The sequence below is a fragment of the Carcharodon carcharias genome, chromosome 18, assembly GCF_017639515.1.
Source record: "Carcharodon carcharias isolate sCarCar2 chromosome 18, sCarCar2.pri, whole genome shotgun sequence".
Lineage (NCBI taxonomy): Eukaryota > Metazoa > Chordata > Chondrichthyes > Lamniformes > Lamnidae > Carcharodon > Carcharodon carcharias.
Window position 1 is genome coordinate 17866211 of NC_054484.1, and position 288358 is coordinate 18154568.

Here is a 288358-nt window from a genome sequence, read left to right on the forward strand (position 1 = left end):
GACTGGACAAGGGGAGAGAGAATGGAGTCAAGATAGCAGGAAGTGAGTTCCATGAGGCAGGAACAGGCTGACATGATCGGTCTGCCGGGACAGTTCTGTTCGTGGATTTTGGGTAGGAGGTAGAAACGGGCCGTCCGAGGTTGGGAGACTATGAGGTTGGAAGCTGTGGAAGGAAGGTATCCAGAGGAGATGAGGTCAGTAACAGTCCTGGAAACAATGGCCTGATGTTCAGTGGTGGGGTCATGGTCCAGGGGGAGGTAGGAGGAAGTGTCTGTGAGTTGACGCTCAGCCTCTGCGAGGTAGAGGTCAGTGCGCCAGACAACAACAGCACCACCCTTGTTTGATGACAATGTTAGGGTTGGACCTGAAAGCACGAACTACCCTGTTTTCCTTTGAATAGTGCCAAGGGATCTTTTATGTTCACCTGAGAGGGTAGATGGGGGCTTCAGTTTAATGTATCACCTAAAAGGCAGCACCTCCAACTGTGCCGCACCCCTTCAGCACTAAGCTGGAGCATCAGCTTAGATTTTGTGTTCAAGTCTGGACTGGAACTTAAACTCATAAGTTTTAACTCAGAGTTTAGAGTCTTACCCACCGAGCCATGCCTATCACCCACTCTTCTTTGCATTACTTGCAGGGTAAATTGTAAAATACTGCACTTGCCATGTGAGATATCCTGGTGATGAATAGAACACAGATATCAGAAAATTCAGCACAAAAGACCGTTCATTGGGCCTGTGCTGTTTCTAGCTTTCCATCGAAGTTAACTAAGCCAGTTCCATTCCTCTGTACTTTCCTCATGCCCTTAAATATTCTTCATTATGAACTGTTAATGCTTTCTAACTCTTCTTCTCAATCACTTCTTAAAGGCATTGGTTTTAAGTGTTCCTCACCTGTTCCACTTTGGTCAGGCACTGGGTCTCCCTCCATTCCCTCCATTTCTGCTTTTCAACTGAAGGGCCACAAACTTCGTCCCCTGGCCATTGATTCCATCCCTCCAAAATGAAAGCGAAATACTGCGGATGCTGAAAGTCTGAAATAAAAACAGAAAATGCTGGAAAAACTCAGTAGGTTTGGCAGCATCTGTGGGTAGAGAAAGAAAGTTAATGTTTCAAGTCCATATGACTCCACTTTGGAACTGAAGAAGAGTCATATAGACTCAATTCCATCCCTCTCCCTGGTCACCATCTCAGTCTGAATGGGAATGATTGACTCTGAGCTGATTTGAGCTTCTGGCTCCAAATCCTTTTCCAACATGCCTTTGAATTCACCTCCTCGATCCCTACTACCCCCTGAGATCTATGTACTTTCCAATTTTAACCATTATGTATCCCCTATTTTAATGGCTCCACCATTGCCAACTGTTCCTTCAGCTGCCTAGTCTCTAATTTCAGTAATTCCTACCTAAACTTATTTGCCTCTGTACCTCTCCCTCACCCTCTAAGACAATCCTTAAAACCTGCCTCTATGACTGAGCTTATGGTCACCTGTCCTAAAATCTCCTCATATAGCTGGTGTCAAATTTTATTTGACAATGCTCCTGCGAAGAACCAAAGAATGTTTTACTGGGTTAAGGTGCTTCATAAGTTCAAGTTGTTGATGTTGTTGCTCGGAATGTTGCACGTAAATGGATTTTGTGGAAGTTTCAATCCATTGCAGTTGGCTTTGGATCCACACCATGACAATGCCCGTAACTCAACACAAATTCACACTGAATTGATAGCTTCAAGGAGGAAGCCCATGGATGATTACCTGTGAGAAATTTCCCTCTGTCAATTTTCTCTCCTGAAGTGTTGGCCATTTGCTGGAGTAAAGCTCCATGGCATGCCTACTGTCATCCCAACTGGCTATTCTCCATGCATGGGCTGGCATGTGGCCGTCAGCAGAATCTTGGGCCGGGATTTTCCTCTCCCGTCATGGTGGGACATGTTGCGGGAGATTCAGCAGCCCAGCCAAAAGTCCACTGACTTTCGGTGGGACTGGACGATCCTGTTGGCAGGTGGGGGTTGGAAAATCCCGCCCTTAGACTGCGGCGGTCATCACAGACCATCCCGAGGCTCACCTTACCCCATGAACGTTTTCTAGCTGTCGTCACCAGATATTAGATAAGAAGTGATGTCCTTGACTTATCCATCTTCCTAACCCAAGGCTTATCATTCCATAGCCACTGGCATCCACCAGCGGTCATTTGCGGCAGGATAGCATTGCATGAGACAGCAACATTGGAGAGAGATTACAAAATAAATTTATTCAGATTTAAAATAAAATCTTGGATATTTTTATATTTGAAGGAAATGTTGGGAAATTCCTTTATGGTTTTGTTCAGAATCTGCTTACCCATTACTCCCCACTTCTGATTCACAATCATTGCTGCCCTGTAGCATATTGAATTTAAAATCACCCTTATCTCCAAAGGCTTTCCAAAGACATTTAATTCTACTGCTGAAGACTTCCTCCTGCAACTTTGGTCTGCATTCTGGCCTTTTGCGCATCCGCCCAGCAGCCCCACCAGCAGTCTTCATGCTATAGAGTTGCCTTCTTAAACTCTTTTTCTCCTTTCTTCTCTCTTTCCCTTCAAGAACCTGCTGCCCTTGATTTTTCTAGGTGGTGAATGTCATGGGGTACAGACTTCAGGCACTGTGAGCCAGTATTTCATCCTGGATGGTGTTGTTGGAGCTGCACTCATCCAGGCAAGCAGAGAGTATTCCATCGCACTCCAGGCTTGTGCCTTGTAGGTGATGGACAGGCTTTGGAGAGTCAGGAGGTGAGTTACTCGCCGCAGGATTCCTGGCCTCTGACTTGCTCTTGTAGCCATAGTATTTATATGGCTACTCCAGCTCAGTTTCTGGTCAATGGTAAACCCCAGCATGTTGGTGGAAGCACTGAGGGTGGCAAGGGCGCAGAATGTACTCTGGATGGGGGACCTCAATGTCCATCACCAAGAGTCACTCTGTAGTACCAGTACAGACCGAGCTGGCTGTGTCCACATCCTGGTAGACTGGGTCTGGCAGGGGGTGAGGGAATCAACAAGAAGAAAAAACATACTTGCCCTCATCCTCACCAACCTGTCTGCCATAGATGCATCTGCACATGACTGTGTCGGTGGAGTGACCACTGCATAGTCCTTGTGGAGACAAAGTCCTGCCTTCACATTAAGGATACCCTCCATAGTGTTGTGTGGCACTGCCATTGCACTAAATGGGATAGATTTCAAACAGATCTAGCAACTCAAGACTGGGCAACCATGAGGCGCTGTGGGCCATCATCAGCAGCAGGATTGTACTCAACCACAATCTGTAATCTTATGACCTAGAATATCCCTCACTCTACCATCACCATCAAGATGCACTGCAGGAACTCACCAAGGCTCCTTGAACAGCACCTTCCAAACCTGCAACCACTACCATCTAGAAGGACAAGGGCAACTGATAGATGGGAACACCACCACCTGGAAGTTCCCCTCCAAACCACTCACCATCCTGATTTGGAAATATTTCGCCGTTCCTTCAATGTCGCTGCGTCAAGATCCTGAAACGCCCTCCCTAACAGCACTGTGAGTGTACCTATACCACATGGACTGCAGCAGTTCAAGAAGGCAGCTCACCGCCATTTTCTCAAGGGCAATTAGAGAAAGGCAATAAATGCTGGCCTAGCCAGCAATGCTGTCATCCCATGAAAGAATAATAAAAAAAATGGCGACTGCTTTGCTCCTCCAAGATTCCTTTTAAAATATTGAGAGCCTCAGATAGGCTGAGCAATGGCAAAATTAGCAAAAACATTTTACCTGGTCTCACAACGCTTCAGGTCTTTCATGTAAAGAGAACAAAGGTCAGGTTAGCACTTCGTTATACACTGTTGGGAGCATAGTAGATGACATGCTGGCCAGACCGGGGGCTGGGGGGTGGGGGGGGTGGTGGTGAGCAAAAAGAAAACCTCCCGTGAGAACGTCATCAGACCTTTTGATTCATATTGCAGTCTTCATAAAAATATTGTCATTGAGAGAGTGAAATGTAATCAGCGCAGTCAAAAGCAGCGTGATGAGTTTGACTTGTTTATGTACGAATTGTACCGCCTAGCTGAAAATTATCGGTATGGAACACTAAAAGTTGACCTGATCAGAGGTAGAATAGTCATTGGCATTTGAGATGAAAATCTCTGTGACTTCTTACAATCTCAAGAACGTTTAAATTTAAGCAAAGCTGCCCAACTGGCCAGACAGGCCAAAGTCTTTTGTCAGAGATGTGAGGGAAACTTCCTAAGAACCACCCCGTGAAGTCGTTCAATTTACTGCTTGTAAAACTGAAAGTATAGCGAGGTGGCAACCAGCGAAGCACCTTGAAAAGGTGCTGAGCACCATTTTCCACTGTCCCTGCTGTGGCAGGAAGAAGGTTCCACAGGCAGGAAGAACGCCCTGCCCGAAATGTGGAGTGCCTTGGGTGTGGCAAGTTAGGCCATTTTAACTTGGTCTGTGTACCAGGAAATCTGTATCTACCAGACAGAAGGAGAAATCTATTAAAGGAACCTCCATTCAAGAAACTCAAGTTACCTCAGAATGCCGTGAATCAGTCTTCATAGACAAAACTCCACCCCACAATGACCACAGGAGAATGTTGTAGATCTTTCATTTCTCTTCGAGGTGAAGCTAGCTGCAGCAGGAGACAGGTGCACCAAGGATGAAGGTGACCAGCTGCAAGGCGGCATTCTGAACTTTAATTTGCTCTTTTGGGAAAGAGTGGAAGAGGATGATAACCAAGATGCCACTGAGGTCAATGATCTGTTGCTGGAGGAGATCCTGAACCTTGCTTTACATTTTGAAGACAGCATATGAAGACAACATACACTCTGATGAAGTTCCAGAGACGTTCAAGCCCACTGAGGAGCAACCTCACACTCCAGGTAGTGCCCAAGCTGAACCACTACCCACAGAGAAAGAAATTCCTGCAGTATTGGCAGGACAGTTACCATTTTATCTTCAGAATATTCTTTGCCCTTCTCCTTGTCCATCTGATTCCTTCACGGATGAAGCATTACATAATACTTCACTCGTTGCAGCAGTAGAAGTTTTTAGACCTTCTACAGCTTTACAAACCTTCACAGGAGCAGAACAAGCTTCATTCTTTCAAGTAAGAGCAGCCAGCAGTTCAGCCTTTCCCCAGAGTAGTAAGAAGAAGGGAAAGATAAAAGAGAAGTAAAGGAAAACTTCTGCCCGTTGCCTTTTTACTGTGGACCAGAAGGAAAAATCTCTGTCTGAGAAGGTTGGTGCCTTCCAAAGAGAAGATTCTGGAGAGCATATGTTCAATATGTCCCCAAAGAGAGCCGAGGACACAGTTGGAGATTTATGCCACAGGTGCGAGCGACTTTCGGGGGAGGTGTAGGAGAATGTGTGTACAATAGTATGGGGATAATGACTAGCGGGGGGCTGGGGAAGAAGTAGAGTAAAGGGTTAATTCTAACGATAGCCACTGAGCAAATGCATAAATAGCTATGCCACTGTTATGTCACTCACTGAGAGGAGATGAGTGTGAAGCATCTGAGAGAGTAGCTTCAGCTATGTCTTGGTCTTATTTAACCTTTGTTAGCATGTAAATAAATGTTTTTGAACACAAGATTATTGCCTCCAGCAAGATCTCTTCTAGAGTAAGAAGCCAATGAATACCCATAACCACAGACTTGCCACTTATCAGCCCGAGCCTAAGTGTTGTCTAGGCCCTTCTGCATGTGGGCAAAAGCTGCTTCAGTAGCTGAGGGGTAGTGAACAGTACCGAATGCTGTGCAATCATCAGCAAAAATCTTCACTTCTGACCTTAAGATGACACAGCTGGAGCTGGTTTGACCTAGGATACGACACTGAGGAACTCTTGCAGCAATGTCCTGGGACTGGGATTGATTGGCCTCCAACAAGCAAAACCATCTTCCTTTGTGCTAGATATAAATCCAGCTAATGGAGAATTTCCTCCTGATTCCCACTGACTTCAATTTTTCAAGGGCTCCTTGGTGCTACACTCGATCAAATGCTGCCTTGATGTCAAGGGCCATCACTCTCACCTCCCCTCTTGAGTTCAGCTTTTTGTCCATGTTTGTACCAAGGCTGTAATGAGATCTGGACTGCATAGGTCCTGTTGAAACCTAAGTTGAGCATCCGTGAGTGGGTTATTGCTGAGTAAGTGCCACTTGATAGCACTGAGGATGACACTTTCCATCAGTTTGCTGATGACCGAGTGTAGACTGGTGGGCCAGTAATTGGCGGGGTTGGATTTGTCCTGTTTTTGTTGGACAAGACATAGCTGGGAAATTTTCCACATTGCTAGGAAGACTCTAGTGTTGTAGCTAATTTGTACATGACAAGATCCCACATACAGCAATGACATGATGTCTGGATAATCTATTTCTTATTGGTGTACAGATAGAAATTGACCAAAATACTAGAAAGGACTCACTTGCTCTTCTTCAAATAATTATATAGTGAGAGGACGAACTTTGTTTAACACCACATCCAAAAGACACCACCTCCTACAGTGCAGTATTCCCTCAGGACTGCATTGGAACATAGGAAATATGAGCAGGAGTAGGCCATTTGTCCCCCGAGCCTGCTCCACCATTCAATTAGATCATGGCTGATCTGCTACCTCAACACCATATTCCTGCACCCTCCCCATATCCCTGATATCTTTAATATCTAAACATCTATCAATCTCTGTCGTGGATATACTTAATGACTGAGTCCTTTTATTTTACGTAATATAGGCTGGAATTTTCTGGCCCTTCCACCATTGGGATTTTCAGTTCTTGCTGAGGAGAATGGATGTTTGGAAGGCTCGCCGCATCTGCCATGGGGGAACCGACCATGGCAGAGCCAGAAAATCTCAGCCACAATCTTTATCTTCTCTTGTTAGCCACTTTTCCTCTCATGTTTTTGTGCCTCAAAGGAATGTGAATTTTTTGTAAACCAGGTATTAATTCTTTAAATGCTTGCCATTGGCTGTCTACCATCATACCTTTTAATGTAGCTTCCCAATTAAAAGCAGGCAATTTGCCACTCATGCCTTTGTAGTTTCCTTTGTTTAGATTTAAGACCCTAGACTCTGATTGAATTACATCACTTTCAAACTTAATGTAAAATTCTATAATATTATGATCACTTTTCCCTCGAAGGTCCATTGCAATTAAATTATTAATTAGCTCTTTCTCATTGCACAATACCATATCTAAAATAGCCCATTCTCTAGTTGGTTCCTCAACATAATTGTTTTAGAAAACCATCTCATACATTCCAGGAATTTGTTCCTCAGAACATTAGTCCTAATTAGGTTTCCCTAGTCTATATGTAGATTGAAGTCCCCCATGATTACTTTGTTACATGTACCCCTAATTTCCTGATTTATTCCATGCACTACATTACAACTACTGTTTAGTGTCGATGAACAACTTCTACCAATGTCTATTCCCCTTTGTTGTCTCTTAGCTCCACCCAAACTGATTCTACATCTTTATTTTCTGATCTCCGATCCTCTCTCACTAACTTACTGATCTCATCCTTTATTAACGGCGCTACCCCACTTCCTTTTCCTTTTTGCCTATCCTTCCTAAATGTCAAATACCCTTCAACATTCAGTTCCTAGCCTTGGTCACCCTGCAGCCACGTCTCTGTAATGGCAATTAGATCATTTATGTTTGCTTCCATTTCTGCCCTCAATTCATCTACTTGTTGTTGTCAAGGAAACAAGAAATTGTAACATTTTTCTTCTGTTAATAACCCTGTCATATTCCTTACGTACTGGAAGACAGGCTGTTCAAGGTAATTGGAGTAAGAGCCAGAGTGACTGCAAGAGTCTAAAGCCAACAGTAAAAAGTGGTTTTGAAATGTTAATAAACCAAGAGGAACTTCAATCAGAGTTTTACATAAAGCAATAGCAGGAACGTTTTTGAATTGAGTTGTTTTAGATCAAAGGGGGATATATTCAGATTGTATAAAAGGTGTAAGTAAATAAGGTAAAGATAGAGTAAGTTTACTTTTAAAAAAAAACCTAAGATCTAAAGTAAAGAAGAGTCTCATCAAGTCTGAGAACAAAGCCTTTCTAAAGAGGCTGGTTGAGACAATAGAGAGATCAAAGGGAAGGAACATATTTCAGGAAATACTTAGGCCTATATGAGGGGATACCTGTTTAGATCTCCCAGAAGACAACAGGATAGATAGTCAGACAAGGCAAGACCTGAAGACCCAGTTACTGCCAGCATCAGAGGACACCCCAAGGAAAAAGATACTGTGTGGTAAAAATTACTGGAATTCTAAAGATTTTGAAATCTATAAGGATAGTTGCTGAAAAGAAAAGGGGATGGTTAGCACTGAGGGTAGTTAAGTTAAAATCTTGTGGAACTGTTTTAAAGTACTGTTTACCTCTGGAGGTCCCCAGCATCACAGATGCCAGTCTTCAACTAATTAGATTCACTCGATGTGTTATCAAGAAATGACACTGGATAGTACAAAGATTATGGACCCTGACAATATTCCGGCAATAGACTTGTGCTCCAGGACTTGCCATACCTCTAGCCAAGCTGTTCCACACAGGTACAACACTATCATCTACCCGGCAATGTAGAAAATTGTCCAGGTATGTCCTCCACACAAAGAGTAGGACAAATCCAACCCAGCCAATTACCACTCCATCAGTCCGCTCCTGATGATCAGTAAAGTAATGGAAAAGGGTCATCAACTGTGCTAGTAAGTGGTACAATAACCAGCTCACTGATGTCCAGTTTGGGTTCCGCCAGGGTCACACAGCTCCTGACCTCATTACAGCCTTGGTTCAAACATGGACACAAGAGCTGAACTCCCGAGGAGGTGTGAGAGTGACTGCCCTTGACATCAAGGCCGCATTTGACCGATTGTGGCACCAAGAAGCCCTAGCAAAATTGGAATCAATGGGAAAACCCTCTACTGGTTGGAGTCATATCTAGCACAAAGGAAGATGGTTGTGGTTGTTGGAGGTCAGTCATCTCAGCTCCAGAACATCACTGCAGTAGTTCTTCAGGGTAGTGTCCTCGGCCCAGCCATCTTCAGCCGCTTCATCAATGACCTTCCTTCCTCATATGGTCAGAAGTGGGGTTGTTCGCTGATGATTGCACAATGTTGAGCAAAATCTTTGACTCCTCAGATACTGAAGCAGTCCATGTCCATATGCAGCAAGACCTGGACAATATCCAGCTTGGGCTGACAAGTGGCAAGTAACATTTGCACCACACAAGTGTCAGGCAATGACCATCTCCAACAAGAGAAAATCTACCCATCGCCCCTTGATGTTCAATGGCTTTGCCATCACTGAATCCCCCACTATCAACATCCTGGGGGTTACCATTGACCAGAAACTGAACTGGACTAGCCAAATAAATACTGTGACTACAAGAGCAGGTCAGAGGCTAGGAATTGTGTGATGGGTAACTCACCTGCTGACTCCCCAAAGCCTGCCCAGCATCTACAAGGCACAAGTCAGAAGTGTGATGGAATACTCCCCACTTGCCTGGATGAGTACAGCTCCCACAACACTGAAGAAGCTTGACACTGTCCAGGACAAAGAAACCCATATGTTTGGCACTGCATCCACAAACATTCGCTCCCTCCACTACAGATGCATAGTTTACCGTCTACAAGATGCACTGCAGGAATTCACCAAGGTTCCTTACTCAGCACCTTCCAAACCCATGACCACTATCATCTTGAAGGACAAGGGCAGCAGATGGATGGGAACACCGCCAGTGGAATTTCCCCTCCAACTCACTCACCATCCTGATTTGGAAATATATTACCATTCTTTCACTGTTGCTGGGTTAAAATCCTGGAACTCCCTTCCTAACAGCATTGTGGTGTACCTACATCACATGGACTATAGCAGTTTAAGAAGGTAGCTCACTACCACCTTCTTAAGGGCAACTAGCGATGGGCAATAAATGCTGTACCTTTGTGAATCGTGTGAAACCATTCTTGTGTTTATGTGTAATTGTGTTATATATTTTTCGCTCTATTTTCTTTTAATAAATGTTTACTCGGCTATAAAATCATCACAAGTAGTCAGGGACATAATTTCCTGATTTCAGAACCTCTCCACATAGTTTACAAATTGCAAAAACAGTTTTCGCAGTTCTTTCAATGTTCACCCTGGAATGTGGGCAGCTCAGCATTTATCATCAGCCATGCCATTACATTATGAATACTGTGTTAATTCAGATAGAGTGCCTTTACTTCTGTCTTTTTATTAATTTCACAACCTCTAGTCTTATCTGCTGGTGCACTCTTAAGCTTGTACATTCTGTCCCTTCCTGCCACACACAGATAATCAGTTCCATAATGGCTACCTTGCTTTCTTGCCTTGTCCTCTTCCCTTATCTGATCCCTCACCACCACTACTTAATTTAAAGCCCTCTCTACCGTCCTAGTTATATGACTCACCAGAACACTGGTTCCAGCATTTGGTCCCCATTCTTAGTCACCTTTAAGCTGAATGGTTTGCTAGGCCATTTCAGAGGGAAGTTAAGGTTCAACCGCATTGATGACCATCTCAAAGGTACAGCTCCCACTTTCCCCAGTACTGGTACCAGTGCCCCATGAATCAAAACCCATTTCTCCAAGACCAATATTTGAGCCGTGCATTAAATTTCCTAATCTTATCTACCTACTCCAATTTGCTTGTGGGCCAGGAAATAATTCAGAGGTTGTTACCTTTGAGGCTCTGTTTTTAATTTAGATCCTAGCTGCTCACACTGTCTAAACAGAACCACTTTCCCTTTCCCACTTATGTCATTGGTGCCTATGTGGCTAAGATAATTGGATGCTCCCCGCCCACTGCAAGTTCCTCTCCAGCCCAGCCCAGATATCTCTAGCATCAGGCAGGCATTGCAGCCTTCTGGACTCATGCTCTCAATTGCAGAGAACTGTGTCTATCCCCTTGACTATACTATCACCTATTACCACTACATTCCCATTAACTCCCCCAACTTGAATAACCTCCTGTACCCACAGTGTCATGGTCAGTTTGCTCATCCACCCTGCAGCACCCACTGCAAGAACATCAAATGCTGCACAATTGCAAGGGCTGAGGTTCCTCCACTTTTACCTTCTCAATCCCCACACCCACCTCACCCGCAGGTGAGGGAGATGCTGGTGTGGTGGTAATTTCACTGGACTAGTAATCCAGAGGCCCAGGCTAATGCTCTGGGGTCATGGGTTCAAATTTACCAAGGCAGCTGTGGAATTTAAATTCAATTAATAAAATCTGGAATATAAAACTAGTTTCAGCAATGGTGACCATGAAACTTGTAGATTGCTGTAAAAACCCACCTGGTTCACTAATGCCCTTTAGGGAAGGAAATCTGCCGTCCTTACCTGGTCTGGCCTAGATGTGACTCCAGACCCACATCAGTGTGGTTGATTCTTAACTGCCCTCTGGAATGGTCTAGCAAGCCACTCAGCTTAAGGATGATTAAGAATGGGCAACAAATGTTGGCCTCGCCCTGTAATGCCCACATCCCCCGAAAGAATAAATTTAAAAAAAAGTCACACCTTCCTGTCCCTCACCATGGACCAAGTCAGGCGACTCTATCCTAAGAGCTGTGACCACCTCCTGCAACAAAGTGTCCGGGTAAATTTCCCCCTCCCTGATGTGTTGCAGTGCCTGCAGTTTGGACTCCAGCTCAATGACACTGAGCTGAGATTCCTCCAGCCACAGGTACTTACAGCAGATGTGTTTTCCTTCCGTGTCCAGGAGCTTCAACATTCTGCAGCCGCCACACATCACTGTCCCCACATCTTTAAAGCATTTACTTAATGAATTACTTTACTGATTAAATTTTAATTAACATCTCTAATTATGCATGGGCTTATATTATTATTATTCCAATACATGTTCTACTTACCCTGATTGAAATTTCCTAGTTAAGGAAAAGAGGAAATACTCATCAGCCAATCTAACAAGCTTTACTACGATTCAGTAACGCTTACTACTGACCTGAAATTTACCCTTGGTGGGCCTGGGATTGGCCGGAAAACAGGTCCCCGACGGCGATCAGCCCATGACCGCGATCTCACACTGGCTGTCCAATTAAGGCCTGCCCAGCGTGAAATGCGTCTTCCCATGGTCGGGGAAGGCTGGGTAGGGGCGCAGGGACTGTCAGGCGCCGGGTACAGTGGTGACCCGGCAGGCAGTTTAAAAATGGCAGAGTCAGCTCCTTGAAAGTGGCCAGGGAAGAATCATATATTCTGTGTTTTGGGGAGTGAAGCTATGGCCTCAACGGCAGCTGGAGACGCCAGGCTTGGTGGGGGGGTGGGGGGAGTGTGGGTGGGTGGGGGGGGGCGTTCAGTTTGGGTTGGCCACCCCCCACCCCCACCACTGTTTATTCAGAACGAGTGCCTTGTGGAGGCGGCTGCCAGTAGGAACGCCCCCATCCCCAGAGGTGGGAGGGGGAGGCCACCGCACCTGACAAAAAAAGCTCAGGAGGAGGTGGCAGCCGAGGCCAGCAGCCACAACAGTTATGTGGCGCACTTGGGTGCAGCGTCGCAAAAGGTTCAACAACCTGCTGCACTTGGGAAGGGTGAGTACCGTGTTGGCATGGACCAGTGTGGTGAAGTGTTAAGGTGTGGCCGCCCCCTGTGGAGCTCAGGGATGTTAGAGTCTGAGTGCCAACTGTCAATGACACCAGGGCTGGACAAGTGGGTGAGCCCTGGCTGCTTGGACTGAGTGCCTTGCGGCTTGAGGGCTACGACTCGGATGTGCCCTGTAAGTTGCTCTTCAGGTGGGGTTGGCCAGGCTGCAATGGTGCTGCAGGTAGAGAGTAGATTAGTCAATGGTCCTCTGTCCTTTCAGGAGAAGCTGAGCCATAACCACATTAAGAGGTCACAGACGGCCAGAGGCCACCCAAACCTCCAAATATTGACCAGAGTTGAGCAGGATGCCTTGGAGCTGGAGCCACCACGCACCTCGTTCAGCTGGTAGTGGAGAGGCTGGGGTGTCAGACAAAGGTAAGAGTGCAGTCACAGAGGTGAGAGATGTCTTCTCGCATGATTTTAAGCCTGTCGAGTCAGGCACACACCCACCCACGAGGCATAAAATTCTGCCCACTAGGAATAAAACCTTACAATTACTAAAATTACGTGACTTTTGAAGACAATCAACTATGTGTTTTCCTGTGACATCACACTTTGATTTTTCTCCGAGCATGTTTGTTCCGCTCTGACACCACGGATTGGACTGGATTCGAGAGATTTATGATGCTGCTGTCTGCCTCTGGCTCCTCCTCTCCTGCTCTTTTAGATGCTGCTGTCTGTCTCTGGCTTTCAGAAAGATATAATAGTTCCCAATAGGAATTTATTGTAAAATAGTGGTATCTGTGTCTATATGTGTGTGGGTGTGTGTGTGAGACTTAATTGGATTAGAGGCAGTTGGTCTGAAGCCTTTGGTGTTTTAGAAGATGAGCTAGGTTTGAAATGTTAAGTAGGTAAACACAGGGGAACTTTAGAATGTTAGGTGTAAAAGGACATTTGCATTTTTGAATAAACTAGACTAGATTGTTTTCAAAGGAGGGATGAAATGTGTCACCTAGCCAGGTGAAGTTCAGAACCAATGAGTTTATTTTTTCCTGAATATTACTAGTAAAAATAGTACTATGAGAGATTTTTATGATCAGCTAAGTAAAGTCCAAAGACATAGTGAAACAATGGGAATTTGCATTCAAAGGGGAAAATATGTACAAAGCAGTGAGGGCTGTGGGTAAGAGTAGGCATTTTAAGATCTAACAAGTGTGAAAGCCTTCAGCATCTATGCCGCAAGCTGCTGTCTACAATGAAATTAAGTTAAGGAAACTCATTTTGAATTGGATTGTTCAGAGTATCATGTTTCTTTGCCTGGGTCTTTTAAAATCTGTGTGTCTTACTGTTGCCTTAACAAAAGTGTAAATGTGAGTCAGATTAATTAGGGGATTTAGAGGTTATCATAGTAGTAACTGTTAGATCTATGCAAATATTTAAAATAATTTCAGCTATTAATAAAGCTTTAATTTAATTTGGTAAGAAACCTATAAGACTTGGTGGCTTTATTACTGCTGAATTCAAGGAACACATCTCAAAATTTATACAAATTGCAAAACAAGTTGTGTTGATTGTTTCAAGTTACCCCTCTGGGATTTCAAAACTCAGCACTTACCACAGGCTGTGGCATAACATTAGCTCCTCCTCTCTCCTGCTCTTTTAGGTGCTGCAGCCTGGCCTCGGCACCTTCTCTCCCACTCTTAGATGATGCTGTCTGTCTTCAGCTCTTCCTCTCTCCCGCCCTTTTAGGTGCCGCTGTCTGTCTCCGGCTCCTCCTCTCTCCCGCCCTTTTAGGTGCCTCTGTCTGTCTCCGGCTCCTCCTCTCTCCCGCCCTTTTAGGTGCCGCTGTCTGTCTCCGGCTCCTCCTCTCTCCCGCCCTTTTAGGTGCTGCTGTCTGTCTCCGGCTCCTCCTCTCACTCTTTTAGGTGCTGCTGTCTGCCTCTGGGTCATTGGAACAACATCCTAGATTTTGCGCTCAAGTTTCTGGCAGTTTACACAGAGCCAGGATTCACACACAGGCTACATAATGAATCTTCTACCTTCTTGAAACCTCAAAATCTTCTCTGTTATCAGAATGATTTGGCAAGTCCTGGAAATCAGTGGAATGTGGAATGCATCCTGCGCTGCTTCTGACAACAGCCCTCATTTTCAGATGGATGTAGGGCAGTGAAGAGACCAAATTGTTCCCTTTTTCACTGTCTATGGAGTAAAGTTTCAGGTAGAATGCTTCCTTGGATTCTGATTGACCTCACTGTTTACAAAGTGCAATTAGACTTCCTAACCTTAAAGGGACAAGCTATTTTATTCAGAACAGTTCTCTCAAACCAGAATAACTGGCCATTCTACATGAAATAACATTCCTGATCTTATAAGATAAAACATCTGACTTACTGTTAGCTATGCTATGGGGAAACATTCAATAGAATTGAAAAGACAGTTGACCCTGATTCATATGCAAGTATGTATGCTTCAGCCGATAGGTCCAACTTTCATTCTCTGTTATGCTTCAGTTAAAATACAGATAACCACAAATGTGTCACATTCAAAAAAAAGAAATATATACTTCTTTACTGCCAATTCATACAGTATCCTCATCGTAAAAACAAACTCAAGCCAGTAATAATGACGCCAGTGTATAAATCATCTTTGTTTGCTGTCTGACTTCTAACCATAAGTGAGGGGATCTTTTCATCCTGGCTGCGCAGTCAACATCAGTAAACAGCCTTGTTGTGCTATAAGGGTCAATTCAGGTTAATGATTCATATCTTGGAGTTAAGGATTCATATCTCGGACCTCTCAATAGTGCCGGCTGGAAGATGTTCCATGAATATTTACTTCTCCTTTCCTCTCCTTCCAGGAAATTGCAAGTTTCTATGTTTGCTTTCTCTGGGAATCCATGCCTCCTCCATGACAGGAATCTCCAAATGGTGCCAGTTATGGAGGAGTGTTTGCAGAGGTTTCTAATGTATCTGGTCGGTTTGAAGTAGCAGATGAGGCTGTTATCCTTGCTGTGGGTCTTAGATGAGGGTCTTAGATGGGGAGAATTTATAGATACTGGTGGAGGCAAGGCTGTTGGTAAACTTTACCTTTTATTAGACATTATGCAAACTATACACAGCACAAGGCTTGGCACAAGCTTCATATAGAGCTTTCTCTCAGCATGTTATGTCATGAGATCTTACCTCACTAATGATTTGGACTCTCTATTTACATATTTAACATGAACCCTTTATACTACATCTCCCCCAAGTCTCTGATTCTATTAAACACATTATTTCCATTATCCTACATCTTACCCCCTGAAGTCTTTGCCTTTATCCCTGGTTCACAGAGAAAGGTGTTGCCGTGGTTTTACCAATCCCCCTGACCTTGCTTTTTTGGAGGATGCATAGTATTCGTGTTCTCCATGTTCTCTCTCAAACTCTGTAGAGTAGTATGTGAATCATCAGAGACTACCAGCTCTCTGTTCAGCTCTCTTCCTGATCGTCTGGGTAGTTGGTCCATTCTATTGATGGTTGTCTTCTTGTCGACACAAGTGCACTTCTGTTTCTTCTCACTAATTCATTTTCTGACAAGATAAAATCGAAGATGTAATGGTTTGTCCAAAACTTGGCCTTCACGATTCTGGTCACAAATCCATACTGATTCACCTGGCTGGAGTTCTGGTAAATCATTTACTCTGTGTCATTAATTTTAAATTCTGGCTTGATTTGCATGATACTCATCCTCCCTCTCCCTTACTCTCTCTATCTGCTGCTTTGAGACATGGCATAAGTGTGCGTGGAAGAATAGGAAGCTGAGTCTGTAGTCATCTTTCCACTAAAGGTTTGGATGGAGTGAAACCATTCTGGAGTGGTGTAGAGTGGCAGCTCAAACATGCCAAGTTAATAAAATCATTTTTCTTCAATGACACCTTTACTGTCCTTATGCCTCTTTCGGCATCTCCTTTTGCTTGTGGGTATCTGAGCGAACTAGTCGTGTAGACAAATCCATAGACTTCTGTGAACTGCTTAAAATATTTGTTTGCAAACTGTGGGCCATTGTCTGAAATTACTAGATCTGGAATCCCATGTGTGCCAAAAATTTATCTTAGTGATTTAGTAAGTGCTTTCAAGGTGGTACCATGTAGACGTTTAACCTCAATCCATCTGGAGTAATAGTCAATAGCTATGAGGAATGTCTTCCCCTCGAGTGCAAAAAAATACGCCCAGAGAGGTTCCCGCGGTCTGGACAGAAATGAGGATACCATCAATGTTTCCTTTTGCTCCGGGTAATGGATTGTACAGGTGATGCAGCTCAAAATCATTTCCTCTTGTGATTTTGAGATTCCTGGCCACCAAACAGAAATTTGGGCTCTAGAACGACACTTTGTAATGCATTAGTGTCCCTGTTGTATTCTCTGAAGGATCTCGAAGCTAAGGACTCTGTGTATGGCCAATCTCTCGTCAATATCAACAAGTCACCCATGACACAGAGATGTCTTCACTGCTCGAAGTAGTGATTCAGAACGAGATTCTTTGGAACATATCCTGGCCATCCATTGTCACAGAATTCTTGAATTTTAGCACATTCTTCATCTGCTTTTTATGCTTTCCAAATTTCATGTAGCCCCTATGTTGGTGCTGGTAGAAATGTTGTGGTCAACTGCAGCAAAATTTATGTCCTCTTGTTCAGACTTTTCAACAGGAATGTGTGATAATGCGTCTGCTCTTGTTTGTAGTTTTCTTTGGACATATTTCGTTGTCATCGTCATAGAGTCATAGAGATCAAAGCACAGACAAAGGTCCTTTGGCCCATTGAGTCTGCGCCTGTGAAACAAGTACCTAACTATTCTAATCCCATTTTCCAGCACTAGGCCCATAGCCTTGTATGCCATGGCATTGCAAGTGCATATCCAAATACTTCTTAAATGTTATGAGGGTTTCTGCCTCTACTACCCTTTCAGGCAGTGAGTTCCAGATTCCCACCACCCTCTGGGTGAAAAAATTCTTCCTCACAACCCCTTTAAACCTCCTGCCCCTTACCTTAAAGCTATGCCCCCTGGTTACTGATCCCTCCACCAAGGGGAAAAGTTCCTTCCTGTCTATGCTATGCCTCTCATAATTTTATACACCTCAATCATGTCCCCCCATCAATCTCCTCTGCTCGAGGGAAAATAACCCTAGTCTATCCAATCTCTCCTCATAACTAAAACTCTCCAGCCCAGGCAACATCCTGGTAAATCTCCTCTGCACTCTCTCTAGTGCAATTACATCCTTCCTATAATGCGGATTCCAGAACTGCACACAATACTCCAACTGTGGCCTAACCAGTGTTTTACACAGTTCCAGCATAATCTCCCTGCTCTTATATTCTATGCCTCGGCTAATAAAGGCATGTATCCCATAAGCCTTCTTAACCACCTTATCTACCTGTCCCGCTACCTTAAGGGACAAGGTCCCTCTGATCCTTGGTACTTCCCAGGGTCCTACCATTCATCGTGTATTCCCAAGCCTTGTTTTTTCTGCTCAAGTGCATCACCTTACACTTATCCGGATTAAATTCCATTTGCCACCTGACCAGCCCATCTATATCCTCCTGTAATCTAAGGCTATCCTCCTCACTATTTACCACCCCACCAATTTTTGTGCCATCCGCATCAAATTTCAGGATTTGCAACTAAAATCTCTGGACTCTTGGTAGCATCTTTGCTAATCCTTTAGCATTTAATGATGTAACCAATGGCTTGTGCTCTAGCTCAATTGTAAACTTCAGGCCTGAGACGTAGTCAGCAAACTTCTTACAGGCCCATGTGGCTGCTAATGCCTCTTTTTTGATCACAGAGTATCTTTGTTCCATTTCAGTCAATGATGGAGATGCATAGTATACTGGTCTGCGTGGTCCATCTTTCTGAATTTGAAAGAGTACAGCTCCTAGTCCAATCGCTGATGCACCTGCTGTAACCATTGTGGGCAGTTCTGGGTCATAGTTTGCCAGTATGTCTGGTGAGAGCATCCCTTTTATCTTTTAGGATGAGATTTGTTGATTCTTCCCAATACCATGTTTGGTCTTGCTTAAGCAATTGTTGCAGTTGTTCATTTACATGCGCCAAAATAGGAAAGAACTTCCCTACTTGATTGACCATTCCCATGAAGTGCTGAAGCTCTGTGACATTGCGAGGTTGTGGAAAATCTTTGATTGCCTTGTTCTTTTGGGGATCAGTCCTGATGCGTGAACAATGTGTCCCAGAAATTTAATGTTTGGTTATGAGGACTGGCATTTATTGTTGAGAGTTAGCTCTGATTTTTTCAAGCAATGCAGCACTACTCTCACTCTTTCATCATGCTTCTGTGTGGTAGACCTGTGCATCAGGAGGTCATCCACGTGGCAGCTGACCCCTTCTAAACCATCTAAAGTGCCTGTCATCATCCTCTGCAAAATCTCTAGTGCTGATGTAATTCCAAAGGAGATTGAAGCAATATCTCCCAAATAGTGTGATGACGTAGTGAGTAGTTGGACACCTCATCCAAAGTTAGTTGCCAGAAACCACTGCTTACATCCAATTTGTAAAAAAAATTGCTTTTTTGCTAGCTCCACAGAGGCCATTGGGTGGATCCCTCTTTCCACTGCTTTGTTTAACTGTGTGAGGTCAACACAGATTTATATTGAACAACTCAGTTTTGGTACAGGAGCCACGCCTGAACACCAACTTTTAGGTTTGGTTACAGGTAAGATGATTCCCTGATGCAATATCAGCTTAATTTCTTTCTGTGGGACCTTCCTTGGGGTGAATAAGCACACTGGTTTTACATCTGGTCTCAATGTGATGTGATGGGCTGTTTTCAGCTTCCCAGGACCTCTAGATAATTTTGGAAATTCTGTCCTGAATTCTGTTGGTTTGTCTTGGCTTCCCAATTCATCTACTTTATAGATGAGTTGTAGATCTGTGAAAGCCTTTTGGCTTAACAGTGAACATTCTTGGTTTTCAGTCATGCACAAAGTTTCTATGAGCTCTCTTCCTTTATACTGGAGTTCAGCAGTCAACTGTCCCTTGTCCTTCAGTTGAATGCCCCCTGGACTGTGCCGTTCTATGGTCGATGGCTGGAGGAAGTCTTGTGTTAGCCACTGTTCCATGCCTGAAAGAGCCGAAACTCCTGCTCCAGTGTCGAAATTAAAGCTTGTTTTATATACGTTGACCATAATGTCTGCGCTTCAATAGTTTCCATTAGAGTCTGGGATTTCTCACAAGAATGGCAATAATTGACTGAGATTTTCAGTGCCTGCCGGCATCGGGCGTGTTCGGTGGCATGAGCGGACAATATGGTACGATTGGTTTCATGACATCGTGAGACCAGTTCCCGATCGTCCGCTCAGCCTGCCAATGGCAGGTCGCATTCTCTGCCTTCGGATGTCGGGAACCTCATTGTAATATATCAGCATATCATTATTTGGCTTGTCCACTGGAATTGTCCCCCCATGTCATCCACCCAAGTAGGCAGGAAAACACGTCAACGTGTTTCACAACAGCACATAAGTGACATGCACCTGGCGGGCTACACTTCACTCGGGGTTTCAAGGTTTGCTTGTCTACCTTGCTTTGGTCAGCACTCACAGTCATCAGCGCCAGGCTTCACAAACAGCAACATATCACTTTTAAGAGGGGGTTCACGACAGGTCTCTACCCACCAGGCCGACCATATGTGGCTTTTCAATGGTTGCAGGGATGGGGGCCAATTGGCAAAGGGGGAGAAGGGGCCTCAGGAAGCAGGACGAGGGCTGTACTGCGGAAGGAGGGTATCCCAGGGGCACATGTTGATCTGTGCAAGTGGCCTCAAGATAGTGAGGGCTGAGGAGGCAGTCTCCAGAGGAGATGAGGCCAGATGAACATGTGAAGACATGTCTGTGAGAATGGTTGGTGATGTTCCTTGACCTGTCAGTGAGTGAGATGCCAGTGAATGTGTAATGGGCTTGAATGTGTGAGTTCAGAGTGATGACATAGTTGCCATACCCTGGTTGCATGGATAAGATCATTCATCCTCTATCTGCTTTGGAATGACCAATCTCTTCTGTGCAGCATTGGCATTGATCACCACTGCCATTGCCTCCCAAGTCTGGCTGGTCATACCGCTGCCCATCCTGCAGCCAGAGCAGGGGTAAAGGACATCACATTGGGCCTCCATGGCATCCAAAAAGGCTTTCCAGTGATGCGTCACTAAACCTGGGGAGTGCAGTCTTTTTGCTTTCCATGGACATCTTCCTTGCAGTCGTGGGCTGGAAGCACCGAGATGTGTGCATGTGGTTGGACTTTAAATATGATGCCCAGCTTGACGAAGTGGTGAAGTGATGGCGTGGTGGGTGAATGAGAGCCCGTCATTGAAACGGTGTGTTTCCCAGGGATGCATATCCATTGCAATGGGTTTGAGATGGTACAGTGTGAAAACCCGCCATTGTGGCCAGCAGGTAAAACGTCGTTTTACGCTCACTTCCGCACATAGTGCAAATCTTGGATGATTCTGCCCATTGTCTTTATAATCTTTAATTTCTTGAATGTTAAATTCTTTTAAGTGGTTCCTCCTTAAATTTCTCTGTTAGGAGTTTTTTGCTGCAGCGTACAGATTTAAAACATTCTCTCCTCTATGGGAAAGGCACTTGTACTTTTGGCAGGACATTCTCCGCACCAGTGAGGCCATTTCCCCCAACAGCAAGAACACTGAATAATGGCAGCTACTGTGCCTTGTTCATTTTTTCCATGTTTTGAGTAGGTGTTCTGCCACCATTGTGACCCACAAACTGTATTGTATCATTTATTTTTCTCCATGATGTCTTCTTGTCGCCTCAAACAGATACATGATTTTGCTTTGTCACTCCTGCCTGCCTTGTTAATTGCAGTCTTTGATAATGGTAAAACCTCCCTCTACTGCAGAAAAATCTGATAAAGTCTCCTCTAAGACTCCTACAACAATGCAATACTGAATTAGTTAATCTTTCAGGGCTCCATATTCGCAATCCTCAGCTAGTTGGTGTCAATTGTTAATGAAGGAATCTACGCTCTCTCCTGGTCTTTGGTTATGTCTATTGGACTTGTCCTTTTCTATGACAGTGTTCCTTCTAAGGCTAAAATGTGCATCAAAGGCTTTTATAAACTCTTTGTATGTTGCCGCCTCTTTGTTTTTGCCCTGTCTGACCATTATGTCATCTGCACTACTGTCTATGGTGTTGAGAGGAGTACTGACCTGTCCCTTGCTTGGCTTTTCTGCTAATCCTGAATCTGGATTATACCTGGTGCGAATGCCAATTCTGCCACTTCTCAGCTTGATCTCAGCCTTCCGTGTGGTCAGAGCACCCTGGTAAAGAAAGATTTTCTCCATAGCTTTCCTTCACTCCAGCCTTTCTTTGAGATTTGTTGACATTTTTCCTGCGCTGTCCTTGCCCGGCAGTCATTTCTCTTGCTGCTTTTTCCAGTTGATGGGCTCTTGGTGCTTTTTCTGCAGCTTTTTCTGCTGTCATCATCTGTTATTGTTGTTGTGGGTCTTAGACGAGGTTGCGCTTGGGGAGGATTGATAGAGACTGCTGGAGGCAAGGCTGTTGGTAAACTTTATCTTTATTGAACCTTCTACTATGTGCAGTACAAGGTTAGCATGCGCTTCACGTAGAACTATCTCTCAGCATGCTATGTTGTCATGCAATGTTACATGACTGATGATGTAGACTGTCTATTTATATATTTAACATTGACCCTTTATACAATGAGTAGTGGGGCGATGATAGGAAATTAATCCATGAGGAAAGGAAGTAATCTGATGCACTTTCTGTTTAAGTATCCCCATTGCATCTAATTCCCAACCCGCCCCTCTGCCTGTAGAACTGATGTATGCCGTAATATGGACCCATGGTTGCCAGCTAGCCTCTAATACTCAACCCAAGTGCTTGATCCTCAAATGGCAGTCTAGATGTGAAAACAGGGAAGCTTCTTGATTGTGAAGAGCATCACAGACAATCTCCATCCTTTCCTGACTCAATCTCCACACAATTTCATGAGGGATTCCAATCAGGGCAGAAACCCCAGCTGAATGTCTTGACCAAAACAACTGTTTGGAGCTTCTTTGCCTTTCCTTTAAGATTAGCTCACTCAGCATTGACCAGGTGTTTAGACATTGTTCCATGCTGCTTAGTTGCAAATCGAGCTGGGTACCTACCAACTGAGAACTACCACAGTCCCCTGAAGTAAAAAGGAACGCTGAGAGCGGCTGTTTGTTTTAATTGGCAGATAGTCCAGCTGTTGCTCTATGTCAAGGACCATGTTTGTATGATAGTGTGAAACATCCACACTTCCACCATCCCCCCAGCTCCCTCTCTTAGTCGCTGCATAGTCCCTTGGTTCAAGTATTCATCTTGTTATTGAACTTTTCTTTTTAACTTCAGTCAGACTGAGTACATAGAAGTAATCCGTATGAGTGCAATAATACTTACGCTGCATTTAAGTTTAGAGGCCATATCAAGCTGTATGCCTATAGACCCCTTCACCTGACCCCCTGTTTGGCTGTGTCCACGTTACATTTCTGGACATGGGAGATGCATATGACCCTCTTTGGTCTCTCAAGCCATCCCTGGAAGATAATCCCTGGTTTCTAATAATCACTAGCCCCTCAAATTCGCCTCCCATAGGTTTCTGCGATTTTCAATTTGCTGACACCAGGGGACCTACAGCTTTCATTAAGCTTTGATACAGTTTCAGTTTCAGTGTTTCAGTGCTTCAGGCTCATTGGGCAAAGAATGAGAAAAAGGATAAAATCACTATAAGAGCATTTGTTTGTGTGTGAAACTTTCCAGGTTTTGTAGTTAGAAATTTGAGCTTAGAAATTCCAGCTTGTTTCTGGCACAGAATCACTGCTATGGGGAGGAGCTTGGCCTGGAACCATTTTCCACTGATTTTTTTAATCCCGTTGCAAAATTGTGGCTAATCTTCTGATAACATCACTCTTCTCAGTCATGGGGGGTCAAAAGAATGGGGGTATTGTCAGAGAGGTATGTGGTCTCTGCTGTCAGTATTGACAGAGAGGTATGTGGTCTCTGCTGAAACTCCTTTTGAGTCCAGTCCAGTGCATAGCAAAGTGAACACGCGTGATGCATATATGGACTGTAAGTACAGTCCACAGTGCTGCTCCCAATGCCAGCATCCTCCACAGGCAGATTGTTTGCCTTTATAGGTAGCAGCAATTTAGCAAAGGGACAGTTGGGAATTATAATTGGAACTTTCAGCCACTCTGGTTCAGCTGATCTTCCCCCCACCTTCCGATGGAACATCAAGGAGCTACTTTAAAACTCCAATGTCACACAGGGTGGACGCTCTCGTAGCACTTTGCATGGCATGGGTACTGTCCCTTTTATGCAGTTGATCGCAGCTTTTGCTTTCTGTGTGAAGTTATTTTAGGGGAAGATGTGTGCATCCAGGTCCTGTCCCATAGCACATCTGGTGTCATGGCTGCAGTGATTTATTGGTACTTAATATACCTAATCTTACCATGCTTTCGCCCCCTCCCTATCTCCAATACCTCCAGCCCCATGATATTCCTGCACTCTTACATTCCTGGCCTTTAGCACATTCCCGATTCCCTTTTCTCCATCATTGGAGCTGTGGTTTCAGCTGCCTAGACTATAAACTCTGGAGCTCACTCCCCAAACCTCTCCGCCTCTCTATCTCTCTCCTCCTTTAAGTTGCTCCTCGACACCCACCTTTTTGAACAAAATTTTTGTCACCTGTCCTAATAACTCTTTATATCATTTGTGTTAAATTTTGTTTGATAATGCTTTTGGACTTGGGACATTTTACTATGTTAAAGATATGTTCTAAATACAAGTTGCTATTATCCTACCAGTTACTTACAGTACCGATATTTCCCCAATCCTATATTGGACTGAAGCTTCCAACAGGAGCATAAACTTGTGCCTGCCTGTGCCTATATCTCCAGTGGTTTATAGTGAGCACACCATACTGCCCAGCAACAGCGCTGAGTCTATTAAAAACACTAAGCAACATAATAGGGCAAGCTTAGATTTTTCTAGAAAATGCATTTATGGATGGCTTTCTACTTATAGCTGACTAGCTGTTGTACAGAAATCCATCACCAAGTTTGAGACTACAAACCGAGCTACGAAGAAATCCACAGGTGGGGGCTAGTACTGATTTGGGGCAATAGTGTAAAGTTGGCTATCCAGATTATACATGCCTCCTGATTTTCATTTCAATGGGTTTCTAGTCGGGAGAGGAGTATGAAGGGTGACTGATCCAACATCGTCCATTTTATACTGTTGCTCGAAGTTAAGATGATCTCTGCAGATTTTCACATTTCCCAATAGGTAGTGCACATAGTAAGACTTCTATAATCCAGAGAGCCTAGGTGCAAGTGGACAAGGTGCAAGCTAAGAGCAAGGGTGCTGCTAGTGTTTAATCACTTTAAAGCCATGCATACTGATTGCTGGTAAGCTGACCTGGTTTAGTTGGTACCACACTATTTGTCTCACAGGGACCTAGTGGGAAGAATTCCTTACCTCGGGGGCATCTGTACCTTTCCAGGGCGTAGTAATGATACTGGCTGACTGGTCAGTCAACCTGAGCAACCCATTGTGCATGTATTGCCAACATCGCCCTCACTATAGCTCACTCATTGAACAATGATTATACCAGCTGGCCTGGCAGAATTTCAGCAGCAACAGGCTACCATTTTGCAATCACCACAGGCTCCAATCGCTGGCTTTAGTGAATCAAATAGGTGGCTGTTCCAATCTTCACCATACCAAAATTGCTGTGGGTGGAACTAGTAAGGCTGGCATTTATTGCCTACCTATAGCTTCCCTCGAGGAGTTGGTGGTTAGTGTCCTCGCTGCAGTCTGGGTGGTGAAGGTAGTGCCATTAGGCAGGTACATCCAGGGTTTGTCCCAGCATGATGAAGGAACTGCTGTCTATATCTGTGTCAGGAAGTTGTGTGACCAAGATGGGCACTTTAGGATGATGCTGCACTTCTCCCTGCTGGTGGTATTCTCACCTCTGAATCACAAGTTTCTCGGTTCAAGTCCCACTCCAGGGCTTGAGAACGAAAATCAAGGCTGACACTGCTGTGCAGTACTGAGAGAGTGCTGCACTGTTGGAAGTGGCATCTTTTGGATGAGAAGTTAAACCAAGCCCCAATTGCTTGCTCGGGTGGATATAAAAGATCGCGTGACGCTATTTAAAAGAAGAGCAGGGAGTTATCCCTGGAATCCTGGCCAATATTTATCCCTCAGTCAACATCACAAATAAAACCGATTATCTGACCAGTATCACATTGCTGTTTCTGGGAGCTTGCTGTGTGCAAATTGACTGCTGCGTTTCCTACAATACAACAGTGACCACACTTCAAAAAATACATAATTGGCTGTAATGTGCTTTGAGTTTTCCAGTGGTTGTGAAAAGTGTTATTTAAACGAAATCTTCCTTTCTTTTCTTTCCAGGTGGTGGAAGTTGCATGTTTGAAAGGTGCTGTCGGAGAAGTTAGATGCCGTGGGGATGGTGGGGGAGTGAGGGGGAATCACTGTACATTTGTACGGAAGGATGATGCAAAAGGACTGAACGGCCTCCCTCTTCTGTACTTAATTTTGTGATCTTTGTGACTTGATGGTGATGCTAGGCATGAGGAAAAGTAAAATGTTCCATTGGCTATCACTGGCACCCTGCAACCAGTGAACAGGGAAAAGAAATGACCAAGATGATATTCCTTTTGCGTAATTCCCAGCCCTGAATTAATCCACTGTCTACTGAATCCTTAAAAGGAATCAGAGCCTTTTACTGGAGAACACCTTCAGGTGATGATTGATGCTGCTTGACTGGAAAACTATTCCTGTCCAGCGAGAGTGCAGGCTGAAGACATTTGGAATGTCCTGGGGACTCGTTCAGCATTTCCTGCAAACCCTTAACTGTGAGTGATGACACCTGGTTGTGCATCTCTTATTTCTTAACTACTGTAAGTGTAAATCTTTCTTGTCGATGCTTTACACGCCATGCTAACTCAACCATATGGTTCAGGTGAAATGTTGCACATGCTTTGTCCTGGTATTTTTGAGAGCTAAATGGCAGAAAATAGTATGTGTGAATCTCTCATCATATTATGTAGATTAGTAGGCCTAGCTCTCAAAGCACTGTTAGTAGGGTACAATGGGCTTGGTTCTCAGTGCGTTATTGTTAGAATAATGGTCCTAATTCATAGCACACTGCAGTTAGATTATAAAATGTCAAACTACTAACTAGCTACTGGGAGAAAATAAAGGGCTAAAAATTGGCCTGCATCTGTATTTGGGTGCAGGAGTTGTAATTTATGGCGTGTCAGTGCCCGGACATAAATTTGGTGCTATCTCCTCACTTAATATTCGCAAGTGACATTTGTGCCACACAGGTGCCAGGCAATGACCTGACCTCAGTGAACATCCCCACTTCTAACCTTATGATGGAAAGAAGTTTATTGATGAAGCAGTTGAAGATGGTTGGGCTGAGGACACTACCCTGAGGAACTCCTACAGTGATGGCCTGGAGCTGAGATGAATGACCTCCAATAACCACAATCATCTTCCTTTGTGCTAGGTATGACTCAAACCAGTGGAGACTTATTCCCCTGATTCCCATTGACTCCAATTTTGCTAGGGCTCTTTGATGCCACACTCGGTCAAACGTGACCTTGATGTCAAGGCCAGTCACCCTCACCTCACCTCAGGAGATCAGCTCTTTTGTCCATGTTTGAACCATGGCTGTATTGAAGTCATGAGTTGAGTGGCCCTGCCAGAACCCAAACTGGGCATCAGTGAGCAGGCCATTGCTAAGCAAGTGCTGCTTGATAGCACAGTTGCTGACCCCTCCCATCACTTTCCTGATGATCGAGAGTAGCCTGATGGGATGGTAATTGGCCAGGTTGGATTTGTCCTGCTTTTTGTGTAAAAATTGCCTTGGCAATTTTCTATATTGCTGGGTAGATGCCAGTGTTGTAGCTGTACTGGAACAGCTTGGCTAGGAGTGCGTCAAGTTCTGGAGCACAAGTCTTTAGTATTTTTGCTGAAATGTTGTCAGGGTGATTTGCCTTTGGACTATCCAGTGCCTTCAGCCATTTCTTGATATCATGTGGAATGAATCAAATTGGCTGAAGATTGGCATCTGAGATGGATCATCAACTTGGCAATTGTGGCTGAAGATTGTAGCAAATGCTTCGGCCTTATCTGTTGCATTGATGTGCCAAGCTCCTCCATCATTGAGGATAGGGATATTTGTGGAGCCTCCTCCTCCAGTGGATAGAAAGCTGTGTCAGCTGTGTTCTGCTCATTGTTCAATGCGAAACTGAGGCTAGATCACATGATACACTTCCCTTCTAATGATGGAATGCTGCTATCCCTTAAAGGCATATTGTAACACACACCATCCTGACTTAGAAATATATCGCTGTTCTTTCATTGTCACTGGATCAAAATCCTGGAGCACCATTCCTGACAGCTCTGTGAGTGTACCTACATGACATACAAACATACAAATTAGGAGCAGGAGTAGGCCACTCAGTCCCGTGAGCTTGCTTCACCATTCAGTAAGGTCATGGTTGATCTGAATGTAACCTCAACCCCACATTCCTGCCTACTCCCAATAACTTTTCACCCACTTGCTAATCAAGAATCTATCTTGCTTTGCCTTAAAAATATTCAAAGACTCAGCTTCCACTGCCGTTTGAAGAAGAGAGTTCCAAAGACTCACAACACTCTGAAAGGAAAAAATTCTCCTCATCTGTCTTAAATGAGCGACCCCTTCTTTTCAAACAGTGACCTCTAGTTCTAGATTCTCCCACAAGAGGAAGCATTTTCTCCACATCCACTTCATCAAGGCCCCTCAGGATCTTAAATGTTTCAATTAAGTCACCTCTTACTCTTGTAAATTCCAGTGGATACATGCCAAACCTGTTCAGCCTTTCCTCATAAGACAACCCGCCCACTCCTGGTATTAGTCTAATAAATGTTCTCGGGATTGCTTCTAATGCATTTATATATTTCTTTAAATAAGGGGATCTGTACTGTAAATAATACTCCAGATGTGGTCTCACCAATGCCCTGTATAACTGAAGCACACGTTATGGCATGGCATATGATATGTGCCAGGTGGACCAAATCCACATAATAAATCATGTTATTACAATGATTTTGCAATTTGTGTTTATTACGAGAATATGTGTGCACTGAATTTAGAAATAATGAGTTCACCAAGACTTTTAAAGATATTAAAAATTAAATTAAAATATTTATTAACAAAATAAAAGATTTCAAGCATGCACATAAGACTACAATTACTTACTACTTTAACAAATCCTAAAATTCCCAATTGACCTGACTCCCAGTTACATACTCCTTTAAGACAACAGTCCAAAATAGATTTTAGATTTAAAACAAACCCAGCAAGTTAACACACTACCCACTTGACAGTGGAATTCCAAACGGTTTTTCTTCAATTTCAATGACCTTACATTGCAGACTCATGCACAAATGGCTGGAGGCTTCTTGAAGGCTGTTTTGCATACTCCTGTTAGATCTTACATGGCCTTCTCTCACATTGCCTTTCATTCTTCTTTATATATGTTTCTTTCTCTTTAATATGTAACTTCTATTGTTTGATATGTGTTTGAAACTGTATATTCCTCATAATATAAAACTTTCATGTTGCCATATTGTCAGTAACCTTCGAGAAAAATAAACACACTCCTTAGCCTTGCTTATCTGGCTAGTTGTAAGCAGACTAACGTCCCTTTGAAATCCATTTCAATATCTAAAATTGCAAATTCCCTTCACACCTTACATGCTATGCCAGCATCCATGTTTACTCATTAGCATGTCAAGCACATTTCTACACCTAGCTTCTTTTGATGATTTCAAGCTTGCAATCTACTTGACTCCAAATGTAATTAAATCACACAGACAGACCCAACTATAATCACATCCATAAACATGTTTCACAGTAAACCATAAAAATATTATGAAAATAATTATACTTTGGTCACACATAACCTCCCTACTTTTATAATCAATTCCTCTCACAATAAATTTGAGGCAGCATTCTATTAGCTTTCCTAATTACCTGCTGTACCTGCATACTGACCTTTTGTGATTCATGCACTAGAACACCTAGATACCTCTGAATCTCAGAACTCTGCAATCTCTCACCATTTAGACAATAAGCTTCTTTTTTATTCTTCCTGCCAAAATGAGCGAAATGGGCTTCAGCAGTTCAGGAAGGCAGCTCACCAGCATCTTCTCAAGGACAATTAGGGATGGCCAATGAATGCTGGCCTAGACAGTGACACCCAAACCCCGTAAAAGAATAAACAAAAAAATAAGTTAATTTAAGGGCATGCTGGGAGTGCTGCGTGCTCCATTCAGTGGGCTTCTGTAGCATTTCTATGAATTTCTCGGCCCATGGGTCTTTAACACATTACAGGACTAGAATATAGAAAAACAGGCAAGTCAGCCCAGTTGGTCTATGCCAGCATTTATGCTCTGCTTGAGCTTCCTCTCAACCCTCTCCATTTAAACCTATCAGCATATCCTTCTAATCTTTTCCTTCACTAGCTTCCCCTTATATGTCCATGCTCAAGCAGCGGGGTGATTTTATCCCTACTTAAAGTTGTCGCAATCTTGCCTCTGAGTCAAAAGGGTGTGGGTTCAAGGCCTGCTGTAGAGCACAAAATCCACCAGCCATTTACTTTAATGCAGCACTGAAGGAGTATTGCCGGAGGCGCTGTATTTCGGATGAGATGCTAAACCAAGGCCCTGTCTGCTCTCTCAGGTAGATGCAAAAGATTCCATTTTTGTTTTTATTTGTTCAAGGGATGTGACTGTTGTTGGCAAAGCCAGCATTTATTGACCATCTCCTGAAAGCCCAGGAGTTCTCACCAGTGCGATGGACAATATTTATCCCAAGATCAACATCACCAAAACAGATTATCTAGTCATTACCACATGAACATTAGTGGGCCCTCCATTCAATCAAATGCAGGCTATGTTCTGCCTTGCCAACTACATCAACATTTAATCACCCCAGTAAAATTCCACTTACTTGGTCCTTGGCTCATTCAAAGGACAGAAGAATCCAACTCCAGAAAATATTTTTCTACCATAATTTTCTCCATAACATTCAATCAATCATTTGTTTCCGCACTAATATTTGCAGGCTACAGTTGGTCTCTCACCACAGCACCAATTGTGCTTTTTTGGAGGTGTTAATTGACATACAAACTGCTCCCGCTGGAAGTTGACCGAAAGGAAGAATCTACTTGGCTGATGGGGATGAGCTGATGGGGTCTGACCTCAGCTTTGCTGTGAGGATCAAGGCAGCAGACATACAAGGGGAAGTTCAAGAGAACTTTCATTTCCCTCGCTCCAGTCAAAAGTAAAATAACCTTCTGATGTGTTGAATTTCATTTGCACTTTGAACAAATACGCACATTGCTTTCATATGACACCTGCAGAGATAATTTTCTGGAGCTTTTACAGGATGGAAGAGATAAAGGAAGGTCAGGAAACTACACAAACACACACAGCAATTCTTAATTTGTGAATGTTAATGCTCTTCAAGGTCAGAGATATTAATGCAGGGCAGTGGAACACTTTTCCATTTTGGGCACCCATAATCAGTATTGGGTCTGATATAGTAGTACATATGCTTACATGGTGTATTTTTCAGCATAAAAATAGACCCCAGGTAATTGATTGTAGAGATGTCTTTGTAATGTCTTTCCAATGCCTAACTGAACTGATTTCACTCTTCTTTTTCATATACCTTTCCACTGGCCGACTGAGATGATCTTTATATGTTCCAAAGCACTTTCACTGCTTTGAGCATTTTTGAAAAATGTCTTCAACTATAATTAAACCCATTAATTTTTTCCTTGTCATACGAATCAACATACCCGATACTTTGCTTTTACTTATTGTATTTGTCCTCTTCACTTGCTTATCTCTCAGTTTCTAGTTCTAAAGGGAAATACTAACCTATTGTTTTTCTTTACAGATGCTGACTAAAGGCTGTGTCTTTCCCACATTTTCTGCTCAGAACGTCAGTGTTTAAATTTCTTTCTTTCTTTGTAATCATCATGTGTTCCTGCATGATGTCATTGGTGAGGTCCCTAATAATCCAATGTAGCTGATAAAGGAGCAATTAACTAGATGGATCATAGTTGGAAGGAACATTGCATTCAGCAATATTCAACAGCTCACTGATAGCTCACAAACTCCACATTACAGATCAACGGATTTCTCTAGTCTGGATCTAATCCTTACTAAATGGCCAGATAGATATTGCATTCCTGCTGATTAAAGACTGTCCATCTAGTGAAACTGATTTATCATTTCAAAGAGGAAAAAAATCCCATCTTTTACAATATTACATCCCAAACTTCTTACACCCAGTGAAGTACTTCTGAAATGGAGTCAATTTTATATCGGAGAAGCAAATTTGTGCACAGCAAGGTCCCACAAATAGCAATGTGTTAATGATCAATAATGATTTAGTGGTGTTTTGGTTCAGGAATAAATATTGGGTAGGACACCAGGGACAATGCCTCAGTTTCTCTGTGAACTAGTGGGATCTTTCACATCTACCCCGGAGCCTTGATCTGGGAGACAGCACATCCGACAGTGCAGATAGTATCAGACTGACATGTCAACATAAATTTTGTACTAGTGACTTGGGTGCAAGACTCACTGAGTCACAGCTGATACATAACATGCACGGAAAATGTAATCTTTTGTTCTGTAACTCATAAAGAATATTACACATGTATTAGACACATGAATGAGCAGAAGGTTACCTCAGACTGCACAAATCATTAAATAATAGGAAGCAGCAGGATGAGGAAGGAAGAAGGTGCTAGTTCCTATAGTCCAACCAGTGACTCATGAATAGCAACTAATTAACCGATACCTCAGTAAAATTCGCGAGGGAACTTGGTGCATTTTCTCCGATATAACCAATACCCCTTCTACATTGTTGATGAAAAGGGTTTTGTCTTGTAAAACGGCAACATAAATTGACAGTTTAAAGACTATTAAGCAAAAATTAGAACAACTGAAACTTCTGTGTCTCTGCAAGATTAGGGTTACCACTTGTTTTTGGACCTGATAATCACAGAAGACGCGACCTGTCCAGCATTCTTCACACCTGCACCTAACATAGTGCAAATTATAATACTGTTCACTCGCTTGATCATTACCATCTAGAAGGACAAGGGCAGCAGATAGATGGGAACACTATCACCATAAGTTCCCCTCCAAGTCACTCACCATCCTGACATGGAAATATATCAGCGTTCCTTCACTGTCAAAATCCTGGAACTCCCTCCCTAACAGCACTGTGGGTGTACCTACACCACATGGACTGCAGTGGTTCAAGAAGGCAGCTCACGACCTTCTCAAGGGCAGCTAGGGATGGGCCAATAAATACTGACCTAGCCAGCGAAGCCCACATCCCGTGAATGAATAAAATAAAAAGTAGCAGGGAGAAGGTGCAACCATGGAAAATACAGAGGTTCAAACATAATGGCATACCATGTCACGTCAGATGAAGGGTCATTATTAACCTGAAACGTTGACTCTGTTTCTCTTTGCAGGTGCTGCCCAACTGGGTGCTACAGACCAAAGAGAGCTTGTTTCTGATGCATCCTTATCCTTCAGAACTCATGTTATGATGAAAGGTCACAGACCTGAAATGTGAAACCTGTTTTTCGCTCTGCAGAGGCTGCCTGATCTGCTGAGTAATTCCAGCATTTCCTGTCGAAGGGCGTGCTGATGTGTTAGTTGACGTAGGATGGGAAGAGGCTCATGTGGAGCATAAATGCTAGCACAGACCAATTGGGCTGAATGGCCTTTTTTTTTAGGCGGTTGTAATTTACTGTAACAAACTTGTCTGAAATGAATAAGTTAACAGCTCCAGTATCGCCAATAAGCCAGCACAACAGTGGGAAAGAATTCCCAACAGAAGAAAGGAAAAAAATCTGATAAAAAACCCACCATGTATCCATGCATGAGCAAAACCATTTGGTGCCTGTGTTTCACGCTCTTTAGAAAGTGTCTGAACCCCTGTCCGTAGGTCCCACCTCAGAGATTTGAGTTGTCACATCTCCTGTCCTATTTTACATTGGGTTAAAGGTAACTGGGAAATGTACAGACCCATCCACAATTGTAAGGGGAAAAGATAAGAACGTAGAAATTCTGGATCAGGTAAGTTCACATTGGAAGTCTTAACACACTGATATTCATTGGGTCATTGTGTTACTTTTCAAAGGCTTTAGCTCATTTGGCTTCCATTTCAATGTCGATCACACAGATCTGTAGTATGAGTGCTTTATTACAACCCCAAATGGGACTAGGTGAATATTCGTCATCAGCTTTGAAAATTGATCTATACTTCCCCTTAGTGTAAAGAAAAGCAACAGTTTTAGGAATGCTGATGACTGTGGGTGAAATTCTCCCATGCCCCCCACGGAGGGTTTCATGGCGGGTGGTGGGGGAAGAATGTGGCGGACGGTCCAAAAATCGGGTTCATGCCGGTGCAAAATGATGGTGGGATCTTCTGCTCCCGCTCGCCATGGCAGATCGCAATTCCTGCCAGAGGCGGGCGTGAAACTGATCAGCTCCCCGCTAATGCGATGCAGGTGAAGACCCGACTGTTTTCACTCCCTGCCCCCCCTCGCCCGGTCGTCTGCGTTGCCAGCAGGAAATCACACCCGTCCACGTCAGGACTGAAGAAGTTCTGCAGCTGCCTCCTGAGTTTGGGATGGAGGCCTCCAGTGACCGTGAACCCTGGAGCACAAGCAGTGGGCAGGGGGAAGCATCTATCAGGTGGATCTTCCAGCTTCAGTGTCTTCGAGGAGGTCCTCCTTCCAGCTTCAGACTGTCCCCGGAGGTTTATCTTTCTTTTCAGGAGGTCCATCTTCTTTTTTTAATCGTGGGTCAATGATGACTGGACTCCTTTTAAAAATGGCTGCAGGATATGATAGTGGGGCATGAATCATCCTCGCTTCGCGAAATGTTGGGAAACCTGGATTGCATAATTAATGAGGCCGGGGTCACGTGAAATGATGCAAATTCCTGGCCTCTGCGGCGAACTCTGTCCCCGCCCCCACCACAGACTTAGTTGTAGATGGGAGAATTCTGCCCTCTGTCAAAATGGTAGCTCCTGAAAGGATGGTGTGTTTTGACATTACCTTAATCTCTATTAACAATGCTTCTCCAACTAATTGTAACCAGTACTAATTAGTACAAACATATTCCAAAGTTGCAAGGTACTCTATTGGCTTATAGTGTACTGTGTAGAGGCAGAACCCTTGGCTTCCATTGTGGGCTTATTGTGGCTCGAGGCTGTGGAGCCTTGATCCCAAAGGGAGAGGTTCAGAGAAAAGGAAATTGCACTATCTGTAACTCAGCAAAAAAATCCTCTGCCCTAACTTTAAAAAAACAACAAATACATTGTTAGCTTTGGACAATAAGGAAACAAAGTAGGGAGGATAAGGGACAGATACTGTCAGGAAATGTCATTAATCCCAAAGTTCCACCGTAAGCATGACTGATGTTAGATTGGATTTGAGTTGGGGAAATGATGGAGGCCAATGAGGTGTGTTTATCTAAGGACTGAAAAATAACAACTGCTCGTGATAGATTCCTGTGTCCTTAATCAAAAGAGCTGGCAGCTGCAGTAGTGTGAATTTTCATTCAGACAGCTCCAGTTATAAAGGGTTAAACTCTCAATAAACACTCAATCAGTGGAGTTGTGATAGTTCTGGTTATACATATATTGTCAACTTGGCACAGTGGTGGTAATCTTGCCCCATCACAAAAATGTTCAAGCCACACAACAAGGTTTGAGCACATAATCTAGGTTAACACTCTTGTATAATGTTAAGCGAGTTCTGGATTGTCAGAGATGCTGTCTCTTACAAAACTGATATTATGTACCTACACGATCCCTATAATACTCCTGCAGTACCCATGCCTTCACTTTGACATTCTGAGATATGCCCTGTATTCTCACTGTAACATTCCTTGATATACCCCAAATCCTCACAATAACATTCGCAGATGTCCCTATATCATCATTGTAACATTGAGACATACCCCTTACTCCCATGAAACACTCTCTACTCTAAGTTTCTCCAAACTATTCACATAACTGAAGTCCCTCATTCTGGAACCATTCTTGTGAATCTTTTCTACACCCTCTCTCATGCCTTAACACCCTTCTTAAAGCGTATGCCTGGGACTGGACACTCCAATTGAGGTTGAACTATCTTCTAAATGTTCACAATCACTTCCCTGCTTTTGTACTCTATGCCTCTATTTATAAAGACCAAGATTCCATATTCCTTATGACTACCTTCTAAACCTGTCCTGCCAGCTTCAATGATCTGTGCACATAGACCCCCAGGTTCCTTTGCTCCTGCAACCCTTTTTGAATAGTATCTGATAAAACTTGTATTAATGTAGTGGTCTTGTCTTATTTGAGGAGGAAATTGCTCTAGCTGCTATATGTTGCAACCTCATAACTACTTCCATGTCGAGACCAGCTTAATTCCTGCCTGCATGTTCCTAAAAGCAAGAAATACTATGCGAACTGATAGGGGTTAATTGTGTCAGACTGACAATTTTAAATGACATTGGTTGGCAGGGTGGAGGTGGGGAGGAGCTTCCATTAGCAAGATTTACTGACCATTGAGGAATGTCATATTGTACAGCACAGTGAAAGAATCCGTGTGACACTCAAAAAGAATAAGATGCATGAAATACACCAATGACCCTGACGTAAGTGAAAGAAATGAGAGTTGGAACAAAGCTGTAATTGAAGAATTCCAAGAAATAAAGGGCCTGTTATCCCTCAGTTTGCCACAGATTGGTGTGGGTTTAAGGGACCTGATTCCAGTGACATGGAGCAACTTGGAGATTTCTCTCACATTCAGTGTCAGCCTGTAACAAACCTATTCTTGTGTGCTCTGCTGACAAGAATGCATCTTTTTTTTCCACCAATGTCCTTCAGTGCAGCATTAATGTTGCACTGAAATATTTTGCCATTGTGTGCAGTGGCCAAGTGTGACAAAGGGACAAACTTCTGACCTGCTCTACACAGTTCCCTCCGCTCCTATTTCTAAGGACACAATTACCAATATTGATTGCTGTAGTCTGAAGCTCGCACAGTATGATCTCATTCAGGCAAAGCTCACACACTATTTCTCATACAATTGTCTTTGAGTCAGAAAGTCGTAGGTTTAGGCCTTGCTCCACAGACTTGAGCACAAGATCTAGGCTGATAATTCAGTGCAGTACTGAGAGAGCGCTGCACTGGGTGTGTCATTTGTCCGATGAGATATTAAACCAAGGTCCTGCCTGCCCTGTAAGGTGGATGCAAAAGATCATGGAACTATTTTGAAGAAGAGCAGGAGGGTCCTGCATAGCATTCTGGCCAATATTTAACCCCGAACCAATATCATTAAAACAGTTATGGAAGCTCGCTGTGCACAAACTGTCTGCCGCATTTCCTGCACTAAAATAATGGCTACACTTCAAAAGTGCTTCATTGGCAGTAAAGTGTACTGGGACACCCTGAGGTTGTGAAAGGCGCCATTTGAATGTGAGTGCTTTCTTTAATTGTGGGCTATGCAGACATGTAAACATACAAACCTACAAATTAGGAGCAGGAGTTTCAGAGTATGTGAGTTTCAGAGCTTGCGGTTGTGGCTTAAGCATTTTTGGAATTGTCCCTTTTCACAGCCTGGAATCACTCAGGTGTTGAGGTATGCTGGTAAAGAATAAGGGGTTTCAGATTGCGATATAATAGGTTTCGAAGTGCTCCCCATATGCATCATACACTGCAGGCTGACATCATTCATATGCAGGGGAACGGGTCCTGGTGGGTAAACGGTTGCAGTCTGAGTGAGGAGTAATGGTAATCCAGGAAGATAAGAGCTGCAATCTAAGGGTAAAATGGCCTATTGTGCTGGGGTAGGATTGACAAGAGTTGGAGGGGCGGAGGGGGGTATGGGTTAGTATTGAATATAGTCTATTTTTAGGATTAACTAGATAAATGGAAATTAATTAGAAGTATCTGTTTATCTATCTTATGAAAAAGGTAAGTATGAATGATTATAAAGCTCTTGTGGTCAATCAGAATCCAGGATCAGTTGCCAATAATATCACAGGAAGATGTAATTAGATGTCAATTAGTCATTCAATTGTATACGAGGCCCCAGGAGTTCATAAATGGCTACTTCTGGTGCCAGCTTCTATGTTCTTCAAATGCTATCTCACCTGCTGTTGTATATTTTATATCTTGGATCTATGCAGAGATGACACTAGTTTCAATGGGCTGAATTTTTTGTGGGGGCTTGCTCGCCCCCAGAAGAAAAGTTGATCACTTTAAGAAAAGGCCACCCTGTAGCAAATCATGCTGTGGGTGGTCTTAACAAGGTGAGGGTCGGACTTCCACCCTTCAGTGGTACAAAGTCCCGCCTTCGAGAGCAGTGGGTGCTGCTGAGATTGCAAAGAGGCCCCAGGAAGAAGTGTCATGGACACCTGAGACAAGTGAGTTGCACCTTTTTGGGCATGGAGGAACCCTCGGGAGGGGGTGAGGGTGGTTGGTTGTGGGGGTGAGTTTGGAAGCCAGGTGTGGAAGCACAAAGGAGAGGTATGTTTTTAAGTTGGGGGGGATTGCCCCTCATGTGCACAGTGTACTACCCAAAGGATATATCCCCATCCTTTATGCCTTTTTGTCAACCTCAGTAAAATAACAGCCTTCCCGCTCTCACCGCCTTCCACCGCCTAGTGTTATTTGGTAGTGGATGTGGATGTAGGCCCTAAAGAAGCCAATATTTGGCCTTTTTAGGGGCCTCAATAGGGCTGAGTAAAGATGGGCTAGTGGATGCCTTACCCAGCCCCAACGTTTTGGGGTCTGGGTCAGGGTAGGTGGGAAGGCGGTGGGATAACCATCCAATGTTTTTTACATGTCCCCTCTCCCCCTTGCCGAACACACACCCAGTTTTGGGAGGGGGGTGGTGACGGGGTGGGGGGGTGGGGGGCGGGTGCTAAAATCCAGTCCTTCATCAGTGACAGGTTTAATTCACAGTGCTTTTAAAATGTCTTCCAGCTCTTTCTGCAATTTGTTTACTTTTCTCTGGTGTGTTATTCATGAAAACAGCCAATTACCAATGCAATCCAATTGTATTGAGGCTCTCACATCCAGTTCTGACCCAAGACCCTGATTCCTGTCAAAGTTCTGGTGTATAATAAAATTATGAAGGGTTTTGATGGATTAAATAAGGAGAAACTATTTTCACCGGCAGAAGAGTCAGGAACCAGAGGACACAGAGTTAAGGCAAATGCCACTGGAGCCAAATGGGAAATGAGGAAGTTTTTATAAATTCACAGAGTTGTTATGATCTAGAATGCATGACCTGAAAAAGCAGTAGAAGCAGATTGAACAGCAATTTTCCAAAGGGAATTGGATAAATACTTAAAGGGGGAAACTGTGGAGATGGATCAGCGGAGTGGAACTAATAGGTTTCTCTTTCAAAGAGCTGTCAGAGGCACCATGTGCTGAATGGCCTCTTAGTTTGCTGAATGATTCTATGATAATTATTAGGGCATCCACCCATCTCGGGAAATGGTGGATTGTGCTTAGGTTGCCTGTCACTTCTGGGTTGAACATTGTCTGTTGTGGCTGCAGAGGCTGATTCATGAGTGACAGCCCCTTCCACAGCTGGCACAGATGAGTAGTATTGGCCCGAGGTCATCTGTTGATTTTTCCCTCCACCGGGCTCTCCTTTTTGCCATCTGTCATTTCTTTTGTCCCCTTCTTTTTCCATAGCCTCCCTGACTGCTTGGCTCCAGGCACTCCAGTCAGCAGCAAGGCCTTCCTGTGCATCAACTCCGATCCCGGTCAACTTGAAGTCTCGCTTGCAGATGCCCTTGCATCACAGACGTGGGTGACCTATTGGTCTTGTGCTGATAGCAAGCGTGCCATAGAGCACTGCTTTGGGGATGTGGCCATCATCCATTTTGCTAATGTGACCTAGCCAATGGGGTCGCCGCTTACTCAAGAGGACAAACATGCTGAGAAGCCCCTGCACACTGGTGTACTTCCATATTCGGCACTCTGTCTTGCCAGGAGATGCCCAATTTTCATCGGAGGCAGTGGAGGTGGGAGCAGTTCAGTCGCCTTCCTTGGCTTGTATAAGAAGTTGCTCATGCTTCACTACAGTGAAGGAGGGTGCTGAGCGCACAAGCTTGGTACACAAGATTTGTACTTTTGGTTAGTTTGCTGTTGGTCCACACATGACCAATCAACTTTGACATGACAACTACGGCTTTGGCAATCCTAGTGCTGATTTCAGCATCAAGGGCCAGGTTGCTGGTAATTGTTGATCCGAGGTATGGGAAGCTGTATAGGATGCCAGCGCGGTGTCATCAGCAAACAGCAACTCACGGACTCGGGCATTACCACTTTGGTCTTGGCAAGCAGTCTTGTCAAGTTGAGCAGCTTGCCATCAGCTCTGGCATGGAGGTAGCCATCCTCATTTGATTCACCAAAGATCACAATAGCAGTGCGGAGAAAAATATTCCAAAGAGAGTTGGCGCCGAGACACAGCCCTGCTTTACTCTGCTACTGATGTTGAAAGACTCCAATGATGCTCCATTGTAACTGATGGAGCTGTGCGTGTTTCTGTAGAAAGAAGAATGACACCCAGGACTCCAGATGGCAGTCCATTTTCTGCAACAGTTTGAAGAGCCCGTCTTTGCTGATAAGATCACAAGCCTGGGTGAGGTCTATGAAGGCAAGGTAGAGTGGTCACATTTGTTTCCAACAATTCTCCTGTAACTGCCAGTGAGAAATTCCAGTCAACCAGCTCTGAAGCTGCTCTGAGACTCAGGGTGGATACGTGATGCCAGGATCTTCAATCTGGCCACAGCAACCTGAGCAAAGACCTTCCCCAAAATACTTAACATGGAGATCCCTTGGTAATTGTTACAGTCACTGCAATCCCCTTTGTTTTTGTACAAGGTGACTATTTTTGCATCACGTGTGTCTTGTGGCACAAATCTTTCCTTCCAACAGAGACGCAACAGTTCATGGGGATGCTGCAGATGTGCTGGTTTTCCACTTTTCCATTCTATGAGAATTAAGAGCACAGATAATTATAGCAGTGCCAATAAGTGAAGTTCATTACACGCCTTTGAAAATGCTGCTGAGTATCAGCTGGTTTGGGAATGTGTCCAAAAAAATAGTGTCATCAAGTGTGCCTATGGTGCCACCCACATTGTTTGTGTTGCTTGCTCAACAAATTCCCATGAACCTTATTCATTGGAACATAGCAATTAATTATCAGGAGACTTCCTAAAATGTTATTTTTTTTAAGGCTTCATTTAGGACTTTAGTGAGTCCAATTTGAATTTCTTTTTGAAAGGACTTTCTGTCTTCTCAATTCAGATGTGATAAGAAAAACTCAATGACAATGAGTCTGTTGGATACAAGAGAGCCAATGTTTCAGTGTTGCTGCACTCTGACTGCCATGAGTTTGCCTCTAGCATTTTCACATGCTCTAAAATCTCATTTTAAATAAAGCAGGCTATTAAGCTGGGGATTAATAAAGAGTTCACTGTACTGTATGATGGCGTGTTCAAAGATAGAGAGGTTGGTGGAGGGGGTGGGGTTTGCGCAGTGGTTAATGGAGAATCATTCCAACTGGCTAGTCCTTGAACACACCACTGACTTCATTGAAATAACAGTTTCAGGACATTCCTGAACCAATTTGTTGCTTCATCATGAGTTCATACCCCACCGTGGCAAGTTAAGAAATTAACTTTGATAAACTTGGTAATTTATGGGTTAGCACCAGAAGAAACTCAACAGCAAAAGGTACAGTGTTGCCAAAAAATTTGAATCATTCATTAATCTTCTTCGAGGAAAGGAACCCACCACCTGCACCTTGCCCAACCTACACTTGGCTCCAGTTCCAAACTATGCGGTTTACTCTTAATGCCCTGCACAATGGCTGAGCAAGCCACTCAGTTGTAACTACATTGGAACAAAGCAAGGGTTGCCGCAGCGAATGCTCATATCCACCACCTTCTCAGGCCAAGCAGGGATGGACAATGAAAATGTTTTTAGTAGCACTGCCGTCATCCATATATTCCAAAAAAGTCATGTCGGGCACTGAATGGTGAATAGTGTCCTGTAATGTTACATTTCGTTCATAAAATGCTTTAAATTAAGGAACTCAACTTACCTCCTATAGCGACTGTGAGCATCAAGTGATCTTTGCCGTGCTAAGAATGAGAACAGTTTAAGAATAACTGTGTACACCAACCTGCCCGCAAAATATTTTCATGAGGCTCCGTTATTGAGTTCATTGGGATTTGCACAGTCTGGCGGTGAAGCAGTTTTTTACTCACACTACAGCCGTTTGTTGAGAATTTCATAAATTGCATAGAACAGTGAAACAGGCCATTTGGTCTAACTTGTCCACGTCGGTGTTTATGCTCCACAAGAGCCTCCTGCCAGCCTTTCCTACTGCAACCATGCACCCTAACATTGGATCAGTTAACTTTTGGAACTTTGCTTCAGCTAAGGAATTTGTTGACTGTTTATGAAGCATTAGAACACCATTACTGCACCTATGTCATAGTTGGTCACTTCTTTCCATTAGCCCTCAGAAAAATCATTTTGGTAACTGCTTACATCAAAAAACACACAATCCTATGATTGTGGAAACCGTTTTGCCGATCTTGATCGAAGTAAAAAAGCATTTTGCCGACATATGTTGGAACATGTAACGCTTCGATTGGGGCAGAAGCCTTTGCACGTTTCAACGGTGGAACTGCAATGACACTTGAAGCTGAAGCCACGAGTTAAGACAGGGACAGTGGAGACAGTTTTAAATTGCTCTAGGACAGAGCCGGCAAAGGCTTGATGGGCTGTACACTTATGTGTTCTTGAAAATGTTTATTTGCACGAGATAAATATGGAGGAGGAAGGATATTTGGACCATCTTAGTTCATCCATTTAGAAAGACCCCCTGTTGTTTCCCCCTTTACTGTTGGTAATTTCTTGCAAGCTGCCCTGATGGGTGCAAGACGAAAAGTTTTGATAGAATGTCTCTTCTTTCAGCAATACTCAAGTTTTGTTCTACCAAATGATTATTTAATTTTTCCTTAAATGATTCCAGGATTTTTGTACTTAAAATGGGCATAATTTAAACTATAATCACCAGGCAAGAAACTGGGCAAAGATGAACCAGCAATCCATTTTACACCCTGCCTGATTTTCTTTTCCGTTTTGGGCAACATGTTAAGTTGGGCTGCAGACTCATTAACACTTTTTTCACCTGGCGATAATATTTAATATGGCCTCCAATATCTCCAACCTTTCCAGGAGGGGTTAACCTTTGGTTGAAAGGTAGAATTATGGGTAATTAGCTATAGTCCACAAAGGACCATTGGTATATCTCTTTATTAGAGTGAGGCAATTGGTTATATATAGCTCAAGGGGTACAAATCCACAAGCTTGGGACAAGGCGAGGCCTCCCTTGAGGAGGGGGAGGAATTACTATAGCCAGTGTGGCAATTGAACCCACACCTTCGGTGTCATTCTGCATCACACTCTGGCCATCTAGCCAACTGAGACGACCGAACTATAGCTGACTAAAAAATGCCAGAAAACTCAAAAACAAATAGTTCAAAATTAAAACCATTTTGTGGGAGGCATCTCAAAAGATAAATTTTGTGTCTTCATGCCTTCCTTCAGTAATTTCTACTTTAGCTGTTCCTGCAAATTGCTCCTCTATGCATTTTAACAGTTAATGCACAACAATAGAAGTAATCACACATAGGTTATACCTGTACCACATATTTGTTTATGGCCCATTGCACTTTCATCATGTTTGGGGTTTGTGGTTATTTCTGGGGATGTGTCAACTTTGTGAAGATGTTGGTCAGTTTTTGGTAATTTTCTAGCTTGGTTTGTGCGCTACTTCTACTTTTGAAACGCTTAACCCAACAGAGCCCTGGAACAGTTATAAAAATACTTCACTTTTCCACCCAAAAGGGCTGTGGATATTCCATTGTTGTCTTTGTTCATTGGTAGATTTTTGATCTCTCAGGGAATCCAGGTATGGGAATTGGGAGAGGGGGGGGCAAAAGATCAGCTATGATCGTATTGAATGGTGGTGCAAGGTTAGAGGATCAGAGGCCTTCTCCTGCCTCAATTTCTTACATTCTTATGTTATTATCCCTTGACTGCCTTCTTTTGTAACTTATTCCAAAACTCTAACCCCCTGGTGAAAAATGCCAGCTGATGTACTTACTCCTAACTTGCTAATTGGTAGCTTGTGTCTCCTGATATTTGAACCACACACCATGGTGAACACATGGTCTGTCTCAGTCTCATCAGTGCTGTTCATAAATATGAAAGCCATCTTGACATCTCTTTTCCAAAGTCATCAAGGGATGTTTATTTCACACACAGGACATTATCAGGAGCTCGTCCTGAAGTTCAGAGGGGAAACTTTAACAACGGACCAAGCTGATTAGAGGAGCACAGCAGATTGAAACTTGGCTCCAGAAGGAAATATCTAAAATTAAACACATTAACTGCACAATAAATCTACTTTTCCAGTATTTTCATTTCATGACCTCAGTCAGTAAGAATTAATAATCTCTCAGGTTTACATGTGCTTTCTGTGCACTTGGAGACTCAGCAGGGCAGTGCAAGTGAGTTATATGGTACTTAAGGGCTTGTCTTACAGAGAGCTAAGTGTTAATAATGACATTCTTTAAAACATGGAGAAGGAAGCACCTGTATGCGATTATGTCTTAAATCATTCTAAACTGGAACAGAAGATAATGCAGGAGAGAGGACTTTAGATTTGTGGGACATTGGGATCGGCTCTGGGGATGGTGGGACCTTGTCAGGCTGCTGGATTGTGTCTGAACAGAGCTGCGATAAACACCCTCATGGGGTGATTTGCTAGTGCTGTTGGGGAGGGTTTAAACTAACTTGGCAGGGGGATGGGAAATGGGATGTAAGATTAGAAAGGAAAAACAAGGTGCATAAAGGACTGGGATGGGCAGATAGCATTAGAGTAAGAAATAGGAAAGCTTTTCATCTTGCACTCATTAGGACAGTTCACAAGAACACCAATAGTAAAAGAAACAACAATCAGCACTCTTTTCTCATGCAGTATAAAATGTTGTTCCCTTTACTATTGGTATTCTTGTGAACTGACCTGATGCACTCAAGATGAAAAACTTCAACTGCATATCTGTTTTACCAGCAAAACTGAAATCGTAAGGTGGGGTGACACTAAGAGGGAATGCAATAAGGTGTAAGTTAGGTTTACAGTGCATACATGTGAAAGCATGGAGTGTGGTAAATAAGGCTGATGAGCTCAGATGCAGACAGCTGCATCGGAATAGGATGTTTTGGTGATAATGGAGACCTAGCTAGTGAAAAGGGCAGGAGTAGTCTTAAATATTCCAGGGTACAAGTTATTCAGGAAAGATAGGGTGAGGTAAAAAAGGTGGATGATGGCAGTCAGGATGACCAGCCGTCCCGGACTTGCCAGGACTTTTTGTCCTGAATCCTAGATCAGGCCTTCTCAGGATGAGTTTTGTCCCAGGCAGAGACTCCCCTACCCTCCTTGGTCTCATGATTCTGCCAGCTCCCACCAACCACCAGCACCCCACCATCCCCCCAGGAATATTGCAGTGTTGGAGAGAAAAGATGTTCAAGAGGGGTCAAAGAATGAATCAATTTGCTTAGAGCTAAAAAAATAGAGGTGCCATTACATAACTGGGTGTGTTCTATAGGCCACAAACTGGTGGGAAAGATATCGAGGAGCACATTCACAATGAATTTAGAGAGGGGTAAAAACTATAGGGTACATAATGGTAGAACCTCAATTATCCTATTATAGATTAGGATCTATAACCTATAGTGTAAAGGATAGAGAGGAGGATGTACTTTTGAAGTCTGTTCAGGGGAATTTTCTTGATCAGTACATTTCCAACCCAATGAGGTAGGAGGCATTGCCAGATCTGGAGAATTAGGTGGATCAAATGGATCAAGTGTCAGTAGTGAAACATTTTAGGAAACAGTGATCTTAATATCATAGGGTTTAGGTTAGCTATGGAAAAGGACAAGGAGCAATTCAGAGTAAAAATGCCTAACTGGAGGAGGGCCAATTTCAATGGGGTGAGAGCAGATCTGCCCAGCTGAATTCATTTCAGATAAAACTGTAAAACAGCCTTTAAAGAGGAGAAAGTTCATGCACAGTCAAGATACATTCTCACAAGAGGGAAACTGAAGTCAGAACTCCCTGATGATGAAAATGATAAAGAGTAAGATGAAGCAGAAAATTGGAGTGTATGACACATGTCAGACTGATAATACAAGTGAAAACAAGGCTGAATACAAAAGTTCAGAGGGGGAGTAAAATAGGAATCAAGAAAGGCAAAGAGACAGTAGAAAAGATGATGGGAGCTAGTGTAAAATGGAATCCTAAAACTTTCTGCAGACATACGAATAGTAAAAGAGCAGTAAAGGAGGGCCTATTAGAGGCTAATATGGGATTTACACATGGGAGTAGGAGGCATGGCTAAAATAATAAATATTACTGAGTAATAAATGAGTACTTTGAAAATTTATTTTCAACGGAAGAAGATGGGGCCAAATTCATTGTGAAGGAGGTAGCTGAGATAACGGATGACTAAAAATGGATAAATAGGAGATATTGGGTAGGCTACCTGTGATTAAAGTTGATAAGTCATCAGGACCAGCTGAGATGCTGAGGGAATTAGTAGTAGAAATGGCAGAGGTATTGACCATAAACTTCCAACCTACCTTTAGATGCAGAGGTGGTGCAAGAGGGTTGGACAACTGCAAATGGGCAAACATTTTTCTAGATTCCAAATTGTAGATGAGTGATATATTAACTTTTTTTTATTTATTCAAGGGATCTAGGCTTCATTGGCAAGACCAGCAGTTCCTGCTGTTCATACCTAATGCCCTTGAAAAAGTGGTAGAGAGCAGCTGCCTTCCTGACCAGCTACAGCCTGCGTGGTATGGTCACTGCTGTTAGAAAGAATTCTACGATTTTAACCTAGTGATGACGAAGGGACGGTGACACACTCCAAAATCAGGATAGTGGGCTGAATAATCCAGATTTTCACTAAGTGCGGTAGTGGGCGGGTAAAATGACATTTTACCCATCGGCTGCGATGGTGGATTTTCACGCTCTATCAACCCAAATCCGCCTAATTAATGATGCATTCCTGGGAAACACGCCATTTCCATGGTGGGTGAGATCTCATTCACCTGCCACGCCATCACCTCACCGCTTCATCACGCCAGGCACCATATTTAAAGTGCAGCCGTGCTCAGTGCTTCCAGCCCAGGGCTGCAGCAAAGAAGACATGGCCTCGAAAGGCAAGAAGACTGCAGCCCTCGAGGGCCTTAAGGACCCCGTGGAGGCCTGCTGTGATTTCACCTATCCCCGCTCTGATCGCAGGAGGAGCAGCTACATTACCACTCCTGCTTGGTAGGTAATGGCAGTGGTGGTCAGTGCAAATATTGCACAAAATAGGTTGGCCATCCAATGTAGAGGGAGGATAAATGATCTCATCCATGCAGCCAGGGTAAGTCAACCACCTCATCACTCTAAATTCACATGCTCAAAGCTAACACACATTCACTGGCTTCTCAATCACTGCCAGCTCAAGGGTCATCACCACCCATTCCCACGCACATACTCTCACATGTCCACCTGGCCTCACCTCCTCTGGAGACTGCCTCCTCAGGCATCACCATCGTGTGACCACTTGCACAGGTCAACATGTGGCCCCTCACACTCCCTGGGATACCCTCCTTCCCCAGTACAGCTGTCACCCAACAGCCTCTTCCCTTGCCTGAGGCCACTTCTCCCCTTTCCCCAAGCAAGCCTTAGCCCTGCAGCTGTTGAAAAGCCACCCACATATGGCTGATCTGGTAGGTAGAGACCTGCCCGTGAGCCCCCCCACTAAAAGCGATGTGGTGCTGTCCGTGAAACCTGGTGTTGATGAATGCGAGTGCTGACCAAAGCAAAGTAGCCTAACAAACATTGAAGACCCCAGCAAAGTGCAGTTCACCATGTGCACACCTTATGTACGCGGTTCTGAAACATGTCGGTGTTTTTTTCCCACTGACATGGCCGGGAAGGTCCAGCAGGGGGCGGGTGCGGGATGAGTCCGGTGGGTTGGCCTTATAATGATGTGCTGATGTATGACAATGAGGTTCCCGATGTCCGAAGGGGATAATGCGGCCCACCATTGGCGGGCAGAGCAGACGATCGCAAACTGGTTTCATGGCGTTGTGAAACCAATTTTTATCCTTCACGCCAGATTGTCTGCTCATGCCACGGAACATGCCTGACGCCGGTGGGCACAGAAAATCCTGACCAGTGTATGATAAATTGGAGGGGAATTTGCAGGTTCTAATGTGCCCAGGCACCTGCTGCCCTTGTCCTTCAAGGTACTGTTGCAGAAGCCTTGGCGAGTGCTGCAGTGCATCTTGTGTATGGTACACACTGCTGCCACTGTATGCTAGTGTTGGAGGAAGTGAATATTTAAGGTGGTGGGTGGGGTGATGATTAAGCAGCTGCTTTTCTTCTGGATGGTTTTGAGCTTCTTGAGTGTTATTGGAGCTGCACTCATCCAGACAAGCGGAGAGTATGCCATCACACTCCTGTCTTGTGCTTTGTAGATGATGGACAGGCTTCGGGCATTAAGGAGGTGAGTTACTTGCTGCAGAATTGCCAGCCCCTGACCTGCACTTGTTGCCACTGTATTTAAGTTTCTGGTCAATAGTGTTAGTAAATGTTAATATTGGGGTGATTCAATGATGGTAATGCTGTGAACGTCAAGTGAAGTTAATTAGATTCTCTCTTGTGGGAGATGGTCATTGCCTGACATTTGTGTAGTGAAAATATTACTTGTTCCATATAAGCCCAAGCCTGAATGTTGTCCAAGTCTTCCTGAATGTGGACATTGACTGTTGTCCTATGATGAGAAGCTGAGGAAATTGGGTCGATATTCTCTGGAGTTTCGAGGGATTAGGAGCAACCTCATTGAAACATACAAGATTCTAAAGAGTTCTGATAAAAAATCATCACCTGAAATGTTAATACTGTATCTCTCTTCACAGATGCTGCCAGATCTGCTGAGTATTTCCAGCACTTTCTGTTTTTCGTTAGGATTCTGATGGGGTTTAACAGGGTAGACACTGAACAGTTGAGTGGAATATAATGCTGCCCCCCCCACCCCCTGGAGGACAGCTTGGGGGTGGGGATGGGGTGTTTGATCAGATGAGAGGGTGGGGACCCCTCTGCCTTCATGCCTCCAACCCCCACCCCCTCAATTAAGTTCAAGGCAGGAAGGTCAGAGACTGGCCTTCCTATTGGATTTGCATGTAGCCTTGTTCAGATCCCTCTGTCAGAGCACTCTGAGCCCAATCCCAGCAACAGAAGGAGGGGCCTGCTGAAATCCACAAATTTGCCCTTGCTTCTGACCCATCTCTCCTCCAAGCTGACGCCCCTTTCTCTGCTACCCTATCCCGCCCACACTTAACTCTCTCCAATGATCCAGTGACGATCTCTGGTGAAAGCCCCATTGCAAGACCGGCAGCGGCAACCACTCCCAGTGGTGCTGCTGTTACTGGAGAGTTGTCAACCTCTGATTGAAGCCTCCAGCGGTAAATTATGAGGGGAGATTACATAAACTTGTCTTGTCTTGGTTGGAATATAGATGGTAAGCGGTGATTTGGTTCAGGTTTATGGGATTTTGAAAGGAATTAGTAATGTAGATGGAGAAAAGCTTTTTCTTTTAGTGGGGGAGTCTTGGGCGAAGGAACATTACCTCAAAATCATTGTCAGAACATTCAAGAGAGAAGTTAAGGAACATTTCTTCATGCAAAAAGTAGGAGAAATATGGAACTCGCTCCCTCAAAAGGCAGTAGTGCTAACTCAATTAATAATTTTAAATCTGAGAATAATAGATCTTTACTAGCCAAAGGCATAAAATGATAGGGAGCAAAGGCAGGTAGATGGAGTTAAAATCAGCTACAATCTCATTGACTGACAGAACAGACTCGAAGGGCTGAATGGCCTCCCCTTGTTCCTGTGCTCCCATTTAAAAAATAATAGCAGTTGCCAGATGTCTGGGCACTAGTTAACAGCTGAGTTCGTTTTTATTGGTATGGAAGGCTGATTAGTATTCCGCAGAGAGCTGAGAGTAGCTGAGTGTCATTAGTAGGTAACAACATTCAGATAGCGAATAATAGATGAGTGGTGTCAAATATCAATGGATAGGATGTTGCAGAGTGGATACTAAATATGTGGCATTGAGTATCAATGTGCATTAAACATCAATGGCTAAACACTGAGAAGCAGAAAGACTAGAATCAAGTATCCATGGGCATAATAGTATCAATGAATCAAATCCAAAGAATTCCATCAATGACTAAATACACAGAATTATATTTTTGTGAAGCATTTCAAATTATTTCCTTTCATCGCTGAATGCTGAACTGAGCCATACAGATGAGAAAATTCTCCGTCTGTGTTGTTAGCTGATCTGCAAGGCATGGGGTCTGCAGTTGACATCAGTACCACTGAATGCTCCTGCTATTAATCACTGTCCAACAAACCATGGGAGAGAAAGAGAATGACTAGAGAAGGTGATCTTCAGGAGGATTTTGAAGGCAAGGAATGGATTGACAAGGCAGGGATGCCGAGACAGGGATATTCAGAGGGTGGGGGAAAGTGTCTAAAGGATGGATCACTGAGGGAGCAGAGAATGAGAAGTGGGCTGGTGTTGGGAGACTGGAGGCAGAGGACACAAGCTAGGTGGACTGCAAGTGATTACCAATGGACTAATATTCGTTTTTATTGACTTGCTTCACAGGAACTCTTGTAATTCTTACCACACTCGGGAGTGTTCAATAAGTGCTGCTCATGTTAGACATTGTGTTCTGAATTTGGAAAGCACAGGTTGGTTGAAATTTATGCTAACAATCAATCTAAGATTATCAGTTGGGCTTGCAATGTAGCTCACACTTGCTAAAAGCTACATATAATCATAAAAAAGAGACCTGTCTTCTGCAGGTAAAAGGAACATGTCCAGGCATTGCACCTTTTTCGAATTAAAGAAAAGCATGGAGGGCAAATCTCCCTGGTGCATTCTCCAACACTTTGATCAATCAGAGCTAACTTGCCAACCAATCAGCACCCTTTTCTTATGCAGTATTAAATGCTGCTTGTTTTGAAATTTGGCATTCTCACATCTGTCCTGATGAGTACAAGATGAGAAGCTTCAACAGCATGTCTCTTTCTTCGCAAAACACAAGAAATAGTAGCAGGAGTAGACTCTCCAGCCCATCGAGCCTGCTCCACCATTCAATACGATCGTGGCTGATCTTGGGCTTCAACTCTACTTTCCCACCCGTTCCCCAAATCCCTTGATTCCCAAGGAGAATAATCTGTCTATCCTAGCCTTAAATGTATTTAACAATGGACCATACACAACCCTCTGCATAAAGAGTTCCAAAAATTCACAACCCTTTGAGTGAAGTAATTTTTCCTCATCTCAGTCGTAAATGAATTGCCCCTTATCTTGAGACTGTGCCCCCGTGTTTTAGACTCCCTGACCAGCAGAATCAATCTTGCAGCATTCACCCTATCAAGGTCCTTCAGAATTTTGTAGGTTTCAAAGAGATCGCCTCTTATTCTTCTAAACTCCAGAGCACATAAGCTCAATTTACTTAGCTTCTCATCACAGGTCAACCCCCTCATCCCAGGGAACAATTTAGCGAACCTTCGATGTACTGCCTCCAGTGCAAGTAAATCCTGTACAAGATTAATGGTACCGTTTAATGGTACCGAAGATTAATGGAGCCCTGCTCAAGATTAGTGCTGCCTCTGATGAGTTTAGGGACCTGTTTAAGATCAGTCATTCTGTGCTGTGCTAGATAAATTTTAAATGCTAGTTGTATCAGAGGTGTATTACAAAATCCAATGACTTATAAAGGGTTAAAAGCTTAGGACTCAGAGAAGGGAAGAGCTGGGTGGAGTGTTAGAGCACCACTCACCCAACATCAATTATATAACAAAAAAAGGAAAAAGTAATTTGAGAACCTGTTTCCTACCTGGCAGGACATGTCATCAATTGCTGACTAACTTTGCTTCTTACTGTTTCCAGTTTCCGCTTGTGCCCTGAGCTGCTTCATTGAGGTAATCTTTGCAGACTCACTGGCAATGTTCCATGTCTTAATGCCAGATCTAACTGCTTGCTGATGGTTTGACACCAGCATATGATCCAGCAGGGGAGGAGAGACGGAGGGTGTGAATGTGAATCGGATGTGGAGACTAGCCTTGTACACGGCTCCTGACGCCAGGCCAAGAGCAAAGTGCAAGCTGCCTGGCCTCTACCTAATGTCCTGCAGGAGATGTGTAATAGGGGAAGGACATGAGTGAGGGGAGAAACACACAATTATCTTGAACCTTGTCTGAGGGGTTCATTTATCTTGCATTTCCAGTGCAGTCATTTTGGAAGCCATTTTGTGCACTGCAAAGTCTGATAAACAGCAGGTTGATGGAAAAATATTGAACAAGACACATGGAGAACATGGTGCTCTATTTTGAACTGTGCTCTGAGATGCTTATTGCCCATCTGTTGGTAACAAAGGGCCATAGTTTCTGGGAGGGCAACACGCACTCCATGCCATATCCCAATGCAATAAAGGCTCTGTGCAAATGCAAGTTGTAATAAATTACAACAACAACAATGACTGTAAAATTCAAAGTTGATAATCTTATAATATGAGACTTCTTGTACATTCTTTCCTGGATGTGGGCATCGCTGGGGAGGACAGCATTTGTTGCCCATCCCTAATTGCCCTTGAGCTGTGTGGTTTGCTAGACCATTTCAGAGGACTGCTAGGAGTCAACCACATATTGCTCTGGGGCTGGAGTCACATGTAGGCCAGACCAGGTAAGGGCAGCAGATTTCCTTCCCTAAAGGACTTTAGTGAGCCAGATGTGTTTTTACAACATTGATGATAGATATCATGGCCACCATTACTGAGGCTAGCTTTACCAGATTTGTTAACTGAATTTAAATTCCACCAGCTGCCATGGAACCCGTGTTCCCAGAGCGATAGCCTGGGCCTCTATGAGGCTCTAAATTAGGAGCACATTGAATGAGGCAACACAACGATTCCCTTAGGAAACCTGTTGCATATAAAACCTGCAAATTTGTGGGCTGGACTGCATGGCAGAAATACCAAAAATGAGTGGTAGTCACCCTGAGATAATAATCTCACAACATTTTCTATTGCAGTCAGTTTGTATTGTCCACATATCACCTCAGTCTTGGAAGAGAGCTATGGTTTTCACCATTGTTTGTGGACTGGAACATACAGTTGTGCAGGTGGGGAGAGGCAAGGAAACGGGGGCTGGGAGGTGGACCGTGGAGAAGAACAGAACATGGAAGAAGTAAAGGCCACTCAGCCTATCACTGCACTAGAATCACTTGCTTTGATTAATAGGAGCTGATAAAGTGGTGTGAAGCACTGATCCACTCAGTGCCCATTGGGCTAAGTGCCCCTTAAGTGTAGATCGCAAGTGCTCTTGGCTGAGCAAATATTTTGTGCAAGGCTCATTAAGCCTGATAATGGAGCTGCAGACCATGGCTGATGCTCCGGATTTTCAGTATCCATTTGCAGCATGTGCTTGTGCACAGTTTATTTTCTACATTGCTGTGTGGCCCTCCCTTCTGCAAAGGACCACATTCATGGTAGAACTTTATGTACCAAAGCTTCAAATAAAGATCTATGAGACAGATTGACTTTCCCCAACATTAGGAACAAACTTTCATCTATACAGCACCTTTTATGATATCACAGCCATTAAAAACCTTTGAAGTGTGTGGTGACTGTTGCAAAGTAAGAAATGAGGCAGCCAATTTGTACAAGGTAAGATACAACAAGCAATGTGATAATGATGAGGCATAAATGTTGTATATTTAACCCGCCGACATTTTTTAAAAAACGAGGCAGATCTTTAAGGGTAGACAGCATGCTGGTGTTCAATAAACCATGGTGACATGGAATCTTTTATCTCCGCCTGGAAGTGCAAATAGTACCTAATGAAAGAATGCACCACCGAGAGTGAGGCACTCTATCAGTACTGCAAACTGGAGTGTTAGCCTGGATTTTGTGCTCAAGTCTTTGGAGTAGCACTCGGACCCACAACCCTCTTGATTCAAAAGTGAGAGTGCTACCACAGATCGATAGTTGATAACTTGAAGATGCATTTGTTAAATAGGCAATACAAGTTAGTGATTTTCCATGTTAGCTTCTTGAGTATTCATTTTCCTCCTCTATTTATTCACTTGTGCCATGTTTAAGCACAGACCAAGCTTTAAAGGCATTTTCTTTTGCCTGTTATTCTTTGCTAATGAGCAATTAACAGATTTTCTCAGGATGTGTTTCATGTACACAGCAAACTAACTACTATAGAATAAAGCTGGTGCTAAAAGGATACCATAGAGGAGAGCAAGTAGATGTTGACAGGTGAGCAGAGCCGTTGACATGTGCTGGGAGAAGTCAAAGAGCAGTCTTTCATTAGGCATAGCAGCTTGGGTGCAGCATCAAATTGGTCATTAGTGAGTACATTGGAGGAGAAGATACAGCAGAAGAGGGTGGTCCAGGAGGCAGGCTGGTTATCACCCAGAACCACTCTTATACTATAAGTATGGCAGCTGCTTCAAGTTACTGAGTAACCATTGACTGGATTTTAAGACTGCAGATTGGGTGGGCCGGACCACCCCCCTATCAGTAGAAAACACAGGAGAGGAGCAGCCTGTGATTGGAGGAGCAGCTCCTAGGAGAATCTTCCACACTCCAAGATACCTGTTTGGTTGGCTTTTTGAAAGCTGGCTCTGGGGGCCACATTGACAGGCTTTGGGGGCTGGATGTGGCCTATGATCCGTGGATTGGACACCCTGGTCTATACCTATGGATCATTTCACATGTTAGCAGGAGACTAAAAAGATTAAGAGATGATCTAATTGGAGTCCATAAGTTGATTAAAGGATTTGATAGAGTTGATGAAGAGAAACTATTTTCTCCATTGTAGGAGTCCAGAACAAGAGTTCAAAACTTAAAAATTAGAACAAGGCCATTCAAAGATGGTGTCAGGAAGCATTTCTTCACATGAAGACCAGTGAAAAACTGTAATACTTGCTGTCAAATAGCTGTTGGGATCAATTGAAAATTTCCAAACTGATTTTAGTAGATATTTATAATGGAAGGATTTTTTAAGGGTTATAAACCAAAGTGGAAAGTTTGTGTTAAGATACAGATCAGCCATGAATGGTTGAAAAGACTCAAGAGGCTGAATGGCCTCCTCCTGTTCGTATATTTCTTATTTACGACAACATCATAGAAGTGACAAAGCATCTATTTTACCTTATATTTTAATTTTAAAGTTCCACACGGGAGTACAAAAGTATCCGGAGAGGCAGATTTATTTTGTCTGGCATGCAAGGCACCATTGATTCCGCTCAAGTTTCCTTCAAGCACTTGTAGGCAATGTCCACCCTTTTATTTATGGAATGAACACTCTATTAAAGTCTAGATGTTTTTCTACGACCAGCTAAAAGTAAAGTTAGCGCCTGTTTTGTTGGAATGCTCATGGCGCTCACATCTTGATGCAATCAGGAATCCTTAACTGTTGGAGGATATAAGGTTGGCTCCTGGGTCTTGGGAAGCCTGGTCTGCACCGATCATGGATGGTGACATCTGTGTAGAGCCCCCACATCCCTCAAGGAAGGGCCATGACGATGCAGAGAAATAGCAGAACAAGCCCTGGAACTCTTAAAGCCACAATATTTGATATTCCAGCTGGGGAGGAGGTCTGCGCTTTACAGTATGAACTGAAGTAGGTTGCGGGAATTGCACTATATTGCAAGAAGCACCATTTTTCATTTCAAAAAATGAGTAGCAGGAACAATCTCTGCCTCAGGCAGAACCACTTATGTAGGAATTGTTCGCTTGAGGAAACACTTAGGAGAATGCAAAGGCACAAATTCGAGTTGTTGTAAATACGTTTTACCTGAGGTTGACTGCTATCTTCTTGTTATAGAAATCCTTTTTTCAATTTTGCGGAATATTAAGTGCAAATGAAAGCAAGCAAATAAAACAAGATTCTGACCATGTTGAATGCAGGCTTTTTCTTCCGTACGATGCGATGACATCACACATTGTATTATGCTGCCATCCCATTGTGTACTGATAAGTGTACCACTCCTAACTGATTGTCTGATGGAAGGACTAAGTGCTGCAAATTCCTGTGAGATTGTTGAGGATCGCCTTGCGATTCTGCTAGCTTTCAAATTTATGTGGTGCAATCTCTAGTGGAACTGCCTGGGTGCCAGGAACAGCCTGTCCTATTGTGGCTGTGGATGCCTGCATGTTACTAGGGTGTTTCTCCCATCACTTACTCAGAGACACTTGCTGGGAAGGGACTGGCAGTGATTTGAATGTCACCCAACTATTCCTGTGCTTTTCCGCCCCCATGTTATTGTTTGAGACTGAAGCCTGAAGTGGCCAGTGACCTTTATAAGGTCTTGGAATTGCATCATGGTTGTCCTGGCTGGGCTTCCGAGATGCAGGCTTTAATTATTTCTCGGATTATCACCCTCGACTTTTTGAATTGATCAGCATTCTTGAGAGCTGCTCGAATTGTACATAAAGGCTAATGATGTTCCTTGTTGCCACATGACAACTTGGAGAGAAGGCAGTAGTTGTCACACAGAACAGGGTGCAGGAATCTGTATTACTACCCAGGGACCAGTGGCATGAGTATAAAGATGGATGTTAAAGTTCAGTTGTAATAATAAATAGGAGCAGAGGCACACAAGGAGGCACAATAACCAGACTTACACAATATATAAAAACAGTTCATCGACCAGAAATATTGGGTAGGGTTTTCCCACTGGCCTCAGGACCAAATAAGGATCCCTAGCCCCCACTTGTTGGGATGGGATCAAAGCTGTTTTCCCAGATTTGACCTCCTAATTGGTTGCCTCAAAGCTTGATGTCCAGATAAGGACGGTGATGGGCTGGAGATGAAGTGGGGTGGGGGTGCGATGAGGGGTGACTCCCCACAGGACCAGCAACACAAGAGGCTCAGCAGATACACCGGGCACCCGTGGGTGTTGCGTGAGCTGCTCCATCATTCACCTGAAGTTACACATTGAGTTTCTTTTCCTCTTATTCTAGCTTGTTAGTTACCATCTTCCATACGCATCTATCAACCACCTCCAAACCCACCCACCAACACTCCCTCCACATCTACCCAACAACCCCCTCCACACCCACCCACAAACACATCCTCCTTACACACCCACCAACACACCCTCCACACACACCCACCAAAATCCCCTCCACATTCTCCCCACCAACAACCCTCCACACCCACCCATCAACACCCCCTCCACATTCTCCCCACCAACAACCCTCCACACCCACCCATCAATACACCCTCCCCACTCACCCGTCAACACCCCCTCCACACCTACCCACCAACACCTCCTCCACACCCACCCATCAACCCCCTCCAAACCTTCCCATCAACACCCCCTCCACACCCACACACATACGCCCCCTCCACACCTACCCATCAACCCCCTCCACACCTACCCATCAACCCCCTCCACACCCACCCATCAACCCCCACCATACCTACCTATCAACACCCCCTCCACACACACCCACCAACATCCCCTCCACACCTACCCATCAACTCCCTGCCACACCCACCCATCAACCCCCTCCACACCCACCCATCAACACCCCCTCCACATTCCCCCCATCAACCCCCTCCACACCCACCCGCCAACACCCCCTCCACATGCCCCCCGCCAACACCCCCTCCACATTCCCCCCATCAACCCCCTCCACACCCACCCATCAACCCCCTCCACACCCACCCAACAACACCCCCTCCACATTCCCCCCACCAACACCCCCTCCACACCTACCCACCAACACCTCCTCCACACCCACGCATCAACCCCCTCCAAATCTTCCCATCAACACCCCCTCCACACCCACCCACATACACCCCCTCCACACCTACCCATCAATCCCCTCCACACCCACCCATCAACCCCCTCCACACCCACCCATCAACCCCCACCATACCTACCCATCAAACCCCTCCACACACACCCACCAATATCCCCTCCACACCTACCCATCAACCCCCTCCACACCTACCCATCAACCCCCTCCACACCCACCCATCAACCCCCACCATACCTACCTATCAACACCCCCTCCACACACACCCACCAACATCCCCTCCACACCCACCCATCAACCCCCTGCCACACCCACCCATCAACCCCCTCCACACCCACACATCAACACCCCCTCCACATTCCCCCCATCAACCCCCTCCACACCCACCCAACAACACCCCCTCCACATTCCCCCCGCCAACACCCCCTCCACATTCCCCCCATCAACCCCCTCCACACCTACCCACCAACACCTCCTCCACACCCACCCATCAACCCCCTCCAAACCTTCCCATCAACACCCCCTCCACACCCACCCATAAACAACCCCTCCACACCTACCCATAAACCCCCTCCACACCCACCCATCAACACCCCCTCCACATTCCCCCCATCAACCCCCTCCACACGCATCTATCAAACACCTACAAACCCACCCACCAACACTCCCTCCACATCTAACCATCAACCCCCTCCACACCCACCCACCAACACATCCTCCTTACCCACCCACCAACACACCCTCTACATTCTCCCCACCAACACCCCCTCCACATTCCCTCCATCAACCTCCTCCACACCCACCCATCAACCCCCTCCACACCCACCCAACAACATCCCTTCCACATTTCCCCCGCCAACACCCCCTCCACATCCACCCACCAACACCCCCTCCACATTCCCCCCACCAACACCCCCTCCACATTCCCCCCGCCAACACCCCCTCCACATTCCCCCCATCAACCCCCTCCACACCCACCCATCAACCCCCTCCACACCCACCCAACAACACCCCTTCCACATTTCCCCCACCAACACCCCCTCCACATCCACCCACCAACACCCCCTCCACATTCCCCCCGCCAACACCCCCTCCACATTCCCTCCATCAACCTCCTCCATACCCACCCATCAACCCCCTCCACACCCACCCATCAACACCCCCTTCACATTCCCCCCACCAACACCCCTCCACACCTACTCACCAACACCTCCTCCACACCCCCACCCATCAACCCCCTCTCCACATTCCCCCATCAACATCCCTCCACATCCACCCACCAACACCCTGCCGCACCCACCCATCAACCCCCTCCACACCCACCCATCAACACCCTGTTGCACCCACCCATCAACCCCCTCCACACCCACCCATCATCCCCCTCTCCACATTCCCCCCATCAACATCCCTCCACATCCACCCACCAACACCCTGCCGCACCCACTCATCAACCCCCTCCACACCCACCCATCAACACCCCCTCCACATTCCCCCCACCAACATCCCCTCCACACCCACCCACCAACACCCTGCTGCACCCACCCATCAACCCCCTCCACACCCACCCATCAACCCCCCCTTCACATTCCCCCCACCAACACCCACCAACACCCCGCCGCACACACCCACCAACTCCCTCCACACCCACCCATCAACACACCCTTCACATTCCCCCCACCAACACCCCTCCACACCTACCCACCCATCAACCCCCTCCACACCCATCCATCAACACCCCCTCCACAATCCACCCCCCCCCCACCCCCAACCCGGGCCAACACCCCCTCCACACCCACCCATCACACCCGGTCCATCCTTGCAGGGTTGTTAAAAGGCTGAGAGCCATTTTGGACTTCCTGAGATTTTTTGGAATATTTTATTCCTATTTGTGATACTCCCCTTTACTTGTGGCCATTCGTTTAGTTGTCACTGACAGACAACCTTTCACTCCTATCGCCGTGAACTTCCAAATCTACACTTGAAGCTCACTGCAGAAATTTGTCTGCAGATAGCACACATCCATTTAAGTCTGCGTAACGCTCCGGGTAAAGTGTTCCATGGAAAGCTGCAACCAAGTCGCAAAACCTTGGCCTGGATTTTTGCTCCCGGTTTCAGGTGGCAGAGTTGCGACTTTGCCTGGCTGCGCAAACCTGACCTGGGAGAAAGTGGCCCAGAGCGATGATGGAGGATGCTGGGTATGGTGGTGGGTTGGGCAGAAGGCCTACACTGGCGCTATATTGAAGTATTTTTAAAAAACAGAAAAGCATAAAACAGCCCTCCGGCCCTCACCCCTCCACACACTTCCCATACCCCATCCATGCCTCTGCTCCCAGCTCCCATGGCTCCTTACACCTTCCATGCCAACCTAGGCTCCTCTGCCCACCCCCCACTGCACCTCATACCCTCCATGTCAAGCTATGCCCCCGCCCACCCCCATGGTCCCTCACATCTTCTGTGCTAGCCTATGTCCCCCACCGCTGATGCCCCCATGTTCCTTTATAGCCCCTGTACTAACTTAGTGCCAACTCATGCCAACCCAAGCACCCCACCTATCACCCTTTGGCCTTAAACCTTCCATGCCAACTCACCCAACATTCACCATGGGCAGACCTCAGGACCCATGCTGAGATTAAATAAAATAAAGTTCCATGTGTCTATTGCAGGTCTTTTTAAAAATATTCTCATTCATAAAAAAATTGCTACATTTACTATGCTTCAGTGTGCTAGCACATGAAAGGGGGAGAGAGCATATCCTGCGTGGGGCACAGCCAGAGTGGGTTTTGGCAATTTGGTGCAAAGTGGGAATTTGGTGCATAGGGGACGAGGTGCTTTTTGCATTTTTTCCTTGCGATCCAACTTCTTAAATTTTCAGAGCATGGGTCTTGTCCTGCTGCAGCAGTAAAGACTACAAGGGAAAGGAATCACTGGTAACTAATGGGTAAGGTATTTACTACTTTAATCGCTTATAGTTTAAGGTCTTTTTGTGGTTTATAGTTTGCATATTCTACAGCAACGAGGATCAGGAAAGAAGGGCCATAGAGTAATTGACTTAAAAGGTTTCATTTAAAGGGATAAGTCATGACAGGAGAGCTCAAAGCCGTGGTGTGCTCCTCATGCTCCATGTGGGAAGCCGGGGACATTTCCACTGTCCGGGACCAGCATGTGTGCAGGAAGTGTGTCCAGCTGCAGCTCCTGGAAGCTCGGGTTTCAGAGCTGGAACAGCGGCTGGGGACACTGTAGAGCATCCCTGAGTCTGAGAGCATCGTGGAGATCATGTTCAGAGAGGTGGTCACACCGCAGTTGAAGGGACTTGAGGAAGGAAGGGAATGGGTGACCACCAGGCAGTCCGAGAGAAACAGGCAGGTAGTTCAGGAGTCCCCTAGGATCCTGCTCACAAATGGGTATTCCATTTTGGAGGCTGATGAGGGCGCTGGTTCCTTCAGGGAGTGCGGACAGAGCCAAGCTTCTGGCACCACAAGCAGCCTGTCTGTACAGGAGGGGAGGAAGAGCAATAGTAATAGGAGATTCTATAGTCAGGGGAACAGATAGGTGCTACTGTAACCATCAACATGGCTCCAGGATGGTGTGTTGCCTCCCTGGTGCCAGGGTCTGGGATGTCACTGAACGGCTGCAGGGCATCCTGAAGGGGGAAGGTGATAAGGCAGAGGTCATGGTACATGTTGGTACCAATGACATAGGTAGAAAGAAGGATGAGGTCTTGCATCAAGAATTCAGGGAGTTAGGCAGTAGATTAAAAAGCAAGACCTCTCGGGTTGTAATCTCTGGATTACTCCCAGTGCCACATGCTAGCGAGCTCAGAAATAGGAGAATAGTGCAGATGAATATGTGGCTTAAGAGTTGGTGCAGGAGGGAGGGTTTTAGATTCCTGGATCACTGGGACCGTTTCTGGGGAAGGCGGTACTTGTACAAGCGGAATGGTCTACATCTGAACCAGCGCGGGACTAACATCCTTGCGGGCGGGTTTGCTAGTGCTGTTGGGAGGAGTTTAAACTAATTCGGCAGGGGGAGGGGGACACAGAATGTTAGAAGAATAGGGACACATCATAATACAGTAAAACAGTCAAGTCAGAGGGAGTACAGCTGCATTAAGCTTCAAGGGAGTAAGGTAAGGCTGGATGGCCTCTACTTTAATGCCAGGAGTATTACAGGTAAAACGGATGAGTTAAGGGTGAGAATTGACACGTGGAATTGTGATATAGTAGCCATCACTGAGACATGGTTGAGGGAAGGGCATGATTGGCAGCTCAACATTCTGCGATATAGAATCTTCAGGTGAGACAGGGGAGGAGGTAAAAGAGGAGGAGGTGTTGCATTATTAGTTAAGGAGTCAGTTACTGCAGTAAGGAGAGATGATATCTTGGAGGGAGCATCGAATGAAGCTTTGTGGGTAGAACTTAGGAATAAAAAAGGGGCCTTCACATTGTTAGGTGTCTATTATAGACCCCCAGATAGCCAGTGGGAAATTGAGGAGCAAATATGTGCACAATTTGTGGAGGTGTGTAAAGACAATAACAACACGGTAATTAAGTTAGGTGATTTCAACTTTCCCATCATTAATTGGGATAGACATAGTGTTAAAGGCTTGGATGGAGTGGATTTCTTGAAATGGGTACAGGAGAACTTTTTAGATCAATATGTCGAGGGTCCAATAAGGGACGGTGCATTGCTGGACCTAATTCTGGGGAATGAAGCCGGACAGGTGGCTGAGGTGGCGGTGGGCGAGCATTTTAGCGATAGCGACCACAACGAGGTACAGTTTAAGTTTGTTATGGATAAAGAAATCGACAAGTTGCAAAAAAATGTTTTGGATTGGGGGAAAGTGGATTTTAGTAAAATAAGGCAGGATCTGGCCAAGGTAGACTGGGAACAGTTACTTGTGGAGAAATCTACAGAGGAGCAGTGGGGGGTGTTCAAAAAGGAAATGGGGAGGCTACTGGCTCAACATGTTCCCTCTAGGGTGATAGGAAGGAGTAACAAGCCCAGAGAACCATGGATGACCAGAGATATTCAGGTTACATGAGAAGGAAAAGAGAGGCTTTTAGCAGGTACAAGGGAAGCAAATCAGCAGAGTCAATAGTGGAGTACAGAAAGTGCAGGGTGGAGCTTAAGAAAGCAATTAGGAGAACAAAGAGGGGATGTGAGAAAGCTCTGGCTGGTAAAAGTAGGGAAAATCCCAAGATATTCTATAAGTATATCAATGGGAAGAGGATAACCAGGGAAAGAGTAGGGCCCATTCAGGACCAAGGGGGCAATCTATGGGTGGAACCAGAGGACATCGGTAGAGTGTTGAACGAATACTTCACATCGGTCTTCACCCAAGAGAATGAGGATGAAGGTATCGAGCTCAGGGAAAGAGACTGCGAGATTCATAAGCAAACTGATATAGAGAGTGACAAGGTATTGGAGGTGTTGGCAAGCGTAAAAGTGGACAAATCTCCAGGTCCAGATGATTTGTGTCTCAGACAGCTGAGGGAGGCAAGGGAGGAGATTGCAGGGGCTCTGAACCAAATTTTTAATTCCTTTCTGGCCACAGGGGAGGTGCCAGAGGACTGGAGAACAGCTAATGTGGTTCCGCTATTTAAGAAGGGCTGTAGAGATAAACCAGGGAACTACAGGCCAGTGAGTCTCACATCAATGGTAGGGAAACTATTGGAGAAAGTTCTGAGGGGAGCATCTATCTCCACTTGGAGAGGCAAGGTTTGATCAGGGATAGTCAGCATGGCTTAGTCAGAGGGAGGTCATGCTAACAAATTTGACTGAATTTTTTGAGGAGGTGACCAGGTGTGTAGATGAGGGCAGTGCAGTTGATGTAGTTTATAGGGATTTCATCAAAGCCTTTGACAAGGTCCCTCATGGGAGACTTATAAAGAAAGTAAATGCATATGGGATACAGGGTATTTTGATAAGCTGGATTCAAAATTGGCTCAGTTGTAGGAGGCAGAGGGTGATGACAGTGTCCAGTGAGGTACCACAGGGATCTGTGCTGGTTCCCCAATTATTTGTCATTTATATAAACGACATAGATGACTATGTGGGGGTAGGATTAGTAAGTTTGCAGATGACACAAAGATTGGCCGAGTGGTTAACAGTGAGGTTGAGTGTTTTGGGCTATAGGAAGATATAGACTGGATGGTCGAATGGGCAGATAAGTGGCAGATGGAATTTAACCCTGAAAAGTGTGAGGTGATACACTTTGGAAGGATTAATTTGACAAGAAAGTATTCAATGAACGGCATGACACTAGGAAGTCCTGAGGAGCAAAGGGACCTTGGTGTGTGTGTCCCTAGATCTCTGAAGGCAGAGGGGCATGTTATTGGGGTGGTGAAAAAGGCATATGGGACACTTGCCTTTATCAATCGAGGCATAGATTACAAAAGTAGGGAGGTTATGTTGGAGTTGTATAGAACCTTGGTGAGGCCACAGCTGGAGTACTGTGTGCAGTTCTGGTCGCCACATTATAGGAACGATGTGATTGGAGGGGGTGCAGAGGAGATTCACCAGGATGTTGCCTGGGATGAAACATTTAAGTTATGAAGAGAGGTTGGATAGATTTGGGTTGTTTTCATTGGAGCAGAGAAGACTGAGGGGCAACCTGATTGAGGTGTACAAGATTATGAGGGGAATGGACAGGGTGGATAGGGAGCAGCTGTTCCCCTTAGTTGAAGGGTCAGTCACAAGGGGGTATAAGTTCAAGGTGAGCGGCAGGAGGTTTGGGGGGATGTGAGGAAAAACCTTTTTACCCAGAGGGCGGTGACGGTCTGGAATGCGCTGCCTGGGAGGGTGGTGGAGGCGGGTTGCCTCACATCCTTAAAAAGTACCTGGATGAGCACTTGGCACATCATAACATTCAAGTCTATGGGCCAAGTGCTGGTAAATAGAATTAGGTAGGTAGGTCAGGTGCTTCTCAAGTGTCAGTGCAGACTCGATGGGCCAAAGGGCCTCTTCTGCACTGTGATTCTATGATTCTGTGATTCAACTGCATTATCCCTTATAACAACAAACATTTCATTCAATTGCATAATCCCTTATAAAAACAAGCATTGGAACTCATAGTCTCACTTCAAAGAGTCCATAACCATTTGGAGCTGTCAATTAAATGGTGAAGTGGCAGGCACCCTACTGTGATAATGGACAGCTGTGAAATCAGTCATGCAGAACTGATCCAGCATTGCTTTTCCTAAGGCTAAAGTCAACAGACATAGTGGGATACTAAGTAATGATTTGTTTTTTTTTAGCACTCCAGTTTCTGAAAGAGCTAAAGAGCAGGAGTTTTAAATGCCTCAACAGCTTGACAGCTCCCTTTTACAATTCCACTTGACACTTTTGACAGTTGTTTTTGACAGTTCCAATGAGTTTACACACTTTTTACGCACATTCATGCCTACTTTCAGCAACCCCAAAGGGCACTTTACATCTCCCAAGGGCACTTGACCTCTCCCAAAGGTGACCTGACCTCTCCCAAGGATGTCCTGGGACCATATCCAAAGGGGTATCTTACCTCTCCAGAAAGGTACTATGCAAAGAAATTCACAAAGCTCAGACCTGCTCCTATCAGGTCCAATCTGCGCATGTCAGATTTCAGACATATCTCACACAAAAATCACTCTTGAGTGGAGGCAGCTGCCTGATTTCTATGACCAGCCCCCTTCGCAAAATGCATGTGCGCAAATCCCAACCTGGATCCAATTCCCATCCCCTCCCAGCTTGAAAAAGGTAGGTGTCGTGTTTGGGTGTAGGACTTTTGGATTCATGCCTCTTCCACCATTGTCGCAGTGTCAGAAGGGCTCACTGTCAATGAGAAAGTCCAGGCCCTTACCTTTCACATAGGTTGGCGGATACTGATTCAATAGTGACCTTCAAAAGGGAATAAATGAAGAAGAAAAATATTTCAGGGATATGCAGAAAGAAAGGGAGAGTAGGACTAACTGGATTACTCTTCAAAAGACTCAACACAGACTTGATGGCTGAATGGCCTCCTTCTGTGCTTCATATTCTGTGAATCCAAGGACTTTTTTGTTGGGGGCCTGTGGCAGCCCTGCAGGAGTTCTGATGTAAGTTCATCGATCTGAAATGTTAACTTTCTTTCCTTTGCTCTCAGATGCATTCCCTGTTTCTGTTTCAGATTTCCATTATCTGCAGCATTTTTGCTTTCCTGTTAGGATTAAGCTGCCTTAAGTGTTGATTTTCCTGAAGGTATGTGGTCCAGCATTGTTTGCCTTTGGAGCAAGCCAACCTTATACAAGGGGCATCAAAGAGACGTTAGACCCCTTTAGGCCTAACACCTGTGTCAGATTGTGGGCCCCTGAATGCATATTTTGTCGACACCAATATGGCAGGTGACACACTTTCCACTCGAAAGATATACTTCCTGTTATGGCCTGGAAGCTTAGCTAGGTTTTTAGTACCTAAAATGTGGGTGTGACACCAATCAGTTTCGAAGCCATGAGAACCACACAGGGTGAAAAATCACTTACTGGCAGTTGACAACAAACAGAGGAGGCTGCCTGAATCACTCAAGTGAAAGATTAGAAATTAAAAACTCAGTAAAAACTAGACTGGAAAGCATTTTGTACAACATCTTTTCTTTGTTGGATTAACACAACACGATTGACAAACTGGTGCAAATCAATCACAATACTTTAGGCAGTTTAGGAGTTTAGAGCATTACCTCCCTTACTGCTCTCCAGTGCCTTACCTAGAGTTCAGTCTCCTGCCTGGCCTGACCTCTCTTTCTCTCTTTCCTTCTGCCGTCATCTGTTAAATTTCCATTGTCTTGTCTGAAGTCTGGAGGAAAGGAACAAGGAAAAAGGGGCAGTGAAGCAGGCAAGCAGCAGCCTAAACAAGCAATCACTTCACATCTTTCAGGAAGAGCTTTCAAATCATTTCATCTGAAAGTGCCAAAATCAACAAGAAAGTCAAATTTCTTCACCACCCCCACAAAATCTGCAAACAAAGCAAGAACAAGAAGGAATACTGAATGGCAAAAACGTTAAACTCAGAATGGAATAATTTCTTACCTGGGTGGTCAGATTGGTGATACAGTTCTTTTAAATTTCCTACATTATCTAACTTTCTCTCAAACTTAGAGCTGGACCTCGATTGGTAATAGATGGATCCCTCTTCCAGCCCATAAGCAAGGATCCCCAAATCTCCTTTTAACAGCAATAATAAATTAATGCCATGAACTTCCAACTTCCTCTGGTCCTCCAACCCAAAGATTATCCCACAGTTTTCCTGAGCCTTGGCCGTGACGCCCACTTGATCTTGTTATACCCGCAGTCCTGACTCCTGCTGCTCTCTGTACCTGTAGTCTTGGCTACTATTGAAGCCTTTATACCTGTTTTTAGATGATTTCTTTTCCTGGAGACCTGCCACCAAATTGTGAAACCGCCAACCCATTTCCTACCTCTGCCCAACACAGTTGCATCCACCAACCAGCAAAGGGAAGGTGGAACGTCTTGCCCAATACACTGATAATGTTAAGCAATCAGTTTGATGTCAGAGTGAAGCAAAGGCAAAGGGACTAACAATGGCAGTCACTAAAGTAAAAGCTGCATGGTAAGTATAACCAAATTGCTCCCCCTAACCCTGCAACATGCAATTATAAAATGTAATAGGTGCATGTAGTGATCGCCTAGCTGTGAAGGAACATAGGAACAGGAGTGAGCCATTCAGCCCTCGAGACTGCTCTGCCTTTCGGTTAGATCATGGTTGACCTCCACCTCAACTCCACCCACTTGTCCCAGCTCCATAATCCCTTGACAGCCCCTCCCAACAAAAGTCTAATCACCCAATTCCGAAAGCTTCAAATGTTCCAGGCATCAATAGCCTCCCGGGAACAGAATTCCAGATTCCCACTACTCTTTGCTTTGAGTTCATTTATAAACTGCTTGAGTTCCACAATCTAACAGCCTCTCTTGAATATCTGTTATTCTCTGCATTTCTTCCAAGGGTGTGACGCTTTCTCAGACCAGTGAAAGCTTTCCAAGTTCAGCAAAATGTTCCCAAACAGCCATTAAAAGCTTTGCACCTCCCTCCCTACATCTGAATAAATATGCTAATAGGATTTACAATATGAACTGCTTAAACCATGTATGTGACAGTTGTTCAAGCTGAATTGAACTCTTCAACAAATATTCTGAACAGGAATGTGTATTAGCTCGAATCAGAATATCTGTCCTCAGTGCTGACTGCTGACAGATTTCTCAAGGACCAAACAGTAGTTTGAGGTTGATGCAAAGTAATCATTTGTGACCATACTGAATGTCAATAAGGTCCAGCACACACTTATCTTCTTAGGCAGCCCCTCACAACCTGGGATGAGATGTATCCCGGGCTGTTGAGGGAGGGCAAGGGATAAGATATCAGGGTCCCTGGCAGTAATTTTCAAATCCTCTCTGGCCAGAAGTGAGCTGCCAGAGGACTGGAGGACTGCTAACGTTATCCCATTATTAAAAAAGGAAGGGATAGACCAGGAAATTACAAGCTAGTCAGTCCAGCGTCGGCGGTGAGGAATTTACTAGGGAGAATTCTGAGGGACAGAATATATTTGCACTTGGAGAGGCATGGATTTGTTAAAGGAAAGTCATGTTTCACAAGTTTGATCACATTTTTTGAGGAGGTAACCAGGAGTGTTGATGAAGGTAATGCATTTGATGTGGTCTACATGGACTTTAACAAGGCTTTTGATAAGGTCCCTCGTGGCAGACTGGTCAAGAAAGTAAGAGCCCAAGGGATCCAAGGCAAAGTGGCACAAAGTTGGATCCAAAATTGGCTGAGAGGCAGGAAGCAGAGGGAGATGGTAGAGGGCTGTTTCTGTGACTGGAAGTCTGTTTCCAGTGGGGTTCTGCAGGACTCGGTGCTGGGGCCCTTGCTGTTTGTGATGTACATAAATGATTTGGGCTTAAATATAGGGGGTAGGATCAAGAAGTTCGCGGATGACAGAAAAATTGGTAGGATGGTAAATAGTGAGGAGGATGGCCATAAACTGCAGGAGGATATCAATTGACTAGTCAGGTGGGCAGAGCTGGGGCAAATGGAATTCAGCCCGGAAAAGTGTGAGGTAATGCACTTGGGAGGGCTAATAAGGCAAGGGATTACACTATGAACGGTAGGACACTGGAGAGTACTGAAGATCAGAGGGACCTTGGTGTGCATATAGACAGATCCCTGAAGGGCAGGTAGGTAAGGTGGTTAAGAAGACACAGCTGGAGTACTGCGTGCAGTTCTGGTCACCACATTATAGGAAGGATGTGATTGCACTGGAGAGGGTGCAGAGGAGATTTACCAGGATGCTGCCTAAGATTATGAGGGGCATAAATAGGGTGGATAGGAAGGCACCTTTTTCCATTAGTGGAGAGGTCAATAACCATGGGGGATATATTAAAGGTAGGAGGTAGAAGGCTAAGAGAGGAGTTGAGGAGAAATTTTTTTCACCCGAAGTCTGGAACTCACTGCCTGAAAGGGTGGTTGAGTCAGAAGTTCTTGTAACATTTAAGAAGTATTTAGATATTCACTTGCATTGCCATAGCCTCCAGAGCTGTGTGCCAAGCGCTGGAAAATGGGATTAGTGTAGTGAGATCTTTGTTGATCGGCATGGACATGATGGGCTGAATGGCCTCTTTCTGTGCTGTAAAAGTCTATGAGTCTATGAGTAATCATGGATGAATTGCTTCCACCCTGGTAAATGGATTCTGGGATGGCTGATAAGTCCAATGGTCGGTCTGCAGACTCCGTCACATGGGGCAGGCGGTGCTTGAAGGTTTGCGTAGACCGGCTCTTTCAAGGTCTGGGCACTCCCTCCGACACCGTTCCCGATCAAATTTCTCAATGCTTTTGGTGTCTTCCCGAATGAGGCTTCTCCATTGTGGTCAGTTGCAAGCCAGGGTCGCCCATGAGTCTATGGGTGTGTTTGACCTCTTCAGGGACGCTTTGAGAACATCCCTAAAGCGTTTCCGCTCTCCTCCTGGGGAGTGTCCTGTCGCATCCGAGTTCTGAGTAGAACCCTATAAGGGAAATAATGTGCTCCAATCTGAGCTATACTACTATATATCTTACTGTTAGCTCCTGCACTTTATACAGTACATACCAAACAAAACAGAGCAATTCACTCCTGTCTGACACTGTACAGTTCAGTTCTGAAGAAGAGTCACATTGGGCTCAAAATGTTAACTCTGTTTCTCCCTCCACAGACACTGCCAACCCTGCTGCCTTTACCCAGCACCTTCTGTTTTTCAGATTTCCAGCATCTGCAGTATTTTGCTTTCATATTGCTGTGCAGCCCATGTCTGCCTCAACATCAGCTCCAGCATCACGCACGCCAAGTGAAAGGGAATGATTCACTTAATCAATCCAATACTGTTAGGCTGGGAGTTTTAGGATTTCAACCCAGTGACAACATCAACTTGTATATCCTTTCTTACTGTGTGTGTGAATGCTCAACACACTGATGCCACACTATTTTTTTTTTATGGAGACCTAACTCTCTCTAATTCTGAACTTGTTAGTATTAAATTAGAAACCTCATAAACAACTTATATTTATATAGTGCCTTTAACATCATGAAATGTCCCAAAGCGTTTCATAGGAGAGTAAATGAACAAAATAAGACTCTAAGCCATTTAAGGATATACAGTAGGTCAGAAAACCAAACACCTGCTGAAAAAGGAATGTCTTGTGAAGTGTATTAAAGGCAGAAAGAGAGAAGGAGAGGTGGGGAGATGTAGGGAATGAATTCCAGAGCTTGGTGTCTAGGCAACTGAAGGCACGGACACCAGTGGTGGAGCAATTACTTTAATGGGAATTCACAAAGGATTAGGATTAGAGGAGTGCAGATATCCTGGAGGGTTATGGGACTGGAGGAGATGGCAGAGGTGGGGAGGACTAAGGCCATGGAGGAATTTGGAAACAAGGGTGAGAATTTTAAAATCAAGATGTTGTTCGACTGGGAACCAACGTAGGTCAACGAGAACACGGATGATGAGGGAACGGAACTTGATGCAAGTTAGGACATGTACAGCAAAGTTCTGGATGACCACAAGTTTACAGAAGGTCGAATGTGGGAGAGCAGCCAGGAGTGCATTGAAATAGTCACGTCTAGAGGAAACAAGGACATAGATGAGGGTTTCAGCAGCAGATGAGCTGAGACAGGGGTGAAGTCAAGCAATGTTGTGCAGGCGGAAATAGGCAGTCTTATTAATGGTGCAAATATGAGGTCGGAAGCTCATCCCAGAATCAGATATGACACCAAGGTTGCGGACAGACAGGCTTAACCTCAGCCTGCTGCCAGGGACAGGGATGGAGGAAGGAGTCAGGAAGGGGGATGGAGTTGGTAGCTAGGGAACAGAGTTCGGAGCGGGAACCAAAAACAATGACTTCCCTTCACTCAGAGAGGCCACATGATGGTAGATGTGGGAAAGGGAATGTTGTCTCCTGAATTTGGGGTGAAGCACGTTGTTTGTGGAAATTACAGAGAGCCTTACAATCAAACTTCTGGGGGAGGACTTTCCCCTCGTCGCCCGGGTGGGCTCGGGATCGGCCGCGTGATGGTGTGTTGCCTGCGATCAGGCCCTGACCGCGATTTCACGCTGGCTGGCCAATTAATTGAGCGCTGAAGTGTGCGCACGTGTGTGGGTGCGCTCAGTAAAAACTCCCCGAAGGCACAGAGCTGCCTCAGGGAGCTGAAGATTTTTAACATTACAAAAAAAGATTTTAAAAATAAGGAAAACATGTCCCCAAATGTGACTCTGTACCGTGAACAGGGACGTGTGAAATATGAGTTTTAAAAATTTTTGTTGTTTTTTTTTTAGTCACTGTTCGAAACCTCATCCTGCCCGTGGAGGAGGTTTCGCAAAAAAATGCAAAGGCCACCTGGCCTATTCGCCCGCCTGCCAACTGTAAGATTGGCAGGGCAGCGAAAAATTCAATTTCATTAATTGATTAAGGGGCTTAATAGCCCTCTTAATCGTCAGCGGCTGCACTGCTGACTCTTGAGTGTGCCCGCTGACCGAAACATCACACGAGTTTGCAACAATGTCGGGACTCTCCCCCACATGCCAAACCACAAATCCTGCCCATGGAGTACCTGAGGTTGAGTCCAGGAGGCTCAAATGGAAAAAAATGTCCCATTCCTCAGCACTAGTATGGGCACCAAATTCACACAAACCTCACATTAGGTTGTTGCAGGCTGCCCAATCATAAATATTTGACGTCCAAGCTGAAGACGGTCAATAAAAACAGTCTGCATACGACGAATAGACCATTTCTTATATCTAATTGCCCAGAAGTGCAACTCTTAGCATAAAACCCTTTTCCTGTCCAGTGATTTTCTTCATCAAAAATACAATGTTTTTAAGGTTACTAGCTGACTGAAGAGCTAGTTGTGTTCCTTCCATCTGTGCCCTGGTGAACAAAGACATAAAAGTGTCTGGTGTAAATGAAACACTTGTCAGAATTATTAAGCGGATTCAGTGGATTCAGTGTCAACCCACATGAGATGAACATGTCCATTATTTGATTTATCACCAAACAGTGCCATTCTCCTGCTTCTCACTCTAGTACATTTGTATTAACTCAGAGCTGTCTGTAAGCTGAGATAAAATGACTTGCTTTGAACTTCACTGCAATTCAGTTTCCGCTCGATGCAAATATTGAATGGAGCTGGCTTCACGACAGCAACTCTCCTGCCAAAACCTTGTAGATGTTATCGAATTGTTCTCAACGAAACTGAGCTACAGAGTATTATATGGAATCGAAAAGAAAGGTTCGCATTTATATAGCACTTTTCATGATCTCAGGGCCTCGCTTAAGCCAATGAAGTACTTGCGAAAGTTTGGTCACGGTTATAATGTTAGAATAGCACAGCAAGAGGTCATTTGTTTATGCTTCATCCGGCCTCCTCCCAGCCCTTTTGATCTAACCCTATCAACATATCCGTTCTCACCCCTATATTTATCTAGCACCCCCTTAAAGGCATCTATGCTATTTGCCTCAACTGCTCTCTGTCGTAGCACCTTATACATTCTAATCACTCCCTGGATAAAGAAATTTCTTCTGAATTCCCTACTGGATTTATTAGTGACTATCTTATATTTATGGCCCTAGTTTTGGTCTCCTCCGCAATTGTGCTATATTATTACAAAATAATTTAGGAACCATATTGTCATGCGCATGTATACATGTATATCCAGGATGCCACATCGTTCACTACTGCATTACAGCCTGCGTACTTTCCACCCCACTTGGAGAGAGGTGGGAAAATATATTCGTTAAAGTTCTGTGTCAAATAGTGTGGTTATTTCAGATTTCAAAACATAGCACTATGGCTGGGATTTTCCATGCCCGCCAGTGTTGGGTGTGTTCGGTGGCATGAGCCGACAATATGGCACGATTGGTTTTACTGTTGGCGTGAAACCAGTTCGCGATCGTCCACTCAGCCCGCCAATGGTGGGGCATGTTCTCCGCCATCGGACGTTGGGAACCTCCGAACGTATCGGCCTATCATTATTAGGCCTGCCCGCTGGAATCGTACCCCCCCCCCTCAACCCCCCCACCCCCCAACCAATGGATCGTCTGTCCACATCGGCGGGAAGGTACGCCGGTGTAGAACACGTCTTGATGAGTGTGACGTGCAGAAGGCGGGACTTTCCGTCAAGGCCTTGCTCACATCGCGGGCAAGCGAGGAGCAGAAGATGCTGGAGCCCGACACCAGCGGCACACTGGAGGAATGTCCATGGCGTGCTGGGTGGATTCTCATGGACATGGCTCTGCCGCAAAGCAGCTCACGGAAGGTGGAACGCTCACAATGGATGACAGTCGAGGGGGTAGGAGAGGAAGGGGTAAGATTGGCTGGGAAAGCAAGTGATATCAGAATGGGGTGAGGTGGGGAGAGGGAATGAAGGTGTCAGGATGGGGTGAGGTTGGGTGGTGGGGGGAGGAATGAAGGTGTTGGGAGGATGTTGGGAGTGGGGCAGAGAGAAAGGGGGCAGGAGGGGGGTAACAAGGGAGATTCCAGCAACTGGGGAGGCAGGCGTAAAGTGGCGGGGGTGGAAGGTACAAGGGAAGGAGTGTGGAGAGAGGAGGGTGTCCAGGGGTGGGAAGGGATACAGAGGGAGTAAGGCTGGAGGAAGAAGTAAGAGTGGGGGAAGGAGTCAGGAAGGGGGTAGGAGTAAGGCTGGAGGAAGCAATGGGGTCGGAGGAAGGAGTCGGGTGGAGGGACTATGGGTGGCGGAAGGGGTAAGGGTGGAGGAAGGTGTCAGGAAGGGGGAGGGACTAAGTGGAGGCGGGGGGAAGTCCAGGGATAGGGTGGGAGGACTGCAGAGGGGAGTGGGTCAAGGGGCTCCTGAGGGGAAGGTGTTCGGAGGGGGTTGTGGTGGCAGGGTGTTCCGGGCAGTGGGGGGGAGTCGTGGAAAGGGGTGTGGAATGGAGAGGGGGTGCAGAGGTGAAGAGTTGCAGGTGAATGTGCACAGGGGTCAGATAGGTCCATGTCTGCCTCCTGGGGAATGAACTGAGGGTGGGCATGGTATAGAGGAAGGGTGAAAATGACCAAGGGCAGATTGAGGCGGTGGGGGTGGGGGGGGTGGGGGTTGAGGTTTCGACGGTAGTGAGAGAAGGGATGGCAAGGGGATTGGTGGGGACCTGAAGGCAGACACGGACCCTGGAGTGGGAAGGAGGGTGTCAGGGAGGCGAATGTGGGTAGGGGTAGAATTTTCATGAAGGAAGGGAACGTACACATTCGCCTGGACATCCCTGAAGGAAAAGGGTTGTGGCTGGTAGGTAACAGAGGTGGAAGGTGGTGCCAGGGGGGTCAGCTGTGATGGGGGAAAGGAAATGGGTGACTGGGGGAGGGTAAACAATGGGGGAGAGAAAGTAAAACTGAATTAGCACCAAGCAGTTCAAATCGAAAGTGAAATGAGAGTCATGGTGGGCGAGATCAGGTGCTGCATGGGAGTGTGATCATTGGGTGGGTGGAGATGCAGGTCAGTTCAGATGGACAACTGAAAGCGAACCCCAGCAGGCAGCATTGAAAATGTTGAGGATATTGAGATGAGCGTGAAATGAAAAGGGTCTGCATGTGTGAGAGAGTGCTCACGTGAGCTTCTGAAAGGCCCTGCCACAGACACCTTTTTCCTTCCAGAATTTCTCATGGTCTGGTTGCTCCCTCTGCAGTGAAGGGTCTTCCAGGCTGCTTATTTCCACCTCTTCAATTGAGGAGGTGCCCTCTTGGCTGGAGATGAGGATGTGGATGGAGTTGAGGGACTGGCTGACTGAGGGTGTCGGTCGCTTGGCAGAGCTCCCTGTGAACCAAAGTCGAGATAATTAGTGCATAGCAGCAGAGTCAAAAGCAGAAGAGAGAACACTCACAGTTGCATTAAGGGAGGGATGATGTGGTGCAGGATAATCACGTGGGTGTTTGCCACTTACCTCACTGTTGCCACAAGCACAGTCCATGTCCACACCAGTCAGTGCAAAGGCACACTCCTCAAAGTGAGTGAGGGGCCTAATGTGGGCCTCTCCATGCCTGGTCTGGGAGCTCGCCCTGCTGACCTGATCAGGCTTCTCCTGCATAGGAACAGATGGAGAGAGTGTGAGCAGGACACATGGCACTGAGTAGAATGTTTGTGTGGTGAGCGGGGTCATGGACGGGATGGGGACACGAGTTCCAGAGGATATGACCCTCAGGGAGATGTGAGTGTGTGTGTGTGAGAGTTAGTGGTGTTGTCTTTTGAGGTGTGAGATCCCTGTGGATGCGTGATGGGTTTGTGCGTGTACTGAGTTGAGAGCGATGAGAAGAGTGGCTTACACTGGCGGAACGGATGAGACTATTCATCCTGTAGTGGCACTGGCTGGCTGTCCCCTTTTGCAGGGCACTGGCGCTGACCGCTGCTGTCACCTCCTCCCAAGCTTGATTGGTCACGTCACTGCCCATCCTGCGGCCAGAGCAGGGGTAGGGGACATCGCGGTGGGTCTCCACTGCATCCAAAAGGTGTTCCAGTGATGCCTTGCTAAACCTGGGGGCTGCAGACTTCTTGCCTTTCGTGGACATCTTCCATGCAGCAGTTATGGGCTGGAGGCGCTGAGATGTGGACTTTAAATCAAACGCCCGGCATGAAGAAGCAACGAGGTGATGGCAGACGAGCGAATGAGAACCCATCCACCATCGAGACGGTGTGTTTCCCGGGAATGCATAAATAATGTGGTGGGCTTGGGACGATACAGCGTGAAAACCCACCATTGCGGCCGACGGGTAAAATGTCATTTTACCCACCCGCTACCGCACTCAGTGCAAATGTGGGACATTTCCGCCCTGTGTCTAACCTGTCAAACCCTATCATAACCTTAAAGACTTTGATTAGGTCAATTTTCAGCCTTCTCTTTTCTACAGTAATGATCCCAGTCTGCTCAATCGCGTCTGAGGAGCAGGAAGGTTCCTTTGTGCACCTGAGCTCGTGCCAAGGCTGCCATTTCGGATCTTTGCCAGTGATGCCATTTTGATTGAACATCTGCTCTTGTTCCAAGAAGGAGACAGGAACTCAGGGCTTTTTGAGAGACTGCTGGTGCTTTGTGGATGGGGTGGAGGGGGGGGAGTCCACCTGGGTAGATTACCTCAGGTGGTCTGAATGACCTCCCATCTTGATATTTAGCTTGTGATTTTGTAAAAACAAGAAATGTTACTGATTTCACAGCTGGCTGAAAAAGCAATTTTGGCGTTTTTGATAATTAAACACTTACTTTTCCACCCAAAAAGCTTCTTCAAGGTTGTTGTTTTTTTTTCTCGATGGAGTATTTGAATCTTGAAATTCAAACATTGTTTTTTTTTTGCTGGGCTGAAGTTTCCTGAGGGATCATTTCAACTACTCACATCTTAGATGTCAGGACCAAGAACTCCCTCTCTACTTTCAGAGTGGAAGAAGACTGAGGTCAGGTATTTAACAGTATGGGGAAAACCTCCTGTAAGACAAAATAAATTAAAAGTGATTTTTTTTCTCTATAATCTCCCTAAAAATAATCATTCAATTTGAAGAGACAGCTCCCCGTACAGCTCTGTTTTATACATAAGAGTGTGCATGTTGTAATATGCACAGTGGGTGGTCTCTGAGTTAAGGGAAACCCAACCACAATGGACACCTTGTTATTCATGAGTATCTGCTGCATGTGGAAACCCTTTGGCTGTGGCCAAATTGTTCCGTGTATTCCTTTTAAATTTGTTCAAAAGGATGTGGGTATTAAGGACAAATATAATAATTATTGCCTATGTCTACTTGTGCTCAGGACATTGGTGTGAAACAATAGTAAGTGTGAGGAGCTCATGAATCCTTATCACTCAGATTGAGTGATCATCCGATCAGTTGTCTCTGCTGTTTCCCTGCCTTACACTAGCCCACTGGGACAAGTTCACCCCTGCCTGGGCCCTGAGCTTGCATCTTTCTCTAGTTTCACTCCTATCTCCCCTCATGCCTTCTCCAAACTCATCTTGCCCATGGGATCCACCTTGATCCCAGTAAACAAATGACCACCCAACTTCCTCTCCCGGTCCCCATGTTAGCCGATATTGCTAATGGTTCTGTCTCTTCAGGTGTTGTCCTTCTGTCCTTTAAATCTACCGTCATCACCCTTCTTCTCAAAATACCAGCCCCACTGTTCCTGCAAAACACCCTCCCATTTCCAACCTCCCTTTCCTCTCCAAAGTCCTTAACCGTGTTTTCACCCCCAAAATCCATGTTCATTTTGCCTGGAACTCCATGTCTGAATCCCTCCAATCAGGTTGCCCTCCCCCTCCCCCCATACCATAGTACAAAATCGGTCCTTACCACAGTCACAGACGACACACCATGCAACTGTGACAAAGGTAAGCTACTCCTTTCTCTTCCTTCTCAACTTATCTGGAACTTTTGACACCGTTGATCATACTATCTGACTCCCATGCCTTGACACTGTCATCCAGCTGGTTGGGACTGCACCTGCTGTTCCCATTCTTATCTATCTGATTGTAGCCAGAGTATCAGTTGCAATGCCTTCTTTTCATGCTCCCACTCTGTTAACACTGGTGCCCCACCCCCCCCCACCCCCCCAAGGATCTATGCTTTACCTCTCCCCATTCATCATCTACATCATCCGAAAACATGTTAGTTTACATATGCACGCTGATGACACCCAATTCTACCTCACCACCACCCCACTTGACTCCTCCCTTATTGCTAAATTATAAGGCTGCTTATCTGACATCCAGTAGAGGGTGAGCAGAAATTTCCTCTGATTAAATATTTGGAAGTATCTTGGGTCCAGCTACAGATTCTATTTCTTAGCTACGGACTCTATCCCTCTCCCTGGAAACTATCTGAGGCTGCACCAGACTGGTTCCAACCATTTTGTCATATTTTAACCAAGATGAGCTTCTGACCCCATATCTGTGGCATCAGTAAGACTGTGTTACCTCCCTAATATTGCTCGACTCCATCCCTGCTTCAGCTCTTCTGCTCTGAAACCCTCATATCCATGTTTTTGTCATCTCTAGACTTGACTATTCCAATGCACTCCTGGCTGACCTCCCACATTCTACCCTTTCTAAACCTGAGGTCATCTTTGTTTTCCAATCCCTCATGGCTTTGTCCCTCCCTGTCTTTATCTCTTTCAGCCCCATGACTCTCTGAGATATCTGTGCTCATCTAATTCTGGCTTCTTGAGCATCCTCTATTTTAATTGCTCCACAGTTGGTGGCCATGCCTTCAAGTGCCTATGCCCTAAGCTCTAGAATTCCCAGTTCTCTGCCTCTCCATCTCTCTTTCCTCCTTGAGACATGCCTTAGGACTTCCCTGTTTAACCAACTATTTGCTATCTGCTCTATTTTATCACCTAATGTGAGAAATTTTGCTTGAAAACACTTCTTCGAAGTGCCTTGGGGTGTCTTATTACATTGAATGTGCCATGTAAATACAGACTGTTGTTGTTGTTGACTCCAGTTGTTTTAGATCAGACCAGGTAGCAGCAGCAGCTTCCCTGAAGGTGGGGTTTAACCTGAAGGACATGCATGCATGAAGGTTTTACAATAATAATCCAGCAGGTTTTCTGGTAAATGATCAGATTTATTCAAGTCATAACCTCTGAGGTGCTAATCTCATACCATCGGCACTAATCCATTATGCAGTACCATTGTACATGTTAAGATTTTTCGCATTCCCTGCATCGCAAACAATGTTTAGAAAGGGGGTATTTAGAATTTCACTAAAACATGGTTGGAGGGGAAGCAGGCAGAAGTGAATGAAGGCTGACCCCCTCTGAGGTGCCCAGATTTCACTCACCTTCTAAGGCGTGGGTAAAACGCCTCAGAGTTTGTTAGGCCCATATTTGTTGGCTCTTCTCGAATTCCTCCGTCTTATCAGAATTGCACAGACAACTCCCCCAACCCCACCAAGGAATGCCCAGCTCTAGCTTTTTCCTGACGTGCTTTCAAAAGCAGCAGCAGCATGAGGGAGAAAGGATACAAAAATGCAGATAACCCAGTAAAACCTGCCAATACACAGATTGAAATGCAGCAACTATATTTTTCATATGCATTACCTCCAGCAGAAATCACTTTAACCGGGCTTCTTGAGCTGTCCAGCTCCTGTTATTTTCTTACAGCCTGAATAGCCAAGTAGTTATGGTACTGGGTTTATAACCCCAAGATCAAGAGTTCAAATCTCACAATGGCAAACTATGAAACTATGTAACTTCATCTGAAACAGATGGAAACGGGTTTGTACTCGAAAGAGTTACATACGCTCGACCATTTACATTGTAAACGGAGCCTGGACCAAGTCATAAGATTCAACATGGAGTCCCTAGAAGTGTATTCACATGTTAAAGTGAGGCTGGGTATGCCAGTAGCTTGAAGGCATGTTTCTTTAAAGGAATATAAGTTGCTCGTGCAAACAGCTTTCATACTATTATAGGTTTGGTAGCATCTGTGGAGAGAAAAAAACAGAGCTAATGTTAACATCAGAACCAGATCAGATGCTACCAGACCTGTTGATTATTTCTGGCATTTTCTGTTTTATTTCAGATTTCCAGCATCCACCATATTTTGCTTTAGTTTCAGAATATTCAGTATCCTTCTAAGACACCACAGGAGGCATCGGGCACATCTACAAGTGCATATGTAATCACGCTATGTTTGCAGGGTGCAAGAGCCTCATCCCTTTCCCTATGGAAAGGAGAGGTCAGCCTGGACAGGATACATAGCATTCACTGACAGTTCTACACCTGAAAAATCACCCAGTGGGAAACAAGCAGCCAGTGAATTGGCCTGAAGTGCAGAAGCTCAATTTCCAGTGGTACCTGTCTGCCAGTGAGGCTCCATGTCAACAGGGGACTCGCATTGCCAAAGCTACAGTGAGAAGTTAAGTGGGTGGTGTTTAACCTGTCAAAGCGGCAGGAGGTAGTTTAGCCTGATGACTTTTTTGATATTTAGTTGTGGCTCAGTTGGTCGCACCCTAGTGTCATAAGCAAAAGGCTGTTGGTTGAAGACCAACTTGACTGAAGAGACTTGAGCCTGCAATTGAGATTGACACTCCAGTACAGAACTAAGGGATGCTGCACTGTCAGATGTGCTGTCTGTCAGATGGGACATTACATTGAGGCCTTATCTAAACTCTCAAATGGACACAAATGCACTATTTTGAAGAAGTGCAAGGGAGTTCTAGTCAGGACTGCAGAGTGTTAGTGATATTTAACATGAATCAGCAGCAATCTGCTCTCTAATATGCTTTTACAAATGAGATTAGAAAGACACCTGACTCCAATCTACAATGAAAATATGACTACATCAATAATGGTTCTCACCATTACTTTCATGGTTTTTAGATATGCTGCTTCATTGGTGGCTTTTGATCAGGGATGAAAAGAATCTCCCTTTGTGTCAGTGAATGTGTGAAAAATTGATGTTGGATCCCACATTCATTTGTGGGAAGGTCTGGGAAGGTCTTGTGGGATCTCCCTGCAAGCTGGATGTTCTTACTTAATATTTTCTGCAGAAGTTGCCACATGGAAGCTTTAATCAGACTCTCAGTGGGGTTACATGGACTGCACATCTGTTGAAGACTGGACTCCAGAATTATGCAATGCAAGCAAGGGCTGACTATTTGACCACCAATGTAACCTTACCAGAAGCCTGAATGTCCAGACAGCTCCAATATGCTCAAGCCAGCAATGTGCTTCAGGGTGTCAGGAAGCATCCCTGCTGTCAGGGAGGTGGACTAAAAAATATTCAGCAATCATGCCAGCTCTTATTTTTAAAAATCCTTTTTACTCTTGTTTCTCAATGGAGTATATCCTCAATGTAACAAACTCTAGATATAAATTTATCATCTTAAGACGAAGGATTGCAATCTTGTTATAGCAAATACTTAACTCAATTTCCATTATAATAAATGATGTTGTCATAAATGTCATTATGACAACATCTCAATCTTCCAAATTCTGTCTTTTTTAAACATTAATTGTCTTGGGTGGTTGTGAGCTTCTTAAAGATTCTCTTAGGAATTGGACTGCTGCACATCGATGACACCAGGTTATGTTCCAGGAGCCGCTTGGCTCAGGATGGTGGGCAGACTGCCAAAGAGGGCAACTTGGTTTCACTCCTCAAACTGATGCACATTGGCTCCATCCATTTTACTGGACAGAAAAGAGCAGACAACGGGCTTCTCCAATCTGGGCAGACTTGTAATTCTCCAATCTGGGTAAGATTTAAGGGTATGTATATGGAGCACATGACCTTCTGCCCTAAACAGCCTCACCCACCAACCCCCTTCCCACCCCCCACCTCCACCACCAACCCCCCCCCCCCCCACACACACACACACACACACACACACACACACACACTTGAGATAAAACAGAAAATGCCGGAAATATACTCAACAGGTCTGATAGCATCTGATCTGTGACTTTTCAACAGTGTTGGTTTCTCTCTCCATGGACACTACCAGGCCTATGATGAAAGCTGGTTGCTCTAACAATTTACAGTCTTGTGTAAAGAACCATGCCTTCAAACAACCAACATACCCAGCCTCACTTTAACTTGTGAGTACACCTCAGAGGAGTCCATGTTGAATCTTATGACTTGGTTCAAGCTCTATCTACAATGCTTTGCTTGAGCATGGATAATTGGATGTAGGAAAATCACAGGAGCTGGACAGATCAAGAAGCCCAGTTAAGGCTCCTCCACCTTCCAAATGCACTGCCTTCCAATGACCAATTAAAAAGCCTTTTCTCCCCATCTCCAATATTTTGTATAATAATTTAAACAATTCAAAACAAATGAAATGTTTTTTTTTTCCTGAGTTGCTTGCAGGGGTCCTCTGGAGATTGATTATCAATTCCCAGAGACTCCAGAGCAATTCTTGAGGGTTGACAAACATAACAAGGTTCCCCACTGCCTGGGTCTACTTAGAAAATGGGAGCCTGTATTTAAACTTTACAAGGGTATGAGCTTGAATTCTCTGAGACATTCTTGGTTGGAAGCTTGGAGACACCTCTTTTGCAAATGTCATTTGCACATCGAGTTACTTTAAGTGTACAGCACACTAAACAGTTCAACTGCTCTATGTTGGTGTTTATGCTTCACACTAGTCTCTTGCCACCCTCCTTCATTTAATCCTTCCGTATAACTATGTGTTACTTTCTCCCTCATATGCTTATCGAGCTTCACTTCTATACATATATTTACTTCAACTATTCTTTCTCATGGTAATTTCCGCATTCTTACCATTCTTTGGGTAAAGATGTTTCCTTTGAAGTGTCTATTGGATTTATTCGTGATTATCTTATATTTCTGACCTTTCATTTTAGATTCCTTTAGTGAATCTTATGGAGGTGACAGGGGTCTAAGGCACCGCCTGCAGATGGCTAGACACCCAATCATCTCTCTATGGGATGGCCCGCCATATCTTGTGCCAATCAGGCACTTAACAGGACTGTGGTGGGTCATCACCCAGGATCAAGGACCTTGAGGACGCAAGTCCTGTCTGGCGAGAGCTGCAGGCCAATAAGAGGCAGGCAGCTCTTCCGTATTCACTGGTGCCACTGGGGTAGTGGGGGCTGCTGCCAGTTCTACACCCATCCAAGTCCTAGCATCGTCGCTGGATCCCAGACCACTAAGTGATAGCGGGAAGGGGGGGGTTCAGTGGGTGGGGGCCTTTAGCGAGGTTGGCAGCAAAGCCAAGTGAGTGGGTAGCAACCTGTCCCTCCACCTCCCCCACCGCTCCCAATGCTTGGTCTCTGAGTGCCTTGGAATGAGGTACCCTGCCCTGCAAGCAAACACACCAGGGTTTATTTGCTGTGCTCTTTGCATGGTGAGCCTCCCTGCCCGCTGCTCGATTAATGCCAGCGTCGGTGGGAAATGGCCTTAATGTGGGCATTAATTACCCACTCAGTTGGCAGTGAGGAGGAAAGGCCGTCCACTGGTCTTCCTACCTCGAACTTAATTAGGGTGGAGGCAGGGAGATGGCGGGGTTCCATCCGTCACTCTCCTGCCCAGTTAACTGCCCCCCATAATCACCCTGTGAGGCAATATTCTACCCCTCAGAAGTGGAAACATTTTCCCCACATCTACCATCAGGTCACCCTCAGTCATCTGTTTTCAAGAGAAAGAAAGACTAGTCTGTTCAACATTTCCTGATAAGTATATCCTCCCAGCTCTGATGCTATCCTTGTGAATCTTTTTGTGTGCCTTCATCAAGCTCTCTACCCTTTTTATAATATGGAGATTAGAACTGTGCACAATATTCCAACTGTGGTCTAATTAAGTAAAAGCAAAATACTGCAATGCTGGAAATCTGAAATAACAACAGAAATCGCTGGAAAAACTCAGCAGCATCTGTGGAGGGAGAAACAGAGTTAACGTTTCGAGTCCAATATGACTCTTAGTTCCAGCAGCAAAATATCCAGAGCAACAATGGAGTAAACCTAATGTTTAAGATGATAGATGGGGAGCCAATCAAGTGGTAAAAACAAAAAAAAACAAAAAAACTGCGGATGCTGGAAATCCAAAACAAAAACAGAATTACCTGGAAAAACTCAGCAGGTCTGGCAGCATCGGCGGAGAAGAAAAGAGTTGACGTTTCGAGTCCTCATGACCCTTCGACAGAACTTGAGTTCGAGTCCAGGAAAGAGCTGAAATATAAGCTGGTTTAAGGTGTGTGTGTGGGGGGCGGAGAGATAGAGAGACAGAGTGGTGGAGGGGGGGGTGTGGTTGTAGGGACAAACAAGCAGTGATAGAAGCAGATCATCAAAAGATGTCAACGACAATAGTACAATAGAACACATAGGTATTAAAGTTAAAGTTGGTGATATTATCTAAACGAATGTGCTAATTAAGAATGGATGGTAGGGCACTCAAGGTATAGCTCTAGTGGGGTTTTTTTTATAATGGAAATAGGTGGGAAAAGGAAAATCTTTATAATTTATTGGAAAATAAAAAGGAAGGGGAAACAGAAAGGAGGTGGGGATGGGGGAGGGAGCTCACGACCTAAAGTTGTTGAATTCAATATTCAGTCCGGAAGGCTGTAAAGTCCCTAGTCGGAAGATGAGGTGTTGTTCCTCCAGTTTGCGTTGGGCTTCACTGGAACAATGCAGCAAGCCAAGGACAGACATGTGGGCAAGAGAGCAGGGTGGAGTGTTAAAATGGCAAGCGACAGGGAGGTTTGGGTCATTCTTGCGGACAGACCGCAGGTGTTCTGCAAAGCGGTCGCCCAGTTTACGTTTGGTCTCTCCAATGTAGAGGAGACCACATTGGGAGCAACGAATGCAGTAGACTAAGTTGGGGGAAATGCAAGTGAAATGCTGCTTCACTTGAAAGGAGTGTTTGAGTCCTTGGACGGTGAGGAGAGAGGAAGTGAAGGGGCAGGTGTTGCATCTTTTGCGTGGGCATGGGGTTGTGCCATAGGAGGGGGTTGAGGAGTAGGGGGTGATGGAGGAGTGGACCAGGGTGTCCCGGAGGGAGCGATCCCTACGGAATGCCGATAAGGGGGGTGAAGGGAAGATGTGTTTGGTGGTGGCATCATGCTGGAGTTGGCGGAAATGGCGGATGATGATCCTTTGAATGCGGAGGCTGGTGGGGTGATAAGTGAGGACAAGGGGGACCCTATCATGTTTCTGAGAGGGAGGAGAAGGCGTGAGGGCGGATGCGCGGGAGATGGGCCGGACATGGTTGAGGGCCCTGTCAACGACCGTGGGTGGAAAACCTCGGTTAAGGAAGAAGGAGGACATGTCAGGGGAACTGTTTTTGAATGTAGCATCATCGGAACAGATGCGACGGAGGCGAAGGAACTGAGAGAATGGGATGGAGTCCTTACAGGAAGCGGGGTGTGAGGAGCTGTAGTCGAGATAGCTGTGGGAGTTGGTGGGTTTGTAATGGATATTGGTGGACAGTCTATCACCAGAGATTGAGACAGAGAGGTCAAGGAAGGGAAGGGAAGTGTCAGAGATGGACCAAGTGAAAATGATGGAGGGGTGGAGATTGGAAGCAAAATTAATAAATTTTTCCAAGTCCTGACGAGAGCATGAAGCGGCACCGAAGTAATCATCGATGTACCGGAGAAAGAGTTGTGGAAGGGGGCCGGAGTAGGACTGCAACAAGGAATGTTCCACATACCCCATAAAGAGATAGGCATAGCTGGGGCCCATGCGGGTACCCATTGCCACACCTTTTATTTGGAGGAAGTGAGAGGAATTGAAGGAGAAATTGTTCAGCGTGAGAACAAGTTCAGCCAGACGGAGGAGAATAGTGGTGGATGGGGATTGTTCGGGCCTCTGTTCGAGGAAGAAGCTAAGGGCCCTCAGACCATCCTGGTGGGGGATGGAGGTGTAGAGGGATTGGACGTCCATGGTGAAGAGGAAGCGGTAGGGGCCAGGGAACTGGAAATTGTTGATGTGACGTAAGGTGTCAGAGGAATCACGGATGTAGGTGGGAAGGGACTGGACAAGGGGAGAGAGAAGGGAGTCAAGATAACGAGAAATGAGTTCTGTGGGGCAGGAGCAAGCTGAGACGATCGGTCTACCGGGGCAGTTCTGTTTATGGATTTTGGGTAGGAGATAGAAGCGGGCCATCCGAGGTTGGGCGACTATCAGGTTGGAAGCTGTGGAAGGGAGATCCCCAGAGGAGATGAGGTCAGTGACAGTCCTGGAAACAGTGGCTTGATGTTCAGTGGTGGGGTCATGGTCCAGGGAGAGGTAGGAGGAAGTGTCCATGACCCCACCACTGAACATCAAGCCACTGTTTCCAGGACTGTCACTGACCTCATCTCCTCTGGGGATCTCCCTTCCACAGTTTCCAACCTGATAGTCGCCCAACCTCGGACGGCCCGCTTCTATCTCTTACCCAAAATCCATAAACAGAACTGCCCCGGTAGACCGATCGTCTCAGCTTGCTCCTGCCCCACAGAACTCATTTCTCGTTATCTTGACTCCCTTCTCTCTCCCCTTGTCCAGTCCCTTCCCACCTACATCCGTGATTCCTCTGACACCTTACGTCACATCAACAATTTCCAGTTCCCTGGCCCCTACCGCTTCCTCTTCACCATGGACGTCCAATCCCTCTACACCTCCATCCCCCACCAGGATGGTCTGAGGGCCCTTAGCTTCTTCCTCGAACAGAGGCCCGAACAATCCCCATCCACCACTACTCTCCTCCGTCTGGCTGAACTTGTTCTCACGCTGAACAATTTCTCCTTCAACTCCTCTCACTTCCTCCAAATAAAAGGTGTGGCTATGGGTACCCGCATGGGCCCCAGCTATGCCTGTCTCTTTATGGGGTATGTGGAACATTCCTTGTTGCAGTCCTACTCCGGCCCCCTTCCACAACTCTTTCTCCGGTACATCGATGATTACTTCGGTGCCGCTTCATGCTCTCGTCAGGACTTGGAAAAATTTATTAATTTTGCTTCCAATCTCCACCCCTCCATCATTTTCACTTGGTCCATCTCTGACACTTCCCTTCCCTTCCTTGACCTCTCTGTCTCAATCTCTGGTGATAGACTGTCCACCAATATCCATTACAAACCCATCGACTCCCACAGCTATCTCGACTACAGCTCCTCACACCCCGCTTCCTGTAAGGACTCCATCCCATTCTCTCAGTTCCTTCGCCTCCGTCGCATCTGTTCCGATGATGCTACATTCAAAAACAGTTCCTCTGACATGTCCTCCTTCTTCCTTAACCGAGGTTTTCCACCCACGGTCGTTGACAGGGCCCTCAACCATGTCCGGCCCATCTCCCGCGCATCCGCCCTCACGCCTTCTCCTCCCTCCCAGAAACATGATAGGGTCCCCCTTGTCCTCACTTATCACCCCACCAGCCTCCGCATTCAAAGGATCATCCTCCGCCATTTCCGCCAACTCCAGCATGATGCCACCACCAAACACATCTTCCCTTCACCCCCCTTATCGGCATTCCGTAGGGATCGCTCCCTCCAGGACCCTGGTCCACTCCTCCATCACCCCCTACTCCTCAACCCCCTCCTATGGCACAACCCCATGCCCACGCAAAAGATGCAACACCTGCCCCTTCACTTCCTCTCTCCTCACCGTCCAAGGACCCAAACACTCCTTTCAAGTGAAGCAGCATTTCACTTGCATTTCCCCCAACTTAGTCTACTGCATTCGTTGCTCCCAATGTGGTCTCCTCTACATTGGAGAGACCAAACATAAACTGGGCGACCGCTTTGCAGAACACCTGCGGTCTGTCTGCAAGAATGACCCAAACCTCCCTGTCGCTTGTCATTTTAACACTCCACCCTGCTCTCTTGCCCACATGTCTGTCCTTGGCTTGCTGCACTGTTCCAGTGAAGCCCAACGCAAACTGGAGGAACAACACCTCATCTTCCGACTAGGGACTTTACAGCCTTCCGGACTGAATATTGAATTCAACAACTTTAGGTCGTGAGCTCCCTCCCCCATCCCCACCTCCTTTCTGTTTCCCCCTTCCTTTTTTTTTCCCAATAAATTATAAAGATTTTCCTTTTCCCACCTATTTCCATTATAAAAAAACCCCACTAGAGCTATACCTTGAGTGCCCTACCATCCATTCTTAATTAGCACATTAGTTTAGATAATATCACCAACTTTAACTTTAACAACTATGTGTTCTATTGTACTATTGTCGTTGACATCTTTTGATGATCTGCTTCTATCACTGCTTGTTTGTCCCTACAACCACACCCCCCCCCTCCACCTCTCTGTCTCTCTATCTCTCCGCCCCCCACACACACACCTTAAACCAGCTTATATTTCAGCTCTTTCCTGGACTCGAACTCAAGTTCTGTCGAAGGGTCATGAGGACTCAAAACGTCAACTCTTTTCTTCTCCGCCGATGCTGCCAGACCTGCTGAGTTTTTCCAGGTAATTCTGTTTTTGTGTAGCCAATCAAGTGGGCTGTTTTATCCTGGATTGTCTTGAGCATCTTGACTGTTGTTGGAGCTGCACTCATCTAGGCAAGTGGAGAGTATTCCATCACACTCCTGACTTATGCCTTGGGGAAGCTTTGGGGAGTCAGTGGGTGAGATACTTGCTGCAGAATTCCCAGCCTCTGACCTGCTCTTGTAGCCACAGTTATTAATATGGCTAGTCCAGTTCAGTTTCTGGTCAATGGTAACACCCAGGATGTTGATAGTGGAGGATTTAGAAGTTGGTAATGCCATTGAATGTCTAGGGGACAGTTAGATTTACCCTTGTTGGAGATGATCATTGCCTGGCACTTATGTGGCATGAATGTTACTTGCCACTTATTAGTCCAAGCCTGAATATTGTCCAGGACTTGCTGCATTTGGACATGGGCTGCTTCAGTATCTGAGGAGTTGTGAATGGTGCTGAACATTGTGCAATCATCAGTGAACATCTCTACTTCTGGACTTATGATGATGAAAAGTCATTGATGAAGCAGCTAAAGTTGGTTGTGCCTAGGATAATACCCTGAGGAACTCCTGCAGCGATATTCTGGAGCCGAGATGATTGACCTCCAAAACCACAACCACCTTCTTTTGAGCTAGGTATGACTCCAACCAGCACAGAGTTTCCCCCTGATTCCCAATTACTTCAGTTTTTCCAAATCAGTCAGATGATGCCTTGATTTCAAGGCCAGTTACTCTCACTCTCACCTGACCTCTTGAGTTCAGCTCTTTTGCCCATGTTTGGACCAAGGCTGATTTACCAAATTTACCAGAATGATATCAGGGATGATACGGTCATGTAGAGAGATGAGAGAAACAGCAATTATTCCCTTTAATGTAGAGGGGGTTAAGGTGAGATTTAAAGGAGATGTTCAAGATTATGAGGAGTTTTGATGGAGTACATAGGAAGTGAGTGTTTCAGGGTCAGTAGAGTTGGTGACAAGAGGATATAGATTTAAGGTAATTGATAAAAAAAACAAAATGGCAGCTCATTAGATTGCACTGTTTGAAAGTGTGCTGGAAGCAGATTTAATAGTAACTTCCCATATAGAATTTGCAAAATACTTGAATGGAAAAAATTCCAGGGCTTTGAAGAAAGAGAATTGGACTAACTAGATAACTCTTTCAAAGAGCTGGCCCAAAGCACGATGAGCTGAATAGCTTCCTACTTTGCAGTATTGTCCTATGATTTTGGGAATCTGACAATGGTTATAAACTGTTCAAGCTTTCCTCAGCTGAAGTTTATGAAGTCATCTTGATGAGATTACTGCCATGTAATCACTTCCAGGTACCTATTGTATGCTATTATTTCTTCATGAGCATTGGTGTAAGGAAAATAAACAATGTTTTATTTCTCTTTTGAATCCCTGGCTGTAACAACATCTGATGGGATCCACACATGGAGCTCAGAAATAAAGTCACACCAAAGACCAGACTTTAACTCACAGAGGCTCAGCTGCTCTGGTGCAGCCTTCATCCAAACGGATGGAGGGACTCCACCCAAAATGTTAGCTATTCTTTTCCAGATGTTAACTAATCCACTGAGAGTTTCCAGAATTCTCTGTTTTTCTTTTAGACTTTTAATGTGCATTTTTCCCTTCTTTTTATCTCAACTACTCTGTCACCTGGTTAGCTGTTTCCTGTGTTAGCAAAGGAGGAGGCGTCTCATCAGGCGTTGATTGTGATTATTGATCAATCGTCTTGTTCTGAATAATCCTAAAGCTGTTTCTGTCCCCTCGCCTCTAAGTGACACCAAAGACTGAAGGACAATCTGGACCTTGTCCTGAAAACAACGTGCATGTATATAGTGCCTTTAAAGCAGTAAAACATCCTAAGGCACTTCACAGGAATGTTTTCCAAGCAACATTTGACACCAACCTGTGTAAGGAGACGTCCAGACAGGGTTTGGTCACAGAAGTAGGTCTAAAGGAGCATCTTATAGAATTATACAATCATGAGATGGTTACAGCAGAGAAAAAGGCCATTCAGTTCATCATGTCTGTGCTGGCTTTCTGCAGGAGCAACTCACCTAGTCCCACCAACCTCCCCCACACCTTTTCCCTGTAACCCTATGACTTTTCTCTCTTCTGGTCATTACCGTTTCTCTTTTGAAGACTTTGATTGAACCTACCTCCATCACACTCTCAGGCATTCCAGATCCTAACCACTTGCTGTGTAAAAATAATTGTTTCCTATTTTCCATTGCTTTAAATAGGTGTCCCCTGGTTCTCGATCCTTCTGCCAATAACAACAGTTTCCCCCCTATCTACTCTGTTCAGACCTCTCATGATGTTGTAGAAGGAAAGAGAGCTAGACAGGTTGAGAGGTTTAGGGAGGAAATTCTGGAGCTTGGTGTCCAGGCAGGTGAGGGCACCACAGCCAGTGGTGCAGTAAAGGAATACGGGGATGTACGAGAAGCCAGGATTAGAGGTGCAGAGATGTTGAGAGCTCGGAGGTTTGTAGAGTTGGAGGGGGTTACAGAAATAGGGTGGGGCATGGGGGAATTTGAAAACAAGGATGGGACTTTAAAATTGAGGAGACAACACATAGAATTCTGATTAATATGAAGGAACAAGCAAATTAGGGGAAGATTTACAGTATTGACCTTCTTCTGACCTTAATCGAATCCAAATCTGGAACTTCCTCTAACATAAATGGGAAAATAATGCTCTAATTCCACTTTGCGTAGATCTGGCTTTACTTCCTCGAATGTTCCCAATGGTGTCATCCCTCAGATCAGGCCATTTCCTCTTTCTTCAGTGGTGTAATGCAAGGCTTCTTTGGAAACAGCGATCAATTGCACCGGATCAGGAAGGAGCTAAGTGAAGTACAGCTTGGGCTCTTAACCCATTCTTGACAGCAGCACAGGGTCGACTATATTGTCTTAATAACATTTGAAGAATTCTGGCCTTATCAAGGTGTTGAGGAACAGAAATTTTCATCACTTTTTAAATGTAGCATCAGCATCAAAAGCCACTGCTGAGACACAGCTAGGTGTCTGCCCAAACGACTTACGTTTATATAGCCCAAAGCGGTTTACAGGAACAGAAGCAGACAAAATTTGACACTGGGGTAAAGAATTATTGGGCAGGTTAGCAAAAGCTTTAAGGAATGCCGTAAAAAAGATAGAGATATAGAGCGGTGGAGAAGCTTAAGGAGGGAAGCACAGGGTGGCAAATGTTGGACAGGTTAGGCTTGATCCACTGGAGTTTAGAAGAGTAAGAGGCGACTTGATTGAAACATGTAAGACCCTGGGGTCTTGACAGGGTGGATGTGAGGAGGTTGATTCCTCTTGTGGAAGAATCTAGAACTAGGGGTCACTGTTTAAAAATAAGGGGTGGCCCATTTAAGACAGGGATGGGAGAACTTTTTTCTCTCAGAAGGTGGGAATCTTTGGAACTCTCTTCCTCAAAAGGCAGTGGGAGCAGGGCCTTTGAATATTTTTAAGGCAGAGCTAGGTATATTCTTGATAAGCAAAGGGGTGAAAGGCTATCAGGGGTAGGCGAGAATGTGGAGGTGAGGTTATAATCAGATCATCAATGGTCTTATTGAGTGGGGGAGCAGGCTCAAGAGGCTGAGTGGCCTACTCCTGATCCTAATTCATATGTTTGTATGTTCATATGATCTAGATAGCTGAATCTTACAGCCAGCAAAATAGATCCCTGCTCTTCCATCAAACGGTGTTGGAGAGAGAAAGAGGCAGACAATGGTTATGGGCAGCTTTGAAGTCCATGACTGACAGCACATGTCCTCCAACCAGGAGGCTCAAAGCAGGCCCAAAAACCAGCCTCAGGTCAATTTCTTCAATAATTCAAGCCGATTCAGGCAACTGAATTTCAAACCTTTTGCCAGGCAGTGGTGAGGTCGCCACATATTAATATATCTGGGTTAGGGTGAAGCAATTCAAAGAGGATTTAAGACAACTGGCAAAAAAAACTCAAGGATGAGATGAGGAGAAATTGTTTTACACGACCTGTCGTTATGACCTGGAATGCTCTGCTGGAAAGAATGATGGAAGGAAATTCAAAGTAACTTTCGGGAGGGAATTGGATAGGTACGTAAAATGGAACAAGTAGCAGGACTCTTCTGCAAGAATATTGGGGGGGGAGGGGGTAGGATAGCTCTTTCAAAGGGCATGATGGGCCAAATGCCCTCCTTCTGTGTAAAATGCTTTGGGCTGGATTGTGCGTTCTTCAGCAGGGAGAGGGAGGCAGAACGATTTGTGGATATACAATCCAGCCCTTTCATTCTACGAATCTTGCTTCCACCCAGTATTCAATAGCTCTTGCTGGAAGTATGTGCATCGAGGCATTAGGTGAGAAAAGGATCAGATCAGCTATTACAGCTATTATACCCCATGTGGTCAAGACACTTGGGATCACTCATGTTCTTGGATGAACCATAGTGGTTTACTGTACTTGAAGGAGGCCATTCAGCCCAATGTGTCTGTGACAGACCATTGCCAGAGCAATCCAAAACTAATCTCATTGCCCTGCTTAGTAAGGATGAGTAGAAACATCAAAGTCAGGACTCAATGTCTTCAGGAGGGGTAGGCAGAAAAAAGATGGGGGGGAGGGAAGAAAAAAGTCACCCATAATAAAGTCAAAATGTACTAAGCAATATGATATATAATTTATAACCTATGTGAATGTTCAAAGTTGATCAAGCAAGAGACAAGTTCGGCTCAAAATAGTACATACGAACATATGAATCAAGAGCAGGATTAGGCCATTTGGCCCCTCAAGCTGGTTCCATCATCCAGTAAGATCATGGCTGATCTGATTGTTGCCTCAACTCCACATTCTGTCTACCGCCTATAACCTTTGACTCCCTTGTCAGTCAAAAATTTATCTACCTCTGCCTTAAAAATATTTATTGGTCCTGTCTCTATCGTTGTCTGGGGAAGAGAGTTCCAAAGATTCATGACCCTCTGAGAGAAAAATATTTCCTCTTATGTCAGTCTTAAATGGGAGACCCCTTATTTTTAAACAGTGTCCCCCAGTTCTAGTCTGTCCCACAAGGGGAAACATCCTTTCAGCATCCACCCTGTCAAGTCCCCTCAGGATCTTATATGTTCCAATGAGGTCACCTCTCATCCTTCTAAACTCCAATGGATACAGGCCCACCCTGTCCAAGATAACCCACCCACCCACCACCCCCCACCACCCACCCCCCCCCAAACCATCCCTGCCATCGCAGGTATCAGCTGAGTGAATCTTTTCTAATCTGCTTCTAACGCATTTACATCCTTTCTTAAATAAGGAAAGCAAAACTGTACACCGCACTCTAGATCTGGTCTCACCAAGGCCGTGTGTAACCATAGCAATACTTCCATAATTTTATATTCCATTGCCCTTGCAATAAACAAAAACATTCCATTTGCCTTCCTAAGCACGTGCTGTACCCGCATACTAACTTTTCCTGATTTCATGTATCGGGACACCCAGATCCCTCTGTACCTCAGAGTTCTGCAATCTCTCTCCATTAATATGCTGCCTTTCCATTCTTCCTTCCAAAGTGGGCAAGTTCACATTTTCCCACATTATACTCCATCTGCCAAATTTTTGTCCACTCATTTAACCTGCCTGTATCCCTTTGTAGGCTCTTTGGCCAGATTTTTTTCCTTGTTGGGCGGGCTTGGTGGGAGCGGGCGGGGTGGTCGGGAAGCTGACCGCTGCCCGCGATCTGCTTTGCTCAACGATTTCACACTGGCGGGTCTATTAAGGCCCACCTATGTTTGGATTGCCAGCGGCAGCGCTGAGTGCTACCTGTGTGGGTGGGGTGTGGAGGGAGAGCGAGCCTGGAGCACAGTTCGCGCATGCGCGCTAAAGAGTGCTTCAATATCCCTGAGGCACAGAGCTGCCTCAGGGACATTGAAGTGCTTTTAAAAAAAAATTAGTAAAGACAGTAGAAATTTTAAAAAAACATGTCTCCTCACGTGAATCTGTCACATGATCTGGGACATCATGTCTTTAATACAAAAATAAAGTTTTTAGTTAATGTTTATTTGCTTTAGGAAACCTCATTCCGCTCATGGATGAGGTTTCCTAAGAAATGTAGAGGCTGCTTGGCCTTTTCGCCTATTCCCCAACTGTAAGGTTTATTAATTAGCTTGTTAATGGCCTTAATGGGTCTTTCAATTATTGGCAGGCATGCAATAATTATGGTGCATGCCCGCCAATCGAAATATCGAAATATGTACGATGACATTGGGACACATGCCTGATGTCATTGCGCGTCATATGACATTTGGGCGTGTCAGGCAAGTGTCCTTACGCCAAACAAAAAATTCTTCGCCTTATGTCCTCTCCACAACTTTCTTTCCTATCTACCTTTGTGTCATCAGCAAATTTAGCAACCATACATCCAGTCCCTTCATCCAAGTCATTGATATAAATTGTAAATAGTTGAGATCCCAGCTCTGATCCATGTGTTGCTTTACTCACCATCTCCTGCTAACCTGAAAATGACCCATTTATGCCTTCTCTCTGCTTCCTGTTAGCTAACCAATCCTCTACCCATGCTAATATGTTATGCCCCACACCATGAGCTCTTATTTTGCATAGTAACCTTTGATGTGACACCTTGTCAAATGCCTTCTGGAAATCTAAGTACAGCATATCCATGGGTTCTACTTTATCCATGTTACGTATTACTTCCTCAAAGAACTCTAATAAGTTAATCAAACATGATTTCCCTTTCACAAAACCATCTTGACTCTGCCTGATTGCATTGAGATTTTCTGAGTGCCCCGCTGTAATCCTCTTAAAAATTGACTCCAGCAATTTCCCAATGACAGATTTTAAGCTAACTGGCCTGTATTTTCCTGCTTTCTGTCTCATCTTTTAGAATAGAAGAGTCACGTATGCTATTTTCCCATCTGATGGGACCTTTCCAGAATCTAGGGAATTTAGGAAAATTAAAGCCATGGTATCTATGTTCTCAACAGCCATTTCTTTTAAGACCCTAGGAAAATTTCTGTCAGGAGCTGCGGACTTGCCAGCTTTTAGTTCTAATAATTTTCTCAGTTTCTTTCCCTGATGATTGTAATTGTTTTAAGTTCCTTGCTCCCTTTCACCTCCTGATTCACTATTATTTCTGGGATGTTATATGTATCCTCTACAATGAAGATAGACACAAAATATCTGTTCAATTCATTATCATTTTCTCATCTTCCATTATTAATTGTCCAAACCACTCTCTAGCTGACCAACACTCACTTTACTTACTCTTTTCATTTTTAAATACCTGTAGAAACTCTTACCATTGTTTTTTTTTACTTCCAGCTAGCTTCCTCTCATACTCTAATTTCTCCCTCGTTATTAATCTTTTAGCATTCTTTGCTGTTCCTTATATCCTCTCCAATCATCTGACCTGCCATGCAGCTTCTTTAGTTAACCACAGTTGGTGTGTCGTTCCTTTAGTGTCTTTCTTTGTCACTGGGATGTATCTTTTCCGAGTATTCTAAAATATCTTCTTAACTGTCTCTGCTCACCTATTCCTTAACCTAATTTCCCAGTTCACTTTAGCCACCTCTGTCTTCATGCCCTCATAATTGCCCTTATTCAATTTTAAAACGCTAGTCTTTGATCCACTTCTCTCTGCCTCAAACTGAAGTGAAATTCAATCATATTACGATCACTGCTACCTAGAGGCACCTTCACTATGAGGTCATTAATTACTCTTGTCTCCTTACGCATTACCAGATCGGGTATAGCCTGCCTTCTAGTTGGTTTTAAAACATACTGCGCTAAGAACCTGTCCCAAAAACACTCAATGAATGCATCAGCCAGGCTACCTTTGCCAGTCTGACTTGTCCAATCTATATGTAGATTAAAATCACTCATTATTACTGCCGTACCTTTCTCACAAGACCCCATTATTTCTTCCTGTATATCACGTCCTGCAATGTGGTTACTGTTAGGAGGCCTTTAAGTCACTCCCACAAGTGACTTTTTATCTTTACTACTTCTCATCTCTACCCAAAATGACTCTCCATCTTGATCTACAGAACGAAGGTCATCTTTCTCTTTTGTACCAATGCCATCCTTAATTAACAGAGCAACGCTCAATGTTTTCCTAGCTTCTTGTCTGTCCTAAACGTCATGTAGCCTTAAATATCCAGGTCCTGCAGCTATGTGTCTGAAATAGCTATCAGATCATATATGTTTATTTCTATTTGTGCTGTTAATTCATCTGTTTTGTTACAAATGCTATGTACATTCAGATACAGACTGTTTAGTTCTGACCTTTTACTTTATTTGTAACCTCTAGCCTTATCTGCTGGTGCACTCTTAGGTTTGGACATTGTGCTCTGATCATCATTTTCTTTATTGTTCTCCAATCTTGTCTTCTCCATTTAATTTATCACATCTTCCCAAACTTGATCCCTTTCCCCACTATTTAATTTAAAGCCCTTTTTACTGCCCCATTTATATGACTTGCCAGAACACTCGTCTCAGCATTGTTCAGGTGAAACCATCTCAATGGTACAACTCCCACTTTCCCCAGATCTAGTGGCAGTGCCTCCTGAATCAAAACCCATTTCCCCCACAACAATCTTTGAGCCACATTAACTTTCTAATCTGATTTACCAACGCCAATTTGTTCATGCCTGAAGTAGCAATCCAAAGATTGTTACCTTTGAGCTTCTGCTTTTTAAATTTAGCCCCTAACTGCTCTTAGTCCCTTAGAAGAACCTCTTTCCTCATTCTACCTATGTCATTAGCACCTATGTGGACCATGACCACTGGGATCCTTCCTCTCTCACTGTAGGTTCCTCTCTAGCCCAGAGCAGATGTCCCAAACCCTGGCACTGGGCAGGGAATATAGCTGTCCAGATTCCCACTCTCAGCTGCAGAGAGCTATGACTAACCCCTGATGAAACTGTCCCCAACTACCACCACATTTCTATTAACTCCACCCAGCCTACCCCCACACCACCCTCCCCCACGCCCGCTTGAAAGGCTTCTTGTAGCATGGTGTCATGGTCAGTTTGCTCATTCACCCTGCAGCCATAACTTTCATCCAAACACACTGCACCAACCTCAAACCTGTTGGATAATAGCAAAGGCTGAGGCTCCTCCACTTCTACCTTCTGGGTCCCCATACTTGCCTCACTCGTAGTCATACCCTCTGTCCCTGACCAAATCAGAAGACCCTATCCGAAGGGGGTGTGACTGCCTCCTGGTACAAAGTGTTCAGGTAACTTGCCCCCTCCCTGATGCATCACAGTGTCTGCAGCTCAGCCTCCAGATCAATGACTCTGAGCTGAAGCACCTCAAGCCGCAGACACTTACTGCAGATGTGATTGCCCTGGATCACCCCGGTGTCTAGGTACTCCTACATTCTGCAGGTGCAACACATCACCTGCCCTGCCATCTTCATTATATGTTAATTAATTTAATCTTAATGAGTTTCTAATTAATAAACACTTCTACTCCTAATAAATGTTACTACTGCTAGTAAACCTTCCCACAACTAATAAAACTTTACAATTACTAATAAATTACACAAGTTAAAGATAACCAAGCAAAATATTCACTAGCCAATCACTTATCAGTTTTCCTGTGATGTCACAATCTGATTTCTCTTAGAAAGTGGCGTCTTCTCTCTGGAGCTACAACTGGACTGGATTGGATAGTTCTTCTAGGTGGTGGTTACTGCCTCTAGGTCCCCTTTTCACCCACAATTTAGGTGGTGATTACTGTCTCTAGTTTAGGTGGTGGTTACTGCCTCCGGGTCCTCTTTTCACCCATTTTGAGCTTCCATTTTAAAACTCTTATCCTCGTGTTTAAGTCCAACAGGACCTGAGCTCTGAAATTCCCTCCCTAAACCTTTCTGCTATTCTACCTCTCTCTCCTCCTTAAAAACTGCCTCCTTGACCAGGCTTTTGGCCACCTGTCCTAACATCTTTGGCGGTGTCAATTTTTTTCCAATTACATTTTGAAGTGCTTTATTGGACCACTTTACTGTACTAAAGTTGCTATATAAATGTAACTTGTAATTTGGGGAACATACAAAACTAAACGGAGTTTTTAAGGTTAAATGGAAAGAGACAGAAATAAATCTTATTGCCTCAGTTATAACACGGTGTGTCACTTCAATTCTTAGCAATTACTTAGGAAAAGGCAAAATGAAAGGTGATTCACATACTCTGGCATTAAAACAATGTGTTCAGTTCACAGGAAGAGCTATTAGCTCCTGCCATTCGGCTGAAGGGGAAGGGAGTGATTGAGATCGGAAGGCAGCCTTCCTCTGCCATAGTCACCAGTGCAATGAATACCTGCTGCAGGAAGTGGCACTGTGGGAGATTGTGCAGCCTAGTGAGTAACATGGAACAGGCTAAAGAATAGTTTTCAGGAGGGGCACTGTGGGAATAGATTGAGGATGACCGATTGTGACGTGAGAATGTCAAGTCATTAAACTTAATAAGTCAGCTTCTTGATCATATTGGCTACTCACTTTGTGTGAACACGGAGGATCTAATAATGGAAAATTCTATGGTAGGAGCCCACAGATGAGGTAAATAGCGTATAACCGGTGTAGCATATGAAGCTTGCACATGTTGGGCAGTTCTTTCCTCTCTGATGCACTACAGTCTCAATAATGTAGCTCAATCCCTTTGGAGTGTGGCTCCCCATAGGAACACACACACACACACACACACACACACACACACACATGCCCCTCCATCTCCCCCCCACCCCCCTCTCCCTCAGGGTCTTAAAAGAGTTGGCTAATGAGGTGGTAGATACATTGATGTTAATTTATCAGAATTCCCTGGATTCTGGAAAGGTTCCATCAGACTGGAAGGTAGCAAATATAATCCCTCTATTCACGAAGGGAGGGAGGCAGAAAACAGGAAGCTATAGGCCAGTTAGCTTGTCATCTGTTGTGTGGAAGGTGTTAGAGTCAATCATTAAAGAGGTTATAGCAGAGCACTTAGAAAAATTCAATGTAATCAGGAAGAGTCAGTTTTCTGAAAGGGAAATCATGTTTTACTAACTTATTATAGTTCTTTGAAGGGATAATATGTGCTGTAGATAAGGGGAGCAAGTAGACGTGCTGTACTTGGATTTGCAGAAGGCATTTGATAAGGCACCACATCAAAGGTTATTGGAGGAAATAACAGCTCATGGTGTAGGGGGTAACATGGATAGAGGTTTGGCTGGCTGGCAGAAAACAGATTATACATCAATGGCTCTTTGTCTGATTGGCAGGATGTGAATAGTGGGGTCCTGCAGGGGTCTGTGCTGGGCCTCAACTTTTTACAATTTACATCAATGACTTAGATGAAGGGATTGAAGGCATGGTAGCTAAATTTGCAGGTGACACAAAGATAGGTAGGAAAGTATGTTGTGAAGAAGACTTAAAGAGTTTGCAGACGGATATAGATAAATTGAGTGAATGGGTAAAAATATGACAGAATATAAGGTGGGAAAATGTGAAGTTGTTCACTTTGGCAACAAAGCAGAATATTATTTAAATGGAGAGCAACTGCAGAATTCTGAAGTGCAGAGGGATCTAGATGTTATAGTGCATGAGTCACAAAAAATTAGTATGCAGGTAAAGCATATAATCAAGAAGGCTAATCGAATATTATCCTTTATTATGAGAGGAATTGAACATAAAAGTAAGGATGCTATGCTTCAGTTATACAGGACATTGATGAGACTGCATTATAATACTGTATGTAGTTTTGGTCTCCTTATTTAAGGAAGGTTGTAAATGTATTGGAGGCAGTTCAGAGGAGGTTTACTAGATTGCTACCTGGAATGAGTGGGTTGTCTTATGAGGATAGGTTGGACAGGCTGGGCTAAACTGGAGTTTATAAGAGTGAGGGGTGACTTAATCGAAGTATATAAGGTCCTGAACAGTCTTGACAAGGTGGACATGGAAAGGATGTTTCCTCTTGTGGGTGAGTCCAAACTAGGGGCACTGTTCTAAAATGAGGGGTTTCCCTTTTAGGGAACAGGTGAGGAGAAACCTTTCCTCCGAGGTTTTTGCAACTTTGGAACTCTGCCTCAGAAGGTGGTGGAGGCAGGGTCATTGAATATTTTTAAGGCAGAGGTAGGTAGATTCTTGTTAGGCAAGGGAATCAAAGGTTATCGGGGGTAGATGGGAATGTGGAATTCAAAACAGAAACAGAGCAGCCATGATCTTTTTAATGGCAGAACAGGCTCGAGGGGCTGAATGGCCTGCTTTTGCTCCTGCTTCATATGTTTGCATGTTCATAAGCACACACACACAAACATTCATTGGTCTATATACCTAAAATGTATTCTAACATAGAATCATCTATCATAGAAGGAGGCCCTTCAGCCTATTGTGCCAGTGTCAGCTTTCTGAAAGACCTATCCAATTAGTCCCACCCGCTCCCCTGCACCCCTGCTCTTTCCCCATTGCTCTATAAACTGTTTTCCCTCCAAGTGTTTAATCAATTTCATTCTGAAAATTACTATTGAATCTGCTTCCACCAGCCTTTTAGGCAGCACTTTCCAGATGACAACATGCTGCATTAAAAAAATTTTCCTCACCCTCCTTGCCTTTTTGCCAATGATCTTAAATCTATGCCTCCTGATGGAAACATGTTCTCCCTATCGTCTCTAACAAAATCCTTTCTCACTGACTTCCTTCCCTAATGTATTTTAGTGCACTTATGTCTGCATGGAGTTGAGGGACAGTGGGCAATCAGCCACTAAAGCTCTTTCTACTCTTTCTGAACAATGCACGTCACCCTGTCCTCACTCCCCCACTGCTCTATCAGCATGACATTTCAAATTGCCGCACATTAAATGTGGCCTCTCCGAGAGGGATTGCCAACTTAGTGCCAATTAGTGCTGTTATCAAGCTATACACTTGAGTCCACTAGGAAATGGGTGGAGATCACTAGGATTTATTTCCCATTAGACTTTTCTAAGCAACGGGGAGAAAGGGAAAGAGAGAAAAGGCCTTCAACCCAACTGTAAGGACTGGCTTGCGATCTGAGTTTTACAGATAAAAAAAAATTGTGACACCAGTGACTAAATTCACTGCTGTCCTTGGTATCTTTATTAACAAAAACAACGGTTCTTTACTTAAGGTCGAGTCTTTGAAGTTGAAGTCAAATGTCAAGGAAAGCCTTGGACAATCAATTTGCAGAATATTTGTCTCTCCACAGAGCCTATTGCAAGATTTATTTTGCTCACAAAAGCTCCAAGTATTGCACTGGCGACCATGCACTGTGTGGGACTGCTGCATTTGGTAGCCATGGGATCCGAGGGAGTCAGCTGAACAGCTTTTAAAGGACTGACTTAATTTGTGCGACATTTTACTTCCAGCAGCTCCTTTTTTGCTTCCCTCTTCCTCAAGGCGTTGACCCAGACATACAGTTCCACGGACACTGATAATCCACTTCACCTCATATAAATGGCCATTCTTCATGGTAACAGAGGCTGGGGTTTCACTGGCACGTTGAGGTTCCTGACATCAGGACCCTTTGCAGGCCCTGAGCTTGCGAGGTCAGTGGCGGGATTACAGTGGCAATTTTACCAGGGGGGAATAATGCAATCCAGCCCCTATGATGCTCACCAGTCATGGAAGCCCTCAGGCATTCTCCTTCTTGAGGGACACTTGGGTGTGAACGTTGCCATGGAAGAGAGGCAGGCAGTTAGATCTAACAGCCCCCTGCATAGCTTGCTGCATGGACATGTTAATGGCCATCTTGGCCAGGCCCAGGAGCAAACTCTTTTGATTTGCACAACCACCAATCCACACCGGGTGCCAAAGATCAGGAGGATGTGGTTGAAGTGCAGCCAAAAATTGGGGCACAGCCTCTTAAAATAATAAAAGCGGGGCTAAAACCTCGTACCATCTATGTAAATGGAACGCGGGCATCTCAAGGCCCCAAAAATTACAGGCGGCCTGGAACTGCGAACTGACTTAATCTACGGTTGTATGGGACTGTTGTAAGCAACACCCTTAACACCAGATCCCTGGTGGAAAAGGGAACGACTCCCACTAGAGAGCCCTCCACTGGGGACCTCTGCCAGTTCTGGGCAGAATGGCACAGCGTGTCCGGGCGTTTGACAGGGGTGAGGAAGTGTAGGGTGTGCAGCAGCAGCCCCTACAGGAAACCCCTCTGCGCAGGGTGAAAAGGGAATTTCTGTGAGATGGTTCCGATTGTAATGCTGGTTGTAGTGCTGCAGGTTTCAGGACCTGAGGCCAGTGTGGAATTCCACCTGAACTGGGGTCAACTCATCCAGCGCATGCTTGAGCCGCCCCGACATGACGGGTACAGATGGGGCTGAGCACCACGGTTTTAAGGCTGTGGGTGGTGTTTGCCGCGAGCTGGATGTCGACTGACGATTGACCTGCAAGGTCATTGGCACCATCCAGCCCATCCCTCTGCCATCCTCTGGTAATCCCAGCAGCCCGAGCTAGCTTCATGCTAGCCACATGCAGGTGCAGATTCCTGAGTAGCGGCTGTCTGACAAAAGCTGCTACTCCTGAAGAGAGAGAGCTCTGGTGTTGGCAGCCATGTTCCAGACTTTGATTAGGTCCTGGTAAAAGACAGGCCAACTCCTGCAAAGAGGCATGGAGACCCCTCAGGCCTATGATCAAGAGCTGCATATCATAATTGAAGTCATGCACCCGGTGGAAGAAATACGTCGCCAGAGCACACATTGGGGAGGGGGGGAGCTTGACATAAAGGTGCCGCTGCAGGGTCTTGAGACAGAAAGTTGCCACTTGGCTGCAAAGGCACACCAGTGCCTGACCACCCTCCCTAAGTGGGAGATACAGTACCTCAGCAGCAATCCAGTGCATCCTTTTGTCCCAGAAGAAGCCAGTAAGGTTCTTCTATATCTTGGTGATAAGCTCCAATGGAGGAGCCAAGTGACCAACCAGTACCATGGCATTACAGCAATCAGTTGCTTTATGACCAATGCTCGGCCCCTGTAGGATAACACTCGGAGCAGTCCTGTCTAGCGCCCTTGGCAAGTGGTGACTTTGGCTTCCAGTACTTGCTGGCCAGGACATCTGAGAGGGCAGACAGGTCTTCGGTTTAGTGTCTCATCTGAAAGTGGTACCTCTGGCAGTGCAGCATTCCCTCAGTACCGTACTGAAATATCAGCCTGGATTATGCATCCAAGTTTCCAGAGTGGGACTTGGATCCACTAACTTCCTATTAACTAAGCCATGTTTGACATCCATTGCTAGCAGCAGCAGCTTGAGATGTGTACATTTTTTTTCATTTATTCTTTCTTGGGATGTGGGTGTCACTGGTAAGGCCAGCAATTGCCCTTGAACTGAATGGCTTGCTAGTCCATTTCAGAGGCAGTTAAGAATTAGCCACGTTGCTGTGGGTCTGGTGTCACATGGAGGCCAGGCCGGGTAAGGATGGCAGATTTCCCTCCCTAAATGGGCTTAGTGAACCAGATTAGGTTTTTACGTTGATAGCTTCATGGTCACCAATTCTGGGACTAGCTTTCAAATGCAGGTTTAAAAAAAAAATTATCAATTGAATTTAAATTCACTAGGTGCCATGGTGGGATTTGAACCTGTGCCTCTCTGAGTTACCAGTCCAGTGATAGTACCATTATTCCACCATCTCTTCCCAAATTAATGCAGCTATTCATTTAAACTGCATATGTGGGGCCTGCAAGGTACGCTGCAGCAACTAAGTGGCTCATAAAGTAAGGAAAATTAGACTCTTGTACAAAATGCAGGTGACAAAATTGGTTACTTCTGTAGCAGAGGAACACATTCAGCTCCTCGAGCTCTTCCACCATTCTACATCTTCACTCCGGTTACCTGCCATAGATCCTTAACCTTTAAGGCCCTTGCTTAATAAAAACCCATCAATCTCAGGTTAGGGATTTTAATTGACCCCCGCACACCCCCCCCCCACCCCCCCCCCCCCCACCCAGCTTTTTGGAGGAGAGAGTTCCAGATTTCCACTGCCTTTTATGTGAAGGAGTGTTTTTTGTAATTACCCCTGAACAGTCTAGTAGTTTTCTTAAGGTGAGACCACCCTGTTCTGGCATCTCCTCCCGGAGCAAATAATGTTTATCTAATCTATAAATCCTTTAATCAACGTGAACACCTCAGGATAGGCATTGGGAAAGTATTTGCGCTGCCAATTTACCTGGTCTAATGAATGCGTCATATAATTAAATTTCCAATCTCAGTGGGCAAGCCCATCCTGTGGCCCATTGGGGGCCGGTTAGCTCAGTTGGCTGGTTTGTGATGCAGAGTGACACTAACAGCAGGGGCTCAATTGCCATACTGGCTGAGGACATCCATGGAGGTCCTGCCTTCTCAACCTCACACCTCGCCTGAGTTACAGTGACCCTCAGGTTAAATTCACCACCAGTCGTCTCTGTCTAATGAGAGAGGAGCCTGTGGTTCTCTGGGACTATGATGACCTCCACTTTCTTGTCGCCTGTTGGGACCTTGTTGATAACTTTTGAAGATGAACTCCAGTGTGAGCCAGGACTTCAGGAGAGCAGTGGAGCAAAATCACAAGGAGGATATCTACCCTGGCTCTCTCTCCTGGGATTTGCTGTTGTGACGCCACTTGCTTAGCGCTTTTTTTTAGCAAGGAATCAAGGTCGGATGTCATATACAATGTCTTTGATTCACAAGCGCAACCTCGTAATTTGTAGCCGAGTTGAGTGTTTAATGGAATTGCTCGTTTCTCACAGGAATTGAAGCCAGTTTAAGCTGCAGCTGAACACTTCCCACAAAACTGACAATGTGGCAGCTCAGAGCTCTCATTGTGTGGCAAATCCCATCGGAAATGCTGGGAAGTCTTTGTGGAAGGATTTTATTTTGATGCCATTACGCACACAAGCACTGATTCATTAAAACATGAGTGGTTTTAATTGACCATCTAATGTACCTGTTTAATGGGCTTGTACTTATTACTTGCTGTGCTATTTTTACACAAACATGAACCTGTTTTCAGTAAAAGCACCTTTGTGCCTGATTTTAAAGCAGATGTGGTGTTGTCCCTAGCCCCAGGGATTCTGGGGATCTCATTGGACGGGTGTCATGGCCATAAATCTTTCTGAGTAGGAACCGGAATTCAGTGGGTAAGATGACGCAGCTGTTGGATCCCGGTCACTAGTTTAGTAGGTACTAATGAATCCAGGATGCCCGCTTGTTTCAGGAAGGCTGAATTGTTATCATAGACAGACTAGATCAGCAGACAATTCTTATGTAGAACACATACTATTTATTTACAAAGGAACTCAGCAGCCACACTCATGTGCTTACAACTCAAACCCTGTTTCTACATTACGGACTCTAACTCTAGACCGCTCACTACTGACTACTGACGACGAGGTAGCCTGCGCTACTCTGCTATTGCATACTAAGATCATGTGATCTTCCATTATAACATTCTTTTTAAAGGTACATTACACATCAGATTACCACAGCAGCCAAGGACCCAGATGCAGGGGTGGGGTCTCTGCACACGATCCAGAAGTTTGGGTGGTGGTACGGGGAAACTGGGGTAAGTGAGGACCAAGGGTTCCTCGGAGGAACAGGACTGCACCTCTTGGGCCATGAAGAAGCCTAAAATAAAATGTGATCACTTACCTGCAACTGAAAGCTAATGTCTGTAATGGTGAGCACGAAACCTTTGTCGATTGTCATAAAAACCAACCTGGTTCACTAATGCCCTTTAGGGAGGGAAATCTGCCATCCTTACCTGGCCTGGCCTCTATGTGACACCAGACCCACAGCAACATGGCTAATTCTTAACTGCCTCTGAAATGGACTAGCAAGCCATTCAGTTCAAGGGCAATTGCTGGCCTTACCAGTGACACCCACATCCCATGAAAGAATAAATGAAAAAAAATGTACACATCTCAAGCTGCTGCTGCTAGCAATGGATGTCAAACATGGCTTAGTTAATAGGAGGTTGTGGATTCAAGTCCCACTCTGGAAACTTGGATGCATAATCCAGGCTGATATTTCAGTACGGTACTGAGGGAATGCTGCACTGCCAGAGGTACCACTTTCAGATGAGACACTAAACCGAAGTCCTGTCTGCCCTCTCAGATGAATATGAAAGAACATTGGCACAATTTCAAACAGCAGGGGAGTTTTCCTGGGCTCCTGGTCGGTCAGTAGGGGATAGGCTCCCTGCCAGGAGAGCTCAGGCCTTTCGCCTGGAGCACCACCCACCTGCTTTATCTGGGAGTCTATCCTAACCCGTTAGGTGGTAACACAGTGCACTTCCTGCAGTTCTGACCTGACATTGGCCAAAACCCCACATGCTTTGAAGGGCTCTGCTGCTTTGCTGCCGGTTTCCTGCTCTGTAGTTAATATCAGGACACATCGGGAAGGAAGTGGAATCAGAGGGAGTAAGTGACTATCTTCATTAACTGCAACCACCTCTCCACATATTTGATGCTTTTGTAGCTATATGTTAGAAAGAAAGACTTTAATTTGCATGGTGCCTTTCACAACCTCAGGGCAGCCCAAAGCCCAACTTATAACCAATGAAGTGTTCTGAGATTGGGTCCTCCTGCCTTGGACTCATGGCACAGGCTTGCTTCTTGGATAGGCTGCAGGCATGCTTCAGTATCTGCTTAACACTTGATTATTAGCACTACTTCTAAACAGATTACAGAATAGGCATCCTGCTCTTTCTAACCTCCCTCTCAAGAGTCTAACACAATGCTGACTGGTGTCAGAGGTAAGCCATCACCTACGTCATAAAGTAACATATTCCACCTGTTAACCCTTTACCCTAAATCAAGGGCAGAATTTTCTGCCTGTTGGACGGGCGGTGTGGCAGTGGGAGTGGGCGCAGGTGGGTGCGGACCCGACCGTGGGCACGTGCTGCCATTTTACTCTGGCGGGCCAATTAAGGCATGAATGGTGGCTCCTGAGGACAGCGGGAGTGGGCGGGCGGCAGTGGGTCTGCAATGACTGCCAGGTCCAATGGTGACCTGGCGGCCTGTTTAAAAAATCTGCTGCAGCCTTTCCAAGGCTGTGAATCACGGCCAGTGGAGGGGCTTCCCAGAGCGCTGAGCAGGCCAGGCAGGAAGATAGGGCAGGGGGGGCACTTTGACCCTTGTTCTTCTGATGACTGCCTTGCTGCCCTCCTCAAGGAGGTGGCTGCACGGTGGGAGGTGCTCGTACCCCAGGACGGGAGGAGGAGGCCCCCCCTGACATGACCAAATGTGCCTGGGAGGAGGTGGCGGAGGTGGTGAGATCCCGCGATGTGGTGCGGCGCACCTGGGTCCAGGGCCGCAAGTGCTTCAATGACCTATTGCACTTGGGAAGGGAGAGGACAATGTTGGCATTGGTCAGTTAACCCAGCAGGTCAGCTTTCCCCCTGGTGCCCACATCCCCCCCCCCCCCCAACAAAGTCTGATGTAGTGACTGCATTGAATCATTGGCAGCATGTGGCCTTCGCTGGGTGGGCCAGCAGATATTGCCCACCCTGAGGTCACCTTAAGAGGGTGATGAAGAGATGTGTATTGCCCCTGCAGCATGTGGTACACTGAGACCCACATGACTGTTTTGGGGGCAACCTGGAGGAGCTGCACCTAGGCGCAGTGCTGGAACTCCAGGACATGTCAAAGTCAGGGTGATGAGATGCTGGGAGGGGAGCTTCAAGGTGGCGTTGGCACCGATCGATCTGCTGTCCTCTGCGCCCCACGTGCTTGCGCCTCCTTGCTATGGAAGGTTAGACCGTGTGGTGCCTGATGTGATTTAGGCAGCATGTGGCCAAGGGCCCAGCATCTTTGTGTGAGTGTTCAGCAGCAGCGGGGTGAGGAGGCTCTGGAGCCCTGCAATGTCCCAGTCTGGTTGGGGTGGGCTGTCCGCAAAGAGAGTCCAGGTACAAGTAACACTAATCAATGCTCTTCTCTCCTCAGGAGAAGAATGCACATAATACCACTGAGCAGGTGAGGACTGGCAGACGACTGGCACCGTTGGTGATTCTCAGCCATTTCGAGCAGGAGGCCCTAGATTTGGAGAGGCACCATGCGCCCAGGTCCACAGGTGTCGGTGAGGTTGGGGTGCCACGGGCAGGTATTTGTGCCCAGCACTGAGGTCACCATTGTCTCCCAGCAGCCATGGCAGTGCTGAATGTTCGGAGATTGAAGTTTGCAACATGGCTTGACCATTGCTTATGGAAGGATGGATGCAAAATGATCCAGGGGACAGGGATGCACATTGACATTGTCTCAGGAGACAATGACCTTCTTCTTCCTTTCAGCATCAGGGGAGCAGGGCTGGGAGGAGGAGCAGCAGAGGTCCCCTCTCACACCTGAGGGCCCTGAAACCCCGGACTCACCAGCATCACACCATCTCTGCTGGTCAGGCACCAGTGCTGATACTAGCACCTCGGTGGGAACTAGAACATCAGATAGTGTCCCAGGGCACAGGGGTGAGGGCACTTCAGTCACTGGAGGAGCTGGCAGAGACATAGAGTGCCCAGGGCACCAGCAGTCAGAGGACTTCAGGCAACCAGGCACATGCTCAGTTGGTGCCTGATGATGTGCCTCTGGAGTGGTCAGTGGCGCAGCATACGCAGGAAATGCGACCGGGTGTGTGGGAGCATCTGGTGGAGATACATGAGCCTATGCTTGGCTTGATGTCCGTGGTGGAGGAGTCTATGTGGACGATCGCCGAAGCAATGAGCCTCACGGCCGAGTGCCATGTTTCCTCCATGGAGAGAATGGCGACTCTCGTGGAGAGGCTCCTCCAGGAGACCAATCAGGGCTTCCTGGGGATGCGCTCAGATCAGCAAGCCCTCACATCGGCATGACCTCAGCTGGTCAGTGCCAGTGTGGGAGATGGTTTGGGCACCAAGTTTCCCAGCTTGGTGCCCATCCATCCACGGTGAGCAGGAAGGTCCAAAGTGACCTCATGTCAGTGCAGCAGCTGCCTGTCATCTCTGCGGGCTCCTCTCAGGGCGCTCCGGCTGAGGGTGGCAGCTCCTCCGTCCCTCTGCCAGTGACTGTTGCATTCGGTGAGGCTGCAACGACTGGGGAGATGCCAGCTGTGGAACTGGCAGCTCCCTCCCAGGCAGGGCCAGCACAAACTCCACAGGCCAGAGGACGACAGCCAAGGTCATTGAGGCCAACAGGACAGCAGAGTGAGCAGGCTGTCTCAGATACCACTCCCAGCGAGGGACGGAGCACCTGAAATGTAAACATAAAGCACCTTAGGCACACCATGGGTTTATCACTGGTTGGCCCGCAATGAGGTCTTTATGAGTTGGTGTGATTTTTAACACCTTTGTCATTTTGTTTTCTTAAGGTCCTTTGGTTCTAATATTAAATTCAGGCATGTCACCATGATTGAGGGTGCCTCTTTTCTTCTGCAGGTGGATGGTTTCCAATAATGTTATGAGTGATTTGTTGGACATTCAATTTTATTAACAAGGCCCTTAGTTAATGTTCCTACCCAGATTTTGCACTTAGGTATCGAGTATGGAGCCTGCAGCCCAGGCTTGTCCTGGAGGTCCATATGTGGTGGGTTAGCTGAAGGTTTGTTGCATTAACGCCTCCCGGGTGTCCCTGTCTCCCTGGAGTATGCCCGGGTCAGTGTCTACCCTCAGCATTTCCCTGTGTGCGCTCATCCTCGGACTCACTACTGGACTCATCGTGTGTAGCCACTGCCACTGTGTCTACATCTTCATCTTTCACTGTGTCCCCCCTTTCCAGCGCAAGATTGTGGAGAGCGCAGCATGCAACCACTGTCACCGACACACAATCTGGGGGGTACTGGAGTGCACCCCCTGAGTGGTCCAGGCATCGGAAGCGCATCTTGAGAAGACCAATGGTTCTCTCCACCACAGCCCTTGTGGTGCTGTGGCTCCTATTGTACCGCTGCTCAGCTTCTGTTCTTGAATGATGGAGAGGCGTCATGAGCCACCTTCTGAGGGGATAGCCCTTGTCACCCAGCAGCCAACCATCCAGCCGGGCTGGAGCACTGAAGAGACCCGGCACCTGGGAGTGTCTGAGGATGTAAGCATCGTGGGAGCTGCCTGGGTACCTTGCATAGACTTGAAGAATCAGCATCCTGTGGTCACACACTATCTGCACGTTCATGGAGTGGAAGCCCTTCCTGTTGACAAAGGCACCGGGCTCACCTGCTGGCGCCTTGATGGCCACATGTGTACAGTCTATAGCACCCTGGACACGGGGGAAGCCAGCAATGGCCGCAAAGCCTCTGGCTCGCTGTGTCTGACTTGCCTGGTTCCAATGATAGTGGATGAATGTCAATGCATGCCTGAACAGAGCGTCTGTGACCTGCTTGACACAAGTGTGGACAGCCGATTGGGAGACACCTCAAAGATCACCCACCGACCCCTGGAAGGAGCCAGAGGCATAGAAGTTGGGGGCAGCTGTGACCTTTAGAGCTATTGGCATGGGGTGTCCACCCACACAGGTAGTGGAGATCTCAGGCCCAATCATCTGACAGATATAATTGATCTGACAGATATAGTTGACTGTGTCCCCTGAGAGATGGAGCCTCCTTCGGCACTGCACCTTAGACATATTGAGGGAGCTGCTTTGCTGCCTGTAAACCCTGGCAGCAGGATAGTGCTGTTTTCTGCGGCCCCTTCCACCTTGGACTACCTTTTGGGCCTGCACCCCTTGTGCCTGCACCTGTCCTCCCAAAGTTGACTCCCCTGGAGGCTGAATGTGCACTCCTGGCCTCCTCCCCCTTCTAACTCTCCCTTCCTCCTCAGAGGAGGTGTCTCCAGTGGAGAGTTCAGCTCCCATTCCCAGGCTAAGGGGAGGCTTCCTGAAACCTGCAGGCCCCAAAAAAGACTCCTCACTGCAGAGTGCTGACCTGAAGGTTGTGAGTCCAGACCAAGCAGCTGGTTTGCGTTTTGAAGTATAGCAGGTCACACAGGCAAGTATCAGTAACTTTGAAAAATCAATACTCGACAGAGCACACGCGCGACCCCACTGAGCCCTCTTATCCCGCCCATGGATGAGGTTTATACAAATGTGTCCTACCTGCCTGCCCGGGTGCCAACCTGATGATTGCACGAGCGCCGATAAATCACAGTCGATTGGCTCCTTAAGGGCTCTAAGTGGCCCTTTAATTAATTAATGGCGGGCGCGCATCGGATATCATCACGTGTCCGACCAGCGAAATACCGCGATGGCGTGCGGTGATGTTGGGACGCTCGCCCGATGTCAGTGCACATCATTTTACATGCAGATGTGCGGAGCCCACCACTGCCACCCACTGCCCCCTCCCCCCCTTGCCAATGGGAAAAATTCTGGCCCAAGTACTTATTAAAGTAATATAGAAAATGCAGCAACCAAATTGTGCACTATTCGTCAGTGGTGGAGGGCGTGAATGTTTGTGGATGGGGTGCCAATCGAGTTGTCTTGGATGGTGTCAAAATTCTTGAGTGTTTCTGGAGTTGCATTCATTCAGGCAAGTGGAGAGTATTCCATCACACTCCTGACTTATGCCTTATAGGCATGGACTGGCTTTGGAGAGTCAGGGAATGAGTTACTCGTTGCAGGATTCCTAGCCTCTGACCTGTTCTTGTAGCCACAGTATTTATATGGCTGGTCCAATTCAGTTTCTGGTCAATGTTTTTACCCCCCAGGATGTTGATAGTGGGGGATTCAGTGATGATAATGCCATTGAACATCAAGGGGTGATGGCTGGATTCTTTCTTGTTGGAGATGGTCATTGCCTGGCACTTGTGTGGGTGCAAATGTCATTTGCCACTTGTCAGCCCAAGCCTGGATATTGTTCAGGTCTTGCTGCACTTGGATATGGGCTACTTCAGTAACTGAGAAGATCCCTGAAGGTAGCAGAGCAGGTAGATCAGGTGGTTAAGAAGGCATATGGGATACTTGCCTTTATTAGCTGAGACATAGAATACAAGAGCAGGGAGGTTGTGCTGGAACTGTGTGAAATGCTGGTTAGGCCACAACTGGAGTACTGCATGCAGTTTTGGTCACCACATTATAGGAAGGATGTGATTGCACTGGAGAGGGTGCAGAGGAGATTTAGCAGGATGCTGCCTGGGCTGGAGGGTCTGAGCTGTGAGGAAAGATTGAATAGGCTGGGGTTGTTTTCCTTGGAGCAATGAAGGTTTAGAGGGGACCTGATAGGGGTGTATAATATTATGAGGGGCATAGATAGGGATAGGAAGGCACATTTTCCATTAGTAGAGGGATCAATAACCAGGAGAATAGATTTAAGGTAAGAGGTAAAAGGCTAAGAGGGGAGTTGAGGAGAAAGTTTTTCACTCAGAGAGTGGTGGGAGTCTGGAACTCACCGCCTGAAAGGGTGGTTGGGTCAGAAGCTCTTGTAACATTTAAGAAGCATTAAGATGTTCACTTGCATTGCCACAGCCTCCAGAGCTATGGGCCTTGTGCTGGAAGATGGGATTAGCATAGTCAGATCTTTGTTGACTGGTGTGGACAAGATGGGCTGAATGACTTCCTTCTGTGCTGTAAATGTCTATGAGCCTGTGAGTCTATGAGAGGTGAATGGTGCTGAACAATCAACAGTGAACATCCCCACTTCTGACCTTATAGTAGGTTGTTGATGAAGCAGCAGAAGATGGTTGTGCCTAGGACACTACTCTGAGGAGCTCCTGCAGTGATGTCCTGAAACTGAGACAATTGACCTCCAACAACTACAACCAGCTTCCTTTATGCTAGCTATGACTCCAATTAGCAGAGAGTTTCCCCCGATTCCCACTGACTCCAGTTTTGCTGAGGCTCCTTGATGCCACACTCGGTCAAATGGGGCCTTGATGTCAAGGGCAGTCAGTCTCATCTCACCCCTGGAGTTCAGCTCTTTTGTCCATGTTTGAACCAAGGCTGTAAGGAGGTCAGGAGCTGAGTGGCCCTGGCGGAATCCAAACTGGTTATCAGTGAGCAGGTTATTTCTAAGCAAGTGCCACTTGATAGCATTGTTGATGACCCCTTCCATCACTTTATGATGATCGAGAGTAGACGGATGGGGCGGAAATTGATCGGGTTGGACTTGTCCTGCTTTTTGTGCACAGGACAGACCAGGGCAATTTTCCACATAGCTGGGTAGATACTAGTGTTGTAGCTGTTGTGGAACAACTTGGCTAGGGGTGCGGCAAGTTCTGGAGCACAAGTCTTCAGTACTGTTGCTGGAATACTGTCAGGGTCCCATAATCTTTTCAATATCCAGAGACTTTAGCCATTTCTTGATATCATGTGGAGTGAATCGAATTGCTGAAGACTGGCACCTGTGATGTTAGGGACCTCTGGAAGAGGCCGAGACGGGTCATCCACTCAGCATTTCTGACTGAAGATTGTTGCAAATGCTTCAGCCTTATCTTTTGCACTGGTGTGCTGGGCTCCTCCATCATTGAGGAAAGGGATATTTGTGGAGCTTCCTCCTCCAGTGATTTGTTTAATTGTCCATCACCATTCATGGCTGGACCTGGCAGGACTGCAGAGCTTAGATCTAATCCGTTTGTTGTAGTATTGCTTGGCTCTGTCTATTGCTTATGCTGTTTGGCATGCAAGTAATCCTGTGTTGTAGCTTCATCAGGTTGATACCTCATTTTTTGTATGCCTGGTGCTGCTCCTCGCAAGCCCTCCTGCACTCTTCATTGAACCAAGGTTGAGCCCCTGGCTTGATGGTAATGGTAGAGTGGGGGATATGCCAGGCCATAAGGTTACAGATTGTGTTTGACTACAATTCTCCTGCTGCAGATGGCCCACAGCGCCTCATGGATGCCCAGTGCTGAGTTTCTAGGTCTGTTTGAAATCTATCCTATTTAGCACAGTGTTAGGGCCACACAATATGATGGAAGATATCCTCAATGTGAAGGCAGGACTTCATTTCCTCAATGACTGTGTGTTGGTCACTCCAACCGATACTGTCATGGACAGATGCATCTGCGGCAGGCCGTTTGTTGAAGATGAGGTCAAGCACATTTTTCCCTCTTGTTGGTACCCTCACCACCCAGGCCCAGTCAAGCAGTTATGTCCTTTAGGACTCGGCCAGCTTGGTCTGTACTGGTGCTATCGAGCTTCTCTTGGTAGTCGACATTGGAGGCTCCCACCCAGGGTACATTCTGCACCCTTGCCACCCTCAGTGCTTTCTTCAAGTGGTGTTTAACATGGAGCAGTACTGAATCATCACCTGAGGGGGTGTGAAATATGGTAATCAGCAGCAGGTTTCCTTGCTCATGTTTAATCTGATGCTATGGGACTTCTAGTGGTGCAGAGTTGATGTTGAGGATTCCCAGGACAATATATGCCACTGTGCCACCTCCTTTGCTGTGTCTGTCCTGCTGGTGGGGCAGGACATACCCAGAGATGGTGATGGTGGTGTCTGGGTCACTATCGGTGAGGTATGATTCCGTGAGAATGACTATGTCAGGCTGTTGCTTGACTGGCCTGCGAAACAGCTCTCCCAATTTCGGCACAAGTCCCGAGATTTAATAAGGAGGACTTTGCTAGCCCGACATGGCAATTAAGTACTTCAAAAGTACTTCATTGGTTGTATGGCGCTTTGAGACATCGGTTGTCATGAAAAGGATATATAAATGCAAGTCAAAGCCCATTTTTAAAGTGTCAGGACCTTTTGTTTTAATAGACGGCTTTCTGTAGTGTGATGGATGTTGGGAGACCGCTATCTCCATAGCATTCCTCCTGGTACCTTTCATTCCAGCACAGGTGAGAATTACCGGCGCAGAGGTTACACATGTATAACCATTATCATGATGGAGAAAAAAGGCTCAATCTCCCATGTTGGGCTGTGGTCATACCCGAATGCTAAAAGGCAAGGACCAATCTGGTTGTGACTCTAAACCAAGATCCCATCTGCCCTCTCAAGTGGATGTAACATATCCCACAGAACTATTTCAAAGATGACCAGGGGAGTTCTCCCCAGTGTCCTGGCTAATATTTATCCCTCAATCAACATCATAAAAACAGGTTATCTGGTCATTATCGTTTTGCTGTTTGTGGGAGCTTGCTGTACCCAAATTGGTTGCTGTCTTTCTACATTACAATAGCAACTGCACTTTAAAAAGTACTTCATTGGTTGTAAAATGCTTTGAGAGTCCTGAGGTTGTAAAACATGTGAGAGAACTGCAAGTCTTTTGTGGTAAAGTGGAGTACCATGTATCTTTAAGAGAATGCAAGTGGATAACCATTTGACAGTACTGTTCAGCATGGGCTACTGGTTAACAACAAGTCTAGAGCTGGAGGTGGTTATGGGAGCACACAAGGATTTAGTGCCCTGCCTTCTGTTGCAATAAACGATCACAGTTTGTTCTTATGTCGGTCTCTCTCCGTAATTGATAGCAAACATCAACTAACAAGCGTGTAATTCGGGTTCACTTGACTAGTGAACTCATAAACTCAAGACATAAGTGACTAGGATGAAAATAGCAAAATCGTAAGACCCATTGAGAATCCACAAGATGGGGGAACAAAACATTAGAAAGAGAATCTGTGTTTAAATTGTAAAATAGGCGGTAATCAGAGCAGAAAGGAGTGCTGCAGTTTCGACGAGTTATTAAAAAATTGTCCAAAACCACCTGAGACTAAAGCCCTCAGGCACTATGCAGCACTTGAAGTTCAGTTCAAGGAATGGGCTTCCAGGGGAGAAAATAGCTGACTATGTTGCTGTTTTAAAGGCATTAACTGAACATTATGAATTCAGAACGTCCATTAGTGATATGTTGAGACACTTACTGATATGCTGGATTGGAGATGATACTATTCAAAGGCAATTGTTAGCTGAAGCTAATCTAGGCTTCAATAAGGCATTAGAATTAGCCACAGCCATGGAGAGTGCTGTTAGAAACTCAGAAGCTATAAGAGATACACAAAATGGCGCCACCCATCAGATAGGATGGGTCAACTGGCATCAAAAGGCATGAAAACATTGGACCCCACAGAAAGGTAGGAACCCCCCCCACCGCCCCCCCCACCACTCCCCAAGCACAGATCAGTAAAAATCAGCAGTGCTACAGTGAAAAGTGAGGTGATACAGTTTGGAAGGAGTAATTTGACAAGGAATTATTAAATGAACGGCATAGCACTAGGAAGTTCTCAGGAACAAAGAGATCTTGATGTGTGTGTGCATAGATCTCTGAAGGCAGAGGGGCATGTTAGTGGGGTGGTGAAAAAGGCATATGGGACACTTGCCTTTATTAATCGAGGCATAGATTACAAAAGTAGGGAGGTCATGTTGGAGTTGTATAGAACCTTGGTGAGGCCACAGCTGGAGTACTGTGCACAGTTCTGGTAGCCACATTATAGGAAGAATGTGATTACACTGGAGGGGATGCAGAGGAGATTCACCAGGATGTTGCCTGGGATGAAACATTGTACAAGATTATGAGGGGCATGAACAGGGTGGATAGGGAGCAGCTGTTCCCCTTAGTTGAAGGGTCAGTCACAAGGGGGCATAAGTTCAAGGTGAGGGGAAGGAGGGTTAGAGGGGATGTGAGGAAAAACATTTTACCCAGAGGGTGGTGATGGTCTGGAATGCGCTGCCTGGGAGGGTGGTGGAGGCGGGTTGCCTCACATCCTTTAAAAAGTACCTGGATGAGCACTTGGCACATCATAACATTCAAGGCTATGGGCCAAGTGCTGGTAAATGGGATTAGGTAGGTAGGTCAGGTGTTTCTCATGTGTCGGTGCAGACGCGATGGGCTGAAGGGCCTCTTCTGCCCTGTGATTCTGTGAAAACTCACAAAATGATAGAGAGAAATGCATCCAGGTATCCAGTGGGTGATCGACAATTCAAACAAGTCGAATACTTTTTCTGCCACTGCTTTGGTCACATAATGAGGCACTGCAGAGATAGGCTGGGACAGCATTTTAAAGACAAAGGGAAAAATTACAAAATGTGTCTCATGAAAGAACCAGAAGAAATGGAAACAGACATCCATTCATTAAATAACCTGGAAGTGGGTAGAATCGAGCCAAACCAATTAATCATTATTGTCAATGGACAACCGTTAAGATGGAAGTTGATACTGGAGCATTGATGTCTGTCATTGGAGAACATACATTCAGATACTTGACTTAAGGAACCCATCCTTGATCTAAATCTGAGGAGGTGAAGCCCTAATCTGATCGCAAATATGAACTCTCCTGCCGGTACAGCATATTACTCTGGGGAGCATGGGTTATCATGCCCCTGAGGGGGCAAATGCTGTTATTAGTTGAGCTACATAGCACTCACCCAGGCATTAGCATAATAGAATGAAGATGCTCGCATGCAACTATTTATGGTGGCCAGGCATGGACTTGGATATCGAAACCCCGGTCAAAAGCTGTCCTCAAAGCCAACAGGCGCATTATGTCCCCCTCTCTTAGCTCCAATGCACCCACGAGAATGGCTGGGTGGCCATGGGTGCACCTCCACGTCGATTACATGGGACCCTTCTTGGGCACAATGTTCCTTTTACTGATTGACTCCTACCCCAAATGGATGGACGTCTATGAAGTTCGGTCACCCACCTCAGCTGCCACTGTAGGCTGTTTGTGGCAGAGTATTGCAGTGCATGGGTTGCCGGAGATCCTCGTGTCCGACAACAAGACCACTTTTACCAGCGGGAAGATCCGCAGGTTCACGACCCTTAACAGCTTTATCCATATCAAAACCTCACCCTACAACCCAGCATCGAATGACATGACTGAGTGGGCAGCCCAAACCTTTAAATCTGGGATGAAAAAGATGGAAGGGGATTCCGTCAATGCGAGATTGTCCCGGTTCTTGTTCGCATACCAGACCACGCCACACACAATGACCGGCATCGCCCCTGCAGAACTACTAATGAAGAGACGTTTCTGCACCTGCCTGACCCTTATCCGGCCAAATTTAGAGGGGAAGGTGGAGAAAAGCCAAGAGGCGCAGAAGACTAGGCATGACGGTTATGATCACGAAAGACATTTCATGGTGGGAAATGCGATCCTTGCGATAAACTTCAGAATTGGGCCCAATTGGCTGTTACGTGAGGTCAGTGCAGTAACTGGGCCCCTATCATATCATGTATTGATAAACGGCCGAATAATTAGATGACACTTGGATCATCTCTGCAGAAGAACGCCAGTCCCACAAGAAGAAATGCAGTCTTCATCTACTCTTGAGTTTTGGAAGTACCGGTGGGGTCTATGGGACCAGAGGGGTTTGGGGAGACAAACCTGCCAATTTCCATTGAGGAACTTGAGTGGACAGCTGTCCCCTGAAAAAAAGGTCTTGGAAAAACCATCCGAGTTTGTTGAACTGTGACGCTCAACACGTCCGAGAAAGCCTCCTGAGAGACTAAGTTTGTAAATAGATATTAATGTAAATAGTTCATATGTTATGACATTTGTCAACTGTATTTTTTTAAGAAAAGAAGGAGGGATGTGGTAAAGTGTAGCACCATGTACCTTTAAGGGAATGCAAGTGGACTAACCCTGTGACAGTACTGACCAATCACTGTACAGTGCGGACTACTGGTTAACTGTAAGTCTAGAGCTGGAGGTGGTTGTGGGAGCATGCAAGGATTTAGTGCTCTGCCTTCAGTTGCGATAAACAATCACAGTTTGTTTTTATGTCGGTCTCTCTCCATTATTGATAGTGAGCGTCAGCTAACAAGTGTATCTGATGTAAAGAATATATATATTTTTTGGACTGTGGCTTTAAAACTTTCCATGGCTGCAGAGGCTCAATGGAGCAGGAAGAAGAAAATCTACAGTGTTGCTATGATGGAACAGTGTGTGCCAGGTTGGACAGAATGGTGCTGGAAAAGGGACCTGGCTCAAGAGGGAACTGCCTAGCGACAGGGTTTTGATTGGCTCCTGACCAAGTGGCCAGGCTCTGTATGAGGTTAGTGCAGTGGATCAGCTCCTAGCCTAAAAAGAGAAAAGACCTGAAACCTCCCTCTCCTGTGTTTTGTAAGACTCCAGTAATCCTGCCATAGCAGCTAGCTGGCTATTCCTCACATCGCTGTGTCCTGCTTTCTTTGAGAGACTCCTGTCAGGAGGAAAAGGGGAAAAACCACCAGTAGAGACATTGAAAGTAAGTTTGAACGAGAGAACCGCAGACTGCAAGTGCTGGGAGACCACCTCCTATTAGCCTGCAAGAAATTTGGAAGAAAGTAATCAAAGTTAACTCATCTAACCCTGAACTCCGGATTGGTGCTATCGAACTGTTTTATCTCACCCTTAAAATCCATGTTGTGTGTGTCTTGTGTGTGTGTGTTTGTGTCTAGGGCTTTAAGAAGGGGTAGAGTTTAAGTCATAGAGCTAAAAGTTAGCAGATCATATTTCTTTCTTTTGCCACTGGTTACAGGCAATTTGTTTAATAAATGGTTATTTTCTTGGCTCGGGGAGCAGTGGGGCTTGATACGACAGCGCACTATCCCCAGTGAGTCGTGACGATGAAGGTGTGCAATTCAAGTTTACTTGACTAGTGAACTCATAGACTCAAGACATCAAATCTTTCTTTCTAACATGTCGCTACAAAAACATCAAATATTCAATTGCAATAAATATCACAAGGATGGTGCCCTAACATGCTCTAAAACTAACATTCAGTAACACACTAAGACACACACAATCAGTCCTATTAAGCAGAGCTCATGCCTGTGGAACCTGACCCCTTGCTCAAGTCGGGTATAAATATTGGGCTTGGGCGGGTCATGCAAAACGAGCAATACAGAATTGACTGCTCGTTTCACACCCGGCGATGGAAAAAAATATTGGGTGCGGTGTGAAGCAAGCCGCTGATTTGCTATTGCCCTCACACGACCAAGAGGAATTAATACCCCGGTGTCATCTGGAAAGCAGGGGAGAAAGCAGGAAGGATGTAGGCATTGGCGTAGTTTGTAAAATGTGTGATCCCTGCGTCGAAAAATATCCCTGAAAGAAAGAAACCACAGGAGGCTGTCGTAAGTTTAACTGAGTCTTGGCTGCTCATGCCAGTCTCCTCCCCTGTTTGGCACTGGAGCTGACTCACTGGAATGTGCACCTGTATTCGATTCTCTGCATTGGATGTAGCTGTAACCATGTTTAAAAGCCTGACTTGGTAAACAGGGTTTAACTAATTTCCTGGTGATATATTCCACTCAAACATAATCCAGTTATATAAAAAAAAAACAGCCGTAAAAATAGAAACCCTCTGGGGAAAAAAATAAGTTTTCAATTAAAAAACAAAACAGACGCCAACCTGCATGGGAGGTATTGGGAAAAGTCACACATGGAATCCTGCTATCTCTGTGGTTAATGATATTTAAAGAACAAATGCTTTTAATATGTGTATGGGCGGGTGTGTGTGTCTGTGTGTGTGTGTGTGTGTGTGTGTTTTTGCATCCATGTCTGTGTGCACCTGTCTGTGCCTGTGTATGTATATGTGCGTGTGACTGTGCATGTATGTATGTATGGCTGTTTGTGTGTGTGTGTGTGTGTCTCTGTGTGTTTCTGCATGTGTCTGTTGTCTGTGTCTGTTGTTTGTATGTGTGTGTGTGTGTGTGTGTGTGTGTGTCTCTGTGTTTCTGCATGTGTCTGTTGTCTGTGTCTGTTGTTTGTATGTGTGTGTGTGTGTGTGTGTGTCTGTGTTTCTGCATGTGTCTGTTGTCTGTGTCTGTTGTTTGTATGTGTGTGTGTGTGTGTGTCTCTGTGTGTTTCTGCATTTGTCTGTTGTCTGTGTCTGTTGTCTGTGTCTGTTGTTTGTGTGTGTGTGTGTGTGTGTGTGTGTCTCTGTGTGTTTCTGCATGTGTCTGTTGTCTGTGTCTGTGTCTGTTGTTTGTGTGTGTGTGTGTGTGTGTGTGTGTGTCTCTGTGTGTTTCTGCATGTGTCTGTTGTCTGTGTCTGTTGTTTGTGTGTGTGTGTGTGTCTCTGTGTTTCTGCATGTGTCTGTTGTCTGTGTCTGTTGTTTGTATGTGTGTGTGTGTGTGTGTGTGTGTGTCTCTGTGTTTCTGCATGTGTCTGTTGTCTGTGTCTGTTGTTTGTATGTGTGTGTGTGTGTGTGTGTCTGTGTTTCTGCATGTGTCTGTTGTCTGTGTCTGTTGTTTGTATGTGTGTGTGTGTGTGTGTCTCTGTGTGTTTCTGCATGTGTCTGTTGTCTGTGTCTGTTGTCTGTGTCTGTTGTTTGTGTGTGTGTGTGTGTGTGTGTGTGTCTCTGTGTGTTTCTGCATGTGTCTGTTGTCTGTGTCTGTTGTTTGTGTGTGTGTGTGTGTCTCTGTGTTTCTGCATGTGTCTGTTGTCTGTGTCTGTTGTTTGTATGTGTGTGTGTGTGTGTGTGTGTGTGTCTCTGTGTTTCTGCATGTGTCTGTTGTCTGTGTCTGTTGTTTGTATGTGTGTGTGTGTGTGTGTGTCTGTGTTTCTGCATGTGTCTGTTGTCTGTGTCTGTTGTTTGTATGTGTGTGTGTGTGTGTGTCTCTGTGTGTTTCTGCATGTGTCTGTTGTCTGTGTCTGTTGTCTGTGTCTGTTGTTTGTGTGTGTGTGTGTGTGTGTGTGTGTCTCTGTGTGTTTCTGCATGTGTCTGTTGTCTGTGTCTGTTGTCTGTGTCTGTTGTTTGTGTGTGTGTGTGTGTGTGTCTCTGTGTGTTTCTGCATGTGTCTGTTGTCTGTGTCTGTTGTCTGTGTCAGTTGTTTGTGTGTGTGTGTGTGTGTGTGTGTCTCTGTGTGTTTCTGCATGTGTCTGTTGTCTGTGTCTGTGTCTGTTGTTTGTGTGTGTGTGTGTGTGTGTGTGTGTGTCTCTGTGTGTTTCTGCATGTGTCTGTTGTCTGTGTCTGTTGTTTGTGTGTGTGTGTGTCTCTGTGTTTCTGCATGTGTCTGTTGTCTGTGTCTGTTGTTTGTATGTGTGTGTGTGTGTGTGTGTGTGTGTGTCTCTGTGTTTCTGCATGTGTCTGTTGTCTGTGTCTGTTGTTTGTATGTATGTGTGTGTGTGTGTGTGTCTCTGTGTTTCTGCATGTGTCTGTTGTCTGTGTCTGTTGTTTGTATGTGTGTGTGTGTGTGTGTGTGTGTGTGTGTGTGTCTCTGTGTGTTTCTGCATGTGTCTGTTGTCTGTGTCTGTTGTCTGTGTCTGTTGTTTGTGTGTGTGTGTGTGTGTCTCTGTGTGTTTCTGCATGTGTCTGTTGTCTGTGTCTGTTGTTTGTGTGTGTGTGTGTGTGTGTGTGTCTCTGTGTGTTTCTGCATGTGTCTGTTGTCTGTGTCTGTTGTCTGTGTCTGTTGTTTGTGTGTGTGTGTGTGTGTCTCTGTGTGTTTCTGCATGTGTCTGTTGTCTGTGTCTGTTGTTTGTGTGTGTGTGTGTGTGTGTGTGTCTCTGTGTGTTTCTGCATGTGTCTGTTGTCTGTGTCTGTTGTCTGTGTCTGTTGTTTGTATGTGTGTGTGTGTGTGTGTGTCTCTGTGTGTTTCTGCATGTGTCTGTTGTCTGTGTCTGTTGTTTGTGTGTGTGTGTGTGTGTGTGTGTCTCTGTGTGTTTCTGCATGTGTCTGTTGTCTGTGTCTGTTGTTTGTGTGTGTGTGTGTGTGTGTGTGTCTCTGTGTGTTTCTGCATGTGTCTGTTGTCTGTGTCTGTTGTTTGTGTGTGTGTGTGTGTGTGTGTGTCTCTGTGTGTTTCTGCATGTGTCTGTTGTCTGTGTCTGTTGTCTGTGTCTGTTGTTTGTGTGTGTGTGTGTGTGTCTCTGTGTGTTTCTGCATGTGTCTGTTGTCTGTGTCTGTTGTTTGTGTGTGTGTGTGTGTGTGTGTGTCTCTGTGTGTTTCTGCATGTGTCTGTTGTCTGTGTCTGTTGTCTGTGTCTGTTGTTTGTATGTGTGTGTGTGTGTGTGTGTGTGTGTGTGTGTGTCTCTGTGTGTTTCTGCATGTGTCTGTTGTCTGTGTCTGTTGTCTGTGTCTGTTGTTTGTGTGTGTGTGTGTGTGTCTCTGTGTGTTTCTGCATGTGTCTGTTGTCTGTGTCTGTTGTTTGTGTGTGTGTGTGTGTGTGTGTGTCTCTGTGTGTTTCTGCATGTGTCTGTTGTCTGTGTCTGTTGTCTGTGTCTGTTGTTTGTGTGTGTGTGTGTGTGTGTGTGTGTGTCTCTGTGTGTTTCTGCATGTGTCTGTTGTCTGTGTCTGTGTCTGTTGTTTGTGTGTGTGTGTGTGTGTGTGTGTCTCTGTGTGTTTCTGCATGTGTCTGTTGTCTGTGTCTGTTGTCTGTGTCTGTTGTTTGTATGTGTGTGTGTGTGTGTGTCTGGAGGTGGAATTTAATGTTTTTAATTTAATTTAATTAAATTTAATTTAATTTAATGTTTTGTCCCAAAGTACATTTGGTGTCTTGGGGCATTTAGTCCGGCTGGTACTGACGCAGCAGCGGGCAGGGAGGTGTCCATGCAGGAAGCCTGAAAAACAAACCCATTTAAGTCAGCCTGCGGGCTCGCAAGGGGGGCCGGGCCCCCTTCTTCAAAGGCACTCAGTGCCCGATTGAGGGAACCGGGCACCGGGGAGGGGGGGGAACCCGCTGAGAGCCACCCTCTGCCCTTTCTTCCGACCCTCATGACCTCCCCGGCCGGGGACCGCGCCCCGTGACCCCTATCTGGCGCCCTCTTTCGCCTGTGGCCCGGGTGCCTCACTGACCTGGGACCTCTCTGGTGGATGCATTGCTGGCAACAACCGTCACCCCCTCCCCCTCTCTCTCTCTCTCTCTCTCTCCCCCCCACCCCACAATGACACTGACAGCAATGAGGAGCTGTTGGCCCCTGGCCTGCATCTTTGAAGGGTTGGGATTTCCACCCCCCCCAAAACCCCCATCACAACCTCACCCCTGCCACTAAGGGGCCTTGATCCCAGGGAAGCACCCCACCCCCCACCCCCCACCCCAACCTCCCCCACCCCGCTGGCCGCTTAAGTGCCTAAGTAGGACTTACTATGGTGGACCTTCCCCAAAGAGAGCAACGCGGTGCTTTCCAGCCGGTGAGTGAGATCTTCACCGGCTGGATTAAATTCTGCCCTGTGTGTGTCTGTGGACCAGATTTAATGGAGGTGACAGGGGCCTGGTCTCTTTGAGGGAAGGCCTGCCCAGTTAAGGTATCTGACAGGCCAGGGTGGGCCCTTCCCCGGGACCAAGGACCCCAGGTTCGCCGAGAACGGCCAACCGATCGGAGGCCGGCCTCTCCTCTGCGCTCAGCTGTGCCACCGGGGAGACGGCGGCTGCTGCCACTAGCCCCACCCGAGGCCTCGGATCGAAGAGGGACCCGGGCGCAAGTGAGTGATGGCGCGAAGGGAGTCGCAGGATGTGGGGTGGTGGGGGGTGGGGGTCATGAGCGAGGCGGGAGAGGGCTGGCAACAAGGGCAGGGGCCGGGACTCAGCCGGTCCTCCCCTCCCCCAGGGTGGGTCTCTCGATCAGGCACTCAGTACCTTTGAAAAGAGGATCCACCACCCCTCCCAACCCCTGGGGGCCCGTAAGCAAACACACCAGGGTTTATACTTGTCGCGCTCCCTGTCTGGTGTGCACCCCCTCCCCCCCCACCCACAGCTGGGTTAATACCAGTGGTGGTGGGATGAGGCCTTTAAGTGGGCACCAATTGGTCATTTAAGGGCTCCAGTTGGCAACTGGGTGGGAAGGTCGTCGGTGAGCCATTCCGCCCCGGACTTAGTCGGAGTTGAGGCGGTAGGGTGGCGAGGCCTCTACCCGATTAAATAATCTCCCATCAACAAACATGCCATGGAGGAGGGCACTAAATGCCACCCCGTGTGTGTGGTCTGTTTCTGTGTGTGTATGTCTGTGTGTGTATATCTCTCTTTGTGCATGTATACTCAACACAGACACACACTAGGCTGAACTCTGGGCGGAAACCCTGGAGTGGCCTTGGAGGAGATTTTTGAGGACGCAGCCAATGACCAGGCCACCTCCAGGAGCCCTGCCCAATTCAGGACAGTGGGCCAAGACTCGGCAGCTGGGAGGGCTAATGGGAGTGCCCTAGGAACTGGGCAGTTGGCAGCCCCATTGGGAGAGCTGGGCACTGCTGTTGTAGGTGGAGACCGTGAGAGTGCCCCAAGACAGAGATGCCCTCTGAAGATGTGTAAATAGTACAAAATAATCCTGTGACCACAGCTACCAGGCAGTCATTGTAGAGGAGGCATCCTTCCACAAGATGGCCACTTTAGCTATAGCCCTCCCAGCCCAGTTGACTCATGCTGAGCCGCTATGCAGGATGTATATCTGACCCCCACCTCCCAAGCCTGCCCCAAGGAGGCTGCCACCATTCAGTCTACGAGTTCCTTTCTTCTTTATTCTTTGGTGGGGTGTGGGTGTTGCTGGCAAGGCCAACATTTGTTGCCCATCCCTAACTGCCTTTTGAATGGAGTGTCTTGCTAGGCCATTGCAGAGGGCAGTTAAGAGTCAACCATATTGGTTGGGTCTGGAGTCACATGTAGACCAGACCAGGTAAGGATGACAGATTTCCTTCCCTTCTCTAAAGGACATTAATGATCCAGCTGAGATTTTACAACAATTAATGTTAGTTTCATAGTTACCATTACTGAGTCTAGCTTCATATTCCAGAGTTAGTAATTGAATTTTAATTCCACCAGCTGCCATGGTGGGATTTGAACCCATGTCCCCAGAGTATTAGCCTAGTCCATCTCCACTCCCCCAGCATCTTCCCCCCACTGTCTTCTGCCACGTCAGGGAACCTATTCACCACCTGGAAAACCAGATGGCATGCGAAGAGTATATTCAGTTGGCACTTGGATCTAAACCCTGGTGTACCTGCCCTGGGAGTGTTTGTTGGGGGACAGTGTAGAGGGAGCTTTACTCTGTATCTAACCTGTGCCATACCTGCCCTGGGAATGTTTGATCGAACAGTGTAGAGGGTGTTACAGAATCAAAGAAAGTTTATGGCACAGAAAGTGGCCACTCGGCCCATCATGTCTGTGCCGGCTGAAAAACGAGCCCCCCAGCCTAATCCCACTTTCCAGCATTTGGCCCGTAGCCCTGCAGGTTATGGCATATCCAGACATCTTTTAAATGAATTGAGGGTTTCTGCCACTGCTTCCCATTCAGGCATTGAGTTCCTAACCCCTACAATGCTCTGGGTGAAAGATCTTTCCTCATCTCCCCTCTAATCCTCCTACCAATCACTTTAACTCTATGCCCCCAGTCACTGACCTCTCTGCTAAAGTAAATAGGCCCTTCCCAGCCACTCTATCCAGGCCTCTCACAATTTTGTACATCTCAATCAAATCTCCCATCAGTCTCCTTTTACTCTGTATCTAACCCTTTGTGTACCTGGCATGTTTGTTGGGGACAGTGTAGAGGGAGATTTACTCTGTATCTAACCCCGTGCTGTACCTGTTCTGGGAGTGTTTGATGGGGACAGTGTAGAGGGAGCTTTACTCTTTATCTAACTCTGTGCTGTACCTGCCCTTAGGAGTGTTTGATAGGGACAGGGCAGAGGGAGTTTTACTCTGTATCTAACCCTTGGTGTACCTGGCATGTTTGTTGGGGACAGTGTAGAGGGAGCTTTACTCTTTATCTAACCCCGTGCTGTACCTGTCCTGAGAGTGTTTGATGGGGTCAGTGTGGATGGGGCTTTATTCTGTATCTAACCCATGGTGTACCTGCTCTGGGAGTGTTTGATGGGGACAGTGTAGAAGGCAATTTACTCTGTATCTAACCCAGGGTGTACCTGCTCTGGGAGTGTTTGATGTCACTATGTAGAGGGAGCTTTACTTTGTATCTAACCTGTATTGTACCTGTCCTGGGAGTGTTTAATGGGATAGTGTAAGAGTGAGCCTTACGCTATAATTAACTTTGTGCTGTACCTACTCTAGGAGTGTTTGACAGGGCTGTATAAGGAGCTTTACTCTTCTTTTGATGAGAAACTGAGAACTTCTGGTCAACATTTGTACTTCATCAAAAAGCAGATTAATTGCTCTTTCATCTTGTCAATGTTTGTGGGACTTGGTTGTGCACAGATTGGCTGTCATCTTCACCTACATTCAAAAATAATTCAATAGCACAGGATGGAAATGCTGCTAAATAAACACGAGTTCTTTTGTTTGATCTGCATATGGCTTAACAAGGTTTCAGTCAAATCATAGCCAACAGATACATGAACAAAAACAAAATGCTGGAAACGTTCAGACAACATCTGTGAAAAGAACAGACAAGTTGACATTTCAAGTGCAGGGGCGGAATTGTCCTAGATTTGCACTGTGCAGTAGCTGGTGTGAGAAAACCAGTTGGCTGCAATGGGAGGTATCGTCTCCTTCCCGCCTCATAAATTATGCAGTCACAGGGAACACATTGGATTGCTGGAGAGCGGTCTCTGATTGGCCGGCCACGCGGTGACCTGGCCGCTTCCTCACACCGGATGCCATATTTAAATGGCAACCACACGCACACTTCTCGATGCTTGCGGTCCAGGACTGCTCCGCTGAAGACATAGCACCAAAAGCCAGGAAGAGTGCAGTCCCCCGATTCAGTCATACATCCCTGGGACGCCTCCTGCACACCTTGGAGGCCGCGATGTCCTCTATCCCCGCTCAGGCTGCAGGAGGTCCATCAGTTTCAACACTCCAGCTAGGGAGGCGGTGGTAGAGATGGTCAGTGCCAATGCTGCACACAAGATGTCAGCCATCCAGTGCAGAAAACGGATGAATGATCTCATCCACACTGCTAGGGTAAGTCAACCATCTCATCAATCTCAACTCACCCACACACAAGCACATCACACATTCACTGGCATCTCATTCACTGCCAGATCAAGGGACATCATCGCTCACTCTCTCACACACACCCTCACATCTCTTTCTAGCCTCATCTCCTCTGGACACCGCCTCCTCATTCCATCCATGGCTCCACTCAGCACACATGCATGCCTGGCATCCTTCTCATTTGGCCAGGCGTGTGCCTTGCTCACACTCTCTCCATCTGTCATTATGCAGGTCAAGTTGGCGCACACAGTCAGAATCACACAGTGCAGAAGAGGCCCATCGAGTCTGCACCGACACGTGAGAAACACCTGACCTACCTACCTAATCCCATTTACCAGCACTTGGCCCATAGCCTTGAATGTTATGATGTGTCAAGTGCTCATCCAGGTACTTTTTGAAGGACGTGAGGCAACCTGCCTCCACCACCCTCCCAGGCAGTGCATTCCAGACCGTCACCACCCTCTGAGTAAAATGTTTTTCCTCACATCCCCCCTAAACCTCCTGCCCCTCACCTTGAACTTGTGTCCCCTTATGACTGACCCTTCAACTAAGGGGAACAGCTGCTCCCTATCCACCCTGTCCATGCCCCTCATAATCTTGTACACCTTGATCAGGTCGCCCCCTCAGTCTTCTCTGCTCCAATGAAAACAACCCAAGTCTATCCAACCTCTTGTCATAACTTAAATGTTTTATCCCAGGCAACATCCTGGAGAATGTCCTCTGCACCTCCTCCAGCGCAATCATATCCTTCCTATAATGTGGTGCCCAGAACTGCATACAGTACGCCAGCTGTGGCCTTAACAAGGTTCTATCCAACTCCCTACTTTTGTAATCTATGCCTCGATTGATAAAGGCAAGTGTCCCATATGCCTTTTTCACCACCTCACTAACATGCCCCTCCACCTTCAGAGATCTATGGACTCATGCGCCAAAGTCTCTTTGTTCCTCAGAACTTCCTAGTGTCATAATGTTTATTGAATACTTCCTTGTCAAATTACTCCTTCCAAAGTGTATCACCTCACACTTTTCAGTGTTAAATTCCATCTGCCACTTATCTGCCCATTTGACCATCCCGTCTATATCTTCCTGTAGCCCAAGACACTCAACCTCACTGTTAACCACCCGGCCAATCTTTGTGTCATCCACAGTCACTGAGATAGGTCCCAGACCGGGAGTGGAGTGCCAGACGTCAAGATCCTCACTCCGTTCGAGAGTCGCGCTTTGGAGCTGGCCAGAGAGGACATGGACTGTTCCTGCGGCGATGGTGATGTCGGCGGCGAACACCCACGTGGGAACCCTGCACCACATCATCCCTTTCTCAAAGCTACACTGAGTCCAATGCTCTGGGTTCAAAGCAGCTGCCAGGCACTAATAATCTCCACTTTCTCTCCTCGGCACATCTGACACATCGCTCTCAGGCAACCGTGACCGCCAACACCAAAAGCAACTTGGATAAGGACCCTGAGGGCAGCACAATTAAAGTCCCATCACGACACTTATCCACACCCTCCATCAGTGCAGCAACACACACCTTGATGGGTCCTAGATGTAGAGCAGTCTCGGGATCACAATCTGGTGAGCACACCACACAATCTGTTCCATAGCGGGTGGAGGACTGTTGCAGGCAAGGAATCTTCTGAGTCCGAGTCAGATGATGAGCCTCTGGACAAGGTCCTCAATCAATTGGTGGAGATGCAAAGGCAATCACGGGAACATCTGGTGCACTCCTCAGATTGTAAGGGGCGAAGGAGAAGTCTGTCTGCTTCCAGTCCGAGATGATAGTGCCGGCAAGCCGATGCACCGAGGTCAACACTGGCAAGGTGGTGACTGCCATGGAGACCTTGGTCCAGGACATTGGTCCTGTACTGCTGCTGGGGCTGAACTCCATTGCTGACGCCATAGTTGGTCTCCAACTGTGTCAACGCAAGAGGGGTGTGGGGCAGCTCCATCTCACTCCAGCTTCCCATTCTCCTGAAGGAGTCAGCCAGGGGTGGTCGGGCACCCATTGGGAGGAGGATCAGCAGCTCGACACCCCGGGGCCATCCACCCAGGTGACTCTGGAAATGTATGGCTGATCCAAATCTCCTCTTCCTGTGATCCCCACAGGTCCAGCTCCACAGGCCGAAGAGAGTGCAGCTGGCCCTCAACAGGACACCTAAAGCAGGCCGGGGTCCTCCAGGTTTCAGCCCTCCAGAGGACGCTTCAAGGTCAGCACAGACATGGTGTAGCAGTCAGCTGGCTGCCTCCACCTCCACTGTGGGTGTTGGGGGAGCAGCACCAAGATGTAGCAGCAGGGTTTGGAAAGTTAAGATGAAGTTGCACAGACTGGGGATAGGTATTAATTAATGTTCACTATTATAAATAAACTCCGAAGAATGTCTCCTTGTCTATGGTTCCTTGTTATGATGAGCAGTGTTTGCATCACTCAAATGTGAAACTTTGGTTCCTGCACCAGATAAAGGGAGTTTTCTCAGTCCAGGGCCACTTCCCTGTGCAATGTGTAACCTTCAGTCCAAAGTGATGGTCCAGCCTCACACTCACTAAGCACCTCGATGGTGCTTGTCATTGCTGCCAGAATGTCAGAGTGTCACAGAGTTCCATCATTCTCCCTGTGTGCTCTCAGTACCTTTGAGGTGGGGCGGCTGCCCATCTCTTTTGCATCTCTGATCAGTGATGCTGTGCTCCTGAAGGGGTCAGGTGCTGAAGGCTGACAAAGGATCAGGTGCATCTAAAGTTTCACGGCTACGTCTCCTTGATATGACCCTGACCACAGAGCGAAAGCGAACTGCTCTCAGCCAGATAGGAGTCAGACATTCACAGAGGCTATGTGAAGATCTATGGAGTACTCTCACTGCATGTCATCATCATCCTCCTGGAATCTGGTGACTATTAGGACCTTGCTGTGTCTCCATGACATAAGCCTGAGCACGGAGGGTATACCTTGTTATACTGTCGCTCTGCTGCAGTCTGAGGCCGCCGCATGGGCATCATCAGCAATGTCCTCCATGAGTAGCCCTTGTCCCCAAGGAGCCAGCCCTGCAGCCTCTGTGGACCCTGGAAGATGTCAGGGATCTGAGACCTGCTAAGGATGGAGGGGTTGTGGGAATTGTGTGCAGACCTGTAACATTTGTGGTGGTCACACAGCAGCTGAACATTTAGCGAGTGGAAGCCCTTGCAGTTGATGTAGTTGACTGCTTGTTGCCATGGAGATCTAAGCACCACGTGAGTGCAGTCGATGGCACTCTGCACCTGTGGGAAACCTGAGATCTGCGCAATTCCCGATGGTCCTGCTTCCTGCTTCCTGATCCCAGGTGAAATGCACAAAGCTCTGTTCCTTGGCAAATATAGTGTCCATGACTTCTTGGATGCACTTGCACATGGAGGCTTGCGAGATCCTGCACAGGTCACCTGTGGAGCCCTGGAAGGAGCCACTGGCGTAAAAATTGAGCACCGCGGTCACTTTCACGGCCACTGGCAGTGGATGCCCTCCATGTCCCCGTGGCATCAAATCCTGCAGCAGGTGGCATATGTGACTGACCAGTTCCCTAGACATGCGTAGTCTTCAGCGACACTGGTTGTCAGTCTTCAGCAGGAATGACAAGCACCACCTATAGATTCTGGGTCTGGCAAAGTGCCTATGAGTGACGGCTCTCTGTGGTTCTTCAGCTGTGTACGCAGCAGGCTCTGCTACCCCATCACCTTGAGGGAGGTGCTCCTCCCTTTGCCTAGCCAGGCACCTCCACTGCTCTCTTCATCTCCTTCTCTGCTCTCTGTAAGCCACGAGCCACACCGCTAGATCACCAGGCTCCATGATCCTGATGTTCTCATCCTGCGGGATCAAAACAAAAAATGCACGGGTCAGCATATATGTCCTTGGAATCTCTCCTGATTAAGTCTGAAGGCCCTTTCACGCATGCCGGAGAGTGCTGGCCACCACTTGGATGGCCAGTGTGTAGAGCGCTCATTGGCTGTCTGAAACCTCACCCACCTCCGCCCCACTCCAATTGACCGATTGGTGGCAGCTTTGCCCACTGGGCTGCATGCTGTGCTCTCAGCTCGGGTGCAGACATTCTCCTAACCTGTGCTGCAAGGCTGCACTGTTGGCTGGAACCATGATGGATACTGGTTCAAACCTTAATGAGACATAGCACGGGGCTCTGGGCGTCTCCACCAGTGACAGTGCCGTGGCCACTGTTCACTCCAACTTGCCCAGATGCCCAATTGTCCTGCTGTCCCATAAAACGCACATTAATTTGCACTCTGCGCTCGAGGGGTGAAAAGTTCTGGAGCATATAGTGACACATTCATGTGTTGTTTGCGTGGGCAGAAAAGCTTCAGAGGCCCCCGATTCCAAGCATGACAATAGAGCTGCAGCTGAAGCAGAACGGTCTCAGCTGCAGAAGAATGTTCACTTCTGACAAGCTTTTCCAAGCGCGTGGCTGCTTCCCTCACCACCCTCCCAGCCACCCAACGGCCCGCCCCCCCTAACCTCTGACATGCGCTTGTGTACTTCCTTTAGTTTGTGCTGCCTTGCTCCCCCACCCACCTCGGCATGTGCTTCTGTTCTTCTTTCAGTCTGTGTTGCCTTAGCCCACTCCCCTTCCGTCTCCCCAGCTTCAACTGCACTGGAGCCCTTGCCCCAGCACCACACTGAAAGCCAGTCAGGAGAAAGCTGACTTGCCTGTGCAACCACCACCCCCCTCAACTCCAGAATGTCTGACACTTCAAGGGGCGATGCGCAAGATTGTGTGCACTCACCTCCAACTTCCCCTCGGAGTTCAGGTCGGCAAGTGCACACCTTTTAAAGGTAATCGTGGAGCACGCCGTCCTGAAGTCAGGCCAACATGGGCAGTAAATATGACGCAAGGGGACGATTCCAGCGAGCAGGGCTTAAAATGCGATGCTAAGGTATTGAAATTAGTTTCCCGATAAGCGGCGAAGGGAAACACCATTGACGGGCGGAGCGGACGGTTGCAAACTGGTTTCATGACGGTGTGAAACCGATTTTTGGTCTTCTAGCCATATTGTCCGCTCAAGCCTGCCTCGATGCCTGCCACCAATGCCAATGGGACCGGACAACATCGCCCTAAATCTTTGTTAAAACTGGGGGATATTACAAGTTAACAGCAAGAGAACAGAACAAAAGGAGGAAAAGCCAAGTATGTGGACATTATGAGTTGATTAGAGAGACCCAGCATGGATTGGTGAAGGGTTTTAGTAAACAAATGTAATTGAATTTTTTGAGGGAATCACTGATGAGGAAGATAAGGGAGTGCCTATGGATGTAGTTTATATGGATTTCAAGAAGGCATTCAACAAGGTTCCATACAAGAGCCTGTTTAAAAAAAGATCAGTGTGCATTGACTGGAGGCAACCTATTAACCTGGATATGGTATTGGTTGGCATATATAAGACAAAGTATAGGAATAATGGTAACTACACAGATTGTCAGAACAGAACTAATGCTTTCTAAAGGTTTAACTTAACTTTCTTGCCTTTGTACTCTATACCTCGTTTCATAAAGTTAAGGACCCTGTATTTTAACAGCCTTCTCAGCTTGATATACCATCTTCAAAGACTTGTGCACAAACATCCCTAAATCTTCCTTTTACTGAACCCCCTTGAAAACTATACCATTCTTCTCATTTGCCTTATTCTCCCTACCAAAATAAGTCATTTCAAAAATAAAAACAGAAAATGCTGGAAATACTGAGCAGGTCAGGGTGCATCTGTGGAGAGAGAAACAGAGTGAAAGTTTCGGATGTATGATCTTTCACCAACACTTCACACTTTCCTGCATGAAATTTCATCTGGCATGTGTCTGTTCATGGTGCTGTTTGAGGAGGGGAAGGGAAATCTCCCATTGTCCTGCCAACATTCCTCCTTCAAGTGCAGCTTATTCAGTTATACTTATCATTTTCCAATTGTGCAGACCCCGGTTTGCATAATTCAGTTTCCCAGTATTTTAAAACACCAGCCTGTTCCTGTCCCTATTAATTCTGAAACTACCCTTCACACTGACTACTACTTTTCTAAGTTTTATCATCTGCAAACTTTGAAATTATGCCTGTATACCCAAGTCATTAATATATATCAAAAAGATTAGTGACCCTAATATTCTACTCTTGGGGGTCACCGCTTTCAAGAACAACCATTTCACACTACTTTCTGTCTTCTGTCTCTTAGCAACCTATCCTTTTTGATGAAGTTTTTTCACTCTAGGTGGTATTGTCCTGCTTGGAAACAGTGGACTCAATTAATATTGCTAGCAGGTTTTGTCGACTTGAACGTGGGAGGCAAAGACTGAAATTGTTAAAGCCAATGTGAAGGCTAGAAGGTTGCAGAGTAGAAAGATAAGCTTACATTTAGCTTCGCTGGAATAGCGAAGGGAGGACAGAGAGGCCAAGGGGCCACGGAGCTCAGGGTTTGCACTAATAAAGGTGTTGATTGCACACCCAATTACTCTTTAAGTGGCTTCTTAGCCCTTTGTAGACAAGAGGCTAGAAATTACTCCTGGCGATATGGCTGAATAATTTTCTCAAGTGTTTGTGTGGCATTTGACTGTCCTTCACTTCAATGACAGCTGTTTGTTTTGACTGGGCTGATTTCTCTGTTAAAACAATGAAAGGAGGAAGCAAGTGAGCATGTGCATCACTGGCAGTCATTTTTAGATTAAAATAACTACCCGGAGATCTAGTAGGCCTAACTGTTACACTACCATTAGCAACAGCAGAGATCTGTGTAATTGGGCACCCCAACCTTTATCCTCCTTAATTGGAAATGGTCTGCCTTGCACAAGGCATTCCAAGACTTGTGCATAGCCTAGACTGATACTTCAGTGTAGTAATGAGTGAGCACTACACTGTAGGAGGAGGTGTCTTTGTGATAAGACTCTTATCCCAGTCCTGGGCACAAGAATTTCATGGTGCTGTTTGAGGAGGGGAAGGGAAATCTCCCATTGTCCTGCCAACATTCCTCCTTCAAGCAACACACCAAGTGCAGGTTATTCAGTTATACTTATCATTTTCCAGTTGTGCAGACCCCTGCTTTGCATAATTTAATTTCCCAGTATTTTAAAAGTAATTCAGTGCTGTGAACCCCTTTAAGTTTTCTGGAGGCACCATATAGACACGTGTAATTTATACTTCCACTGAATTGAAATTAAGACTCATTCCACTACCTCATATTCTACCCATTCTTTCCCAAGACCTTGGAAAGGTTGAATTTCTCACCTCACTCAGGGTGGAATTTTCCGGTACCATTGGCAGTGGGTGTTATAGTGGACGTGAGCGAATAAAATGGTGAGAAGGCCAAAAACCGGCTTCATGCTGTTTGTGATTGGCTGCTTCACCTGTCGATGGCGGACAGCGTTTCCTGTCGCCACACGTCGGGTACCTAGTTACAATACTTTAATCATCTCATTATAAGCCCCGCTTGCCGGAATCATCCCCCCCTTCCATGTCAAATTCACCGCCCATGTTGGCGTGACTCCAGAACTGCGTGCATCACAACTGTCTTTAAAATGTGCGCACCTGATTGCCTGAACTCCGAGGGGAACTCGGAGGTGAGTGCACACAGCCCTGGGCAGCGCTCGCAGGAATCGCGAGTAGGATATCAAGGAAGAGGCGCCGCACATTCGGGGGGTGGGGGCACAGGCAAGTCGCTTTCTCCAGACTGGCTTTCAGCACGGTGCCGGAGCAAGGGCTCCAGTGCGATTGAGGCTGGGGCAAGTGGCGGGTACAAGGCAGCACAGACTGAAGGAAGTACACATGCACAAGCTGGTGGGTTGAGGGAAGTGGCCAAGCACTTGGCAGAGCTTGTCAAAAGTGAGCATTCTTCCACAGCTGAGACCGTTCAGCAGCAGCTCCATTGACACGCTTGGAGTCGGGCTCCTGTTGCTTTACTGCCCACTCAGGTAACGCAAAAGCATGAAAGCGTCACCAAATACTCTAGAACCTTTCACCCCTCGAGTGCAGACTGCAAATTAATGTGCATTTTAGGGGGCAGAAGGACAATTGTCTGATTGGGCAAGTTGTACAATCCCCTTGCAAAAGCTGGCCATGGTGCAGTCACTGGTGGAGGCACTCACAGCCCCTTACAATGTCTTAATTCATAGGATGTGGTGACATAGTGGTATTGTCACTGGACTGGAGACCCAGGGTAATGCTCTAGGAACCTGGGTTCAAATCCCACTAAGGCATATGGTGGAATTTGAATTCAATAAAAATCTGGAATTAAAAGTCTGATGCTGACCATGAAACCATTGTAAAAACCCATCTGGTTCACTAATGTCCTTTAGGGAAGGAAATTCCTACCTGGTCTGGCCTACATGTGACTCCAGACCCCAGGTCGGCTCAAGGGCAATATGCGCTGACCTAGCCAGCGATGCTGACATCCCATGAATAGGGATCCCACATGGTTCAAGCTAACAGTGCAGCCTTGCAGTATGGGTTAGGAGAATGCCTGCACATGAGCTGAGAGTACAGCTTCCAGTCCAGTGGCTGAAGCTGTTGTGTGGTGGAGGTGAGTGGGGTTTCAGACAGCCAATGAGCGCACTACACATTGGCCATTGAAGTGGTGGCCAGCACTCTTCAGCATGCATGAAGAGGCAATCAGACTTAACCAAGAGAGGATCTTAGGATGCATATGCTAACCCACTCATCTCTCTCTCTTTGACCTTGCAGGAGGAGAACATCAGGATCATGGAGCCTGGTGATTGAGTGATGTGCCTTGGCTTACAGAGGCTGGAGTGAAGGCATCTGGCTCGACAAATGGAGGAGCACCTCCCTCAAGATGAAGGGGTGGCAGGGCTACTGTGCATACAGCTGAAGATCCACAATGAGCCATTGCTAGTAGGTATCTATAGACAGGGTTTATAGATGGCACCTGTCATTCCTGCAGATGACTGAGAACTAGTTTTGCCGAAGACTACACATGTCTAGTGAACTGGTTGGTCACATACGTCACCTGCTGCAGGATTTGACACCATAGGGACATGGAGCTCATCCACAATCAGTGACAGCGATGCTCAATTTTGACGCCAGTGACTCCTTCCAGGCTCCACAGGTAACCTGTGCAGGATCTCGCAAGCCTCCATGTGCAAGTGTATCCAGGAGGTCATGGACGCCATCTTTACGAAGGCTCAGAGCTTTTTGCATTTCGACTGGGATCAGGAAAGCCAGGAAGCAAGAGCACTGGGATTTGTACAGATCTCAGGTTTTACACAGATGCAGGTTGCCATCGACTGCACTCACATGGTGCCTAGATCTCTGTGACACTTAGATCTCCGTGGAAGCAAGCAGCCAACTACGTCAACTGCAAGGGCTTCCACTTGCTGAATGTTCAGCTGCTGTGCAACCACTGCAAATGCATTCTACAGGTCTGGGCACGATTCCTAGGAACCGTCCATGGCTCCTACATCCTTAGCAGGTCTCAGATCCCTGACATCTTCCAGGGTCAACAGAACCTGCAGGGTTGCCTCCTTGGGGACAACCCACAGAGGACATGGCTGATGACACCCTTGCGACGGCCTCAGCCTGCAACAGAGAGATCATACGAGGTTCATGCCATGAGCCAGACTTTGGTGGAGCAAACGATAGATATTTTGTAAAAGAGGTTCCGGTGCCTCGACAAGTCTGGTGGAGCACTGCAATACAGTCTTCAGAGGGTGTTGCACATCATCGTAGCTTGCTGCGCGCTCCACAATCTGGTACTGCAAAGGGGGGAATACTTGGTTGAGCAGGAGATGGAAGAGCTGCATGTCTCAATCAGTCCTGATGTCCTTACCTGGCATTTGTGAACATTTGACTCCTGTGTAGCTGATGGCAACACACATACTCGCAGGCTCATGTCATGGAGACGCAGTGGAGGCCCTAACAGTTGTTAGATTCCAGGAGGATAATGATGACATGCAGTGAGGACATTCCATAGATCTTCACATTGCCTCTGTGAATGTCTGACTCCTGTCTGGCTAAAGGCAGCTCACTTACACATTGTGATCAGGGTCATATCAAGGAGACGCAGCCATGAAACTTTAAATGCACCTGATTCTTTGTCAGCCTTCAGCACCTGACCCCTTCAGGAGCACAGATGCGGAAGAGATGGGGAGCCAACCTCACCTCAAAAATGCAGAGAGCGCACGGAGAGAATGATGGAACTCTGTGACACCTGCCCACGACATTCTGGCACCATCGAGGTGCACACATCACTTATGTGTCCAGTGAGTGTGAGGCTGGACCATCACTTTCCCCTGAAGGTTACACACTGTTCAGGGAAGAGGCATGGACTGAGACACCTACCTTTATCTTGTGGAAACATTCTTGGGAATTTATTTACAATTGTGAACCTTATGTGCAAGTGATTAACACCCATGCCCAGGCTGTGCAACTACATTTTAACCTTCCTAACTCTGCCACTACGTCTTTGTGCTCCCCCAACATCCACAGTAGAGGTGGAGGTGGCCTGCTGTCCCTGCCTCTGCCCTGTCCCTACCTTGGCGGGTGTCCTCTGGAGGTCCAAGAACTGGAGGACCCAGCTTGCTTTGGGTGTCCTGCTGTGGGCCGGCTGCATGCTTCTTGGCCTGTGGAGATGGAGCAGCAGGGGTCACAGGAAGAGGGGATTTGGATCGGCTGGATATTCCTGGAATCACCTGGGTGGATGGCCCCGGGCTGTTGAGCTGCTGGTCCTCCTCCCTATAGATGCCTGACGGTCCCTGGCTGACTCCTTGAGGAGAAAGGGGAAGGTGGAGTGAGATCCAGCTGCCCCACACCCCTCTTGTGTTGACACTGCTAGAGGCCAACTATGGTGTCAGCGATGGAGTTCAGCCAGCGCAGCAGTGCAGGACCGATGTCCTGGACCAAGGTCTCCATGCCAGCCACTATCCTGCCAGTGTTGACCTCATTGGGCTGGCATGCTGGTGCTATCACCTCGGACTGTAGGTGAATGGACTCCTCCAACCCTTACAATCTGAGGAGTGCACCAGACATCCCTTCCTGATGTTCTCGGGATTGTCTTTGTAGCTCCACCAACTGATTGAGGTCGGAATCCAGAGGCTCATCATCTGACTCAGACTCACAGATTCATTGCCTCCAGTTGTCTTCCAAGTGCTGGTGACCAACAATGCCCTTGCCTCCGCTGGCTATGAAACAGATTGTGAGTCGTGCTCACCAGATTGTGACCCCGAGGTTACTCTACATCAAGGTCCCACCGAGGTGTGTCGCTGCGCTAGTGGAGTGTGTGGGTGAGCATCGTGATGGGTCTTTAATGGTGTTGCACTCAGGGTCCTCATCCGAGATGCTCTGGGTGCTGGGGTCGGGGTCACAGTTGCCTGAGGGTGACGTGTCAGATGTGTCTAGGAGAGAAAGCGGAGATTATTAGTGCTTGGCAGCCACGTTGAACACAGAACAGTGGACTCAGAGTAGCTTTGAGAGAGGCATCATGTGGTGTAGGATCCTCATGTGGGTGCTCGCCGCTAACCTCGTCCCTGGAATGGTCCATGTCCTCTCTGGCCAGCTTGAATTATTGACTCCCGAATGGAGTGAGGCACTCCACATCCAGTCTGGGACCTCTCCCGGCAATTGTGCACCACCTTGCCCTGCATAAACACAGATGGAGAGAGCGTGAGCAAGGCACATTCTAGGCTAAATGAGAGGCATGTCAGGCATGCGTTTGTGCTGAGTAAAGCCATGGACTGGATGAGGAGGCAGTGTCCAGAGGAGATGTGGCCAGATGGAGGTGTGAGGGTGTGTGTGAGAGAATGGGTGGTGATGTCCCTTGAGCTGGCAGTGAATGAGATGCCAGTGAATGTATAATGGGCTTGTGTGCGGGTGAGTTGAGAGTGATGAGATGGTTGGCTTAACCTAGCAGCATGGATGAGATCATTCATCAATTTTCTGCACTGGATGGCCGACCTCTTGTGTCTAGCATTGGCACTGACCACCTCTGCCACTGCCTTCCAAGCTGGAGTGTTGAGACTGATGGACCTCCTGCAGCCAGAGCAGGGATAAAGGACATCGCGGCCTCCACTGTGCCCAGAAGGTGTCCCAGGGATGCATCATTGAATCGGGGGACTGCACTTTCCTTGGCTTTCGGTGACATGTCTTCAACGGCGCAGTCCTGGGCTGCAAGTGTTGAGAAGTGTGCGCATGGCTGCATTTTACATAGGGGGCCTGACGTGAATAAGCAGTGAGGTCATGGCATGGCAGGCCAATTGGAGGCCTGTCACCGGTGATCTGGTGTGTTTCCCGTGACTGCATAATTTATGAGGCGGGAATGGGAAATTTTGGGTGCAAAAACCCGCCATTGCGGCCGGTGGGTAAAATGACTGTTTCCTCACCTGCTATCGCACTTGGTGCAAATTTGGGATGATTCCACCCTCAGTCTTTGCTTCCTCTTAGGATCTAGAGGCTCTTACAATCCAACCTTAATGTCAATCCTGATGTACCAAAAATTGCTCCTTCCGGCCATTGGGTGTGGTGGTGGAATGAGAGGATGTTCATCTTGCATTGTGTGCACTATCTCTTTACCTCAATAATACAAAAATACCAGTGAGGTATAGGAACAGATTGAGGTTACTGTACAATTGAACAACTCCAGCAGAACTGTATAACACTGACTAAACCAAATTGCATGGACATGCTGGGTGATTGATTCCAAATTCCACAGATCTCAAACAAAAATAAAAATACCTGGAAAAACTCAGCAGGTCTGACAGCATCTGCGGAGAGGAACACAGTTAACGTTTCGAGTCCGTTTGACTCTTCATACGGACTTGAAACGTTAACTGTGTTCCTCTCCGCAGATGCTGTCAGATCTGCTGAGTTTTTCCAGGTATCTTTATTTTTGTTTTGGATTTCCAGCATCTGCAGTTTTATGCTTTTATCCATAGATCTCAAAATGGCGCTTCCCTTTTAAAATGGGGGAATTGAGTTATGAAAACATGACGTGAAAACATAAATCAGAGTCCCCATCCTAACAATGGTCAGATTCAACATTTTTTTCAATGTTATTTAAAGTGGACATCAGCCATGAAGTGTCCTGAGATGGCTGAAGTTAGAAGGGGGGGAGGTTTATAGGAACAAGAGCAAGCAAAGTGGCAGCCTCGTGCAGTGTGGCAAATGAATTTAAACAATGAAAACTTTGACACTCAAAGTGACAAAGTTCTCAAAAGTTGCCTGCATTCTCTTTACAGTGGAGTTGTGTTAGACCTCCCAAAACATGCAGGATAAAGACTGTGCAGCGAATGTGACCTTCATCGCTCCTGTGTGGTTCAAGCAGGTTTGACACTCGAATACTATGAGCAAATAACGCCTTTTTAATTTTGGGCATCTATGCAATCCTTGTGTATATTATTGCGTGTTCGTGTATACATAAAAACAGGGTGTGGCTGTGATGCAACATCAATATAAAGTATGCCCAGTAACACATGACACAATTCCAGGACAGTGCAAATCCTGAGCATGCTCACTCCAAACATTGGCTATATCCAATACAAAAGGAATAAGCATGCTCAGATGAGTTACCCCAACACCTCTGACAGAGGAATCAAATTAATATACAATTAACAACATTTTACTTGGGACTGAAAGCAAGGAGTCCAGTAACAAGGCTAATCAAACACTAAGAAATATCTCAAGGGAATTTGATTATAAGTCAAAACAAATTGTCCTGACCTTAGTATCTACATTCAGAATATTATTTGCAACATCAGGTACCAGCCTTCAAAAGAACATTGATGGACAACAAGGGGGGAATAATTGTCACTACATTCTGCAACATATACTCCCCTCCTCATTCTCGACTGGATAACGGGTATTCAACAAGTTTCTAACATCCCAAATTTGCTTCTTGTCTGTTATGCGGAAGGTATTTTTCCTGGCCTGTGCTGTGTTTGCTAATCTAGGTTGGGATGGTGGTAGGTGCAGTGCTACAATTGCTCACAGAACCCTGGACTAGGGAGGGGGAATGTTGGCTGAGATTCCCATTCTTCCATCGTTCTCCAAGTAGGTGTCTGGTGAGGACAGGATAGAACTGTTGCAATCCATAGCCAAATCTTAAGATTAATCCTGTCAAGGCTCATAAGTAAAGAGCAGGCCATTTGAGTGAGGAATGGGAAAGACAGACATTATAAAGCCGTACTGCAGTGTGATTCAATGGCTCTACAAGATGAGGATAGAAAAATAAATGAGGCTTGTGAATTGAATGTTGCATGAGTGCTGAGCGATGACCATGATGATTGGTGCATGACATACAAGTGATGCATCCTGCCTCCTAGTAACCCTCAAAAGTCGAGACCTTTTAAAACTTCATTCCCAGCATCACCGGAAAAGTCAGCATCTATTTAATTTTCTAGAATTTGATACAACTGGGTGATTTCCTAGGCCACTTCGGACAGCCATTAATAGTCATTGATAGTCACACACATTGGTGTGTGACCAGAATCACCTAGAGAAGAGACTGGGAAAGGATGACAAGTTTTTTCTAGTCTGTCAGCATAGCCATTATGCTGCTACCTCCTGTTCTCCTCAACTGCCTTCGCTGAACACACGGAGTGTCACATTGTGAAATAATTACTGTTGCTTTGAAATTCCCACAAGTACAGACTGTCCTGTCTACATGGAAAAAAAACATTTCTCAACATAACAGTGGCTAACTGCCAGGCTTTATATTAAGGGAGCTAAGGTGCAGTGCATCATTTATACCATTACTCATTTCCAAAAAAAATGCGGTCAAACACTAGTTGTAGCTTCTCTTTGTGGCTCACTTTATTTTTCAAACTGGACCCTCAGAGATCTGGTCGCAGGGCTGAGTTGTGTGTACATACAAATGGGGGAACAGCGGCCATTGCAACATGAGTTTAAATGGAAACCAGCACCCTAAGGAATGCACATGAAACTCAGAAAGTAATTTAAATAGAAAGGGAGATATACAAGAGTCGAAGGAATTCGGACAATCACAGAATCATACAGTATAGAAGACTATTCGACCCATTGTGTCTGTGTCAGCTCTTGGTCCCACTCCCCTACTCTTAGCCCATAGAATAATAAATCTATCTGATTGAGAGGAGGCCTCATCCTATATAGGAAGATAATTGTGTAGAGAAAGCTAATCTCTGGAATACTGATTCAAAACTTGACTGTAGCTCGAGAGGCACATTTAAACTAGTGAAAAGTAAACTTGGGGCTAATATCAGAAAATGCACACAGAGTGATCAACCTATGGAATGGTTTGGTAGGTCAGATTGTGGAGGCCAAATCCTTCAAATCATTTAAAAAACGATGGATGCTGTGAGTGAGGTAGGAGTGGGAGAATATTGAATCTTTCTGAATGCACGAGCTTGGTTGGACCAAATGACTTTCCTTGACCAGAGCTATCACACAGTTTGTGAAATTAGTAACATCACCCAGAGGCTCTGGGCACTACCATATTCAAGTTGGGGCCTTGTGAGGGCAGTATTCAAATGGAGATCCACAAACTCCATGCACAACCATGCTTTTGGTTACAATTCTTCCCATCCTCAACCCTGTTTCAGGCCAGGGACTGATACAGCTGAAAGTGAGTGAAATCTGTTGTGACACATTAGATGGGTGGTCAGAGAAAAGAGGATTTAGGAATTGGGCAAGCACGTAGGATTATGATTAACACTTTTGTAGCAGATAAATGTCGACTTATATTAGACTTAGAGGCTTTCCTATGCCTAATGACACATAGGCAGACAATGCACATGTGTTGATTGTCTTTCCATAGTTTGTTTTTCCTGGAACAGGTTACTAGCCTGTCACCAGAAGCTATAGCTTGAGGGGTCCCACTCCATATCAAGCATGGCTAACCAGGCAACTCTCCCACTCTTACCACCTGCCATAGTGGAAGGATGTACAGTTTGATAATCAACCTGTTCAGCCACATTATGAATGCACCTGCCTTGGCCATCAAGTCCTGAGTGGGATTTGAACTCAGAACTTCTGGCTTAGAGGCAGTGATGTCCCCATTGTGCCACAAACTGTCTGTTTCCCCTGCCACTACCCCCCACCCCACCCACTGCTTCCATGTTGTAATGGTTACGTAGTGCTGTGTTCAGAGGCAAGTGGAAATCAGAAGGTAGCTTGTGGTTCCCTCAAAATGTTGGCATTCAATGTTTTCATGATTGCAATAATAACAACTTGCATTTATATAGCACTTTTAACATAGTAAAACAATCCAAGGTGCTTCACAGGTGCTTAAATTTGACACCAAACCACATAAAGAAATATTTGGATAGGTAATCAAAAACTTGGCTAAAGCTGTGGGTTTCAAGCAATGTCTTAAAGGAGGAGAGAGAGGTGAAGAGCTAAAGGCGTGAAAAGAGCTAGAGGCATGAACAGAGCTAGAGGCGTGAATACAGCTAGAGGCGTGAATAGAGCTAGAGGGGTGAATGGAGCTAGAGGCGTGAATAGAGCTAGAGGGGTGAATGGAGCTAGAGGGGTGAATGGAGCTAGAGGCGTGAATAGAGCTAGGGGGTGAATAGACGTAGAGGGGTGAATAGAGGTGGAGGGGTGAATAGAGGTAGAGGAGAGATTAGAGGTGGAGAGTTGGATAGGTAGAGAGGTAGAGGGATGGAGAGGTTTCAGGAAGGAATTCCAGAGTTCATGGCCTGGGCAGCTGAAGACCTGGACTGTCATTGGTGGAGCAAAGGAAATTGTTGATGCCTATGAGGCCAGAATTGGAGGAATGCAGAGATCTTGGCGGGTTGCAAGGCTGGAGGAGATTATATAGATAGTGAGGGGCTGGGCCACGGAGAGATTTGAAGACAAGCATGAAAATTTTTAAATTGAAATCTTGCGGACAGGGAGCCAATGTAAATCAGCGAGCACTGAGGTGATGGATGAATGGGGCTTGGTGCATTTTAGGAGATGGCAGCAGAGATTTCGATGAGTTTAACTTTATAGAGAGTGGTAGGTGGTAGGCTGGTCAGGAATGATCAAGTGTGAAGGTAACAAGGAAGTCTCTTGGTTTATATCAACAATGGGAGTATCACATACCTACCGTCTGCATGGTAAAAGTGCTTAATGTTAAGAAGGTTGCTCAGTAAGGAACTACTTACAATTCATTTCAGCTGTAGTTTCATTCAAAGGTTTAAGAGGCGGAGAAAAGGAATTAGTTCTTACTGATTGCACACTGTGGCCCAGGCATTGGCAAGTGACAAGAGCCATGTGCTATGTCAACAGACAGTGCGGAGTGAATCGGTATGGTTGGGACACTTCCTCCTTCTGGATGTAAAAGCAGCCACACTCTAACACTAATGTAGGGGGTGGTGTGTGTGTCAGTTTCACCTCTGACTTCTGAGCGGTTTGAATCGCTCCCACTCCCTGGGTTCTAGACCTTGGACTTATTTTGGGGGTTGTGACAAAGTGCAGCAGGCAACTGGTTTTGGTGCAAGAAAAAACTGAGTTTATTGAAGTCACAAATGAACTTATAACATTAGGATTACACTGAGATTATACAGATTTACAAAGTAGTTAAGAATGGGGAACACACGGCATAATGAGGGAAAAATCACGCTACTAATCCCCTTACCCTTGTCCCACCCCCAAAACCTAACTAAATTGAACTAGGAGAGGTCAGGGATCATGCTCACCAACCAGGGTTCCTTGACAGTTCGAAATCCAGCCAGGTAAGCCGGTTGCAGTTTTGGGGTACGCTCTTTGTGTCCTCTGGGGCCTGCCGTCCCCACGTGGTCCTGGTCTGTGGAATCTGCGAAGGTTCTTCAGCTGAGTGGAGGGCACTGTTGTGGGTGGTCGATCTTCGTGGAGGGCTGTGGTTGTGGCCTTGTTGTCTTCAGTTGAGCCTGCCACCCCATGCCCCTCGCCGTGATGTTGCCTATGGACCTGCAAACCTCTGGATCTTCTTGCTAAAACTCTGTTTCAACCCCTCCCAACTGCTCAATTGCCCTGTGTCAGCTTTCAAAACTGCTTACCCTTCTGCTAGCTGGTTTCTCCCTCAATCCCTCTCATAACTGACTGGGCAGTTATACTGTCTTTCCAATTTCTTATCTCAATCCAAATCAAGGTTAGTTCTTTGTTTGACTTTGGTGGGCTTCCTCCGGCGATTGTTGTCTCGTTGTTTTTAATGGGCTCACATGATGTTTATCATTGTCTTCCTGCCTGGTAACTAGTTTTGAACTGAAAGCCACTGTATGTGTGGAGTATTGATGGGTTCGCATAATTGAATTGATTATGCCTTCCTGCCTTAGTAGTTAGTAGCGATTATTTATGCAAGATTTTGATGGGCTTCAGTATCGTGTGAGGTGAAGTCTTTCTCTGGGTTGATTGTATTAAAGGGAAGAATGCGTATTCTGTCTCCTCTCGTTGTCTGGTTTCAGGCAAAACAATCCACACTGCACTCAATAAGCCTGGACATGTGCAGCCCCAGGCCTTCATGGGCCCAACCTCCTGCCTGCAGGGTTTTATACTTAACTCAGCAGTTTAAAAGTCCAAAAGTCATATCCTTGTTGATGATATGAAAAATGTGGGAATTTTGAGAACCCTTCACTAAGCATGCCACAGGCAGTGTTACTTGTCCTGGCACACATCTCTCTGTCGAACAAGAATGCTTATATTGCTTTTTTAACAGTTCTTCATGAATCCTGAGAATGAATAAAGAAAATAAATTGATTTTAAAAAAAAATACCTGTCATTTGGAGGCTGAAGAATGATATTAGAACCTGCTGGATTGAGGTTAAAACCCAACAAGTTCACCGAGTTCTGAAGAAACTTGAAACATTAACTTTGTTTTTCTCCACAGACAACTCCCAGATTGAGTATTTCCAGTACTTTCTATTTGTAATTTTAGATTTCCAGCATCTGCAGTATTTTGCTTTTATTTTAGTTCATCAGTGCCCTTTAGGGGAGGGACATACCACTGTGATAAACGCAAAATACTGTGGATGCTGGAAATCTGAAGCAAAAACAGAAAATGCTGGAAAAACTCAGCAGGTCTAACAGCATCTGCGGCAAGGAAAACAGAGTTAATGTTTCAAGTCCGTATGACTCTTCTTCAGAGGAAGAAGACTCATACGGACTTGAAATGTTAACTCTGCTTTTCTCTCCACAGATGCCGTTAGACCTGCTGAGTTTTTCCAGCATTTTCTAACAGCATCTGCGGCAAGGAAAACAGAGTTAATGTTTCAAGTCCGTATGACTCTTCTTCAGAGGAAGAAGACTCATACGGACTTGAAATGTTAACTCTGCTTTTCTCTCCACAGATGCCGTTAGACCTGCTGAGTTTTTCCAGCATTTTCTGTTTTTGTTACATACTACCGTGACTTGCTCCGGCCTACACTTAGCTTTCATTTTCTGGTTGACTCTTAATGTGAGTTTCAAATGTCATAAGACCACACCCAATTATAAAACCATCACTAGGTATGTGTCCACGACCACCACATTCCCTGCAACCACGCCTTGACAGTGTGAATAAATTTGAAAAAAGATGTAGTCCTCCATAGTTGTGGTCCGGAATGCACTGCCTGAAAGGTTGATGGATAACAGCTTCCAAAACAGGATTAAATAAATACTTGAAATGGTAATAAGTATTGCAGGGTTATGTGGAAAGAGTGGCAATGAGATAGTGGGACTGGTTGGACAGCTCTTTTAAAGAGCCAGCACAGGTATGATGGCCCAAACAGCCTCCTGTAACAATCCAGGATCTGATGGTGAAAATAACTTGTTGACATTATGTACATTTTTTTTTATTCATTCATTCATGGGATATGGGCATCACTTGCTAGCCTTTATTGCCCATCCCAAACACAGGTGTTTTTAAGAGTCAGCCCCCATTGCTGTTGTAAGCCTGGAGTCACATGCAGGCCAACTGATATCCTTCCCTAAAGGGGCATTAGTGAACCTGTTGGGTTTTTACAATAATCAGCCATGGTTTCATCATCAGACTTTATTTTCCCAGATTTTTATTGAATCTATTCAAATAGTCACCATTGGCTATGGGATTTGAACCTGGCTCCCCAGAGCATTATCCTGGGTCTCTGGAATACTAGTCCAGTGACACTACCACCATGTCATCACCTTCCCCTAGAAGAAAAGTGAGAATTTGGGGTCTAGCCGAGAAACTGCATCCGTCATGACCTTTGGGAGCTGAGAGAATGGGAGAAAAGGGCATGTTTGATTTGAAGAGAACATTATGCACAGATGCAGTGCCAGTGAAGGAGCTGCCTGCAGCCATACAGATGTGGCACAAGTTACCTCAGCGTTGTCATCTGGGTGATATCATCTAGAACCATTTTCCTGCCAGTAAATCAATCATTGCCTAAGCTTAAACAAACAAGCCTAGTTAAATTCACTTTGAATGCGGCTGTGCTTTATTAAGTAACAGCGATTGCCAGCCTGGCTTTGGTTGTTGTTGGTGTGGCATGTCGAGCAGGATGCCGATTTCTTAAAGGAAGAAAAACCCGCAAAGAAAAACAGCACTGAGGAACACTAAAAGGTCAGACGTTTTATGAAACTTCATTGGATTCAGCATTACTGAAATGGACAGGGGACTGCTGGCCATTATGCCACCTGCTATCCACTTTCATACATGCCTGCTTTGTATGCAAGATTTTACAAGTATAGGCTGTATACTTTGGGCCACACCCTTCCTTTCCATTGTTCCACCACTGGCGACTGTTCCTTCAGAGCCCTAAGCTTTGGAATTCCCTCTCTAAATCACTCTATCTCTCTGCCTCCTTGTTAAGTGGTCATCTTAAAACATGCCCCTTACTTGTCCTAATAACCCCTTTTCAAGTCGGAGAGTAATAGGATCATTACAGCACAAAAGGAGGCCATTTGGCTCATTGAGTTCACTTGAGCTCTCTGTAGACCAATCCAGATAGTCCCATTACAGTGGTCTATCCCCACAGGCCAGTTTTCTTTTGGCATCATTGATTGTCTCTGCTTCTAGCACCCTAGAAGGTCATTATGACTCACTGTGTAAAATCCCTTCTCCCATCTAACCAAATGGATTCTGGTCCCCTCAAGGACATCTCTCTTTCTAACACTGCAATGTGCTGGATTTTACAGTCCTCTGCCAGTATGTTTAAAGGCCGGTGTGGCTCGTAAGATCCAGCATGTGGCCAGCCCACCGCCTACCTGCCTGTCCCTGGCCTGTATGAAATTATACAGGGAGGCATCAGATGGCCCACCAGACCTTGGGCCTATTGAGGTCATTAAATGGACAATTAATGGCCACTTAAATCCTGTTCCCGCTGCTATTTTACCTACGGTAGGAGTCCAGGTCCATGCCATGTGGGAAGCCTGGCAGCTTTAGCTGCTCGGGCTGGTGTTGCACAAGCGACTGGGAAGAACCACATTTGCGGGCACCCTGTGCCCATTGGAGGCACCTCTCCCCCACCAAGATCACACCTTCCCTCTTTACACTCCCCCTGCCTTGGCCTCTCAAACCCAGGCCCCCAGCCTTCCTTCGCTGGGGCCTGCAAGTCTGACCCCGGTGAAATTCTGCACCACCCCACCGCTTTACCTTGGTTTTTGCTCCAGTGACGATCTCCACTGGGGATACTCCGAGGGACAGAAATCCCAACTCCAGCCTACCATTGGCCAACTGACTGTTAAATGATGGTGTGGCAACTGTTCTCCTTCTGGGCGAGGTAACCACTGAATTTTCAGCCAGGGTGGGGGTGAGGGTGGAGGGGAGGAGTGGTGGTGGGGGGGGGGCATGGGGAAGGGTCAGGGGTCACGGCACCCGCTAAAATCCAGCCCAATGTCTTCCCTAACCAGTACTGCCACCTCACCTCCTTTTTCCTTTGCTATCTTTCCCAAACACTTTGCATCTGTGAATTTTAAGCACCCTGTCCTCACCATTTTTAAGTTAGGTTTCCATTATTGCCATTACATCATATCCCCATGAATTTCACTTGGGGCTCACCAACATTATTCACCACACTGTGCTTTTCCACGAATGCATTCTAACCCTCTCTTTGTATTCCTTCTTATTCTGTTGCTTTCTAATATGATACTTCATTCTCTAGCTCCATCCAACACTCTCAATTCCTTTATGGACTTTATGCCTCTTTTCTATTTCTGTATGCTGGCGCTGACTTGCCTGCCAATTTAGTTGAAGCGCTCCCCAATCACACTGGTGAACCTCCCCAATGAGGACATTAGTCCCAGTACTGTTGAGGAGCAGCCCATCCATATGTGATTTGGTGTCAAATATTGTTTGGCAATGCTCCTGTGAAACACCTGGCCGACATTTTATTATGATAAGGTGCAACGTAAATGCAGGTTGTTGTTGCTGCTGCTGGATTTCCAGCACATCCCCAAATCTGACTCAAACATCACTAACCAATCTCCACGAGCCACTATTTGCTATTTTCCAACTAATAACCCCATGGGTTGGTGCACTGAGGTTCAGCTCCAATGTTGTATTGAAATCCATTGCACGTTGTTGCTGAATCCCAGTGCCTGGCATCCATTAACATGCCCACTGCTAGATAATGTTGCAGATACTTCATGGTATGTAAATTACGGGCTTAATTCCCTGTGGTGACTCACTCCCAAAACTTGCAGACACTGTGGAGTTTGATTTCCCGAATGTTCCTTGTCTGGGAATGTAACAATTAACACAAATCAAACCGATCTCCAGCTTTGGTTAATTCTCCTTGTCTTAACATGGCCTGCATAAAGCCATAAGAAATAGAAGCAGGCGTACGCCATTTGACCCATCGAGCCTGCTCCACCATTCCACCATTCATGGCTGATTTGGTTGTGGCCTTAACCCAACTTTACTGCGTTCAGTATATTCAATGACCCAGCTTCCACTGCTCTTTGTGTAAGAGGATTCCAAAGAATGATGACCCTCTGAAAGAAGAAATTGCTCCTTATTTTTGTCTTAAATGGAGACCCCTTATTTTGAAACAGTCCTCTCTAGTTCTAGATTCCTGCACAGGGGAAAACCTGTTCTCAGCATCTACCCTGTCCCCTCAGAATCTTAAGTACTTCCAGCAGATCACCTCTCATTCTTCTAAATGCCAATGAGTGTAGGCCCAGCCTGTGCAACCTTTCCTCATAAGACAACCATCCTTGCCCCAGGAATCAGCTGAGTGAACCTTCACTGAACTGCTTCCAATGCAAGCATGTCCTGCCTTAATCAGGTGAAGGACACATATTCATTCTTTCAATCAGTGTTATCCCCTTAGACCCTTAACTCTGCCTTTTAAATGATTCCAATATTTTTGTCTCTACCACCAGTTCTGACAGGTTATTCCCGACGTTTATCATGAATGAATAAAAACGTTCCTCCAAATATCTTGAATTCGAAAAATATCAGAGGACAAATTATAAAAATTTTTGAGGTAAAATTAATTTAATTGCTCTTTTTTAAAGGGAAGGCTGTATTTTTGTGTGAAAGTCAGTAAAGAAAAATCATAATGTTCACACCTGTGTCTATAAATGGGAGAAAGAGTAAATCATTATTTAATGTTAGAGCATTTACTAAAAATGCAGTTGAATTTTGGGGCTGACTACTTATTCTGAGTGTAGAATCATAGGGCAGAATCAATCCTGATTTGTGCTAAGTGCAGTAGCGGGCGTGAAAAAGCCACTTTACCTGCTGGCCGCAAATGGCTGGTTTTCACGCGGTATTGTCCTATTCCCAGTGTGTCCCGCCTCATTAATAATGCATTCATGGGAAACACGCTGGAAGGCTGACGGGGTGGGCTCGGATTTGACCTCAGCCCTCCCTCACTCCGGCACCATATTTAAAGCGCACCAGAGAGCAGCCTGCTTCATGTCTCCAGACCAGGAATGCTCCAGGCGACGGGTGGTCCCGAAAACAAAGGTGACGGCAGCCCCCAAATTTAGTGACACCTCTCTGGAGCTCCTGCTGGACAAAGTGGAAGGCTGCCCTGATGTCCTCTACCCCCATTCTGGGCCGCAGGAGGTCCACCAGAGTCACCAATCTGGCCTGGGAGGCGGTGGCAGCGGTGGTCAGTGCCACCGAAGCACAAGAGGAGGTCAGCCATCCAGGGCAGGAAGAGGATGAATGATCTCACCCGTTCTGCCAGAATAAGTCAACCACCTCATCACTCTCAACTCTCACACTCACAAATCCATCACACATCCAGAGGGATCTCACACCTCAAGGGCCAACACCACCAACTCAAACACACCCTCACATTTCCATTAGGTTCATATCCTCTCGAGTTCACATCCTCATCCTGTCCATGGCTCCACTCACCACACAAACATTCCACACGGTGCCATTGTCCTACTCACATTCTCTCCATTTGTTTCCATGAAGGAGAAGCTGGCTCACAACAGCAGAGAGAGGTCCCAGACCGGGGCCACATTAGGCTCCACACTCACTTTGAGGAGCGAGCCATTGCTCTGACTGGTGAGGATGTGGACCATTCCTGCGGCGACAGTGAGGTCGGCGATGAACACCCACGGGAGGATCCTGCACTACACCATCCCTCTCTCAATGCAACTGTGAGTGCTCTCTCTCCTGCTTTTGACTCTGCTGCCATGCACTAAATACCTCTACTTTGGTTCACAGGGAGCTCTGCCAAGCGACCGACACCCTCAGCCAGCCAGTCCCTCAGCTCCATCCACGTCCTCACCTCCAGACAAGAGGACTCCCCCTTCATTGAAGAACTGGAAATAAGCAGCCTGGAAGATCCATCAGAGCGCTTACCCACATCCTCTAACAGAGCAGAGACACGCACGTCAGTGGGACCTGGATGTAGAGCAGGCGTGGGTTCATAATCTGGTGGTCACTGCACGGAAACGTATCTGCAGGAGGAGGCGGCAGGTTCAGCCGATCTCCCCGGCACTCAGAGGACTGCTGGGGAAGAGGCATCTGTGAGGTCCGGGTTAGGTGATGAACCTTCCAACTGATCCTGGGGATTCAGCAGAAGGCAGGAGGACATCACGCAGAGCTGCTGGAAGCACTCAGCAGAGCGGCACGCAAGCCAGAGCATTGTGTCCGCCTGCTCTCTGATGAAGTGGTGACCACATGTGTGCGCGTAGAGGTCTCCATGAGAAGGATGGCGGATGCCATAGAGACCCTGGTCCAGTCAAACGTGGAGCTGCACCGCATCGTGTTAGCCATGGGTGAGTTTCTGAAGTGGCAACATGAAGGGGAGCCGGGGCACCTCGACCTCCCTTCAGGTGCTCCTTCCCTTCAAGGAGCCAGGCCGAGGCCCAGGGGCACCCGAAGGGAGGAGGAATAGCAGCTGGACACCCCTGGGTCATCCGCTTAGAAATCTCAGAGGCTGTCTGCTCCCTCTGAGTCTCCTTTGCCTCTGACCCCCCTCAACCTTGTCCTCTGTTGCTGCAGAGGAAGCAGCTGGCCCACAGGAGGACAGCCAAAGCAAGCCTGGGCCCTCAAGACCTTGGCACTCCAGAGGACCCTGGGGAGGCAATGGTATTGTCGCTGGACTAATCGTTCAGAGACCCAGAATGATGCTTTGGCAACCTGGGTTCAAATCCCGCTATGACAGATGGAGGAATTTGAATCCGATAAAAATCTGGAATTAAAAGTCTAATGATGACCATAAAATCATTGCTGATAGTTGTAAAAATCCATCTGCTTCACTAATGTCCTTTAGGGAAGGAAATCTACTGTCCTTACCTGGCCTGGCCTACATGTGACTACAAACCCACAGCAATGTGCCTTCTGAATATGGGCAATTGGGGATGAGCAATAAATGCTGGCCTAACCAGTGACACCCACATTCCATAAACATTCCAGAAACTCCAAAGTCATCAGGGGCAGTAGAGCCAACCGGTGCACAGGCTGTCTCCACTCCTACTGCTGACAACAGGGCCCCACCTGGAAGAAGTGGTAAGCCTAGAAAATTTAAGAAATTCTGATCACCAGCAGTTGCACAGGTGAACACATTTTGTGACTTTACAATCTGGAAATATATTCATTTTCACTGAATAACGTGTAATGTTGTCTTTCAGCTTCATTGACAGGCTTCACGAGTCCCCCCACTGCATCCCCCCAACTCTAGCTGTTCAGCTGTACGCAGCTGGACCATGAGTGATTCTGGAGGGAGAAGTGTGTGTGTGTGTGGCAGGGCCTTTCGGAGCCTGGTGCAAGCTCTCTCCCACGCACGTGGAGCCTTCATCCATCGCTCTAATCTCACTGTCTCAAGCGTTTTCAGTGCTGCCTGCTGGGGTTCTCTTTCTGTGGTCCATCTGAGCTGACCTGCATTTCCGCCCACCCACTGATCACACTCCCATGCAGCAGCTGTAACCGTCCCACACGAAGCTCCTTTCGCTTTCGATTTCAACAACCTTGGTAGTCTTTAAGTTTTTGATCAGCTCCCCCATCCTACCCCCTACCCCAGTCACCAATTTCCTTTCCCCCATCACTGTCGACCCCCCTGACATCACCTTCACCTCCCCACCATCATCTACCAACCCTAGCCCTTGTCTTTCCAGGATGTTCAGGTGAATGTGCATGTTCCCTACCTTCCTGAGAATCCCACCTTCGTCTACATTGACCTCCCTCGACCTCCTCCTTTCCACCCCCAGTAACTGTGAGTGCTTTGTCCGGCTTTTGACTCTGCTGCCAAACAGTAATTACCTCTACTTTGGAGGGAGCGACAGGGAGCTCTGCCAAGTGACTGACACCCTCAGCCAGCCAGTCCCTCAGCTCCATCCAAATCCTCACCTCCAGTGAAGAGGACCCCTCCTCCATTGAAGAGCTTGAAATAAGCAGCCTGGAAGACCCATCACCGCGCTTACCCACACTCTGCACCAGCGCCGAGACACATGCCTCGGTGGGACCTGGATCTAGAGCAGGCTCGGGTCTGTGTCTGCCTCTGACTCCCCACCAACCACCCTCACCATCCCTTCTACTGCTACCAACGCACCCTCACCCTCCCACCCTTGTGGCTCATGTTGCCCCTTCCCATATTCACCATTCCCTCCTACCATGCCCACCCTTATTTTGCTCCCCAGGAGGCAGTCATTGACTCCACAGACCCTTCCCTTGCACATTCACCTGGACATTCCCCATTGCTTACTCCCTTACTTCCCTCTCCACCCTTATCCTCTCCTCCACACTCACCCTCTCCTCCCTTGGACACCTTCCCTCCTGCGAACTCCCTCCCCCTGTAAAATCTCTCCCTTACACCTATCTCCCCACTTGCCGTATTCTCACCTGTTACTTTCTCCTCCCCAGTACTCCTTCCTCCTCCCTCTCAACCTTAATCAACCCCCCCCTCCCCACCTTCCAGATATACCTTCTTCTCCCAGTCACACTTAGACATTCCTCCCCCACTCACAGCTGGGCCTTCCTCTCTCCATTCCCTCACTGATCAACCGGAGCAGCCCATGGCCAAGACCACGATGTTCTGAAGGAGACCCGGGATGTCAACGGAGACTTCCCACCTTCCGTGAGCTGCTTTGTGGCGGAGCCATGTGCATGAGAACCCACCCAGCCTGTGTTCCTCCAGGGTCCAGTGGCTGTAGGGCTCCAGCATCATCTTCTCCTCGGATGTCCGTGATATGAGCAAGGCCCTAACGGTAAGTCATGACTTCTGCACGTCACACAGAACATGCAAGTGTTATGGGCTGGTGTGTTTTTCCCACAGTAAATCTGACATGGGAGGACGATTCTGGTCGGGCCTTACTTTGTATTCCATTACCGGGATGCATATCAGGTTCACGCCAGCCTCCAGCGGGATTGGCATTCTGCCATGGCGGACACCGTCAAATGATTCCGCTGAGCTTTCACGAAACTTATTTTTTGGTCTTCTCGCCATTTTGCTTCCCCCTCTCCACTCCCCCGCTGCCCGCCATAATGCCCGACGCCAATGGGGCCAGAGAATTCTGGCCATAGCATCATATAATCATACATCATACAGCAGGCCATTCGGCCCCTCATGCCTCTGTCAGCTCTTTGAGGGATATCCAGTCAGGTCCATTTTCTTCTAGATGGTGGAGTTCATGGGTTTGGGTGGTGTTGTGCAAGAAACTTTAGAGCAATGCACCTTGGCAGAGATGGTAGGCCTGTAACAACCACAACCATCTTGCTTTGTGCTAGATATGACTCTAGCCAGTGGAGAGTTTCCCCTCTGATTCCCATTGACTCCAGTTTTGCTAGGGCTCCATGATGCCATATTTTATCAAATGCTGACCTGATGTCAAGGGCAGTCACTCCCAGCTGAAGGGTTCTCAAAATTCCCACATTTTTCATATCATCAACAAGGATATGACTTTTGGACTTTTAACTGTTGAGTTAAATGTAAAACCCTGCAGACAGGAGGTTGGGCCCATGAAGGCCTGGGGCTGCACAAGCCCGGGCTTGTTGAGTGCAGTGTGGATTGTTTTGCCTGAAACCAGACAACAAGCGGAGACAGAATACGCATTCTTCCCTTTAATACAATCAACCCAGAGAAAGACTTCACCTCACACGAAACTGAAGGCCATCAAAATCTTGCATAAATAATCGCTACTAACTACTAAGGCAGGAAGGCACAATCAGTTCAATTATGCAAACCCATCAATACTCCACACATACAATGGCTTTCAGTTCAAAACTAGTTACCAGGCAGGAAGACATCATGCGAGCCCATTAAAAACAATGAGACTACAATCAACTAAGGAAACCCGCCTAAGTCAAACAAAGAACTAACCTTGATTTGGATTCCAATAAGAAATTTGTAAAACAGTATAACTGGCCCAGAGAGGGAAACCAGCTAGCAGGCAGTGAACAGCTGGGAGGGATTGAAACAGAGTTTAAGCAAGAAGATCTGGAGGTTTACAGGCCCTCAGGCAACATCATGGTGAGGGGCACGGGGTGGCAGGCTCAACCGAAGACAACAAGGCCGCAACCGCAGCCCTCCACAAAGATCAACCACCCACAACCGCGTCCTCCACTCAAATGAAGAACCTTCGCAGATTCCACAGATCAGGAACACCAGAAGACACAAAAAGCGTACCCCAAAACTGCAGCCAGCTTACCTGGCTGGATTTCGAACTGTCAAGGAACTCTGGTTGGCGAGCATGATCCCTGACCTCTCCTAGTTCAATTTAGTTAGGTTTTGGGGGTGGGACAAGGGTAAGGGGATTAGTAGCGTGATTTTTCCCTCATTATGCCATGTGTTCCCCATTCTTAACTACTTTGTAAATCTGTATAATCTCAGTGTAATCCTAATGTTATAAGTTCATTTGTGACTTCAATAAACTCAGTTTTTTCTTGCACCAAAACCAGTTGTCTGCTGCACTTTGTCACAACCCCCAAATAAGTCCAAGGTCTAGAACCCAGGGAGTGGGAGCGATTCGAACCGCTCAGAAGTCAGAGGTGAAACTGACACACACACCACCCCCTACACAGCTCACCTCTGGAATTCAGCTCATCTGTCCATGTTTGGACCAAGGACATAATGAGGTTGGAATTCAGTGGTTCTGGTTCAATCTGAACCAAGCATAGGTGAACAGGGTTTTGCCGAGTAAATGTGGCTTGATGGTACTGTTGGCAATATCTTCCATCATTTTGGTAATGATTGGGAATAGACTGATGGGGCAGTAATTGGCTGCATTGGATTTGTCTTGCTCTTTGTGGTTAGGACAGGCAATTTTCCACCTTGTTGGGTAGTTGCCGGTGTTGTAGCTGTAATGGGACATCTTGGCTAGTGGCTTGGCTAGGTTCAGGAGCACAAGTCTTAAGTAATCCAACTGGAATGTTGTCAGGGTCCATAGCCTATATCCTGTGACATTTCTTAATATCACATGGAGCAGAATTTTATGACAGCGGGATTTTACGGTCCCGCTGAAGTCAATAGGGTTTATAATGTCTCGCCGCATTTTACGACCTAGTCCCCGCCAAAACGGGGCTGTAAAATTCTGCCCTTGAATTGGCTGAAGACTAGCATCTGTGATGGTGGTGTATTCAAGAGGAGGCCATAATGGATCATCCACTCAGCACTACTGGCTGGAGGTGCTGGAAAACTTCAACATTGTCTCTTGCACTCATGTTTCACACATCATTGACGATGGGAGTTTTCGTGAAACTTCCTCCCCTTCCTGTTCATTATTTATTTGTTCAGCAACATTCATGACTGGCTGTGGCAGGACTACAGAGCTTTGATCTAATCCATTGATTGTGAAATCACTTAATTCTGTCTAAAGCACTTTATTTCCGATGTTTAGCATGCATGAAGTGATGTGTTGTAGCTTCAGCGGGATGGCACCTCATTTCTAGCTGTACTTGGTGCTGGCCCTGGCATGCTCTCCTACACTCCTCACTGAACCAGGCTTAGGGCCCTGGCTTGATGGTAATGGTAGAGTGAAGGATATGCTGGATCCTGACTTGAAGGTTGCAGTGCAGTACAATTCTTCTGCTGCTGCTGCCCCACTGCACTTCATGGATGCCCAGTTTTGAGCTGCAATATCTGCTCTGAATTTACCGCACTTCACATGGTGAAGATGGGACTTGGTCTGTGTAGTGCTCATTCCTATTCAAGGACAGATTCATCTAAGAGAGGAAGATTGGTGAGAATGAGGTAAATAGTGAGTCTTTCACTCTTGCTCTTTCACTCAATACCTGCTGCAGGCCGTCTGGCAGATACTTCCTTCAGGACTTAGCCATTTCAATCAATAGTGTTACTGAGCCACTCTTAGTGATGGACATTGAAGTCATTCATAGGGTGCATTCTGTGCACTTGCTGCCATTATTATTTCTTCTAAGTGGTGTTCAACATGGAGGAGTATTGATTCATCAGCTGACTGGAGTAGGTAGATGGTAATCAGCAGGAGGTTTCCTTGCTCATGTTTGACCTGATGCCGTGAGACGTTATGGGGTCTGGAGTCAATGTTGAAGACCCCAGGGACATTTCCTTCTGACTGTATATTCTGTGCCATCACCTTTGGTGGGCCTGTTCTGCCATTGGGACAGTACATATTAAGGGATGGTGATGGAGGAGTCTGGAATAAAAGCAAAAAACTGCGGATGCTGGAAATCTAAAACAAAATCAAAAATCAAAATACCTGGAAAAAACTCAGCAGATCTGACAGCATTTGCAGAGAGGAATAGTTAACATTTCGTCCGGATAACTCTTCAACAGAACTAAGGAAAAATAGAGGAGGAATCTAGAATGTTGGCTGAAAGGTATGGCTCTGTGAGCATGAGTATGGAGTGGGGGATTGGTGTAGTGGTAATGTCACTGGCCTAATAATCCAGAGACTCAGGTTAATTCTCTGGGGGCACAAGTTCAAATCTTGCCATGGCAGTTGGTGGAATTTAATTTAATTAATAAATCTAGAATGTACAGCTAGTCTTGGTAATGGTGACAATAACAACTGTCATTGATTGCTGTAAAAACCCATCTGGCCCACTAATGTTCTTTAAGGGGGGAAGTCCATTATTATTCAATTGGTTGACATGTGACTCCCGATCCACAGCAATGTGGTTGACTCCTGACTTCTCTCAGAAATGGCCTAGCAAGCAACTCAGTTCAAGAGAAATTAGGGATGGGCCACAATGTCCACATCCCTTGAAATAATAAAAAAGACACATTATTGCTTGACTAGCTTGAAAGGCAACTCTCCCCATTTTAGCACAAACCCCACGTGTTCGTGAGGAGGACTCAGGGACCAACTAATGCAGGTGTGCTTTCATCATTTCCAAATCCAATGCCTAGCTCAATGGTGTATTGTCCCACTGGTTTTATTTTTATTATACTTTGCCGTAGTAGGTGCGTACAATTGAATGGCTTGCTAGGCCATTTCAATGGACAGTTAAGAGTCAGCCACATTGCCATGGACCTGGAATCACAGATAGTCCAGGGTGAGTAAGGAAGGCAGAAGTAAAAACAGAAAATGCTGGAAAAACTCAGCAGGTCCAGCAGCATCTGTGGAGAGAGAAGCAGAGTTAATGTTTTGAGTCTGTATGACTCTTCTTCAGAGATAAGGAGAAGTAGAAATGTGATGGATTTTACACTGTTTAAGAGCGGGTGGAGCAGGCGGAGCAAAATAGAAGTTCAGGGATAGGTGGGAGCTCAGGAGAAATTTGACAAAGATGTCATGATGTGAAGTGGTCACCCAGTCTGTGTTTAGTCTCCCCATTGTAAAGGAAGACTAAACATAGGCTGGGTGACCACTTTGTGGAACAGCTTTGCTCAGTCCGCAAGCATGAGCCAGACCTTCCTGTCATTTGCCATTGCAACACACCACCCTGCTCTCATTCCCACATGTCCGTCCTTGGTCTGCTGCAATGTTCCAGTGAAGCTCAACGCAAACTGGAGGAACAGCACCTCATCTTCCAATTAGACACTTAACAGCCTTTCGGACTTAACATTGAGTTAAACAACTTCAGATCATGAACTCTGTCCTCCATCTTTACCCCCCTTCTTAATCCAATTAGTTTTATTTATATTTTTAATATTTTCCCCCCAATACCTTCCCACAGGGCCATCTGTCACTTATTCTTATGTCTTGCTTTCACAGCATTGACCCTTGTACTGCTATTAACACATTATGCTATCTTACCTTTATACAACTATCAGCACCTACTTTAGTCTTTAACACTATCTCTTAAACAGTATAAAACAGTATAAAATCTATTTCTCTAGCTCTGAGGAAGAGTCACACGGACTTGAAACATAACTATTTCTTTCTCTTCAGATGTTCCCAGACCTACTGAGCTTTTCCAGCATTTTCTGTTTTTATTTCATATTTCCAGCATCTGCTTTTATCTTAGTGAATAAGGAAAGCAGTTTTATTCCCAAACATTCATGAACCAGTTGGCTTTTTATTACAAACCAATAGTTAAGTGGTTATTGTCACTGATACTAATTGGCCACAATACTCCAGCTAAGGCCTAACCAATGTTTAATAAAGGTTTATTGTAACATTCTCACTTTTGTTTTCCAAGCCTCTATTTGTAACGTCAGGGATCCAAATGTCCTGCCACCAAAGATATACATACATACAGCCCCAGGTTTCTGTGTTCCTGCTCCCTTTAAAATGGCACCATTTATATTGCAGCTTCTCATTCTTCCTACCAAAATGGATCACATCATATTTCTCTGCTTTAAATTTCATTTGCTGTGCGTTGGCTCATTTCATCAGTCTGTTACTAACCTCCTCAGCATTTCATGCATTTCCAAGCTTTGTTTCTTCTTAAAACTTTGAAATTATGTCCTCTACAACCAAGTCATATACATATCAAGCAAAAGAGCAGTGGTTCCAACAGGGATGTCACTGCACACTTCCCGCATTGTGAAAAACAGCTGTTCACCACTGCGCACTCTCTCCTGTCACTTCACCACTTTCATATCCATTGTGGGGGGATCAGGCAGAGAGAGAAACAATTAGAGAAAAAGATGAACAGTTTCTTTTTTATCTCACTTCACTTCTTTTAGAAAAATGTTGAATTATGGAAGCAAAGCACTGCACTCAACACCATACCATTCGCCACCTTCCATTGGAAGAATGAGAGTGGAATAGAAACAGAACAAGACAGAGAAGAAAGAAAAAGTGGAGCTAAGATGTAAGAAGAGAGAAGAGAAAGATAAAAACGGAAGACAATGAGAGAGTGATGGTGCCCTCCAGCTGACCACATATGATGCCACATGAAATCAACTGGTTGGTTTTAAATTTACTTGTCATTAATTTTAATATATGTTCTCTGTTTTTACTAACTTTTTAAAAATTATTTCATGAGATGTAGACTAGAAAGGCCAGCACTCGTTGCTCATTCTCAACTGCCCTTGAAGTGAAGGCAGTTAAGAGTCAATCACCTTGCCGAGGGTCTGGAATCACAGGCCAAATCAGGTAAGGGCAGCAGATAAAGAACAGCAGAGAACCAGACCGGTTTATACAACAATCAATGATTTCATGGTCACCATTATTGAGGCTTCCAGATTTTTTAATTGAATTTAAATTCCACCTAATGCCATGGTGGGATTTGAATCCATATTTGCAGAGCATTAACTTGGGACTTTGGGTACTGGTCCAGTAATGTTATCAATATACCACAGCCTCCCCTATTCTGGTCAATTTGCAAGTAATGTTCTGAGATTGCAATATTCTAACTGTTTTAATATTACTTATGATTACATAGAATATACAGCACAAGAAGCATTATATATCTGAATGAGATACCCTCTTTAACCATCACAGCTTGGATTTTACAGTGCGGCCTACTCCCCGCCCACCTGACTAAAAAGTTGATGAGGAAACCGCCCACCAAATACTGGGCTGGCCCGCTGCCATTTTACACTTGGAGGGATGTTAATTGCTAACTTCCGATGGCCACTGCTGGGAGTACAGACAGTTCCCAAACAAGAGGACATTACATAACTGGACTTCAAGATAAGTCTGAGGTATTGGCAGGGACTGGCTGGATTTGAGAGGCCTGAGTGGTGGTGGGGGGGGGGGGGGGGGGGGGGGGGGTTGCTGCTGCGGGAGGGAGGGCAGGGGGCTGGGTGGATGTGTGCTGCAGCAGGGCTAAAGGAGGGGTATGGCCTTGGAGGGGATAGTGCCTCTGTTGGGCAAAGGGATCCATCCCTCTCTGTTGCTTGACACCAGCCCGCACAGTAAAAGCTGCTGGGCTACGCGCTTGGCATACATCTCCCCCCGCCATAGTTGGCGGAGTCAGAACGAGGCACTTTGGTGGCCATTAACTGGCCACTTAAGGACCTCAATTGGCCCAAGGGTGGGCAAAGTGCCTGACACCACCCCTCAATCCCCACCCCCTGTAAAATGGGAGACAGATTGGGATTGGGTGGTGAGGCAGTGGGAAGGCCGTGCAATGCGTTTAATGAACCTTCCCTCACCAACTTTGAAACATGCCGGCAGAGGTGGGGGCAGTAAAATCCAACCCCCTTTTCCGAATCCTGAATCTTGAGATTTTCTAACCCACACACTTTACATTTCATATCAGTCTTATTGTTCTCCTGTGCATCTTCACCAATTCCAGAAATTGCGATATGCAGATGTGAAGTTACAGCACAAGAAGAACTGAAGATGTCATTCAGTATATGTATTTGTTGTAATGTTATCTGGATTAGGTCATTCCTCCAAACACATTCCAAATGGGTTAGGTATTGGCTGACCTTCAGTGGTAACATGCTTAGTTTATTTGGCTGATATTATTTGGTTTGCCAATAACTTCCAGGAATTCATGAGCTACCTAGATTATGCTTTGAAGAAATTACAACATTCAGGGTTGACGGTAACATACCAGTCTCTTCCAAGGACAAGCTGAAAACTTAGGCTGGAAATTACGTCCTTAGCCTTCAAAGTTCTGGGCGTTCCTTTCAACAGATGGATATTTGCATGACAGAAAGCAGAGTGGAAATTCTCACCCAGCACTTCCCCTTGGACTCAATCTCCTCCATAGTTTGGAATGTGATTCAATCCAATAAAAAGTGCCAGCCGGACATGTGGTACATTGAGTTATATTGCTGTCTCTTCGTCTCTGGTTTGAATCCATCCCAGCTGAAAGCCTCTCCTCCTGATAGTAAAGGTCCCAAATGGTACTGGCTTAAGTTCCTCATAGATATGGACTCGTAGCACATAATTTAGCAGCATCACTCTGATTGCTGATGTTAGAGATTCTACACTTGAATCTAAGGCACATGGCTGAGATTGCAGGAAGGGACCTTTACTCTGCAGCTGGATGAGTTACTCCTGAAGTGGAATAGTGTGACCCTGAACACTTCTCCCCAGTGAGAAAGTATTTTATTGCCCAAGGCTGCCATCCTTTGCTTTGTTGAGTACAAATATGGATTTCGCATCACTCACATACAATCTTGCTGATATGCAATTGAATTTGCTATGGATTCTGATCTCTTTATTGACTGTCTCCTGGCCAGGCTCCCCTCTGTAACCTTAAGCTCATACAAGCCCTGTTGCCTGTATCCAAACTTGCACCAACTCCCAGCTTGCTCCTGGTCTGCCAACGTTCAATTTTAAAATTCCCATTCTCGTGTTCAAATCTCTCGATAGCTTCATCCCACACTATCTCAGTTATCTCCTCCAGCCCTACATTTCCTCCTTAAACCTGTCTGTCTGCCTTTGTTTCATCTTTTAAGGCACACTCTTTGAACAAGCTTTTGCTTGACAGTTCTAATATTTCCTACTTTGGCTCTGTGTCAGCTTTTTTTGATAAAGCTCCTGTGAAGTGCCTTGGGTCATTTTACTAAAGATACTACATAAATGCAAGTCATTGTTATCATGAGCAACAATTAACATAGTTTTGAAGTCTTAAATGATGACAGTTTTCCAAACATGTCTTCTGGATACTGTAATAACTAATTTCCTATATGATACTACTGAATGTGACCATTATTTTCAAACAATTGAAAGCTGCATAGAGAAAGGCTCATAATGGAAGAGGATACATGATGAAACAAAAGATTCTGCTGGCAGCAAATGACAATGGGAGTTGGTGAGAAACATCAAAATATGTGATACTGTTTAGCGAAACCAAATCCATTGTGTAGGTCAGCATCAAATTTGGAAAAAGTGATAAAACTGGGACTAGCAAGACTGCAACAATTGTATAGCCCTAACCTTGCATCTCCAAAGCTTGCAGATTGCAACAGAAAGTTGAAAGAACTGAGGAAGTTCACAGTTTTTAACCACAGCAAATTAAGAGTTAGAGTCAGGTACACGACTGATGCTTAAACAGTTGTGAAGAAAACTTTGAACAAGGAAGGTATTCCCAGGTGTATTGGTTTGTACTGTTCGGATCCTTGGCCAGACACTGGGACGTGGAGGGGAGATCTGTTTAGGGCCCAATAAAGTTTAGTTTAATGTAGATAAAATTTGTGATTCAAGGTGCTTACTAAGTGAATAAAGCCATGAGATCCCGTGGGATTAGAACATACAAAAATGAACTTTACTATACAAGTTCAGAAAGATAAGCAATTTACAATATTGATCTTATACTCTAACGTTCTGGGCAAGTATGTGAATTAACAGGAAAACTGTGGTCAGACACACCACTCTACTCAATAGATAACAAATGTAGCCAAAACAAATTGCACGGATTTCTCAACAACCCACTCAGCTGTTTGTCACATTATGAGCCAACCAATCTCACCGAAACTTTGTGTTTCTCACGAGGGCTTCCAATTTCCACATTTGAAGATCTCGCTTTGGAATTCTCTTCACTTGTCGCCCCCACTCGACATTTTCAACAATGACCCACCTTGCAGGGTTTCAATCTCGTCTGCTGTGACTCTTTCCCCTGGATCTCTGAGTGCACTCATGCTTCACTTTCCATGCACAATCTCAGATCTTCAGCTGTGCCAAGCAGAACGCTAATGCTCCAAAGGGGTACCAGAGGAAGGATTCACCAACCTCTGGCTGCCTTCTCGGATCTTCAGTGCTTCTCTTGTGCCCTCTTTGCTTAAAGTCTGTTTCTTGAATTCTTAGTCTGCTCCTTTCTTTAACTTTCACTTAAGGGACCTATTTGTATCCCCTGGCTTTGTCACTTACCTGGGACTTCCTTTTGGGACCTCTCCCTGTCCCTCCTCCTGGTTTAGGAGCTTCTCCCTGTTCTGTCCCAGGTCCTGCTCTCTGGGACACCTGGAAGATAATGGCATTCCATATCAGGTCACCTGACCTGGGTTTTCACGTCATTCTGTTTCTTCTGCGCAGGCGCACAGGGCTGGACCCCAGCCTGTGAAATGCAAAAAAAAACCGAACTTCGCAAGTGCGGCCTTTTCCCAGCAGTTACATATGCAGGAGGCCAAATGTCCATTGGGAACTGGAGTTTCCGTCCTCTGAACTTCAAACTAAGGTAAGTATTTGAGTTTCTTAACAGTACAATAATAACACCTCCAAAGCTTTTAGTGTGTGTTTACAGTCAATTGCTGATGTCTCAATGTAGTCCTGATGCCAGTCACAGGCATTATTAGAACACACGCACACACACACACACATGGATGCCATTATTGAATCATGGTGTTGACCAATTTCTATCCTTTGAGGCTTCAGTGTACACTGTACATCTGTACAAAGCTGTTCATTTAGTGGGACTTGAAAGCTCCCTGTTTGACAACTTCCTTTCAAAAGGATCCAACAATAATAAGCAAGGTAATTAATGTCATTCCTCTTACGTCCTGCTCTCTGTCAAAGCAGAGGCAATAATACTGCAAGTGCCTGCCCGTACCTGTTGCTATGTTATTGACCTACACAGGTCCAATCCACAGTTGTGAGTGACAATAGCTTTGCTAACATTTGACCTTTTCAGTACTAACATAAGGTGAAAATGTTATGGATGGAAGATATGAAAGCATTCAAAGTTGCGATCACAACTAGACCATCCTAGCTAGCTGAATTGCTCTGACATTTAGGTCCACATAACATACAGTCAGGCAGGTACCATCTCCGATATGGAGGCAAAACTGGTCTTGGGGCACACCAAATCATTTGACTTCAAAATGGAAGAGATAACTGGGCGGCGATTACACTGATGAAATTCATAAGTATAAATCTATAAAAGTGGGAGAACAAGTTGATAAAGCCTTCTTTTTAAAATAAAGGGTTCCTAGGTTTTATCAGAGTGCAGAATATAAGAGCAAAGAACACGAGCATAAGAGATAGGAACAGGAGAAGATCCACCATTCAATATGAACATGCTGATCTTGGGTTTCAATCTACTTTCCTGCCCAATCCCCAATCCTTGAGAGACCAAAAATCGGTCTATCCCATCCTTAAAGGAGATTATGTCAAACCCAAAAAAAAATTAATTAGGTCATAGAATTCTGTTTGAACACCCTTGGAATAAATTTTAACTTTTACAACGAAAAGGTAGATTAGTTGGGGTATATAATGAGCATCCAATCCACCACACTAAGTTCATCACATTGAGCAGTGGTGACAATTAAAATCCACACTGTCATTTCAGAAAAGATGACAAGGCCACAGAGAGGGTGCAGAAGTGAGGCCAGATATGAGAAGCTTCAGTTATGAGGAGAGGATACAGCAACTTGGCCCCTTTTCATTAGAATAAAGAATAGGAGGAAATCTAACAGAACTGTTTGAGCGATGTGGTCAGTGAGTTATAGGACATAAATTTAAGATCACCAAAACAACAAAAGTACCTTCGCACAGAGGACTGCTAGGATATGGGATAGCAGAAACAGGAATGGAAATAAAAGCCTTTTAAAGAGAACTGGTTAACTAGGTGATAAAAAAAAACATTAAAGGTGATGGAGAATGGAGCTGGATGCAAGTCATTCAAACATAATTGCATTGCCAAACTGTAACATTCTACGATTGTATGAGCACCAAGGAGGAAGTAATTTTTCTTATGAGCTATTCCGGAATCTCTTCCGGTGGTGACCATTAGATTTTGTGGAGAGTGGAGGATGGGTGAGGGGGCTCCCTCAATATTTAGTTCAATGAAGGAAGGGAATATGAACATATGAATCAGGAGCAGGAATAGGCCACTTGACCTCTCAAGCCCACTCTGCCAACCAACAAGACCATGGCTGATTGTGGCCTCAACTCTGCACTCCTACCCCGATATCCTTTATTTCCCTGTTAGTCAAGAACCTATCTACCTCTGCCTTAAAAATATTCAATAATCCTACCTCCACAGCTCTTTGGGGAAGAAAGTTCCAAAGACTAATGACTCTCTGAGAGGAAAACAATTCTCATCTCAATCTTAAATGGGAGCCCCCATATTTTTTAACTGTGTCCCCTAGTTGTAGTCTCTCCCACTAGGGGAAACATCCTTTTAGTATCCACCCTGTCAAGTCCCCTCAGGATCTTATATGTTTCAATAAGATCGCCTCTTAATCTTCTAAACTCCAATGGATACATGTCCAGCCTGTCCAACCTTCCCTTATAAGATAACACTCCCCAATCCCAGGTATCAGTTGAGTGAACCTTCTCTCAACTGCTCCTAATGCATTTAAATCCTTCATTAAATAAGGAGACCAAAACTGTGCACAGTACTCCAGATGTGGTCTCACCAATGGTCGGTACAACTGTAGCAAAACATATTTACTTTTATATTCCATTGCCTTTGCAATAAATGACAACATTCAATTTGCCTCATTACTCACTGGCTGTACCTGCGTACTAACATTTTGTGGTTCATGTACCAGCACACCCAGATCCCTCTGTACCTCAGAGTCCCGCAATCTCTCTCCATTTAAACAATACGCTGCTTTTCTATTCTTCCTTCAGAAATGAACAAGTTTACATTTTCCCACATTGTACTCCATCTGCCAAATTTTTGCCCATTCACTTATCCAATCTACATCCCCTTTCAGGCTCTTTACGTCCCCTTTGCAACTTATTTTCCTACTTTTCCTATCTTTGTGTCATCAGCAAATTTAGCAACCATACGTTCAATCTTGTCATCCAAGTCATTGATATAAATTGAAGATAGTTGAGGCCCCAGCACTGATCCCTGTGGCATTGCACTCATCACACCTTGTCAACCCAAAATGTGCTACTGGGCCCTTGTGTGTATGAAGTTGGGGGCAGGAGGGTGTGGTATTACTTTTTAATCCTAGATCTCTCTCCTCATGTTTGATTCCTTTATTACTGGGTGGAACGGTTGCTCCTCATCCTACTTTGTTCATAACTCAGGAGGCGAAGGAGAGATACCTCATCTCTTCATACAGCAAAAATACATTTGGAAAAATAAAAGCCCCACAAATCTGATAATAAAAACAGTGAATGTTGGAAGTACCAGAGTCAGTCAGAATCCGAAATGAAAAAATGGATTGACATTTTAGGTGTCACTTCCCAACCCAAAAATCCACCCAGTCTTCCTTTCCCAGCTGGTAATGAACTGCAATGTGTTTTCCCACAGTTTATTTATTTTTTGCTTTTAGTAAAATTTCAACTGGCTTGTTTGACCCAGGAAGGTTAATATGGCCCACATTAAATTGGAGGACTGCTATCAAGTTATAGTGTGTCAATAAAGTGTGCCTCCACAGTAATTGGCATCCCACTGCCACTAAAGGCTAAAGATCAGTGTTATAAATTGCAATATAATTTCCTCACAGATGACACGGATATGGCACAACCCTTCACAGTCGGTCTCAATACTTCTTATGTTGCAAAACTTTAGCACAGGGCTCTGACACTGTGGGCCCGACTTTAACCCAGTGCACGTGAGTTGGTTTTAAATGAGTTAAAATCTGTTTCTTGATGCATCGAAACTGATCATGGTGATAACAAGCCAGGTTTTTCTGCATTCACTTACAGGACGTGGACGTCCCTGGCGAGACCAGTATTTAATGCCCATTCCTAATTGCCCTTAAACGAATGGCTTGCAAGGCTATTCCAAAGGACAGTCAAGAATCAACCACATTATAGGTCTAGAGTCACATATAGGCCAGACCAAGTAAGGACAGCAGATTTCTTTCCCTAAAGGACACGAGTAAATCCGATGTGTTGTTACAATTGGATTTTTTTATTCCAGATTTATTGATTAACTAACTTTAAATTCCCCTGTTGTCATGATGGGATTTGAACTCATGTCTCTGGGTCGGATTATTAGTCCAGCAATGTAACTAGTATGCTAAAGCCTCCAAATAGAAAAGGTTTTTTCCTGTCATTAGGATCCTTAAGTCAACTGATGCTTTAATCCTGAGAAATCATTTTGCTGAATGTACCAATACATGTTATTTTTGATCCAAAGAACTAAGATTAATTTTATGTCCATAGGCATCCAGATCAATAATTCAGTCGCCATGACCCTTGGCCCATGCCTGAATTTTTTTGGCCCGGTCTCAAGTCACAATGACCTGAGACATTTGAAATCAGCCGTAAATCTAACAGTGTACATCAACAGCATTCCAGGTTTAGTGACTTATCTTGTGCCCATAATAACATCTATCCACTGAGCCCATAAAATAAGAAAGCATGGGGAAAAAAATCCATCCCCTTTAATAACACTTACATTTTTCCAATATCCATTACAGTTTAATGGTATTCAGCAATCATTCAGTCTCCTCGTCACAGGCCGACAAACTATATTTGGAGAACAGCAGGAAGAAGTGTGAAGGCAGCTACTTTTTTGGATCTGTTCAGCCTTCAAGGGGGAATATGTTAACCCTTTCCCCTCTAAATACCGGCATTTTATAAACTGGTTGAATTCTGAAGTAACCATGTTCTGTAATGGCCACGAGATCTAAATCATTTGCCTCTATTTATGTCACGGGTTTATCCATCTTATTGCAGATGCTTTGTGCATTTAGATCATTTCATTTTTCTGTTACTTAATTTAGCTCTATTTTGGCTTTTGAATAAACAGTGGTTCTATTTAAAGATATATTTGGACCTTCCCCAGGAAGGCTAATCCATGGTGAGAAAAGGCAGCTCCTTATGAGGTACAAAGACAGACAGACCAGGCGGTTTCATGTTTGACATCTGGTCTGTGCTAAGTTACAGTGAATTTACAACATAGGAACAGGCCATTTGTCTAAACTCATCCACGCCAGTGTTTATGCTTCCCACTATTTCCTCCCATTCTACTTCATCTAACCCTACCAGCATGTCTGTCTGTTCCTTTCTCCCATGTGTCTTAAATTAATCTGTGCCAATTGCCTTAGCTACTCCACATGGTGGCAAAGCAAGACTCACGTTCTGACCACTGATCTCAACCAGACATTAGTAGAGTGGCACAGCTGGGCCTCAGCAACTCTCAGCTGGTGGTGTTAAATCAGGCAGGGTTACCACCCTGAGGTTTGCTGTTCACTGATTCAAATGAGAAAGTGAAAAAGGATAAGAAAGGGCTTGCGTGCAGCCATGATGCAATCAGTGGTGGTGATTCCTGCTTTTCCTTCTTCTTCAGTTCTGTGCCTGAAGGCAGGTCCAACCCACAGCACCATGACCTCCACCAAAGGAAGGGCAAGGAGGCAGGTCCCAAATTAAATTCTGCTAATAAGCATTATTTAGGCTCGTGCATGACCACACAACAGAGGTACTGGGGTTTGGCTGGTGCAAGTAGCGCTACAGTCTTTCAGGAGTCAAACTTGGATGACTTACTCACATTCCTCTGTTAAAGTTACATGCAGAGAAAAGTAAATTGTTAGTATTTGCCTTTCCAATTTCTCTCCTGTGAGCAAGTGAACTACCTTTCCAGACTGTCAGGGCTCAGTTTGGGATCTTGGGATATGGGACGGTTGAACTTGCATCACTCTAACCTACGCCACCACATATTGACAGCCAATGAGTTGTGCCACTACCCTATCATTAACAGGCCAAATCAATATCTCTACTGATGGTGATGGAGGATTAGCATTGGGGAACATCGCCCCCATTAAACAAGTTAACTTACTAGATGTAATATTGGGTGTAATTTAGTTTAGCTGGCCAGTTATCATTATGTTATTTTAAGAGTGCTATGCTTGCAATTTTAGTTAATCCTTGTTTTCATATAGAGAGTATTTTACTATAGCTGAAGAATTAGCAGCAAAAAATGATCCAAATTTGATCCTTGATCCACAAAGGATCAATATCTGCATTTCCTGCATATTCAGTACTGACACCAAAATAATGGTTGGAATAAGTAAGAGTAAGAAAGATATGTGGCAAATCCCCAGGAGGAGATTAAGTTGCTTAAATAGTGGTACCGGTTGGAGGTTGCAATGTGAAACGTGCAAATGGCACAAATCCTCTGGCAGGTCCCATTGCGTTTTAAGTGCTGCATACTTACATTATGTGAGGATGACAGCCGAGTAGACTTTCCTTCATTGCAGGGATGAAACAATTGGTACTTCAACTTGTTTCAACTTGTGACCTGCCTCACATCTGACTGAATTGACCTAAAAGGGTGAAAGGCAAATTGCAGTGACAGATTTGAGACTGGAACTGGGCAATATCTTGGAGAAAATGTGGTCAGTCCAAGCAACAGGAAGTCATGGAGCGACAACCCATCAAATCAAATATTTTATTGCTGATCACCTAATCTATTCAGAGTATCCAAATGGACAATTAAAAAAAGACATTAGCTCAATTAGATGGGATAGGCCCTGGCTGTTAATAATCCTAAATTATTGAAAAGTTGCTCAATGAATGTTGAGAGTTGGACTATAATGTCTACTTTGATTGGAAGTTCAACCTTTACATTGGGGAGCCTATCATTCTACATTTGGACTGACTGGAGTAATCACCTGGATTGTAACTCAGATGATATGGTGCAAATTTAATTATTCCTTCCCAACATCTATTAAGTCACAATCTATGTTTCAATTCCAAGAGCAGAATCACCCCAGATTTACACAAAGTGAGGTAGCGGGCAGGAAAAAAAAATCGTTTAATCCACTGATCGCAATGGTGGGTTTTTACACTGTATCATCCCATTCCCGCCTCATTCATTATGTAGCTGCAGGAAACATGCCAACTTGCTGGCAGGCGGCCTCTGGTTTGCCACGCACACTGTTACCTCGCTGCTTCCTCATGCAGGGCGCCATATTTAAACTGCAGCCATGCACGCACTTCTCAATGCTTGCAGCCCAGAGCAGCTCCGATGGAAGACATGGCCCCAAAAGCCAAGAAGAGTGCAGACCCGATTCAGTGATGCATCCCCGGGACGCCTTCTGGACACTGTGGGGGCCCGTCGCAATGTCCTGAACCCCAGCTCTGGTCGCATCAGTCTCACCACTCCGGCTTGGGAGTTGGTGGCAGAGGTGGTTAGTGCCAATATTGCTCACAAGAAGTTGGCCACCCAGTGCAGAAAACAGATGAATGATCTCATCCATGCTGCAAGGGTAAGACAACTATCTTATTATTCGAATCTCACACGCTCACAAGGTCGTCACACATTTACTGGCATTTCACTCACGGCCCAGCTGAAGGGACATCACCAGTCACTCTCTCTCACACACACCCTCACATCTCCATTTTTCCTCCTCCTCTGGAGACTGCCTCCTCAGCACTCACCATCCTAAGGCCACATGCACAGATCAACATGTGTCCCCACACGCACCCTTGAATAACCCCCTTCCCCAGCACAGGCCTTGCCCTGCAGCCTCTTCCCTTGCCCGAAACCACTTCTCCCTCTTCCCCAAGCAAGCCCTAGCCCTGTAGCTGTTGAAAAGCCACCCCCACCTTATGGCTGGTCTGGTAGCTAGAGACCTTCCTGTGAGCCCCCTGAAAGTGAAGAAGTGCTGCCTGTGAAGCCTGGCGCTGATGACCATGAGTGCTGCCCGAAGCAAGATAGGCAAATTTGCCAGGTACACATCATTTATGTACAGTTGTGAAACACACGGTTGTCTGGATGTCCAGAATGGGGGAAGATCCCAGCGAGCAGGGCTTATAATGAGATGCTAAAGTATTGAAATTAGGCTCCCAACATGCGACAGCAGGAAATCATTGACGGGTGGAGCGGACTATCACAAACTGGTTTTACAATGGCATGAAACCAACTTTTGGCCTTCTTGCCATATTGTTCTCCCCCCCTCCACAATGATACATGATGCCAATGGGGCCGGAAAATTCCAGCCCAAATCTTGAATTGGGAGCCCTACAGCTGGAACTATATCTGGATGAGTAGTAAGCTTTGTGTTAGGATATATTTTCTTCTGACACATGCTGTTATGCAAGTTTCCGTTGCATTGAAATGATTCCACAAACCATAGTAATTTTTAATATAATTTTTGTTTACTCTATTGGGGTCACGGATTAGCAATAAAACAAATATTCCTCTCATGTGAAGCTTTGTTTTAAACAAACCTTAAAATGACGTCAGGCATATTTGTTGAGTGGTGTGGCTTTAAGTTAGGGAAAACCTTTCAGAACATCTTAGACATGTTGTTCGACCCATAGCAGGACTACACACAGAGGGGAGCTTTGGTTATTTCAATAACGTTTCCAAAAACCTGCAGGGTGGTGATATGCCACATCTTATGACTCGACCACAGATTATTATTGAAATGATGCCAAAAATGCGACACAAGGACCCAATTAAAAGCCACCCACTAAATACTTGGAGACACGAAGCTTGAATGTGTGCCGTGAATGTTTATAATTCCGTGCCCACGGTGCTTTGAGTTGTGGATCCTTACTACTCCTGAAAGAACGTTCTGGCTGGACCCTCCCAGTTGTTATGGCTGCTGAATTGGCATTGTTGCTTTAAGAATATAAGATCTTTGCATCATATCTATCAGACCAGTAAACTACCTTGTGCTCAAGTACAAAATTGGAGAGACCAGTTGAAGTGAGTGTGGAAGTTCAGAGTAGAGATCAAACTGATCCAACTTACATCCTTTCTGTAGTTTCTTTGTCAATGTGTCTATAGAATCAATACAGAAAATTATATTAATCCAGTGTGTTGTCATTAATGCATTTCATGAATACCCGGTACCCTAATGCTCCATCTAGTTGGCTATGACTGAAGTAGGTGCTTGGCACAGAGAGCAGAGGTGGTGATGTAGTGACGTAATGGTATTGTCACTGGACTAACTCCAGATATCCAGGGTAATGCTCTGGGGACCAGGTCTCAAATCCTACAGTGGCAGATGGTGAAATAATTCAATACAAAATCTGGAATTAAAAGACTAACAATGACCATGAAACCTTTGCCGATTGTCATAAAAACTTCTCTGGTTCACCAATGTCCTTTAGGGAAGGAAATCTGCCGTCCTTACCTGGTCTGGCCTACATGTGAATCCAGACCCACAGCAATGTGGTTGACTCTTAAATGGCCTCTGAAATGGCCTAACAAGCCATTCGGTTCTCAAGGGCAATTAGGGGTGGGCAATAAATGCTGGCCAAGCCAGTCATGCCCACAGCCCATGAATGAGGTTAAAAAAGAAATGGAAAATGGATGAGACCTTCCAATTAACAAAACATTTGGGAAATCCCTGTTCTTTGTTCACTCCCTGTCCATCTTGTCCAGTGCCCTTCTGTTCTATGCTCTCACCTTTGGCTTGTATTGGGACGCACACAACAGGCATTCAGCAGTGGTGTTGTTGCCCCAGAGTCTGAAAGACACACACATCAATTAAGCAAATAGACTAACCCTGCCTTACTTGGTGCACAAGCTGCATTATTGGTCCAGTGGTACCAATGAAGGAACCTTGGAAAACACATCAATATAGGAATAGAAGTAAACCTTTTTACATTCTCTTTAATTGTATTTCATATCACGGGTGTGGTAGCCAGATAGCTGGTGGTAAGAATGTTAAACACAGAGCAGAATTCTGCCATCCAGGGCAAAGTGCCTTGGCGTTGTGGAGACCAGCGGAAAATCCCATGGAATCTTCCATCCCTGGCATAACTAATTATGCAGTCGGAGGGGTGGGCTGGATGACCCATATTTAAAAGGCGCCTGGACATCCGACTTACCGTCGATTCCTATTGGGATGGCCGGAAGACGAGAGGGACCCTCCAGTGCCTACGTTTAGTGACGAACACCTGCCCGTCCTCCTCGACCAGGTGGAGATCAGAAGCCACATGCCTTACCTGGCCGATAGGGGGAGGAGGCTGAGCAGGGAAACCAGCGCTGCATGGGCGCAGGTCGCTGATACTGGTTAGGGCCCAGTCTGTCCAGCGCAGGTCAACCATCCAATACCAGAAAAGGGTGAACGACCTCATCCAGTCCTTTGGGGAAGGGAATCTGCCATCTTTACCTGATCTAGCCTACGTGTGACTCCAGATCCACAGAAATGTGGCTGACTCTTAATTGCCCTCTGAAATAACCGAGCAAGGTCAATTCAAGGGCAATTCGGGACGGGCAACAAATGCTGACCTTGCCAGTGGCACCCACATCCCATGAATGAATAAAGAAATAAAAAAGCAGCTCGCATTAAGCACAATGAGACCAATGAATGTCAGGGGACATGGGCCTCAGTGGCAGTGACATAAGGTCGTGCATCATAGCCCCACTGTAGTGCATCCACTCTGCGGTGGAGTGAGCACTGTGCCCCCTTCACCCTTCCAAATAGAGAGGGCCCTCTGCAAATGGGATGCCTCTGTGAACCTTATCTGTGCATGTGGGTGGGCTCAGCGCTCTGGAGGGGGCTGGCCCACAACCCTTTTGGACAACTTGTAGAGCATTAGTGCCATGCCACACAATTCAGTGGGTTACTTCTAAGAGTGGAACTATTAAGAAATGAACATGAAATTGCTATGTACAAACGGATGCTATGTACAATTCCTCTCAAACCCATCTTTTCTGTCGTCTTTGAGCAGGAGAAGTTGAGGCACAACCAGCGAGAACGTGAGAAGACAAGAGGGGGGCACCCACATCCGAGAGTCCTCACTGCAGGTCGAGGAGAGGGCAGCCAAGCTGACATGTGTGGAGTGCTACCACGCCTTTGGAGATGGGTAGTTTAGATTTTGGCCTCCACCCAGTAAGGATCCATGCATGGTGTAGAAACATGAGGGCCAAGGGTGTCTCTATTTTGGAGGCAGCTCATGCTGTCACTCGCGTTCTCCTCTCTCACTTACAGGTGCCACTGAGAAGAGGCCAAGGCCCAAGCCAGAGGACTCCCTGTTAGACCTTGGCAGAACCCTAGCCTGGAGAGGAGCCAGGAGTGAAAACAAAAGGAGGGAAGTGCACCTGTAGAGGCATCACAACAAAAACCTACATCCTCCACCAGCTCAGACACACACCTCAGTGGGTATGGGCTCTAGTGTAGGAAGGGTCTCACACTTTGGTGGTCACTGCACAGACACGTGCCCGCAGCTGGGGCGGGGTTGGGGGGGGGTGGGGGTGGGGGGGGGGTGCGGGGTGGAAGGTCAGCTGAGCTCACCGGCACTCAGAGGGGTGCTGGGGGAGAGGCATCTGTGAGGTCCAGGCCTCTGGAATCGGCCTTCCAACTGATGGCAGACAGTCAGCAAGAGGCAGGGGAATATTAAGCAGTGATGTCGGAGGCCCTCACCAGAATCACAGAATTTTATTGGCATAGAAGGAGAACATCCAGCCCATCGTGTCTGCAGTGGCTCTCCAAATGGGCATTATGACCCAGTGCCATTGGCCTGCTTTTATCCTGTACCCCTGTACATTGTTTCTATTCAAATAATCATCCATTGTCTTCTTGAATGCCTCAATTGAACCTGCCTCCACCACACTTCTAGGCAGTGTATTCTAGACCCCAACCACTTGTTGTGTGAAAAAGTTTTTTCTCAGTTCACATTTCTTCTTTTGCAAATCAATTTAAATCTGCCCCCTCTCATTCTTCACAGAATCACAGAATTGTTAAGGTGTAGAAGGAGGCCATTCAAACCATTGCCTCTGCACCAGCTGTCTGAGCATTGACCCTTTTACGAGTGGGATCAGCCTCTCCCTATCTATTCTGTCCAGCCTCCTCATGATTTTGAATATCTCTATCAAATTTCCTCTTAGCCTTCTTCTCTCCAAAGAGAACAGTCCCAACCTCTTCAATCTATCCTCATTGTTGAATTTTCTCATCCCTGGAATCATTCTTGTAAACCTCTCCAATTGTTTACATCCTTCCTATAGTTTGGCACCCAGAACTGTACACAATACTCCTCCAGCTGAGGTCGAACCAGTGTCTTACATAAATTCGGCAAAACCTCCCTGCTCTTGTACTCTATGCTCCTGTTAATAAAGCCCAGGATACTATTTGCTTTATTAACTGCTCTCTCCACCTGTCCTGCCACCTTCAATGATCTATGCACATATACACCTAAATCTTTCTGCTCCTGCACCCCCTTCAAAATTTCTCACCTTATTTTATATTGTCTGTCCATATTCTCCCTACCAAAATGCATCACCTCACACTTCTCTACATTGACCATCAGCTGCCATCCATCTGCCCACTCCACCAACTTGTCTATGGCCCCTTTAAGTTCTGCACCATCCTCCTCACAGTTCACAACACTCCCAAGCTTCGTATCATCCACAAACTTTGAAATTGTCTCCTGCACACCAAAATCTAGATCATTAATATAAATCAAGAAAAGCAAGGGTCCCAATATCAACTCCTAGGGAACTCCACTACAAACCTTCCTCTGGCCTGAAAAACATCCATTGACCATTACTCTCTGCTTCCTATTTTTCAGCCAATTTTGCATCCTTGTTGCTACAGTCCCCTTTCTTTCATGAGCAATAACTTTTCTCATAAGCCTGTTGTGTGGCACAGTATCAAATGCCTTTTGAACGTCCAGGTACACCACATCAACAGCATTACCCTCATTGACCTTTTCAGGTACCTCTTCAAAACACTCCAGCAAGTTAGTTAAACATGATTTCCCCTTTAGAAATCCATCCTGGCTCTACCTTATCAACCCATATTTTTCCATGTAACTACTAATTTTATCCCGAATAATTGTTTCTAGAACCTTTCCCACAACTGAAGTTAAACTGACTGGTCTGTAATTGCTGAGCTTATCCTTACAACCTTTTTTGAACAAGGGCGTAATGTTTGCAATTCTCCAGTCCTCTGGCACATCCCCTGAGTCTAGGGAAGACTGAAAAATTATGGCCAGTGCCCCTGCAATTTCTACTCTCACTTCCTCAAATATCCTTGGATGCGATTCATCCAGTCCTGGTGCCTTGTCAACTTCAAATACCGACAGTCTATTCAGCACTTCCTCCTTATCAATTTTGGTCCCTTCTAGTGACAGAGTTTCCTCATCTGTCACCATGGCCTGGGTAGCATCTGCTTCCTTGGTAAAGATGGATGCAAAGTAGTCATTTAATACCTCAGCCATGGCCCCTTTGTTCATGTGTAAATTCCCTTTTAGGTCCCTAATCGACCCTACTTCCCCTTTTACCACCCTTTTATTATTTATATACCAAAGAAGACTATATCCCCTTTATGTTGGCTGCCAGTCTTTTCTCATAATGCCTCTTCACTTCTCTAATATACTTTTTCACCTCCCCTCTGAACCTTCTTTATTCCTTTTGATTCTCAATTGTATTTTCTACCTGGCACCTGCTATAAGTGTACTTTTTCTTCTTTATCTTAATTTCTATCTCCTTTTTCATCCAGGGAGCTCTGGATTTGTTTGCCCTACTTTCTCCTTTTGATGGAATATATCTTGACTGTGCCCAAACCAATTCTTTTTTGAAGGTAGCCCATTGCTCAGATGCAGTTTTTCCTGCCAATTTTTCATTCCAGCCTATGTGGCCCAGCTCCATTCTTGCCCCATCGAAGTCAGCTCTTGTCCAGTTAATTGTTCTTACTCTGAATTGCCTATCATCCTTTTCTAAAATCATCCTAAAATGTACAATACAATGATTACTGTCTCCTAAATGTTCCCCCATTGACACTTGATCAACTTGGCCCACCTCATTTCCATGAAACAGGTCCAACAGTGCGTCTTTTCTTGTTGGGTTGGACACATACTGCTGTAGAAAATTCTCCTGAATACAATCTAGGAACTTTTTCCCCTCTCCACCCTTTACACTACCACTGTCCCAGTCTATATTTGGATGATTAAAGTCACCCATTATAACTACTCTATAATGCTTGCATCTCTCTAATTTCCCTGCAGATTTGCTCTTCTATGTTCTCACTATTTGGTGGTCTATAGACTATACCGAGCAATGTAATTGCACCCTTTTTGATCCTTAGATCTAGCCAAATTGACTCAGTCCTTGAACCCTCTGGGACATCCTCTTTCTCCAGCACTGCAATGCTCTCCTTAACCAATACCACCACCCCTCCTCCTTTCCTTCCTTTCCTATCTTTTCTGAACACCTTGTATCCGGGAATATTTAACACCCAGTTGAGCCAGGTCTCTGTTCTCGCCACAACATCATATTTCCACATCACATTCTGCCCCTGTAACTCTCCAATCTTATTTACTATACTACATGCATTCACATACATGCATAGTAACCCTGATTTAGATTTTGTTACTTTCTCCCTTACCCCGCCTTTACCTATTAACTTACGGTTCTCTATTCTAGTGCTACCTGTCCCTCCCAGTATTTTGTGCATCCTGGTATTCCTCTCTAATGTTTTCTCTTGGTTCCCACACCCCTGCTGAGTTAGTTTAAAACCCTCCCAACAGCACCAGCAAAATGCCCCACAAGGAACTCAATCCCAGCTCTGTTCAGGGGCAACCCGTCCGGTTTGTATAGGTTCCATTTCCTCCAGGTCCAATCCCAGTGTCCCAGGAATCTAAAGCCCTCCCTCCTGCACCATCTTTCCAGCCACGCATACATCTGCCTTATCCTCCTATTTCTGTACTCACTGGCATGTAGCATTGGGAGTAATCCAGAGATTACTACGTTTGAGGTCCTGCTTGCTAATTTTCTATCTGGCTTCCTAAATTCTGATTGCAGGGCCACATCCCCCTTCCTACCTAATTCATTGGCACCAATGTGGACCACGACCTCTGGCTGATCACCCTCCCTCAGAAGAATGTCCTGTAGCCGCACCGTGACATTCTTGATCCTGGCACCAAGGAGGCAACATACCATCCTGGAGTCATGTCTACGGCCACAGAAACACCTGTCTGTTCCCCTAACCAATGAACCCCTTATCATTATAGCACTTACTTTCTTCTTCCTCCCCTTCTGTACAGCTGAGTCGCTCGCAGTGCCACAAGCTTGGCTCTGAATGTTCTCCTCTGAAGAATCAGCATCCTCACCAGCTTCCAAAACAGAAAGTCAATTTGTGAGCGGAAACCCAGGGGACTTCTGCACTACCTGCCGACTTCTCTTGGATTGCCTGGTGGTCTCCCATTCTTTCTTTGTCTCCAGGCCCATAAGCTGCAATGTGACCACCTCTCTGAACGTGCTATCCACGTAGCTCTCAGCCTCGCGGTTGCGCCACAGTGACTCCAGGTGCCGCTCAAGTCATGAAACCCGGAGCTCAAGTTTCTGCAGCTAGCAGCACTTTTTGCACATGTGGTCATCTAGGACACTGATAGTGTCCATGACTTCACACGTATTACAGGACACACATTCCACTCTACCATGTTTTACTTTCCTTGCATTAACTTTATCCTACTTTGGATTATTTATATTACTTTATTATATTGGCTCTAAATTTCCCTTATTCCTGGTGCTTCTCAGTTAAATCCAAGTTTAGCAACTTGTTTAAAAATATTTCACTTTTCTAATTTACTCACCAGTTCCCAATTACCAAGGCCACCAGTCTTCTTTCTGAGTAAAGGTAGAAAAGGAAAGGAATACCTCCTCCCTCAACTCCCTCAATAACCAAACTCCACCTGAAGCACTTGACTGCAGACCAAAACAGTACTCCAGCGCACAACAGCACTATAAGATTGCCTACTTTTATGGTCTCTCAACTTAGCCTCTGAAAACCTGATTAAGCCAGTTATCTAATTAACTAGGTACAGCTGCAAGCAGAGCCTGTATGAGCCCTGTTTTAAGGCTGGACTAAAACTCACCTTCTTCCAACCCTAACATCAACCTTTAGTTAATTGTTAAATAAAAGAAAGACTAACATGGCAGCATGTGAGGCAGAGGAGGCCAACCTTCTGCTGGCTGATGATGTGGTGCTGATCTGTGTGTGCATCGAGGCCTCTATGGGGAGATTGGTGGACTCCATGGAGATCCTAGTCTAGCAGATTCTGCCGGTCATGTGCAGACACCTGCACTCCACCATGGTAGCCATCCGTGGGTTTCTGCAGTTGGCACATGAGAGGTGGATGGGGCATCTTGACCTATTTCCAGTTGATCATTCCCCTCAAGGAGTTAGGCCAGGGCCATCAGGCACCCAAAGGGAGGAGGAACGACAGCTGGTCACTCCTGGGTCATCCACTTAGGAATCTCAGTGGTTGCCTGGCCCATCCGAATCCCTCTGCTTGTGACCCTTTCACCCTCTGTCACTGCAAAGGGAGCAGTTGGCAAACAGGAAGACAGATAAAGCAAGCCAGGGCCCCCAAGGCCTCGGCTGTTTAGAGGACGGCTGCCAAAGTCATCAAAGACAACAGGACCAACTAGTCGACAGGTTGGCTCCACCCGTGCTGCGGATTTCAGGAGAGCACCTAGAAAAAGTATGAAACCAAGGGAAATCAAGAAATATTGATCACAAGTGGTTGCACGAGTGATTGTCACAATTGGGGAAATTATGTAAATATAACTACTTTCAATTCAACAATGTCTCCTGTCTTGTTTCTGCATGGTCCTTAAGGCTTACTGAATGCACCGCCCCCCCCAACCCCCCTCCTCTCCCCTTCTTTCCTGAGGACACAGGACCCCAGAAATGAACCTCCAGGGAGTCAAGGATATGTGCCAGAATCCATGTAAACCATGTGCAAGCACACTCGCACACACACTGACCCTTCATTCATCGAGTCTCATGCGTCCAGGACCCTAGCATTGTCAAAACTATGCATACTGGGGCTCTCTTTCAGTTGTCCAGATGAGATGACCTGCATCTCCGCCCACCCACTGACCCAACCCCCATGCAGCATCTCAGGATCTCCACCATGAGGCTCTGCTTAGTTTCGAACAGACCAGCAATGGTAGTGTTTACATTCTTCATGAGCTCCAGCACCATGCCCCCTCTCACAGTCAACCACGCCCTTTCCCCCATGACCATTGACCCACCCCCCACCCAGCATTACTTGCAATCTCCCCTTTATTACCATTCAACCATCCCCCATCTCCTTTGACAATGTTCGAGTCAATGTCCAAGTAACCTTCCTCCCCGAGAATCCCACCCTGGTAACCATTGACCTGCCCACCTGCTTCCTGCTTGCTCTCTAAGTCCATGTGTATCTCCACAGCCCCACCAATGACCCTCGGTGCCCCTTCATGTGACACCATCAAACTCTTCTCCTCCCACTCTACTGGCTCTCTCTGCACCTGCAACCCTCATACCACCTCTACCCTCAGTTTACTCCCCAGGAGTTCACAATGGACTCCACTGACCCCTCTCTGTGAGCCCCTTCATACCTGGCAACCACCCCACCTCCACAACGCCTCTTCACACCCTTCACACTGGCTACCCCCGATGGCCCTTTGCACCTGGACATCCCCTCATGCCCCTTTGTACATGGACACCTCTCATGCCACTTCGCACCTGTACATAACCCATTCCCCACCCGGCACCCACCACAGCCCTTCCCACCACCTCAATTCCATCTACTGCATTGCAACACCCCTGTAATACCCTTTCCAGCACCACCAACTGCCCACACCTTCCCTCTAGGCCTGCAAAACCCCACCACCTCTTCAGTCCTCTCCTAACTTTCTTTAACTGCTCAACAGTATCTCTGTCTGCCTTTCATCCTGTAGCTCAAAGATCCAATCCCATGGCAAGGACCCTGGAATAGGGCCTGAAGCTTGGGTGATGTCCCTGGAAGGAAGCCAAATCCTAAGCGAGGCTGTTACACAGAAAACTCCCACTTTTTGGAAGCTTCTTCTTGGAGATGACCAATGTGGATAAAGCTCCACCAACCCAATGTTGGACGTGGTGCTCCAGGTACTGGACCATGGAGCCCTCCATCTTTTCCGCAGGTTGCCCAAGGCCTTCGTATGGTAAGTCCTGAATTTTACATGCCACATTGGTCTAGACGTGTTCTGGACAGGCATGGTTTCTCGCTGGCTGGAGAATTGGGTGTGGGGGAAAGATTCTGGTCGGACCTTCATCTGCATCCCATTAGCGGGATGGAAATCGGTTTCGTGCTGGCCTCTGGTGGAAATCGTGGCCCGCCATGGCGGGCATTATTGTAAGGTCCTGATGTCAGTTCACGCTGGCACTAAACCAATTTTTGGGCTTCTCACTGAATTCTTCCCCCCCTCCTGCCCACCATTGCACCCTCCGACGAGGTATGGGAGAATTCCACCCACAGAGTTTAATGGGACCACAACAGTTCATTTACGAGGTGTTCGATAACTTGCCGTCAAATATCCTCTCTCTATTGTAAGGTAGAATCAGCTCAGTTATTCTAGTGGTCTGTGTGACATAGTGCCGGACACTCTTTATATTTAATTGCATCATAAACCTCACCTTGATTTGTACTGAACAGCATAATAAATCTTACTGTTATTTTGAATTGCATCTTTTCAGGAATAGCTTCCTTGTGTCCTATATGATTCTAGGTCTGTCCTGAGTGAGGGGCAGGATTTTGAGTGGGGATACTTCCCCATTACATTTTTTAAAATAAACTTAATGGGAACTCAACATCCTTGAACTTTCAAGTTTAATAAATATGTGACTATCCCAGAGTTAATACCTGGTAAAACCAATCATGCATAGAGCACTTATTCGATAAGACACAATTAGCATGGACATTCCAAGTCTTTGTTGTCTTATCTGCCATTTTGATCTATTCCTGTCACAAGATCGATACATAAGAGGAGAGCCATTTGTCCAATCGAACTGATACACCAAAAATAAGACAATGAATACCTTCATTGCAGCATCCAGCTATTCCTGAAACAATTTCAGATTTTATTCTCTTCATGACACTACATAGAAGTCCGTCTTAATTGCTGATCACTCTGTGTTCATAGCCTTATGACATTGAAGCACTAATGACCAATTGGCATCTTTAAGAAAGTGTATAAAAAAAATTGAAAGCCAGACACTACCTCCAACATGAAGAGGTGAGGATTTCTAAGCAGCCTCAATCTATAATAAACTTCCATTAGCAACAGCAGTGGACGTCTCATTGGAAGAACTTGGAATAATCACCATCACTAGGGAAAAATTACTGAGCAAACTATTGGGATTAAAGGGTGACAAGTCCCCAGGACCTGATGGCCTACATCCCAGGGTCTTAAAGGAAGTGGCAGCAGAGATAGTGGATGCATTGGTTATAATATTCCAAAATTCCCTGGCTTCTGAAAAGGTTCCAGTGGATTGGAAAAATGCTAATATAACGTCCTTACACAAAAAGGGGGGGAGGCAGAAAGTAGGAAACTATAGACCAGTTGGTTTAGCGTCTGTCGTTGGGAAATTGTTGGAATCCACTATTAAGGAAGTAGTAATAGGGCATTTGGAAAGTCAAAATGCAATCCATCAGAGTCAGCATGCTTTTATGAAGAATAAATCATGTTTGATTCATTTGCTAGAGTTCTTTGAAGATGTGACAAGCAAAGTGAATAATGGGGATCCTGTAGATGTCGTATATCTGGACTTCCAGAGGGCATTTGGTAAGGTGCCACACAAAAGATTAATACACAAGATAAGATTACACGGAGTTAGGGGTAATATATTAGCTTGGATAGAGGATTGGCTAACCAACAGAAAGCAGAGAGTTGGGATAAATGGGTAATTTTCTTGATGGCAAACTGTAACTAATGGGGTGCCACAGGGTTCGGTCCTTGGGCCTCAACTATTTACAATCTATATTAATGACTTGGATTCGGGGGTAGAAGATACTATAGCTAAATTTCTAGATGACACCAAAATAGTTGGGTAAGTAATTTGCAATGAAGAAATAAGAAATTTACAAATGGATATGGACAGGTTCGGTGAATGGGCCAAAATTTGGCAGATGGAGTTTAACGTGGATAAGTGTGAGGTTATCCATTTTGGTCGGAAGAATAAAAAGGTGACTTATTATTTAAATGGAGAGAAACTTCAGAATGCTTCAGTGCAGAGGGATCTGGGTGTCCTCGTGCATAAATCACTGAAAGCTAGTATGCAGGTACAGCAGGTAATAAGGAAGGCAAATGGAATTTTGGCATTTATTGCTAAAGAAATAGAGTATAAAAATAGGGAAGTGCTGTTCCAACTGTCCACGGCATTGGTGAGACTGCACCTGGAGTACTGTGCACAGTTTTGGTCCCTTACTTGAGGAAGGATGTAGTTGCACTGGAGGCGGTTCAGAGGAGGTTCACTAGATTGATTCCAGAGATGCAGGGCTTGTCTTACGAGGAGAGAATGAGCAGTTTAGGCCTATACTTGCTAGAGTTTAGAAGGATGAGAGGAGATCTAATTGAGGCTAAAGGGGATAGACAAAGTAGACGTGGAGCGGATGTTTCCCTTTGTGGGGCATTCTAGAACGAGAGGCCATAGTTTTAGGCTAAAGAGTGGTGGATTTCATTCAGAGATGAGGAGGAATTACTTTTCTTAAAGGGTCGTGAATCTGTGGAATTCACTACCTCAGAGTGCAGTGGATGCCAGGACGCTGAATAAATTTAAGGAGGAGATAGACAGATTATTAATTAGTAACGGGTTGAAAGATTATGGGGAGAGGGCCGGAAATTGGAGTTCAGGTCAAAATGAGATCAGCCATGATCGTAATAAATGGCAGGGCAGGCTTGAGGGGCTGAATTGCCTACTCCTGCTCCTAGTTCTTATGTTCTTATGCTCTAATTCAGATTGGGCTTCTTTCTAGAACAAGAGGTGACCTGAAAGGGACAGGTCAGTTTAATCACAGCTCTATCTGGGTAAAAGAATGTTAAAGTGAATCTTAAATCATTTTATAAATGTATAAAGATAAGATGCTTGTTCAGGAAAAAGGTCCCAATAATGAGGACTGAATAATAATAGATAGATAAGATATACTAAAAAGATGACCATTACTGAAATTTTTGGTACATGCCCTGGTCCAGATGGCATGCATCCTCTGTTCTTGAATGAAGTAAAGGTAAAATAGTGAAGACATTGGCCTCAATCTTTGAATTCTTATTGGATACTGGAGTGGTACTGCGGAGATTGTAATGTTATACTATTATTCAAGAAAGGGGAGACGGGTAAACTTGGAAACTACAAACCAATTAGCCTAACACCAGTGATGGGAAAATTATTGGAAACCATCTGCAGAGGCAAAATAAAGGCCCCGATTGTCGTCCTTGGGGTGGGTTCACAGAATCAGGAGATTTCCCAGCTTGGCAAACCTGACCTTTAAAAATGGATGCCATAGGTCATATTGTTGGGTGGAAGGGGTCAGGTGACCCCTGAATGAATGTGGAGGCTGCTGGATGCGGAGACAGACTGGGCACAGGGCCTGCCGCTGTGTTGAAATTAAAAACGAATAAAACTAAAAACATCCCTCCAGCCCTCACCCCCCACGCATTCCCTTTACCCCATCTATGCCAACCCATACCCCCACCCAGCCCGCTGGCTCCTCATAGCCTCATTCCAATTCAGTTCCAACACATGAAACCCCATACCCCTCACCCACCACCCTTTGCCCTTACCCCCTCCATTTCAATTTACCTAATATCCTTTTGCATTTCCTGGACAGCTTTGACACTTCCTGGACAGCTTGACAGTGCACTGATAGCTTTAACACTTCTTAGGCAGCTTGACAGTTCCTTGACAGGTTGACACTTCCTAAACAGCTTGACTGTTCCAATGGGCAGAATTTTCTGCCTGTTGGGTGGGCAGAGCCAATTAAGGCCCGCCCAGCGTAATGCACACCTGGAAGCACTGTGCGCTCCCTGTGCGGGTGGTTGGGGTTGCCTGAGTCTGGAGTGCATGTGCGTGAAAGCACAGTGGCCTCAGGGAGGTTAATTTTTAGTCCAAGAAATTTAATAAAGTGGTGAGAAAAATTTTATGACATCTCCCCTCATGTGAAACCATCACATGAGCTGGGACGTGTGCATTAATTTCAATAAAAACTTTTGTGAAAATTTAAAATCCTTCATGAATCCTCATCCCATCTATGGATGACACTCCACGAAAGTTCAAAGGCCCCACCCCCACTCGCCGAGTTGAAGATTAAAGCCCAATGAGTTTGTCTGGAATTCACACAGCTAAGCTTCAAAAACCAGAAGTCAGTGGTGGAGGCAGCTGGTGATTTAAATAGCCAGATGCCTCCATGAATCATGCATGGGCAAACCCCAGCCTGATTCCAGTCCCACCCCTGCAAAGATGGAAAATGCTGGGTCTGGGGGGTGGGACTTTCATCCACTTCTGGGATTTTTGTGATGAAGGAGAACCATTCTGCCATGGCGATAATTCAGGCCAAAGTTAATGGGTTAGTCAAGGGATGCCTCATGGCTGGCTAACTTTACTGAATTCTTTGATGAGATAACAAAGAATATTGCCCCAAGTGCAATTGCCTTTTTTTCCAATCCATAAGTGCTGGGTCTCTTCTTAAAACACTAAAATCAACTCTTTCCTAGTTTTGCAATTTTATCTCTGATATTCTTGATCTCTTTCTATAATGACTCTAAACCAAATTATGTTGTGGTCACTGTTTGCTAGATGGTCTCAGACTGTAAAATACTCACCTTGCTCCACTTACATATATCTATGGACTTTCAGAAGGCATTCAGCAAACAGCTACACTGCAGGCTTGTTAAACTGGGATTATTGGTTATGTGGCAGGAAGCAGATGGATGTATGTTTTCAGATTAGGAGGTGGTCCGCAGCGGTCTTCCCCAAGACCCAGGTTTGGGGTCATTGCCATTTTTAATTTTTATAAACATCCTTGATTGATGTGTAGGGAGCATCATCATAAAGTTTGCAGATTATGCAAAATGTGATAATGCAGTAGCGATGAAGCTAGCAGTAGACTTTAGTATGACGTAGACTGGGTGCGGCAATGGACAGAGGCATGGCAGGAGGAGTTCAATGTGGAGAAATGTGAAGAGATGCACTTTAGGAGGGCTAATATGGAAAGACAATGTACTATGGGTGGCATAATTTTGAAACATGTAGATTTGAAGGGCGCCATTGGTGCCCATCCTTGCAAGTGGTTGGCCAAGTTGACAAGGTGGTGTTCCAATCTCCGCAGAGACCAATAACTTTTAGGCAGAGATTTGAATTTCCAGTTGCTAGCTGAAAGAATGATCTGTAAAGATTTCATGTTTTAAAACTTTTACTGCAACAAATGAGTAAAAGCACTATTGACTAAATATATATTTTCTTTTTCTAGGCAACTTACACTTAAATTATGGAGAAGAGGTTCTCCATTTAACTTTTAGCACAGCCAAAAATCTCCTGCTATGGTTACACTGTAATACTGTCCCTTAAGTGGACACCTGATACTTCAGGAACCAGTCTAAAATTATTCTCAGCTCCAGATGACTTGCTTCCTTTTAACTTACACAGTCAGATAAATTCTACTCCAGAACTGACTTTCACTGTGATGGTTACACTGGAAATTCCTTCCCTTTCGCCTAAGCTAGACAAAGCTTCCAGCCCCCTTTAAATCCTCGCAAACTTGATCTGTTTAATCGGAGCGCAATCTCTGAGCTCTGTTCTGCATGTTTATTTGTCCCAGGTACAGGACTGGCTGCCTCTCTGGCTCTTAGATGGCTGCAGATCACACCAAACAAAATGACTGCAATATTCACTGATATGTAGAGAAACCTGTAACCTGATCTCAAAAATGTCTTCTGCCCTCTTCCCATTGCTAATGCAAATCACGTTAACATTGCATCCAGGTAGAAATGCTAATTAGCTATCTTTGATCTCAACTCCCTTTCATCTTAGAAGTAAGAAGACAGTCTACAGTGTGTTTATATGCTGATACCAACAATACCTTTCTGGGATTTTGACAGACTCAAGGTCTACTTATTGTAAACCCAGAGACCTCTGATATTATCTCCAAGTATGAATGCCTTGCACCTTCTCCGTAGTAAAACAACCTAAGCCTTTGATCTGTAACAATCAAACTAACCAGATTCACTGTTGGAACAGGTCACAGGACACACCCCCCCACCCCCACTTCATTCACCCTGAACTTAAATCTACAGCCCCAAAATATAATAATCTTATAAACCTCATAATTGTAAGTGATTAAAAAGTACATGGGTTATTTAGATTTGTAAATGGAGGCACAGAATATGAAAACAAAGAGGTCATGTTTGAACTTTACAAATCACTGTTTAGACCTTGGAAGGAGTATTGTGGAGAATATCTGGGCATCACACTACAGGAAAGTTGTAAATGCCTTAGAAAGGGTGCAGAGGAGGCTAACTAGGATTGCTGGTGTGAGGGACTCCAGTTATCAGGAGATGTCCACAAAGTCAGGATCTGGAATGTTCTAGCTGAAAAGATGGTAGAAGTTGATTCCATAAATGATTTTAAAAAGGTTTTGGACAGCTACTTGAGAATGTTGAATTTACAGGATTAGGGTGTAAGACTAAGCATGAGTGTATTGTATGTTTTGATGATTCTTGTGAATCATTGTTTTATTTATGGCTTCATGTCTTTTATGTTTGATTGTGGGACTTTGTACTGGGTGCATGTGGGGTCTGCTGCTGTTTCGAAATTCCTAATTTGCAACAGTAATTATCCTGGTGCTGTGTCTGGTACTTGGATTACTTGTCTTTTTCCAATCAGCTTGTATACATATGGGATGCTTAATGTGGCTTTGAAACATTATGAACCATGTCCACAAAAGCAAAATACTGTAGACGCTGGAAATCTGAAATATAAACAAAAAAAAAGCTGAAAGTACTCAGCAGGTCTGAGAGCATCGGAGGAGAGAGAAACAGAGTTAACGTTTCAGGTCGAAGAACTTTCATCAGAACTACAGTACATCGTTGAAACTCCAAAACATTTCCTAGTTTGATTATTATCTTGAAACACTTATTAGTTATGGCCAGCCCTGCCAGTTTATTAAAGGTAAATACATTCAACAAGAGGAACTGTTCAAGGGAAACTAATGGCTTCAGGCAATATTAATCAATGATTTGATTTCAATAATGAGAAAATCACATTTGCAGCTACATAGCAGCTTATCACACAATGGCCTGGATCTTCCAGTTAGCAGCAATGCCCATACTGACCATTGCTTCTGGGATCTTTCTATCCCGGCTGACGCAGAAATGGGCAGCGCAGGCGCTCCAGAGTATGTCCGGCAAGCATAGCAGAAGCGGGGGAAGGAGAGGACATGCCCCCTTTTTGTGATGTGGCTGCAGTATTCAGGTAAGTTTTTAACAGTCCAGGTCTTTTAATGGATGAGTGTGGGTTAGTGAATGAGTTAGTGAATGGGTTAGTGCATGGGTTAGGTAAGATGGGTAGGTGGGTGAAGTGGGCAGGGTATTTGATGGGTTAAAGTGGGTGAGGTGGGTAGGTGGGTGAATGGGTAGTTGGGTCAGGGGGTAGTCGGGTGGTCAAGGGGTAGACGGGTTTTCAGGGGGTAGTTGGGTCTGGCCGGGGCTGGGGGTGGGGTGTTGGTCGGGTCTGGTTGGGGAGGTAGTTGGGTGGTCAGCAGGGTAGTTGGGCCTGGTCATCTCCAGATCTCATTACAGCCTTGATTCAAACATGGACAAAAGAGCTGAACTCCCTAGGTCAGGAGAGAGTGATTGCCCTTGACATCAAGGCAGCATTTGACAGAGTGTGGCATCAAGGAACCCTAGCAAAACTGGAGTCAATGGTAATCAGGGGAACACTCTCTGCTGGTTGGAGTCATACCAAGCACAAAGAAAGATGGTTAGGGTTGTTGGAGGTCAGTCATCTCAGTTCCAGGACATCACTGCAGGAGTTCCTCAGGGTAGTGTCCTAGGCCCAACTATCTTCAGCTGCTTCATCAATGACCTTTCCTCCATCATAAGGTCAGAAGTGGGGATGTTCACTGATGATTGCACAATGTTCAGCACCATTCACAACTTCTTAGGTACTAAAGCAGTCTATGTCCAAATGTAGCAAGACCTGGACAGTATCCAGGTTTGGACTGACAAGTGGTAAGTAACATTTGTGCCACACAAGTGCCAGGCAGTGAGCATCTCTAACAAGAGATGTCATCACCCCTTGACATTCAATGGTATTAACATTGCTGAATCCTCCATTATAAACATCCTGGAGGTTAGTGCTACATTTGACCAGAAACTCGATGGGCTAGCCATATAAATACTGTGGCTACAAGAGCAGGTCAGAGGCTAGGAACCCTGGGGTGAGTAACTCAGCTCTTGACTCCCCAAAGCCTGTCCGCCATCTATAAGGCACAAGTCAGGAATGTAATGGAATACTCCCCACTTATCTGGATGAATACATCTCCGACAACACTCAAGAAACTTGACACCATCAGATCAAAGCAACCTGCTTGATTGGCACCAATCCACAAACATTCACTCCTTTCACCACTGATGAACAGTGGCAGCAGTGTGTACCATCTACAAGATGCACTGCAGGAACTCACCAAGGCTCCCTAGACAGCACCTTTGAAACCCATGACTGCTACCATCCATAAGGACAAGGGCAGCAGTTAGATGAGAGCACCACCACCTGGAAGTACCTCTCCAAGCCACTCACTATCCTGATTTCAAAATATATCACTGTTCCTTCAATGTCTCTGGGTCAAAATCCTAGAACTCCCTCCCCAACAGCGCTGTGGGTGTACCTACACCACATGGACTGCAGCGGTTCAAGAAGGCAGCTCACCACCACCTTCTCAAATGCAATTAGGTATGGGCAATAAATACTGGCCTAGCCAGCGATGCCCACATCCCACAAATGATTAAAAAAAGAGATCAAGCAGGCAATATGGGCTGTGTTGCGGAGGTGCAGGCGAGTTTAAGAAATGCCTACAGAGGGAAGACCCTGTGTGGTGAATGATAAAGATGGAGACCACCAACACCCATACCAGCGTTTCACTGATATACTTGGCATATAAGTTGACCTCAGTTTTTGGAGTGATTATTTTGAGGCTTCAGTGTTTGATTTATATGCTGACATCTACACTGGTGCAATTGAATGGCAAGACACACCTCTTTATATATGACTGTGTTAAATTGTTAACTAATACAATTAATTAATTAATTAATGGCCAGTGGTTTGATATTTAATGGGCTATTGCACATTGGTTTAATACTCAATGGCTTAATGCCTGACTAATCTTGTTTATTATTCACAGACTGACCTAGAGCAGTGACCTAGCCCTATCTCAGCATTGCTCACAAGATACCATCCTACACCTCTCCCAGCGTGGCCCTGACACTCTCGTCCTCCTTACAGTCTCCGCTCCACACGTTACATACTGCTTCCTGCCCTTAGCAGCGAGGTCCCCGGCTTCAGCACAATAATAACAATTGAGCAGGCCGTCTGTTGGCCTCTGTCTGCTTTAATCAGGAACTGGAAGCTGACCGTGACCTTTGGAAAAAACCGACCTGAACTCAGAAAGTGAAGGTGGCAGCTGGGCCGGTAAACCGCTTCTCTCAATAGGAAACCAGCAGCCATTCTGAGAGATCACCTTCTCATCCGATTGATGTTAACCAAAGAAACATGTTTGTGTGACTCATGTCTACGTCGCAATCTTGTTACATGGAAGCTTTTGTAAGGCTCAGAAATGTGGTTGAGTGTCTTCTCATTGCAGCAATGGTTGTTCTATATGCTTCCATCTGTTCATAAGCATTGTAAATGGAAAATATGTGAGTTTCTTACTGACAGACTGTATATTCCTAAGGATGTCATGGTTTTGTTCAGGCAGTGCAATACACAATGGTGTAGTACTGGGGGATGTTAACAGACAGCACACAAGCAGTTTGTGTCATGGCACTTCACAATGCACATATAACAAGAATTCTATATCACTTTTCACAGCTTCTGGATGTCCCTAGGTGATTTACAGTTAAAGGCACTTTTTAAAAATTGCAATTTGGGAGAATGTAATATTGTAACGAGGTGGAGAGGTTAGTGGAGCATTGCTGAGACAGTAAAAGAAAGGCAGACTGAATAACTGGCATTTATATCGCACCTTATATGATCTTATAATGTCCCAGAGTGCTTTGCAACCAATGTAATTCCTGTTGTAATGTTGGTAAAGGGAGATCTACTGGCACAGTGGTAGCGTCCCTATCTCTGGGTTCAAATCCCAATTAAGTACTTGATGGCCATGGAAGGTGCGTAAATAATCTGGCCAAACAGGTTGATTACTAGCATGAAAATCTTTCCAATGTGCCTGATGGATGGTAGTAAAAAGCAGGAGAGTTTCTGAGACAGCTATATTGCAGAGGGTAACGACAAACCACTGCAGTATGTTGCCAAGCATAATCATGGTGTCATGAAGAGATATTAACGGCTATAATGTTATTGGAAATTATTTTTAAAATTGAATTGTAATGGGGTCTGTGTCTATGTGTGTGTCTTAATTGGATTAAATCCAGCTAGTCTGGGTGCTTGGATGTATGGTAGTTTTGAGATGTTAATTAGATAAACATAAGGAGGATAAAAGGTAAAGTGTACATTTGCATTTGTTGAATAAAGCATTCAGGAGTGGGACTAAAATCTTGCACTTAGCTGGGAGATGCTAAGCAATGTGTTTACATTACTAATACAATTAATCGGATGAAAATGTTATTGTTCGAAAACATGAAGAAAAACCTGGTGATACCATGGAAAAGTTACATTCAAAGGAAAAGCTAGGTATAAACAGAAAGGAGTTTGTGTGTGTAAGGCAGAGGCATTTAAGATCTAACCAGCCTGTAAGCCTCCAACTGTGCCTGCAAAGGAATCAAATTGCAAGGAACCTAATTTTGAATTCATATGGCTTTGCCAGGTGTCTGTTTAAAGTCTGCGGGTTATTATTGCCTTGGTGAAGATTAACTTGAGAGTGATTAAATTGGGGATTTGTTTAAAAGTTATTATGGTAGTAATTTGTAGACACGTGTATGTGTTTAATTTGTTGTTAAATTAATAAATGTTTAATTTAGTTTTATATGAAAAGCCTCTTGAGGCTCGGTGGTCTTATTCAGAGCTGCATCTCAAACATACCAATTGAAAATATAGGTCATGACAGTTGTTTAAGCTTCCCACTGGGGTTTAAACAACTCAGCCTTTACCAACTGCTGTGTCATAACGATGGACCAATCCAATGGAAGTCCATGGTCGCCAATGCTCTTTTAGGGTATGGCAGCTGGAGGAGGAAGAGGAATGTCAGTAAACACATTACCTAAACAAAGCCGACTGGAATGAGGGAGCTTTACAGAGACTGATTGAGTAGGAGTTTGAAGAGTCAACTTGCAGCCTGGAATAACCATCAAACTTTTACAAAGAATCAGATATACCTAAACTTTGAGGTCAGATAACAGCAAAGCTCAATCTGAAAATTTGCCAGCCCAGTTTAAAAAAGTTGCAAAACATCTTAAAACAGCCAATTTGCACAAAGCAAGGTTCCACAGAACAACTAAGTCAATAACTTATTGTCCATTCTAGGCGTTGGTTGATGGATAAATGTTGATTAGGAGAACAGTCCCCAAATATGAAACTGGGATCAATAGCTTTTGTTCATTGGATGCTACTGGTCTCATTTTGGAAGCAAGTTGGCGTCTGGTATGCGTGTACATATTTCCGCTGTGAATCACATCCAATGCCACCTTGGTAAAGAACTACCTAGAGCCGCCCTTTTCCCACTTCAGAAGCAGGTGTAGCAGGAGAGGTGAGTGCGCTCTCGGCGTTCCGACTTCAAGTCTCCGACTCCGAAGCGGGGCTGGAGGCCGGGCCCCATCCACCTTGGGGCATTCACTGCGGAGCACCAGGTATCTGCTGGCAGAGGTCATTGGCCTGGGAGGATGCCTGGCAGGGGGATTCAGTCGGCCTGGGGGCTCCGCTCAGAACTTGAGCCAAGGTCCTGAAGAAAGCTGGAGGCAGGGGCTGAACTGTGAGCGTGGGCTTGAGGAGAAGGAGGTCAAGTCGGGTGAGTCACTGCACTGAGGAGCCAAGGCCCCGAGTAGGACAAAGATCTAGAGCATTGGCTGTGAATACTGTCTGGAAGTCGTTTTGATGACAGTGGGATGAAGGAACCTTGATTTTTTTAACCATCATGCTTAAATCGTGCTTAAATCTCACATTACACAGGCACTAGTTCATTTACAGATGCAAACAGAGGCTTAAAGTCTGCTTCAACTTTAGTTTGCCTTGCCAGTACCTGTGCTGATTATTTGGGAACAAACCAACATTAAACACCATGTAGGTTAAAAAAAATAAGTGATTTGCACTCCCAATGCTTCTCGTGGCTCAGAAATCTCTGAGTTCATTTGTGTCTATGGATTTCCAGACCCACCTATCTGTCCCATCCTTCCCGGTCAGTCCTCCTAGCAAAGCTCACTGCTCTCTGACAGCAGTCCCAAGTCTCCCTTCCCTCAAAAGCTCTCATGGCCTACAATTTTCCCACCTAATCCCTGAACCCCTGACCACCCCCACAGTACTCCCAAGGTCTGTGATCTTCCCACTTTGAATCTTTCATCGATTGCTGATAACCATTTCCAAGGGTCATCTGTTCCTCTCCTGGAAACCCACAATCTAATCCTGTCACTTTCCAGGAAATTGGAGCATTAACCTGTGAGGGTTTTAACGCAATTATGATGAGGCCTGAGGCCCAAAATCCAGGGCTTCTTGGATTTGAATACAGGATATTAAAACTGTGTCTTAAGGTGCCTAAAAATTCCTAGCTCCCCATCTCCTCTTCCAACTTCTGCCATACAACCTTTTACATCCATTGATAGAACACCTGGTGTCTTGGTTTAGCATAGTATCTGAAAGACAGTTCCTTCAACAGTGTAGCATTCTCTCAAAACTGCACTGGGAATGCTGGCCTAGATTTTGTGCTCAAGTATCCAGAGTGGTGCTCAAGCCTACAGCTCCCTGACCTAGAGGCAAATGTGCTACCAACTGAGTCATGGCTGACACAGTATTCTGGTAAATAGTGTGTTGAGTCACAGATATAATATAAACGCAAGCATAAAAACATAATTCCACAGATGTGGAAATCTGAAAAATAACCCCAGAAAATGCTGGAAAACTCAGCAGATCTAACAGCAAGTGTGGCAAGAGAAATAGAGTTGACATTTCGAGTCTGTATGACCCTTCTTCAGAGTCATACAGACGCGAAACATTAACTCTGCTTCTCTCCCAACAGCATTTTGTGTTTTTATTGAATAGAAATGCATGTTATTTAGAGGAACTGCATAGGGGCAGCAGACACATGGCAAGAGTAGTAGAGTTTTACAGATAAAGCACAGAGACTGATAAACGTAAAGTTTTACAAGGCCAGTGTAGATGTGGGATTGAACAAAAGAACTGTGCAGACAAATGAACGTATTGGATAGTGCAGTTTTACAAAGGGAACACATTGGTGAATAGTGCAGGAAAATTTACAAAGGGAACACCCCATTTGTAAGGCAGGGAAAGCTTCGTAAAAAATACCACATAGGTTGGTGCAGTCGGGGAGTTTTAGTTATAGCATCATGTCCAGCAGAGAAGTGGGACTTTGTGGATATAACATGCAGCTGGGGAGAGTGGGGTAGCTTTGTAGAGCTGGCACAAAGCCCAGTGGAACAAAGAAGCTTCACAGAGATAGTGTACATCCAGCCTGATAGAGCAGAAGTTTGAAGAGTCAGCATACAGCCTGGAATAACCATCAAACTAGTTCAAAAAAAAATCAGATATACCAAACATTTGGCAAGCTCAGTCAGAAAGTTCCAACTCAGTTTAAATTCGATTTTAGCAAAACAAAATATAAAACATCGCAAGACTATGTGTTGAGGTGATGCAAATGCACCCGTTTATTGATTTCTAACTCCCTCCTTCTGTCCCTACACAATAGAAATCAGTTGCAGAAGTTTTTTCCTCCCCAAGTATCCAAAGTTTCCAGTAAAGTATTGTCAAGATGCAGGACAGAGATAGATGGCTGATTTTAACACTGTTCACCTGACAGGGATTGGGTGAGCTGGAAGATGGCCTCACTAACCTAGTCTCACAGGTCTATCTTTCTGTGCAAATTTAACGTCCTATTTTGAGCAGATGTGAGGGACGCCCACTGTAAAGACATCAGAGATCTTCTTTCAACATATAGTTTGGGCACTGATGACACCGTTGGGCCCATCTGCAATTTTATCCTGAGGATATTGTGGGGAAGCCATCGTGGCAAACTGGCAGCAAAACCCTTGGAAAAATTGCCTTAAAGCTCACCTGTCCTGGACTTGCCTCCTACTCGGCCGATTGCGAAGACCTCTTGACTAAACCCGCTGCGTCCTAATCACTTACCTAAGTACAGTTCCTTTGGGCTGGAATCACACTGGAATAAATATTGAATTTCACAACACTCAGGCTCCTAACCATTGTTCCATCATTCACGTCATGCTCCCTCTAGGGGCCTTGGTATCACACTCAAGATCTCCCACTTAATGTAAAAGTTGAATCACTTTCTGATAATGTTTGAAAATGTTCCCACGTTATGGAGGTGACTTGGCCTGGATTGCCTGTGTCCTTCTGAGCTGCAAGGAACAAGAATTCTCACACCCTGCTTTCACAATGAAGAAAGCAGCAGCAGACTTGTGATGATAATGATAATACAACTTGTGGAAGTGGGCCAGTAGGGATGACAATCTTCCTTTCCCATGCTCTTTTTATTTCTCCTTTGCTTTTGTTAATCCATTCATTTTCTTCCTTCCTCTATACTGCTGAGTGTTTTGACTCCTGTACTGGGGTACCTCCCCACAGGCACCAGTCACCCTCTGCCATGCCACACAGGTGTCAGTCATTATTGTCAGGCTTATTTGGTCAAGGGAGCACATCACAGTTGAGCCCAGTCCTGTCCTCACCTGAAATTCACAGGTGTACATTTCCAGCAAGGGTCACTATCAGGAGTGGGAGCCGTGCCCAAGTTTCCTCCTCCTAATCCAGGGGTAAGTAACGTTATCTGTAGCATCCTTACCATCCAACAGCTGAGATTGGTTAACTAATTGCAAACTGGATATTAAACCTGGAATCTTTCCGGTTCGTGTTGTGCTGCTACTCACTGTACAACCTCGCTGAGCCATCGAGAAAGTTCTGTGAGTCTCTATGTTAATGGTTAACTCTTTCATTGAAAGCAATTAAATAACCAGATTATGGCCTGAAATTTAACCAGAAAAGAGAGGGTCTCTGGCTTATTCAAGATGCCATCAGTGGCCCAAATATAGAAATCCCATCTCCAAAATTGGGACCCATCATTTCCTCTGTGGGGTGGGGGGGTCGGTGGGGAAGGGAACAGGGATGGGTTGTTATTTGTACACCCATGGCTAAGAGAGGCAGCTGTGCATGCTAAAATGCAGCTTTAATTTTTTAAAAGAACTGCAGTTTTAAAAAAAATCAGTGCTTGCTATTTCAGTCTGTCTTTTGACAAAAGCCTGAGGGTTATTATTATTGGATATGTGCTGTATGATTGATTTCACAACCTATTATTATCACAGTGAGGTGCATGCCAGCTCACAATTTGATTGACAACTCCAAGTGCTTGCAAGTTCTTTGAAATGGGGGCCATGAATATAAATGCATGTTTTTTAAGGGATTAAGGGTGGAATTTTCCATGCCCGCTGGCGTCGGGCCTATTGAGTGGCAGGAGTGAATAATATGGTGAGAAGGCCAAAAATTGGTTTCACTACATCATTTGCAATCATCCATTCAGCCCATCAATGGCGGGCTGCATTTCCCACCATTGGACTTTGGGAACCTCATTGTAATACACCTGCATATCAGTATAAGGCCAGCCCGCCGGAATCACCCTCCCACGCTGGATTGTCCACTCACGCTGGCGGGAAAACATGCCGGTGCAGGGGGTGAGGTTGGGAGGGGGGAGTGAAGGTGTCAGAGGGGTGAGGTTGGTGCGGGGGGGTGGTGGGGGGGGAGGTGGTGCAACGAAGGTGCCAGAGAGGGTGAGGTTGGGAGAGGGAATGAAGGTGTTGTGGGGGAGATTGGGGGGGTGGTGGTTTTGGGGAGGTACTACAGGGGAGGGGGTAACAGGGGAGAAGATGGCAATTGGGGAGGTAGGTGTCAGGAAGGTATAAGGAGAGTTTGGAGGGGGAAAGGAGTGCAGAGAGGGGAAGGATTCTGGGGGAGAAAGATGTCTGGGTGGAGGAAGGAGTGTGGAGAGGGGAGGGAGCAATGTTGGAGGAAGATGTAAAGGTGTCTGAAAGAGTCAGAAAGGGTGGAGGAGTAAGACTGAAGGAAGATGTAAGGTTTGATTATGAAGTTGGGAAGGGGAAAGGAGTAAGGGTGGTGGAAGAAGTAAGGGAGGCTGAAAGAGTTAGGAAGGGGGATGCCGGGGAGTGGGGTGTGGGAAGGAATTCCAAGGGGGAAAGGAGACCAGAGGGGGGTTGTCCAGATGAACATGCAAGGGGAGCTCTTATGAATCCATGTCTGCCTCTTGGGGAGCGAACTGAGGATGGGCGTGGTACGAGGGAATGGTGACATTGACCAAGGACAGAGTCAGGCTGTAGGGTGGGAGGGTGAGGGTTCGATGGTAGCGGTAGAAGGGATGGCGAGGATGGTTGGTGGGGACTATATGGCAGACACGAACCCTAGGGTTGGGAAGGAGGATGCTTGGGAGGTTAATGTGGATGGGGGTTGGATTTTCGGGAAGAAAGGGAATGTGCACATTCACCTGGACATCCCTGAAAGAAAAGGGTTGTGACTGGCAGGTCACAGAGGGGAGGTGAAGGTGATGGCAGGGGGGGATCACCAGTAATGGAAGAAAGGAAATGGTTGACTGGGGGAGGAGAAAGGACGGGGGAGTGAAAGAAAAACATGCTGGCTAAATTGAAGGTGAAACAAGAGTCATAGTGGGCAAATTCAGGGGCTGCATGGGAATCTGATCAGTGGGGGGGCTAAAGATGCAGGTCAGCTCAGATGGTCAACTGAAAGAGAGCCCCAGCAGGCCGCACGGAAAATGCTCGAGATGAGTGTGAAATGGGAAGGATCCGCATGTGATCCAGTGATTGCACGAGGCTCCGAAAGGCCCTGATGCACACACATACACACAGACACACACACACGCACACACACACACACACAGACACATACACACACATAGACACATACACACACAGACACACAGACACATACACACACACACAGACATACATACACATAGACACACACACACACAGACACATACACACAGACACACACACAGGCATACAAACACACACAGACACACACACACAAACACACAAACACACACAGGCACACACACACACACAAACACACAGCCACACACAGACATGCACACACAGACACAGACTTCTCCCTCCAGAAGCACTCGTGAACCAGTTGTGTTCAGCTGAACTGCTAGCGGGGGGATGCAGATGGAGGACTCTCGAAGCCTGTCAATGAAACTGAAAAACACCATTACACATTATTCAGTGAAAGTGAATATATTTCCAGATTGTAAACTGACAAAATGTGTTCAACTGTGCAACCAACTGTGATCAGGATTTCTTAACCATAGACTTCTAGGTGCTGCCCTGACATCCGCAGCTGGGGTGGAGACAGCCTGTGCAATGGTTGGATCTGTTGCCTCTGATGCCTTCGGCGTGGGTCCTCTGGAGAGCCGGGATTGCTTTGGCTGTCCTCCAGTGGGCCAGCTGTACCCACTGCGGTGACAGAGGACGAGGTTGAGGGGGTCACAGGCAAAGGGGACTCGGAGGGAGAGGACAGCCTCTGAGATTCCTGAGTGGATGATCCAGGGGTGTCCAGCTGCCGCTCCTCCCTCCCTTAGGGTGCCCTGGGGCCCCGGCCTGACTCTTTGAGGGGTCGGAGCATCTTGGGGGACATCGATGTGTCCTGTTTTACTCTCATGTCACTACTTTAGGAACTCAACCATGGCTCCCGTGATGGAGTGCAGGTCTGCACACATCTCCGCATTCTGCTGGACCTGGGTCTCCATGGCGTCCACCATCCTCCCCATGGAGACCTCCATTCTCACACATGTGGGCATCCCTCCATCAGAGAGCAGGCAGATGCACTCCTCCGACTGGCATGCCACTCTGTTGAGGGCTTATAACAGCTCTGCGTGATGTGCCCCCGCCTCCTGCTGAATCTTCACAATTAGTTGGAAGGCCAAATCCAGAGGTTCACCATCTGATTCGGACCTCACAGATGCCTGATCCCCAGCCGTCCTGCAGGGAGCTCGGCTGAACCTGCCTCCTACTGCTGCCGGCACATGTCCGTGCGGTGACCACCAGATTATGAACCCGAGCCTGATCTATATCTAGGTTCACCCGAGATGTGTGTCTCTGCACTGGTGCAGGGTGTGGGAAAACACCACACTGTGCCGGGTCTTCCAGGCTGCTTATTTCCAGCTCTTTGATGGAGGAGGAGTCCTCTTTGCTAGAGGTGAAGATGTGGATGGAGCTGAGGGACTGGCTGGCTGAGGGTGTTGGGCGCGCTCCCTGGGAATCCAAGTAGAGATAATTAGTGCACGGCAGCAGAGTCAAAAGCAGGAGAGAGAGCACTCACATTTTGAGGGAGGGATGATGTGGTGCAGGATCCTCAAGTGAGTGTTCACCGCCGACCTCACCGTCACCGCAGGCACGATCCACATCCTCACCAGTCAGCGCGATGTCAGAGTGAGTGAGGGTCCTAATGTTGGCAACTCCACCCTTGGTCTGGGATCTCTCCCTCCTTTTGTGAGCCAGCTTCTCCTGCATGAAAACAGATGGAGAGGGTGTGAGCAGGAAACATGGCACTGAGGGGAATGTTTGTGTGGTAAGCTGAGACATAGATGGGATGGGGGCAAGAACTCCAGAGGATATGAGCCTGAGGGAGATGTGAAGGTGTGTGTGAGAGCTAGTGGTATTGTCCCTTGAGGTGCGAGATCCCCGTGTTTGTGTGATGGGTTTGTGAGTGTGTGAGCTGTGATAAGAAGAGCGACTTACCCTTGCGGAATCGATGAAACCATTTGTCCTGTTGTGGCACTGGGTGGCTGTCCTCTTTGGCAGGGCATTGGCACCAACTCCCATGCTGGATTCGTGATGCTTGCGCTGTCCTGCTAGAGTGGGGGTAGAAGACATCACGACAAGCCTCTACTGCGCCCAGAAGGTGCTCAATGGATGTGTCATTAAACTTTTGGGGGGGGGGGGGGGGGGGGGGGGGGGGTGTGGGGGCTGCAATCTTTTTGCCTTTTGGGGCCACGTCTTCTGTGCAGCAGGCATGGGCTAGAAACACTGAGAGGTGAGCACGTGGCTGGACTTTAAATGTGTTGCCTGGCGTGATGAAGCGGCGAGGTGATGACATGGTGGGCAAATGCGAGCCTGCCCGCCATGGAAACATCGTGTTTCCCAGGAATGCATAAATAGCCTGGTGGGATTGGGACGTGATGGCATGAGAAGCCTTCATTGCAACATTGGTTTTCCCGCTAGCTACCGCACTCAGTGCAAATCTGGGATGATTCTGCCCATAATGGTAGGAAGTTAAATGTAGTGTATGGCTTTTTATCAATGAATATTTTTTTTCAGATAGTGAATTGATCTATAGACACTTAAGAACTTTAATTTATTTTATCCCATCATGGGCCCTCAGGTCTTTCCACGGTGGAACTGGGTGAGTTGGCATGGAGAGTGTAAGGGCTAGGGTGAGGGGGGGTATGGGTTGACATGATTTGTCACTAAGTTGGCATAGGGGCTACAAAGGGCCATGGGGGTGGGTAGAGGGACATAGGTTGGCATTGAGGATAATGAGGAGCCATGGGTGGGAGGGCATGAGGCAGCATGAACTGGCATGGATGAGGCATGGGGAGTGTCTGGGGGTGGGTAAGGAGGTGTGAGAGGTGAGGCCTGGTGGGATGTTTTTTCTTCATTGTTTTTTTTAAAGTTGGGACGAAGTGCCAGATCACTGAGGTGGACCTTTCACACAGTCCACCTTGGCACACATCAGCCCCTGTGCCTCCAAACTCTTTCCGGGGAGGGCGGGCGCAACTCCAGTTATCACTGTCACCCCCCAGAACCAAAATCCGATGGGTCTGGGGCACGTTCTCCCGAGTCGGATTTGCGGAACTGCAGATTTTCCTGACTCTGCACTCCCAATTCAGGAGAAAAATTCAGGCCATTGGTTTAGATGCTGCTTCAGGATAAAAGTTGACCAGGACACAGGGAAGAATATCCCTGTGCTTCTTTGAACAGTGTCATGAAATCTTTTAGATCCACCTGAGAGGACAGACAGGGCCTTGGTTTAATGTTGTTGCAAAGGTGACACCTCCAACAATGCAGCACTTTCTCAGTACTGCACTGAAGTGCCGGTTTAGATTATGTACTCCAGTTTTTGAAGTGGGGCCTAAAAATCCAACCCTCTGACTTAGCAGCGAAACTACCATCCATGAGGCGAGCAGGAAACCTTGCTCTCGAAAGTAGATCAGGGCACTGTTTCACAGAGAAAGATAATTGCATTTATTATTGACAAGGGACACTTAGGAATGCGATTGGTCCCCAGACTGATTGGGCATTGAGAAATTCCTCATTAATTTTAAAAAACCATTCATAAATGACCGCTCACATGTCTGGTCCCTTTCATCAGAGCTGTCAGTGCATTAAATTCTGAGGGAGAGGGAGCCCTGGAGCCAATGAGTTGAATGTCCAAAATAATAGGGGCAACTTTGGGAGATCAGGCTCCTAGCACAGGACTTTGTTCAGCAGTGGTCTGTGGAAATAAACCTTTTTAAAAATTTATTCATGGGGTTGTGGGCATCATTGGCTAGGCCAGCATTTATTGCCCATCCCTAATTGCACTTGAGAAGGTGGTGGTGGTGAGCTGCCTCCTTGAACTGCTGCAGTCCAAATCATGGCTGTGGTTCACAAACTGGAATCATTAGGATTTGGGTGTGTTGGTGTCCGTGCCACATTATCCAGTTTGCTGGCCTGTCCAGACGGGCTTTGCACTATTAGCCTTGTCTTAAAAAATGATCCTAGCCATTGACTTCAACTCATTCAGATTGGCTGTGCTGTACTTCAACCAGATTTAACCCCAGGCTCAGGGGGCCAGTGCCTACTGCACCGTCTGGCACCACAACTCAGAGACCGTAATTTCATGCCAATTTGTTCCACAGTTATGCCAAGACTCATGATTCACTTGTGATCTCCTATCAATATTAGGCTTTTTAAAATGCTTGGAATTCAAACTGGAAATACAGAAAATGGAGGGGGTCATAAGAACATAAGAAATTGGAGCAGGAGTACACCATTCGGCCCCTCGAGCCTGCTCCGCCATTCAATAAGATCATGGCTGATCTTCTTATGTTTCGATTTCCACATTCCCATCCACTCCCAATAACCTTTGATTCCCTTGCCTAACAAGAATTAATCTACCTCTGGCTTAAAAATATCCTATGACCCCGCCTCCACCACCTTCTGAGGCAAAGAATTCCAAAGCCGCACAACTATCTGAGGGAAAAAAATTCTCGTTTCTGTCCTAAAAGGGCGACCCCTAATTTTAAAACAGTGCCCCCTAGTTCTGAACTCACCCACAACAGGAAACATCCTATCGACATCCACCTTGTCAAGGCCATTCAGGATCTTGTATACTTCAATCAAATCACCTCTCACTCTTCTAAACTCCAGTGGAAACAAGGCCGTTCTGTCCAATCTTTCCTCATAAGACAAACCACTCATTCCAGTATCAATCTGGTAAACTTCCTTTGAACCACCTCCAATGCATTTACTTCCTTCCTTAAATAAGGAGACTAAAACTGCACACAGTGGGCTGAATCTTACCCCCGTCAAGGGGGCGGGCACGCACAGGCGCACTTCCGATCAGCGCCCCCAATCAGAGGCGCGACGCCATTTTACGTGGGCGGGCCAACTAAGGCCCGCCCAGCGTGACATACGCACAGAAGCGCTATGTGCTTCCTATGCAGGTGGGAGGGGAATCCCAAAATCGAGAGTGTGGTCTTCTGCACATACACATGAAAGAGCGCACTCATCTCCCTGAGGCTAAGTGCAGCCTCAGGGAGATCGGCTGTAAATGTCCAAAACCTTAAAATAGAAAAATGAAATTTCCCTAACATGTCCCCTCATGTGATATGTCACATGAGTTGGGACATGTCCATAATTTTCAAAAAAACTTTATTAAAATTTGCAAAAACCTACACAAAACCTCATCCCGCCCGTGGATGAGATTTCATGCTTTTTCTAGTTCGTGCCGGAGCTCCTGGCTGACCCACCAACCTTAAGGTTGGATGGGCAGGTCTTTTAATTACATAATTGTCTCTGTCAATGGCCTCAATTGGCCATTGATATGTCGATGGGCGCGCAGCTGATTTCGCTGCGCCCCCGCCTTCCTGAAAATTTAAGTGGAGCGCGGCAACATCGGGAGTTCCCCCTGACATCACCGCATTTCATTGTACGCGTCAGCGAATGGGCCCCGCCCCTGTTCGCCGACACCTAAAATCCTGCCCAGTATTCGAGGAGCAAGCTCACCAATGCCTTGTATAACTGAAGCATAACATCCTTACTTTTATGTTCAATCCCTCTTGTAATAAAAGATAGCATTCTATTAGCCTTCTTAATTACTTGCTGTACTGCATACTAGCTTTTTGTGACTCATGTACTAGAACAGTTAGATCCACCTGTACCTCAGAATTATGCAGCATTCTCCGTTGAAGTAATACTCTGCTTTTTTGTTCTTCCTGCCAAAGTGAACAGCTTCACATTTTCTCACATTAAACTCCATTTGCCAGATCTTTTCCCACTCACTCAACCTATCTATGTCCACCTGCAGCCTCCTCATGTCCTCTTCATAACATACGTTCCTACCTATCTTTGTGCCATGTGCAAATTTAGCTACAATGTCTTCACTCCCCTCATCTAAGTCATTGTTGCAAATCATAAAATGTACAGACCCCTGTGGGACACCACTCGGCACATCCTGCTAATCAGAAAAAGATCCATTTATGCATAATCTCTGCTTTCTGCTAGCCAGTCTTCTAACCATGCTGATATGTTACCCACCACTCCATGTACTTTTATTTTCCATCATAATCTTTGATGTGGCACCTTATCAAATGCCTTCTGGAAGTCCAAGTACAGTATGTCTACAGGCTCCCCTTTAACCACTGTGCATGTTACTCCTCCCAAAAAAATCCAATCAATTGGTTAAACATGGTTTTCCTTTCACAAAACCATGCTGACTCTTTCCAATTTCCTTGAGCTCTTCTAAGTGTCCAGCTATAACCTCCTTAATGATTGTTTCTAATAACTTCCCCATGACAGATATCAAGCTAACTGGCCAATAGCTTCCTGTTTTCTGCCTCCCTCCCTTCTTGAATAGTGGGGTTATATTTGCTACTTCCCAAACTGATGAACCTTTCCAGAACCTAGTGAATTTTGGAAAATGAACACCAGTAATTAACACCATTCCTCATTGGAAACCTTTTTTAAGACCCTAGGATGTAGACCATTGGGACCCGGAGACTTGCTAGTCTGCAGCTCCATTAGTTTGTTCAGTACTGTTTACCTAGTGATTTCAATTTCACCAAGTTCCTTTCTCCCATCCACCTCCTGATTTGCAGCTATTACTGGGATATTTTTTGTAACCTCTATAGTGAACACAGAAGCAAATTATTTGCTTATTTCTTCTGCCATTTCCTTATTATCTACTATTAACTCCCCACTGTCACTCTCCAGAGAACCAACACTCATTTAACTTACTCTTTTCCTCTTTAAGTGCCTGTAAAAACTCTTGCCATTCATTTTTACATTTCTAGCTAGCTTCCTCTCATACTCTAATTTCTTTCTCTTTTAGTTATTCTCTGCCATTCTTTATATTCTGTCCAGTCATCTGTCCTGCCACTCATCTTTGCAGAGTAGTACGCTTTTTCCTTAAGTTTGATGCTTTCCTTACCGCTTCTAGTTAACCACGGATGGTGGGTCCTTCCCTTAGAATTTTTCTTTACAGTAGGAATGTATTTATTCTGAATACTCTGAAATATCCCCTTAAATGTTTACCACTGCTTCTCTATTGATCTGTCCTGTAGCCTAGCTTCCCAGTTCACTTCAGTTAGCTCAGTTTTCATCTACACATAGCTACCCTTACTTAAGTTTAAGAAACTAGTCTTAGACCCACTCTTCTCTCTTTCAAACTAGATGTAAAATTCAATCATATTATGGTCGCTGCTACCTATGGGTGCCTTTACGCTGAGGTCATTAATTAATCCTGTCACATTACACAATACCAATTCTAATATAACATGTTCTCTGGTTGGCTCCAGAACATGCTGCTCTAAGAAACTATCTCAAAAGCACTTTAAGGATTCCTCATCCAGGCTACTACTGCCAACCTGATTTTTCCAGTTTATGTGTAGATTAAAATCACCCATGATTATTGCCATCCCTTTATCACAAGCACCACAATATTTTCTCATGAATACTTTGTCCCACACTGTGGCTACTGTTAAGGGGCTTGTAGACCACTCCCACTAATGCCTTTTCCCCCCTACTATGCCTCATCTCCATCCAAACCAATTCTACATCCTGATCTCCTGAAATAAGGTCATCTCTAACCATTGCACCAATGCCCTCTTTGATTAACAGTGCTACCCCTCCACCTTTACCTAGCTTCCTACTCTTCTTGGATGTTTTGTACCCTTCAATTTAACGGACCCAATCTTTGTCATTCTATAGCCAAGTCTCTGTAATTGCTATCAGATCATATTTATTTACTTCAATGTGGGCCATCAATTCATTTGCTTTGTCATTAATGCCACATGCATTCAGACAGAGAGCCTTCAGTTTTGTCTTTTTGTTACCTTTGTAACATCTAGTCTTGAATGTTGGTGTATTCTTAGATTTTTTCTATCTGTCCCTTCCTGCCATTCTCTGACCCTTATTTCTCATATTACTATTTTGTTCTCCTGTCTTGACTCTACACCTTGAATTTCTACCTCCACCCAAGCTCGATCCCTCACCCCTCTTGTTTAGTTTAAAGCCCTCTCTATTTCCCTAGCTATGCAATTTGTAAGGACACTCGTCCCAGCATGGTTCAGGTGTAGAACGTCCCATCAGTACAGCCCCCAATTTTACTCAGTACTGATGCCAGTGCCCCACAAACCGGAACCGACTCCTCCCACACCAGTCTTTGAGCCACGCATTCACCTCTCTAATCTTATTTGTCCTATGCCGATTTGCAGCCAATTTTGAAGTGTAATCCGTGTTGTAATGTAAGAAACGTGACAGCCAATTTGTGCACAGCCCCCACAAACAGCATTGTGATAATGACCAGGTAATCTAATTTTGTAATATCAGTTGAGGGATAAATATTGGTCAGGAAAACAAGGGAGAACTCCTGTGTCACTATTTGAAATAGTACCATGAGATCCACTTGGAAGAACAGATGTCTCATCTGAAAGATGACACCAGTGACAGTGTAGTACTCCTTTAGTATCACACCATAGTGCCAGTCTGGATTTTAAGCTCAAATCCAGTGATACTTAACTCCCCAATCATTGTCACTCATCAGCGAGGTAACTACCAATGGAACCATGTGTGACAGGGTGTCACACTGTTAAAATAAATTATGAGTGTTAAAATAAATTATGGAACTCACTATCATTAACAATGGCTTTTGTACAGACCAGGAAATGGGCTGAGAGAAGTAGGTGGAGGGTGGGGGTGGTGGAGTGTGATGGAGTGGCGATTTTTATCCTACCACCCTGGATTGGAGTCAAACCCAGTTCTCAAGGATGAAAAGCAAGTGTGCGAACCCATGATGCATTTTGCTTTTGAGCTCTGTTTTCTGTAAGATAACGAGTATCTGTTTCTAATAAAGTACTGGGAACCTCAAATTGAAATGTACCATTAAATGTAACATCTTTCACAAAGTGAACAGGTTGATTGTTAGTTTTCTGTAATGAATTAGAAGGATTTTCAGCCCATAAATGCAATTGTGTGTTAAATGAATAAAATGTCAACCTTTGACACTCCCAGGGTGGGTAGCAGCAAGTAGCAGCTGATTTATGGGATGGTTATTGCTGCCTGCTTCCTGCCATACAGTACAAATTGCTTATGACTGACACCAAAATAAACAGCACCAGCGTCAATGCCTGTTCTCTCCCATATCCATAACGTTCAGGCAGTAGCTGAGAGGGAGGCTCTGAAAAATAAAATTCCCTCTTATCAATGCCAGGCTGATTCTTTTTCTCCTCTTAAAATTGGGCGTCTCACTCAGCTGATCTGTAGCTTGGATGACTTCCATGTGACTGGATGCCTTCCTGCAGCTAATGTACCAGGAAGGCAATTAAAACATATGCTTAAAGGAGGAAAGGTATTGGGAGGTGACACTGATTAAGTCACCCTTATCGAGTAATCAGGCCCTGAGCTGACAAATGTTACAACCGGGATGTTAGGAGTGTGCAGATGATCCAGCCCCACTACTCTACAGGTCACACCATGAGTGTAAATGTTGAATTCACTTACCAAAATGGCTAATTATTTACCTTTGATATTGGTAGACCCCCAAAGAAAAGAGACTTTAATCAGGCTTCTTTCAATAAACTCAGAATGATGATTTATTATAAAAATCAAACTTCTTTTTTAAAACAAGTTGCAAAAAACTGGTTAACACACAATTTGTAGTCTGGAAGTGAAACTATCTATCGCTTTTAAATGCCTAAGCACATGTGCGCGTGCACAAACACACACACACAAATGAAGGAAAAACAAATAGGGTCTCTGCAGACACTGGCAGTTAAAGAAAAACTTTATGAAAAGGTTAAAAAGTGCAGGGTTTTACGCTGTCGATCTGGTGTTCCCTCCTGTGAAGACGGATCACTATAGTCCCAGTGGATATCTGGAGGTTCTCACCAATGGAGCTGCATCATGGAGGAGAATAGAGTTGGATCAATCCTTATGATCTCCCTCTCATTTCAGCTTCTCAGGTTTCCAAAAACAGGCAAGGCCCACTGAGGTGAGGATTTCTAGCTGGATGTTAATAGCTGCACCATATTTCAGGCATGGCAAGTAGAATGCCAGCTGGGCAGCTTTCCCCTTCTCAGTTTATTCTCAACTGAGTTCAAAAAAACAAGTTCAAATCATAAACCTAATCGCCATCAGGTGATTTCCAGTAAATCACTAGGGTCTTTGCCTTTAGACCAGTTTTTTTCCCTCAGCAATTAAAGTAATTGCAGTTGAAATAAGCAAATAGCTCTCCTCCTCAAGTGGCATTCTGGTCATTTAGCTGTTACCATGTGATTTCTTGCAAAATGCATGCTTTCTCACAGTCCAAGGTGAAATTATGACCCTTTTAAATAAAAAAACCCGTCAGTTCCCAAGTGCCCAAATAATGCAATGTCCTTCCAAATTTTAAAAGAAAATATAGTTCTTGAAGATATGGTTCTAATACACATCATACTTTGTCATAGTTATAATCTGTATAGTTGTCTTCACTTGCAAGCTACAAAGTGACATACAATTATGGAATCATGCAGCACAGAAAAAGGACATTGAGCCTTCCATGCCTATACCAGCTCTTTGAAAGAGTTATCCAGTTAGTATCACTGTTCTTCTCCCGAATGACAAGCGGTGAAGCATAGAATTGGAGCCTCATCTTTACGCATTTGATGAGCATTTATTTACAGAGATACATGCATTCCAGATCACAACAACTCACTGCGTTAACAAAAACTCTCATCTTGCCCCATCCTGTTCTTTTTTTACATACATGTCCCCTGGTTACTGACCTGACAGCCATTACTTATTTCTTATTTACCTACTTACTTTATCTAAATCCCCACAATGGGCCAGAAACTGTTTGTCAGTGAAGCTACAGAGACTCATACCTGAAACAGTAGCAGAGGTTTATCTTGAGTTCACACAACCTTTTTGTTGGTATCCGGGTGAGGAACCCAGTTTGGAAAATTTTAAGGATATTGAATTTTGGATGTTCTTCCTCTTGAGTTCATTTTAAAAAGTTTGCAAAATTATTTCAAGGCTGTGAATATACCATTTTTAAGAAACCATGGTCAAGACAGATGTCCAGTGGAGAACACCTGGAGAGGGAAGAGATACCTTGTATATTTAAGTTGACAAAGAACTACTGCTGCCAGGCTAAAAACCCTTGCTGATTGGTTAAAAACACCTGGCCTAAGATAATTATTCTCTGAATACCTTAGTCTTTAAAACCCTTGGTCGGAGTGAGTGTGTGGGGTTGCCTTAGAAGCAGGCTGCAAGAAAAGGCTTGCTCTTCCCCACCTTTGTGTTACATGTGGTCACAAGTGAGTTAAACCTTCCTCAGCAATGGCTCATCAGGATAACTCGCCTCTTTTTTAAGAGTTCGCAAAGTTGTGATAAGTAAGAGTCATCAAGGACAAGTTTCATCAATAAATCCATCTGAAAGGACATCCAGATCTATTTTGACCAGGTTTCTGTTAGATCAACAGCGTCAAGGTATCTTAAACTTATATCCTTTTAAGAGAAACATTCCCTTACTCCTGCCTCTGCAGGGGACTGTGTTTGTTTTGTCCTGTTTTTGTGTTTGAGTGTGAGTGTATGGGGATTTGAATATCTGCTTTTTATTAAAAGGGGAAAATTGTTACTCTTCTAAACTACAACTTGTATGTTAACCAGTTTATTAACTTGTTTTTAAAAAGTAGTTTGTTTTATAATAAATCAATGTTTTTGTAATTAAAAACAGAAGGTTCTGGAAAATCTCAGTAGGTCGGACAGCATTTGTGGAGAGAGAAGAGTTCGTGTTTTGAGTCCATATGATTTCTTCAGGGCAATTTGTTTGTGTTTACTGAAAGAAACCTGATTAGAGTCTTTTTATGCTGGGAATAGCAGTATCAAAGGATAAACAATTGGCCAGCTTTGTAGGTGAATTAAGCATTTAAACTAGTGGTATGACCTGTGGAGGAGTGGAGCTAGAATTAACTGCGCAATCTTCCCATCTTAGTTCCTTAACTGTATCCAACCAACATAATGGAGGATTGTACCTTGCTGCATCTCAGAAGCAATTGGTTGCATCTTAGCATTCAGGAACTGGGCTTCTTTGGACTATACCAAATCCGGAAGGAAGAGATGTGCGTTGTCCTGTAAGAAAGACAACCATGTTCCCTCACTGTGGACGATGTGTTATATGCGGAGTACTGAAGTCAATAGTAACTGTTTGGGTTGAGAATTTTAGATGCTGCTGTTCTATGAGTCAACTGTGGCTCAGTTGCTGAAACCTTAGCCTCAGCATTCAGAAATCTGTGTGTCAAGCCATGTTTCAAAGACCAAAGAGCACGCAATCTAGCCTAAAACTCCAGTGTAGTTCTGAGGAAGTGATGCATTGTTGCATGGATGAGATGTTAAACCAAAGCCCCATTTGCCCACTCAGTTTGACATGAAAGGATACCATAGAAGAGCAAATGAGTTCTCACATATGGTTTGGTCATTTATTTCGTTGCTATTTTTGGGACATGATGTGGGCAAATTCAGTGCTGCATTTTCCATTTGTTAAACAGTAACTTCTTTAGTTGTAACCAACTTTTGGGATATGAAAGGCATTACATCAATGCAATTCTTTCTTCCATCTGCCCATTCCTCTGCTCTTCATTTCTTTTCTCATGATCTTGATTCATGTACAGTTGGGGTCTTTGCAGTTACCAGAAGCTGACTTTGATCATTTTTTGATGGGCAGACATAACACTTGCAGCCCAGGCTTGCTTGAGGAAGCTTGCATTTATATAGGGCAAAACGTTTAACGTTATTTTTCTTTGACGAGACGTGGGTATTGCTGGGAAGGCCAACATTTGCTGCCCATCTCTAATTGCCCTTGAACTGAGTGGTTTTACTAGGCAATTTCAGAGGGAAGTTAAGAGTCAACGACATTGCTGTGGATCTGGAGTCACATGTAGGCCAGACCAGGTAAGGACAGCAGTTTTCCCTCCCTAAAGGGCATTAGTGAACCAGATGGGTTTTTACTGCAATGGATGATAGTTTCAGGGTCACCATTACTGAGACGAGCTTTATATTCCAGGTTTTAAAAAAAATCAAATGTAAATTCCACCAGCTGTGGTGGGATTGAACGCAAGCCCCCAGATCATTAGGCCTCTGGGTTACTAGCCCAATGACATTATTGTTATGCCACCACCTTCTCCCTACTTCAGTAGGGGTGTGTTACAGGCAGTAGTTAATCTAATTGTTGGTTATACACACCATGGGCAGAATTTTACATTCAGCATACGGGCGCGCACCTGACAGGCCCCGAGCGTAATATGTGTCCAGACATCATTGCGCACTCGCGCGATATTTCGTTTGGTGGGTGGAGTCAGCTGCACGCCCGCTGATAATTGAAAGGCCTACTAAGGACATTAACAAGCTAATTAAAATCAAATTAACGCTGCCCATCCAACCTTATGGTTGGCGGACGGGCGAAAAGGTGAAGTGGCTTTACATTTTCAAGGAAACCTCATCCGCGAGCAGGATGAAGCTTCCTAAAGCAAATAAACATTAACTAAAAACTTTATTTTTTAATTAAAAACTTGTCCCGGCTCAGTGTGACAGAGTCACATGTGGGGACATGTTTTTTTTAAACTTTGACTGTCTTTACTAATTTTTTAAAAAGGCCGCTTCAATCTCCCTGAGGCAGCTCCGTTCCTCAGGGAGATTGAAGTGCTCTTTGGCATGCATGTGTGAACTGCATGCCAAGCCCGCTCTCCCACCTCCCCCCTGCCCACACAGGTTGTGCTCAGCGTTGCCGCTCGCGATCCACGCAGGATGGGCCTTAATCGGCCAGCCCGTGTGAAATCGTGGAGCGGAGCCGATCATCCCCGCCCACTCCCGCTGAGCCTGCCCGGAGAGGGAAAAGTCCTGGCCCAGGAGTTTAATTTCATTTGACTTCAATTCAATGGTAAATCAGACTTGGCGCATAACAAGTAACCAATCTGTTATTGCTTGTTTATGACTTTTCATATGTGACCCAGAAACATCTCAAAGGCCTTCGCATGCACTGAATCATTTGGAGTTGAAGTTAACAGTTGAAATGCATGAGCTCAGAGATCCCCTCATACCTGGTAAGTGTCATCAGGCCCAGCCTCTGAAGGAGCACAGTTAACGACACCATCAATTGTAGTCCTCCTTTGATACAGTTTTTTTAAAGATGCTGCCCTCGCAAACAAAGGGAATGGATTAATCAGCTACCGGGTTTGCACAGTTCTCTAACTTCCATTTTGTATATCGTGGAGATACAACAGTCTCCATTTGAAGAACAGTGGTTCCTATTTCGTCACTATGCTTTAAATATACATTATGAAAGAACTACTGAATATACTGAATGTAATACTCCTCCACTCATGGTCACAAACTGTGTTCAGCAATGAATGAGAAGTAATCAGGAGTAGCAGATACAGCCTGTCAAACTTACTCTGCCATTTAATAAAATCATGGTGCATCTACATCAACTTCACTTACCCTTAGTGTCCAAAAATCTATCAATCTCAGTCTTGAATTTACTTAATGTGAGCATCCTCAATTCTCTGGAGTAGAGAATTCTAAAGATTCATAATCCCCTGAGTGAAGAAATGTCGCCTCATTCCAGTCTTAAATGGCTGACCCTGTATCCTGGGGTTACAACCCTGAGACTCTGCAGTCAGTGGAAACAGCTTGCTACTTATAAATAGACAAGCAATCACACCTGTATGATTACTAAAGGTGAATTCCTGCAATGTATCTCGTAGATGGTACACACTGCTGCTGCTGTGCATCAGTGGTGGAGGGATTGAATGTTTGTAGATGGTACCACATCCACAAACATTCACTTCCTTCACCACTGCGTTCAGTGGCAGCAGTGTGTATCATCTACAAGATGCACTGTAGGAATTCACCAAGCCTCCTTAGACAGTACCTTCCAAACCCATGAGCACTACCATCAAGAAGGACAAGGGCAGCAGATAGATGGGAACACCACAACATGGAAGTTCCCCTCCAAGTCACTCACTATCGTGACTTGGAAATATATTGCCGTTCCTTTACTGTTGCTGGGTCAGAATCCTGGAACTCCCTCCCGAACAGCGCTGTGGGTCTACCTGCGTCACATGGACTGCAGCGGTTCAAGAAGGCAGCTCACCACCACCTTCTCAAAGGCAGCTAGGGATGGGCAATAAATGTTGGCCCAGCAAGTGAAGCCCACATCCCCTGAATGAATATAAAAAAAATTGCTTATGTGAGAAATGCAGCAGCCAATTTGCGTACAGCAAGCTCCTTCAAGTAGCAATGAGATTGTAACCAGATAACCTGTTCATATTAATTGTTGGTTGAGGGATAAATATTGGCAAAGATGTGGGGACAGTTCCTGCTGCTTTTATAAGGCGAGAAGTAATGCCAACTGAGCCATGGCCAACACCCACAGGAAAGGAAGTGTTTGGCACAAACGTGGCTTTGATTACAATGGAGATTTCACTGGGTTAAATTAAATGAATGAAATCGTCTGCGTAACAAAGAAAATCCATGTTACACCAGATGTGAGGATCAAAGAACAGGGCTTAACAGGCATAGAAACAACTCTGTCCTTCCTATAACATCGTGCATAGTTTACCCACAGCACTCACATGGACATTTGGCAGAAAAATCTCAACTTAACAGTGTCAAAGAAAGAATGCAACCACATTAAAACCAGTTATAATTTGCTTTGATCTACTTATAAACTACTCAAAAAAAAAGTTCTGAGAGCCCATTCCTGCAAAATTAGGAACACTTGGATAATAGTCTTTCCTAATTTCTTGTATTCCCTCATGGAGTCATTGAGACTATTAGAAGAATAGATATTTTTTTAAGGTATATATATAGATAGGTGGAGAGAGAGAGAGAGAGAGAGAGGAGCATTGATTTAGCATCAGCTGAACAGCGCAGAATATCCTAAATTGTTTCACAGTCTGTGAAACACTTTTGAAAGTTGCAATGTTTTAACCATTGTATACACAGCAAAGTCTCACAAACAACAATCATATAAATGAGAAGAATTTTTGATGCTATTTGAGGGACAAATATCAGCTTCTTTTATGCCTGCCTGAGATGGCAGATGGAGCCTTGGTAAAGCGTCGAAGAATCATACCTCTGACAATGCAACAGTACTCCTCCTAGAGGAGTACTCAGCCTAGATTTTGTGTACTTGTCTCTGGAATGGGGCTTGAACTTACGACTAGTCTATCTCCGAGGCAGAAATGTTACCATTGAACGAGGGCTGGCATTAAGAATCACTTCTCAATTGGGTGATTGACATTTTTAGATGTGGAGTGAAGCTTCCTCCACTTTCCTCCGGTAACATGTCTGAGCCCTAACCTCAAAAGACGTCTGCCTACTGAACCCGTGTGACATTTTTAATTTTTCACTCCAACCACTTGTAATCATAGCATTATGGAATCACACAGGCCTACCATGGCTGTGCCAACTGTTTGAAAGAGCGACCCAATTAGTCCCACTCCCCTGCTCTTTCCCCACAGACTGGCAATCTCTGACAGAGACAGCGAGTTTAATTTTAATTGGCGTAAACTTAAGGATAGCTTTGTGCTGTGGTCTCACATTGACTAGATACTGAAAGGAGATAACCTAAACTTATTTTGAAATAGGATTACAGGCAGAAAAAGTTTTCACCCAAAGTTCTAGAGGTGAAAGGTCATGATCTACCACACTGGACCACTATAGTCTCCTCAAAGTTTCTCAGCTCAACATTTTCAGCTTCCCTCTCTGTTTTATACCACCATATAATATGTGCAAAAGAGGTGTACATGAGGAAAACACTGAAGGATGTGTGTGAGGCATTCCCTTGCACACAATGAATGTAGTACATATATAGAAACTGACACTCAGATCTACATGAACCATACGCCGAGAGACATAGATAAATCATCAGTTTTGCCCAATGTCCATATCAGGTGAATGTTAAATTGTATGTTGTGGGAAATATTTTAAACTGATGGAGTATTTCAACTACTCTCTGTGGAAAGGGTAGTCATGGCCCATTGTGCAGATGGGGAAATGGAGAATATGATTTTAAATTGACCATTAAGTAACCCACTTACACAAAGCAGAGGTCCTGAAGCCTGTAGCTGAGAATATGAAGTCAATTCCATAAACCATAAAATCTTAGAAATATGGAGACTTTTAATACTTTTAAGCTACCCTCGCATGGTTGCCGTGGTGATGGAGTTGTGAAATACGAAAGAAGAAAACGTCTTTTCTGGACCTTTGCCCTGACAAAGATACATTGGCTATTTGTAGGACAGCATAACAAGTCTTATTAAACCCAGGCATTCCAAAGGCGTGATGTTTTTCTCTCACGCACATCAGGCAGTCAAGAATAAGTTAAGTGAGGTAATTTCTGTAACATATACTTTGTTGAAAACTTGAAATTTAAGTTGATAAGAATGTTGGTTTGGTTCAGGACGTCCTGTTTTGTTCTTCTCAGATTGCTTCCTGCCAATTCGACCTCTCTGCTGATTCCCTCTCTCCTGTTCTGCACCTCTTTCTCTCTCCTGTGCACCTCTTAGCTGTGTACCTGCTGACCCACTGCAATACGTTGCTGCTACCATGGACGGCGAGTTGGTTCAGGCTGTCTTGCTTGGCTTATATTCCCACCCGCTAAAACAGGCATAGTTATGTGTTTAATCAAGCTCAACTCTAGTAAATCAGTATATTTATAGCCTAATGGGGAAGGAAGCAGGGCTGGACTTTGTTCTGGGAAATGAAGTAGAACAAATAGAGGGAGTTTTAATGGGAGAACATCTTGGTAATAGTGATCATAATATAAGGAGGTTTAAAGTACTTGCAGGAAAGGGCAAGAACAATCAGAGATGAAAATGCCCAGCAGGAAGAGAGTGACCTGACAGGGAGTTATCACAGGTGGACTTGAAACAAATATTGACCGGGAAATCAGTAAGTGAGTAATGGCAGTTCTTTAAGGCAGAAACGGGCCTGGTACAAACCATAATATTCCCATAAGGAGGAAGGATGGGGCATTCGGAGCAAGAAATCCCAGGGTGATGAAGGAAATAGAGTTAAAAGAAAGCAGAAAGAAAGAGGTTGATGACAAATGTTAGGTACAGAAAAGAGAAATATGGCAGAAAATAAAGCATGCAGGGGAAAATTGAAAAAGGATATAAGAAAAGCAAGCAGAGATTATAAGAAAGGACTTGCAGGTAACATAAAACAGAACACAAAATTATTTTATATACATTTAATGGGAAAAGAGGAGTTACCGGAATGTAGAGCTGGACATCGGAGGCAGAGGGGAAGGAGTTACAAAACAGATGAAATAGATAAGTTCCTGAAAGAATTTCAGGTAGAGATAGGAGGAGCGCTGGCCAGGATTTTTCAAACTTTCTTGAATATGGGAATGGTGCCAGAGGACAGGAGGATTGCAAATGTTATACGCTGTTCAAAAAATGGTTACTACAGGCCAATTAGTCTGAGGTGAGTGTGGGAAGGTTACTAGCGTCCCATTGCCAAGGACAAATTGATTATCACTTGGAGAAATATGGATCAATAGGGGACTATCAGCACGGGCTGGTTAAAGGCAAATTATGGGCTACATTTCACGTGCCCCTGCTGGGCATGTTTTTGGCGGGGGTGGGGGGCATGTAAAATAGGGCGATTGCCCAGCCTACCCCCTTCCCACCCACCTCCAAGCTCACCCCTAAAACTCAGAGATTGCTGGGCACTGAAGTAGGCAGCCCATCTGCCACATGTAAATGTATAATTAAGGCTCATTTGGCACTGCCCATGACATAATATGGTTGGTGTGGACAGGTGGGTGGGAGTGGGCAGCTCGTTCCTTAAAAAATGTTTTCAAATGGTTGAAAAAGAATGGAGGGTACTATCTTTGGGGTGAGTGGGGCCTTTTTTAAGATTGTACACCCACCCACCCCCATCCTGCCTATCTGTCTGCTGTCCAAAACCTACCACCTCTCCTCATGGCCTGTCCTCTCCATACCCTCCCCCCACCCACCCCCCCACCTCCACAGCCCACACCCCCACCCCCGCCCACCCCCACCACCACAAGATGGCCAAACCTTCCCCGCCCAATACCCAGGTCCCTCACTCTGGAATCCATCGTTCCTTCTTCTTGGGACTGGTCATAGTCTCGGCAGCGCCCACTACTGAGCTGTTGGTGCAGCCAGGACTGCTGGAGCTGCCGAACAATTGGATTGGCTGGCAGCTCCTGAGGGTGGGACTTGCTCCCCGCTGAGGGGCAGAAGTCCCACTGTGACCTGGTTTAGCCTAGCAGCCACGTATGATAATTGTGGGCTGGGCTTGCGTGGACCGAGTTGGCTTCCAGCCAACTGTCCTTCTGGGTGGGGGAGCGGGTGAGTGTCCAGCTGTCCCCCATTCCCCCGTGAAATGCAGCCCCATGTCTGACTAACCTGATTGAGTTCTTTGATAAAGTAACAGAGACGGTTGCTAAAGGTGGTGCAGTGAAATGTATATGGACTTATAAAGGTATTTGATAAAATATCACATTAACAGGCTTTTGGAAATCAGAAGCACATAATATTAAAGGGACAGAGGTAACTTGGGTATGTTATTGGATAAGGGATAGTAGACAGAGAGAAGCGGGGAGTGGATGTTTTTCTGACTGGAGAGGTGAGTGTAGTGGGGCTCCTGGTTATGTACAAATGACCTGTATTTAGCTGTGGGCAATATCATTTTAAAGTTTGCAGACAATGCAAACCTTGGCATTGCAGTAACTAATACCAGACTTCAGGATGATAAAAGGGTAAGCGCATGGCAGTTGCAATTTATTACAGCATTAAGGGTGAAGTTCTCCGGAGGCTAAGTGAGGTGGTGGGTGGGAAAGGTGGTGCGGAACCCGCTGACCATCATGGCGGGTTGCCATTGCCAGATTGCCTGCTTTTCAGCTCATTATATACGCACCAACGTGATGCACGTGGTACCTCATGGTGAGGCAGGCTGCGATTCTCCCGCCCCACCATTAGCTCATTGGATCATCTTTGTGGGCGCCATATTTATATCACACCCGCACGCATCGCTCTCCGCATCCCGGGACCTGTCGTGACAGCCAGAATAATGGCCCCTAAGAGAACCAAGCATGCTTCCCCGGAGTTTAACGACACTGCACTGGGGGCACTCCCCCAGGCTGTGGAGGGCAAGTGGGACATACGTTTCCTGCATGAAGGGAGCTGGAGGTGCACCAACCTCATCATTCTGGCTTGGGAGCAGGTCGCCGGTGAGCTCAGCAATAACATGCTCCTGAGGAGAACTGTCATCCTGTGCAGGAAGAGGATGAATAATCTCATCCGCTCTGCCGGGTTTACAGTCCACAGGGATCTCGTACACTAACAGCACAAGGGGCATCACCACTGATTCTTTCAAACACATTGTAACATTTTCATCTCTCATCACACCCTGTACAGCTCGCGTCATCAGCCTTTACAGAGGCCCACTCAGCACACGCAGCAGGCAGGCATCCATATCGTCTGCATCCATCCTGCTCATCGTCTGTCCGTCTGTCTTTATGCTAGTGAAGATCGCCCACAACAGCAGAGAGATCCCAGATCTGAGGGGGCGATGCCTGATCTCAGGCCCCTCACTATAAATGAAGAGCGAGTGCAGGGCTGGCAGGTGAGGACCAGGACTGTACCTGGGCCGAGGGTGAGATTGGCAACTCCCAAGCCAGTGAAGACCCATTAACAGCTCCTCAGAAACTGTGAGTGCTTTGTAATGTTCACTATGCAGCCACTGACTTTTCATTCTTTAACAGGCACCAGCAGGAAGAGGAAGACGGCCACCAGCAGCCAGTACATCAGCCCCAGCCCCCAGACCACCTCAGATAAAGATCCTGTGGACCTATCAGATGCAGAGCCATCACTGCATTCACCTGCATCTTCCACCAGCGCAGAGACACACACCTCGGTGGGACCTAGTTTTAGAGCAAGCTCGGGGTCGCAGCACAGATTCGGGCCCACAGCAGGCAGAGGCAGTGCCAGCCAAAGTCACTGATACACGGAGGGACTGCTGGAGGCCAGACTCCTGCTACGTCCGAGTCCGATGATGAGCCTTTGGACTAGGCCCTTACAGAGATGTTGGAACTGCAAACACTGACAGGGGTATAATAGGCAGGCTTGTCAGAGGCCGTCACAAGATTAGAACGGATGATCGAGGAGGCTATCTGCATTCAGCCTGATGTTATTGCACTGACATGCCAGCGCACCGAGGTCAACACTTGTAGGCTTGCAGCCGTCATGGAGACTTTGGTCTGGACTTTGCGCCTGATCTGCGCCAGGACCATCGTTCTAGGCATAGGTGGAATCCATTAGTGGCGAGGTGAGAGAGGGACCGGGCACCTTGACCTCACTCCAGGTGCCTCTTCTCCTCAAGGGGTCAGCCAAGGGCCCAAAGGGAGGAGGAGCATCAGCTGGACACTGGGGGCCATCCACACAGGTCACAAAAAGGGATACAGCAAGTAATTAAGAAGGCTAATGGAATTCTATTCTTCATTACGAGAGGGGTTGAACATAAAAGTAAGGATGTTATGCTTGAAAAAAAATCAAAAATTGCTGGAAAAGCTCAGCAGGTCTGACAGCATCTGTGGAGAGAAAGACAGGGTTAACGTTTTGAGTCCGTATGACTCTTCAGAACTAAGGAGAGTTAAAAATGTGGTGAAATATATACTGTTTAAGGGGGTGGTGCAGATGAAGCTGGATAGAAGGCCAGTGATAGGTGGAGGCAAAGGGGAGATGGCAAAAGGTGTGATAAACAAAAGGTCGAAGGGGTGTTGATGGTGGTGATACCGGCTAAAGGAGGTGCTAATGGTGGCATTAAGAGTAGAAAGCAGGATGAGCAAGTGGCAAATGGCCTTAGTGGGGGTGGGGTGGGGGGAGGGGATGGTGTGGGAAAAAAGATCTAAATAGGCTAAAAGGTGAGGATAAAACAATAAATGGAAATTCATTTTTTAAAAATGATAGAAATAGGTGGGAAAAAGTATAAAAAAATTAAAAATAAATATTTGAAAAGGGGGGATTGGAAAGGGGGTGGGGATGGAGGAGAGAGTTCATGATCTGAAATTGTTGAACTCAATATTCAGTCCGGAAGGCTGTAAAGTGCCTAATCGGAAGATGAGGTGCTGTTCCTCCAGTTTGCGTTGAGCTTCACTGGAACATTGCAGCAGGCCAAGGACGGACATGTGGGCATGAGAGCAGGGTGGAGTGTTGAAATGGCAAGCGACAGGGAGGTCTGGGTAATGTTTGCGGACAGACCAAAGGTGTTCCACAAAATGGTCACCCAGTCTGCGTTTGGTCTCTCCAATGTAGAGGAAACGCATTAGGAGCAGCGAATGCAATAGACTAAATTGAGGGAAGTGCAAGTGAAATGCTGCTTCACTTGAAAGGAGTGTTTGGGCCCTTGGACGGTGAGGAGGGGGAAGTAAAGGGGCAGGTGTTACATCTTGTGCGATTGCATGAGAAGGTGCCATGGGAGGGCGTTGAGGTGTAGGGGGTGATGGAGGAGTGGACCAGGGTGTCCCGGAGGGAACGATCCCTACAGAATGCAAAGAGGGAGGGTGAAGGGAAGATGTATTTGGTTATGCTTGATGTTATGCATGAGTTATGCAGGGCATTGGTGAGACCGCATCTCGGATATTGTGCGCGGTTTTGATCTCCTTATTTAAGGAAGGATGCAAATGCGTTGGAGGCAGTTCAAAGGAGGTTTACTAGATTGATACCTGGAATGAGTGGGTTGTCTTTTGAGGAAAGGTTAGTCAGACTGGGCTTGTTTCCACTGGAGTTTAGAAGAGTGAGGGGTGACTTGATTGAAGTATGCAAGATCCTGAATGGTCTTGACAAGGTGGATGTGGAAAGGATGTTTCCTTTTGTGGGTGAGTCCACAACTAGGGGGGCACTTTTTTAAACTTAGGCGTTACCCTTTTAGGATAGAGATGAGGATAATTTTTTTCTCTCAGAGGGTTGTGTGACTTTGGGGCTCTCTGCCTCAGAAGATGATGGAGACGGAGTCATAGAATATTTTTAAGGCAGAGGTAGATTGATTCTTTTTAGACAAGGGAATCAAGGGTTATAGGGCATAGATGGAAATGTGGAATTTGAAACACAAACAGATCAGCCATGATCTTATTGAATGGCAGAGCAGGCTCAAAGGGCCAAATGGCCTACTCCTGCTCCTATTTTGTATGAGATTGTCCAGTTGCTCCCAGTCCCCTCTGCCTGTGACCGCATCAGCTCCAGCTCCACGGGCCAAGGAGAATGCACCCGAGGCCGGAGAACCAAAGCAGGCCTACCAGGCCTCAGTCCCCCAAGAGGATGCCTGCCAAGGTCATTACAGACAACAGGGTGTGGCATTTAGCAGGCTGCCTCCACTTCTGCTGTGAACGTTGGGGACGCACCAAGACGGAACAGTAAGGGAAGAAAAATGAAGAAATACTAAGAGCACAAAGGTGGCACAATAGTTCACAATTTGTATATAATTTGCACATCTGTAAATAGAATGTGTTACTATCAACTTCTTACTGGCATATGCCTCTTCTATGATATACTCCATCATCAGTCAAGTGTAACACATGACCCTCCCTCCTCACAGATCTCCCATCAGTTTAGTCTCCCGATGCTTCTGCACTGAAGAGTGCTCAATGTGGATCTTAGAGGATTGAATGCGACATGCATTGCAATCTTTCACAGTTGGTACATCTTTCATTGGTCTCCATGTAATGTTCGTCAGCTTTGAGTGTGGTTTACATATCTGCCAAACCTCGGGGCTCTCATACACGCCTAGCGGCCTCCAATGTTATCTCATGTCCACGAGTACACCTAAAGATGACCCCAATAATAGTACCCACTTTTCTACCTGCATGATGCAGAGCTAGACAGCTCACTAACACATGTTGAACCTTATGGTTCCTGCAAGACCGGAGGTATGTGTAAAGGCCACAGATGCTGGACTTTGACAAGGGAAGGTGCTGCACTGGACCTGAAGGTCTGGCTAGCATCTCTTGACATTAACCCTGTGCCAGCTCTCAGATGGTCAGACAACATGGTTATGTGTTTGTTACAATGGCATTGGTGTGCCTGGTTTCTGTGTGGATATTTCAGACTGGCGGAATGAAAATGTGGAGGCCTCAAATGTGATCAGAGCGAAATTCCAATACATCTGATCTGTGCTTTTTATTTTCAAAGATGGGAATATTCAGTGCCTAAATGGAGTGTCAGCATTTTCGGGCCCACAGATGCCAAGACTAGGCTGTATGGGAACTTTGTAGACTCCAAACGGAGGCCTGATTATGAATGCTTTACAGAGATTAGATTGTGATGATGCTGAAGCTTTCACGGTCCATTGAAAGGTGCCTGAACTACAGGGTCACATGCATGACTGAGAGTTCCAGATGAGTGTGTCGTGAAGATCAATCTGATGCTGTGGACTCAGTATGACGATGAGGCCTGAGCACTTGTCTTTGACCAATTGCCTGTGCAGAAATACTGCAGTGAGGATTCAAATTAGACCTCAGACATCAAGGCGAGAACCACTAAGTGATGAATATCCTACTTGAGGTGAATTGCTGCACTGTAGGCATACTGCCACGAGTGCACTAAGTGTTGCAGTGCTGCTCCAGCCTCTTGAAGGCTGCCATAGGCATTGGAATGTTAGCAAGATGCTTGAAGAGTCTACACCATGACTACCCTGTTCACAAAATGCCTTGTTGGAGTTATTATCCCATAACTGAAAGGCCACATGCTCCAGAGGCTGCCTTGCCTTCCAAGGATAAGGACATCATGATGCAAAAATGTACTTAATCTTTCAGATATTGATGTGCTTCATTGAGATGGTGAAGATGGCAATGAGGGTGTTAAGGTGGACCCAGCATGGAGGGCACTGGTGAAACGGGCTCGTATGAGCTAATTGTTATTCTCCTGAAACCTCTTGGCTGTAGGTGTCTCATGTGCATGCCTGCCACATTTGGCCTGTGCTATGGCCTCTTCCCCTGGAGTCTCAGCCTCCTCACTCTCATCGAGCTCAGCCCTCTCGATGTCCTCATCATCAGAGGAGATGTGCAGCGCCTCCAACTCTCGTTCTGCCAAGCCATCCTGCTTTGGAGCACCGGGTTGTGTAGAGTGCAGCAAGCCAGGATGATGCGGGACACCCTCTGGGGAGAGCACTGGAGGTCCTGGTACTGACCTGCCTAGACATTTCAAACACATCTTCAATACACCAATGGTCTGCTCAATCGATGAGCGTGCTGCAGATTGAGCAGCATCATACCTCTCCTCTGAAGAGCTTTGATGCTGAATGGGCGTCATCAGCCACATCTTTTACAGGTGGCCTTTGTCAGCGAGGAGCCAACACTGAAAGCACTGAAGGCCCTCGAAGAACTGTGGCATCTGCAAGTGACTCAAGATGTAGGAGTCATGGGAGCTCCCAGGGTATGTCGCACAGGCCAGCATAACCCTGCGACGAGTAACTCACCTCCTGACTCCCTAAAGCCTGTCCACCAGCCACAAGGCACAAGTCAGGAGTGCGATGGAATACTCCCCACTTGCCTGGATGAGTGCAGCTCCCACAACACTCAAGAAGCTTGACACTGTCCAGGACAAAGCAGCCCGCTTTATTGGCACCACATCCACAAACGTTCACTCCCTCCACCACCAACGCACAGTAGCAGCAGTGAGTACCATCCTTAAGATACACTGCAGGAATTCATCAAGGCTCCTTAGACAGCATCTTCCAAAGCCACGATCATCATCATCTAGAAGGACAAGGGCAGCAGATAGATGGGATCACCACCACCTGGAAGTTCCCCTCCAAGTCACTCACCATCCTGACTTGGAAATATATCACTGTTCCTTCACTGTCGCTGGGTCAAAATCCTGGAACTCCCTTCCTAACAGCACTGTGGGTGTACCTGCACCACATGAACTGCAGCAGTACAAGAAGGCAGCTCGCCACCACTTTCTCAAGAGCAACTAGGGATGCGCAGTAAATGCTGGCTCAGCCAGCAAAGCCCACGTCCTGTGAATGAATAGAAAAAGAACCTGCTTCTCTGGTCGTTGCAGACCTGCTGAATATTGAGAGAGTGGAACTCTTTTGTTTTAATGAATTGTAATGACTGTTCCAAAGGAGCTTTTAAAGCTACATGCAGTTGATGGCACCCCGCACCTGTAACAATCTGGAGATTGCTGCAAATCCCACTGCCCTGGCAGCCTGGCTGGATTTATCCAGGGAGAACTGGACGTTAATTGTGCACCTTGCTAAATAGAATGTCGGTAGTCCCCTGGATGCACTAATAAGCAAATGCTTGAGATATTGCACAGACGTCCCCAGTGGAGCCCTGGATCAAGTCACTTACGAGAAAGTTCAGAGCAGTGGGACTTTGAGAGGCACTGGCACTGGATGGCCTCCCAGTCCTTACAGTGTCAACTCCCCTGAGCCACTGCATCACTAGACAAGTGAAGGTGTTTATGGCACTGTCTCTCCTTGATCTGTAGATATCAGAAGCGCCTTCAATACATCCTTGGTCATGCCAAATGCTTCCTTTGAATGGGTCTGTCAGCCTCAGCTTCAGGGTTTTGAGGGGGCCCCACTGGTGCTTATTCATCAGGGCGAGGGTCTTTCCTTTGACCAGCATGATGGTGACAGGCCCTTCTTCTCCTCTTTCTTAGTTGCCTAACTGCCGTGATAAACACTATGTTGGCTGCTCCACCCATGACGCACTCGTGCTCGTCTCTGTGGAAACATTGGACAGATACATGAATGTGCATGAGGCTACAGTGGTCACCTTCCAGCCACAATGCAGGGAGTCATTGTCAAGCCCATGGGTTGCATTCACCCCAGCTGTTTCATACCCACATCGTCCTTTGCAGCAGCATCACTGCCTTAAGGATCACTGTTAGGGACTGACACTCCCCCACCCCACACAACAGCCACCCACACCCCCAAGTGACCCCCCCCCCCCCCACCCACAAATGCCACAGGGATGACAGAGTTTTCACACAGGGACCTGGATCTGACTGGGTGCTGCCAGGCAATAGCAGCCTCAGTCAGGACACTGTCAGACTGAATCTTTTGGATCACACTTCAGCCCCAACTGGTACTAATGTTATGACAATATTCAGGGGGTGTCTGCAAAGCCTGAACCTGGCAGCTGCAAGGTCCAGAGGTATTTGGGCCATTTGGCCATTTCTCATTTATAGTTGGTTCCCTCTGACCTTCACGATTTCCTAACGGAGGGACTAAGGGTCTTTGGAAGTCACTCCAAAAATGGCCCCAATCAGGAATAGGTACTCACAAGGACACACAGCATGGGTTAAAGTGCCACAATCCCTTAATTGGCATTTGACTGTTCCTAACATTTCTCAGCTGTGCCTTCCTCTCCATTTGGTAAAGTGGAAATGATCAGCGTACCCCTTCAATCAGTCCAAAAGCAAAGTAGCCGCCTCCTCCCACAAGCCCTGAGTGCCCTCACCTGGTGATTTTTTTCATAGCTTGTTTCTCAACCGTGTTACTGGATCAGTTTGAAAAATGGTGGCGCTGAGTTTTATTACAGGACCAGCTTTGCCCCCCTCCCCCTGCCCCCACCACCACTGTGACCATCGAAGTTCCTCCCATGCTGGAGGAACATCATTAATAGGTTTCCCCCCGCTCCGATCACTCTCCTTCTTCCCTCTCTAATTCCTGATACCATAGTCATTGTAGCTGATATCCCTGTCCTCCTCACTGAACCGTTTGATGTTGATGTCCTGGTGCCCCATGTAGACCTGACCCCTCCCGACCTTGAGTCCCATTGTACTGTCATTTACAAAGACCACCCCCGTGAGACCATTGAATGCACCGCACACCCCCACCCACTACATTATCTCTTCCCCGTCTACAGGCTGCAGAAGCCTCTCCTGACTGTGACTGTGCCATCTGTAGCCCAGCATCAAGCCACTAACCACCGAGACTGGCCTGTGCGAGGGACTGACCATGCCCTGCACACCATGCTGGGCACAACTGACACAGGACAGACAGGCTCTCCCCCTTCCTGGACTGGGGCTAGGACAGGCGTGCCAAACATAGCCCTCAAAGCTGTGGCGCACATCCCCAGGACTGACTAAACTTTCTGTCCCCGAAGACTTCTTGTGTTATTGCCCAGGACTGTCTCTGCTTTCTGGCCCTGACTAATGTCGTATCCACTCCTCCAGTCATGTGTCTGTCTGCACCCCTTCCCCTGGGCCCCATTGCCACACACTTCCAGCCCCCCAACTTCAAAATTTGCCTGTCTGCCCATTCCCTCGCTGCCTTCTTGTGTCACCTACCCCCCCCAAACCCATTCCATAGAACCATAGAACACTACGGCACAGAAAACAGGGCATTCGGCCCTTCCAGTCTGTGCCGAAATGTTATTCCGCAAGTCCCATTGACCTGCACATAGTCCATAACCCTCCAGACCTCTCCCATCCATGTATCTATCCAATTTATTCTTAACACTTAAGAGTGAGCCCGCATTTACCATGTCAGATGGTAGCTCATTCCACACTCTCACCACTCTCTGAGTGAAGAAGTTCCCCCTAATGTTCCCCCTAACCCTTTCCCCTTTCACCCTAAAGCCATGTCCTCTCATATTTATCTCTCCTAATCTAAGTGGAAAGAGCCTACTCGCATATATCCCTCATAATTTTGTAAACTTCTATCAAATCTCCCCTCATTCTTCTATGCTCCAAGGAATAAAGTCCTAACCTGTTTAATCTTTCCCTGTAACTCAACTCCTTAAGACCCGGCAACATCCTAGTAAATCTTCTCTGCACTCTCTCAATCTTACTGATATCCTTCCTGTAGTTAGGCAACCAGAACTGCACACAATACTCAAAGTTGGCCTCACCAGTGTCTTATACAACCTCACCATAACATCCCAACTCCTATACTCAATACTTTGATTTATGAAGGCCATAGAACCATAGAACACTACAGCACAAGACTTTGCCCTTTGCCTTCCAGCCCCTTTCCTTGCCTTTGCCTTGTGTAACAGGCCCTCCCGCCAGTCAAGCCTTTTCCTTCCAAAGCCCCTTCCCCCAGCCATTCCGCTGGCCTCACACGAGATGCCTTCGGTCTGAGCCCCGCCTTGAGTCCCCGCTGGCCTTGCCTGAGCAGCCTTGGCATGGAGCCTGACCCGCAGTCCAAGGTAGGTGAGCGCTGCGCACACAAACCTTGAGGTCACCAGTGAAGTGCAGTTCGCCAGGCGCACGCCGCTCATAGTCAGTCGTGAATCATGCCGGTCTAGTTAGCCGCCGGCGTGGCCATTTTGATCTGGAGTGTGAGAACGTGATTCCAGCGAGCTGGGTTTTTAATGAGTATTTATGAGATTCAGATGCATGCACATGCAGTTCACGACATGGCACGGCGGGCAGCCTGACCCACCATGAAAGCCAGCGGTGGAAAGCTTACGTAGGCAGGAAAATGACTTCTGGGCCGAATTTTCCGGTTGCACCCGCCGTGATGCACACCACAAGGCGGAACCGGGAAATCCCATCCTTAGACTGGGAGATACGAGTTGGGGAGACAGTACAATCTAAATGGTGCTGGAAATACTTCGCAAGCCCTGGTAGCGCTTGTACAGAGAGCAACAGGGTTAACATTTCAGGGCTGATGACCTTTCGTCTGAACAGAGCCCTGTGAAAGGGCCATGAACTGACCTCAATTGTTGACTCTGTTTCTCTCTCCGCCGGTGCTGCCTGACCTGATGAGCATTCCCAGCATTTCCCAGGCCAGGATTTTCTGGCCCCTCCTGTCCGGTGGGATATTACTGTCTCGCCGAACTGAATGGGGATTTAAATGGCTCGCCTCATCCTCTGTGGGGGAGACACACCACAGCAGGGCTGCAGAGCTCTGGCCCTGATCTTATTTCAGATTTCCATCAGCCACAGTACTTTGCCCTTGTGTGGTATCAATATCACTATTCTGAGGGGCAGCAGCAGAAGAACTTGTGGGGGTGGGGGGGTGCGGTTCATATTCACAAACCTTTGAAGGTGGCAGGAAAAATTGATAAGATGGCTTTGCGAGTAGGGGTATTGGATACAAAAACGAGGAAGTCAAAATAAAACCTTAAAACCCTAGACTCTTGTATGCAACTCTGGGCACCAGATTTTAGGAAGGATGCCAAGGTCTTGGAGGAAGTGCAGGAAAGCTTTACCAGGGTGATATCAGGGATGAAGGAATTCGGTTATGTGGAGAGATTGAAGATGCTGGGATTGTTCTCCTTACAGCTGAGAACGTTAGTGGGAGATCTATTAGAGATCCTCAAGATTATGAGGCGTTTCGATAGAGAAAGCAGGGAGAAGCTACTTCATCAGGAAAACAGGTCCATAGCTAGAGGGTGATTTAAATTAATTGACAATAGAACGAGAGGGGAATTGAGGAGAAACGTATTCGTACATTGGGTTATTAAGATCTGGAACATACTACCTGAAAGAATAATGGAATTATTTCCATAGGAACTTTCAAAAGGCAATTGGGTTATGTATCAGAAGAGGAATATTTACAAAGTCATGGGAAAAAGCTGAGGTGTAGGACTATTTGGATGGATTTTTCAAGGACATAGCACAGGAATGAAGGGCAGAATGTCCTCCTTAAGGGCTATAAGATACAATGACCTTATCCATTCGATATTACTGGTTGAATAACCTGCTTTTTATCTCACAGTAAGTAGTCGTTGAATTTTATTCAACTTTGTCCAACACTTCACTCAAGCTTAAGAATGAGAGGGTTCATAATTCTAGGGCCAGATTTTGGTTAGCGAGGTGGGTAGCTCAAACTGGGGATTTTTCCCACTCACCTCCGTAAAAAACCCTGAAACACAAGGGGAAGAATTTTCTCCCTGTTGGGCGGGCTGGTCAGGACTAGGTTTGGGCGGGCGCGGAGCCGATTACCGCCCGCGATTGGCTGCGTGCCGCCATTTTACGTGGCCAATCCAGCGTGATACACGTCCGGTAGCGCTCAGCGCTACCTGTGTGGGTTGGGGGGGTGCGGGTAAGTGGAGGAGGGAGAGTCGGGGCCTGCGCTCCTTCGCATATACGCAAAATAGAGCGCGGAAATCTCCCTGAGGCATCTCCGTGCCTCAGGGGGATTAAGTTCAGTTCCAAAGTTTAAAATAAAGATAGTGAAAAATCATTTACATGTGTCCCCTCATGTGACAGCGTCACATGAGCTGGGACATGCTTATCAAATGCTTAAAAAATATTTATTAATTTAATAAACCCTTCATGAAACCCCATCCTGCCCGTGGATGAGGTTTCATGAAAAATATGAAGGCCGCCTAGGCTCTTCGCCTGCCCCACCGCCAACCTTAAGGTTGGACAGGCAGCTCTGTCGATTTGGTAAATTAGTTAATTAATGGCCTGAACAGGCCTTGGACAGTTCGGTGGGCGTACAGCCGACTCTGGTGCGTGCCTGCAGAACAGAAGATCGGAATGGTGTGTGGTGATGTTGGGATGCCCGTCCAAAGGCCACTGCACATCATTTTACATGTTGATGTGCGGGGCCCAGCCCCCACATGCTGAACAGAAAATACTGCCCATGGTTTTTGCTCTTGGGAGGTTGGGTCCTGGATGGACCATGCCCTCACACCCCCACCCCCACCACCTCCCCTCCACCCATAGCCCCTCATACCCTCTATGCTAACTCAACGCCTACTCATGTCCGCCCAGACAACCGTCATGCTCCCTCATACCCTTCATGCCAACTCCATAGCCACTCACCCAGTATTCATCATGGAAAAACCTCAGGAGTTATGTGGAGATGAAGGACATAATCTTTAATAATCTAATATTGCTCTTATACCTAAACACTTGATAGTGAAAAAAATTATAAAACCCACTCAAAACTTTTAAATCTCCTTAAGTAGTTTATCTCTTATAAAAACAAACATAGAGTGCATGAAAGGCCATCGGGATGGGACATGAGTTGGTATTGAGTTGGCTTGGATAGTATTAGGGGCCATGGTGTTGTGGGGGGGCATGAATTAGCATTGAGTTGTCATGGAGGGTATTATAGGCTAAAGGGAGTGGACAAGAAGATGTGAGGGGTATGGGATAGGGCACCTTAATTTCAAACCCCACATCAGACTGCACATCAAAGACAACTATATATCAAATATATGTCAATGATTTGGATGTGGGGACCAAATGTAATATTACCAAGTTTGCAGATGATACAAAGCTAGGTGGGAATGTATGTTGTGAGGAAGATGTAAAGCGGCAACAGAAGGATTTGGAATGACTTGGTGAGGGGGCAAGAACATGGCGGTTGGAATATAATGTGGAAAAATGTGAGGTTATCCACTTTGGTAGGAAGAACAGATGTGCAGAGTATTTCCTAAATGGTAAGATATTAGAAAGTGTAGATGTACAAAGGGATCTGGATGTCCTTGTCCATAAGTCACTGAAAGCTAACATGACGGTGGAGCAAGCAATTAGGAAGCCCAATGGAATGTTAGCCTTTATCGCAAGAGGATTTGAGTACAAGAGTAGAGAAGTCTTGCTCCAATTGTATTGAATCTTGGTTAGACCTTACCTGGAGTACAGTGTGCAGTTTGGCCCCCTTACCTCAGGAAGGATATTATTGCCATAGAGGGAGTGCAGCGAAGGTTCACCAGACTTGTTCCAGGGATGGCAGGACTGTCTTAGGAAAAGCGATTGGGGAAACTTGGCCTGTATTCTCCAGAGTTTCGAAGAATGAGAAGTGATCTCATTGAAACCTACAAAATACTTAAAGCAATAGATGGGGTAGGTGCAGGTGAGATGTTTCCCCTGGTTGGGGAGTTCAAAATAAGGGGAAGCCACTTAGGACTGAGATGAAGAGAAATTTCTTTACTCTGAGGGTTGTGAATCTTTGGCATTCTCTACCCCAGAGGACCATGGAAGCTCAGTCATTGAGCACGTTTAAGTTAGAGATTGATAGATTTCTGATTAACAATGGCATAAAGGGTAATGGGGGTAGTGTGAATAAAAGGCACTGAAGTGTTCGATTAGCCATTTTCATATTGAATGGTGGAGCAGGTTCAATGTGCTGAATGCCTTCTCCTATTCCAAAGGCATAGCGAATCCTTTAATAGCCTCAAGATAATTTTAGCTTTTGAAACACAGCCAAGCATTCATAAAGACATAATGATAGCCCTTGGTGAATGTCAACAAGCTGTATGGAAACTGTATGACCAGATGCTACTTTTTTCTCTAACCTGGGCCTGCCAATCAAAGCAATCCAGCAGTTTTTTTTAACCCCTGGTGAGAGCTGCAGCCTATGTTTTTCAAAGTTTAAAGAGCAGGGGATTTTAAAAAAAACTTCAGATCATGATAGACAAACGGACTTTATCCATCCTTCAAAAATGTTTATGCCTAATCCATCAATTTGTGACTCCCACACTGTGGATTAAGAATATTGTAACAGTTAAAATGGGATCTGTTTGAACTCAGCTCTGAATTTAAATGGACCTGCTAAATTCGAGGTTTTCCTCCTATGTGAATCTTGCCTCAACCCCTTTCCCCTGCCAGGAAAAAAATTAGATGTGTTGGAAATGGGAGCAGGACTTCAGCATCTCAGTCCCACTCACCATTTTCAAAGGTCTGCAGAGCTTCCAAGTCACTGCAAAAATCCGGCCCTTAGCCTGAGATGTTGGGTCTTGAAGATATGAGGACTCCTGGTACATGTCCTGTATAGTGCCATACATAGCTTCTGGCCATACATGGGTAGTCTGCAGTCTTATCATCAACTGTACAGCTGTCAGTAGAGAATAGTTTCTGTATTTCATTTCTCTGTTGGAAAGGTTCCCACCTATCCAGTTTTTAGATTGGGCAAGTCAAGTTTCAAGCTGGTTAGAAATTTGGTAAATGTGAACCAGGTATTCAAAAGTCTCCTTGCAACAATACCTCTGTTACTGTATGCTGCACTGACTCATGACACGGGGACCATGTTGTTGAGGTTTCCTGTGCATTATCATCAGTACCAAAGCAAACATTAGAACGCAAGCCATTACTGCAACCTGTTTCTCATTCATATGTTGTTAAGTATTGTGCACTTTATACCATCTCGTGCTGAGTTCTGGGGTTTTCTCTACCATTCTATTGGTCTTCAATCTCCTATACCACCTCATTTTGGGCCCTGCATCTCCTATATGATAGCTCCCCTACACCATCTCCTGCAAGGTTTTGCATTTCTTATTTCAACATGTGGCTGGGATTTGGACTTTCTGTACGAATCTTGTTAGGTTTTGGCTCATCTATTATTGCCGATTTCCTATTTTATATAACCAAAACAGTAAAATTCAAGTCAGATGAAGTCAAATTAAAATATATAGTGCTGAGATCAGATCTTGATCCTCATCTTGATGTCACCTGTCACCTTGGTGACAGGTCTTCAAGCAGTTGAAGATCCATGAGGCTGATCTCAGTGTAGCCTGTATTTTTTTAGGAAGGGAGGTTGTTGTGATATGCCTTTAAGTGTAACAGCATGTCATCACTTTAACGGAAGTGTGTCATGTGATCCAGCCACAGTTTCACTTCGGCCAGGAGCAGGACCAAAGATGCACAGGTCTGCAGCTCTGATATCCTCAAGCTTTTTGTCCATGTAGATCTGTTCACATGTGCCTAGAATTAATAAATGAACCCACAGTGTGTTTGCACAATCCCTTATGAACGATTGGTACCTTTATATCATTATAACTCACATGACAGAGGTGACTAAGAGATGCTTTTACAAAGTTATAGGATAGTAAAGAATTTGGAAAAGTTAAATCTGGAAAATTGCAAGAGTTAGACAAGTAGAGAGAGCAAAGGGCAAATGTAGGACTGACACCAGGAAGGTTTTTATCACAGAAAGCCTCATCAACACTTGAGATGAATGAAGGGTAGAGGTGACAACCCTGGAACCATTTAAGAAACATTTTGATGCTGCAATAGGGGAATTGTAGCAGCTTCCTGAATGGATAAATTAAAATGGACCAGATAGCCTTTGCCATCTGTACTTATCTTGTCATCCTTAGCCTATCACCTGAGATTTTGGATATTCTCTCTTCATCAGTCCTCTATCAGGACTACCTATCCTACCTGTTGTCACGGTTTTTATCCATTGGATTCCCTATCCTATCCCATCCCATCATAACCTATCACAGGTTTCAAAGTCCACCCCTATCAGAGTTCGAAACAATATACCCCTGTCAGGATTCAAAACCCATTATCCGATATCCTGTGAGATTCTTAACCCCGTCACCTGCGTCATTCTTGGATTTGCACCCTCTATCTTATCCTCCATCAGGTTTTTTGCTTTGAACAGGTTGAAACTCTATTTTCGCTGGTGTTATTCAAGTAGTGAAATTGCAAATGCGGTTTTAAGTGATTGAGTTCACACCTGCTCAATAAAACTCTAGATTGTTGGTTGAATACGAACCATTAATGTCAATGATTCCATTTACAGACATTCCTTTGTGACTTTCCTTCCTGAGCTTATAAAAAAATGTAATATATACGTTAACTTATTTTCCATCAGATGCTTCCCTTGCTTTAAGCCAGGGTGGGGGGGCAGCAGTGGGGGAGGAGATTGGAGTGGGGGAGGGGCATTTGCTTTATTGTGCCAGCAGCGAATATCCCTTGATTCAGTCTGCAACCTTCCCAATGTAATGTAGAAGAAATCATGCTTTGACAGCTGGATGAGAAAGGTACTTGAATGGATTGAAATGTGTTTGATGTGCTTTTAAAAATGTGGTGTAGATAGATTGTACAGTAACACGATCTTTAAATAGAAAGTGAGGCCAGGGGCAGAACTGAAGCAAAGCCAAATCCTTTCTGCAGATTTTCTTTTACCTTGAACTCTTATCACTGACTGATCGCTACACTGTTTTCCATCTGGCTATCCAGCCTGGAGTTTTACTGAGGAACATAGAAAGATGTACAGCATAGGAGGCCACTCAGCCCATCAGGTCCATCATTGTAAAAGAGCCATCCAGTCTAATCCCGAGCTCCAGGTTGGTCCAGAGCCCTGAATGTTACAGTATGTCAAGTGTATATTAAATGAGGGCTTCTGTCTCTACCACCCTTTTAGGTGGTGAGTTCCAGACACCCACCACTCTCTGGATGAAAACATTGCTCCTCAACTCCCCTCAAAGCTTTCCTCCAATTATTTTCAATCTATATCCTCTGGTTATTGAACTCACTTTTAATGGAAATAGGTCCTTCCTTTCCACTCTATTGAAGCCCCTTATAATTTTATAAATCTCTCCTCAGTCTCCTTTGTTCCAAAGAAAACAAACTCAATCTTTTCTCTTGCTAAAATTCTCTATTCTTGGGACATCCATGTAAATCTCTTTTGTACCTTCTCCAATGTATATTCTCCCTGTAACACAGTGACCAGTACTGTATGCAGTACTCTAGCTGTAGTCTAACTGCTGCCTATTCACTTCGAGCATAACTTCCCTGCTTTTATTCTCTAGGCCTCTGCAATAAAATAATGTATCTCATAAGACTCCTTAATCACCTTTGCTGTCTGTCCTTTTAGGGATCTGTAAACATACACTCCAAGGTCCCTCTGTTTCTCTTATATTTTAAAATTATACCATTTATCTATTCTCTTGCCTTATTTGTCCTCCCCAAATGTTTTACCTGATACTTCTCAAGCCGACCCCCACCACTGAAACGGGGCCCACTGCCATTTTAAGTGGGTGGGCCAATTAAGGCCCGCCCAGCGGCATCCCTGACAGGAAGCGCTATGCACTCCCTGTGCGGTGGGGGGGTTAGGGATTCCCCATGTGTCAAAGCGCGCTCTTTCACGCATGAGTGTGAAAGAGTGCACTGCTCCCTGAGGCAAAGTCCCGTCGCAGGGAGAATACTGATAGCGTCAAAAACATTAAAAATAGAAACATTTAAAAATTATTAACATGTCCCCCTCATGTGACAATGTCACACAAGATGGGACATGTTAATAAAGAACACATACACTTTATTAATGTTTTACTATACAGACATGAAACTTCATCCCGCCAGTGGATAATCTGGAGCCCGCTGGGGTCCTGGCTCCCCCCACCCCACCATCCTTAAGCTTGGACGGGCAGGTCTTTAATTACTTTAATTAGCCTGTCAATGGCCTCAATTTTGGCCATTGACAGGTCGGCAGGCACCAGCTGATTTCCCTGTCCGCTCGCCTTCCTAAAAATTTAAATGGACCAAGATGACGTCGGGGATTCCTCCCAACATCATCCCGCGTCATTTTCACCTCAGCGACCGGGCCCCACCTCCAAATCGCTGAGGGGAAAATCCTGGCCTGTATGTTTTCAAGAAGGAGTTAGATATAGCTCTTGGGGCGAAAGGGATCAAAGGATATGGGGAGAAAGCGGGAGCAGGTTATTGAGTTGTATGATCAGCCATGATCGTAATGAATGGTGGAGCAGGCTCAAAGGGCCGAATGGCCTACTCATGCTACTAGTTTCTATGTCTCATCTCCGTAAACTTTGAAGAGTAATAGTTCAAAAGTCAACAGGAGATGGGGTCTTTCACGTTCCCCGGGGCAGTTGGGGGTGGGGGGGAAGGGGGTGGAGTTTGAGAGTCTGTTTCTTTATATCCCACTAGGGGTGGACTGCAAGTTGTATATTTGGCTGGCTGGAAGTTACAGTTTAGTAAAATCCAGCCAGGAAAAAAGAAAAAAGGCATTAGAAATTATTATTTTATTTTAAGAAACACATCATTGTAACATTAGTCAGACACTAACCTTCCCTTCACACATCCATGCTGATGGTCTTTGATCAGTGCATGTGTCTCTAAATGGCAACTTATACCGTCTGCAGAATTTTTTTCCAATAATTTTCCAACATCAAATTAGTTTGACCGGTCTGTGCTCACTGGGGCTATCCTTTCCTTCATTCTTAAACAAAGGTACAACATTAGCAGTCCTCCAACACATACCTGGGGCCAGAGAGGATTGGAAAATAATGGTTAGAGCCTTTGATATTTCTTTTTATGCTTTCCATAGCAACCTGAGATGTATCTCATCTGGGGGCTGGTGATTTACCCATTTTCAAGGAAGCTAAATGTGACATTCTTCCTCCCTCGGTATATTTATTCCATCCAATATTTCACATTCCTCCTCCTTAATTACAATGTCTGCTTCATTCCCCCTCTTTTGCAAAAATAGACAAAAGAAAGATTCAATCAGAACATCTTGTGCTTCCACAAACACACAAACACACCTCGTCCCTTTTGGCTCTCGACTCTTTCCTAAGTTATCCTTTTCTGTTTATGTAATTATTAAAACATCTTTGGGATTTTCTTGATTTTACTTACTGATATTTTTCCATGTCCTCTTTTTTAATTTCCATTTTAACCTTACCTGTACACGTTCTATACTCCTCCTGGCTTCCTGCAGTATTGAGCTCTCAATATCTGAGAGGAACTTCCCCTTTTTGCTTTATCTAAATGCTCCTTGAAATCCAAGAGGGTTTAGATTTTGGAGTCCCACCCTTTCTCTTTGTGGAAACGTAATTGCTTTGAACCCTCACTATCTATTTCTTGTTTTTCCCCCACTGCTCTGACACTGATTCACCTTCATGCAGCTGTTTCCAGTCCACTTTTGCTAAGTCATGGGTTGAATTTTACGTGCCCCCAGCCGGTGCCTGAATAGGAATTCTGCACTCAATCATAGCTTCTACACTGGTTTTAGCCCAGTTACTGGAAAGGCCAGCTATGCTTAGAGTGGATAATTCACCTGGTCTGGATGGCCCTCACCCCTGGGTGTGAAAGAAATTATGGATGGAGATGGAAGAGCTTGCTATTTCCGCCCAGCTTTCAACCTTCCCTCGATATCCCGCCAGAGGCAATAGTTTCTCTGTATCTACCCTTTACATTCTACATTTTAAACACCTGGACAAGCTCACTCCTCTGCTATACTCAGTTGGGCGCACTAGCCAGGTTTGTGTGATCTGTCTTCATAATGGAACCATCCCAGGGCCTGGAATCGTGCTGGTGAATCTGGATCAAGTGCAGATGTGCTTGAGGCCTTTCCTGCCTACAGCCCCCTCACTGGAGCTTCTGGCTCTGATGGGACCTTGGACAACTGCAGGGAGGTTTCCTCCATTGAGCTGGTGGCCCCTGCACAAGGTGGGAGCTGCTCTGCCAATGGCAAACTGCCAGTGAGGTTTCAAAATTGCCCCTTATTTGAAGCCTTAACAAGCATAATTGACTGGCCACCTCTGTGAAGTGGGCAGCCAGTCCGATTCCCAGCGTGTCCCTGGGAAAGACCCCTGGCGGCTGATATGTGCCTGCAATCGGTCCTCATGCGGATCCTCCCTATTTTCCCACCAAACCACCACCAACCACCAACCACCACCACCACCGCCCCCCCCCCTCAACCAATACCCCTGCCTCCTAGTCTGCCACCATGGGATTGGGGAAATTCAGCCCTTAAATTACCTTACAAAGCCGGTGAGTTATGCAAAAGACAACTTCAGATTGGCGATGAATGCAGGCTTGTCAGTGTTGCCCGAATCTCTGAAACAACAAACAGAAATGGCAGGTTTATTTTAATTTCCAGTTAGCACGTGGGTAAAAAGGACACTGCAACATCAACAGAGATGGTTAATTGATTGTATTAAATTTGTAAAGATATTGCAGACGGCTGGTCTGTTATCAACAACCACCTCAGAGGGGGTTTCTTTTGCTCCATGTACCTGAACCCAAGGGAGAGCCAGAACAATGTTGACATTTAATAGACCATTGTGAAAGACACGAGGCCTGGATGACTTCACTCATTATGAACAATGCTATCACAAAACAGACTGTGTTAAAAGCCTTTCCTTAACCGGTGCATCTTCCCTGAGATTAAGAAATAAAAACACTGGACAAGTTAAAATGGAAATCTGGAGCTTAACATTGCCATTAGCTTAAAAAAATCTGGCCTGTGCAAAATCATCCTTGCATCTGGACACAAGTTTGTATTGCAGTGTTTGAGGTGAATCTAATAATTGTACAATTGGTGAATAACGGCTCATCTCCCTTGTGTGACTGTTAAAAAAAAGCTAGACATTCTGTTCCAGCACTGCTTGACCAATGAATTATTTTTTTCACCGTTACCGGTGATGTGAGAAGTAAAAATTTGAGGTGAGGCTTTCGGATGTCGGACATGCTCAGCTCCAGACACGGTCGCGCACTGTCTAGACTGGCTCGATTCCAGAGGCCATGCCCCTTGTGGCTACATCAAAGGAAAGAGCCCTCTTGTATCAGGTTGCCCAGAGGATCCTATTAGATGATATCAGGAAAACTGGGAGACATAAAAGAGCAGTGAAGGGTTTCACTGTACAAAGAGTCATATCCTCCATATGGTTTCTACTCCGTTCGCTGACAGTTATGTGTTTATTTTTTCCCAGGTACCATCACAGTAAATAGCACAAATCAATCTGAATCGGCACACACTGTTGCCCTATGAGTACTGCTTAGCAACAAGAAGCTGTAAAGCCAAACCAATTACAGCCTGCCAGTGGAGAAATACACTCCACAATGTGCTGCCCAGCCATAAAGTCCAATGAGTTTCTGATCAATGGAGTCTATTGTGGGATGGATGCTATTATTCCCATTCCCATGACTAAGGGACAGAAAAAATCAACCAGCGTATTCATTCCTGATTGTCTCACAGTAACTGGGAGTTATGTCTGCATGGAGACTGAGTGGGGACAGTATTGACCCCACACAATGAATGAATGGCCTATACTTTGGCTCCTCAATAAAGGCTGGTTCTCTGGAGAGGTACTAGAGGACTGAGGAACTGTACTACACTAACACCTGTAGAAGTAGCAGACAGAAAGAGGAACAAACTGCAAATGCCCACCCCCAGCCCCACCCCCACCTTACTCACACTCACCCATCTCTCAAGCCCAACTCTGGTGGGATTTCACAGCCCCGTTGCAGCAAAGGTGGAGCTGTAAAATGTGGCGAGACTTTCAAAACTCCATTGACTACCCTGGGACTGTAAAATCCCACCAGTGTAAAATTCCGCCCTCTGCCTCTCAAACCCACCCATATCTCTCACAGCCACTCCAGTCTCTCATCCTCAACCCTGTCTCTCACCCCCAACCCTGTCTCTCAAACACCCTCAAACCCACCCCTGTTTCTCACACCGCTTCCCTGTCTCTCACACATCCACCATATCACTCACACCCATCCTGTCACTCACAAACCCACCCCTGTCTCTCAAACCCACCCCCATCTCTCTCACTGCTTCCCTGTCTCTCACACATCCACCATATCTCTCACAAACCACCTCTGTCTCTCAAACCCACCTCCGTCTCTCTCACTGCTTCCCTGCCTCTCACACCCACCCTGTCACTCACAAACCCACCCCTGTCTCTCACACATCCACCATGTCTCTCTCACTGCTTCCCTGTTTCTCATAACTGCCCTGTCTCTCACACCCACCCTTGTCTCACACACATCCATCCTTGTCTCCCATACAGTTCCTGTCTCTTACACCATTCCCCTATTTCTCACACCCACTCCTGTCCCTCACATCGTTCCACTGTCTCTCACACTAACTCCTGTCTCTCACAGTCACCTCTGTCTCTCACACTCACCCCTGTCTTTTACAATCACCCCTGTCTTTCACCATCACCCCTGTCTCCCATATCATTCTCCTGTCTCTCAAACCCACTCTGGTCTCTCATAATGCTCCCCTGTCTCTCACATGCACTCCGGTCTCTCATGCTCAGCTCTGTCTCTCACGCTTACCCCTGTCTCTCACACCCACCCTGTCTTTCATGCTTACTCCTGTCTCTCACACCATTCCCCTGTCTCTCACACCGCTACCCTATCTCTCACACCATTCCCCTGTCTCTCACACCGCTACCCTGTCTCTCACACCATTCCCCTGTCTCTCACACCGCTACCCTGTCTCTCACAGCATTCCCCTGTCCCTCACACCGCTACCGTCTCTCACACCATTCCCCTGTCTCTCACGCTGCTACCCTCTCTCTCACACTGCTACTCTGTCTCTCACACCGCTACCCTGTCTCTCACACTGCTACCCTGTCTCTCAAACCACTACCCTGTCTCTCACACCGCTACCCTGTCTCTCATACTCACCCCTGTCTCTCACACCGCTACCCTGTCTCTCACACTGCTACCCTGTCTCTCACACTGCTACCCTGTCTCTTACACTGCTACCCTGTCTCTCACACCATTCCCATGTCTCTCACACCATTCCCCTGTCTTTCACACCGCTCCCCTGTCTTTCACACCATTCCCCTGTCTTTCACACTGCTCCCTTGTCTCTCACACCATTCCCCTGTCTTTCACACCATTCCCCTGTCTCTCACACCATTCCCCTGTCTCTCACACCGCTCCCTTGTCTCTCACACTATTCCCCTGTCTCTCACACTATTCCCCTGTCTCTCACACCATTACCGTCTCTCACACTGTTCCGCTGTCTCTCACACTGCTCTCCTGTCTCTCACATCGCTACCCTATCTTTCACACTGCTACTCTGTCTCTCATACTCACCCCTGTCTCTCACACTGCCATCCTGTCTCTCACACTGCTACCCTGTCTCTCACACTGCTACCCTGTCTCTCACACTGCTACCCTGTCTCTTACACTGCTACCCTGTCCCTCACACCATTCCCATGTCTCTCACACCATTCCCCTGTCTTTCACACCGCTCCCCTGTCTTTCACACCATTCCCCTGTCTTTCACACCGCTCCCTTGTCTCTCACACCATTCCCCTGTCTTTCACACCATTCCCCTGTCTTTCACACCATTCCCCTGTCTCTCACACCATTCCCCTGTCTCTCACACCGCTCCCTTGTCTCTCACACTATTCCCCTGTCTCTCACACTATTCCCCTGACTCTCACACCATTACCGTCTCTCACACTGTTCCGCTGTCTCTCACACTGCTCTCCTGTCTCTCACATCGCTACCCTATCTTTCACACTGCTACTCTGTCTCTCATACTCACCCCTGTCTCTCACACTGCCATCCTGTCTCTCACACTGCTACCCTGTCTCTCACACTGCTACCCTGTCTCTCACACTGCTACCCTGTCTCTTACACTGCTACCCTGTCCCTCACACCATTCCCATGTCTCTCACACCATTCCCCTGTCTTTCACACCGCTCCCCTGTCTTTCACACCATTCCCCTGTCTTTCACACCGCTCCCTTGTCTCTCACACCATTCCCCTGTCTTTCACACCATTCCCCTGTCTTTCACACCATTCCCCTGTCTCTCACACCATTCCCCTGTCTCTCACACCGCTCCCTTGTCTCTCACACTATTCCCCTGTCTCTCACACTATTCCCCTGACTCTCACACCATTACCGTCTCTCACACTGTTCCGCTGTCTCTCACACTGCTCTCCTGTCTCTCACATCGCTACCCTGTCTTTCACACTGCTACCCTGTCTCTCATACTCACCCCTGTCTCTCACACTGCCATCCTGTCTCTCACACTGCTACCCTGTCTCTCACACTGCTACCCTGTCTCTCACACTGCTACCCTGTCTCTTACACTGTTACCCTGTCTCTCACACCGTTCCCATGTCTCTCACACCATTCCCCTGTCTTTCATACCATTCCCCTGTCTCTCACACCATTCCCCTGTCTCTCACACCGCTCCCTTGTCTCTCACACTATTCCCCTGTCTCTCACACTATTCCCCTGTCTCTCACACCATTACCGTCTCTCACACTGTTCCACTGTCTCTCACACTGCTCTCCTGTCTCTCACATTGCTACCCTGTCTTTCACACCGCTACCCTGTCTCTCACACCATTCCCCTGTCTCTCACACCATTACCCTGTCTTTCACACCATTCCCCTGTCTCTCACACCATTCCCCTCTCTCAGACCATTTCCCTGTCTCTCACACCATTCCTCTGTCTCTCACACCATACCCCTATCTTTCACACCACTCCCCTGTCTCTCACACCTCTCCCCTGTCTCACACTTACCCCTGTCTTTCACACACACCCTGGGATGAGTAATTCGGAGGCCCAGGCAGATTTTCGTAGGACATAGGTTCAAAACCCGGCAGGGCAGCTGGTGGAATTTGAATTCAATTAATTAACAAACTCAGTTGGTTAATAAAAACCTAAAATTGAAGGTTAATCTCAGTAAAGATGGCCACAAAACTACCATTGGTTGTTGTAAATATTCCTCTGGTTCACTAATGTCCTATAGGGAAGAAAACCTGCCATCACCCAGTCTGGCCTACATGTGACTCTAGACCCACAGTAATGTGGCTGACTCTTAACTGTCTTTTGAAATGGCCCACAAGTCATGAAGTTGGAATAAACCCCAACAGAAAAATCAAAAGAGGAATGAAACTAGATGAAACACCTGGCAACGTCATTACTACCAGAAACAACAGCGACACACCCAACCCTGCAAGGTCCTCCCTGCTTACATCTGTGGGCTTGTGCTAAAATTGGGAGAGCTGTGCCACAGACTAGTCAGGCAAGACCCTGACATAGTCATCCTCATGGAATCATAGCCAATGCCCCAAAGCCACCACCATCACCATCGCTGGTGTCCTGTCCCAGCAACTGGACAGACCCGCCAGAGTGGCAGCGCAGTAGTGTAGAGTTGGGAGGGAGTTGCCTCAGGAGCACTCAACATTGTCTCTGGACCCCATGAAGTCTCACGGCATCAGGTTAAACATGGGCAAGGAACATTCCTACTGCAACACCACCATCCCCCCATCCCCCCACCCCCACCACCCTCTGTTGATGAATCAGTGCTCCTCCATGTTGAACACTGCTTGGAGGAAGTACTGAGGGTGACAATGGCACAGAACGTACACAGGGATTTATGAATCAGGAGCAGGAGTAGGCCATTTGGCCCCTCGAGCCTGGTCTGCTATGCAATAAGATCACGGCTGATCTGATTGTAACCTCAACCCCACATTCCGGCCTATCCCCAGTAACCTTTCACCCCTTTGCTTATGAAGGAGAACATCCTATTACATTTCAGGAACATTGGTGTGCCTGACCAAAAATAATGATTAAGTGACCACTTTAGTGAGCACCTCTTCTCTGCCTGCCAGTGTCACCCCGTCACTTTGAGAAGTTGAACATGGAAGGTCAGTGAGATAAGTGTTCGAGCCATCAAGACTGGATGATATAGCCAGGAATAACACACTGCGCTTGAGATGGTGATGGACCTGGGCGGTACTGTGGAGAGAGTAATGAGCAGAAAGGAAGAGAAAATAGTGAAATAGGTGAGCAGGAAAGGGGAGAGGGAGAGGGGTAAATCCTCAGATTGACCCTTATGAGAGTGAGGAAGGAATATTTCAGTATTAAACTGAGAGGAGGTGTGGAAAGAGAGACTCAGAATGAACTCTGAGGGAAGTGCCAGCTGGATGTGACAGGCTGAAAGTGGGAAATGTAAATAGAAAAGCACATGCATGAAGAGTACCAGCACGTACTAGGTTTTAATGCAGAGGGGTTGATAAAGAGGATGTGTGAAAAAAAACTCCAGGGTTAATGGGGAGGTGAGAGAGAGCATGAGTGTCAGGATGATGGGAAGGGGAAAGAGGAAAAGTGTCAGGAAGATGTGTGAGTGACAGGGAGAAAAGTGTCAGGATGATGTGGAAATGACAGGGAGGAGAAAGTCAGGTTCATGTGAGAGTGGCAGGGAGGAGAGTGTCAAGGTGATAGAGTGACATAGACAAGTGTGTCAGGATGATGTTAGAGTGACGTAGAGGAGAATGTCAGGATGACATGGGGGTGAGAGGGAGTAGAGTGACAGGATGATGTTCGAGTGACATAGACGAGTGTGTCAGGATGATGTGTGGGTGAGTTAGAGGAGAGTGTCATGAAGATCTGAGAGTGAGACGGGGGAGAGATACAGGGTGATGTGAGATTGACAGGGAGGAGAGAGTCTGAATGGTGCGAGAGTGACAGGCAGGAGAGTGTCAGGATGATGTGAGAGTCACATTGCGGAGAGTATGAGAATGATTTGAGAGGGACAGGAGGGAGAGTGTCAGGAAGGAGAGTGTCTGGATGATGTGAGAGTGACAGGGAGGAGAGTGTCTGGATGATGTGAGAGGAGGAGAGTTTGAGGATGATGTGAGGTTGATAGGGAGGAGATTGACAGGGTAATATTAGAGTGACATAGAGGAGACTGTCAGGATAACATGGGGGTGAGAGGGAGCAGAGTGACAGGGTGATGTGAGAGTGACAGGGAAGAGAGAGACTGGATGACGTGAGAGCGACATAGCGGAGAATGTCAGGATGATGTGAGAACGGCAGGGAGGAGAGTGTCAGGAATGATTTGAGAGTGAGATAGCGGAGAGTGTCAGGATGATGTGAGAGGAACAGGGCAGAGGGTGTCAGGATGATAAGAGAGTTACAGGGAGGAGACTGTCAGGATGATGTGAGTGTGACATAGCGGAGAGTGTCAGATGATGTGAGAGTGGTAGTGAGGAGAATGTCAGGATAATGTGAGAATGACAGGGAGGAGATTGTCTGAATGATGTGAGATTGACAAGGAGGAGAATGTCAGGATGATGTGAGAGTGACAGTGAGGTGAGTGTCTGTATGAAATGAAAGGGACATATAGGAGAGAGTCTGGATGATGTGAGAGCAACAGGGAGGAGAGTGTCAGGATGATGTCACAGTGACATAGCGGAGAGTGTCAGGATGGTGTGGGAGTGACAGGGAGGAGAATGTCTGGATGATGTGAGAGTGGCAGGCAGGAGAATATCCGGATGAAATGAGAGGGACATATAGGAGAGAGTGAGGATGATGTTAGAGTCTCAGAGAGGAGAGAGTCAGGATGATGTTCAAGTGTCAGGGAGGAGATTGTGAGGATGATGTCAGAGTGACATAGCGGAGAGTGTCAGGATGGTGTGGGAGTGACAGGGAGGAGAATGTCTGGATGAAGCGAAAGTGACATATAGGAGAGAGTCAGTGTGATGTTAGAGTCACAGAGAAGAGAGAGTCAGGATGATGTTAGAGTGACATATCGGAGAGAGTCAGGATGATGTTAGTGTCACAGAGAGGAGGGAGTCAGGATGATGTTCGAGTGTCAGGGAGGAGAGTGTGAGGATGATGTGGGGGTGAGAGGAAGGAGACTGTGAGGATGATCTGAGGCTCCGGGAGTGCCGAATGCCAGGAATTTGCCAGTGTCAATTTTCTTGAGGGGTGGTTGGGAAGTTTGTGCTTCAGGAGAAGGACATTTTCATGAAAAAGCATCAATTCACCCTCTAGGATTCAAAGTTTTCACTTTTTCTAAAAAGAGCTGATCACTGTGAACATTCTTGCAGATTAAAGGCTCTGGGCGAGGTGCTTGATAGCACCACCATTGACTGAGCTGACTGAGTCCTGAAGGAAATATCTTCCAGATTGGGCCTGTGGCAGATGGCGAGGGAACCAGCAAGAGGGATAATCCCACTGGACCATGTCCTTACCAATCTACCTGTCTCAGATGCATCTGTCCATGGCAGTATAGGTAGAAGTGACCCCTGCAGAGTTCATCATTGTCATGGACGTTGCACTAGTGATGGTGGTGGAGGGAATGCTTGTTTAATTTGCTGGATGGAGTGCCAATCAAGCGGGGAGCCCTGAACTAAAGAAGTTCCCCCAACAAGCCAGTGAGGGTCCATCCAGCATGCATCAACAACATGGAGACAGTGACTTTGAGTGACCTATAATGTAGGACCCTGCCTCGTCAATCGCTAATTATCCATTCTCTCTATTCAAGCTACCAGCAAGAAAAATCAGAGGAAGATTTCCAGCAAGTGCCTCAGTCCCAGCCCTCAGACCACCTCTGATGAAGAGGCAGTGGAACCATCCAATGACGACCTGTCACTGCGTTTACCTGCAGCCTCCACCAGCACAGATACTTGTACCTTGGGTGGGACCGAGTTAGGTTCACAATCTGGTGATGACCTGATGGACAGAAGGTGGAGACAGTAGGAACCGAGGTCTCTGACGCTGCAGGACTGCTGGAGGCCAGGCCCCTGCTGAGTCTGAGCCTGATGATGAGCCTCTGGAATCAGCCCTGAGAGGATCTGTTGGAGATGCAAAAACTGGCAAGGGAGCGTCAGGCAGAATAGTCAGAGGCCATCACCAGACTGGAACGAAGGATGGATGAGTCCGTTCACGTTCTGTCTGACATCGTCGCTCTGGCAAGCGAGCGCATCAAAGCCTCCAAGGGAAGGGCAGCAGCACATTGGAGACCCAGGTTCAGTGGTACGTCAGTGGTAGGGAAACTATTGGAGAAAATTCTGAAGGAGAGAATCTATCTCCACTTGGAGAGGCAAGATTTGATCAGGGATAGTCAGCATGGCTTTGTCTGAGGGAGGCCATGCCTAAGAAATCTGATTGAATTTTTTGAGGAGGTGACCAGCTGTGTAGATGAGGGTAGTGCAGTTGATGTAGTTTCTATGGATTTCAGCAAAGCCTTTGACAAGGTCCCACATGGGAGACTTATAAAGAAGGCAAATGCACATAGGATACAGGGTAACTTGATAAGGTGGATTCAAAATTGGCTTAGTTGTAGGAGGCAGAGGGTGATGACAGAAGGATGCTTTAGTGACTGGAAGCCAGTGTCCAGTGGCGTACCACAGGGATCTGTGCTGGGTTCTCTATTATTCGTCATTTACATAAACAACATAAGTAACTATGTGGGGGGTAGGATTAGTAAGTTTGCAGATGACACAAAGATTGGCCGGGTGGTTAACAGTGAGGTTGAGTGTCTTGGGCTACAGAAAGATATAGACAGAATGGTCAAATGGACAGATAAGTGGCAGATGGAATTTAACCCTGAAAAGTATGAGGTGATACACTTTGGAAGGAGTAATTTGACAAGGAAGTATTCAATGAATGGCATGACACTAGGAAGTTCTGAGGAACAAAGGGACTTTGGCTTGTGTGTCCATAGATCTCTGAAGGTGGAAGGGCATGTTGGTGTGGTGGTGAAAAAGGCATATGGGACACTTGCCTTTATCCAGCGAGGCATAGATTACAAAAGTAGAGAGATCATGTTGGAGTTGTATAGAGGGTTGGTGAGGCCACAGCTGGACTACTGTGTGCAGTTCTGGTTGCCACATTATAGGAAGGATGTGATTGCCCTGGGGGGTGGTTGCAGAGGAGATTCACCAGGATGTTGCCTGGGATGAAACATTTAAGTTATGAAGAGAGGTTGGATAGACTTGGGTTGTTTTCGTTGGAGCAGAGAAGACTGAGGGGCGACCTGATCGAGGTGTACAAGATTATGAGGGGCATGGACAGGGTGGATAGGGAGCAGCTGTTCCCCTTAGTTGAAAGGTCAGTCACGAGGGGACATAAGTTCAAGGTGAGGGGCAGGAGGTTTAGGGGGGATGTGAGGAAAAACTTTTTTACCCAGAGGGTGGTGACAGTCTGGAATGAGCTGCCTGGGAGGGTGGTGGAGGCGGGTTGCCTCACATCCTTTAAAAAGTATCTGGATGAGCACTTGGCACATCATAACATTCAAGGTTATGGGCCAAGTGCAGGTAAATGGGATTAGCTGGGTAGGTCAGGTGTTTCTCACGTGTTGGTGCAGACTCGATGGGCCAAAGGGCCTCTTCTGCACTGTGAGATTCTGTGATTCAGCTGGATTTGTGCTCAGACCTTTATACAATTGCTCCAGCCATTGGTGTGTTCCAGCAATGGCTAGGTGAAAGGGGGACGAGACACCTTGAGCTCCTTCAGATGTCCCTTCTCCTCAGAGAGTCAGGGAAGAGCTCTCGGGCACCCAAAGGGAGGAGGAGCATCAGCCAGACATCCCAGGCTCTGCTCCAACTTTCCTTTCCCTCTGACCCTATTAACTTCAGCAGATCAGGCCAAGGAGGAGGTCCTGCCACAGAGTAGAAGACACTTAGCAGGCTGGGGCCCTCCAGGCCTTGGGCCACCAGAGGATGCCTGCCAAAGTCATCTCAGACAAGAGGGTATGGCAGTCAGCATGCAGCCTCCACCTCAGCTGCAGATGCCGGGGCAGTAACTTGGCGCAATGGTAGAGTTAGAAAAATTAAGAAGTTTTGAATGCACAGTTGTGGCATTTGTGTTCATTCACTGCATAAGATGGTGTGCAGTCCATGTCCAAATGCAGCAAGACCTGGACAATATCCAGGCTTGGGCTGACAGGTGGCAGGTAACATTCACACAACACAAGTGCCAGGCAATGGACAGCACCGACAAGAGAGAATCTACCCATCACCTCTTGGCATGGCATCACCATCACTGAACCACCCCCCCCACCCCACCCCCCACCACAACTATCAACATACAGGGCATTACCATTGATCAGAATCTGAACTGGACTAGCCATATAAATACCGTGGCTACAAGAGAGGTCTGACACACAGTAGCAGCAGTGTGTACCATCTCCAAGATGCACTGCAGGAACTCACCAAGGCTCCTTAGACAGCACCTTCCAAACCCATGATCACTACCATCTGTTAGGACAAGGGCAGCAGATACATGGGAACACCAACACCTGGAAGTTCCCCTCCAAGCCACTCACAATTCTGACTTGGAAATATATTGCTATTCCTTTACTGTTGCTGGATCAAAATCCTGGAACTCCTGCCCAAACAGCACTGTGGGTGTACCTACACCACATGGACTGCAGCAGTTCAAGAAGGCAGCTCACCATCACCTTATCACATTTTACTTGCCACTCATCAGCCCAAGCCTGGATATTGTCCAAATCTTGCTGCATTTGGACACGGACTGCTTCAGCATCTGAGGAGTCGTGAATGGTGCTGAACATTGTGCAATCATCAGTGAACATCCCCACTTCTGACCTTATGATGGAAGGAATGTTATTGATGAAGCAGCTGAAGATGGTTGGACCGAGGACACTACCCTGAGGAACGCCTGCAGTGATGTCCTGGAGCTGAGATTATTGACCTCCAACATCCATAACCATCTTCCTTTGTGCTAGGTATGACTCCAACCAGCAGAGAGTGTCCCCCCTGATTCCCATTGACTCTAGTTTTGCTCGGGCTACTTGATCCCAAACTCAGTCAAATGCTGCCTTGAAGTCAAAGGTAGTCACTATCCTTACCTCTGCAGTTCAGCTCTTTTTTCCATGTTTGAACCAAGACTGTAATGAGGACAGGATCTGACTGACTCTGGCGGAACCCAAACTGAATGTCAGTGAGCAGATTATTGCTAAGCAAGTGTCGCTTTATGGCACTGTTGATGACCCCTTTCATCACTTTACTGAAGATTGAGAGTAGACACATCTCCTGAGTGCTCAGCAGGATATGAAGGGAAGAAGTTGTCATTGATTGCTGTGACAATATTGACTGGGTCACATCTCTCCCAAATGCCAAGGCAATGCGGGACATAAACTTGGCAGGCTTCCAGTAAATGCAGGGTCAAGAATGTTTGTCAAAAATTTAGCAGTGGTCCTGCTGAGCCAATCACAGTGATGACAATGTGAACAGAACTCGCAGCTTTGGGTGCACGCTGTCAAGTAATTACATCCTGATAACTGACGTCACCTTGGGGCTCAGTATCAAGGTGTGGCCTCTGCATTAATTATGCATGAGAGCTGGCGTTTGGAGAGATGCTGCTGTTCAGATGTAGCTTCCTCTTGAGATGGTTATGTGCAAATCATTGATGAATGTTTTTCCTGTTAGCACCACCTTTTTAAGCTGCTGTCATACTGCCCTGCGTGCAATGGCATTTCAGCTGCTTGAAGGCTACCATGCTCTCTGACTTGTTGATGCCATGGTAGAAAGGACTGCACCATCTGTAATTCCTTAAAGGAGGTGCACTAATCACATTCCACAATAGCTACATGTTCCCTTGGCTAATGTGCCTTCCAAGGATCACCCCATTGTTAGGGTTGAAGGTGAGTTATGCTTTTACCATGATAATTGTGAGATTGATGACCTTTTGTGATATAGTTGTGTCCCCTGCATCGATGCTTGAAGAGAACTACAATCGTGAAAACTTGCCTTCACCTTTTTCCTCTTGAAATCTTGTAGCTATGAGATTGTCACGGGCATGTTTGCAACATCGTGCCTGTGCAAAGGCATCCTCGTGTGGCTCGTCTGAATCCTCACCCTCTTCAGATTCATCCCATTCCAAGTCTTCCTCACCTGAAGAGACGTCTAACTCCTCCATGTCTCCATGTGACAACACATTCCCCGTTTGCAGCGCAAGGTTTCACAGGGCACAGCAAGAAATGATGATATGGTTCACACTCTGCAGTGAGTTCGGAGAGTCCCACCTGACCGGTCCAAACATCATGAATGCATCTTTAAGAGGCCAACTGTCTGCGCTATTGTGGCTGAATGTGCAGCATTGTATCTCTCCTCAGATGCACTCTGCAGTCAATAAACAGGCATCATTAGCCATGTCTTCTGGGGGTTCCTCCTTATCACAGAGGAGATATTCCTTCAAATGGTGAGCTCCCTCAAATATTTCGCACCTAGAAGTGACTCAAAATGTAAGAGTTCTGTTAGCTCCCTGGGTACCTAGCACAAATGTGCTGGATTTTCATTCTGTGACCACAAATTAGCTGTATGTTCAGACAGTGAAATCGTTTTCTGCTAATGAATCTCACAAGCTGCTGCCAGGGAGCACTCAAGGTCATGTGTGTGCGGTTGATGGCATCATGCACTTGCAGGAATCCTGGAATCACAGTGAATCCCACAGCTCTGGCAGCCTGGCTTGCTTTATCCATGTCCAGCTGTGCATAATGGTAAGCTTTAGTGAATAGGACATCTGTGATCTCCCTAATGCAATTATGTGTCACTGACTGTGAGATTGTGCAAAGGTCCCCAGTGGAGCCCTGGAGGGATTGACTTGCAAAAAAGGTTCAGTGCGCCAGTAACTGGCACTAGATGCCCTCCAAGTCCGTGTGGTGTGAGCTCCTCACAGGGATTGTGGCAAATGTGAGCTCCAACATCCCTAGACAGGTGAAGGTGTCCATGGCACTGTCTTTCACTCATTTTTAAAATTCATTCATGGAATGTAGGCGTCACTGGCTGCGCCAGCATTTGTTGCCCTTCCCTAGTTGCCCTTGAGAAGGGCATTCAATGTATGAGCTGTATCTTTTGTAGACCCTTAGTCACACCAAACATCTTTGTGGATTTGGCCCCTCTTCATTAGCTCTGGGTGTTCCTGGGGCCCCGCTGGCTCCTATTCTTCAGGGCAATGGTCTTCCCTGAGCCGTGCCAATTGGCGATGAGCCTTTCTTCGTCTCTTTCTAACCAAAGCTATCAAAAAGGCAGCGTTGCCTGCAGCCTGCATTTTCCACTCCTACTTATACCTGTGAATGGATAAAATTGAGAAATAAGTGGTCATTCCCGTTGAATGGCCTCCCTCCATACATAAAGGCAGGAATCCAGTCTCTAGCTCTTGACTTGCCCTCAGTCTGTACATGGCATCCCCAGGCCACCCCTTGCAGGATGATATCCTGGGGGATGACAGGTGGCTTAGCCTTCCACCTAGACGTGACTGTACGTTCATAATGAGGGTCTCAATTAGGGTCAAGACTCATTCCCTAGGATCCACAATCAGGCTTCTCGTGGTTGTGCTCCAAAAGCCTTAAAAATAACTATGGTTACCCAGTCCTTGCACTTATGGCCTGGCTGCGGGCATAGTGCCTTGCACGCCATGACCAGTACACCACAGAGAGTTGTAGCATCTTTGCTGCCTCTGAGCCGCAGACCTGGCTCTTGATTGTTTGACCCTATATCCATTCTGACATGCCCCTGTAAGGATAAGATGTCAATTAAGACCATATGCACTGTGGCATCTAAACTTAATGGATTCTCACCTGAACGTGCACCATTAGGAAAGGAACCAAGTTCATTCATTGTGCATTAAACCCTCGAGTCCAGCACTCAGCTGAGCCATATCCTCCATGGTTTAAGCAGGACATTTATAAGGTGTCCCTGCAATTGGTCAAAAATTGCTGTGCTGAACTCCTCCCACACATCTGGAGACCCCTCCCCGATTGATATTTTATCCAGTTAATTTTTCGAACTGCAACATTGTTAGGTGAATGCAAAAATAGTGCTGCTGACTTTCACAGGTGAGACTAATTTCCAACCTCCCCCATTACCCACCGAGTTTCTCCCATCTTCCTCTATCCTCACTGCCCCCTAATTCTCCTTCCTCCTGTCACTATCCAGCTTTCCTTTGTTCCCTTTGATCCCATCATTATCCATGTGGATAATCCAGTTTCCCCCACCCCCCGAACACTTTAATGTTGATGTCCCCATGCCCTTTGTCGACCTGACCCTTACCTTTCTTGAGGCCACATGCACCCTGACTTTTCAGGACCCTACCATGAGACCATCTAATACCCTCCATGACTTGTCAGCTACTGACATACAGGATCCAGATGCCTCCCCTGAATGTGGCTGCACCCTCTGCCTCACTATTCCATGACTTGAACCCCCAGGACAAAATGCCTTGGGTGACTGACCACACCTTGCACACCGTACTGTGCACGACCATGACTGCCCAGAGATGCTTTAGCCCACCCAAGACCGGGAGCGAGACATACGTGCCATGCAGAGCCCTTTGACATAGCCCTTAAAGGCCCAGAACAGTCTCTTCAATATGTCCCAACATTGTGACCTCAACCCCAGGACAGTCTCTTGCCCCTCCTTTGGCAGTCTTATAACTCTTGCCCCAGGACAGTCTTCTACTCTGTTCCTTGACCACCCCCGAGTCCTGGCTCTGTCTACCCATCCCCGCCCCACCAGCCCTGCCTCTGCCTCACCCCTCCTCGCTCATCTTGCCTCCTGTGCCCAGCCTTGGCGCAGTTTATGATACAGGCACCCAATGTCTCGCAGCAACGTTGTTAAAGGTAGGTGAAAACAGCATCTACGTACCTCGAAATCGTTAGTGAACATAATTCCAGTAAGTTGGCCTTTTAATGAGCATCCATGTGATGCAAATGAATGCAAACGTGCTTCCCGATCAGCGGAGAACTCGACCTGCTTTAACTTGCCATCAACGTTGGGAGAACAAAGTTCCAAACCAATTTCCCGCCGGAGGGAAACTGACCTTTTCCATCACGCCAAATTTAGGGCCTGCCACAAATCCCGCCACAGGCAGGAGTGAAAAATTCTGCCCATAAAACGGTTAAACATAGAAGGAGGCCATTCAGCCAGTCATATCTGTGCCGGCCCTTTGCAACAGCAATTCACTTAGTGCCACTGCCCTGCCTTTTCCCTTAAAAACGTTTCCTCTTCAGGTAATGAGCCAATTCCTTTTTCTGAAAGCCACAATTGCATCTGCCTCCACCACATTCTCAGGCAGTGCATTCCAGACCCCAATGCTTCGTGTGTAAAAAAAGGTTTTACTCATGTCGCCTTTGCTTCTTTTGCCAATTACCTTAAATCTGCGCCCTCTCACTCTTGATCCTTCCACCAAAGGGAACAGTTCCTACCCATCTTTTCTGTCCAGTCCCCTCATGATTTTGAATACCCTTTTCAAATCTCCTTTCAACCTGCCCTGCAACCTTCAACGATTTATGCGCCTATATTTCCAGGTCACTCTGCTCCTGCATCCCACTGTACCCTAATTTTTATATTGTCTCTCCGTCTTCTTCCTACCAAAATGAATCACTTTACACTTCTCTGCAATGAATTTTATCTGCCACTTGTCTGCCCATTCCATCAGACTGCCCATGTCCTTTTGAAGGCGCATGCTGATAGGTTTAGAAAAAGTAAGGTGGGAGGAGGCTAGTGTGGAGCATAATCACCAGCATGGACCATTTGGGCTGAATGGCCTGTTTCTGTCTGTAAATTGTATGTATTTCTATGTAAGGAATAGCATGAGTACATATGAGGATGAAAGAGCTTGGCAGGTATGTTCCGAAGCATCCCTTTTAGGGCTGCCACTGCATTCCACCCAGTTCAAAGTGGATGGGATACAAAAGCAAGACCAGGAGGGGTGAGCAGAATGACGAAAATTCCTCGACAAGAGCTCGTCCTTCCAGATGACGGCAGGCAGTCGTAAGTGGCTGAATTTAAAAAGAAAATCATGCTTTTTGTTGTACCTGTTGCCTAAAAGAGAGACGTGTTGCTGAAGCCTTTCATCTTGCACTCATCAGGACAAACACAAGAATGTCAAATTTCAAACGGCCACAATAACTTATACGGCAGGAGGCAAGATTCAACACCTCTCTCTTTTCAGCAATGTTCAGGTTCTGTACAATCAACCAACTTTTTGCTATGTGGTTTACATCTTAGAAATTTACAGGCAGATCACTCAAACGAAAGCAGTCAGTGGCAATCCTGCTCCGTTGCCAACTTGAGCTGGTAATCGATTTTTTTTCCTCATTCATGGGATGTGGGTGTAACTTGACTAGGCCAGCATTTATTACCCATCCCTAATTACCCTTAAGAGTCAACCACATTGCTGTGGGGCTGGAGTCACATGTAAGCCAGACCAGGTAAGGACAGTAGATTTTCTTCCATGAAGGACATTAGTGAACCAGATGGGTTTTTATGACAATTGGCAATGGTTTCATGGTCATCATCTGGACTTTTAATTCCAGATTTTTATTGGATTCAAAACTCCACCATCTACCTTGGTGGGATTTTGAACCCAGTCCCCAGAGCATTATCCTGGATCTCTAGATTACCAGTCCAGCGACAATACCACTACACCATCGCATTGCAGAAGTCCCACCAGGACACATTCTAGAATGCCTTTTAGAGATACACACTAGAGCTTTTGCTGCACCTACTCCAGAATATTGAAGACCATGTTATTTATGGCAAACAGCTGTTGATATATGATACAATGGAGTGGAGGGGTTTTTGATGCAAGAAATTTGTAATTCCGACCAGTTGTCCTTTGCTTCGTGAAAGGTTGCTGCTGTTGCTTTCTTTCAATGAAGAGCTGGAAACACATCATGAGTTGCTGGAAAGATACAACAAAGGGAGCGTCTGAACAAGATGTGGACCCCAGGCTTTTTCTTGAAAGGAAGTATGTCAGCAAAAGCTGTTGTGTGGTTCTCAGAGTCCGACAGACAGGACTGGAAGAAACCAGGACATGTGCTTTCTGTTATGTGTATATTCTACAGCTGTAGCCCTTGGCCCTGCTTCAGAGGTGGTTCTGGAGATAGGACCGGAAGAAAATGCTTAAATCTATATAAATTTAAAAATAAAAATCGCTGACCTAGTCCACGAATGAAATGAACTCCTGAGTTAGCATAATGTTAAGAAGTTCATATTTCCAGCTTTCAGATATGACAAAAAAGGATTCAGACGCATTCACCGCAATTATATTCTGCATTTAATAATATTGGTGCAGCACAATAAACCAGAGAAGTCCATCAGCACCCGGAAAGAGAAAAGGAAGGTTCATCCCCTGCCCAACCCCCTCCCCAATGCCACCCCGTGGCCACCATGGTCCCTGACCCCACCCCCTCCCCCCCAACCCCCTCCCCCCCTCCCCCCCAACCTTCCCCACCCCCACCTCCACCTCCAGAATTATGAGCAAATTAAGGGAAATTTTAAAAGGAGAATCAGGCTTTAAAAAGAGCAACATTAAAGGGTAACAGGAAGTGAGCTAGAGAGTTGGTTTAGGCTTGGTGGTTCATGTGGAGGATGCAGTGGATACTTTGATGTGACAAATGTTTCTGTAATGATCCACAGGGGGTGAAGTTAGTTTTTGGGTGGAGTTGTAAGCAGGATGATAGTGAATTGGCAACCCATCTTGCATCCTGCCCAATGTTCTTAACTGTTGGTTTTGTTGCATATCTGCGTCTAAGAGCTACAGCCCTTTTACTTGTAGGTATCATGCATGCTTAATTTTCTGGACTGCCCTGATCCTGAGGGATGATGTTTTCCTGTGTCTTGCTTTGACCCTGTCGTTTTGTTTGTTCAACAATTTTATCAAGTCACATGATCAAGAAGACCACATCTTGTCTGATTTTTGGCCTCTGGCAGTAAGATGCAGGTTATTTGAATTTTGTTACGGCTGCATAGATCCAGGCGCCAGGCTGTGCCAGGTCATTCATCCCTGAGATTTGGACTGTAATCCATCCCCAAAGGCTAAGTTTAGGATTCACTTTTCCTGATGCTGTGAGGCTGAGCGACAGAACATGTTAAAAGATTTTGTCATTTCTGGGATTTGGGCTCCATCTCTGTTCTGATCTGTGGGATTAAGGTGTCTTCTCTCTTGCTATGGATGGCAGGGCAGAGGCAACAGAATGACAGAAGAGCAGAAATACCCCTTTTGGGTGCCAACTTGGACATGATTTCAGTGGCATGCCCTTGACATGTTCGTAACTGAAGCCGCTGATGCTAACAGGCCCAGCCTCACTTATAGGTGGGCAGAGTTCCCAACATCAGAAATGCTAATAGTCAGGAACTCACTGATCAGTGTGTGGAAAATAGCATGCTACTGCAAGAATTAAAGGTTTGCAGCAATTTAATCGGGAGGGGATTCTCCAGCACTAATCTGTAAGGTATGGAGCTTCAGAAACTAGTGATGCATATGCTATTGGAAATATTAAAGAAGAAGTGCACTAAAGGGAGAGGGGTCCTCTTGAGGACCAATAGCCACCGAGTGCAACAGCAAGCTGCACAAAGTTCATGAAGTGGCCCTCAGTGTGTGTGATCAATGCGCCATTCAATGGAACTCGTTGACCTCTGTTCTAGGTGTTCTTCTCTTGTCCTCATCAATGTTTATCCATCAAAGATTAAAAATTGCTGGAGTTAATGCAAATGAGCAGATATTTTTAAAAATTCATTCATGGGATGGGGTGTCCCTGGCTAGGCCAGCATTCATTGCCCGCCCTTAATTGCCCTTGAAAACTGAGTGGCTTGCTAGGCCATTTAAGAGTCAACCACATTGCTGTGGGCCTTGAGTGGCAAATAAGCCAGGCCAGGTAAAGATGGCAGCTGTTTTTTTTTAACAACAATTGACAATGATTTCATGGTCATCAGAGTTTTTTTGACTGAGTTGAAATTTCACCATCAACTGTGATGGGATTCAAACCCAGGTTCCCAGACTATTACCCTGTGTCTCTGGATTACTAATCCACTGACAATACCACTACGCCCCCAGCTCTCCCTCCTGTAGAGGAAGCCTTTCAAATCCATTGCCAGTTGTCTATGGGCAAAGTGATGAAGTTTCATTCTCTGACAGACAAGGCCCCAGTAACTTACTTCACACATCCATGCACTGCAGATTGATATTTGTCTCCACTGGCAGCCTGGACTGGGAGTGGATTGTTCAGGGCTGAAATGACCTACACAATGACTGAGCCCATGCTGAGGCTGGGCGCGAAACGTGATGGAACCCTCTGCCATAGCCGTCCTGGCATATCGCAGTATGTGAAGACACAGGACAGAATTTAATGCAGCCCGTTGAGGCAGGAAACATGGCAGACGGGCCCACTTAATCATGGGCAAGGCACCTGTCAGTGTCCCAGCAGCGGGAGAACTTCCCCCAATTTATTCGGAGGGTGGAAGCGGCTGTTGCAGGATTCCCGACTCACTGATGAGCCAATTGACGCACATTATCGCTGAGCCCACCGCAATTTAGTTGTGGCTCAGAGGTTAAATGAGAGGTGCGTGTCTTTCTCACACCTCCCGAAGGCTGCCTAGCATAACCTACAGGTGCCCGATTGAGGGACCAGATATTGGGAAGTGGGGGTGGGGTGGGGGTACTGAAAGACATCCCACTGGCCTTGCCTCTGACCTCTCTGCCTCTCCTCCTGTTGCCGCACCCCCCCCCCCCCCCACCCCACCCCCATCATATCCGATGATCTCCATCCTGTCCTCACTCTCATCATTGGCCTGAAGTCGCTCAGCAATCATGGACTCGTCGTGGGTGTATTGCCAGCAGCTGCCACAGCTCCCCGTGGTACTGACAGCAATGAGGAGCTGCCGGATCTGATTGGCCAGCAGCTCTTGGCAGGCTGCCAGGGTCCTGAACCCCAGGGAGGGAAGGCCCGACAGAGGACATTTAAATGCTATAGGGCACTGAATACTTTCAGGCCTCTCTCATAGTACTGATGGGGGAAGTCCCACCTGTTCTCCGATCGGTGGGCAAGAATCCCATCGAGTCAATTGATTTCCACCCAACTTCCTCGAGCAGCTTAAAGTGTGCCCCAGTCAGAATGTGGGTTACTGTAGATGCCACAGGCTTCACCTGCACTACATTCCATCACCTCCTCCTTTTCTTTGAAAAAAACACATAGAAAGCGAGCCCCTATGTCCCAGTTTGTAAAGAAAATATTCTCAAAGAAAACCTATTCAGCAACTGAACTAGCCAAAAGAAAAACAAAAAACAAAGCTTTTACTCCAATTCTATAAATTACATTTGTGTCAAAGGTGAAGTCCAGCAACTCTAGATTAGAGTTAAATTGGAGAAACAATGTGAATATCCTTACAGAATTATAAATGTTGGTGTCAAAATCATACCAGAACCTAGACATTACCATGTTAAAATTGAACTTGAGAAGGGAGGTTTCGCTGCTGCCAAACTAGAAGTAGGTAACAGATGCACTCTGTGCAGGCATCCAGTATAGTTTATCTCCACCCTATTCCCTGTTGGTGAGGCTCAATCATATCCAATTCACAGTGTGAAACATCAGAAAGATGGGCATCAATATGTCCGCAAACCCCTTCATCTCTAGGATTTAAGTTACAATCTAGTTCCCTTAGAACGAACTAAGATCCCTCTCTTTCGCTAATGGTGTGAAGGCTGGGTAGCAGAATGTTAGGTGATCTGTCTTCATTACTATGACGTTTTACTAAAGGTTCTGAGTTATGATACTTGGGCTGCTCAATACAGGTGCTATGGTATATAGCACTCACCCATTGTGGTAATGTAGAGTGCTATGCACCTTTATGAGAATGTAGTTAATTGACCATGTGACTGTATTAGCCAGTTGCTACACCGTGTGGGCTATTTTGGTAACTGTAAATCTAGAGCTGGAGGTGATGAAGAAGCACACATTGTGTTATTGCACTGTTCTTAGTTCCAATAAACTACCAGTGTTTGTTCAGTTAATCGGTCTCTCTGCCTATATTGTTTCAAGCACCAACTAATGTGGTAATATCAAGGGCACAGCTAGCGTTTACCAGACAAAGCGAACCTGATAACCTAAAACATAAAACCCGTAAACCAGTCTGAGGTGCCATAAATATAAGATAATCACTAGTAAATCCAATTGAACAAAAATTGAATATTTTTAAGTCGAAGGTAGGTAGATACTTATTAGGCTGGGGGGTTAAAAGGTAATTGGGGGTAGGTGGGAATGTGGAATTCTAAACACAGACAGATCAGTTATGATCTTATTGAATGGCGGAGCAGGTTGGAGGGGCCCAATGGCCTACTTCTGCTCCTATTTCGTATGTTTGTACGTTCGAGATCCCAGGAGAACCCTCTTTACCCGGGTAGTGGTTTAAATGTAGAACTAACTATCACAGTAAATGAAGGGAGTGAATAGCACATATGTATTTAAGGGGAAGCTAGATGAGTACATGAGGCAGAAAGGAATAGTAATATGTGTTGATGGGGTTAGGTGAACAAGAGTGGGAAGAGGCTTGTGTAGAGCATAGACCTACAGGATCGAATGGTCTGTTTTGGGTGTAAATATTTGATGATAATTTGGAATACTTCATAATAAGAAACTCACGGAGATTAATCTAACTGGTTTAAGCTTGGGTTGCCAGCACTACCCTCAGTAGCTCAGAGATCACTGTGCCCCATAGGCCTCCATTAGTACTGAATTACTGAAAATGCATATTGACTAGTTTTATTGGCACTAATATATGAATTCACTATCAATAGTTTTGTCAATGGAAGTGCTACATTTAAAAATTGGAAACTGCCCTCTCTGCCCAAGTATGTCAAATCTCTGAGATTATTGTACTAAACCATACAGACCAGAAGGTTGAGGTTCAATTCCCAGTTTATGCTGAGGTAGCTGGTCTCACCTTGGGCTGCAGTTGGGGTGTCTGAATTGGGATGTCCTAGGCTCAACCATCTTCAGCTGCTTCATCAATGACCGTCTTTCCATCATAAGGTCAAAACTGGGTATGTTCATTGATGATTGCACAATGTTCAGAACCATTCACAAATCCTCAGATACTGAAGCAGTCCATGTCCAAATGCAGCAAGAGCTGGACAATATCTAGGCTTGGGCTGACAAGTGGCAAGTAACATTCGCGCCACACAAGTGCCAGGCAATGATAGTCTCCAATAAGAGAGAATCTAACCATTGCTCCTTGACATTCAATGACATTACCATCCCACTATCAACATCCTGGGGTTACCATTGACCAGAAACTGAACTGGACTAGTCATATAAATACTGTGGCTACTAGAGCAGGTCAGAGGCTAGGAATCCTGCAGAAAGTAACTCACCTCCTGACTCCCCAAAGCCTGTCCATCATCACCAAGTCAGGAGTTTGATGGAATACTCTCCACTTGCCTGGATGAGTGCAGCTCCCACAACACTCAAGAAGCTTGACACCATCCAGGACAAAGCAACCTGCTTAATTGGCACCCCATCCACAAACATTCACTCCCTCCTCCAGCGATGAACAATAGCAGTAGTGTGTACCATCTACAAGATGCACTGCAATAACTCATCAAGACTCCTAAGACAGCACCTTCCAAGCCCATGGGCACTACCATCTAGAAGAACATGGGCAGCAGACACATGGGAACACCACCACCTGGAAGGTCCCCTCCAAGCCACTCACGACCCTAATTTGGAAATATATTGCCATCGCTTCATTGTCGCTGGGTCAAAATCCTGGAACTCCTTACCTAACAGCACTGTTGGTGTACATGGACTGCAGCGGTTCAAGAAGGCAGCTTGCCAGCGGCTCAAAGGCAATTAGTGAGGGACAACAAATGTTGGCCCAGCCAGCAATGGCCACATCCATTAATGAATATTTTTTAAAAAATGGCCTGATGACCTCTACGTGAGGAAGGGGAGGCACCATTCAGTTTCTCTGGTGACAGATGTCCCTGGGAAAGATGAGGCACGTTCAAGTTCAAAAAATTGGACAAGTCAGTGCTATTCACCTCTGAAAGGACATGCCTTTGAAGGGAATTTATAGAAATATTTATCAAGATGGAGAAAGTGAAACATTACAGAACATTCCTGGCAGATACTCTGCGGCAATAGGTGCACCTAAAGGAATTTTGACAAGTGTTTATGGGGGAAGGAAATAGGGGGTTAAGGCCATACATTTAGAAGAGGAAAGACAGGAGGAGACTCAAATGGAGCATAACCATGGACTGGTTGAACTGAATGATCTGTAACTGTGCCACTGCGAGGGACAAGAGCAATATTGTAGGAACACTGGAACTTCCAGGTTCTCCTCTAGCATGCTTCATTCAATTGCAACAACAATTTGCTTTCATACAGAGCCCTTAAACTTCTTAAAAATACATGCTTCCTCCCCACCCCCAGCCTTGTGAGTCAGCCCACCAGCCCTAATTAGATGGTAAGCGCGCATCCTGGACACTAATTGGCCTGCTTGTCAAAAAATTGTGTCGGGTATCAGGTGCCGATGCAAAGTGAGGGTGTGACCTGGGAATGCATCCTATGTTGGGGTCCAGTCCCCCGCCCCCCCCCCAGAGCAAAAACTCAGCCCTGGGAATTCCCACCTAGATTGCGTGCTCAATGTTCTGGATGTGGGGATTTGAACTCATAGATACGAGTGCTGTTGACTGAGCCAATTTTCCCCACAAGTACTGGACATGACGTCAGTTCTTCATTGTCTGGGCTCAGGCGCAAGAATCCAGTTTCAATGACATTCCCATGGATCTGAACGGCAGCAAGAGACAAAGGTCCTCAGAAGGGGAAGGAAGCAAAGTTGACACACAACTCAGGGCCAACAGGTCACAAGGAACCATTTTGTTTTCCAAATTTTTCACATCTGAGATATAGCCCTCCATTCCTTCCCTGCGTCCGCACCCCCCCCAACCTCCCCCCACCAACCCCACCCAACCAGCCGCAACCTCAGCTGTTCTGAACACTTACATCGCCGTTTACAGACAGACTTCCAGATTTATTTTCATTAAACGCAAGCCATCTGCTTCTCCAACATTTATCAGATAAAAAATAAAGTAATTAGAGAATGAGGTTTTTCCTTTCCTGACTGTTTTCCTAACTTGTCCAATCTTTCTCGCTGTGGCATTCCAGGCATAGCTGTGGTCAGAAATTCTGGCAGAGAAGCCAATATCACAACTGTTCTGTTTTCTACCAACACGCTCGTGTTTCTGTAACTGTAACCCTTGGATTACCTCATCTTCCTTGTAGCTTTGAGCTGCCACCCTTTTTTTCCTTCCTTTCGCATTGATTTACTCCCCTCGCTCCTTCTCTTGAAGGCATCAGGCTGGATCTTGACTACTGAGGCGGGTAACTCAAGTCAGGAAATTTCTGGGACCCACCCTCATTAGAAAGTGCCTGATACACACAATCTGTTCTCCTAGAGGCAGGTGAGGGATGGAGTCAGACCCATTAACCCAGGAACAGAACAGTGGTGGTCACAGGGGAGGTGAACACCAGGCTGGTTAGAAGGATGGCCTTGGTTCCCGAGGACTTCGTTGTGATAGCAAGCCTAATGAGACCAATAAGTGCCCTTCAGTTCCATGGGAATGTCAATTTTGGAAAATGCTGGGGTCCATTATAAAAGTGGTTCCTACAGGTTGGAGGGTGGGAAATGTAACCTCGCTAGTTAAAAAAGGAGGGAGAGAAAAAAACCCCAGAGAATTACAGACCAGTTAGCCTAATATCAGTAATGGGGAAAATGCTAGAATCTATTATAAAAGATGTGGTAACAGAACACTTAGAAAGCATTAATGGGATTAGACAAAGTCAGCATGGGTTTATGAAAGGGAAATCTTGCTTAACTAATCTACTGGAGTTTTTTGAGACTGTAACTAGTAAAACCGATAAGGGAGAACAAGTGGATATGACGTATTTGGATTTCAAGAAGGCTTTGGATAAGATCCCACATAAGAGGCTAATGGGCAAAATTAAAGCACATGGGATTGGGGGTAATATACTGGCATGGATTGAGAATTGGTTGATGGACCAGAAAAAGAGAATGGGAATAAATGGGTCCTTTTCTGGGTGGCAGATGGTGACTAGTGGTGTATCGCAGGGATCAGTGCTTGGGCCCCAGCTATTCATGATATATATAAATGACTTGGATGAGGGAACCAAATGCAACATTTCCAAGTTTGCTGATGATGCAAAACTGGTTGGGGTTGTGAGTTGTAAGGAGGATGCAAGGGGGCTTCAGGGCGATTTAGACAAGTTGTGTGTGTGGGCAACCACATGGCAGATGCAGTATAACGTAGATAAATGTGAAGTTATACCCTTTTGGTGTGAAAAATAGAAAGGCAGAGTATTATTTAAATGGGGATATATTGGGAAATGTGGGTGTAGAAAGGGATCTGGGTGCCCTTGTACACCAGCCAATGAAAGTAGATGGGCAGGTGCAGCAAGCAATTAGGAAGACAAATGGTACGTTGGCCTTTATTGCAAGAGGATCTGAGATCAGAAGTAAGGAGGTCTTATTACAGTTACGCAGGGCCTTGATGAGACCGCACCTGGAGTATTGTGTGTAGTTTTGGTCTCCCTACCTAAGAAAGGATAGACTTGCCATAGAGGGAGTGCAGCGAAGTTTCACTAGGCTGATACCGGGGATGGCAAGACTGTCGTATGAGGAGAATTTGGTTCGACTGGGCCTGTATTCACTAGAGTTTAGAAGAATGAGAGGGGATCTGATTGAAACGTATACAATTCTAACAGAGCTGGACAGACTGGATACAGGGAGGATGTTTCCCCTAGTTGGGGAGTCTAGAAGCAGGGGCACAGTCTCAGGATATGGGGCAGGCCATTTAGGAAAGATTTCTTCACTCAGAGGGTGGTCAACCTGTGGAATTCTCTCCCTGTGGAGGCCGGGTCACTGAGTATATTCAAGGAAGAAATTGATAAATTTTGGGGTATTAGGGGCATCAAGGGGTATGGAGAGAAAGCAGGAATATTGAGTTGAGACAGAGGATCATGATCATATTGAATGGTGGAGCAGGCTTGAAGGGCTGAATGGCCTACACCTGCTCCTAGTTTCTATGGGCAGAATCTTGCCCTTCATTGGTGGGTAGGCCCCACTGGCGCCGCGGCAGGTGGACAGCCGACACCTGCCACTGAAACGGGGCCCGCCGCCATTTTAAGTGGGTGGGCCAATTCCCTGACGGGAAACGCTACGCACTTCCTGTTCCGGAGGGGAGGGATTCCCCATCTGTCAAAGTGCGCATGCTTGCGAAAGAGTGCACTTCTCCCTGAGGCAAAATCCTGTCTCAAAGAGAATACTGATAGCGTCAAAAACATTAAAAATTGAAACATTAAAAAATTATTAACATGTCCCCCTCATGCGACAATGTCACTTTATTAATTTTTTACAAAACGGACATGAAACTTCATCCCGCCAGTGGATGAAGTTTCATGAATAATCTGGAGCCCGCTGGGACTCCTGGCCTCCCCGCCAGCCTTAAGCTTGGACGGGCAGGTCGTTAATTACTTTAAATAGCCTGTCAATGTCCTCAATTGGCCATTGACAGGTCGGCGGGCGGACAGCTGATTTCGCTGTCCCCCCGCCTTCCTAAAGATTTAAATGGACCAGGATGACGTCGGGGATTTCTCCCGATGCTATCCCGCGTCATTTTCCCCTTGGCGACCAGGCTCCGCCCCCAAATCGCCGAGGGGAAATTCCTGGCCTATGTGTCTATTTAAAATGGATTTTTCTCTCTGAGCCCAGACAGTGAAGAGCTGACACCATGTCCAGCGCTTGTGGGGAAAACTGGCTCAGTCAACAGCACTCGTAGCTATCAGCTCAAATCCCCATTGCAGAACCTTAAACCTGCAATCCAGGTGGGAATTCCCAGGGCTGAATTTTTGTTCTGGCGGGAGGGCAAGACCCCAGAATAGGTTGCATTCGCAGGTCACATCCTGACTTTGTATCGGCACCTGATACCCAACACATTTTTTGATGAGCAGGCCACTTAGTGGCCAGGATGCGCACTTCTGTCCAATTAAGGGTGGCGGGCAGGCTCCCAAGGCTGGGGGTGGGTAGCATTTTTCTTAAACTAGGTTATAGTTGCTGTATAAATGCAAGTTGTTGCTGTTATTGAATGAGGCATGACAGAGGAGAACCTGTAAGTGTCAGTGCTCCAACATTACTGCTCTGGTCTCTCTCGGTGGTAGGAATCATGGAGCTTGGAGGTGATCTCAATCTGTGCCAATTTACATAGGATTCCATTGGTTGCTCAGCAGGGGATTATTTTTTGACAATTGAAATGAATTGTTTACTTTGCCTATTCTGGTGAAGAGTCATACGGATTCGAAACGTCAACTGTATCCCTTTCCGCAGATGCTGTCAGACCTGCTGAGTTTTTCCAGATATTTTTGTTTTTGTTGACTTTGCTTGATTGACATTTTTAAGTGATTATAATAAGCTGTCCTTGCTGTGATCTCTTTTGTTAATGTCTCAATGTTTATATGGACAAGGTTAAGAGGTGTGGAGTGTTTAAAGCCTCTGTTATTGAAACATTAAAGGCCTGTCTGACTGACATTTTTATAAGGTTGTAGGAACAGCAGTACGTTTCTCAAAAGAAGATTTGTGAATGGCTGATCTTTGTCCCTCAGCCATTTCATATTGCCATTGTTATCATATGGCTAACTGGTTATGTATATAGTGCATACTGGGTGAATGTGCATGGAAGGGGCATGAATTGGCATTAAGTTGGCATAGACAGCATGAAGGGTCATGGGGGATGTTTAGGAGGCATGAATTGGCATTGAGTTAGCATGGAAAGTATGAAGGGCATGGGGAGTGGATGGGAGGGTCATGAGTTGACATGCATTGGCATGGAAGGGACATGGCGGACATGGAAGAGGCATGGGGATCATGGGAAAACCTTTTGAACGTACCTTTAAAATCGTTCCAAAATCCAGAATATGGTTCATGACTCCTTTAAGGGGCCATGAGCCATGAGTCAAGGAGAAGCTGACCTGAATCCACGAAAATTGGTGGGGGGTGTGGTGGTGGTAGGGGGCTAGGAGATGCCTATCCCCACAGTGGAGCCAGCCAGCTTGGGACTGCAGAGTGTATGCTTGCTACCTGCTCCCTTATCCCATGGCAGCAAAAATTGGGCTGCCGGGAATGGGGTGGGAGCCCTGCCATTTTGAAATGGCTCCAGAGTCATTGTGACTCTGTGAAAATCCAGGCCATTGTCTCCTTGCTAGAGTTATGGACACCCGCTGGCACCCATTGCTCAGTTATGAATCCTCATGGCTATTTGTTTAACCTACAGTGTGGGACACTGGACAATACTCAACACAAGGATCCTTGACAGAATTTTGCATCCTGAACCCAGGGTGGGCCCAATTGTCCTATTGTTGTCCAGCTGACATAGTAGAGACCAGAGTACAAACCTGCGACCTGCTTCATCTCTTCTGCCTAACTACTCACTGGATGAGCTCTGCGTTATATCAGGCATCAGAGGATAAGGTGCTGCCATTCTTAATCTTCATGGATAAATAGTGGATGTATATATTCTATGTCTGTCTCACATATACAGATATGGTAACTTGGGCGGAGGTCATAAGTACAAATGAACATGGCTTTGAAAGTGTGACATCAGCCTATAGTCATATATGGTTGCAGTAGATAAGGGGTCAGCTATTGAGGGCTGAGATGAGCTGCATTTCTTCACTAAGAAGGTTGTGAATTTTTGGAATTCTTAATCCCGGAGAGTTGGGGATGTTTAATCGATGGGTATGTTCAAGATTGAGACCCATAAGTTTCTGGATACTACGGTAATCAAGGGGGTATGACGATAGTGTAGGAACTTGGAGCTGAGGTAGAAATAGTGCTATGGGATCTTTTAGGTCCACCTGAGAGGCCAAATAGGGCCTGGGTTTAACGTGTTGTCTGAAAGACAGCACCTCCAACACTGCAGCATTCAATCAGTACTGTACTGAGAGTCAGTACTCAAGTCCTGAAGCAGAGCACCAGAAAAGGGCTGGCTTCTCAGTTGGGTTGAGGAGGGAGGATTTGGGGTAAGAGAGACAACACAGAGACTGCTGTTACCTCTTGTCAAGAGCATTCGAAAACTAAAGCCAGTTTATAAAGATTTACTTCAAGAAATCATTTCTTGCCAATGTAACAGTGTGGGATTGCCAGCTGGAATTCAGTAAACCTCAACAACAACTTATATTTCTGCAGTACAAAAACAGAATTACCTGGAAAAACTCAGCAGGTCTGGCAGCATCGGCGGAGAAGAAAAGAGTTGACGTTTCGAGTCCTCATGACACTTCGACAGAACTTGAGTTCGAGTCCAAGAAAGAGTTGAAATATAAGCTGGTTTAAGGTGTGTGTGTGGGGGGGCGGAGAGAGAGAGAGAGAAGTGGAGGGGGGGGGGGGTGTGGTTGTAGGGACAAACAAGCAGTGATAGAAGCAGATCATCAAAATATGTCAACAACAATAGAACAAAAGAACGCATAGGTGTTAAAGTTGGTGATATTATCTAAACGAATGTGCTAATTAAGAATGGATGGTAGGGCACTCAAGGTATAGCTCTAGTGGGGGTGGGGAGAGCATAAAAGATTTTAAAATATTTAAAAATAATGGAAATAGGTGGGAAAAGAAAAATCTATATAATTTATTGGAAAAAAAAAGGAAGGGGGAAACAGAAAGGGGGTGGGGATGGGGGAGGGAGCTCACGACCTAAAGTTGTTGAATTCAATATTCAGTCCAGAAGGCTGTAAAGTGCCTAGTCAGAAGATGAGGTGCTGTTCCTCCAGTTTGCGTTGGGCTTCACTGGAACAATGCAGCAAGCCAAGGACAGACATGTGGGCAAGAGAGCAGGGTGGAGTGTTAAAATGGCAAGCGACAGGGAGGTTTGGGTCATTCTTGCAGACAGACTGCAGGTGTTCTGCAAAGCGGTCGCCCAGTTTACGTTTGGTCTCTCCAATGTAGAGGAGACCACATTGGGAGCAACGAATGCAGTAGACTAAGTTGGGGGAAATGCAAGTGAAATGCTGCTTCACTTGAAAGGAGTGTTTGGGCCCTTGGACGGTAAGGAGAGAGGAAGTGAAGGGGCAGATGTTGCATCTTTTGCGTGGGCATGGGGTGGTGCCATAGGAGGGGGTTGAGGAGTAGGGGGTGATGGAGGAGTGGACCAGGGTGTCCCGGAGGGAGCGATCCCTACGGAATGCCGATGTGGGGGGTGAAGGGAAGATGTGTTTGGTGGTGGCATCATGCTGGAGTTGGCGGAAATGGCGGAGGATGATCCTTTGAATGCGGAGGCTGGTGGGGTGATAAGTGAGGCCAAACGTAAACTGGGCGACCGCTTTGCAGAACACCTGCGGTCTGTCTGCAAGAATGACCCAAACCTCCCTGTTACTTGCCATTTTAACACTCCACCCTGCTCTCTTGCCCACATGTCTGTCCTTGGCTTGCTGCATTGTTCCAGTGAAGCCCAACGCAAACTGGAGGAACAACACCTCATCTTCTGACTAGGCACTTTACAGCCTTCCGGACTGAATATTGAATTCAACAACTTTAGGTCGTGAGCTCCCTCCCCCATCCCTACCCTCTTTCTGTTTCCCCCTTCCTTTTTTTTCCAATAAATTATATAGATTTTTCTTTTCCCACCTATTTCCATTATTTTTAAATATTTTAAAATCTTTTATGCTCTCCCCACCCCCACTAGAGCTATACCTTGAGTGCCCTACCATCCATTCTTAATTAGCACATTCGTTTAGATAATATCACCAACTTTAACACCTATGCGTTCTTTTGTTCTATTGTTGTTGACATCTTTTGATGATCTGCTTCTATCACTGCTTGTTTGTCCCTACAACCACACCCCCCCCCCACTTCTCTCTCTCTCTCTCTCTCTCCGCCCCCCACACACACACCTTAAACCAGCTTATATTTCAACTCTTTCTTGGACTCGAACTCAAGTTCTGTCGAAGTGTCATGAGGACTCGAAACGTCAACTCTTTTCTTCTCCGCCGATGCTGCCAGACCTGCTGAGTTTTTCCAGGTAATTCTGTTTTTGTTTTGGATTTCCAGCATCTGCAGTTTTTTTGTTTTTATCTCTATATTTCTGCAGTGCCTTTCATGTGAAGAAAAATGTCTCAGAGAGCGCATGGAAAAAGGTAGTTGATAAACACAAGTGAAGAAAGAAACAGAAGTCGGGGTAGGCAAGGCATAGTTCAAGAGTCGGGTATTGATGGGTCTTTTGAATATAGGGAGAGAGAGGGGGAGGAAAGGATTTACAGGCGGCAGCAGTGCAGTGACTAAGAGAAGGTTCATTGGAAATGAAATGCACAGAGTGGGGAAGATGGAATAATGACTCTTAAGAAAGTGCAAGTTATCAGGGAATGCACCTTGTGGGAGTTTTAATTCCTGCTTTGACTGTAATGTTGAGTAGGTTACCTTGTCCAAGTTTAGGTATTTGCTTGATCCTTTTTCTTCAGCCAAACTCAAATTCCTTTCAGAAAATGATTAATTTAAAGAAGTGTTTGATTTCCATTGTGCAATACAAACTCATTAAATCCAGGCGCATGTGATCGAATTTATGTACCTTACATGTGACTTTTCCTCTCAAAACACAGTGTGCAGCGGAAAATAGTTGCTGAACATCCTAAACTGGAGTATGTTACAATCTGATAAAGAATATTTTTGTACTGCATGCTATCAGCCGTTTCTTTATTAACTGTAGTCCAATGTGCTTAATGTGTAACACTTATCTGAAGAGCAGGCTATGGCAATATAATGAAGTATTTTTATCAAGTGCAGATTTTGTGCCTGGATTTCGGTCTATATAGTTCCATTTGTTAATATATCACAATGACTGTTTTCGCTCATGTGTCAGTCTATCTTTGACTCTGTCTGCGTGGCTTCAAGTACAACGTTTTGCATTTACACGTTGAATTTAGATATCTATTTTAATGTCTCCAGTCTTCCATTCATGCTCTGTCATCTTTTTTGCTGCTTTGACATTTACTAGTGTGATAGTGGCCTGGATTTTCTTCTGCATTTGCATCTCACCCCATCCTTTTTCTGTCTTAACTTCTTCCAGCACTGCAACCCACCGATATCTCTGTGCTCCTCAAATCTGGCCTTTGGAGCATTCCCAATCTTAATCGCTTGACCATTGGTGGCTGTACCTTCAGTTGCTTAGGCCCTAGGCTCTGGAATTCCCTCCCTAACCTTCTGTGACTCGTTCCACTTCCTTAAGATGCTCCTTAAAATCAAACTCTTAGCTTGAACTTCTGGTCACCTGTCCCAATATCTACTTTTGTGACTTGGAGTCAAATTTTAACCGGGATTTTCTGGGCCCTTTGGGGATGAGCTATAAGGCAGGGTAGCTGGCAAATTGACATGGGAAAGGTGGCAGATCTGCTACCTGCCCAGAGCCCAATGGAACAAACTAAGTGGCCAATGAATGACATCCTTCTATCTCCATTTGCCTGCATGGGAGGGCCCACAGCCTTGTGGGGAGATTGGCAGATAAACCCTGGCAGCCTCCTAGCAGGCTCCAGGGTGTGGTGCCTCCTTTTTGAGCACTCTTTGGCCCATGGGGAGGGACCTTAGCGGCAATGGTCACCCTCGCTGCAACAGCACAGCCCGTCCCCTGGAACAACGGTCCCTCACTTGGCCTGCCTGATCCCGCCACTCCCGGAGCCCACTTACCTGTCTTCAGGGGTGTATGACCATCAATGAGCCCTCAGGTACAGCCCCAGGAATGACCACTGCAAGTGGAGGCACTCCTGAAGCTGCTAAGCTGCTGGCCCTTTGATTGGCTGGTGGCTGTTGGGGGTGGACCATGTCCTTAATAGGATGGCAGCCCAGGCAACAGCCACTTATTTGGCTGCCACTGGCAAAATGTAGCCCCACCGCCCACCAAGCAGGGTCGCCCCTGGCTTTTGACCACAGAGATGGGACTTCTTCCGCCTCTGCAAAATTCTGGCCTTTGTTAACAGTCCTGTGAAGCACCTTGAGATGCTTTACTGTATAAAAGGCGTTAAGTATAAATACAAGCTGTTGTTCATGCTATGCCTGTATTCTGGCTGCAAACTATTTCCGTGGCTTAAAAGATCTTAAAAGAAATGCTGGGGGTAAGTGAGATAGGAGCCTTGCTACAATGCACCCAAGCCTTCACAATCATCTACAACCATCTGTCAAACCCTCTGTCTGAGGGAGTCCACTTTGCAATCTTTTAACTTGTCATTATGTGTCTTGGCAGTCAGTCAGATCCTTGACAAAGTCTATTTCACGATAAACATTTCTACTGTCAGCATTGGAAGCTGTCCAGGATTTGTGTAGCTCACGTAGCTGACAGTAAGATTACACAGAAACAAATTAGATCAGACAAAGTGGTTTGGAAGCAGTTGGGTAGGAAAGGATTAAAATTAAAATTAAACTTGGGCACTTTTATATCTAATCAACGCCCGTCCATTAATCCAGGCTTAAGTAGCTAAAATTATGTTTGGGTTAGAGGGTGCGACTGGGAGTTGCAGAGGTGCTTTTACCTCCGAGACCTAGATTTGTCCCCATCCCGGCCTGATGGATTGCAGGTTCTTCCTCTCTATGACTGCACAGTTCCTAAGTATAAAATGAGCTTAGTCTGCCTAAATAATATGTCAGTTATTGGAAAGAGATTTTGAGTCTCAAGTAAGACCATCAGGATGAAATGGGGGATGGGAGTGCCACTCTGGTTCATTTAGGTGTCAGCTGTGTCTCGTTGCTAGCACCTCGCCTCCTGCTCCAGTGTCTTGGGTACGCAATCCAGGTAGATAATTTGGTACAGTGCTGCAGGAGCTGTTAGAGGCACTATCTTTGGGATGACACATTAAACCATAGCCCTGACTGCCCTCTAATCCAGACCAGTATACTGTATAAACGGAGCTCTCCCAGTGTTCTTGTCAATATTTACCCCTCAACCAACATCACTGAGCAGATTATCTAGTCATTAACACCAGGTTTGTGGGACCTTGCAGTACGGAATCTGGATGCCATGTTTTCTACATTACAATAGTGGCTACACTTCAAAAACATTTTGTTGACTGCCAAAAAAAGCTTTGGGACATCCTGTGGAAATGAAAGACGCTGTACAAATGCTATTTCTTTCTCTCTCAAAGATCTTCTTGGGGCTGGTGCAAGTAACAGCAACAACTTAAATCGTGCATTTAACATAATAAAACATCCCAAGGCACTTAACTGGAGTATTATAAAACAAATTGTGACACCGAACCACATAAAGGGATATTAGGTCACATGACTTGCTGAAAAAAGTAGGTTCTAAGGACTATCTCAAAGAATGAACGTAAGATAGAGAGGTGGAGAGGCATAAGGAAAGTATTTCAGAGTTTAGAGGCAACGGAAGGCAGGGCCACCAATGGTGAAACAGTTAAATTTGTGGATGCTCTAAGAGGCCAGGATTAGAGGAGCGCAGATATCTTGGAGGGTTGTGGTGCTGGAGGAGGTTGGAGAGATAGGTAGGGGTGAGGCTATGGAGGGATTTGAAAACATGGAGGAGAATTTTAAAATCAAGACATTTCTTGACCAGGAATCAATGTAAGTCAGCGGGCACAGGGGTGACAGGGAAACGGGGCTTGCTGCCAGCAAGTAGCAGATTTTTGAATGACATCAAGTTTACAGAGGATAAAATGTGCGAGTCCAGCCAGGAGTATATTGGCATAGTTAAGTATATAGATAACAAAGGGATGAACGAGGGTTTTAGCAGCAGATGAGCCGAGACAGGGCCAAAATCGGGACATGTTACAGAGGTGAAAATAGACAGCCTTAATGATGGCGTGGACATGGAAGTCCATCTTGGGGTCAAATGTAACGCTGAGGTAATGAACGGAATTGGTTTAGTCTCAGATGGTTACGAGGGAGAGAGATGGAGTCGGTAGCTAGGGAACGGAGTTTGGTGCAGGGGCCAAAAGAATGGCTTCACTCTTCCCAATATTTAAAGGGAGAACTTTTCTGCTCATCCACTACTGGATGTCCGTTAAGCAGCCTGTTAGTATAGCAACAGTGGTGAAATTGAGAAAGGTGGTGGTGAGGTAGAGCTGGATGTCATTAGCGTACATGTGAAAGCTAATGTTGCGCTTTCAGATGACATCATTGAGGGGCAGATTGTAAGTGAAAAATAGGAGGGGGTCAGGGATAGATCCTTGAGGGACACCAGAGATAATAGTGCAGGGGCAGGAAGAGAAGCTTTACTGTGATTCAGGGCCTTGCAGTGCTTGATGCTACATTAGGAATGAAAATAAAAGTCCCTATTACTTCGTAAAGACAATCTTCACTCTGAACAGTGCAATATTCAGCCCTCCATCAAATTATTTAGAAGCAATAAAAAGTAATGAAAAGTAAAATAACCTTAAATAACAACTTAAGTAATATTATAGTCAGGAGACCAGTGAGATAAAGCATATGAACTCTCTCTCCTTTGATGTTAGAATGCCAATAACATACTTCAAAAATTAAAATGCCATTCCTGACTAATCAAGAAATATAATAGGCTACATGGGAATATAATGACTGCATATTGTCGACTCTGTCTCTCAGGGTCGTACAATCTGTTCCAGCTGTTACAGGCGCAGTCTAATCTTCCTTTATTCAATATTGTTCTTTACTATTGTGTACCCTCAATGGCATGTTGGGATACTGGGAGATATTCCTCAGCTGAACACACAAATGCACATAGGCAACCATACCCAATAAACACACACACACACACACCACATGTAAGATACTCACATACATATAAACATCATGTAGAGACAAACATGCACAAGGCTATACACAAAGACAAATGTGTACACACCATAAACACACAAGTTCGAAGACAATTACAACAATCTAGTATCATAGAATTATACAGTACAAAAGGAGGCCATTCATTCCATTGTGCCTTGCTAACTCTTTGGAAGAACAGTCCAATTAATAGCGTGGTTCTGTGTATGCCTATATATGTGCTGTGTGTTTGATTGAAGAAGATATCCCTGTATCCAACCATGCAAATGGGGGCATGCAATATTAAAGAATACATTTCAGTAAAGGACCATCAGACTCTGTGAGACTCTTACAGTTGGAGCATATTGTATTGGCCATATTTTCCTGTAGCACAGCATCTAGTGGAGTCTACCATTAATTCAAGCGGGTGGTACAAGTTTAGGTTTTAAATGTTTTACAAGGTTGTGGAAGTGCGAGCTGGTAATGGTGCTGTGAGGGAAACTGGTACATCTGGGACTTTGATGAACAGGAAAACCATTGTGTATCCCCTTAATCAATTAGAAATAAACATTGCAAGGACTGAGAGGGAAATGTATACCAGAATGATTGAATTCAATGTAAAATCAGATACCAAAAGAAATAAAGAGAGACAAAGAAGGATTAAATTGCATGAGAGAAAAAGAGGCAGAAAGGAAACGTTTTTTCTAAATTTTGTATTTTAAGTTCTCTAACAACAATTAACAATATTTCAGTGGGAAGTGGGCAGCAAAAGGGAGTTTTCTGAAAACAAAAACTAATGGAAAAATGGAACTTGGAGAACAACCTTTGGTTATTGCTGTTTAACTGCTCAACTGATCCATCACCATAAATGCTGTACCATTTATGCATACATAATGGCGACTGCCATTAGCTGCACCTTCAGTGCATTCACATGTGCGCACACTTACACATATCAATACAAATGCAAAGGCAAATATATGATTTAAGTGTGGTGTGTGTAAGAGGCTGTGCATTGCGCTCAGCATCTGTTGGCAAACCCAATGATCACTGAGACAGGGTGCTTCTAGTGGCAGCTGACGAGGTTACAGAAGACAGTTCCAAAGCAGCCTGTCTGTGTTCTCACTCCACTAGAGCTGCTAAAAGAGCAGTCACATGTGGAACAAAACATGACAAGTGCTACTGTGAACATGAACCAGGATCCACACATTGTATGTTGCACCCGGCAGATAACAAGGGCTTGCAAACACAAACTTAAAACGAGTTTTAGAACCTTTTGTACCTCAAAGAGTGCACAATGTTTAGAATAACTTGCCAGAAGGGTTAGTAAAGGCAGAGAGCTCAGTGATGTTCAAAATTCAACTGGATGTTATAAAGGGAGGGGGACCATCAGAGAGATGAGTTTAATTGTTTTAAAAGTATTTTCCTCCAATTCCTCAATCTCCCTGGTCAAGAAGTTCTTCCAAGATAATTTTGCTCAAGAAAGCTATACCCCATATAATTAGATTTTTAGAAATAACCTACAGTTCTTGCAATACAGTAATCATTTCTCAAATGATGCCAGGTCTGTGTTAACTGCTCTATCCAAATGTTCATTCCAAATGTTGGCCATTCCATGTGTGAAATACTTGATGGTATCAGTCTTAAAATTGTAATGGCATAATACTTAATAGCATTAGTCACGGGGGATACAGTTGCTTAGTGGTAACATCACTGGCCTTGTAATCCAGAGACTCCACGCTAATGTTCTGGGGGCAAGGGTTCCAATCCCACTACAGCAGCTGGTGGAACTTAAATTCGATTCATACTGTGGAGTTGAAAAGCTAGTCTTGTAATAGTCACTGTGACATGATTGTTGTTTAAAAACCCATCTGATCCTCTAAGGAAACCCACCATTGTTACATGGTCTGAGCTACATGTGATTCCAAACCCACAGCAATGTGTTTGATTCTTAACTGCTCTATGAATTGGTGTGGCAAATCACTCAGTTCAAGGTCAATTATGGATGGGCAACAAATGCCAGCCTTGCCAGTGATGCCCACATCTATCTCATGAAAGAATAAAAAAAAATGCTTCTTATTAGTTTGTACCGAGCTCCTTGCCTCACTGTCATATTTTATTTTGATATACTATGCTGAATGTCCATGCCTCTGTCACATTCCACTGTTTTGAAAGCCAAACTCTTTCTTCATGTCTCAGCACCTTGGTGCTAGGCAGTCAGGCAAATCATCTCCATAAGGCACCAAAGTTGGGAAGGCGTCCCTTGTGTTTCAATAAGAAAAGCTAGACACAGCACTCACAAAAGCAAAATATGGTGGAAATCTATAACAAAAACAGAAAATGCAAGAGAAATACTCAACAAGTCAGGCAGTATTGGCAGAGAGAGAAACAAGAGTTGATGGGAGTCGGAGGATGGAAGGAGGTGCTCAGTGGGTGCTTTGCTAATAAATCTGGATTTAGCAAACAATTTGGGACCCAGTTGATGACTATCATGATTTAAACATGTCTTCAGGCAATGAAACTCACAACTGCAGGTTTGCCACTCAAGCACTGATTAGGTGCAACCTTCCTGGAGGTGTATATGTAGCCTGCACTCACCCACTTTCATTGAGGATGTGGAGTGTACTGGCTGGGAGTGGAATGATACCTTAAGGAGCAAGAGAGAGGGCACCTAGGGGTGGAATTGTCCCAGGTTTGCACCGTGCGGTACCAGCTGGAAAAAAACAGTGTTGTGCCCGTTGGCCACAATGGCGGCTTCTCGTGCCCTACCTTCCCAATCCTGCCCGCATTAATTATGCATTCGTGAGAAACGTGCCATTTCCATAGCGGTTGGGCTCCGATTTCCCTGCCATGCCATCACCTCATCGCTTCATCACACTCAGCCGCCACATTTAAAGTACAGCCGCGCACACACCTCTCAGTGCCCCTGGCCCAAGACTGCTGCTGCCTGCGAAGCCTGGTGCTGATGACCTCGAGTGCTGCCCGAAGCAAGGTAGGCAAACAAACCTCGAAGTCCCGAGCGAAGTGCAGCTCGCCAGGTGCACGTTGCTTATGTGCTGTTGTGAAACACGTTGGCGTGCAATCACGCAGATGTGGGCGGACAACCCAGTGAGGGTGGCTGGGGGTGGTGAGGGGGGCGGGGTGTGGAGGGGGGGATGATTCCAGCGAGCTGGCCTTATAATGATATGCAGGTGTATTACAATGAGGTTCCCGATGTCTGATGACAGGAAGCGCAGCCCGCCATCGACACACCGAGTGGACGATCGCAAACTGATTTCACGACAGCGTGACCCCGATCTTTGACCTCGCCATATTGTCCACTCGCACCGCCAATCACACCCAATGCCAGTGGGCACGGACAATTCTGCCCTGGACTTCTGATACAGCACTGATGGAGGAGGTAGAGAGGAGGAAGGATACCCTGTACCTGCAGTTGGGATGGAAGCCACAGAGGCAGCTGATCCACTGCATGTGGAATGAGATCACCCACGAGGTCACATACCTAGAGTCCTTGCCCTAGGAAATGGCTCCTAAAATTTAATGGTTTGACGCAAGTGGTCAAGGTAAGATCCCATCTCACAAATACACTTCTCAATAACTACATCTGCACCAGCATCACTATATTTCATCCACCATCTAAATTTTAAAACTTGAATTTATATAGCACCTTTAACATAATAAAACAACCCATGGCCCTTCACATAAGCATTAAAAAAAAATGACACTGAGCCACATAGGGAGATATTAGGACAGATGACAAAGCTTGATTGAAATACGAGGTTCTAGGGAGTGCTCTAAAGAGGTAAGCAAGGTGCCAAGGCCCAGAGGCTCACGGAGAGAATTGCAGAACTTAGGACCCAGGCAGCTGAAGGCACAGCCACCAATGGTGAAGCAATTAGAATCAGGGATGCTCAAGAGGCCCGATTTAGAAGAGCACAGATATTTTGGAGAGTTGCTGGGATGGACGAGATTTCAGGAATAGGAAGGGGCGAGGTCATGGAGGGATTTGTTAGCAAGGATGAGAATTTTAAAATTGAGGTGTTGCTTAGCTGGGGGCCAGTTTTCCCCAGTGAGTACAGGGGTGATGGGTAAATGCAAGTTGGTGCGGGATAGGACATGAGCAGTTTTGGGTGACATCAAGTTAATAGAGGGTAAAATGCAGGTGGCTGACCAGGGGTATGTTAGAATAGTCAATGCTGGAGGTAACAAAGGCATGGATGAGGATTTCAGCAGCAGGTGAGTTTGAGAGAGGGTTCGAATCGAGTGATATTACAGAGGTGGAAATAGGTGATCTTAGTGACGGCAAGAATATATGGCTGAAAGCTCATCTCAGATTCAAGTATGACGCAGAGGTTGTGAATAGTCCAGTTCAACCTTAGACAGTTGCAAAGAAGAGAGGTGGATTTGGTGGTCAGGTAGAGTGCCAGGTTTGTTCTGAGGACCAAAAACAATAGCTTCAGTCTTCCCAATAGTTAATTGGAGGAAATTTCTGCTCATCCAGTGCTGGATATTAGACAAGCAGTCTGATAATTCAAAGGCAGTGGAGGAGTCAAGAGAAGTGGTGGTGAGAAAGAGCTGAGAGTCCTCAGCAGACAAAAATGTCATTTGTGATGATGTTGCCCAGGAGCAACAGATAGCTAAGAAATTGGAGGTGGGGGAGGGGGGCTGGGTGGGGCACGGATAGATCCTTGGGGGACACCAGACACTGTACATTAATATTGGCACAGCTCACACTATTGCATCCCCTACAGTTGCTAACGAGACCTCAGACAAATCTCACAGCTCTTTAATCATGTATACCTGTCAGTTCTCTCATTCCTAATCAGTACTCATTCTCTTCCAGAGAAAGTTAGCTTATATTAGTTGGCAGCAGGGCTTGGCCAAGTGAGGGGAAGCATGACTTCATATCAGCCCCCTTGAGGAGACAGTCCAGGCCCTGATCAAGAGGGGAGGAGCAGCCAGAGGCATATAGCAAGGGGAACCTTGCCTAAAGATATGTAGCCACTGCAGATTCCTTACAGATGTGCCACAATTCCTGATCCCTAATTGCTCAAACCTCTCTCCACACCCAAACTCCATATGACATACCCTTCTATTGTGGCTACTCCCCAACATTTCGAGGTTTATTGCAGTAAGCTCCCAGGAGAAAGTTGCACCTTGCCACATTGAAGCAGGTTCGTGCAGAACAACAACTTCCCTGTGCCTTGGAGGAGGAGGAGATGGAAGTGGAGGAGTTGGAGGAGGAGGAGATGGAAGTGGAGACATTGGAGGAGGAGGAGAATGGGGATGGAAGCACTGGCTTAATGCTAGCACTGTGGCAGACATTAGCTCAGGCAGGCACCATGTGCAAGGTAAAGGCTAGTTTAGAAGAGGGATCCTCTCAGAGGGTACACTGTGGGCAATGGCTACTCAAAGTATAAGGTGCCAACTTTTCTGGAAGGCAAGGTTGCACTCAATACTAATGCAGAGGAGTTAGTTGAGCACCCCACAGTGCCAAGTTCCAGAAGAAAGTTGATGGGTGTGACAACCCAAACGCTTGATATAGGGGAGAACATTCTCGAAAGCATGCAGTCATGTAGGAGGATGGAAGAATCTGCCTCCATCTTGGTCAGTGGCTGGACGCAAAGCCTGGAACCCATTCTCTCCAGCATGGAGAGACTGTCGAGGTCCAGTCAATGATGTGTGGAGCCTAGCATTCTGAGATTGGGTAGCAGCTACGACTGCAGTTAATGCAGATTGCATGGAGTGGCAAACTGCTGCACTGGGAGCTCAGGCAGCTAGCCATGGTGCCTTAGACTCCTCGATTGAAAGGGGCTGAAGAATGTCTCTCATGGTCACAGGCCTGTCCACCAGAAGATCACTGGGCAGGCTGAATGCAGGCCCCAAGGTAGTGGCATAGGAATCACGGAGCAGGAAGCTACGGGCCTTGTTTCAGATCCTAGCATTATGCCCCCTATTCTGCCAGTCCACCATTGTTCTTGCAGTGACCTGTCAACCAAGAGGTCCAGAATGTTCAAGTCCATGCTGAAATGGTGCAGTCTGAGGCTCACAGCCTCGTGAGAGTGTCCCTAGCTGTCCCTGAACACCTCTGAATTTAAACGAGGGTCTTGCATGGTCACATGCATACAATCAATGGCTGCCTGGACCATGGGGAATCCTCAAACCTGTTCTGTCTCAGAGTGTATACAGCCAAATATCGATAGTGTGTTATTTTTTTGTGGACAGCTCAGTTTTTTTTATTCGGATGGTCAAACCTGCAGCACCACCTGACTAAAAGCCAGGCTGGCCCTACTGCGGCTCGAGTCCTATGTGCCTAATTCACAGCAAAACAACACATTCACGAAACCAATCTTCACTTGTTTCGCCCTTTTCACATGTCATCGTAACCATAAGCTCTGGCCGAACGCTTTTTCTCACTCAGGAATCCCACCTAGCAGCCCAACCAGGGGTCCTGGCCTTTCTTCCTCATCAGGAAGGCCAACTTCCTGGCCATCTCCGTGTTGTAGATGCACCGGCAGTTCTCATATTTCTCACGGATGTGTTTCCTGCAGGGCTTCTCGTAGTAACGCCTGCACTTTGTCTGGTCGATGATCCTGTCTGTGGTGAGAATCAGGCTCAGGGTTCAGTAAGCTGCCTCCACATCGCTGCTCTGAACCATCACCATCTGCGCCATGAAGCGAGCATGAGCCACCATGTGAAGTCTTGACAAATTGTCCCAGAAAGACTCTTGATGTGTCTGAAAAGTCCTTTTCAAACACTAGTGAGGTCACTCAATCTTAATCAGTAAGTAAACACTGAGAGCTGAGAATGGCTTTAACGAGCGCTCGAAATACTCAGCCATTCTTCTATCAGCTGGTGGCTCTGGTGAGAGATCATTAAATTAATTCAATCCACCAAATTTAATGCAACATCTCTAATGAATGCCAGTAGGAAATTTAATTGTCAATTGGGCCCTTAATTATCTAGGCAGGTGTGTGTATGTGTGCGTGTGTCTGTGTGTGTGTGTGTGTGAGTGTGTGTGTATATGTATGTGAGTGAGTGAGTGAGTGAGTGTGTGTGTGTGAGTATGTATGCATGTATGTGTGTGCGTGTTTGTGTGTGTGTGTTTGTGAGTGTGTTTGTGTATGTTTGTGTGAGTGAATGTGTGTGTATGTGTGTGTGTGAGTGAATGAGTGAATGTGTGTGTGTATGAGTGAGTGAATGTGTGTGTGTTGTGTTTGTGTGTGTGTGTGTATGAGTGTGTGCGTGCTTCAACTCCTTTACCAAAATGGTGTCTTGTGCTCATTATGGCCTAAACCTGCACTGCAGCTTAAAGTTGCACCTGTCACTTCTTTAGTGCCTGAAATATTCAGCCAAAAGCACACATTTCAAGTCAATAATCTAGTTATGGTGAAAGAGCATTGACGGGGTCTCAAGGCGGGGAGTGGAGGTGAGGCCTGGGAGGAGAGCAGACAGGGTTTGGAGTTGATGGGAGAGAGCGAGTACCCTGGGAAGCAGACCCTGTGGTGGGGGTTGGTGGGGGGTGGTGTTGAGGGCACACGATTGTTGTTGAAAGCACCCCAAACTGCCCCACCCCCTCCAACCTTCCTGGCCAAGGGCCTGAGCAGGATGACTTTCTGGGCTTCTCCTCCGCTGGCGAACTCTTCCCACTGGCTTAAAAATTGAGGTCATGCAGGAAACAACCCTTAATTAGTCATGAATTGGCCACTTAAGGGTCTCAGTTGGGGCAAGGGTGGGCAAAGACGTTGGGGCAGGAGATAGGGCAGTGGGAAAGCCAACCAAGGAATTTTATGTCCGCCCAAACCCCCTGAAAACCAGCCAGCCGGGGGCCATAAAATTCTGCCCCATCACATGTGGCTGCTTTGCCCTGGACTTTCAAAGGGCTTTGACACCAGAGAATATGATGAACACCCAGATCTTCATTCTTGGAGGACAGTTCCCTCGAGGTATCCCGGTAGATGCACTGGGGGAGCTCCCTGGATGTCCACATGCAAGGACTGTATGGAAATTGCCTGGGAGGTTTCAACTTCCATTGGACAATTACCCTGCACTGGAAACCATCTAATACTCCAAGTTAAATGGAGATTTTGGATGTTCCCGACTCTCTGAGCAGAATAATTACCCAGGAGAAGTTAGAAGAATTAGAAACACTTCTAACTCCTGGGTAACTATGGTAATGACCATTCCAACAACCTCACTGGACACCCCAACTCCCCACCCCACATCCCCCAACTATCCCTCCACCCCCCAGCCACCTGACTACTCCCTCATCCCCAGGACAATCACCCAACTCACCACCAACCAGCCGAACCCTCCAATTTATCCCCCCAACCCCTCCCCCCGAGTATGTGACCTTCCCTGACTAACCCCCACCCACGCCGACTACCTGTACCCCAACCCAAGCACCTGACCCCCCCTCCTCATCCCCTGACTACCCCCAGCCCCACGACCACCCGACGACCCCCTCACCACCCCCACCGTGGCTTCACTACCCCCCACACTGCTGCCCTGTGCAGAACAGACTGCCAAAACTGCTGTGCTGCACATTTCTCAGCAGGCCTAGGTCAGAAGTCTGGCTGAGAAAGGTGCAGCTCCAGTCTAAGGTAAGTAAAAAGGAGCGGTGTGGTAATCTGATGGTGGTTGCCATTCCATGGGAGTTTTGGCCCTGAGGAACCATGAAGGACACGGAGGCTCTGTCGAATAAAACCTAGAATTCCATATGAAAGAAACAGCATTTTCCAGGACTAGAATCCACAACTGAAGGAGAAACAAAAAACCTTAATTCGCCATAAGATGCTAAAAATATCCAATGTACATGCTGCTTCAGTTTGAATACAGTGGATTTTAGTAATTATGCATATTTTCATTTGTTTTACCTGCCAGGAGCTTATGTGGTGGAAAACAAAAACATGCTGTGCTATATATAGCACATTTTCTTAATAAAAAATTCTTTTGAAGATACATTCCAACTTTAGAGGTCAGGCAACATTTAATACTGTTCCACTGTCCTTTGCCACTATAGCTCAAACACTTCGGAAGTCCTATCTCTGGGCCATTCTGTTTTGTGCAGAGGTGGCACCAGCCAGTTAACTGAGTCTTCATCACCTCTTATCTACATGTTAAATTCCATGAGGGGTTAAATTGGATAACCTCTGAAAATGCACACAGGGATAACATTGCGCGATTAACCTGAGTCCATTGATTGGAAATCATAACTTGCAAGCACCGATGAAAGCTAGCCTGCACTCTGTATTGTGCCAGCTCCAGTTCCTGGCAGTCTAGCAGGAAATGATAAATGGCGCAACATGGGAGAGAGCAAGGCTCAAGGTTTTCAGATGCTGCTTTGAATATTTTATTTTATTCATTCCTCTATGGGATGTGGGCATTGCTGGCAAGGCCAACATTTGTTGCCCAACTCTAGTTGCTCTTGAACCAAGCAGCTTGCCACACCATTACAGAGGGCAACAGTTAACCACATTGCTGTGGGTCTGGAGTCACATGTAGGCCAGACCAATTCAGAATGGCAGATTTCCTTCCCTGAGGGGCATTATTGAACCAAATGGGTTTTTTACAACAACTGTCAGTAGTTTCATGGTTACCATTACTGAGACTAGGTTTTGATTCCAGATTTATTAATTGAATTTAAATCCCACTAGCTGTCATGGTGGGATTTGAAGCCTTACCCTCAGAATATTAGCTTGGGCCTCTGGATGACAAGTCCACAATGCCACCATCCCCCCCACCCCTCGGAAAAGGTGAAAGATATCCTGTGGCCATGAGTCCTTCTAGACACATGACCCAAAGATAGTGGGATGCAGGTCAATGCTAATAACCAGGCACTGAGGACGTTCTTGCAGTGCTGCAGGAAGTTCAATGGTTACACACAAGTGGCCAAGGTCAGTGAATATATCTTCAAATTACATACCCTACCAACTGTACCATTAGCTTCAGCTACTGTTCAATACACCACACATCTGTCACTGACCTACCAAAAATCTCTATCAATCAGGACTTATACCTAACATTTATATGCTTCACCACACTCTCACGCTCTTAGTTTCCCATCCACATCTGACAGAAAATAATACCAACAATTCAACTTCAGCCAAACAAATTTCATGACACTTATTGACACACTTTCCTCTCTCCCTTTCAGTACAAGTTGACACATAAACAGAAGGCAGTAGAAGCTAACCGGAGAGGGACTGGTGCAGCTGCATGCCCTAAATATCATGAAGGAGATGGTGCTGGCTTTTATTGAGATGGCTATTGCTGAAGCAGTCCTAAAATTGTCAATGATTATGGTGTCCTCATACCTAATCCTCCTTTTCATATCCCATTTCCACCTCATTCCACAATCTCTTACTATTTCCATGCTGCAGATGGTGTAAGCATCTGACAGTTACCAAACCTGACCCATGTGCCTTTTCCCAAGAGGTCTAACCTGGCCAGGCAATGAATGAACATTAACAAGTGAGCAGCAATGAAGAACACAGCTATCTGATTTCATACTCTCAGCCACCAGCTCAGAAACGGAAATTGCATGTATCTTAGAGGATAACACAGAGGCAGCATCTCCACCTGTTGAGATGCTGGGCACAAGTGCGCTGCTGCCAGGGCAGAGGTCAAGGATAGCACAGATGCCAGCTTGCCAGAGGTAGTACACTGGTTCTGCTGCAGAGATCTCAGAACTTTGATAGAGCAGAGTACAGAAGAACGCTGATAGGGATGTATAATGAAATACTTGGTGCATTGGGACGCCTGTTACAGAGCCTGCATTCAATGCTAAGGAACATGGAGGAGTCCAGCACCACCTTGGCACAGGGCTTTAAACAGAGCTTGAAGCTTATACCATCCATATGCATAAGGCACAAAAACATGAGAATTAGGATCAGAAGTAAGCTATTCAGCCACTCAGGCCTGCTCCACCATTCGATAAAATCATGGCTGATCTGACTGTTGTCCCAACTCCACTTTCCTGCCTGTCTCCACAACCCTTGATTCTCTTGCTTACTAAAAACTTATCTAACTCAGCTTTAAATATATTTAATGACCCGGCCTCCACTGGTCTTTGGGGAAGAGAATTTCACGGACTAATGACCCTCTGAGAGAAAAAAAAGTCTCCTTATCTCAATCTTAAACGAGAGACCCCTAGAACTGCGTCCCCTAGTTCTAGATGCCCCCCACAAGGGAAACATTCTTTCAGCATCCACCCTGTCAAGTCCCCTCAGGATCTTTTATGTTTTAATAAGAGCACCTCTCATTTGTCGAAACTCTAATGAATGAAGGCCCAGCCTGCTCAACCTTTCCTCACAAGATAAGCCCCTCATCTCTTTTAATTATTATTCATTTACGGGAAGTGGGCTTCGCTGAAGATGGGCCAGCTCTCCATCCCAGGAACCAGTCGAGTAAACCTTCTCTGAGTTGCTTCTAATACAATTATATCCTTTATTAAGTAAGGAGACCAAAAGTGCATGTGGCCTAACTAAGGCCAGCGTAGATGTAGCAGCCAACTCCATGTCAGCACTAGAGGAAGCTGCCATGCTGCAAGGCGGAATTTAGTGGTGGTGACTTACTGGTGTACTGGCCTCCTCCTGAGAGCCTTTCCCTCCCTCTTGTGTTCCTACAGCACCACATGATTCTTTTCAGAAACATCGCAAAATATCAATAAATTATCTTTTTTTGCAGTGACAGTTGTTATGCAGATATTGCCAGTTGCATGCAGTAATAATGAGGCACGTATAAGTTAATGCCATTTTTAAATTGTGTGGTCTATGTTGAGGATGGAGTGTTAACCACGATACCCTTCCTCTTCTTTTTAACATCTACCTGACCTGATAGGTAGGAGGTCAGTTTAATACCTCATCCAAAGGACAACACCTCAGGTGATGCAGCACTCCCTGGAGTGACTGGACTATTAACTTGGGTCTTACATAGTATTTACAGCAGAGAAAAAGGCCATTTAGCCCAATAGGTCCATGCCAGTATTTAGTTCCATAGCCTTCTCTCACACTTTTTCATCTAATCCTGTCAGCCTATTCCTCTATTCTTGACTCCTTCATGTAACCAACTAGCCTCTACCTATGGTGGTTGCCTCACCTAGTCCTTACTGTCCTTGGCCTCAATTAGTCATGAAGGATACTGTGAGCTGGCCTCATTAAGCTTAGCTAATGTATTCTTCATCTGTTCTTCACAGCAACACTATTATCCAAAGCTGAATTCCATTTTTTAGAGACCTGCTAATCTGTCCTAAGCTCTGATGAGGCTGATATGAGCAGTTCAGTGTTTCACAGGACGAGAGTACCATCAGCCAAGCCCCAAGTTATAGAAGAAACCCCGAGAGTCTAGACTGAAGGAGAATGACTCTTGATATTAATTTAT

General features: G+C 45.8%; 1 pseudogene; it reads right to left on the reverse strand.

Annotated features, from left to right (window-relative positions):
- Positions 1 to 282407: 282407 nt before the first annotated feature.
- On the reverse strand, positions 282408 to 282671 carry LOC121290904 (annotated as a pseudogene).
- Positions 282672 to 288358: the final 5687 nt, after the last annotated feature.